The sequence below is a fragment of the Letharia columbiana genome, assembly GCF_014066305.1.
Source record: "Letharia columbiana isolate WasteWater2 chromosome Unknown Sc0000017_s0, whole genome shotgun sequence".
Classification (NCBI taxonomy): Eukaryota; Fungi; Ascomycota; class Lecanoromycetes; order Lecanorales; family Parmeliaceae; genus Letharia; species Letharia columbiana.
The window spans coordinates 427143-642622 of NW_023501057.1; the positions used below are offsets into that span (position 1 = coordinate 427143).

General features: G+C 42.6%; 60 protein-coding genes and 1 non-coding gene across 61 annotated transcripts; 25 read left to right on the top strand and 36 right to left on the bottom strand.

The window, feature by feature from the left end:
* Positions 1-19650: 19650 nt before the first annotated feature.
* On the top strand, positions 19651-20304 carry HO173_005998 (uncharacterized protein; the record flags this gene model as incomplete). Its single annotated transcript, XM_037307910.1, has 1 exon — positions 19651-20304. The coding sequence occupies one exon, from the start codon at positions 19651-19653 to the stop codon at positions 20302-20304; it is 654 nt and encodes a 217-aa protein (XP_037165170.1).
* A 25596-nt stretch (positions 20305-45900) lies between these two features.
* On the top strand, positions 45901-46633 carry HO173_005999 (uncharacterized protein; the record flags this gene model as incomplete). Its single annotated transcript, XM_037307911.1, has 2 exons — positions 45901-45955; positions 46017-46633. The coding sequence occupies 2 exons, from the start codon at positions 45901-45903 to the stop codon at positions 46631-46633; spliced, it is 672 nt and encodes a 223-aa protein (XP_037165171.1).
* A 168-nt stretch (positions 46634-46801) lies between these two features.
* HO173_006000 (uncharacterized protein) lies at positions 46802-48395 on the bottom strand (the record flags this gene model as incomplete). Its single annotated transcript, XM_037307912.1, has 10 exons — positions 46802-46922; positions 46983-47241; positions 47298-47327; positions 47389-47441; positions 47491-47558; positions 47608-47842; positions 47921-47973; positions 48028-48116; positions 48171-48207; positions 48273-48395. 10 exons carry the CDS (start codon positions 48393-48395, stop codon positions 46802-46804), a joined length of 1068 nt encoding a protein of 355 aa, XP_037165172.1.
* Positions 48396-53663: 5268 nt separating this feature from the next.
* HO173_006001 (uncharacterized protein) lies at positions 53664-58000 on the bottom strand (the record flags this gene model as incomplete). The annotated part of the gene is made up of 6 exons (XM_037307913.1): positions 53664-55255; positions 55414-55520; positions 55686-55783; positions 55858-56266; positions 56335-56389; positions 56452-58000. 6 exons carry the CDS (start codon positions 57998-58000, stop codon positions 53664-53666), a joined length of 3810 nt encoding a protein of 1269 aa, XP_037165173.1.
* Positions 58001-58531: 531 nt separating this feature from the next.
* HO173_006002 (uncharacterized protein) lies at positions 58532-59038 on the top strand (the record flags this gene model as incomplete). The annotated part of the gene is made up of 1 exon (XM_037307914.1): positions 58532-59038. One exon carries the CDS (start codon positions 58532-58534, stop codon positions 59036-59038), a length of 507 nt encoding a protein of 168 aa, XP_037165174.1.
* Positions 59039-60033: 995 nt separating this feature from the next.
* HO173_006003 (uncharacterized protein) lies at positions 60034-63647 on the bottom strand (the record flags this gene model as incomplete). Its single annotated transcript, XM_037307915.1, has 3 exons — positions 60034-61316; positions 61444-62048; positions 63553-63647. The coding sequence occupies 3 exons, from the start codon at positions 63645-63647 to the stop codon at positions 60034-60036; spliced, it is 1983 nt and encodes a 660-aa protein (XP_037165175.1).
* A 4841-nt stretch (positions 63648-68488) lies between these two features.
* On the top strand, positions 68489-69179 carry HO173_006004 (uncharacterized protein; the record flags this gene model as incomplete). Its single annotated transcript, XM_037307916.1, has 3 exons — positions 68489-68623; positions 68671-68944; positions 69001-69179. 3 exons carry the CDS (start codon positions 68489-68491, stop codon positions 69177-69179), a joined length of 588 nt encoding a protein of 195 aa, XP_037165176.1.
* Positions 69180-70420: 1241 nt separating this feature from the next.
* On the bottom strand, positions 70421-71581 carry HO173_006005 (uncharacterized protein; the record flags this gene model as incomplete). Its single annotated transcript, XM_037307917.1, has 4 exons — positions 70421-71196; positions 71256-71338; positions 71391-71403; positions 71503-71581. 4 exons carry the CDS (start codon positions 71579-71581, stop codon positions 70421-70423), a joined length of 951 nt encoding a protein of 316 aa, XP_037165177.1.
* A 567-nt stretch (positions 71582-72148) lies between these two features.
* HO173_006006 (uncharacterized protein) lies at positions 72149-74353 on the top strand (the record flags this gene model as incomplete). Its single annotated transcript, XM_037307918.1, has 1 exon — positions 72149-74353. One exon carries the CDS (start codon positions 72149-72151, stop codon positions 74351-74353), a length of 2205 nt encoding a protein of 734 aa, XP_037165178.1.
* Positions 74354-74761: 408 nt separating this feature from the next.
* HO173_006007 (uncharacterized protein) lies at positions 74762-77626 on the top strand (the record flags this gene model as incomplete). Its single annotated transcript, XM_037307919.1, has 1 exon — positions 74762-77626. The coding sequence occupies one exon, from the start codon at positions 74762-74764 to the stop codon at positions 77624-77626; it is 2865 nt and encodes a 954-aa protein (XP_037165179.1).
* A 1274-nt stretch (positions 77627-78900) lies between these two features.
* HO173_006008 (uncharacterized protein) lies at positions 78901-82130 on the top strand (the record flags this gene model as incomplete). Its single annotated transcript, XM_037307920.1, has 3 exons — positions 78901-79041; positions 79193-81911; positions 81970-82130. 3 exons carry the CDS (start codon positions 78901-78903, stop codon positions 82128-82130), a joined length of 3021 nt encoding a protein of 1006 aa, XP_037165180.1.
* Positions 82131-82602: 472 nt separating this feature from the next.
* On the top strand, positions 82603-84400 carry HO173_006009 (uncharacterized protein; the record flags this gene model as incomplete). Its single annotated transcript, XM_037307921.1, has 2 exons — positions 82603-83234; positions 83836-84400. 2 exons carry the CDS (start codon positions 82603-82605, stop codon positions 84398-84400), a joined length of 1197 nt encoding a protein of 398 aa, XP_037165181.1.
* A 112-nt stretch (positions 84401-84512) lies between these two features.
* HO173_006010 (uncharacterized protein) lies at positions 84513-84776 on the top strand (the record flags this gene model as incomplete). The annotated part of the gene is made up of 1 exon (XM_037307922.1): positions 84513-84776. One exon carries the CDS (start codon positions 84513-84515, stop codon positions 84774-84776), a length of 264 nt encoding a protein of 87 aa, XP_037165182.1.
* A 1717-nt stretch (positions 84777-86493) lies between these two features.
* On the bottom strand, positions 86494-89335 carry HO173_006011 (uncharacterized protein; the record flags this gene model as incomplete). The annotated part of the gene is made up of 3 exons (XM_037307923.1): positions 86494-86628; positions 86706-89091; positions 89184-89335. 3 exons carry the CDS (start codon positions 89333-89335, stop codon positions 86494-86496), a joined length of 2673 nt encoding a protein of 890 aa, XP_037165183.1.
* A 580-nt stretch (positions 89336-89915) lies between these two features.
* Positions 89916-92224, bottom strand: HO173_006012 (uncharacterized protein; the record flags this gene model as incomplete). The annotated part of the gene is made up of 3 exons (XM_037307924.1): positions 89916-90850; positions 90925-91518; positions 91570-92224. The coding sequence occupies 3 exons, from the start codon at positions 92222-92224 to the stop codon at positions 89916-89918; spliced, it is 2184 nt and encodes a 727-aa protein (XP_037165184.1).
* A 1282-nt stretch (positions 92225-93506) lies between these two features.
* On the bottom strand, positions 93507-95647 carry HO173_006013 (uncharacterized protein; the record flags this gene model as incomplete). The annotated part of the gene is made up of 3 exons (XM_037307925.1): positions 93507-93622; positions 93673-95438; positions 95496-95647. The coding sequence occupies 3 exons, from the start codon at positions 95645-95647 to the stop codon at positions 93507-93509; spliced, it is 2034 nt and encodes a 677-aa protein (XP_037165185.1).
* Positions 95648-96270: 623 nt separating this feature from the next.
* Positions 96271-97360, bottom strand: HO173_006014 (uncharacterized protein; the record flags this gene model as incomplete). The annotated part of the gene is made up of 5 exons (XM_037307926.1): positions 96271-96497; positions 96578-96729; positions 96783-96927; positions 96983-97181; positions 97238-97360. The coding sequence occupies 5 exons, from the start codon at positions 97358-97360 to the stop codon at positions 96271-96273; spliced, it is 846 nt and encodes a 281-aa protein (XP_037165186.1).
* Positions 97361-97559: 199 nt separating this feature from the next.
* On the top strand, positions 97560-98020 carry HO173_006015 (uncharacterized protein; the record flags this gene model as incomplete). The annotated part of the gene is made up of 3 exons (XM_037307927.1): positions 97560-97562; positions 97616-97660; positions 97709-98020. 3 exons carry the CDS (start codon positions 97560-97562, stop codon positions 98018-98020), a joined length of 360 nt encoding a protein of 119 aa, XP_037165187.1.
* A 280-nt stretch (positions 98021-98300) lies between these two features.
* On the bottom strand, positions 98301-99717 carry HO173_006016 (uncharacterized protein; the record flags this gene model as incomplete). Its single annotated transcript, XM_037307928.1, has 2 exons — positions 98301-99526; positions 99579-99717. 2 exons carry the CDS (start codon positions 99715-99717, stop codon positions 98301-98303), a joined length of 1365 nt encoding a protein of 454 aa, XP_037165188.1.
* A 272-nt stretch (positions 99718-99989) lies between these two features.
* HO173_006017 (uncharacterized protein) lies at positions 99990-102369 on the bottom strand (the record flags this gene model as incomplete). The annotated part of the gene is made up of 2 exons (XM_037307929.1): positions 99990-100154; positions 100204-102369. 2 exons carry the CDS (start codon positions 102367-102369, stop codon positions 99990-99992), a joined length of 2331 nt encoding a protein of 776 aa, XP_037165189.1.
* A 2064-nt stretch (positions 102370-104433) lies between these two features.
* On the top strand, positions 104434-105718 carry HO173_006018 (uncharacterized protein; the record flags this gene model as incomplete). The annotated part of the gene is made up of 2 exons (XM_037307930.1): positions 104434-104828; positions 104881-105718. The coding sequence occupies 2 exons, from the start codon at positions 104434-104436 to the stop codon at positions 105716-105718; spliced, it is 1233 nt and encodes a 410-aa protein (XP_037165190.1).
* A 3063-nt stretch (positions 105719-108781) lies between these two features.
* HO173_006019 (uncharacterized protein) lies at positions 108782-109310 on the top strand (the record flags this gene model as incomplete). The annotated part of the gene is made up of 3 exons (XM_037307931.1): positions 108782-108839; positions 108898-109121; positions 109251-109310. 3 exons carry the CDS (start codon positions 108782-108784, stop codon positions 109308-109310), a joined length of 342 nt encoding a protein of 113 aa, XP_037165191.1.
* Positions 109311-109820: 510 nt separating this feature from the next.
* HO173_006020 (uncharacterized protein) lies at positions 109821-110543 on the bottom strand (the record flags this gene model as incomplete). The annotated part of the gene is made up of 3 exons (XM_037307932.1): positions 109821-109962; positions 110039-110288; positions 110372-110543. 3 exons carry the CDS (start codon positions 110541-110543, stop codon positions 109821-109823), a joined length of 564 nt encoding a protein of 187 aa, XP_037165192.1.
* Positions 110544-110873: 330 nt separating this feature from the next.
* On the top strand, positions 110874-111866 carry HO173_006021 (uncharacterized protein; the record flags this gene model as incomplete). The annotated part of the gene is made up of 7 exons (XM_037307933.1): positions 110874-110897; positions 110978-110986; positions 111073-111144; positions 111193-111398; positions 111469-111632; positions 111688-111726; positions 111784-111866. 7 exons carry the CDS (start codon positions 110874-110876, stop codon positions 111864-111866), a joined length of 597 nt encoding a protein of 198 aa, XP_037165193.1.
* A 419-nt stretch (positions 111867-112285) lies between these two features.
* On the top strand, positions 112286-113151 carry HO173_006022 (uncharacterized protein; the record flags this gene model as incomplete). Its single annotated transcript, XM_037307934.1, has 4 exons — positions 112286-112358; positions 112439-112511; positions 112607-112765; positions 112986-113151. The coding sequence occupies 4 exons, from the start codon at positions 112286-112288 to the stop codon at positions 113149-113151; spliced, it is 471 nt and encodes a 156-aa protein (XP_037165194.1).
* A 392-nt stretch (positions 113152-113543) lies between these two features.
* Positions 113544-116769, bottom strand: HO173_006023 (uncharacterized protein; the record flags this gene model as incomplete). Its single annotated transcript, XM_037307935.1, has 2 exons — positions 113544-115801; positions 115860-116769. 2 exons carry the CDS (start codon positions 116767-116769, stop codon positions 113544-113546), a joined length of 3168 nt encoding a protein of 1055 aa, XP_037165195.1.
* Positions 116770-117449: 680 nt separating this feature from the next.
* HO173_006024 (uncharacterized protein) lies at positions 117450-120164 on the top strand (the record flags this gene model as incomplete). The annotated part of the gene is made up of 3 exons (XM_037307936.1): positions 117450-117611; positions 117670-118168; positions 118219-120164. 3 exons carry the CDS (start codon positions 117450-117452, stop codon positions 120162-120164), a joined length of 2607 nt encoding a protein of 868 aa, XP_037165196.1.
* A 448-nt stretch (positions 120165-120612) lies between these two features.
* Positions 120613-121184, bottom strand: HO173_006025 (uncharacterized protein; the record flags this gene model as incomplete). Its single annotated transcript, XM_037307937.1, has 2 exons — positions 120613-121044; positions 121122-121184. 2 exons carry the CDS (start codon positions 121182-121184, stop codon positions 120613-120615), a joined length of 495 nt encoding a protein of 164 aa, XP_037165197.1.
* Positions 121185-121351: 167 nt separating this feature from the next.
* Positions 121352-124099, bottom strand: HO173_006026 (uncharacterized protein; the record flags this gene model as incomplete). Its single annotated transcript, XM_037307938.1, has 4 exons — positions 121352-121927; positions 122272-122387; positions 122519-123611; positions 124067-124099. The coding sequence occupies 4 exons, from the start codon at positions 124097-124099 to the stop codon at positions 121352-121354; spliced, it is 1818 nt and encodes a 605-aa protein (XP_037165198.1).
* Positions 124100-124887: 788 nt separating this feature from the next.
* On the bottom strand, positions 124888-125376 carry HO173_006027 (uncharacterized protein; the record flags this gene model as incomplete). Its single annotated transcript, XM_037307939.1, has 2 exons — positions 124888-125043; positions 125248-125376. 2 exons carry the CDS (start codon positions 125374-125376, stop codon positions 124888-124890), a joined length of 285 nt encoding a protein of 94 aa, XP_037165199.1.
* Positions 125377-126009: 633 nt separating this feature from the next.
* HO173_006028 (uncharacterized protein) lies at positions 126010-129717 on the bottom strand (the record flags this gene model as incomplete). The annotated part of the gene is made up of 3 exons (XM_037307940.1): positions 126010-126117; positions 126181-129515; positions 129594-129717. 3 exons carry the CDS (start codon positions 129715-129717, stop codon positions 126010-126012), a joined length of 3567 nt encoding a protein of 1188 aa, XP_037165200.1.
* Positions 129718-130426: 709 nt separating this feature from the next.
* On the bottom strand, positions 130427-134032 carry HO173_006029 (uncharacterized protein; the record flags this gene model as incomplete). The annotated part of the gene is made up of 2 exons (XM_037307941.1): positions 130427-130774; positions 130832-134032. 2 exons carry the CDS (start codon positions 134030-134032, stop codon positions 130427-130429), a joined length of 3549 nt encoding a protein of 1182 aa, XP_037165201.1.
* Positions 134033-134225: 193 nt separating this feature from the next.
* On the bottom strand, positions 134226-135758 carry HO173_006030 (uncharacterized protein; the record flags this gene model as incomplete). Its single annotated transcript, XM_037307942.1, has 5 exons — positions 134226-135062; positions 135113-135484; positions 135535-135561; positions 135626-135646; positions 135714-135758. 5 exons carry the CDS (start codon positions 135756-135758, stop codon positions 134226-134228), a joined length of 1302 nt encoding a protein of 433 aa, XP_037165202.1.
* A 1821-nt stretch (positions 135759-137579) lies between these two features.
* Positions 137580-138784, bottom strand: HO173_006031 (uncharacterized protein; the record flags this gene model as incomplete). The annotated part of the gene is made up of 2 exons (XM_037307943.1): positions 137580-137942; positions 137999-138784. The coding sequence occupies 2 exons, from the start codon at positions 138782-138784 to the stop codon at positions 137580-137582; spliced, it is 1149 nt and encodes a 382-aa protein (XP_037165203.1).
* A 1363-nt stretch (positions 138785-140147) lies between these two features.
* Positions 140148-141795, bottom strand: HO173_006032 (uncharacterized protein; the record flags this gene model as incomplete). The annotated part of the gene is made up of 3 exons (XM_037307944.1): positions 140148-140178; positions 140236-141222; positions 141272-141795. The coding sequence occupies 3 exons, from the start codon at positions 141793-141795 to the stop codon at positions 140148-140150; spliced, it is 1542 nt and encodes a 513-aa protein (XP_037165204.1).
* Positions 141796-142463: 668 nt separating this feature from the next.
* HO173_006033 (uncharacterized protein) lies at positions 142464-143051 on the bottom strand (the record flags this gene model as incomplete). The annotated part of the gene is made up of 1 exon (XM_037307945.1): positions 142464-143051. The coding sequence occupies one exon, from the start codon at positions 143049-143051 to the stop codon at positions 142464-142466; it is 588 nt and encodes a 195-aa protein (XP_037165205.1).
* A 380-nt stretch (positions 143052-143431) lies between these two features.
* Positions 143432-145349, top strand: HO173_006034 (uncharacterized protein; the record flags this gene model as incomplete). The annotated part of the gene is made up of 2 exons (XM_037307946.1): positions 143432-144101; positions 144331-145349. 2 exons carry the CDS (start codon positions 143432-143434, stop codon positions 145347-145349), a joined length of 1689 nt encoding a protein of 562 aa, XP_037165206.1.
* Positions 145350-145501: 152 nt separating this feature from the next.
* HO173_006035 (uncharacterized protein) lies at positions 145502-148340 on the bottom strand (the record flags this gene model as incomplete). The annotated part of the gene is made up of 4 exons (XM_037307947.1): positions 145502-146357; positions 146491-148033; positions 148086-148113; positions 148164-148340. The coding sequence occupies 4 exons, from the start codon at positions 148338-148340 to the stop codon at positions 145502-145504; spliced, it is 2604 nt and encodes an 867-aa protein (XP_037165207.1).
* A 712-nt stretch (positions 148341-149052) lies between these two features.
* Positions 149053-151058, bottom strand: HO173_006036 (uncharacterized protein; the record flags this gene model as incomplete). Its single annotated transcript, XM_037307948.1, has 4 exons — positions 149053-149799; positions 149845-150009; positions 150062-150701; positions 150880-151058. The coding sequence occupies 4 exons, from the start codon at positions 151056-151058 to the stop codon at positions 149053-149055; spliced, it is 1731 nt and encodes a 576-aa protein (XP_037165208.1).
* A 698-nt stretch (positions 151059-151756) lies between these two features.
* HO173_006037 (uncharacterized protein) lies at positions 151757-154890 on the top strand (the record flags this gene model as incomplete). Its single annotated transcript, XM_037307949.1, has 4 exons — positions 151757-151807; positions 152939-153370; positions 153421-153665; positions 153720-154890. 4 exons carry the CDS (start codon positions 151757-151759, stop codon positions 154888-154890), a joined length of 1899 nt encoding a protein of 632 aa, XP_037165209.1.
* A 640-nt stretch (positions 154891-155530) lies between these two features.
* HO173_006038 (uncharacterized protein) lies at positions 155531-156421 on the bottom strand (the record flags this gene model as incomplete). Its single annotated transcript, XM_037307950.1, has 1 exon — positions 155531-156421. One exon carries the CDS (start codon positions 156419-156421, stop codon positions 155531-155533), a length of 891 nt encoding a protein of 296 aa, XP_037165210.1.
* Positions 156422-158434: 2013 nt separating this feature from the next.
* HO173_006039 (uncharacterized protein) lies at positions 158435-162087 on the top strand (the record flags this gene model as incomplete). Its single annotated transcript, XM_037307951.1, has 4 exons — positions 158435-158504; positions 158658-158854; positions 159063-159151; positions 159204-162087. The coding sequence occupies 4 exons, from the start codon at positions 158435-158437 to the stop codon at positions 162085-162087; spliced, it is 3240 nt and encodes a 1079-aa protein (XP_037165211.1).
* Positions 162088-162452: 365 nt separating this feature from the next.
* HO173_006040 (uncharacterized protein) lies at positions 162453-163615 on the top strand (the record flags this gene model as incomplete). The annotated part of the gene is made up of 3 exons (XM_037307952.1): positions 162453-162754; positions 162822-163096; positions 163164-163615. 3 exons carry the CDS (start codon positions 162453-162455, stop codon positions 163613-163615), a joined length of 1029 nt encoding a protein of 342 aa, XP_037165212.1.
* A 428-nt stretch (positions 163616-164043) lies between these two features.
* Positions 164044-165168, bottom strand: HO173_006041 (uncharacterized protein; the record flags this gene model as incomplete). The annotated part of the gene is made up of 2 exons (XM_037307953.1): positions 164044-164685; positions 164737-165168. 2 exons carry the CDS (start codon positions 165166-165168, stop codon positions 164044-164046), a joined length of 1074 nt encoding a protein of 357 aa, XP_037165213.1.
* Positions 165169-166151: 983 nt separating this feature from the next.
* Positions 166152-170716, top strand: HO173_006042 (uncharacterized protein; the record flags this gene model as incomplete). The annotated part of the gene is made up of 5 exons (XM_037307954.1): positions 166152-166222; positions 166274-166405; positions 166456-169421; positions 169486-169643; positions 169706-170716. The coding sequence occupies 5 exons, from the start codon at positions 166152-166154 to the stop codon at positions 170714-170716; spliced, it is 4338 nt and encodes a 1445-aa protein (XP_037165214.1).
* A 776-nt stretch (positions 170717-171492) lies between these two features.
* HO173_006043 (uncharacterized protein) lies at positions 171493-172518 on the bottom strand (the record flags this gene model as incomplete). Its single annotated transcript, XM_037307955.1, has 6 exons — positions 171493-171570; positions 171618-171741; positions 171822-172071; positions 172127-172284; positions 172334-172372; positions 172502-172518. 6 exons carry the CDS (start codon positions 172516-172518, stop codon positions 171493-171495), a joined length of 666 nt encoding a protein of 221 aa, XP_037165215.1.
* Positions 172519-172556: 38 nt separating this feature from the next.
* On the top strand, positions 172557-174386 carry HO173_006044 (uncharacterized protein; the record flags this gene model as incomplete). Its single annotated transcript, XM_037307956.1, has 2 exons — positions 172557-172935; positions 173299-174386. 2 exons carry the CDS (start codon positions 172557-172559, stop codon positions 174384-174386), a joined length of 1467 nt encoding a protein of 488 aa, XP_037165216.1.
* Positions 174387-174788: 402 nt separating this feature from the next.
* On the bottom strand, positions 174789-176881 carry HO173_006045 (uncharacterized protein; the record flags this gene model as incomplete). The annotated part of the gene is made up of 2 exons (XM_037307957.1): positions 174789-176531; positions 176582-176881. The coding sequence occupies 2 exons, from the start codon at positions 176879-176881 to the stop codon at positions 174789-174791; spliced, it is 2043 nt and encodes a 680-aa protein (XP_037165217.1).
* Positions 176882-177801: 920 nt separating this feature from the next.
* Positions 177802-179047, bottom strand: HO173_006046 (uncharacterized protein; the record flags this gene model as incomplete). The annotated part of the gene is made up of 3 exons (XM_037307958.1): positions 177802-178227; positions 178275-178638; positions 178713-179047. 3 exons carry the CDS (start codon positions 179045-179047, stop codon positions 177802-177804), a joined length of 1125 nt encoding a protein of 374 aa, XP_037165218.1.
* A 3724-nt stretch (positions 179048-182771) lies between these two features.
* On the top strand, positions 182772-185924 carry HO173_006047 (uncharacterized protein; the record flags this gene model as incomplete). The annotated part of the gene is made up of 6 exons (XM_037307959.1): positions 182772-182894; positions 182957-183771; positions 183825-184122; positions 184172-184925; positions 184985-185106; positions 185166-185924. 6 exons carry the CDS (start codon positions 182772-182774, stop codon positions 185922-185924), a joined length of 2871 nt encoding a protein of 956 aa, XP_037165219.1.
* A 264-nt stretch (positions 185925-186188) lies between these two features.
* HO173_006048 (uncharacterized protein) lies at positions 186189-186765 on the bottom strand (the record flags this gene model as incomplete). The annotated part of the gene is made up of 2 exons (XM_037307960.1): positions 186189-186272; positions 186331-186765. The coding sequence occupies 2 exons, from the start codon at positions 186763-186765 to the stop codon at positions 186189-186191; spliced, it is 519 nt and encodes a 172-aa protein (XP_037165220.1).
* A 200-nt stretch (positions 186766-186965) lies between these two features.
* HO173_006049 (uncharacterized protein) lies at positions 186966-188497 on the top strand (the record flags this gene model as incomplete). The annotated part of the gene is made up of 5 exons (XM_037307961.1): positions 186966-187550; positions 187605-187650; positions 187710-188092; positions 188148-188256; positions 188316-188497. The coding sequence occupies 5 exons, from the start codon at positions 186966-186968 to the stop codon at positions 188495-188497; spliced, it is 1305 nt and encodes a 434-aa protein (XP_037165221.1).
* Positions 188498-188859: 362 nt separating this feature from the next.
* HO173_006050 lies at positions 188860-188933 on the top strand. Its single transcript has one exon. It is a non-coding gene; the product is annotated as a tRNA-Cys (tRNA).
* Positions 188934-189598: 665 nt separating this feature from the next.
* On the bottom strand, positions 189599-191815 carry HO173_006051 (uncharacterized protein; the record flags this gene model as incomplete). Its single annotated transcript, XM_037307962.1, has 3 exons — positions 189599-189895; positions 189949-191294; positions 191395-191815. 3 exons carry the CDS (start codon positions 191813-191815, stop codon positions 189599-189601), a joined length of 2064 nt encoding a protein of 687 aa, XP_037165222.1.
* Positions 191816-192270: 455 nt separating this feature from the next.
* On the bottom strand, positions 192271-193632 carry HO173_006052 (uncharacterized protein; the record flags this gene model as incomplete). Its single annotated transcript, XM_037307963.1, has 4 exons — positions 192271-192391; positions 192444-192900; positions 192953-193339; positions 193416-193632. The coding sequence occupies 4 exons, from the start codon at positions 193630-193632 to the stop codon at positions 192271-192273; spliced, it is 1182 nt and encodes a 393-aa protein (XP_037165223.1).
* A 367-nt stretch (positions 193633-193999) lies between these two features.
* On the top strand, positions 194000-195236 carry HO173_006053 (uncharacterized protein; the record flags this gene model as incomplete). Its single annotated transcript, XM_037307964.1, has 2 exons — positions 194000-194538; positions 194600-195236. 2 exons carry the CDS (start codon positions 194000-194002, stop codon positions 195234-195236), a joined length of 1176 nt encoding a protein of 391 aa, XP_037165224.1.
* A 536-nt stretch (positions 195237-195772) lies between these two features.
* HO173_006054 (uncharacterized protein) lies at positions 195773-197543 on the bottom strand (the record flags this gene model as incomplete). The annotated part of the gene is made up of 2 exons (XM_037307965.1): positions 195773-196700; positions 196762-197543. The coding sequence occupies 2 exons, from the start codon at positions 197541-197543 to the stop codon at positions 195773-195775; spliced, it is 1710 nt and encodes a 569-aa protein (XP_037165225.1).
* Positions 197544-198066: 523 nt separating this feature from the next.
* HO173_006055 (uncharacterized protein) lies at positions 198067-200001 on the bottom strand (the record flags this gene model as incomplete). The annotated part of the gene is made up of 1 exon (XM_037307966.1): positions 198067-200001. The coding sequence occupies one exon, from the start codon at positions 199999-200001 to the stop codon at positions 198067-198069; it is 1935 nt and encodes a 644-aa protein (XP_037165226.1).
* A 154-nt stretch (positions 200002-200155) lies between these two features.
* Positions 200156-201052, bottom strand: HO173_006056 (uncharacterized protein; the record flags this gene model as incomplete). Its single annotated transcript, XM_037307967.1, has 1 exon — positions 200156-201052. One exon carries the CDS (start codon positions 201050-201052, stop codon positions 200156-200158), a length of 897 nt encoding a protein of 298 aa, XP_037165227.1.
* Positions 201053-201087: 35 nt separating this feature from the next.
* HO173_006057 (uncharacterized protein) lies at positions 201088-201249 on the bottom strand (the record flags this gene model as incomplete). Its single annotated transcript, XM_037307968.1, has 1 exon — positions 201088-201249. The coding sequence occupies one exon, from the start codon at positions 201247-201249 to the stop codon at positions 201088-201090; it is 162 nt and encodes a 53-aa protein (XP_037165228.1).
* A 53-nt stretch (positions 201250-201302) lies between these two features.
* On the bottom strand, positions 201303-202266 carry HO173_006058 (uncharacterized protein; the record flags this gene model as incomplete). Its single annotated transcript, XM_037307969.1, has 2 exons — positions 201303-201601; positions 201651-202266. The coding sequence occupies 2 exons, from the start codon at positions 202264-202266 to the stop codon at positions 201303-201305; spliced, it is 915 nt and encodes a 304-aa protein (XP_037165229.1).
* Between the last annotated feature and the right edge of the window lie 13214 nt (positions 202267-215480).

A 215480-nucleotide genomic window follows, 5' to 3' on the forward strand; every position in this document is an offset into this window, starting at 1 on the left:
TTATAAAAAAAATCTATATTTATAAATTATTCGAATTCTTATTTAGTTTATAGACGCGTTTTATAGTTTAGCTATATTCTATTTATATAGATTAATATTAAGTATTACTTTTTTTTAGTAATCTTCTTATTAATAATATAGATTATATTTAGATTCTTACTTCTAATCTAATTTATATTAAGATCATTTATAACTATTATTTAACTTATAATACTTTAAAGTTTAAAAATTTAAGATTTTATATTTCGCATTAAAATTATTAACTATATATTTATTCGAATAAGAAGTTCTTATTAATAAAGAGAATATAAAGAGATTATTATTAGAAGAATAAATTTATACATTTTTCGGTAATTAGAAAGATAATTAAAATTCTATTTTATATTAAGTATCTTAACTCTCTTCTATCTAAGTAAAGCACTTTTAATTATCTTATTCTTATTATTTATATACTCTCTCTTATTATATATTAACATATTATTTATATAAACTTTATATTCTTAACTATTAATATAACTCTTTTATTATAAATAATATAGAGATTATTAACTATATAATTTATTAATAGAATAACAACTTAATAGAAAGCTAATATATAATAAAATTTCGATATTAAAGCCGCTTCGATAGCTTTTTATAACGTATTTAATATAAAAGTCTAAATTCATATAGTACGATAAGGTAGTAATATTATATTAATAATCTCTTATATTATATAGACGAAAGGTCTTTTTAGAAGAAGTAAATTAATTAATTTCTAATATCTTTTAATCTCTCATAAAGTAATAGCTAAAATATTATTAATTATATATACGTATTACTTATTAATATATTATATTACTATACTTACTTTCTTACTTTTAATATCAATTTTTAGTCTTTATAAGTGAAGATCTCGATATACTTTTTCTTACGATCTTTGCACCGAAAGCGCGAATAATTAAAGATTTATCTCATTTAATTTTTTTCGTAATTATCTTTTTACGGCTAGAAGACTTTAAGATTTTCTTTTAATTTAAAGCTCTAATATAAAGATTAAATAAGTAATTATTTAGTTAATTATTTATATCGTTAAGAAGATTATTAAGATCTATATTATTTTTTAAATAGATTAACTTACTACGTAAATTAATGTTATTATTTCTATATAATAATAATATAATAGAATCGCTATCGAAATTAATAATTATTAATAATATATTATTATTAAATTAGATTAAGACGAATAAGATAAAATAATTACGATATAAAATATTAATAAGAGAAAATATTTAAGATACTAAGAAAGAAAGAAAGAGAGAATTTCTATTTATAGCTTTAATATTTTAAAATTTATCTAGCGTTATATTAGCGAAGTCTATTAAATTTAATCTATTAAATAATACTATATAATATAATAATTATATTTTTAATTATTATTATAATTATATTAGTTAACTCTAAAGAAACTAATTTTTTAACTAAAAGATTTATATCTAGATATTTAATAACTATATATTAGAATATACTTATTTTAAATTCTAGATATAAATATCTTTACTTTTAGATGAGATAAAGAAGCTATAGATTTAGAATCGAATATTACTAAGAGTCATTTACTATTTTCTACTATATTTTAGCTATTTATAATTATTAATATACTCGCTAATAAGAAAGACGTATTGTTACTATGCGAATTTAGTCGCGATATTAGTAATGATTATAGAAACTAAAGTTATCAAACGTAGAAATACTTATTAATAAGAAAGACGTATTATTATTATACGAATTTGATCGCGATATTAGTAGTAATTATAAAAACTAAAATTATCGAATATAGGGATATCCGCTAATAAAAAAGGCGTATTATTACTATACGAATTTAATCGCGATATTAATAGTAATTATAGAAATTAAAATTATTAAATATAGAAATACTTATTAATAAAAAAGGTATATTATTATTATACGAATTTGATCGCGATATTAGTAGTAATTATAGAAATTAAAATTATTAGATATAGAAATACCTATTAATAAGAAAGGCGTATTATTACTATATAAATTTAATCGCGATATTAATAGTAATTATAAGAATTAAAGCTATTAAGCATAGAAATATAATCTTTAATTTAATATAGATTCTAGAATAAGAAGCCTCTTTTATTAAAGTAGTGATATTTTTATAAGTATATATCTATATTTAAATCGATTTAAGAAGTTCTATTTTATAAATATAAAATATATAAAGTTATTAGATTAAGTATAATAGCTAAATATTATTAATTAAGCGTAATAAATAAAATAATAATTAGAATATCTTATTCTTAACTTAGAATAGTTTTTCTTTTATTTATTATATATTTTCTTTTTATAAAAACTACGTCTAGACTTTAATAATACTATATTATTATTTATAAACTTATATCTTATTATAATTATCTAAGAAGCTATATATCTTTTAATTATAAAGTAATTCTTTTTATATAAAATATATATAATTAAGCTATTAGATATTAGTTAATAATTTTTTTTATTTATAATTACTAAAGAGTAAGTTATATTATTAAAATCGCTCGCTAATTTTATTTTTATAGTTTCTTAAAGTATTTATAATATAGAGATTTAAATTTAAAGCGAATTAATCGATTTTAAAGCTATATAAATTAAGATTTTCTTTATTATTTAAACGAATATAATTTAAGAAATAATTAAATTCGTTAATTTTTACTATTCGCGGATTTTCTTTAATATATAAGCTTTTAAGTCTAATTAATAATAATATAATTAGTATATATAATTAATTTATTATCTAATTTAGATATATATAATCGATATAATTATACACTTTTCTTATTTATAATTATACTTTTTAAACTTCGCATATAATCTTCTAATCTTCGCCTTCGCGAAGTCTTATCTTTATTTCGCTTTAATAATTTAGATAAGCCTAAATTAATAGTTAGTAAATTATTAATAATTTTCTAAGCTTTTATAATTATCGAGTTAATAACTTTAATAGATAATAATATTATATATTAATAAATTATAATTAATATTATAATTAATTATTATATTAAGAGATATAGCGCTATTAGATATATACTTACTTTATAGAAATAATATTATTAATTTAATTTAATTATAGAATATAGAGAAAATAATTTTATTTTTTTTAGATATAAATAGTATTATAATAAATAAGCGTATTATAATATAAATACTATAATAATAAAAAGAATTTTTAAAAAAAAGAGAGTAAATTAGAAAAGAATAATATTAAATATTTATTATCGAGTTAATTAATATTATATAATTAAAATCTTATTAGAATAAAATACTATTTAAAGATAGATTAAGTTTAAATATTAATTAGAAAGCTAATTAGAAAAAGAGATTAATTTCTTTTTTATTAATATATATCGTAGAGCTATATATAAGCGCTTCTTTCTATATTTTAAATATATTTTAAATATTTATAACTATATATATACGCCCCCTTCTATATTTTATATATATTTTATATATTTCGATATTCTTTATATATATAATATATCTATTAAAGATAATCTTATTAATTTAATTAATTTCTATTTAATCTTATATTTATTAGTTATAAGAAGAGCTCTTTATTCTAATATTATAACTTTACTAATTTATTATTCTTAGATATTAAGTCGTATATAGCTTATAATTAATTTACTTACTTTCTTCTCTTCTTCTATTATAAAGATAAAAGAAAATATTATTTCTTTTTCGTCTTTATCTATAATAAATTAATTATTATTTTTATAAGATTAAAGATATCGATTTAAAGATAATATCGCTTAATTAAAAGCGGAGAATATAATATTTTAATATTTTAATATCTAAGTAAAAGATATTATAATATTATTTAAATAAGAGAGAGCTATATTAATAAGAAAGATATTAATATTTAAGAATAATTTTAGTATAATAAAAGGTTTAATTTTTATATATAGAAGATTTAGATAGTAACTAGTTTAGCTAATTAAATTATTAAAGCACTTAAATTAAATTTTAATTTTATATTAATATTTAATAAAATAAATTTAATAGTTTTAAGATATTAATATACGCTCTTATTAATATAGCTAGTAATTAAAATATTAATTAAATAGATATAATTTTTAATTTTAATAATTAGAATAATATAGTAATAAACGAGTATTAGTATTAAAGTAAATAGAGTATATATTATATTAAGTAGAAAAGCGTTAATAGCTAAATTAATTAGAGTTTTAAATTAATAAAGTTAAATACTAATTCTATATTAATATTATTATATACTTTTAAATATATAACTATTAATTATAACGTTAATTAGAAAGAGTTAATCTTTAATTTAAAATATTGAAAATAATATAGTAATATATTATTAAAGTAATATAAGTTATTAAAGCGATATAGATTTCTATTATAGTAAAAAGATAGAATTTATATATTAAATATTAATCTCATTTTATTTCTAATATTTTATTCGTTTACGTATCTCTTTTAATTTCTCTTTAAATATCTTAATTTTAAGATATTAATTAAACCTCTATTTAGTATAAACTTAGCTTTCTTAATCGATAATACTTAATATAAAATATTAATAAATATATTTTAATATAAAGATAATAATAAATCTTATTTTCTTTTTAATATTAATAATAAGAAATAATAAATATAGTAATAAATAAAGATAGTATAGATTATATAGAATTAGTCTAAATCTAATAGCAATCGTTAATCTATTTATTAAAGTTTAGAAATTAGAAAATTCTAGAAGTAAATATAATTTAACGAATATACGCTTATTAGTTTTAAAAAGCTATATATTATTTATCGTTACTACGATAAAATTCTAATTTATCTATTTATAGATTACGAAATAAGCGATATAATAGTATATATTAAGTCTAAGAAATATATTAAGAAATCTAATTTAAGTAGTTTATAATAAACGAACTTAATCGATAATTATAAAAATTAGATATATTTCTAAATTAGACGATATAGATTATTAATAAATAAAACGATAAATAAAATATTTAATTTATTATTTACTCTAGAAAAGATAATATTAAAATTCTCTTATAATACTAGAAGATCGAAAGTTTATATATAAAGACTTCTCGAAATAATTTCATCGCTAAATTATAAATATTAATATTCTATTTATAATTATTAATAATTTTAAGATATTATAACTCTTACGTTATCTCGATTTTAATATATAATTAAAATTAATATTTATTATAAAGAATTAATTAATAAGAAAAGCTATAGAGCTAGAGATAAGATTATTAAAGAATTTATTAGTCGATAATATTAAAGTCTCTCTAGTTTTAGATTATTAATTATTTTATAATTACTAATTATTTATAATAATTCTAATCTTTTTTATTAATATTAATTAGTAATAATACGAGATTTTTATAGACTTTAAATATATCGAAGATAAATATACTAGCTAGAAACTTATAAGTATTATTAATTTAATTCTTATAAAATATAAGATTTAATCTTATATATTTAAATTTATAATTAATAACGTTAATAATAATAGTATACTCTTCGATAATTTAGTTATTTATCTTTCTATTTTTATAATAAATAATTTACTTAATATTAGAGAATTTAAATTCTTAAATTATTTATAATATATTCTTTATATAGCGTATATTATTTAATTAATCTTAAAAGAACTTCTAGATAATATTAGAGTTATTTTAATAAATAAGAAATTTTAGAGAAGCTAAGATAATAAAGAAGATGAAAATTAAGTTTAAATAAATACGATTAATCTATCGATAACTCTAATAAAAATATAATATTTCTTATTATTATTCTAATTATTATATTATTAATTATATTAAGATTTAAAAAATTATTATATATATTAATATTAGCGATTAATATAAAGAGATCTTTTTTATACTATAAGCTAAACGACTTTAAGATAAAAATATTTTAATATTAGATAAATATTAATTTTCTAAAAAAAGTAATATTATTAGAGACGCCCTCTTAAGCTCTTTTAGAATATTAAGATTTATTAGAATTTAATTTATTAAATATTAATTCGCGCTCTACTTCTTTATACTAATATTATATACTTCTTAAAGAATAGATTAACTATTTATTTAAGATTAAATAATAAAAAATAATTATAAATAGAAATTATAGTCTAAGCGTCTAAATAATTTTTAATTAATTTCTAATAAATTCAATATTTAATTTAGCTTATTAAGCTTTTTTATAAATTTATAAAATTAATAAATAGAGAAAAGAAGATTATAATTTATTACGTCTTTAATATTTATAATTATCTATTTAACTATATAGATAAAAAGCTCGAAAAATTAAAAAGAAAGAGAATTTCTTAAAAAAAGAATTTCTTAAAGCTTTTAAGACGGCTTATAAGAAATTAATTATTTATTATAATTAAATTTAATTAAGTTTAAACTATCTATATAGATAAGCTATACTTTTATATTTAAATTATAATAATATAAAGTTAAAAGAATTAAATTAAAAAATTAATATTAAGAAGAAGCTATAGACGAAGATCTATTAGAAAACGCTTAAAAAGATATTCTAAAATTATTAAAATATTAATATAAGTAGTTAATTATAAAGAGCTAAGCGAATAAATTAATTAAATAAAAATACGCTTAATTAAGCGATAGAATTTAAGATTAAGAATTTAGATAATAAAAATAAATATAATTAGCTTTAGTAATATAGAAGAAATAATAAATTTTCTAATTATTATTCTAATTATAATCTTACTTCTAATCTTTATAAAACTTCTTTTAATAATTTAGCGAATCTCTTAATTCTAGAATAATAAAAGAAATTAAAACTTAAATACGCTATAATTACTCGAATAGCTTATAATATTCTTTATTCTTCCGCGGAGACTATTATATATAAGCGATATTTTTTAATAACTAAAAGATATTATAGTATTTAGAAGTATTATTTATTAGCGATATTTTATACTCTAATAATAATTCTTTATATAAAATATCGAGAAAACGAGCTTAAATAGATTAAATTTAATCTTAAAGAAGATCTTAATATATCGAATTAGATTAAAAGAGCTAATAATATTTTATATAAAAACTTAGTTAATATTTATAATAATTATATTAGCGAAAATAATAAGCTTATAAAAAGTATTTCGATAAGTTTAATATTTATAAATTTATTAAGATATATTATTAATACTCTATAATATATAAAGAGATAATCGATAAGTTTATAATTAGAGAGAATTAGTAATAATAAATTTAATTTTAAAGAAAAGATCTAAGATAACTTAAAAAGCGAATTTATCTATAAATAGTTAATAAGTTTAATTAGATAAAGATAGATTTAGAATATTTAATAAAATTAAGATAGAGTAAAATAGAAGAGTAAATTAGAATTCGAGAGAAGAATAAATATAAAGTTTATTAAGCTTATTTAACGCGTTAAAACGAATATATAAATAGAGATAATTATAGAATTTTATTCTTATAATATTTAAAGATTTAAAATTTAGAATATTCTTTTATATTATAATTTTAAGAAGAAGAATAGAGACGCTTATAGTTCTAATTATTATTCTAATTATTAATATTAATAAAAAGATAAATAGCTATATTAAATTACTCTTTATATTCTCTCTCTCTTAATAAAGAAGAATAAATATATTCTATATATCTTAGTCGGATTATTCTATAAATATAGAAATCTTAATAAGGATATCTTATATATATATTATTTCATAGTATGATTTCATAGATATATCATACCGTGGGATATCTCGTCAAGATCTCGAATCTATACCAGAAAAATGAAATAATATTCGACCCTACTTATACCATATCCGGGTACGATATGATATCACATAATATGAAATATTCTATGAAATATATCATACCTTTTCGGTTAGTATACTTATATATCTTAATTATATAATAAGATTTATAATTATAAGAGTTAATATACGTTATTTTCACTTATAGAGATTAATAAACTCTCTATTAAAACTTTTAAATTATTATAAAAATAAAAAATAATCTTTATTTATAAGATTACTTAATTATATTAAATAATCTAATTAATAGCTTCGAGTTATTATCTAATAATATACTTATTTCTTATTCTTTCTTTTTTTCTATTTATTTTAAGATTATGAGATAAATAGAATTATTTAATATTTTCTTCTTTATTAAATCTTTTTATTATAAGATTATACTCTTATCGTTATTAATAGTACTTTTCTAGTTTTAATTATTTAAACTTAATTATATAGCTAATATAGATATATATTTTCCCTTTAAAATACTAAATAAAAAAATTATATATATTAATATCTAATAATACTATAATATAATTAATCTTATTATTTATAAAAGTATATATCTTTAATCTCTTATAATATCTTTTTCTACTCCTCTAAATTTATACTTTTAAATCTATTTATATTTTTAACTTTATCTCTTATAATTAATATTATATTAAGATTAATATTATATATTTTTTATAAGCGAGCTCTAAGTAAATTATATACTTCGAGAGCTATTATATATTAATAAGATTTAATAATATAAAAATTTTAAGAAAGCTCTTCTATCGCTTTACGCTTATAATTTTTAATATTAATTAAATAATTATAAAATTTTAATAGCGATAGAAATAAGAAGAATTTAATTAAAAGATTATTATTATAAAATATTCGCTAAAGATCGTCTATATCGTTTACTTCTATATATATAATTAAAATTATAAATTTAATTTCACTTTATAATAATAGAGAATCTTATCTTTTACTTTTAATAATAAATTATTTATAATTTTATTATTATTTATCTTCTCGCTATATAAAATTACTATTATATTAATTTTATAATATATATATTTATTAGATCTATAAATAATAGTATTTAAAAGATATTTTATAAAAAGAAAATAAAATATAACTTCTAAGTATTTTTCTAATTATCTTTCTAATTATTATAATATTATAATAAATAAATAAAAAAAAAAAAAAAAGAAAGAAGTAGTATATAAAAAGTTTATCGTTTTTATTTTAATTCGTAGCGCTCGCGTAAAACTTAAGATAATAATTAATATTATAAAATTATAAGATTTTTAGATAAAGAAGAATAAAATAGATATAATAAAAAATTTAAAAAAGAATTTAAGTTTAAATCTAAAGAAAAATTTATAAGTTTAATTATATATTAATAAGTTAATTAATAATTAATAATTAATTCTATTAATATATATAATAGAATAAAATAGAATTAAATTTAAAAATCTTAAATTTATATATATAATTAATTATAAATTTAAAGTTACTACGCTTTTTAATTAGATCGACTAAATTATTATAAATAAATAAATTAATATTTATAATTATAAAAAAAATATAATTAAATAGCTCTAATTAAAAAATAGATATATATTATTTAATTTTAGAATAACTTTTTATTTTCTATTAAAATTTTAAGATTTCTTTCTAAAATTATAGAACGAAATAAAAACTTTTAAATAAAAAAAGAATTTCTAAATTTAATCTAATAATTATTAAAGTCTAAAAAATTTAAATATTATTTATTAAAGTTCGCTTAATAGCCGAATAGCTCGCTTATTAAAGTTCGCTTATTAAAGATTATTTATCTATTTACTCGATAGTCTTAATTAAAAAAATAATTATAAATTTAATTCGTAGATCTTTACTTATAAAAAATATAATATCTTATAGATTTTAATAGAATCTTTTATTTTTTAAGATAATAATAGAAATCTATTATTAAATATAATACTTATTAATTAAATAAGAAAATAAGATATTTAAACTATACTTATAATATTTATAATTTTATAATAATAGATTTTTTTTATAATTTAATAGAATATAATTTTTAATATAATATAATTTTTTAAAAGTATAAATTAAATACTTTATATAGTATTAATTATAAAGATAATTAGAATTCTAAGTTAAATACGAATTTAAGATTAATATAATAAATAAATATCTAATAGATTTTAATTAAAATCTTTTATTTTCTAAGATAATAATAAGAATCTATTATATAAATATAGTATTTATTAATTAAATAAGTAAGTATAATAAATATATTTCTATATTAAAACTATTATTATAATATAAATAATTTTATAATAATAACTTATTTTAATTTTTTAATATAATATAATTTTTTAGAATTATAATTTAATAATTTTATATAATATTAATTATAAAAATAATTAGAATTCTAAGTCGAGGATTAATATAATAATTAAATATATATAAACTTTAATAAAATCTTTTATTTTTTAATATAATAATAAAAATATATAAAAATATATAATTATTAATAATTAGATAAGAAAATATAATATATATTTATATTAAAATTATAATTATAATATAAATAATTTTATAATAATAAAAATTATTAATTCTTTAATATAATATAAATTTTTTAAATTATAAATTAAATATATTATATAATATTAATTTTAAAGATAACTAGAATTTAAAGTAGAATATAATCTTATAAATAATATTATAATTAAAAATTATATTATAAATTAAAAAAGTTAATAATTTAATTATAAAGTTTTCTATTTTATTATTTATAGTAATTTAATAATCTATCTAAATTAAACTATAAACTTTTAATTTATCTTTATACTTATATATAGCTTAATATTATATAATATTAGAAATCTATATAAAAATAGTATATTTTTAATTTATAATATTATACGTTTACTATAAATTACTAATAATTAAATATCTATATTTTATTATTAGCGAATTTTATATAAAAATAATAAAAAGTCTTACTTAAAAAATTATTAGATAGAAAAGATTTTATTATCTTCTATATTATCTCGATAGTAGAACTTTATTAATAATACTTAATATTATTCTTAATTTTATCTATTATACTTAATAAAATTTCTTAAACGAGTTTTTAAAATAAAGCTTTTGAAATTAATAGTGTAACTAATTTTTAATAGCGTTTAATTTCGCGAAGGATAATAGCTAATAGACTATAATTAGAAAGATAATTAGAAATATATATAAGATTAAACTTATTATTTAGATAAAATCTATATAATTTTTTTACTTTAAGTATATAATTAATAACGCTTTTCTCTTTACTCGTATTTTTCTTACTTATAATAGATTTCTTAGAAGTCTTATTATTCGATTTTCTAGCTGCTTTTGCTGCTAATAATACTCGAAATACTATTTTATCTATCGCGACCGCCGCGAAAAGTATATTAAATCTTCTCTTTCTAAGTTTTTTATTATATTTATTCTTTTTTAATAATTTACGTATAGATAGATATTTTTTAACTATTATAATTTTAATATTTTTATTATATATATTATTAAAATTTCTACTTTTATAGATAATATCTTAAGATTAAAAAGTAATCTAACTTTAAAATAGAGTATTATTATTATTACTAAATATATTATTATCGAATATATATATTAACTCTTTATTCTTTATTTATATACTTTTAAATTTATCTAATTTAGAAAATTAGATAATTAGAATAATAATTAAAAAAGAGAAGACTATATCTAAACTCTTTTTTATTATAATAATTAAAATTATAAAAGTTATTTCTTCTTCTTCTAGTTATACTAATTACTTATATATTAAAATTAATAAATTTATATAAATTTATTATAAAACTTATCGCTAGATTATAATATTATTATTCTTATTATATATTAGAAGTTTTTAATTTTAAGCTTCTTTTATAATAAAGTTTATCTTTTCTTCTTCTAATATAATTAGATTTACTAGCGAATTATTATCTAAATCTACTAGCTAATTACTTTTAGAATCTTATAATTAATTACTTTTAGAACTTTCTAACTAATTATCTTTAGAACTTTCTAATTAATTACTTTTAAAACTTTCTAATAAAATATCTCTAGAACTTTCTAATTAATTACTTCGAGAACTTTCTAATTTATTACTTTTAGAATCTTCTAGCTAATCTAATATTTTTTAAAATTAAAAAATTAAATAGCTAGTTAAAAGTTTATTAATAAAGATTCTTAATTAAAAGTATTTATATTTATTATTATATCTTTTTAAATATAAGTATAGAATAAATAATATTCTAAAAGTAAGCGATTTAACTAATATTCTAATTATCTTTCTAATAATTCTTTAAAAGAGAAAATATATATAATAAATTAAAAGTGTAAAATAAAATCTTAAAAAAGATAAACTTATTTTATAGAATTCTTAAATCTAAATTATTAGAAGCTTAAAATAGATATTTATTATTATATAAAAGCTAGAAAAAATCTATTATTAATAATAATCTTTAACTATTCTAGTTAGATTATTAAATTTAAAAAAAATTAATTAAAATTCGACTTTATAATATTAAAAATTAATATTAAATATTTTTATAAATAAGATTTTAAAAAAACGCGAAAACGCGCTAGTAAACTAGCCTATTTTTTTATTAGCGTATTCTTAAATTTTCTTATACTTTAATCTTTTCTAATACTTTTTCTAATTATATTATTTTTTATAATAATATAATTCTATTTAAATTTTCTTATTATTTTTATTATAATATTAATATACTCTTTATAATATATTCTTTAATATCTTATAATAAGCTTTTTATATAAAAATTATCGTTATAACTATCTTAAATAAGAGTTTAATTAAATAAATAAATTTATATACTTTCTATTATTTCTTAATATTATAAAAGTTAATATTATTAATAAAGATAATAACTTTAATTCGCTCTATTATATTATCTCTAAAGAAATAAAAATATTTTAAAAACTTAAATAATAGTAAGATATAAAAAATAATAGAAAAATATTTTAAAAATAAGAATATAGTAAAATCACGTTAATATTTAATAAGTTTAAATATATATAAATTATTAAGAGTAATCTTAAGAAAATAAAATAATATAAATACGATAGCGAAATCTATAGCTAAAAAAAAACTTCTAACTTTCTTTAAATATTAAATAATTACTTCTAAGAAAAAGAAGAAAATAAAAAAGAGAATTATTAAATATATTATATATAATTAATATACTTATTATAAATTTTAATTATTATTATAATTATTTTAATATCTTTCTAATATTATAGCTAATATTTACGCGTAATATTTTATATATTATATTAAAGATAATAAATTTTATAAATAATTAGATTCGCTAAATATAATTTTAATTTTAAATTTTATTAAGAATATTAATATAAAGCGCGATAAGTAACTTAATATAAAGAAAGAAGATAAAAATATAATTATTAATATATAATTAAATATTATTAATTAAAAAATTAAGCGATTTAAAAATTTTTAATTTCTTTTAGAGAATATAAATTTCTTAATAACGTTAATAGAAAAGATATAAATATAAAAGATCGAAATATTTATTAATATCTTTTTATTATAATAACGAGTATAGTAAACTATAATTAAATTTATTAGAAAGAAAATTAAATATCTAGAAATTTTCGAAGATATAATAGACTCTTAAAAGAATATTTATTTTTATTATATAAGAGTCTTATATAACTTATAAAAATTTTCTTAGAAAAGAATTATTAAAATAATATTTATTAATATAAATTTTTCTCTATATTAATTTTAATTTTAATATTCTAATTTATATTTAAATAAACTCGTTATTTATATATTAATTTTATTTATATTAAACTTACTTATTAGTTATCTTCAATTATAAAATCTAAAAAAATTTACTATCTTTCTTTTTTATATATATTTTTTATTAAAATAAAATATATAATTCTTAGAAACTATATAATATAGATATTTAAAAATAAAAAAGAATAAATATCGCTATTAGAATTAACTAGATAATAATCTAAGAATTATAATATAATAAGATATAAATTTATATCTAATAAAGTAAGCGAAGAGATATAAGAGACTTTTAAGCTTATTAATATTAAATTAATATATAAAAATATCATTAATATATTTAAGCGATTTAAGCGTTTTTATAAAAATATAAATTATTTAAGTTTAAAATCTTAATAAGCTAATTACGTAATTCTAATTCTAGATTAAAAATAAGAATATAAATATTTTTCGCTATTATAGTTATCTTTAAATAATAATAATTAAAAAGATAATTAGAATTCTTTATCGCTATAAAAATATATATCGCGATTTATAATTTTTTATATAATAAATTCTTTTCTTAGCTAGATTATATTTAAAAATCTTAAATAATAAAATATTATTTAATACGCGATTAGATATTTATATAAAAATAAGATATAAACTTTAATCTAATTAATAAACTTAATAAAAAAATAGAAGTAAACTTTTAAGTAGATTAGATAAAATATAATAGATAAGCGATAAGTAATTTTTAAATCTAATTATTATTCTAATAAATAGATTTATATTTTAATAATATTATATAAAAAAAGTATATAAGCGTAATTTAGAGAAAGTCTAAAGTTTTATTCTTTATATAAATTATTATATATATAAATAAAAATAAGAAATTAGATTATAAGAGTATAAATAATATCGAAGTTAAATAAGATATAAGTATTAAAAATAATTTTATTATATACGCTAATAATTAAATAGATTTTATCTTTTAAGCTACTTAAAAGCGCGATATAAAATTTAATAATAAGCTTTATTATAGCTTAGATATAATAATATTAATATACTAATTAATAAGTATTAAGCTATTATAAAAATCTTAAAATATTAAACGCGATTATACTTAGAAGATAAAATTATAAATCTTTATTAATATATAATTAATTTAATATATAATAATAAAAAATTTATTACGAAAGCTACGCTATCTAGATTAATATTTTAATTTTAATTATTACTCTTATTATTATATAAATAATATAAAGCTATCTCTTATTTAAGTATATCTAATTCTTAATTTTAATTATTATTATAAATATTATTAATTTATTCTAGAATTATTAAATATGCTTTTATATACTTTTTATATTTTACTCTTTTTTAATTAAATAGCGATTAAACTCTAAATTAAAATAAATACTTAGAAGAGAAAAGTTTATAAATACTTAATTATATAATTTTATTTCTTTTATACTTCTTATAATTATTAAAATAATTAATAATATATAATTATATTTTATAATTATATATATAATAATTAACTAATTTAATAGCTAAAAATAAATATACTCTTTTCTTTACTTTAAATAATTTAGCTAAAATAATCGCGAGATTTAGATTCTTTTTTTATAATATAACTCGCTTTCTATATATTATATAAAGATAAATATTTATTTAAATAGAGATTATTAGAGCTAATTATAAAGTGTAATAATAAAAGATTTACTCTTAAATTAACGAACTAGAAAGACTTCTATTATCTTATATAATATTTTAAAAATAAATCTTTAAATATAATAGCGCTTTAATAGATCTTAATTAAGTATAATCTAACGAATTAGATATTAAAAAAAAGCTTTAAGATTATAAAATTAATTAATTTTTAATAATAATAAATCTCGCGTAAAGTTTAAATTATAGTTTACGTTAGTTATATATAATAAGTATAATAATAATTAGAAAAATATATTATCTAATTTTTATTAACGCTTTAATACTATTAAAGTAAAGATAATATTTATTAAAGCGACAGCGATAGCGATTAAAGCGGTAATAATATTTAATAAAAACTTTATTTTAACGCTATATTTAGCACTCTAGAATAGTATTAGCTTTTTCGAAAAGCTATTAATAATAGATTAAGCGTATATAAGTTAAGCTCTTTACGCGATCTATCTATATATTAACTTAAAGTTATTAAAAGATAAAAAATAAATATATAACTTAATAACTACGTTATACTTTTAATATTATTATAATAATATTAAGTTATTTAAATAGAAGTCTAATATATAAAAAAGATAGTTTAATAATAAGAAGAGTTAATATATAAAAGAAAGTCTTAGAGAAAAAGAAGAAGAAAAGAAAAGCTTAGATATCTATCGCGTGTATTAAATTTTTAAATTACTTTATATTATTTAGCTTAAATTAAATATTAATAAAATATTTTCTCTTTAATTTTAAAGATTTAAATTTAAGCGAATTATATTTATTAAATATTATTATTTAATATAATCTTAGTTATTTCTATAATAATTATAATTATTATTATAATTTATATAGATTAAAAGATAAAAGATTTAAAAGAGCGAGTTAATAAGTAACTATTTTTATCTAATTTAATTAGCATTAAACTATTATAACTTATTAAAATTTTCATATATTTCGTTCTTACTTTCTTATTTTTAAGTCTTATTATTTTTATAGAAATAATTATTCTTTAAGTTAAACTCTATAATAATATATTTATAATAGCGTATAATATATATTCTCTTTATTTTTAATATCGATATTTACTAGAATTAACGCACTTTTTAATAAAACGAGCTTTAATTAAAATTAAGAATAGCTTAATATTCGTAGATATTCGTATAAGCCCTTTAATTCTTTTATATATATTTATTAATTTATCTTTTTATAGTAATTAAAGTAGAAGAGATTAAGTTTAATAATTTATTATAATAAATATTAAATATTAATAATAATAGTAATATTAAAGAGTCTCGACGTAGATTAATTAGATGGCGATTAAACTCTTAATTAAAATAAAAAGCGAAGAATAAGCTTAGTTAAAATAAAAATATTAAGAGATCGCAATAGCGAATAAATATATTTATATCTAAAAAGAAATTAATTAAAAAAGTAAAGAAAGTTAATATCTTAGCTATTAACTATATTATAATTATTAAAAAGTATAAAATTAAATATATTAATATATTATTATTATAATAGAAGTAAGCTTTTAAATAGATTAGATAAAATATAATAGATAAGCGATAAATAATTTTTAATTCTAATTATTATTCTAATAAACTTATATTTTAATAGTATTATATAAAGAAAATATATAAGCGTAATTACGAAGAAGTCTAAAGTTTCGCTTATCGCGCGAATTATTATATATATAAATAAAGATAAAAGCTCGAATTAGAAGAAAATAAATAATATTAAAACTAAATAAGATATAAGTATTAAAAATAATTTTACTATACGCGCTAATAATTAAATAAATCTTATTTTTTAAGCTATTTAAGAGCGTAATATAAAATTTAACGATAAGCGCTATTATAGCTTAGATATAATAATATTAACGCGCTAGTTAATAAGTATTAAACTATTATAAAAAATTTAAAATATTAAATATAATTACATTTAAAAGATAAAATTATAAATCTTTATTTATATATAATTAATCTAATATATAATAATAAAAAGTTTATTATAAAAGCTACGCTATTTAAATTAATATTTTAATTTTAATTATTATTATCGCTATTATATAAGTAATATAAAGTTATCTTTTATTTAAGTATATTTAATTCTTAATTTTAATTATTATTATAAGTATTATTAATTCGTTCTAGAATTATTAAATATATTTTTATATACTTTTTATATTTAATCTTTTTTTATATATCGTAAGAAGGTAGCTTAAAGAAATATAGCTTATTATATTAAGCTATAATACTTTTAAGAGAATATTAAGAGATATATTAACTTTTCTAAATTAGCGATTTAATAAGAAAGCTATAATTATAATACGTATAATTTTATACTAGATAGCGATATCGAAAATATATAATAGATATATAAAATTATCGTCGACGACTTTAATTATGAAGTATTAATAAATTTCGCGTAACTAATATTAGAGAAAGATAAGCTTTTCTTATTATTAATAGATATAGCTCGCTTTCTTTTATATATATAAAGCAATAAAATATAATTATATTTAATTCTATATCTTATTAATTTAGCGTAATTATTAATTAGAATAATAATTAGAATAACTACTTCTAAATATAGAAATCTTAATCGAGATATCTTATATATATATTATTTTATAATATAATATCACAGATATATTATATCGTGGGATATCCCGCTAAGATCTTATATTATATTAGATATAAAATTCTATAAATCTTAATAACTTATATTATTTTAGAGTATAATATAATAGATTAATATCTTATATTATATTATACCTTTCCGACTAGTAAATATAATACGCTATCTTTTTAAGACGATTTATAATTATAAGAATCGCGTTATAAAAGTAATCGCGTTAGTTTTTAAAAGACGATAGTCTAGTAATAAAGTTAAGAGAAATATCTTTTTACTTATAAGTTAGAGTTAATAAAAAAATTAACTTACTATATAGCTTATATCTAAATAATTTAATTATAGCGTATATAGAATATAATATAATATATATTTTTTATATTAGTAGTAAGTCTTAGCTAGAAGTACTTATATTAAAATAATATCTAAGTTTTTTTAATATCGAAGTAATTCGTTAGTAGATTATTATAATATCTTTTAAGAATTATATCTTATAAAGACTTAAGAATATAGATCTTTTTATTATAGTATAATTTTTTATTAAAGTAATTATAGAGTTAATCGCTAAGATTACTTAAAGAGTTATTTATATTAGATTTTAATTATATAAGTATTTTCTTTATATAATTATTCTTATAAGTTAGTTTTATAAACCTATTATCGAAGAATTAATTATTAATAAAGTCTCTTATAGAATCCTCGACTACGATAATAGTATAAATATATATCTATTATAAGTAAAGGCCTATAAATTAAATTTATAGAGTTGAATTTTTCTAAGTTAAATCGAATTTTAGTCTTAGCTCTAAGTTAAATCGAACTCTAATCGCTTACTATACGTTTTTAACCTATATATAAATATATATATACGAAGAGAGATACGCTAAGGTTTAATTAGAAAGATATATTAAGTATAAAGAATTAATTCGTAATAATTATCTATAAAAAATAGAGAAAGATTATATTCTTATAATAAGAAGTATCGAAATATCGAAAAGAAATAAAGATAACGTGTTAATTAGTGGTGTAAATTTCATAATATCTTCTATCGTAGTAAAATCTTTCGAATAATAAAATAGCTATAGACATCGAACGATTTCAATTCGTTTAAATATATATTATTCGATATTTCTTTTATAAAGACTTAATTAACTATAATAATAGATTCTACTCTTATAACGTTATTATAGTAATATATTATATTAATATAATAGAGATAATAAGTTAAGTTATAGTAATATTCTTCGCTTACTAAGTAATAATTTAATATGAAATCGTAGAGAGTATATAACGTGGGATCTTGAAGAGCTAAGCCGTATTCTTAACGATAATAATCTTATTACCGCTTAATTTCTCCGTAATATTCTTCTACTGGCCGGAAAGATATAATATAATATGGAATATTAACCTATTATATCATACTCTAATATAATATAAGTTATTGAGATTTGCATAATCCCATACCTAGTATGATATGGGATCTTGACGGAATATATCACGGTATGATATATCTATAGTATTATACCATGGAATGGTATATGTATGGAATATCCCGTTGAGATTTCTATATTTAGAAGTATAAAGTAGCTATTCTAATCATCATTCTAGTCAACGGCTAATCGTATCTACCCCCATTCGATATACTACCATGGCTGGCACTACCATGGCTGGCACTACCATGGCTGGCACTACCATGGCTGGCACTACCATGTCTACCACTACCATGGCTGGCACTACCATGGCTGGCACTACCATGTCTACCACTACCATGGCTGCTACTATCATGGCTGCCACTACCATGACTATCACTCACTATCATGACTATCACTACCATAGCTACTGTCGAAATGTGGCCCCCGCGCATCCCAGCCACCGTGTTCTTCAGCCACCTGATTTTGTACTGTATTTAGGACCTGGCCCCGGAGAGGTTTTGGAGAATCAATCCGTCCGTTCTACACATCACATACCTGATATTTTAACAGCTACCACTACCATGGCTATCACTATTTATTATTCAAATAGCCTACTATCATATGGTAGCTATGATAGTGCCAGTCATGATAGTGCCAGCCATGGTAGTGCCAGCCATGGTAGTGCCAGAATGATGACTAGAATAGCTACTTATACTTCTAAATATAGAAATCCCAACGGGATATCCCATACATATACCATTCCATGGTATGATACCACAGATATACCATACCGTGGTATATCCCGCCAAGATCCCGAACCCATACCAGAAAAATGGAATGGTATCCGACCCTATCCATATCATACCCGGATACGGTATGGTATCACTTAGTATGGAATATCCTATGGGATATACCATACCTTTCCGGCCAGTATATTCTCCGCATTTATCTATTATAGTTTCTTCTCTTACTTCTTAATATAGTAGAGATAATAAGCTAAGTTATAGTAGTATTCTTCGCTTACTAAGTAATAATTTAATATAAAATAATTAAGTTATAGTAGTATTCTTCGCTTACTAAGTAATAATTTAATATAAAATTATAGAGAATATATAATATAGGATCTTAAAGAGTTAAGCCGTGTTCTTAACGATAATAATCTTATTACTACTTAGTTTCTTCGTAATATTCTTCGTATTTATCTATTATAATTTCTTCTCTTACTTCTTAATATAATAAGAATAATAGACTAAATTATAATAATATTCTTCGCTTACTAAGTAATAATTTAATATAAAATCGTAGAGAGTATATAACGTGGGATCTTAGAGAGCTAAGTTTATTCTTAATACTAAAAGTCTTATTACCGCTTAATTTCTCCGTAATATTCTCTATAGTATTCTTCGTAGTATTCTTCACATTTATCTATTATAGTTTCTTCTCTTACTTCTTAATATAGTAAAGATAATAAACTAAGTTATAGTAATATTCTTTACTTATTAAGTAATAATTTAATATAGAATCGTAGAGAGTATATAACGTGGGATCTTAAAGAGCTAAGTCTATTCTTAATGCTAGAGATCTTATTATCGCTTAATTTCTTTATAATATTCTCTATATTCGCTTACTATAGTAATTTCTCTTATACTAGCTAAATAGATTAATATAAGATCGTAAAGAGTAAGTCTATTATATTACTACTATTAATAACTATCTTTATAATATTCTTCGTAGTATTCTTTATATTCGTCTTAAAACTAATTTTATTAATAGCGAAGATTGCGAAATATAGTAAAAAATTAATTAAGTTTCTTATTAACTTAATAGCGTAGTTAATTACTAATTAAAAAAAATTATAAATTTAATTTATAGACCTTTACTCGTTATAGAAATATTAAATTAATTAGAATATTTTAAAAGCGATTAATTAGAAAGTTCTCGAAGTAATAAATTAAAAGATTTTATTATAATTAATTAGAAAGTTTTAAAAGTAATTAATTAATAAATTTAAATAGTAATTAGCTAAGTATTTTAAATAGTAACTTATTAATAAATTTAACTATATTAAAAAAATATAAACTTTATTATAAAAGAAATTTAAGATTAAAAACTTTAAATATATAATATAAAATAATATATAATAACTTTATAATCTAGCGATAAGTTTTATAATATATTTATATAATTTTATTAATTTTAATATATAAGTAAATAATATAATTAGAAGAAAAAGAAATAAATATTATAATTCTAAATATTATAATAAGAAAGAATTTAAATATACTTTTCTCTTTTTTAATTATTACTTTAATTATCTAACTTTCTTTATTAAATAAAATTATTAATATATTATTAATAAAAATAAATAGTAAATATATTAATATATATAATAGAATAAGATAGAGCTAAGCTTAAGAATCTTAAATTTATATATATAGTATAAGAATATAGTTTACTAGCGGTTAGCTAGCGGATATAGACTATAAAAGATATAGAGTCGTTATAGAGTTTAATAGTATATTTGATAATAGAATTAATCTTTAAGAAATATTAAAACTTCGAGGTATACGAAGTAGATCTATGTCCGCTAAGCCCCTAGATATACGAGATATATTATTAAAATTAGACTCTAAAAGAAACTCTAATATAATATATATAATATCGATATCTTAGTATAAATAGTATAAAGGTCTATAACGTATTAAATTTAATAATTATCTTTTCTTCTAAATCTTAATTTCTAGGCGCTTAAGTAAAAATAAAATACTTATTAAAAAATCTTTAAACTCTAATAGAGAAATAAGAGAAAAGAGTTAATCTATTAAGATTATAATATCGTTTTAATAATATAATAGAATTAACTCTTATACGTTATAGACGCGTTATTAATATATTATATAATAATATTAATACTATCTTCGAGAATAATATTACTTTTATAATATTAATTAATAATAATTTATAGTAAATTAATATACTTAATATTAGCGTTTTTATAACGCTAGTTAATAGCCCTTATAGCGAATAATATTAGATTTAAAAATTTATAATAAAATCTTAAAAACTTAATAGATAAAAGAAGAGAAAAGAGTTTTCTTATAAATAACGTTATTTTTATAGCGTATTACGTCTATAGCGAAGTAATATAATAATAATCTTTATTATAAGAATTCGAAGAAAGTAATTAATAGAGCGACGTATTCGCGATAATATCTTCGATTATTAATTAATAATAGTAGAAATAATACGATAGTTAGGCGACGCGGCCTTAAAGATAATAGTAAAATATTATCGCGTTATTACTATCTACGTTACTAGATACTATTCGCTAATAATAGCGCTACGATAAAGAATATAAAAATCTCTTTCGAATTATTTATTTTTATTCTTTATAACTTCTAATATCTCTTTTATAAATATTTACTTTAGCGCTATAACGTTAATATTAATACTAATATAAGTATAATATATCTTATTATATTAATAGTCTACTTCTCTTTATTATAAGTATCTTATTATTATTAATCGCGTTAATATATAAGCTAATAATTTTATAGTACTCTTTTTTAATAATAATAATAACTTTAATAGTAAATATATAATCGTCTTATAAGCGCGATTATTAACCCTTAACTATTTTTGCTATTATCGCTTTATATATATATCTATTAATAAGTTCTAATATCTAATTTATTATATAAAACTTATTTTTATCGAGGCGATAATTTATATATTTAAGATAAGTCTTCTCTCTATAATAACTATAAAGCCGAAAGACGCGATATTAATCGCTATATTAAAATTCCTCTATACCTTTAGATATAGATAAGAAAATTAATATAACGCTATCGTCGCGTTAAATAATCTTAAAAGTTATTTTATTAACGGGCTAAGCTTAATAAGAAGATTACTTAATAGTATAAGTTATAGAAATATACGATAGTAATAACTTCGATTATCTTTATTATAATTATAGATCTCTAAGGCTAGCTTATAGCGGTATATAAGCGTATAAAGAAATTAAAGAGAATAAATAAGTTACTAGAGAAGAAGCTTAAGAGCCTTTATCGATATATAATAAACGTCGATAAGTATTAACGCGAAGACTATACTTTAACTATCTTCTTATTAGAGAATTAGATTAATAGACTTAACTCGAAATTTAACGCTAAAATAATAGAGAATATTTAAATAGTAATCTTTTTTTAGTAATAGCGTTAATATAAGATTTTTAGATAGTTTTTTAATAGCTATTCTAGATAAAAATACGTTTATATTAATAGTATATATTTTAATATAATAAATTCTCTTTATAGTAGAGTTTAGTAGATAGTTAAATAATATAATTATTTTTTTAATCTATATTTTAATAGTAGTAAGTATAGAGGAGTACGCGCGTAGTATAAGTATTATCTAGAAATATATCTAATCTAGTTAATAGTTATATCTTATTTTATTATCTTTATTTACTCGTTATTAATTTATATAATTAATCGAGCTCTTTAATAATAAGAGATTTATTATTTATTATTTAGTACTTTCGCTTATTATCTATTTATTTATAAATTTAAATTAGCTTATTAATATTAATAAATTTATTATCTAATAGTTATTAATTATACTCTTCGCTCTAATTAATTTATTTAACTTTATATTAAATATTTTTCTTATATTTAATCTTATTAATAATTTCTTTAATCTTTTAAAATTTATCGTTATTAATAAGATCGAGAATTTATATAAAGACTATTAGAAGTAATAATCTAATTAATGTAATATAACTTAATTAATTATATTAATAAAGAAACTACTTTCTAAGTAAGTAATTTCTTATTAAGTCTTACTTGACGAAAGGCCTTTCTTAGCAATCTCTAATAAGATATCGATAATAAAAAATGAAAGTAATATTCTCGTTGATAAGTAAGGTAGAAGAAGAAAAGATTACTTAAATAAGTAAGATATAGCTTTCAAAATAGATAAGATAGAAATTTCTAGAAATCGGGTTTCTCGCGAGAAAAGCTCTTATTTAGATATTCGCGATCCGCTTACTTCTACATAATATTACTTTCTTAGAAAACTACTTTCTTAACGAGAGAAACTAATTTTCTAACCGAAATTTTTACTCTTATTAATCTCTATTCCGACCGAAGATCTAACGTTTTTAAATAAGATCTCGAAGTTTCTTTCGATAATAGACGAGAACTTAAAGAAATAGCTTTCCCGTCGCGATTCGATATTTCTAAATAAGATCTTAAAGTTTTTTTTAGGAGTCGAGTCGTCGATTTTAGCGGCGTGAAATTTGATGCTTCCTCGATACTTCTAAAAGCTTCTTTTAGAAGTTAAGATATTATCGTTTCTTACGACGGGGAATATAGTGCTTTCTCGATACTTCTAGAAGGTTTTAAAGCTTCTTTTAGAAGTTGAGTTATCGTTTCTTACGGCGTAGAATACGATACTTCCTCGATTTCACGAACATCGATATACTTATTCTTATAGTTCTAAATTAATTTCTAAATATTATTAAGATTCTTTATATTTATCTACTTATTATACTATAACCTATATTCTTTTTATTTAATAAGATATTTTATAATAAAATCTCTCTCTTTAGCGATAACGCGCTTATTTAGAAGTTAATCGAGTTTCTAGAATTTAAAAATCTCGATATTATCTTTAACGAAGATAGAAGATAACTCGTTAAGATGAGACTATAATCGAGTATATAAATCGATTTAGAAATTCGAATATATCTTTAATTATATTATAATAAAAATCGAATATACTCTTTAATTATTAGAAATATCTAATCGATAGATAAGACGCTCGACTTATTCGAGAACTTTAAAGAAATTAATAAATTATAAATTATATTTTCTTTTAATAAATTAAGTAGTTAAAATATTATAATTACGATATAGTCGTAGAAATATATAATTACTTATATAAAAGAATTAAGAATAATATTATTAATTATAGTAAAACTTTAAATTTATCTAAGTAAAGGCGATAGTATTCGATACTTCTAGATAAGCGATATTTTTTAATATTAGTTATTTCTTATAGACGTCGAGATTTAATAACTAATTTAATAAGAAATTATAGAAAACTTTATTTAGAGATTTACTTAAAAAAGTAGAGATAATATTATTATAGCTTATTTAAATAATTGAAATTATAATTAATTAAACTATAATATTATTAAGCGTAGATATTTAAAAGTAAATAATAATCTTAATAGTCTAGTTAGTATATTTATTAAATTTATTAATCTATAAATAATAAATAATTAAGTATAATAATTTAACGCCTAGCTTAATAAAAAGAGTCTTTTATAATTTATTAAGAAACTTGCGATTATAATCTAAAATAATTTACTTCGATAATCTCTAATTAATTTTTCGAAGTCGTCGAAGTAGATAATATACTTAATCCTCGATAGTAAAAGTTAACTTATTAGAAATTAATATAATTCTTTTAGAAAATTTATTAATAATGAATATAATTATGTTATAGCCTTTAATAGAAGTTAATAAGATAAGAATAAAATTAATTATTAAGATATAAAATAATATAAATAGAGTAAGAATAGGCTATAAAGATTTATATAGTAGATATCGAGATATTTAATAGAGCTAATATTAAGAATAGTATTAAATATACTTTCGTAGCTAGCGTGTAAAACTATATATATATTATTAGCGAGATATACTTTTATAATATTTAATAAATTTAATATAATAGAATTAATTAAAGTAAGTAACTTTAAAAAAGATTTATATATAGAAGAGTAATATATAGAGTTAACTCGGCGTAAAAGCATAATTATTAATTAATATATCGACTTTCTATATAAGATCGTTACTATTTTAGAAAAAAGAAAGAGAAGTAATATTCTCGCCGGCTTAATTATTAAAGTTAAGAGTTTCTAAGATTTTATATTATTCTAAATTCTTCTAATAATTTTTAAGAATTTATTAATATAGTTTTAAGCTTAGTTTTATAAGAGTAATAGCGATATAAACGTAGTTATATAAAGTATTAAGCTTCTTAATAGTATTTTAATTAAAAGCTATTATCTTAATAATAGCGAAGTTTAAAAGTTTTAATAAGGCGTTTAATACGATATATTCCCTTCTTAATTTATAATAAAACTCGAGATTTCGAAAACGCTAAATAAATTTCGATATTTAAATAAAATAAAGATTTAATTTAGTTATTAAAGACGTAGATAGAGATATCTATTTAAAAATATTAAGAGCGAAGTTATAATTTATATAGATTACTATCTTCGAAGCTCATTTAACTATATATCTTATTTTTCGAAGTATCTATATAATTCTAGCGATTTCGAGTTTTATAGATTAATATCTTATTTCGATATTCTTAAGAAAGCGATTTAAGAATAAGATTAGCTGAACTTAAGAGCGTTTAGAGTAATTATTAATAAGCTCTTCTTTAATATAGTAAATTATAACTCTAAACTCGAATTTATTAATATTAAGATTTACGTAAAGTATAATCTTATTATTAAAATAAATTAAAAATAATAAGATCGATAATGCTCGCTATAGCGCTTAAAAAGAAGTTTTCTTAATATTAATTAATAGGCCAAGTACGAAGCGAGAAGTAAAATTTTTTTTTTTTATTTAACTCTAGGAGATATAGTAAGTATTATAATTTTTCGATTTTAAAGAGGCTTTATTATAATAATATAGTTAATAATATAATTATATAATTAATCTATTATTTTTAAGTAAGTTTTTAATTTAGAAAGAGTTTTCGAAAATAAGAGCTTAGTAATTACTTATAGTTTATTCTCGATAATTTAAAGTTTAAAGGAATTAACTTTCTATTTAAGTAAGTATATGTAAGAGTAGAAGTACTCGAAGCGAACTAATAGACTCGCTTACGTCGCTTATTAGACTGCAAGCTACGTAGCTAGAGCGAGTATTCAATATGCTTAGCAAAGTCTTAAATACTTATAAATCCTCTTTCCCCTTCTTCTTTCTTTAGTTATTAGTTTACCTAGTAACTAATTTATTTATTCTATTAACTATATATCTAAATCTCGTAATTATATAGCTATTACACAGTTTTATTAAAAGAAGCCTTACTATTTTATAGTTCTAATAACTTTATTTATATGAAATTATTTAATTTAGTTATAATAAGTAACTCGCGAGCTAATTCTATTAATTTATAAAGTAGAAATATTCTATTATAACTAACTAGCGACGTTTTTAATCTAATAGATAACTCTCGTTAAAATACGTTTACTATATAATTAAGCGATTATAATATTAATTCTAATATCTATGAAAATTCTAATTATACTATTAATGAAAATAATAATCGTTAAAGCGTTATACTTAATAACTCTTCATCTATAGACGAAGATTCTCGCTTTATAAACTTAATTTAAGTCTAACGCTATCGACTTCTAGAGCTTAATATTAAGAAGTAATTAATTATCGAAAAACTTAAGTTAATTAAAATATAAAATATATGAGAATATCGTCGTAAGTATAGCGATAATTACTATCGTAATTCGAGTTATAAGAAGATAAGTATTATTAAGATATCTAATATACAGTATCTTAATAATTATAACTCGATAATTATATTTCTTTAAAACTACGATAATTTTATCGCCTCGATATCTTATATTAATTTTCGTATAAATAAAGAAAAAACTCGCTGGGCTTTAGCCCTCTTGATAGATATTAAGAAGTAGATCTGAAGAAATATTAGAGATACGATACTATATAATATCGAGGAATCTATTTAAAAGGAATATAAGGGGTAATATTTAAATTAAGTTTGTAATTTAGTTATTAAGTCTTATAATATAGAACGCTAATTAATTAAAGTAATTATAAGAGACGCGTAGTCGATAGCTAGCTTTAATAACTATCTTACTATACTCTAATTATAGCGAGAACGTTATATAATCGACCTGAAATATATAGAAGGCCTACGAGATAGGGTGATAGAGAAAATTTCTCTAAAAGTTATAAAGGAGGCTACTTAATCTATTATCTATACTATTATACTATAATAATATTAGAGTATAGAGTAAAGACTATAAAAAACGAAAGAGCTTTCTACTCTAGATAAGACTTATTTTAATAATAAGATAAGTAATTAGAGAAGTAGTAATTAATAGTATATTAAGCTTAAGAGATAGTATACGAAGAGCTAATAAGATTAAAAGAAGAGTTTATTCTCATCGATATTGTAAGACTAAAAGTCTAAGCGGATTAAACTTGAAGATAGCGACTCTCATATTAAGTCAAAGATACTTCTTGCTAAAATATAATGCTATGATTGCGAGTAGCTAGAGTATTATAAGAATTCGTCTAAATATCTAAATTACGTTATAGATAACGAAGCATATAATTATAGATCGAGTAAGGGAAAAAGTAAAGTCTAATACTTATCGCTATAGTATTAGATATATTACTAATTAAGCGGTAATCTCGCTCTCTATTATTAAGAGGTAAAATTACTACGCTAAATGAAAAGCGTGAGATAACTACCCTAGTAGATATCGATAGCGAGAAAATCTTTATATTATAATCTTTTATCAAAGAGATGTAGATTTCTAAATCTAAATATATGTTAATAATAATATATACTATTAACGGTTATTAAATACTCTTATATAGAAAGTATAATTTAATCTTTAGCCTTATAAATAGTCGAGGAAAAAAGTAAGAGTAAACCTTAAAGGCGTATACTGTGAATATATGAGAATATAATCTTATTCTTAATTTCCCTTAAATCTATAATATCGATCTAGATATTTATTAACGTAAGTAGTTCTAGACCTATCGCGATTTTTCTATAAGTAATAAGAAGTAAGTAAATATCGTAATAGTGAATATAAAGTAGTTTACGTTATTAACTAATATAGCAGTTATATATAATCTAGAATAAGCGTTTATTATATTTCTATATTAGATTCTATCTAAAAGTAATAAAGATAATTACGATAAAGCTATATAGTATAATATTACGTAGCTAAATAACTCTAGCGTACTTAAATAACTTAAGAACCTATTAGAAGTCTTTTTAGAAGAGTTATTTAATAATCTTAATATATATAATTAGATTAAATACTCTATCGATTTATAATCTAGAAAGCTATTTAGAAGCGATTCGATTTATAATATATTATATAACGAACTCGTAGTAATTAAAAACTATCTAGATACTACGCTTAAGAGAAAATAAATTTAACTTTTAATTAGTTAGATTAGCTCGTTAGTACTATTTATTAAGAAACTAGATAACTCGCTATAATTATATATTAATTATCGAGAGTTTAACGAGATAACTATTAAGAATAATTACTCGTTACTACTACTCTTAGAGACTTTAGAAAGATTTATATATGCGAAGCACTTTATTAAGATTGATATTCGTAATATATATTATAGAATACGAGTGCGAAAGGGAGATAAGTGAAAAATTACCTTTCGAACTCGCTATGGCTAGTTCGAATATTAAGTAATATCTTTTAGCTTTATAAATGTCTTTATAACCTTTTAAGCTTACGTAAATAAAGTATTTAAGTTATATATCGATATCTTCTATATAATATACTTAAATAATATATTAATCTATTTCGAAATGGAAGAGTTATATTAGAAGTATATATGTAAAGTACTACGCGCACTATTAAAGTATCGACTCTATACGAAGTTATTAAAATATGCTTTTAATCGTAATAAGATTATCTTTCTAGAGTTCTTAATAAATTAACGCGGTATTTAAATGAAGCTATTACGTATTAAGGTTATTACTAAATAGCTAGAATTAGAGTCTATTAAGAATATCTTAATCTTTCTAGAGTTTATAGACTTTTATTAATGATTTATGCGAGGCTTTTTATAGATAGCTATATCTTTAATAAATTTAATCTAAGAAGTAAAGAAAGGCGAGATTAGATTACTCTTCGTATTTAATAAGAAAATCTACGAGACTTTTAAGATATTTAAGCGAGTATTTATTATTATATCTATACTAAAATACTATAATTAGAAAATATCGCTTATTATAGAGATTAATATTTTTAATATAGATATAGATAATATACTTAGCTAACTAAGCGAGAACGAGTAATAATATTCTATTACTTTTTTTAGCTATAAATTTAAAGGCGCTAAGTCTCACTAAGATATCTATAATAAAAAGCTCTATGCGATTATACTAGATTTTAAGAATTAAAAATATTATTTATAAGATAGTAAGTACTCTATTCGTATAATCTTAGATTATAATAATTTATATTATTTTATAATAATAAAAGAGCTTAATACGAAGTAGATTCGCTAGACTAAGAAATTAGCTATATTTAACTTTATTATTAAATATCGTAAAAAAAAACTTAACTCTATAAATATATTATTAAGAAGGCTTAATATTATTAAATTAAACGATAACGAGAATAATAATAATAATTTTTTTTTATCTTGCGAAATAAGCTTTATAATTAGAAATATTAATTTAATCTATAGAAATATAATAGCGTATCTACTATAGTTAAACTTATAGCGTTAATAAAGTAATTAGATAATATTATTATCGCAGATATTTAAGTTATTAACTTAAATAAGAGAGTACTTAATAGATAAATATATATTCTAGATATTACGATATTATCTTAACTTCTAATTTATTAGATTTTAAAGTTAAAGAGATTTTATTTAAAGTTATAAGAATTAATAATAGTATAGCTACTTAAATTATAATATAAGAATATTTTCGTTATAAATAAGAAGTAGCGTTAAAGATATACTACTAAATAGAATAAGCTTTCGAAATAAAGAGTTAATGAGAATAAACTGCTACGTCGTAACCTTATAGTTTATATTTCTAACGATTCTACTATAAAGAAAGAGATCTTTTATATAAATTATAATAATTCTAATACGAGGTACTTCGTCTATAAGTATATTAAGAAGAATATTAGATTTAAGTATTATTAGATAGATATAATAAGCGATATAATAAAGTATATTCGCACTTACCTCAATTATTAAAGAGTATAAATTTATTATTATAAATTATATAGCGAGCTAACGTCGATTCCTCTAGATAATATAAATTCATTTTATACTATAATACTGAATTTTATTATAAATCTATTACTTATAAAGGATTTATATATTAATAAAATTTATAATACTATCTTAGTCTTAATAGATAAGCTAATTAAGTATATAATATATATAGTAATTACTAAGAATCTAAAGGCTAATAGTCTTACTAATATCTTATAGTAGAAATTTATATTACTACGCGATATAATATATAACTTAATTTCAAATCGAGACTTTCTATTTATAAGTAAGTTCTAGATAATACTATATTAATATCTAAGTATAAAGCGTAGATTAAGTATTATATTCTATTCTTAGATTAATAATTAAATTAAGAGGTAAAATTAGATATTAGAATATTATTTATAGATATATTATAATTATAAATAGAATAACTAGTCTAAAATCTTATTAATAACTACGTTTATATATAATAATAGCGTATATATAAATATTAGTAAGATTCTATAAGATCTACTAATAGGATATATAGTAGACTTAAAAAATACTTCTAAAGATAGAATCTTAAGAGGGAAAGTATCGCTTATTATAGAGCGAGTAGAATAGTTATAAAAAATAAGATCGCACTTAAAAAAATTATAGAAGCGAGCGTTAAAGTAGTAAGTAAAGTATTATAATAGTAATTATAGAGCTATAATCTTTAAAGAAAAAGATAAAGTACTATTATAAAGCTTAAATATATATACTTTATAATTAAAGAAGAAACTTAATTATAGATAGCTTAGGTTTTTTAAAGTATTAGAGAAAATAAGTATATAAGCTTATAAGCTAGACCTCTCTATTAAGTATAAAAAAATTTATTTTATATTTTATATATTACTATTAGAGTTATAATACTTATATAATAATAATTCGAAGTTATAAATAATCTTAATTAATAAAAAAGAAGAGTAAGAGGTTAATAAGATACTAGATAAAAGAGTTTATAAGAGCGAGACTAAATATCTTATTAACTAAAAAGACTTCTTATCTTACGAAGCTTTATAAGAATTAATAAAGTATCTCGAAAATATTAAAGGCGTAATTAAGAACTTCGAGTAAATAAAGAAATTATATAAATTAATATTTAAGATAAAGTTAAAGATATAATTATTAAGAGAAATTAAGAAATAAGAAAGATCGCGAAAGTAGTAGTAGTATAAAAGTCTTAAAGGGCGAATAAGTTATAGCTAAAAGATTTAGCGAAAATAGCTAAAATATCTATAAGTCGATTCTAAAGCGCCGAGGCGCTATATATAGTAAGAAAAATGATTACTAGAGCTATATATAAGACTATTATTACTTAATATTAGTTTATTTCTAATCTTATATTAAAAAGTAATTATTTACCTAGAAGATTTACTAAATAGCGAGAAGATTTAATACGAGGAATAGTAAGAGAAGTAGCTAGAGAAGGGGCGAAGACGGCGATATTACGTCGAAGTTTCTCGATATAACGAGTCGCTATATATATTAGCTACGTACTCTAATATATATTAATAAAATTTATATTAATCTAGTAGCGAAGAATAGTATAAATATTCTTATTAGTGCGGGCCGTTTATAAGATATTACTCTAATAAATAGAAACTAAGTCTATCACGCATATATAACTCTCGCGAGAATATCGCCCGTATTTACGCTAGCGCGAGCTAGTAGAAAATGCGATATAAATTATATAAGAGTTATATATAAGAGTATATATATAATAATAGTAAAAGGGAACTAGTATACGTTAGCGTAACCTCTTAGTTATTTAATATCTCTTTTATTTATAGTTAATATTTAAAGTATAAATAAGAAGAGTAGCGATGAGAGTAGTAATAAGAGTAGCGATAAAAGTAGTAATAAGGGGGGCTAATAGCCTTCTTAGTTAAGTACTTCTTTAAAATAAATATAAATGCTTATTAGTAATAGCGTAAGGTATAGGAATTATAACGACTATAAGTACTTAGTAACCCGTAGAGCTACGAGAGCGGAGATTTAATATTACTATCGATATATTAATATACTTCTTATACTATCTATATAGTATCGTAAAGTATTCTTTAAGATACTTATTATATATAAAGTTAATTTAAGTAATTATAATCTTATTTAATTATTATTTTAACTAATATATATATTATGCTATTGCGATAATGCGTAGCTCGCTATCGCGATATTATAATAAGAATAAATGAAGATAAGATAGTAGATATAAAGAAGAACTAGATATTTATTTATAATAGCGTCGATATTAATATTATTGCTAAGAAGAATAAAAGTTAAACTGAAAGTAAGTCTTTTATACTTACTAGCGCGACTTTCAATAATTATTATAATAGAATTATTATAATTATAAAGTAATAATATAATAATAGCGTATAGTAATAGCGATAATAGTATATCGTAATGAAATAGTATTACGTCTATATTCTATTAATTAAAATAATAATACATATAGCGATACTATCGCGATTTAGTATATAAATATAATAATATACTTAAGAAGACCTTAGGGCATATAGTATAAATACGTTATTATAGTATATATTAGTTTAGACTATATTTAAGCTAGTAATAAGTAACGTAGATAATATTAGTAAGTTTATATATATTTAATTATAAGGCGTAATAATAATAAGATTTAAGAATTAAATCTTCTAAGGGGGGATATAGTTATAAAGATAAAAGTACTCGAAGCGAATTAATAGACTCGCTTACGTCGCTTATTAGACTATAAATTACGTAGCTAGAGCGAGTATCTAATATACTTAATAAAGTCTTAAATACTTACGAGTCCCCTTTCCCCTTCTTCTTTCTTTAGTTATTAGTTTATCTAGTAACTAATTTATCTATTCTATTAACTATATATCTAGACCTCGTAATTATATAGCTGCTACGCAGTTCTATTAAAAGAGATCTTACTACCTTATAGTATATTAATAAATAATCGAGAAATATCTTCTTCGAATTCACGGATATTTCTAATTTTATAAAGAGATCGAAGATTTAATAAAGATAGTTAAGATACTTTTTTAAGGTTCTCGAATAGATAATAATATTATTAATATACGCTTTAATAAATTATCTAAACTTGCGAAGTAGTCTATCTATCTATCTTTATACGTAAATTAGTAAATTTTTATAGCCTATAACTACTATATTAAAAGTCTTCTAATTATAATAATTTATAATTATAAGCTTATAATAATCGATAAAATATATATATTATTAATAAAAGAAGCTTACGTAATTAATAACGCTAAGATATTAATAGTTTTTTATTAATAATATTAAGTCTAATTATAAAGATAAAGAGTAGATATCTATTTAAATAATAGTATTTAATTCTCGAATATTAATAATAGCTTATTCTTTTCTAGAATTATCGAATATAATTCTATAAATAACGAAAATTAAGAAATTAAAAGACGTTACTTTAATAGTTTAGTCTAATCTTTCTTACTTATAAAGCTTATCGAATATTCTATTAACGATATTTTTAAATTTCGTATTAAGAGAGTAAACTCTTATCGTTTTACTAATATTCTTTTCTTAATTAGATTTTAGTAAAATATATATTTATTCTTACTTCAATAAATTAACGAAGTTATCTTCTTATTAAAGCGTTAGAAATTTCTTAATTATTTTTTTAATAGAAGAATTATCGCTATAGATTATAATTTTATTTAATAAAATTATATCTATAGTCGTAGTAATAATTATTACTTTCGAAATTGAATAAAAGAAAGTTATAGAAGTAGAAACTTTAATATTTTTTAAAATATTAAGATCTTTAGAAATATTAAGAAATCTTATAAATATTTTAATAATAGATACTATATTAGAAGTCGCTATTTTTATTAATAGCGATATTATAAAATATATAGCGATCGCTAATATAGTAATAGCGAATACTATAATAATCTTATTAAAAACGCGTTTAATCTAGTTCTTTTGATATTCGTTCTTAAATCGTTAACTAGTAAGTTTAATAACGTTTTTTTTTCTAAATATAATATAGTAATAGTTATTAAACTCTACTTTCTATATAATATCTAAACGAAGATTTCTAAATATCTTAATTAATTAATTTAAGTTATTCTTAGCTAGTATCGCAATTATAGAGAAGTTAACGAGATAAATATAAAGTATTAAATCTATATAATTTAACTCGAAAAAAAATTATATTCTAATAAGAAAGTATAATATATCGATATTTATATCTAAGAATGTGAGGGAATAATAATAGACTTTTTAATATGAACGGGATATATGATAGTATAATCTTCTTTAATACGAATTTCTATCGATATAAATATTTAATAGCTATTAATTAACGTCTTCGATTAAAAAATAAGAATATCGATCTCTTTAGATATTATAATATCTATATTAATTAGAATATTTATCTTAAGCTCGTCGATAATATAAATTTTTCTCGATAATATTATAGCTATAGCGTTTTTATTAGAAAAGTAAAGAGATATAATTATATATTTCGAAGTTTTATATTTATTAGATCTTAAATCTCTTATTATAATAGAGTTAGCTATATTCTTAATTAATAGATTTAAAAATACTCTATTTAGATAGACTCGGTTTATTAAAGTAATAGAGCAGCTTATATCTAAGTAATTTTTTTTAATTTTCTTATTAAGTAGTAGTTTAATAGTAGCTCTTACGTAGTAATAATTATAAAAAGTATAATCGATACTAATCTCTAGAGTAAAGTTCGCTAATAATTTAATAACTTTTCTATTTCTCGTAATAACGTTATTTATAAAATTAGATTCTTTAAGATTAAACTCGCGAGGTTCTCTAATAGAAGGTTTCTCGATAAAAAAATAAGGATCTTTAGGCGATTTCTCGATAAAAGAATATATCTAGACTATAAAAGAGATTTTCGAATATTTTTTAGACGAAAAGTCTAGGTATAAGAAAGGCTTAGAATAATAATCTCGATCTAAATTACTGAGGTAACGGTGAAGTCTATTACTTAAGAGAAAAATCTTATAATAATAGCGATATTAATAGTTAATCGCTGAAATAAGAGTAATTCTAGCTACGTTAGCGAGATACTCTACGACTTCTATAAAGTATTTATCTATTTTATCTTTCTAACGAAATTAATAATAATTTAAATTCTTATTAATATAGTAATTACTAGACTCGCTTAGATCTTAATAGATATTCTTATTCTAAGATATAGATTTAGATTTAACGTTATTATAAGAAGATAGCGATAATTCTTTCTTATTAGCTTAATATACTATTCTCTATAATCGTAGAGATCTATTTTAATTACGATTGAAGAATCCGACATTTAATCTATTTACTTATCTTTCGAATTCGTTATCTTTATAGCGAGGATTCTATTAACTCGATAATATCTAAGAATCGAACGAGTTAGTATTTTCTCTTATAATTTATAAAGGTTGCTAAAAAGCCGATAAGATAGAATTTAATTATTATTATTAATAGAACTAATTAGACTAATTAATAAAGTTATTTCTATAATTATTATATCTTAGCGGGAATTCTTAATAGAACTATTACTAAGAATACGAGAAAGAAGAAAAAGATAACTTTAAAAATTTATCTTAATGAAAGTTATTATTTATATACTAACCAGGCTACTTAAATAGCGTTAATGCTTTTTTATCGATATATTATAAAAGATTATAATTTTATTATATTATTTTAAATTAAATACTCGACTTAATATTAATTTAATTTAGAAAATAATCTAGAATAATCGACGAAGTTAACTTAAGAATATCTTATTAAAATTCTAATAAAAGATTATTCTAGATTATAATTAGCTGATTATAGATGAAAATAAACTCGATAATCTTTATATATCTTAAGATACTTTAAATATAAGACTACGTCGATTTTTTATTTCTAATATTACTTATAATATAGCGTTCGGTTTAAAGATATTAAATTACTATAAAAGCTCTTTCCTTAAATTACTTTATTAAGAATTTGAATTAAGCTTTTAATAAGACTATTTTTAATAATATCTTTTTAAGCTTTATAAGCTCGATAAAGTATTAAACTAAAGTTTTATCGCGAAAATACGTCGATAGAATTTTTTTAAATCTTTTCGTAGTTCTTAATAGTAGTAATATCTTTAAGTTAATCTACGAAAGTATAGATATCTCTATAAAAAGTATATCGACTTATATTAATAATAGGTTCTTCTTCTTTAAAAGTAGAATTAAAGAAATTAATATCGTTAGCTTTTAGATATAATAAGTTATCTTTATTTTTTATAGCGTTATTTTTTAAGAAGTTAAAATTATCTAACGAACTTAATAGCTTAAACTAAGAAGTAATATTTCGAAGTAATTCTTATAATATAATTTATTATTACTAAGAGAATTCGAACTCTCTCTAAGATTAATCTTTTTAAAAAGATATTTTAATTTTTTAAATTCGATAGAATAAGCGTAAATAGTCTCTTTCGTAGATATAACTCTAATAATAAACTTAGTGCTTTCGAAATTTAATTCGAAAGAGGTAGTTATAGAGGAAGTATATAAAGTAATATTAGTAGACGGAGGATTCTTAAGTCGATGAAATGCTAGGATATTTCTTTCGAAGATATTAAGAATATCTTAAAAAGTAAATTTATCGATAACTTAATTATATAGCTAGCTTAATACTTTTATAAACTATAATTATACTTTAATATATTTATTTCTCGCGAAAATATCTCGATTAATTTAAGAAGGTTTAAAGTTACTTTTAACGATTTAAGTAATTAAATAATAAGTATTCTCGTTAAAGAGATTTATAAAAGAGTGATTATTTTTAAGAAATTTCGAAAGCTAGAATATAAGAATTATTATATCTCTAAAAATGAGATTTACTATAGAGATTAAGAATCTTAAAGAAATTATTATAAAGATTAATTAACGATATTAATAACTATGAAAGTAGATAAAGAAGTAAGAATTAAATAAGTTAAGATTTAAATTTTTTAGAGGAAAGCTTTTTTCTTAGAAGAGGTTTCTTTCTTAAGAAGAAAAGTATAGCGAGATTATCGATTTAGAAGGAACTTCGATTTAGAAGAAACTTCTTAGTAGATAGCGAAAGCTCGACGATTTTAGCGTAAAGTAGACTGATAATATCGTCGAATAAACAATTAAAGGAATTCTTAAAAAGAAAAGTTATAAGAAAAGAAAGTAGTTACTTCGAAAGTATATATAATAAAGCTATTCTTATAACGTAGCGAAAGACTTTATTAAAAAATTATAATACTTTCTAATTAATACTTATTAAAGAACGATAAACTTAATTATCGAATCTCTTAATATTTATTAAATAAAGAAATAATACTAATAAGACGATTTCGATATTACTATTATTTACTAGAAGTAATAATCTAATTAATATAATATAACTTAATTAATTATATTAATAAAGAAACTACTTTCTAAGTAAGTAATTTCTTATTAAGTCTTATTTGGCGAAAGGCCTTTCTTAATAATCTCTAATAAAGACTTTCGCTATATTATTATAATCGCGAAGATAATAAAGCTTAAATAATAATATATAAAAGATATTATAAATTTTATATATTAAGAATAGAAGTAGATAATATATTTACGCTTCTATCTTATCTATAATTCGAAATAATTTTATAAATTTATAAGATAACTTTTTACTTAGACGTTTTTATTTTAAGTTTTTAATTATTAATATTACTAAATTATCTATCTTATAACTTTAAAGCTAATATATTTTATTATAATACTTAAATTAAGTTATAACCGCGCTATAAAAGCGCTTTATTATCTTATCTCTTAATGCTTATAATTTCTTTATTCTATTATTTATAGTAAATATCTTTCTCTTAACGAAGTCGTCTTTAATCTCTTAACGAATTTTAAAATAATATTTATATATTAGAAAGAACGATATCGTTTCGATAAAGAAATATTAATTATTTATATAAGCGAACTTTACTATTAATAGTTATTTTATTTAAATATTTTACTTATCGTTAGCGAATATATATAAAAAATATTTTAGTATTTAGTTTTATCGCTTAGTTTACTCGTCGATTTATAAATAAAAGATAATATTTAGATATCGCTTAATTTTAAAATAGAAGTAAATAATAGATTAGAAGCTATTAGTAAATATAGAGTCTCTATTACTAATAATACTATTTAATATATTATAATAATATATTATTTTAGAATAAAATACTTTTATTAGCTAAGCGATATCGATTATAATAGATATAGAAATATATTTTATTATTTTTATAAATTAATTTATTATAACTAGAATAGTATCGTAGATAATAATCTTATATTTACTCGTTAATAAGTCGATAATAAAGTCTATAGAAATTTTCTTTTATAGCTTAATAACGATAGAAAGCGAGCTTAATTCGCTATATAGGCGATGTTATAAAGTTTTAATTCGCTAATAAATATTATATATCTTAATATAGTCGATAATTTACTTTAGACTTTTATTTTAATAGTATTTACGAGTAAGTAGCTTATATATTTTCGCAGCGCTAAAGTATCTTAATAATAAATTATTATAGTATTTACTAATAAGCTCTTTTTTTAAAACCTTATTTTTAGAGATATAAAGGCGATTATTATATCTTAATAGTTTTTTAGAGTATAAGATCTATACTTAACTACGTACGCGACGCTTAATTATTAACTTATTAATATTAATTTAAAAAGAGCTTATTTAATTATTATAGACTTATAAATCTCGAATTAATATTTTTATTAATCTTTAGAGTACGTTATAAGTAATCTCTTATATAGCTTTAAGCTCTCTTTTAGAAATAACTATTTAAATATTAATAATGCGAAATATAGACGCTATCGTCGCTATAATTTTTTTACTTTTTTATAATTACTCGCTATTAATTTAAAGTATAAATTTATTTTATAATATCGATAGTAGTTTAATATTTAACGACGAAGTTTTTTTATAATTAGAGCGTTATAATAGCGAGTCGATAGAGTTTAATTTATTTATTTAATAAAAAATCTTAAAGTTATAAGTAGCTAACTTTAGTATCTAATAAGCTTACTTAAAGTTTAATTTCTTCTATTTTATAAAGTCTTTAAAATTATTATAATTCGTTAAAATTTTAATATAAAATATACTATCTTCTAAATAGTAACGCTATTACTTTATAGACGCTATAATAGCGAGTAGCTCTTGATTATAAATTTTATAGTTTTACTCTATAAAAATTATTTTTCTAGATTAGAATACTATTAATCGTTAATAGTTATTTTTATTTAATTATAAAAGTATAATTTTTATATCGAAGTTAAAAGCGTCGATTTTAAGATATAGCTTTAAATTTAGATCGTAGTAATATAGAAATAGCGCGGTTATAAAAGTGCTTTAAAGCTATTAAAACGCTAGCTTAGCGCTATCTATTCACTTTAGTAATTTAGATTTTTTATTATTTTTATTCTTTTTAAGTAAGTTAGTAAATAATATTATTATATTAAAATAGCTATAGATATATTATTAATAGAAATTAATAAAGTTTAAAAAGATTTATATATTTCGATAATTTTTTAATTTTGATTATTTCTTAATAGTAGCGATATATTTTTAATTTATTATAATATCTTCGATAAATACGATAAACTTTAGAAACTTAATTTATTTAATATAGAATTAATATTTTTTTAGACTAATATATAGTTGAAACTAATATAAATACTTAAGTACTTATTTAACGTATCGTTAATACTTCGCTAAATTAATATTATAAATTAGAATATTATTTAAATATATTATATACGTTATATTTATTAAATTTATAAGAGCTCTATTAATATATACTTAAAAAGTTATTAGTATATTAACGAGTTTAAAAGATATAATTAAATATTCGAAGTAATCGTAATAACTGCGGAACGCTGTTTTTTACTTATTATTTTCTTTAATTCGAATTTAATAATAGATATTCTTAAGATCTAGCTTTATAAAGACTTTAAATCTATATAAGTAATTTAGAGTCTCGATAATTAGAGATAGCGAGTATTAATTTTTAATAGTTATCGCGTTTAGACCTCGATAATTAATATAAAAATAAAGTTCTCTATTTTTTTTAAGAATAAAAAAAATTAATATTTCGGCTAAGAAAGTCGAGTAATAAATTTAATTTTTCTAAAAAAAGTTTTTTAGATAGCGTTATAGTTTCGCTAATTTCGTTTAAAATAAATTATATAAAGGGCTATATAGCGGCTTTTTATCGCTCTTAATTTTAATAATAAAATCTTCTTATTTAAGCGTAAATAAGATCTCTATTTTTTATTAAAAAAAATATTATTAAACTTTAATAACTTTTAAGAGAGCTTTAAACTACGCTTATTTTTCGATTCGCTTTATATTATTATAGCGTATATAATTATAAATATATTTAATTTCTTTTTAATAGTTTAAATAAATTTTATTAATTTTTTAATTTATAATTTATTAGCGTTAATTTTAAATCGCTATTACTTTATCGCTAAATTTAATAATACTTATAATTAATTTAATCTAAGTATACTTAATATAATATTAAAGTCTTTTTAGTTAATAATATAGAAGAGTATATTATACTTTTTATTTTAATTCTAGCTATTTATTAATTAGTAATTTAGCTAATATACGCTATAGTAGTATATACTTTAATTACTTAGCGCTTTTAATTACGATAAAATAATATTATAAGATTTTAAATTTTATTAAATTACGAATTTATATAAAATTAAATTAATATATACTCTAATATCGAGTAGAGTAATAAGTTACCTCTATTTATTCTAAAGCTTTATTTACTTCTTCGTAAAAATAGAAGAAATTATCTCTATTAATTATTATTTTTATCTCGCTTCTAAGACGATTATAAGATTAAATCTTTTTTTATTAATACTATATCGATATATACTATAGACGATTTATTAAGATCTAAATACTTAAATATTTAATAATTCTATTTTCTATAATAGAAATAACTATTCTTCTTATAATTAGAATTAAAGAATTCGATTTTACGCTTTACGCTATTATCTTAGATACGTATTATATAAGCGCCGCTATTTAGAGTTAATTTAGACTTTAAAATTTAATTCTTTAGAGGCTTATTCTTAGCGAACTCTCTCGAAGATTTTAAATAGAAATTATCGCTAAAGTGTATGCGTTTTAAAATCTTTTTCTATATAATAATCTAAATAAAATAAAAAATTCGTTACTTCGATATACTATTAATATTTAAAATCTTATTTTTAAGTTTTAATCTAAGCTTAATTAAGAAGAAATTAGCTTAATACTTTTTAGAAAATAGAATTATATAGGCCTCTAGCTTCTCTAGATAGATCTTAAAAATAGATATTTTCTAATTAAAGCGTTATTTAATCTTCTCTCACTTTTTATAGATAAGAAGATAATAATTTATTAGATTCGCTATTAAATTAAGTAGAAATTACTTAAAGAATTCGAAAGTTATATTTCTTAGACTATAAATTTAATAATATTTATATTATTAAATATTAAAGTTATCTTCTAAAAATTATATATAATAAATAATCCTTAATTAGTTAATAATAAAATACTTAGAATTTATAAAAAACTTAATTTCGACTTCGCGGAATTAGCGTAGATACTCTTTTTTACTAATATTTTTATAAAGATATATTCTTTTAAAGCGAAGTATTTTTATTTTAATTAATATATTCGTTAGAGACGCGATAGTAATTAATATAAATAAATCTTCGCTAGTTATAGACGGTAAATTAACGTTATAAAGTTTACGATTATAAGCCTTTAATATAATTAATTCTTATTTTTATTTTAAATAACGATTTTCGGCTCTAATAATTATAAGACGTTTTTTTATAGTAAGGTCTTTTATTAATAAGAAATTCTCGAACTTATTATCGACGCTATAGTGGCTCTCGATATTATCTTTATTTTTTATTATATAATTTAGTAATAAACTCGATATTATAATAATAATAGATCTTTTTTTTAAAAGATAGAGAGATTAGAATTATAAGGGCGTAGTTTATTAATAATTAATTAGTAAATATAGATTATAAAAGATATAGAATTATTATAGAGTTTAATAGTATATTTAATAGTAGAATTAATCTCTAAGAAATATTAAAACTTCGGGGTATACGAAGTAGATCTATATTCGTTAAGCCCCTAGATATACGAGGTACGTTATTGAAATTAAACTCTGAAAGAGACTTTAACGTAGTATATGCGATGTCGGCGCCTTAGCGTAAGTAGCGCCAAGGCTTATAATATATTAGGTCTGATATATAGTTAATTATAAATTTATTAAATCTACGCTTTTTAATTAGATCGACTAAGTTATCGCGAGTAAATAAATTAATATTTATAACTATTAGAGACTATTAAAATTACTTTTAATTATCGAATAATTTACTTATTTACCTCTATAGCTCTATTTTTAACTCTATTATAAGTAGAATTATATCGACTTATAACTTACTACTCTAGATTAATAAGTATACTCTATAAATTACTTATTTCGTATTATATATACGCTCTAGAGTAGCCTCTTATATATATAACGCGCTATTCTTTATTAAGTTTAATTCTTTAATAACGTTATAGCTAGAAAGACGCCTAAACGCGCCCTTATAGACGTCTATATTAGATATCTATTTATTAAGTAGATAATCGAGACCCTAGATAGCAGCGACTTTAATATCTCTAAAATTTCTTTAAGTTAAGAATCTAGTAGCCGTAGATCGAATATAGTTAGCACGATATTTTAGTTACGAGTCTACTACTTAATAAATTTAAAAAGTTACTATTTAATAGTAGAGTGCTATTAAAGAATAAGTAGCTTATTAAACTTTTAGAAAGTTTATTTCTCGATAATTAGAAGTAATTTTGATAGTCTCTATTAAAAAATAATAGATATACGTTACTAACAAATAGAATAACTTTTTTATTTTCTATTAAATTTTTAAGATTTTTTTTTAAATTGTAGAACGAAATCTAAGCTTTTAGATAAAAAAAAATTCTAAAATCTAAATTTAATCTTATAGCTATCAAAGCGTAAGGAATTTAAATATCGCTTATTAAAGTTCGCTCGATAGTCGAATAGCTCTAATTGAAAAATAATAGATATATATTATTAATGTATAGAATAACTTTTTTATTTTCTATTAAATTTTTAAGATTTTTTTTTTAAATTATAGAACGAAATATGAGCTTTTAAATAAAAAAAGAATTTCTAAATTTAGTCTTATAATTATTAAAGAGTAAGAAATTCAAATATCGCTTACTAAAGATCGCTTATCAAATTTACTCGATAGCTCTAATAAAAAAAAATGTTTATGAATTTAATTTATAGGCCTTTATCTCTATACTCGTAAATTAATATATATAAAAGAATAAGATAGAGCTAAACTAGAAAACCTTGAATTTGTATATACAGCCAATTATAAATTCGGGTCCTCTACGCTTTTTGACTAGACCGGCTGAGTCATCGCGGGTAAATAAATTAGCGTCCGCAACCATCAAAATCTCGCCCTCCCGCGCCTCCTCATCAAAAATTAGGTGTACGTTATTGACACATAAAATAACTTTTTTATTTTCTATTAAAATTTTGAGATTTTATTTTTAAGTTATAGAACGAAATGTGGGCTTTCAGATAAAAAAATAATTTTTAAATTTAGTCTTATAATTATTAAAGCGCAAGGAATTCAAATATCGCTCACCAAAGTTCGCTCGACAGCCGGACAGCCCGCTTACCAAAGATCGCTCCCCTTTTCACTCAAAAGCCCTAAAAAAAAAAAAAAAAAAAAAATTTAATTAAAAACCTTTTTAATTTAAAAAAAAAAAAATTTAAAAAAAAAAAAAAAAAAAAAAAAAAAAAAAAAAAAAAAAAAAAAAAAAAAAAAAAAAAGAAATTTTTAAATAATCGTTGTGGATTCTATTAGATTATACTTTACCTAATTAAGGACTTAGCGTAGCCGGCTTGCCGTACACGGTAATTCACTGTGAAGCCAAGCCCAAATCCCTAATTGACGACAACCCTCTTGCAGGCCTCTTTCCTTCTCATTCTCCAACATAACTTGGGGCAGTCACTACAATTACCTCAAGAGACCTTGAACGAAGTGATCCTGATACCCTAAGCTGTTCCAATTGGAGAAAGATATTTCGCAGAAAAAGATTCCTCACACACATTCAGCAGTTGCCTGATAAGCAGCATCTGCAGCGAACGAAATCAAGATAACTCGTGGGACCCTACCCGATCGTACTTGATTACATTTACTTCGCACTCCGCCCGAGATTGGTTGTACACCTCGACTACTACGCGGTGCGCACCTTCCCTGACAGTCCAGCAGAGATATGGCCTGGGGAAGCCATGGCGCAACGGCTTTTGCAACCTTTATGATTCTCTGCCGTGCGTATCATCTAACTCGTCACCGATTTATATCATGAATACCGCTGAATTTATTGAATAGCGACATGTTTTGGCCTCGGCATCCTCTTCTCCCTCTTCCCCTACGACTACCCCATCCTATGGAACCCAGCCGCATGTCCGCCTGAAGCCTACGTCAGGCTCGAGAACCACCTGAAATTCCTGCACGCTTCTCCGCTCATAATCCCCCGTATTCTCCACACGGTCATCGGAACAGGCCTCCTAGGTTTCTTCATCAAGCTTTACAGGCCCTCGGAATCCAATATGCTCTTCGACGGCGCCAGCCTGGTACTGTACATGTGCGGTGTGATTATATACCTTGCCAACATTGTCAAAGGCCTGAGGGTCGTTACCAGTGGTGTATACGACCGCGAGCTTGTTGAAGGGGAGCTAGCTGTTGGCGTGAAAGGTGTGGAAGCGGGAGCAGAGGAGTTTCTCGGGAGAGATGACAGTTTGAAAGTGATGGCAGCTAGCAACACTATATTGGCGCTCGTACTGGTTGGAGTGCTAGTGTTGCAAGCCGGGCAGTGGTATGCTGAGAGGAAAGAAGGGCAAGAGGTGGAGAGTCATAGGGCAAGGAAGGAGAAGACGGCGAATGGTGAGAGCAAAGGTGAGGAGAGGAATAAGCATAAGAGTCCGAATTCGAAGAAGAAAATTTGAAAAACGGTGAGATGGAGTGGCTTTGAAAATAGAGATGATGGCATGTTCTGAAGGTGCCCGGCATACTTTTTTCTCCTTTCTCTGCGCAAAATCTGTAATCTATAAGATCTATTCGAGAATTCCCTCTTCCCCCCCCCTCACGTTCGCGTCTGTTGCGTTCCTTTTCCTTCAAATGTACCCGCTTGCATGGTAGCGTTGCTCTACTGCGTTCCTTTTGGTACCGACATCGCCAACCTTCTCGAGTGTCTTTTTGGGTACATAGACTTGATCGCGACCAAGATATTGACCCCTGGTCACAACGTTACAATTAGCGATGGAAAAGATAAGATCTTCTGCCTAGATGGCTTACCCGTTATGGTCTCCGCCAGCATATATGGAGCCTTCGGAGCTAACCGCAGAAGAGCTGTTGTCGCGATCCTCCAGGTTTCCAGCATCCCTCAGGGGCTTTTTCGAGCTTGTAATGCCTGTGGACGGAAAGGAAATGATTTCTCGAATGCTTCGGACTAGGAAAAGTTCACTGATGATGGGGCGAAACAAAGGCAAGCAGGCCCCAACGATCCCGGGCGAAGATTCCATCATTGGCCAGTACAGAGTTGGGGTAAACAGATCTTTTCGTCAATGGGTAAGCCAAGGTCGTTACTGTTGGGCTTGCAGATATTCATACAAGTAAAATCCTCGTCACCAGTATTGGACTCTTGAGGTTGAAGGTCGTTAGTGGCCTTCCATTTCTGATGAGATCATGAAGAAAAGCTTACCGACAGCAATCTTAAAGAAAAACACGAGCTTCGTAACGCTTGCCGCAATGGTCCTTTGGTGTATAAGCATTGACTTCCTAACTGCGTGCAAAAGAGGCTTACAATATTCCCAGCAGAAACATGCCACTCACGCCGATTTTCTGTTTTGCTGGCAGCTGAAACGCCCAGATCTAGGTGGCAATCAGCCCGAGTCTAAAGGGGAGACATAGGAAGGCTTACGCAAGGGATGGGCATTACAAGGATCATGAGGTCTGTGATAGCGTCTGAGAACGCTTGTCCAATGTACATCATGTTTTCATCGATGCAAGTGTCAGCAGTGCCTCCAAAGCCAGTCCAATTCTCTGATATTGGGTAGCATTGGAGCATATTCGCGAAGAAGAAGCCAACGGTCCATATCACAATGATTGTGATCATGGTCCAGACGAGGGCCAAGAACAAAGCACCGCGGAAGATCCTTGCAGCTTTTGTGAGTAACTCATTCTTGCGAACATCCATGAGATAGATCTACCTCTTGTAAAGAAGAAGCACTGACAACTTCGTCAGGCCGAACGTCAATGTTGAGGTCATCAGTGAAGCATAATTGATCTAGACACCACCGTTGGAGATGCAACAGACAGGAAGACTGGAGAAAGGTCTTACCTGTTGGAAGACCTCTAGATGATGGGTAAAAACGAGTGATCCATCTGATGCGATCTTTGTGTGTCGTCCTAGATCCCCAAGTGCGGTTCCTGTATCTCGGAATCAGCCCACAGCCAACCGAATCTCTGAGGTCGAGTACCGACCAACGAACATACACAATGCGGTACCAGTCGTGAAAAGCTGGATCCACCTTTGTCAGTTTGTCAATCGCAAGACAGATGCGCCACTCGTTGGACCCGATCTACCAGTGCGAAAACAACCAGGTAGTCGTCCCATGCAAGGACCGCATTCTTAATCTTTCTAGCATGAAGGCGAAGCAGAACAGCTACGGCCGCCAGCAGGGTCAACACTGTCGCCAGCGCGTACATTTTTCCCGGTGTATTTCACCCATGGTGAAAGGATCGAAGACTAGTGCTGAGAACTCGAATGCAATGCGAGACCACTGCAGATTGAGAAGAACAGGCCTTCAATGAAGGAAACAGGAGACTTCAAGGATACTAGATATTCATTACGATCGCGGCCATACGAGCGAGCATGCATGACGGTATCGCTGTGGGTTTTTGACCTGCATGCTTTCATGAAGGCAGTGCGGCCACAGGATCGCTCTCGGCCTTTCAGAAGGCGTCAGGTGAAAACGCTCGATCACAGTGCCGCAGTAATGCACATCGAGACAGTGAGAAAATACTCTCGATCTCTGCATTGTGCCAGCCCCTGCAATCCGAGGCAGGCGGGGCCACAGGAATAGTCAGCCCTCACCACAACAGAAAACGAAGTCATGCATGAACGACGGTTTGAAAGTAGGGTCTTACGACGCCCACTCTCTTGTCCACAAGACGCAGTAAATGTTTCAGCTCCGAAGAAAAGCAGCTGAAAGCCACAGCCATTGTGAAGAGCCGGCTCTCAGTCTCTGTCCAGCACCACGGCCAGAATCGAGAATGTGCACAGTGGATGAGTGAGCACCGAGGCTGTGCCCTTCTTTTGAGAGCCAAAGCGCTGCCAGTATGTACCATGGTCAATTCAGGGGATCTGAGAATCTGACGTGGGCCACCGTTCGTCCTGCCACACTGATCCTCTAGCAAGCGAAGTTCGAGACCCATTCCGAGGAGGTCCCGTTTCAGAACGCGAGTGCTGTATCGGAAAAGGATAGGCTTACCAAACATCAATTCGCTGCTTTAAAGTCGGCTCTTCTGATCCTACAAGATCCATGTGGTGTCCGTGGGAGCTAAGTAAGCGTTAGGGAAATAACAAAGCTCTCTTGCGTCGGAACCGAGCCAAAGGTTCTCTACTCTCTTCAAGCATGCATTCGTACGGCAAAGGTACTCTCATCGAAAGGCTGAGTTCTTCCGGGTGGTATGCGGGTACATTCGCTGCGGCGTGTATGGGGCTGTGAAACATCCATGTTGGGGGCCATCACGTGTGAAGCGGAAGGATTGTTTGCATGAATTGAAACACATGAAATGCACACGCCGCCTCACGAGAGAAATCGACATTGTCGATTGTTGATGCAGCCACAAGGCATACGAATCAAATACTCGATATGCGCACGCCGCACAAAAGAAGCCCACATCATCGGCCATCAATGCCGTCCCAAGACGCCCGATTAAAGTTTTCGACCGATCTCCAAGCATCGTCAACCCCTGATGCCTTCATAATCCACGTGAATAAAGTACGTGACCTATACCCAAGGATCCTCAAGCAATCACCTTGCCTCCCAGCTGCTTCAAAAGTCAGAAGCTACGTCGACTCGCCTCTTTATTGACCCTCACAATGCGTTCCGCCCTCTACCTTTCATCGGCGCTTCTTCTCTGGCCTCTCTTGGTCTTTGCCCTGCCACTGCCATCATGTCTCGATGTGTCAATCCCTAACATTTACCCTCTTCATTTGCCAGGCTGATGCGCATATACAGACCTCACTTCTTTGCCTGATGACCGCGCAGTCCCATGTGACCCTTTTGGGCTTCTCCGCGCCGACTGGGCCCTAGGACAAGACCCTCTACGTTGCAAAGCCCGATCGACCGGTGAGTGCCTTTTACACACGCAGCATTCATTGTTGCTGACGGTTGAACTCAGAGGAAGTAGCTGATGCTAACGCCATCCACGCGCTTAAACCGCGCGAGGATATCGTCGAACATGCTATCGTTGGGTCTGAAGGACCTGTGCGCCGCGACGTCGAATCGGCACTTTTGGTTGTGGGGAAGGAAGGCCCTAAAGTAGATTCTCGTGCTGTCCGCACACCCAAACAGCGCCGGAGCTTCTTTCCGCAAGAATTAGAGGTCGAGACACAGCCAGCTGTGTTGTGCAGATATTTTCAGATTATTCATCGCTAATGGATCGTATTAGAAGAGTCTGCTATTGCCGATACTGATTCCACGCGCAAGAAGCGCTGGACAATTACGCATGGCAATTGGGATGTAGCTCTGGTGACGCCAGGTGAGTTGCGCCTCACCTTCCATCCGACTACTGCTAATGCTTGAGATCAGGAGGACTTACTGACGACGATCCCGATGCCACACCCACGGAACCCTAAACGAATACTAAACCGATTCCTCGTAGCCCGCGACTCTCCGTATTGATCATTTGTATCATGTTCCATACAATGGGTTTCATTTGGTGATGCCTATTACCTTAGCTGAAATGCGGCTCAATCTCCAGCTACATTCATTTAGAAGGGTGGCGACGGTGCAATACCAGAATTGGCAATTTGCATGCCACACTGTCGTCGGAACATTTCCTATTGCTGCAACCTCTCTTGGCTTCCCCAGTGCCTGGGAGGACGCTTCATCCACTGTGGCCTCTAGAGATTGAGCTTCTCATGTGATGCCAAGAAACAATGCACAGCTCTCACGTAAACCTACTCCACATGATTTGTGGCAGCCTGCCCCTTTCAAGATGATCCTGATGTATCAAGTCTTGGAATGTATCGCTTTGCGGTGGTCCTTCGGCCATTAACATGCTCTCGGCCTCCAGGCATTAGAATCCGATGTCTCCATTACGGTGCCGCAACGGTGCAGATGGGGGGGGTTTTGAAGATTTGCTGACAGGTTACAGCTGCAGTGAGACGGTCGAACCAGAGAGTGACTGAACCTCTTCCTGCCAGTTCGGCGAAGATGATTGGGCATGTGTGTTTGGCTGAGATTGTTCACGCGTATTGTCTTTGAAGGAAGCGAGGACAATCCGGGTTCTGCGAGGCCCGTTCATCTGCTCCGGGCTCGGTAAATTTCATTATCAAAGACGTGCGGATGGAGAGCGCCACCGGTATCGAGACTGTTGACATTTTCGGTATGTTTGATGGAAAGACTGTGCCTTCCTTCTTGAAAACGCGGTCCTGAGTTCCAAGGCCTGACTTCCCGCGTGGGATGCCATCTCCGCATTCACCTGGATCCTCTGGGCGGTAGTATCTTGTTGTGAAACGAGGAAGAAATGACTGCGGGCTGCTTAACATCTACCAATGAAGTTAAACTACTCATCATGTACGAGGGTGTACGCGTTGCGGGCATTTTGACGTCTTTGGGGCTGTGGAACACCTGCGACTGCAGGTAGTCAATATTGCATGATCCTCGAAGGAATCTTGCACGTGTCTACACCGCAACGGGTCAGGCCTGCACTCACATGGGTACCCGATATGACCTTGTGTATGAAGGTGGTCTTTGAGAGTCACTCTCATAGCAGACCCTATCCTCTTCCCTATCATCTCAAGACAGCCTAACAACAGCAACATCTGTTGGAGGAATTTTCTCTATATCCTCGTTATGCATCTCGCTATCCGCACCCTAGCAGCAGTCGTCTGTGCTCTCTCGGCTTCTGCACTCCCACTCCCACGACCACAACCACAACTTCCCGATACAGACATCAGTAAGTGATACTTTTCTTCCCTAAGCCTTTCGATGACAGCTCAGGGGTCTGTCTGACCGGTAAAAAAAACAAAATTCTAATGCCACCACCAAAAACCCAGACAACATCGACATCCCCAGCGGTAAGTGATGTCCCCTTTGCCCAAGCTCTTCGATGACAATCCCGACGCCTAATCCAAGGCGTGTAGGATACCACCCCTCCCCCCGCTTTCCCCGTCCACTGGTACACATCCGAAAGCCACAACGACCCTCTACGCCGCCGCGACGAGGACGCGGTCAACTGGTCGCTGAGCCCACCTCCTTCACCACGACAGCGACCCCTTACGCCGCCGCGACCCCTCTGCACCACCTCCCGGACGATGGCGCGGTCGGGATCGAAGGGCCGGCACCCCGTGTCAACGGACCCGCGTGCTTGATTCGTTGAAGTCTGCGCTTCTGGGTTTGATCATTGCTGATATGCGTGAGATGGAGGAAGGAACGCTTGTTGGTGCCGACGGTAGAGGGGGCGCTGCGCTGGACGGGGTTGGATCGACCACGGTTCCTGGTGGCAGTCGTTGCCTTGTTCACTCAAGTCCCTTGGTCGTTCCGTAACAACGTGATAGTCCCCCCTCGTTCGACTGGACTGGACTGGACTGGACTTTTCGCGTGGGTCTCTGTCTTTCTTATGGGCTAGCTATCATCATGTACTCTACTCTCAGCCGAAACTGGTGTTTGGCAGCTCTGTATTCCAAGAACTTCGCAGCGGTGTAAATGTTGTAGAGTACGTATCATCATCCATTTGCATCTACGACGACTCCTTGCACCAACCTCTCCTCGTCCCCTCATACGATGGGAGAACACGCCCGGCACTGCGAATGAGATGCCCGAGTCATGCTCCAAAATCCCAACCTTCCAGTATCCATACCCAATTCACACCAAGTAGAATCCCAACACCATCGCTCATACAACCCGCACGCATCAGATCCCAAACCCTCCACAACACAACCCGCAAGCATACTTTACCACGAACCTCCAAACCCCCTACCCTCGCAGCCTCACCCCCACCCACCCAAGAAAAATCGCCTACCTCCCAACGCCAGAATACAGCCCATGCCAGACTCCATCACGCAAAACAATGGCATCATGCCCCATCACCCACCCACCCATCTGACATCTCACCCTTGACGACCTGAGAACCCGCGAGCCGAGTGAATCACACCAGCGCGCGGTAACCCGCATCATGCCCTCGCCGCGTGCACCGTCGTTTGTATGCCGGCATGACGGGTAAGCGGGTTCCGGAGCGGGTGGTGGGGGCCGTGCTTGGAGGAGGGTAGCGGTACGTGGTTAGTTACGACGTTCCTCGGGCGGGGGAGAGGAGGCCGGGAAGCTGGAGGAAGGGGGGAAAGAAGGGAGGATGGGGCGCGACGTTGGGCGGATGGGGGGGTGGAGGTCTCGTAGTACTCGATCGGGGTCGTGGTGCTATACCGGGTGATGGGGAGTAGGGGCTGCGATGCTTGGGTGTTGGATGGAGCACCCCTCTCGAATGGTGGATTGGACGTATAGGACGTGGTACGAAAGCATGTTTCGTATCCGATCCAAACAGAATACCAAAGATGCAGCGTCGCGCTCGTTCGTACCATCAGTTCGGAATACTGCGTGCTCGACTACCAATTCTAGCATCCGCGTCAATCCCAACGAGCCTCGATGTTTTCCTTCAGCGCCACCAAATGATGGGTATCGTATAAGAAAAGCAGAACGGACCAACGCTTGTACATCTCTTCTCCTCTTCCTGTGCCCGCGCCTTCCATCAAACCTCTGTCTCTATCCCCGGATCCCGCTCATGATGTTTGAAATGATCCGTCAAATGATCCTTCCCATGCTGCACCTTAGTCTTCAGATAATTAGCGGTCCTAGCGCCCTTCCACTGCATCAAGCCTCTATGTCTTCGATGCAATTGCTCGCTATGCACTTTGTAGTCTTTAATCTGGTCTATTGGCCCTCCACCCTTGTGGCCATCATCCTCCGCGCCGTCTGTGGAGGATTTGCTATTGATCTTGAGCTTGCGGATAAGACCGTTGGCGGCATGATGAGGCCCCTCCTCATCCGGATCGCTGGAATCGCTGGAGTCCGCTGATTCCTCGTCAGACATGGCCATATCCACTTCGTGGTTGTCATCGGCGGTGCTGAGGACCTCGAAAACGTTTGAAAGATTCGGACTCTTGCTGGTAAGCTTATGGTGGTAAGCGCCCAGTCCGCGGTAGAACTTAATTGGCACCTCGATTGTGCCCATTCGCTCTCCTAAATTATCGTCGCAATTGGACTGTGCCCGCTTTAGAGTATCCGAGTCACTCTTCCAGACTGGCAGAGTAACGGTGCGATCTTCTTCATCCGGGATATCCTTGAGCCACAGCACGGCGAAAGCGGGAGTCTTGTCCAAGCCGAGATTGTTCTTCCGGAACTCGATGACAACGCAAGAACAGTAGCGTTTACGAACTGCAACGCGCACCGGCCGCTCATGCTTGCCTGTCCACTGGCTTCCGTTTTCCGTGTCTGTTTCGGAAGAGTACATTTTACCCCGATTGATCGTCGTGCGTATCTTCATGCGCAAACTTCGCAGGCCAGGCGAGATGTCCTTTGAAGTAATTGGCCCTGTGACTTCCAGAGTGCCGTAGCTATCCCAGCCGAGAAGCTCTTTCGGAGCTTGTAGTTTTATGGAGCGGAAGACCATGGATATGCGAACCCTACCATAGCCCAGTCCCCCTACCAAGGGATAATTGTCCATCACCTGTGATCGCCCCCTCAAGATCTTGCCGAGAGGTAGGGCAACAATCCCGAGGAGAGGATCATTCTCATGGATTCGAGAATCACGGACCGAGACAATCACTTCGGTGGTCCGCCAGTCTCTGATGAATCGTTCGGTTCCCGCATTGAAGAATGGGTTCGGGTTCTTAGGTTTTGTGCGTGTTTTGAATACGGTCTGGTGATTCAAGATCACAGTAGAGTAGCTCGATGGTAGATCATTGTCCTCTTCGACATCATCGCCCTCGTCTCCCTTGGATTGGCCCTTATTAATTCTCTCGAACTCTAGGCCTGTAATCTGATGAATTTGAATTGCGAGAATCCCCGTCGGGTAGTCCTCGAGCGGGGGCGTTGAAATGATCATAGCGTCCTCTTTGGACTTCAACATCTGAGCCTTTTGCTGGTCTAGCTCGTGGGATTCATCATGAGTCGTGGCTTCCCGGAGTTTGCTTTTAGCATCGTTGGAAACCTTGTCTTTTAATCCCTGGAGTGATCTGACATCTTCCTCGATTGTTTGTTTCTTTAGCTGTTCATCTCGGATGCTTGTCTTCGAGAAATATCCCACACTCCAATCCAAAGTCCCCGGCATTTCTTTACTCCCTGCGTGGATTCTGGGTCAGCATGTTTTCAGTAAATTAGATGCTTGAGCTACAAGACACGGTCTAAGAGGGAAGCTAGCGTTTGGATTCACTTCCCAAACACGGTTTGCAACTCAACCTTCGAACACGGAAGGGGACTTTACTCCGAGGTGTACGCACCTTCTAGAGCAAGAAAGCCATCGGTTCGATCCCACATCTTTTCTTTAGATTGAGGCGAGTGCATCAGTTCTTTGAGGTCTAATTCGATTCTGCCAAGATCATCATCGCTAGCACATCTCGAAGTCAGCATTCCCATTCGTGATCAAGTTTGGGAGATAAGACATGTTTGGGGAGCAGAAAGGTGATAAAATGGGTGACCCGTTCCTCCAAAGTGTCTCGCGACTCAAAAAGCAGTCGCGAATGGAAAGGGATAACTCCGAAAGGTGCCTTACGCTGAAGTACGGTCAGAATCCCAAAGCTGGACCCTTATACGTTCCTCCGCATTGAGCTCCTCTGGACCCACAAGGATGAAAGCAGTCTCATCCCAGACCTACACGAATCCGGTTTTTAGCATTGTGTTTAGAATAAGAGTTATGAGCTTCAAGGCACAGAATGGGTGCTCACAGGTTCCATGTCGCTCACGATAACTCGTGTACTCCACACAGGCTTTCCGAATTTTGCCCATCCCACGGCAACGTACGCGTCAGACGAAGCCTTTTTCAAAATTCCCAAGCCTGGGTCTCCTGCCTTGAAGTTCCGCCCTCTTTTGATTTTGACCATCAAAACACCTCGGGCCGTGGTATCTTTCTTGAAATCATCTCCTACAAGCATGTCTTTCAGATCCAGCGTCAAGCTCTTTGGAGCTACGTATTCCGCGAGCGCAGCATCGATAGAGCTTTGCACGAAGGACGAGATGAGCGGTAAATCCATTAGGTTAAGTCCCCTTTTTGTCAGTGGCACACAGGAGAGGTCTGCTTTGGGCTGCCCAAGGAAGGTTAAAGTGCAGAGCGCGAAGAATGGTGGGTCGGGGCATCTTTCATCAGAGTCAGCAAGTCAATCGATCTGTGCTAGCAGCGAGCTTGAAAGACTCGGTCAGCCTACAGTTGGAGACGGAGACGCATCGTACCGACGATGCCACGGAGCTCCACCCAGACAGCTGGACCCGATTAGCACGTCTTACTGCTAGTTAGAAAAGGTAGCATTGGGATAGTAACTTACGGAAACGAATACCTCCAGGTAGATAGAAAGCCAGAAACAGATGAGCGTTCTTGGATTTCTCCTTAATGCCTTTGCCGCTACTTGACGCTCTGTATGAAAATCCAACCTCAACATTAACAAAATCACCTTCCTCTGCTTCCATGCCCTCAGCAATGTTCTCCTCGTCACCCTCCTTCTTCTGTTCATCTCCCTTTGACTGCTCATCTTTCCCAGATGATCCCACGTCGTCTGGTTTGCTCTCATCGTCGACTCCGCCTTGCCCAGGGACTTTACGGTCGCTTTCGTCCTTGTCATTCTTGACTTTGCCATCTTTGGACACCGTCTTAGCAGCCGCTCCTGTGGGAAGCCACCGGACTCCTAGAATACGAATGGCTTCATTACCCTGACCCAAGTCCTCGACGCTGACCATGCGCACTAGTTTGGGTAATGACGCTTGCATGACATCTTCAAGAGTATCCGCCAGGCTGGTGAAAAGTTCGGGGTTGATGAGTGGCCAAACACTGGACAGAAGACTGTTGAGCCATTGAGTCGATTCCGGCATTGGAGAACTGATAGTTTCCTGTTCTTGCTTCCTTGCGCTATCCCAGACTTCTTCATCCCAGATGTCGTTGATCCTGTGAATTAGCCAACCCCGTATGCCCCAGATGATGCCGCCGCCAGCTACCACACCAAAGACCAGCAATAGTGAGGACAGTAGCAGGGTATGAGGCCAGGATCTTTGCATATCAGTCCTACCGCTGATGAAATGGCTTCCAACAAGAAGGGAAAGCGCGGTGAGAAGAAGAGAACTTGTTCCCACTGTGAAAGCAAGACTGTAGACACTGCTTATCTCTTTTTTTGTAGCAGCAAAACTTGGCGGTGGGAAGAGCTTCTCCATTCGCTGGTGGACTGCCTGCTGTTCCTGCGTCTCCTGCTCAAGTTCAGACTTGGTTTTCGAGCCTGCACTGGCACCAGTAGCACTTCGATGATTTGAGCCCGGAGGAGGTTCATTCGCAGGAACAGTTTGGAGCTCTTTGTTAGTTGTATCATGGACCATGACCTTGAGGTGCGTTACAGGATCCGTCACTTCTCGAGGGGCGTGGTCTCTCTTCATGTGCTTCATGTTCTTCCTCTTTTGTCGTGGATCCAACGTATTGTCGGTTGCCTCCGACGTATCCTTGAGCGTTGAAGACTTTTCAGATCCGTCTTGGTCCCCACCCTCACTCGGAAGGCTATCTCTATGATCGTTCTTTCCCTCCGAATCAGGAGGATTTCCGTCAACATTTCGGTTGTAGGAGCTGTATGGGTACTGTTCATTTATCGTTTCATCGTTGATATGGCCATCGAGGTGGAGGAAACGTTTTGTAGAATCAAAGAGCCCATAATGCTCTTCTTTTTTCGGAGCTTCGTGCTCTATATTGGATTGGGGTACAGTGGCTTCAGAGTCCTCCTGGCGCTCTTGTTTCCGATCCTGATACCGCGAAATGGTTGGTATAGGGTGTCGCTCGGTGTATGGCGCCTGGTTGGTACGGCTTGAAGCATTCTCGTCAAAGTCGTCGTGGTTCGACATGATTGTGGGCCAACGGCACTATTGAAGTGAACGAGAGCATAGAATCACGGGGGGTTTGGGGGCAGGACATGGAGAGGAAATTAGGGTTTGTATACAGAGTCAATTGAACAAGCAACTGTTCTCTCTCGATGTTGGGAATTGATAGTAATGCTAATTTACATGGACCTTCAAACAGTAAGTAGAATGACATAGGGAAGGAGTCGAATGAGGTTAGTATTTTCTAAACTTGATTTGATACTGATACAACGGATTTTGCCAAGGAACGCGCGATGAGATCTAAAAGATCGGCGTCTAGGATGTCATTTGTGGGGTAAGGAAAAAGAAGGGTCTTCTGGTCCTTACGGTGTATGATTGAAGGAAAACTCTCCGAGTGACTGTCAATCAACGATTTCCCAGGGAAGAAGGTCAGGACTGGTTGTGGCTTGTTTGTTCGAAGAACCGTGAGAGCGAGCTACGGTGTTGACAAAGCAAGGTTGTTCGCCGTGCTTTGCAGCAAGTCCAGTCCCACCCTCTGGTCGACTCTCCTCTGCCATGCCGGAAAGAAGCTACACCCAAAACCACTACGAAGTCCTTGGCCTCCCATCTAACCCCTCTACAAGCAAAGACCTCACAGACCAAGACATCCGCCACGCCTACCGCCGCGCCCTCCTCCTTCATCACCCCGACAAATCCCGCCCTTGCCCCGCCTCACCGTCGACTTCAAAATACACCATAGACGCTATCACCCTCGCCTACAAAACCCTCACTGACCCCAGCGCCCGCTCCGAACACGACCTCTCTCTCATCACATCGTCGTCCGCGACAAGAGTCCCGGTCCAACCCTCACACCCAGGCCTGGAAACCGTGGATCTAGGTGACATGGGCTATGACGAGAAAGAACAGATGTGGTATCGTGGCTGCCGGTGTGGGAAAGATGGTGCCTATGTGATTACGGAGGAAGAGTTGGAGTTGAACGCCGAGTATGGGGAGACGATTACGCCCTGTCAGGGATGCAGTCTTTGGTTGAGGGTGACTTTTGCTGTCGCCGAGGATGGGTGAGGTATGGTTTTTTCTTCTTGGAGAAAACGAAAGGTATCAAGCAAAGCCATGCGGTCCTGTGCCGCTGGATGCCCCACATCTGTGGTTCACGTGAAGGTGGCAAGGCCAAGGGAGTGGACGGCTGCCCGGACGTGATGCCTCTGAGTCTACGGAGCGAGTCCAGAGACATCACATGGCCAGTATTCGAGCGGCTACGAGCTGTCTACGGCAGCGTTGGATTCGTCATGTCCATTCCAGACGAACAGGCGTGTCGCTGATTGATGGTGGTCTTGGGTGGTCTGCTGAGAGGAGACCTGCAACCGCGCGCTAAGGAGAGAAAGTTATCTTATGCAAGTCTGGCGTGAAGGCAGTATATGCAGGAAGATAGCGGCTACGGTCTGAAGGATGGTCGCACCAGGGTAGTATGACGAATGGATGGGCGCGAGGAGAATCTTGGTGGCCTGGTCGGTGAGGCCGAGCGAGGTCTTTCATACAGTACTGTGCTATTAGCGCCGCAGATGTGTGGTCCCGGAGTTGAAACCCAATGTTGATAAGTCGAAGACGGAGTACCCCGTCCGCAGGATATGTCACCTTTGAAAGTATATCGGGTCCACCAGTGTAGCATTAGGATAGCTATTTAACAGTCTTCATTGATAAGATAGTAAGCTATGTGTAGCAGAATGACCAGCATAGTGCATACAACAAGGCGGGATACAGCATACACAGCAAGAAAAGCCCCGTCCATCAAGCACCCAAGTATGATTACAGAGAAGGAGAAAAGGTCAGCAACACCCATTGGCAACCTCCAAGCAAGTCCTGTCTGGTTGCCCGTAAGCCGCTAGAGCAAGTGCAAACGCCGTTCTAAGATAGTAATACCCCTTTATGAATACAGCAACACTTTTGGCGGCTAGGACAGCCGTCTTCCATGCTGTGCTTGATCCGCGTCACGCTGGCTGGAGCGGACGAATACGTTCCATCGTTATGTCGTCGTAAATATGGTACAATTTTGACATTGTCTATTCCTCCCTCTTCCTCTTTCTGTTCGTCCTGATATTCTCGATCGATGGTGCTGGGCTGGTACTATCTCGGCGAGAGCTGTTGCTGGATGAAGAGCTGCTTGAAGCGTTGGCGGCGGCGGCTTGGGCGGCCTCGAAAAGAACGGCACCGAGAGCACCTGTATCAGTATGGTCGATGGGGCTGCCTGCCTCCGTTGGTGGAAGTTCGCCATCCTCTAGGACTCCCATCACGATGGCGCCGGCTCCGTGAGTGCGAGCGTGCTGTGAAAGGTTGTCGCTACGGGAGAACTTCTTGCCACATTCATTGCACTCGAAGGGTTTGTCGTGAGTGTGGAGAGAGCGGTAGTGACGCTTTAGATGCTCTTGGCGACGGAAGCGGCGAGAGCACAGATTGCAAACAAATGTCTTTGATGGATCATCCGTGACTGACTGTTTGCGGCCTCGACGTGCCACTGGCTGGAGGGAGGTCGCAGCAGTGTCAGTGCTAGATGCAACAGCGTTGCTGTCAGAGGCAGCATTGCTATCATGAGTTTCAGATGTTTCGGGAGCAGCAGAACCTTGCTCTGGTGACGAGCCAGTGGCGTGCGAGTGCGTCTCGTGCTTTATGCTGGGCTCAGAGTCAGATATGTCGGCATTGATGCTAGTCTTCTTCACTGGCTTCTTGGTCTGACCCCGCTTCTTGGTGGTCTTCATCTTAGCAGACACGTCTTCAGAGGAGCGCCGGGATTCAGGAGGTGTTGGAAGTCCGGCCGACGCAACTTGGTCAACGTTCTCAAAGTCCTCGAAACTGTCTTCACTGAGGAACTCCTCGTCGTCAAATGAGATGAGGTCGAGTCGCTGTCTCTTGTTGCCAAGGTAAGAAGTGCTTTCTGAACGTGAGAATCGGGAAAGGTCAGTGACGAACTCGTTCTCAGAGTCGTCAAGATCAGAGAATGGGTCGAAGCTTGGCAGACCACCGAGGGTAGATGTCGCTGAAGACTCGAAAGATTTACTGAATTGAGATTCTTGTTTGATTAGGCTGAGATCACCTCCAAGGATCAGTTTGTGCTCCTCGTCGTCCCCTGAGCACAAAGTTGGCAAAGGTGGAAAGTCGATCGCGATGTTGCTTGAGTTTTGCGCATCGACGAATAGATTGCGAGGATCACAAAAATCAAAATCGGTAGTGGAAGTGGTAGTGCTGGATCGCGAGATTGGTGACGGTGAAGGAGAAAGTGAAGGACAAGAATTGATGGAAAGGAGGTCGGAGGCTTGGCTAGCCGTTACCGAAGGCGGGTGGATAAACACTACGGACACAACACAATCATTAGAACACGACACTTTGAAAATTGTATCGAATTTCCTCAAATCCACAATAACCAATCGATGGTTGTGGTCGAACATGGAAACAGATCGATGATTCATGTGACGTACCAGGTGTCAATGGTGGTGAGCAACATCGAGTCCAATCCCCGCCGGCGAGAATTTCACTCTGCACATCACTTTGGCATCCCTCTTTGACGCCCTCGATGTTCTTCTCGAGTCCCATGTATGCACCCGTTACTGGGGTGGGCAGAACACCACAGGTTGACGGTGGGCTACTGGAGGCACTCCCAGAGAAAGATAGCGGTGGTGTCGATGGGTAAACGTAAAGATCCGGTGTGCTGCACTCGGTGTTCACTGAAAGCTGCTGGCCTTCATATTGGCATAAGAACGCGGGCTTCTGCTGCATGGGACGAGGAGATGCCATGGGGAGCATTGACTTCTGAGGCTGGTACATGGACGGGCCGGACGAGGGTAACGGAGCGAACACAGGGTACTGTCCGTGCATCATCATTTCATGATGGTAGAGCTGTTGCTGGTAGTGATGCATTGCTATGCCACCGTGCATTGCATTAGGGTGTGGGGCGAAGTTGCCGTGCTGCCGACGGTCTGCATTAGGGTCTGGGGTGTAATAGAAAAAGGATTGTTGTCCCATTGGGTGGGGAGGATGCATCGAGTGTGAAGATTCCATGGCTGTTGTGCAATTATCTGGCGGGCTAGAGCGAAGATTGTCAGCACTGCCTTTTCCCTGACATATTACATTCCAGGATCATGCCATACTTGTTTGTTCCAAACGTTGTCGACTGGTCGAAGGAGTGACTGAACAACAGAGCTGGACTATCCAAACGTCTGTCTAATATGTTTATCGGTGTAGTATTGCTCGGGCTCGGTCTGGAATTCGAAGTGTTTGCTTGTCTGGTGGGCAGAAGTGCCAAAGGAGTGACAGTGAGAGGATTGAAGAAGGGCACGTAATGAAAGAGCCCGAGGTCAAAGATCTCAAAAATAATAAAAATATTACAAAGAAGTGGGTTAGTAGTAAAAATGGAAAAGAGATTGGGAGTGTCGACGAAATGATCGAGCAGACCTGATAATGAGGAGAGAGAAGAAAAATGAATGTGGAGGGCACTCAGCGGGTAAAGTAGAATAACGCAGACAAGCGTTGAAGAAGGCAAGGCCAGTTATTCTTCCATTCTCCACTTAGGCGAAAGAGGACAACGAAATGGAGTTAAAATCGACCTAAGAACCCTAGGCTCGAACATAAGCACATGAGCTAGAGTAAAGTAGAGACGGATCAAATCGTATGGGGATTTCGGGAGGGATGTGATGATGGCGCAGTGCATCCCAGTAACTTGAGTAGCTTCTACTTTTTACCATCTAGCTTCTAGCTCAATCCTCAATCCTCGAATCCTCATCCTCTTTCTCCTCCTTGCCTCTCCAGCTCGCATGCACTAGCCCAAGCTTACTACCTAGAAAGCATTCCGAGTCCAACCCATTTGACGAGTCCATTTTCCAACGCCGCTTTTCTCTCATCACTTGTACCATTATTGTCCCAGTCGCAGTACTACCCACACACAAACCCCCCCCCTCTCTCCAGGGCTGACACAGCAGCGAGCGGAACCGAAAAAATAAATAGGCGTGCGACTTACGGTGACAAAGCCAAGATCGCTGACGAATGAATGACCTCCCATTGGGATTTGGGGAAACCCTGAATGGGCCATAATTTGGTAGAGATTCATTAGGGACATTATTGTTTTTATCATGATTGGGAAATTGCGAGCGACCAAGACGCCCCAACGAAGCAAGCGACGACTCTTCTCAGACAAACTTGGCCTGGTACCAGACTTTGCCTGTGCATGACCACTCAACTCCAGTCCCAAAGGTGTCTTGCTGTGCATACCGACCTGTGACTTGGCACTGTACTCAGGATACTTTGGGGCCTTCAGGCAAGGATCAGCACCCTCACTGGCCAATGCCGATGAGGGGCACGCTGTTCCACCTGCAAGCAAGCGCATACTACCCACATGATGTGAATTTCAGCTGCGACCCTCAAGCCTGATGAATCCACAGGTCCATCTAAAAAGGTGACATCTCAACTATGGTTCAGCGGAGTAAGACAGGATTCTACGCAACAGATGCCTCCTGTTGGATCAGAAAGCTGAGAAAAGCATCTCCGTACGATGATACGAATCAGCTTACGAAGGCCCCGCGTCAGCATCTTACTGGACCACACACCCGCTATCGATGATAGCGCCCATATCGATAGGATCCCGTTGCCTGGGAATAATGGGCGGTCCTGCTGCACAGCTCGGCCTCATATTGGTTGGTCAAAAGCATAGCCGCCATGACTGCAGTGCTAAGGTGCTCCAATCGAGCTTCCAGAACTTCTGACTACTGCTTCATGATCTGCAAAGCCTGCAAGGTACCGATTCTTTGATAGATAGGCGCCAATTAATTCGTCTCACTGGACCGTATCGATAGCAGATTGGAGATGTGTCATTTTTGCACCGCTTTGATGCCCTTTGAAACCAACAACCGTGCGCCGTGCGGTGCGGGGTCAGCAACATGCGCATCAACAGCAGTGCTGCGGCGCGTATATCTCACGGATATGTGTCGACAAGACACATAGCCTAATTAATCAAATGAGATCAATGCGTCTGACTGTTCAAAGGTTCGGTCCTTCTGTGCGTGCCGTGCGCAAATTCTGGGCCTTTGAAGAGTCTGTTGGTCATGCATAACTATTCTGCGGCGGTTCATAAAAAAGTACCACACAGTGGTATGCTCTAATCCGCACCATGCTATTTCTTCACGATCAGCACACCACCAAGAAAATACCCGCCACTCCAGAGCGGCGCAGCCAATGGCACGGAATTCTGTAGCGACACACCACTAGTTATGCAGAAGACATGCACAACCCGCCCTGGGACACTGCTACTAATAATAGGATCTACACTATTGAGTGGCAAGAGATGAGTTACCAAAATGGCAAGACAGCCTCGCCGCTATACGCGGATCCCAGCTCTTATGCCGTTCAAGTTGGTTTCGTCACGCTGCATTAGATGGATGTCACGTTATTGGCTCGACTTCGCCAGGGGTCCCTTCCAGCCATGCACATCCCCTGCTATCTGCTAGTGAGCTACGATAGAAGAACGCCAATCGGAATAGGCTGGGACTATCCACAAGCTAATGCAGGAACGGCGCAGGTACGGCACTTTGTTTTTGCCAATGATGCTGATGAAAAACGTAAAAAAATTCGAATATTCCAAACATTTCTTCCCTCGGCAAAAGAAAGCGCGATTAAAATCCTAACGACATTGCGTCATGGAAGGATGCCGATAACAAAATTACAGATCAGAAAGTCCTTGAACACCGTAATCTTTCTCCCGCAAAGACTACCGATCATCATGAATAAACCCCTCAGACGAGCTCACTCCGTAGCGGGTGGAGTACCGCTGTTCGGACCGCCGAAAATTGATCTTCCAGATTCAGAGTTCTTACCCCTCTCGACCCTTGCTTGGCTCTATCAGCACTCAGGAGTCAGCACACGATAAGTACAGTCTCCAGGGTCTTGAAATTAGGGTCAACGGGCCGGGGGAATTTCCCCACCAGCCACCGGCCCACCATGAAGCCTGTTGCTCCCATGAAAAATCGCCGAAGGCATAGATGATCGAAGAAAGTTCGAAGGCTTTTCGAATAGGGCTTGCCTCTAGTCCAGATTCAAGACCAGGATAGTGGATCTGGTCTTGGATTTTTATCAACACTTCGTGACAGGGGACATTGGTAAACATCTACCTAGATAGCCTCTTGCAGTTTGGCCGAAAAGTCTCATCGACGAATACACCAGCAGCTTCCGCAGAAGAGGCTGAAAGAGGGATGAAATGGACCCAAGGGTCTTAACGCTTTGCTTGAAGCGACATTGTAGGCCGGCGAAATACCGTCATCCAGCATTCGTAGTGCCACGTAGGTCCAAGTGCTACTTCCTGACCGCTAGAAGTCTACCGATGGCCTGGTATCACATGGAGGAGGGCAGGAGTGAAGTCTGACAGCAAATGGTCGAAACGGAGAACGGGTCAAAGCGATGTGCAGAAGCATGGAACGCAATCTTGCGGCTTGGCGGGTGTTTTGAAGATGCTCTAAAAAAGTCGTTGCGGGTGTGAAGTCAAGACGCGAGGTGATTGAGGTCAAATCTTCGGCCCATTTGGGAGAAGGCAGAACGAATTCGTATCTCGTCGTGCTCGTCGCCCAACGGTGGGGGCTATCTTTAGACCGCTTCACGATTGAATACCTACATGTGCCTATGTTCAATTGGGAATGCCCTACTTTAAGGTCTACCGGATATTCGCATCTTCCGCTCTTTCGACACCGCGGGGACGTCAGCAAGCAACATTTCCAAACAACCAGCGGAGGCTCCAAGACCGACCAACAGCATACCGAGTCGTCTCGATAACTTGATACGAACTGTCGAAGGGAGAACTTTCGTATCCTCCGTGGTTAGAGTTGCCGTTCGCTGAATCTCCTCCCGTCTCTTTTTGGGGCACACGGGGAAAAAGGCCAAGCCCGTGGCTTTTTGGAGGCTTTGGCCGCCCAAACAGCGGACTCGGAGCCCAACGGGGCCCAGACTCTGTCAGACCTGCATAGGTACCCTGACGTGCGAGTCTGCAACTTGTTCCACCATTCACCCTTATCGACCTTATCGGAAATCCTCCGCTTAGAGTAATGTAGTTACGGTACTCAACTTTTGCCAAATGAAATCATGGCGAAAAATTTAAAAAATTAAAAAATTAAAAAATCAAATTCTCTCACCGCAACCAGGGGCACTTTACTCCAACGTCCAAAGTCCAAACCAAAACACACACTTCCCACCGACTTCCTATCCGAGTCTCCCGGGCCCACACGAGGCACTTGCGGGAGAAGCATGTGGAGTGGGGACCCGGAAGCCTGAAACACGGCTAGCAGGCTCTTTCGGAGGCTTGGGTGTGGTCGTACGGTACCTGAAGATCACCTTCTTTTTTCTTCTTTCTTTCTTTCATTTTCCCCTCCTTCCTTTTTCCCGTCCGTCGATCGACCAACCGACCAGCTGTCCTCCTCCTCTGGCTGAAAAGCGACGACGGAAAACCCCAAAGTTTCGAACCACGTGTTGGCCGCGATTCGAGGAAACTCCTTTTTTTTTTTTTTTCCCGGGCTTTTCTTTTTACCAGTTAGTTACGACTGCCCTTTTTTAACCTTTTTTTGGCCATGCGGAGAGGTTACATTCCGTGTTTTGGACTCTATGTCAACCTGGTTTCTGTAGATCTGGTGGGTGGGGACGGGGGCAGGGGGCAGGGGGGGGAATGACGATGACGATGTCGATGTCGATGTCGATGGGTAGTCAAAGTCTTCGGGGCGTAATTGGTGTAGCGTGTCATGTCCATGATAGGAGAGATACCTTTACATATGTTACACGGGGATCAAACCGAGCACCGGTGCCCATCTCGAGCCCGGACGCCCAGAGTTAGAATCATTTACCTAAAGTATCGCTGTGGGTCTACGAGTCCAGTGGTGTCTAAGTTTATCCTGTGGTACGGTCGATTCATACCATCTCAGCATGATACCTTGGCGAGAAACAGCTTCAAGTAGAGGAAGAACGGGTCTGGACCGAGGCCCTTCACAGAGTCGCGCCAGCGCCTGCGGTTCTTGTCCTGTGAGAAGAGTGGTCCGGAGCATGTGCTCCCGGCCCCTTTCGCCTACTACCGGCCAGTACAATGCTACGCGATCAATGGCAACCACTACGCAGAACGCCTCCCATCGCTTGACATGAACACGGATACGACCTGCAAGCCGTGGAGTCGTGCGATTGTTTCAAAAAAAAACAAAAAAAAGCGGACCTTTTGTTCCGGCCGGTAGGTAGCTGAAAGTAATCGATGACGGGGTCACATGCAGCCGGCCTTCCATTTCAAATCGGACAGAAACACCTATTCCTCGCGAGCCTCAAGTCGATCCGTGCCCCTCCCTGAAAACATAACCGAGGCGGACATTCGTTTCGTTTCGGTTCGTCAAACATGGCCGTAGCGAGCGATCGATCATGACCTCCACTCTCCCGACTCCACACCTCTCAGGCCCCCACGAGCCCAACGCACCTCCCCACCGACGGCCTCACACTCTCCACCCTCTTCCTGCACTGCCTGTCCACCCCCCCGTGCTTCAGCCCGAACCGCCTAAACTTCGACGCCACGCTCGCCCCTCGGTAGAGACAGGTACTCCACAACCTCTCCCGTGCCCCTATGCACAGACCGCTGTTGCTGTTGGTCGTCGTCACCAGCTCTGATGACGAGAGGAGCCATGGATCATGGTCGTCGGCTTGGCGTCTTTGAGGAGGGAGAGGAGAAGGAAGGGGGGACGGAGATCCAGATTGCGTAGGCCGCGATCTCGTTGGTGGAGGTGTCGATGATTTTGAGGTGGTATTTTGAGGAGGCAGAGGCGGAGTAGGCGAACGTGGCGAGGTGGGCTTGTGCTAGGTTGTTGGCGTCATCGAGGAGACAGGGGCTCATGATGAGGGGCATAGCTGTTGAGGTTGACGGTTTGAGGAGAAGAGTAGACGGAGCAGGTTGCAACTGCAAGCGAGGTTGGATTGGCTGTTAAATGCCTTCTTTGAACGGAACGATCACAGTACGGAGAGATAAGATTGTGTGAATCTTAATTGCACTTCATTGACCTTGGATGTACCTGTAGACATGGGCACAATGCCCCCGGATCGACGAGGGAAAAGGGCGGCTGTCTTAGATTCACAAGGTACTTTTGGGTAGAGGACTTCATTTCTTCTCAACCGAACACGCGCCCGACCCACCTTGTACTCCCGCACTTTCCTCCTCGATTCGCTGGCTGGTGGACGATCTTGGGGAAAGACCCTGCATGAAGCTGTCGTGTGGGAAAATAGAGGCCGGTAGATTTGCAAAGCGCGGGTTGAAGACATCAAGAATCATTGAATACGGAAGAAATGCGTGAGACCTAGTTGTTGCTAGCCTGTCTGTCGATGAAGCCGAATACCCGCCTAGGAGAGGTGTAAGAGGAACGAGACTCATCTGTGGAATTGGCTTGATCTTCGTAGAGTGAGTCTGCTTCGCTTCCACCGGCTCATTGATCCTCTTGATGCCTCTGATAACTGATCATCCTGATCGAAAATATGGCAAGCTTGACTTGTCACCATGTACAAAAGCTCTTCCTTGTCGCCTCGCTCGTGTGGACACTAGTCTCATGTATTCCTCTCAGCGTCGACCGGACACTCGCACAACCACTTGCCAAACGAAGCACCTTTTTCGTAGGTTCTTGATCCTTCTTCCTAACGTCCACTGATTCGGCTATCAGACAGGCCACTGTGCTGGAACGTTGCCCCAGGATCCACGAGATTATCCTAGGAACATCTTTATGCAGCCATGGAACGTGGCAAAGGATGGCACAGTGGAATCCATCCAGTACATCGATCAATGGGGTCAAGTAGAGTACATCGAGGACGTGGAAGGCCTCTGCGATCGAGCTGGCTGCCAATGGGTTGGACAGGTGATCAATTGCAACAAGATCGAAAGCCTTTTTTACGAGCCAGCGATAGCAGCCGAATACGCGGAACGATGTTTCCACACCTGTGAATGTTTAGCCGTAGCAGACACGCGAACGTCACTAATGCCACAAATCCGATAGATCTTGGGGACGGTAGAATGGTGAACCTTCCAGAGAATCTTCAAAATGCAGTGACTCGACTTAATCCAGACGGTGCAGCATTGGGACACGAAGCCTGCCTTGCTGGTGAAGCAGCTGGCTGGACGTTCAAGAGCTTAGCAGGGACGGCATGCTGCTCGGGCTATTCCTTCAACGCCTGAGCGCTCAAGAGGCGTATATGATCTATGGTTTTCCATATGTCAGTGATATCATAGCTGGTCTCGTTACCGTTGGTGTTTGTTTGCCAGAACAGCCTCTCCACAGTCTGGCTGGAATGTGCTCTATGTAATCCGCGAGTGTCAAATACGTGCAACGGGAAAGATCCACTCGGAGAGGTTTGGAACGAACGGGAGACGTGATCGATACGGGCATTGGTTCAATAACAGAAGAAAGTATGAGCAGACTCCACCCGGCAGCCACCGCGAACAGCGCTGCTAGCTGCTGCTTGAGACTTGGAATGCAGCTAGAGAGCCTCGTGTGCAAAGCAGCTTACACAATCTGAGAGCTATGCCTCTGATCTTCTACTCGAAAGAGCGTGGCTGTGGGCATGTGCTCGTCCAAAAGATCAATTTTGTCATCCAGACGGTTAGCTCTAGGGTTTCACAGGTCTCCACATTCTTTTTCGTTTGACAATGAAGAATTTCATTGTGAATAAGGAAGGATGAGAAAGGTTGTGCGGCCACGGGGCCAACCACTCCAAAGGCTGTCAAAGACGTAGGCTTCAGAACTTGTCATATTGAGATCATCTGCTCAAAGAGCAAGTCATTCTCTTCCTATTATATTGGTGATACAGCTCGTATCGTTCATCATCAGCCATATCATGTTAGAAAGGAAACAGCAGGAAAACCTCACCACCTCCTCATCCACCCCACTAAGGTACCTCCAAATTCAAGCCTAGCTCAGCCTTACGGTTCTCTATTCAACCGAACTTTTCGCCCTCCTCTTCTTTTCCTTCTTCGTGCGGCGGTACGACTTCTACCTCGTGTTGCCTGGTCATCTTACTCAGTGATGTACCCAAGCGTCGGTTGTACCACAGAGTATTGAATTGCACGTCGTTGTGATCCCGGGCAGGCTCTATTCGTTGAAATACTACACCCCATGCAATGTGGGAATGAGAGAGCTGAGGGTGAAGATCGAACATACTTTGACCTTGAGGGCTGAGACATTAGAGTACAGAACTCTTTGTCGCTCTGTTCTTGCACGTTGACGGAGAAAGATTACAAATTGGCAGAGTTTGCGCAAGGAACGATGGTCGGGACAAACAGAGCATATGGGACTCCAAAGGAGGATGGCATTATCAAAATTTGGCTGGTAATTACCAAATGCAAGACACTGCTTGCTTTTGTGCATGCCTCATGCTCGCAAAGGTCAATAAGTGTTTCGTATCCCATGTATGCAGTCATCAGTCATGTTCTCCAACTTTCTCAAGCTTCCCCAGATCTCTCTTCTCTCCTGTCTCGCCCACAATCCTCATCCTATCGATCCTCACTTTGTCCCCACTCCCTTCCCCATCAACAATGAACACCACTAACGAAGTGATATTTTGAAACTTGACGAAGCGTAGCTCAACCTTGGCGGTCCCAGTCTTTTCGTCCCAATCTCGAGGGCTTAACGTAATAGCCTGCGTAGCTGGCAAGTCTTCTGCCTCATCAAAACCTAGTACGTGCGCGCGATTCGAATAAAGCTGGATGGTCTTCGGCCGCATTGGAGGCTCATCATCATCTTTTCCTGGTAAGGAAGTGATGTGTAGCGTATGAACCTTCAGTGTCGACATGAATGGGACGTAGAGCATGAGCTGCTCATCCGTATCACTCTCCACCCAGTCCTTCTTATCCTCTTCCTCGTTCGAAGGCCCCTTGCCTTTGCCCTTCCCACTGTCCAGCGCGGACGGCTTGCTGTTGTCGAAAAGCGTTCTCGCGGTGCCACATTCGCTGGCCGAGTTCAGTAGGTCGAGACCCCGAACATCCACTTGATCCGTCACGTCGCTGTAGCCCTTGGGCAGACTCGCAGCCATCCAGGATGCTGAACCACTGCTACTTGCCTCCCCGAATCCATTCGCACCATCTGAATCTGCTTCTGCTGAAAGCTTCTTGACTACCGCCTGGAGCTTTCGTGGGTCGGCTCCTTTTATGCTTTCGACGATTTCCGGTGTTCTTGAATATAATAAAAGTAGGGAGCCTAGGAGACTGGTGATTAGTTAAGTGTCCCTAATTTTAGTTTGGGCGTCTGTTACCTACGCCGTAACTCCGTATCGTTGTGCAACTTCCCGTTGTTGTTCAGTGTCGACCTTAGCAAATGTGATCTTATTTGGTCGAGATAGCTGCGCCGAAAGCTGTTCATAAATCGGAGCTATCTGTTTGCATGGTCCACACCAGTCTGCGTAGACTGTAGGAAACCGAATCAGCGTATTATCTTTACAAGGAGCTGCTTGGAATGAGGCGCCCTCAGGTAGTAGGATTAAGTGGGGTAAGTGAGCTTGCTTACAGTCTGTCACTACTATCTTGGAGGATCGAAGTAGACTGTCAAACTGGCTTTTCGAGCCTATATGCACTGTTTTCGACATCTTAGTAGAATAGGTTTCTGCAAAAAGTACGGTCATATGCTGACGAACGAGTGATCCAATTGTGTAAGGATCGTCAAAAGTCTTGGCGCTCGGATATAAAAGGTTCTTCTCCGCATGTTGCGAGTGTTATACACATATCATTGTACAATGTACTGGCAAGGTCGCGTATGGGCTCATTCTAGGCATACTTTGATGCCCTGCCAGCTTCAGAAGTTATCTACTAGGACACTAGGATGGTGAATACCCCAGGACGACGATTTCCTTGACTTTTCACATGACATGTGAACGCAGTAGCCAGATTGTGAACCTCCTACTCTGGAGACAGTTAAATCCCATGGAAGCTGTATTTGTGTGATACGCACCGTATCGAGTCTACTAGTCCTTTTCTGTTCGCCGATTTATGGGTCTGAGGCCAGCCCTTGTCTGTATCCATAACTTCTCATCATCCTTTTTTGAAATTAGAACCCTTTGAAGAATAGTAACATCAAAAGCGCATCCTGGGGAGAAGACTGCTCTGTTGCCATGTACAGGATCCTTGTCCCTTGAAATCTGCCTCCTAGCAACACCATGGGTGACAACCCCAAATCACTGACTGTCATTGGGCTCATATCCGGTGGCAAGGACTCTTTCTTCTCGGTACTACACTGTCTAGCCAACAATCATCGGGTTGTTGCTCTTGCGAATCTGTATCCGCCACAGGCACTGTCACTGGGCGGAATCTCAGAAGATCTCAACAGCTACATGTATCAAACAGCTGGTCACAGACTTACGCCCCTCTATTCAGACGCACTGGGATTGCCAGTATTCCGTCAGGAGATATCTGGCTCAGCATTGAACCCGTCAAAGGTCTACGAATATGCTGGAGATAATCAACAAGATTCCCAACGAGTTGACGAGACAGAGGATTTGATGGAATTACTTCGCAGAATTCTTCAGCAATATCCACATGTAAATGCGGTCTGCTCCGGAGCAATACTCAGTACCTACCAACGCACACGGATCGAGTCTGTAGCCCGACGCCTCAATCTTGTCCCGTTGAGCTACTTATGGCAGTATCCTTCTCTTCCTCCACCATCAGCTGGCGGTTTACTTGATGACATGGCAGCTGTTGGCTTGGATGTGCGTATCGTGAAGGTCGCTTCTGGCGGGCTGGAAGAGGAATTGCTGTGGCAGAATTTGATGGATCGAAAAGTACGAGCAAGGGTCGAGAAGGGTATGCGCAGGTTTGGAGGTAGTGTTCTAGGTGAGGGTGGGGAGTACGAAACCCTCGTTGTAAATGGACCAATGGGAGTATTCAGGAAAAATATTGTGGTCGACGACCAAGAGATGTGGATAGAAAAGGGTGGAGGTGGTGAGGCATGGTTGGCGTTTAGAGAACATGCCGGAACAATGGTGACCAACGACGATAGCGAACCTTCCGACGGTCAAGAGTGGAAAACATTACTGAGAACCATCGGACTATGGGATGGGGAGTTTGAAGAATTATATCACCACCTGAGGGGCAAGATACCCTTCATTACTGGTCAAGCAAATCCGCATATAGTCACTGGTCAAACGAAGGCCAAGAATCCGAGAAAAATTCCAACCCGTTGGGAAGTAAAACCCGTCGTCTTCAGAACCCAGGCAATGCTCACGATCTCTAATATGACATCTCGTGGGCCGAATACCATTGCCACAGACCAAATGTCGGATATCAATTCGAGAATACTTGAATTCCTTACGGAAAACGACCGCTCAACAGACGATATCATCTTCACTACCATGTTGCTTCGATCGATGGCAGATTTCCCAGGACTTAATAGCATCTATGGGCAATTATTTAAGAGACCAAACCCACCAGCCCGAGTGACTGTAGCATGTGGAGAGTCTCTGCCAGACGAGGTGAGTGTCATGGTCTCATTCGTCGTCAATCTGGGCGCTCTTGCGGCTCGAGAGGGTCTGCATATTCAATCAAGATCCTACTGGGCACCTGCCAATATTGGACCCTACTCGCAAGCAATATCTGTGCCAACGAACACCGAACATGGCTCCGCTATAGTATACCTTGCTGGACAGATACCCTTGGTACCGGCATCGATGGAGGTATTGCAAGTTGAGGACGGCAACAAACAAATGGATAGTGAAAATGAGAATGAAATGGATTCATTCTCAAAGCGGGCATGCTTGGCCTTGCAACATCTATGGAGAATTGGGAAAACCATGAATGTGAGTTGGTGGACAGGAGGCATTGCTTTCATCAGTGGTAAGAGTGACGTGCGAATGAAAGCAATCATAGCGTGGGAAATCTGGAAAGGGGTGCACCAGAAGGAGCTGTGGGAGAAAGACGGAGTGGAAGAGGATGGTCTGGACGCATGGGACAAGAAGTACGGTGGCTTGGGAAGTTTCATGAAAGATGAGGTAGAAGTTCAGTCTCTACCCGACATTGCACGGCTCTCAATCTCCCCATTCGTTGGACCACCCGGTTTCTTTGCGGTTCAAGTGGACGAGCTACCGCGTGGTTGTAATATCGAATGGCAGGCTCTTGGAGTTACGAACCCATACGTTGACATCGTCTCATATGCCACAATATCCTTGACATCATCGGATGAAGAGTTTCGTACGGTACTATTGGCGACTGTGGAGGGTTGTAGACCTCAGCTGCAACAAGCAACGGTTTATACACAACGTACAGCACTACTTAGCGGTCTCAGCATGCAAGTTTTCCCCTGCAGTGCCGTCTACGGACCCGAAGGCGAAGAAGTTGCTGCTGGAATAGTCCTTCAACAAGCTTAGGCATTCCGGAGCTCCACTTATAGGAGCAACAGGTAATCAGTATCACAAGCCTGAGCAATTGAAACTCTGTAGATAGGTGCTTATCAGATTGATTGTTTTACCAATGATCGTGTTTGAAACCACCTTGTTTGACAACTTCTAGCCTTTCTATAGCTTTGAGCCATAGTTGTCACAAAAGTCGGCATGAGACGTCCAATGGGGCCTAGCGTACTTCTGCCCTATGCACGGCGACGTATCCGTAGAAGACATTAAAGGTCCGCGAAATCAACACCTCCCAACGTTTCCAATCCAGGTGTTGAAAGACCGAAGCAATTTTTCGCAGAATGGCAGTATTTACCTATCCGCAGCGCTATCCAAGCTACCACATACACCCCCGGGGGAGCCTTGTTTGAGCATTCACGTCTCGATATGCCCCAGGCTCAAGCCGCTCTTCTGAAAGCGAACGCTGATGAAAACAATCATCCAAATCGATCTCCAAGGCTTTCGCGCTCCCCTCATCCGTACAGCAAGCAACAGAGCGATGTGCTCCAAGACAACGGAAATGCCGCGGCATGCCTACGCAATGCCCTCGTCGGTCCAACCGTGACCGCCTCTCTGAACTCTAAAAAGAATGAACATACATATTTCGACGCTGACCATCGGAAGAGACGGAAAGGTTCCTCCTCGCCGAGTGACAGTGGTACCGAAGCCGACGATGAGCGTGGACGTAACTCATTACTAGGGTTACCTGCCCCACCCATCAGGCCAAGGAAAGGTCTCAAAGGCCCCAATGGCTCGGGAACGGACAGCCCGTTGCTGACACCCTCGTACCTGGACGCGGAATCCCGCAAACTGGACTCAAAAGCACAAATCAAGCGTTGGGGGAGCTTACAAAGTCAGAGTTGCACTGATGAAGAGACGATCAAACTCAGACAAAAGTTCAATCAGAGAAGACGAGCAGAGCTTATACGGAGGGTCTCGGAAACGAGCTTGATGGGAGCCATTGGCTTCATCGCCTGCCGCAGTGACAGTGGATGGCTTTTGCGCCTATGGGCTGGAGGGTATCTTCACTCCAGCTTCCTTGCGTCGGAATCCCGCCTCGATCACGTCCCGATAGCGCTTTTGAGCCATGCTGTCGTTGTACTGGGTCTCTATGCTCTCTACCCGGTTCGGATCATATACAAGAATCATGCTCTAAGTGTGTCCAAGAATCGGTCTCGGTTCTACATTCACATTCCAGCAGCATTTGACCCAGCCCCATTACTCTACCCTATACTTGTTCCTGTCTTTGTGGCATTGTCGTTGATGCATGCAGATCCAAGATTCCTACTTCCTAACCTTGTTCTGAGCATTTCCTCGATACCTAGTAAGATCATTCCATTTGGCAGTGATCTACCATGGTATAGCTCTTGGCAATGGATCCTATCCACCACGCCTGTCTTGGCCTCTCAGATATGGTACTTGAACAACGGTCAAACTCCAATGTGGCTTGAACATGCTGTACATGATGTAGTTGGTGTTGAGGTTCTGGTACTACTATACCCACTTCATCAAGCTCTATTGCCCACGTTGGGGTACCTGACTACGACAAGCCTCTTGCCAGCGGAACTGCAACTCCTTTCTGCTTCCATGATCAATCTACTCATAGACTCTGCATCACCACAAGCTTCGATCTTGCAATCACTCGTGTGGATAGGTGGTCTATTCATCTTCATACTGTGTGGTAAGGTTCTCAGATGGGGGGTAGCGCTCGCTCGTATACCAACTTGGCGCTATCGACGGCCTAGAAACCACATCCGTGGAAACAAGGGTGCCTTATACACGATGGACGAATTCTTGAATAGGAAACTCAACAATTGGGGCTTGATGGCCATAGACTCTGAAGCTTCAGAAAGCGAGGAGCCCCAGAGACGCCCCAAATTTCACGCGCGAAAGCGAAGTATGCAACTGCCGAAGCTGGACACGCCCGAGAACGAGCCAACGGAAGGTGGCAGTTCAGCTCAGTACGCTTTGGAGATGCCGATCTTAGCTTTGAAGGATCAGAAACAGCCAGCAATTCCCGGAGTGAGTGGCACAACCAAAGTTCCTCGAAAGATGATGGAACGCCAACGACGATATACTCTGCCTTCATACGTCGGCTCACCTCCAGATAGCCCGTCGAAAGCCTCTCTCGAACGTAGCAGAATGTCTCCATTCTCGTCCGCCAAGTCATGGTCTTTTCGCTCCCTGACCAAAGCCCAGGCGACTGTTGTGAAATGGATGTTCGCACTCTATGTGTATGCTACAGTGACTGCGGTAATTGCTTTTGCTATCAGGCCCTACGTTGGCGGCAAAGCTTTGCACGGGCAGGAACCGGTAGGTTGGGCTCTCGGCTACCTACTCGGAGACCTACATCTGTCGAGATACCTAGTGTCTAAATGGAGTCTCGAGGACTGGATTTGCTTGCCGCAAGGAACTCCTCCTTATTCAATTCTCGACATTCGCAGCTGGAAGGAGCTATTTCGACCCGAAAACGTAGGAGCCGCCAACCTACGATTGCTCATCTGCGCTTACTGTCTCAGCATCATCCTCGCTGGCTTGACAGTTGTATTTCGCCTCAGTACTGTAGCCGACGTCGACACACGACGTAAAGTATTCCATGGCATGATGGTGGTCATGTTTTTACCTACCACTTTCATTGACCCCACATTCATCTCGCTTGCGCTGATACTCATTCTGGCCGTCTTTCTCCTTCTCGACCTCTTCCGAGCATCACAGTTGCCTCCACTTTCGAAGCCATTGACCTACTTTTTGGCTCCCTATGTTGATGGCAGGGACCATCGGGGTCCGGTCATCGTATCGCACATCTTCCTATTGATCGGCTGTGCCATACCTCTCTGGCTATCTCTGGCAGCTATTGAGCGGACAGGAGACACTCCTTGGAAAGGATGGGACGTATCGCGACGAGAACTTAGCATGATCAGCGGGGTCGTCTGCGTCGGCATGGGAGATGCAGCGGCGTCATTGATAGGACGACGCTATGGACGGCGAAGATGGTGCTGGAGTGGAGGCAAGAGCTTTGAAGGCAGCTTTGCTTTTGCTGTGGCTGTGGTCTTGGGGCTGGGCTTTGCAAGGCTATGGCTTCTCCTAGGAGGCTGGGCTGGCGATCATGGAGACTCGTGGGCTACTACGTTGGGCAAAGCCTGTATTGCCGGTACAGGCGCAAGTCTCACAGAGGCAGTGTTAACAGGCGGCAATGACAATGTCATCGTGCCTATCATCCTTTGGCTTCTCGTACGAGGCTTGAGGATATGATTGATTTGTTTGCTCGATTTAGCGGTCGGTGTTTCGGAGAAATATCATGGCAAACTGGTGGTAGCCTTGATGAGGCAGCTTTCTCGGCAAATTTGGGAAGTTACTTTAATGTTATTGGTTCATATCTTCTAGAATGAAGCTGAGAGTGCAGGGACCATGACACACCATCTCCTCCCTCAGCCTGATAGAAAAAGGTAGGCTGTCGCAGCCGAACAGCAACAGGATCGGAATACTCAATACAGCCAAGAAGTCTCAGACTAAAACTAAGCTTACCCTTTGAGTCAGTAACATGCATTGGTTGACATGTGTTATCGAGTACTTGATGGAGAAAGCAGCATATGTGACTGCTGAAAAGCCCGGTTTGACTGTTTGACGGTTTGACGATGCCAGGGTACTCATTTTCATTTTCTCCGGGGCATCAAACTGAGCCAGAGCAAACCAGAGTCAAACCATTGTATATATTCCCTTACTTATCTGTGCAACATGGTGATTATTGTCAATATTAATGTCTATTGCCCATACTGTAGAAAAGTGACGTGCTCGTCGTATGACTTGCTCGGCTTGTAGACCAAATGTCCTACTGTCTGGTGCTGTGTGATCCCTCGGATGCTTATCCTCTTATCGGTACTAGCGGCTTTTGATAAGAAGTGAAGTGGGAGAGCGGGCGCCTACGAGTAAGGTATTATTGTCCTGTCACCGTCTCGCCCGTGATTCCTACAAATCCATCATGATTCTGCTCGGCGTCCGTCTTGGATAACACACATATATACACTTATACAGCTCCCTTTCTTTAACATTAGTTTATATCATATATCATCTAATCACCTACCTTAATCGTCGAGGGTAATCGCTCTCTTGGCGTCCTGGACCGCGTCGAGTCATAGGCCTATACCTAGGCCTCCGCTCGCCTGACTACATCACGCTTTACTGCTTCTGATACACACATCATACCCTGTACCCCGCGTCGCCTGGCAACTCTGGGAATTACTCTAAGCAGCATACTCCAGTGCTGTAGCCAAGTTCCCTGCATCTGCAGCACCCCCAACGGCAAATCGGAATGGTTCTAACGGCCTTCCCCTTGCGAGGATCTGCGACCTGCATCTAACATGACAACCTCTTAAACCTCAACCTTTGGCAACCTTCAACCACCAAACGCACTTCCAATGTACAACTCCTTGACAGCTACCCTTTACCCTCATCTGCAGTGGTAACGCTGCTCCGAACCTAGTCAGCTGGACCGAGAGAAGCAGGACACCCGCGTCTGACCTTCTATCATGGCGGCTAAACAACCATCGCCCTCGACGTCCAAGCGGACTAAAGATCCAACACATCAAGAAATGGCTGTCGGTAGCTACAGAAGACTGGAGGAGATTGGCCGGGGAAGCTTTGCGACGGTTTACAAAGCTTCCAAGTCTGTAAGTAGCCCTTCTGACTTCCCTCACATCGCCATCACCCTTAGCCTCTTGCAACACCAAGTGCTGCATCCTCAAGTGTATGCTATTACAAGTCAAGGTCGCCATGAGGTCGTCTATCAAGTCGATGCTAATGCTCCTGACTTTACAATAGAAACAACCCGGCTACGTTGCCATCAAATCCGTCGACCTGCACAAGCTTAACAAGAAACTAAAGGACAATCTATACTCGGAGATCCACATCTTGAAGAACTTGAAACATCCACACATCGTATCCCTTATGGATTGCCAAGAAACCACGGCCCATATACATCTGATCATGGAGTTTTGCGAGCTTGGGGACTTGTCCTACTTCATCAAGAAGAGAGACACACTGTCCCGTCATGATACCACCAGGGACATGATAAGAAAGTACCCCAATCCTGCAGCTGGTGGTCTGAACGAGGTCATAGTCCGACACTTCCTCAAGCAGCTAGCGAGTGCTCTGGAGTTCCTAAGGAAGGGAAACTTCATCCACCGTGATGTGAAGCCGCAGAACCTCCTTCTCGACCCATCGCCCCTTTTTTGTGCCAAATTCAAGCCCGAAGCCGTCCCAGATGCTGCTCACGACGAATCGAAGGTCCCTGCCGCTGGTATTGAATCTCTGCCTACCCTGAAGATTGCGGACTTTGGCTTCGCGCGGTCTCTACCTTCAACTTCTCTTGCAGAAACACTATGTGGATCGCCTCTATACATGGCACCCGAGATTCTAAGATACGAGAAATACGATGCAAAGGCAGATCTCTGGTCCGTTGGCACTGTCTTATACGAGATGATGGTGGGGAAGCCGCCTTTCAGAGCCTCAAACCACGTGGAATTGCTACGTAAGATTGAGCGGGGCGAGGACAGAATCAAATTTCCGGAAGAGGTGGCCTTGAGTGACAGTATGAGGAAGCTTATCCGGAGTCTTCTGAAGCGGAATCCGGTTGAGAGGACAAGCTTTGAGGATTTCTTCAGCAATACTGTGATCAAGGATGAGATCCCCGGATTGGCTGAGGAAGATCGACCAGCTCAGCTTCCCAAACAGGACTTGGAACCAGTGGGAAAGGGAAAAGAAAAAGCATCAGAAGGGCCAATGGGAGAGGGTTCGGCGCCAAGAACCTCAAAAGTTGACGTGACTGGTAATGTGTCACAATCTCCAAGAAGAACGATCTCAGGCAGTCCACAAACCGTTGCGCTCAGGGCTGAGCCTGCAACTCATCGTCGATCATCTGGTACGCCACCACGAACCGCTACTGGCGATTTGCGAGAAAAGAGAAACAGTACTGAGGCTACTCGAGCAAACCCACCATCAAGAGAAGCTGCACACCAAGCTACGCGTCCAAGTATGATTTCTCATGCTACGGCACCAGCACGCCAAGACTTGCTTGCACATAATAGCAAAGCTACTGCGCCCGCAGTCATGCAACAGCAACCAAGTCGGACATCTCTAGCCCCAAATTCTCCAAGGTCCGATGAGAGAGACCAGCAGCGCAAAGCGGCTTTGGAAGCTAAGGAGGCTCGAGATCGTGCAGCGCATGATGTAGCGTTCGAGCGAGACTACGTGGTGGTAGAAAAGCGAGCAGTTGAAGTCAATGCTTTCGCTGATGAGCTTGCCGCGAGCCCTAGAATCCACGGCACAACCCAAGCTCAGCAGGATTCAAATCGTGGCGCGATGGTCAGACGAGCCACTACTCAAGGAGCTCCTATTTCGGTCGCTGGCGCTCAAATCACACCGTCACGAGCCATGCAGCTGGCGTCTGGGAAAAGACCTGATCATCATCGACAGAATTCCTACGAAAGGAGGCTACAGAACATTCCTTCGGCTACTTCAGCCATCTCAAAAGCAATCAACATGGCTAGTGGCAGGCTTTTCAGTATGGGGTTCTCGCCTCCCTTGGGCATTGGTCGAGGCGGCCCTTCTCCTCCTTCTTACAGCCCCTTCCCCGCCTATCCTACGAGTCAAGGCGGCCCTCTCATGATTGGTGACGGTTCCAGAAGCCCAGCTCCCTTGGATGAAGATTCCAAAGCCGTTCAAGTAATCGAAGATTCTGCCACGAGAAGTGATGTCGTTTATGGATTCGCAGAGGTCAAGTACAAACAGCTAATTCCTCTGGAGCCATCGATGGATCGCGGATTGGGGTTGCATCAAGCAGGAATACCAGAAGGAAGCGAGGGCGGGAACAGTATAAGTGAAGATGATAACCTGACCGTCGATGCAATCGTTACTCTCTCGGAGGAGGCGTTAGTACTCTATGTCAAGGCATTGTCATTGCTCGCCCGGTCTATGGATATTGCGGGAGCTTGGTGGGCGCGAAAGAATCGTGGTGAGATAGTCGACGAATCGACATCGCCTCGGACCCATTCCAACACGGCAAATGCTGCAGCTATTGGTAACCGAGTTAACAACGTCGTCCAATGGGTTCGAGATCGATTCAATCAGGTCCTTGTCAAGGCCGAAGTTGTACGTCTGAAGCTGATTGAGGCCCAAAAGCAGCTCCCCGCAGATCACCCAAGCCACCCCGGCAATCATCCCTCTGCTTCAGATCCTGCGAACATGGGCACATCCGCGGACAATGTCATAGTGACTTCTGGCGTGACGGCTGAGACGCTCATGTATGATCGCGCGCTGGAGATGAGCAAGTCGGCCGCGGTCAATGAGCTGGTGGGAGATGATCTCTGGGGCTGTGAGATGAACTATGTCACGGCAATAATGCTTCTAGAGGCCGTTCTTGAGGATGACGAGGGGCCGTTTTCGAAGAAAACTGCTACGGACAAGGATGCCAAGGGCTCAAGCACGGAAGAAGAGGTCGTGAACGGAGTGGAAGCGGAGGACCGGAAGGTCGTACTCAAACGTAAATAGCATGCCCTCAAGAAGCTCTCGATGCAATTTTAGCTGACAAGCACATACAGTCGTTCAGGGCATCCGCTCACGCCTCGCTGCTCTTCGCAAAAAGATGCAGATCATAGCAAGGCGCAATAGCGTCCCGAATGCCACGCCACCTCGTTCGAAATCCCCAGTCGTCGCTGCCACCGCTACGACACCGGCAATTGCTACCACTCCACCTCGATAGCTCATCATATCCGCCCTCTCTGCTTCACATGCAGATTCCTTCGAACTTTGTACAACAAATCAAACATAGTCTTTCCAGCACCGCTAAACGTCATCTTTTGCTCGGAACTACCTTCATTCTAGCAATCGAAAATCATGGTCGCATCCAATAAGAGCGCGGTGTTTCGTCTCACATCAAGCATTTTTAGCGAGGGCTGCGAGGCATACTAACCTTCTTCCTGTCACAATGACATGCATTACGAACCTCTATTCTCATTCGTGTGGACCTTGGAGATCTGGCGCTGCATAAGAGGTGGCATTAACAAAGGCGTTGGATGAAGGGAAGGAATGCTGGTCACACTGGCGTTGAAACTTCCTCCTTGAGTTTCGAAGGGTCGTTGGGGAAGGCGAAGACTGTATTTAGATACCCCGACCCGTAAATACAGATGATTTTGAACCTCGGGTCTGTCCACTTATGTTCCTATAGTAACCGAATGATCTCAAACTACAACAGTATACAGCCAGCTTATCCAGCCTCCCCGGCCGAAGATGCCGAAGCCTTGAGTCTGGATGGAATCTATGATCCAAGTGAGAAATTCCCCACAAAGTATCTCGAACAAGGCTTCAGCGAGACTACGACACTGCAAGCAGGGGCATCGCCACTTCGGATCCGAAACGAACGCACAGCGGCTTCGCGGATGGGGAAAGCCTCCGCAAAAATGCAGGCAGCCCATTTCTTGTCACCGCGACGCACATCCACTCCGTACGGACGAAAGACGGAAGGGACCCATGGCCCAACTCGAGAAGAAGTGGGGAATCGAACCCCGCAATTCCAACGCTGGATGTCCCTCCCACCATCGCCCATACCGGTCCACCATCTGTATCATCCTTCCGTGTGCAACGGTCGAGTGAGTGTGCATGCAACCCCAGCGCCTTGTCGCATTTTCCTGTTCAGACTTCAACCGGTCGCAGCCGCCACCGACGGTGGAAGGAACCAAAAGGATTTCGCAGAGGACGAATCCTTCGAGGCACAAGTGTGGCTGAGGGGACATCACTCACATCGAGCTCGCGCGATCACGGGGGGGACCGACGTGGTCCACGGCCGAAAAAGCGACGGGATGGGCCAGTGTCACTTACTGGTTCGGGCCGCAACGGCTCCGTGAAAGCCGTACATATGCGCCCTCTCGTGGACTCGTGAAAACCCTGGAGGCTGGACCGACGATAAAGTCAGTACGCAGGATTGGGACCTGAACGGTGAGTCCAGCCTTCGCGCCGTTCCTATAACGTCGTCTGCGCCCTCGGCTCCTCTGCGATGCTCTACTGCGAAAAGAATCATCGCGTCTGCGTGGGAGATGTTCTCTGCGTCTCGTTTCGTCCTCGCTCTCTGCAATCCTTCGCGAATGAGAGAGATGGTCACATCGACGGCGCGGACATGATATTTTCCCCGAATGGAAAGGGAAATCCCCTCGTGACAACCCCCTGCCGTGCGCCTACCGCTGGCCAGGAAAGCGCACGCTGTTACGCAGATGACATCTGCCTCGATAACCATCTTTGTCTGCCACAGGTACTAGTACATATTTCCAAAACGGGAATCTCCCCTACTCAGAACCAAAATTCAAAAAGGAGATATCTCGGGAGCCAGGTAGCACTCTTTTACTTTCTAGACTTGGTCTTCAGACTCGACCTTCTATCCTAAAAGGAAACACTGACTCCGAAATCCTTAACAGCTCACGGAATCAACCGTCATCTACAGAGGAAGTTGCACAGATCACGCGTGGCAAAGTGACGACTGCGCCAAACACCGTCAGGATGGTGAGTCCAACCGCCTCCACAAGCTCAGAACACGACACCACCTCGACCGACAATGCCACCATCCAAGTCAACACCGATGACGGGATCGGATCGTTCCCGTCCTCGCCGACCGAATCCTGCCGCAACGCCGTCAACTTTACCGGCGGCGCCGGCGACGTCGCCACCCAAGGCAGCAGCTCTCCGTTCGCGATCCCGGGTCGGATCGGTGATCGACAACCGCACACCGGGCTCGACGGCACCGAACGATACCAGCGCCGCCGCTACCATCGTCAGCACCAGCACCGTGACAGCCACGCCACCGCCACCGCCACCGCCTCGGCCAGCGCAGCGGCGGGCTCGAAGGATCGGGCGGCGATAGGTGCTGGTGTGGGGGGTGCCCTTGGGTCTAGCGTCGCTGGGAGCTTCGGCCATGTTGTGGAGGCAACGGCGGCGCGCGCGGGGGTTGGGGATGAAGGCGGAGGCTTGGGGGAAGAGATTTGATGCTTTGGCGAGGATGAAGGGGTTGGATTGTCGGGAAGATCATGCCTCCTGGGCCATGGCAACTGCCTGAAAACGCAAGGATTTGAGGAGCTGGATGGTGCACGTGCTCAGGATGTCCATGAGATGGCGGGGTGGAAAGGGAGGCCGAGATGATGATGCCGAGCATCGATGTGTCTGCCTGTGGGATGTCCGTCGCGAGGACTTTGAGAGATGGCCGGAAGACGGCTGCAGCTGGAACGGAAGAGGGGCCAAAGTCTCGACATCCTGCTTCGGCCGATTGGTCAGGAGGAGGGACAACCTGATCAAGATTCTGCATCTGCTCGGGAAATCGCTCCGGGACCTTCTGAATTCGACACCATGCCCCGCTACTGTTTAATGGGCCTTGAGGTACATCTCGGAGCAAGGTAGAAGCGACCTTGGCGCTCGGTCAGGGAGATGGCAATCGAACGAATGGGGTCTGTCATTGCCCAGAAGCGCCGCTCCGCATCCGCTTGGGGGCTCTTTCCCGAGTTGGTAGGACTCGACGCATTGGAGAGTCTTCGCGCATTGGCATCTCGAGCAATCACTTCTGACCAGCGTGGACGTGACAGCCTCGCCTGTCTTAACACAAGTAGCTCACGGGGCCAAATATAAATGTGTTGAGTCTTTCGGTGACGGCGCTAAGCATCGACAACACTTTCTGTCCGCTGCCGACTCCGTTTGCACAACACATTCTCCAAATGATGACACAACAACACACTCTTTTCCAGGTTTCTGTCAAGGTCTTTACCAACCCCGTAAGCTTATCCCCATCCATCTTGCCAGAGAAAATCCTTGCGACCCAAGACAACGAACGGTCTCCGCTTCACCCCATTCTATTCCCTTCCGACCGTCACATTCAGCGACTCAACAGACGCAACCGTGGACGATCGGTCTTCGACCGTCTACTTGGATTATCCCGGGGGAGCTTTGAAGATCGATCGCCGAGGACAGAGACCAGCAACCGAGGACTCTGGTGGCGTCCTCCAGCGTCATGCGCTCAGCAAGTCCCGCTCGGCGCGTCATGGTCGATCCGCAAGGTCACCCAAAGTCCTCGAAGCAGGCCCCGTTTCCCGACGATGATGCTGACGCCTTTGTTGATCCTTTAGCATCTGGAGGAGGAGGCGTAATAGGTAGGGGCTGGATCAGATCCGTAAGGGTGAGCGAAATATTGCCTGAATGACACAAGTGTCAACATCGAAAAATCCGAACCCGACATCTAAGACTTAGCTCAGACTTCAAGAACCTTCCTGACGTACTCACTTTGCGCATGTGTGCCTACAAGACAGATACATGATTGTCCGCCCAAGAGCTCCCTCTCCCTCCCTTTCTCGTTCCTTCATCTCTTCCTCAGTCACTCTAGTCATTTGGAACCCTCGTCTCAGCATGCGACTGCGACTGCGGCGACCAGAACCTACGTACTAACATTTCCCCAGTCCTAGCTTAGTCCTCCTGGCCAGAACATTCTCTCCCCCTTCTTTCTTTCTTTCTTTCTTCCTTCTGACGACATTACTCTTCTGAATTCGCCCGCCTTCCTCTCTCTGCTCTTGCCAGACTTCTTCTTCTTCTTCTTCTTCTTCTTCTTCTTCGTCACAAGTTCCTAATCCCGTGTACCTCAGTTGCTGCACATACGCATATGATCCTTGCGTACACGCGCACAGCTCGACTCTCATACCATACTGTGTTTTTCGTCAGCGTTGATCGTGTATTGTGAGTGATTTGAAGAAGTCTGGCAGGCGCCTCATTATGGCACCCGTTTGATGCGAAGCAATGGAGAGGCTGGATGAAGAAGGATGTGGCTCACTAGCGAGATCTGGCTCGAGTGAGGACGTTTGGTCTAAAGACCGTTTGCCGGGTTACACTAGACGAAGCATATGGTGCAGAGTCGGCCCCTTAGTCAGTGGGCTGCCTCGGACCTATTGGGTCGAATGAGTTCCTGCTTATCTGGAGGAGAAACTTGCGAGCAAGCGAATGCGGATGGAGAGGGGCTTTTGCATTCGCTCGCTATCATGCATGCTCAGGATACGAAATGAGCCTCTTCTACCGCTCACTGCACTGTCTTCATGCCTGCTTTCCTACAGTTCCTGTCCGCTCTTCGCCAGATATCCGTTATCCGAGAGCCAGCTCTCCACATCTCCTGTGTCTCTCTTCAACCAGCTCGCTTTCGCGCGTACAGTGTCTGAGCTCTGCTCTAACGCTCGATCAAAGCCCTAAACCATTAAATTTAGCAATAACTCCTTTCTCCAGACCCTCATGCAGCAGAAAAAAAGACGGAAGTCAAGAATACCTTGGTACTCCTCTCCTTAAACCACTTTCTTACTCGCTCCAGCTGTTCTTCTGACGTGAATCCGCCTGTACACATCTGCACAACAGTACTCAGCATGCCCAGACTAGCGGGACACTTCTTATTGATTGACTCCCAATTCGCTGTCATCCAGCTCCACAGGCCCTCAATACCCTCCTTCTCACTCCTCAGCCCCGCAATAGGCAAGTACACGTCCTGACCCTTGACGTCGTCGCTCAGTGGCAGACCCAGCGAACGATGAATCAGTTTCTCGCCCTTCACGCGGCCCAGGGAGCGTAGTGCGGTGTTGCGCTCATCTGCGTCGTTGGCAATCTTGTACTCGTTGAAGATGGTGTCGTATTCCTTGTCACCACCATTTTGGAGAGCGATGGCGTAGACGCTACCACGGATGTTCGGGTGAATGGCTTTCCGGTTGCCGGCAGCCCACTCCCTGAACATGTCCTGTGCGGCCTTGATGATTTTCTCATCTCCAGCAAGACCAGCGCTCCCGAAGAGTAGAGCTTTGAATTGCGCTTGAATGTGATCTTCATCGGGGGTGAAAGCCCAGCCCTTTTCGTGAGCCTTGGGGCTTACGAGGTCGCGCTGGAATGCTTTTAGAGCATCCTGTGTCTTCTGGTCCTCGAAGACCCACGCGGAACGGATGGACGAAATGCGGGTTAGAAGTTCATCCCAGACAACGAATTCAGATTCGCTGCTGAAGGATTTGAGAAGGGAAAGGATGCCAGATGTTTTTTGGTAGCCGGATGAGGCGAGGGCACCAGCGTCGGCGATCATGCCGGCGCGGTCTTCCACGGAAAGGAGGCCTTGTTTCGCCGCTTGGCCGAGCTTCTCAAGACGGTCGGGGGTGTAGGACGTCCTGTATGTACCGGAGTGGTCGGCATTGAGCTTGAAGAAGTCTGTGTTAGGGATTTCGAAATCGTGCTCACGGCCAAAGAGGGTGAGGTCCTCGTTGACTCCATTCTTGGTCTTGAGACCTAAAAATACAGGATAGAGGGTCTCGTCCTCTTCGGGTTTTGTATCGCCTGTTCGCAGGAATCGATTCTGTTTGACGTGGATACTCTTTGAGTCCTTGCTCTCCGTCACAGTCACCACTGGATATCCCACTTTCTTGGTCCAGATATCCATGATCTTCTCCACAGGCTTACCACTCGCATCACTCAGCGCAGCCCACAGATCCTCGGTTTTGGTGTTACCGTATGCATGCTTCTTGATGTACCGCCGAATTCCCTCCATGAAGGTCTGTTCACCAAGATATTGGGATATCATGCGGATCACACAAGAGCCTTTCGAGTATGAGATCGCATCAAAGATTTGGTTCACCTCGTCTGCACGTTTTACTGGTACTTCGATAGGATGGCTACTCCGCAGGGAGTCAAGAGACAGTGCGCTCTGGAGATCACCAACGACGTAACCTTGCCAGACTTTCCACTCAGGGTAGAATTTATTGCAAGAGTACCACGACATCCAGGTTGCAAACCCTTCGTTGAGCCAAAGTCCATCCCAGAAATCCATAGTGACAAGATTACCAAACCATTGATGGGCAAGTTCGTGCTGGACAACCTCTGCGATCCTCTCCTTGGTCGAAGCACCACTCTTCTGCTCGTCATACAGCAGGTCGACGACCCTGTACGTGATAAGTCCCCAGTTCTCCATGGCTCCAGCACTGAAATCAGGGACTGCCACCATGTCCATCTTTGTTAATGGGAACTCATTATCGAATTCTTTTTCATAGAAGGCCAAAGTTTTTGCCGCGAGGTCCAGAGAAAATCGGCCGTGCTCTATATCTTTGTCCGGTGTTGCGTATACTCGAATGGGTACTCTGAAGGCCTTGGTCTCAACGTAATTTAGCTCTCCAACAATGAACGCCAAAAGATAGGTTGACATCAGAGGAGTCTTGTTGAAAGTCACGGCCTTCTTCTTGCCTCCACTGATTTTCGACTCCACCTCCTTCTCGGATGCCACATCCATATTGCTCAAGCATGTGAGGTTCTTTTCCGCCACGAGAGTGATGGTGTACTGCGCTTTTAAAGCAGGCTCATCAAAGCATGGAAAAGCTCTTCGAGCATCTGTAGGCTCCATCTGCGTGCTTGCAATGTACTGTGTCTTGCCCTCCTCGTCCTTGTACGATGACCTGTAAAACCCAGCCATCTTATCATTCAAATAGCCAGTAAAGGTATGCGTTAGCTGAGCTTTCGAGCCTGCAGGTATCGAGTTGTCAAACGATATTGTGGTCATCTGATTGTCTTCGTTGTAGGCGAGCTTTGGGGACGAGGTGACCTCGCTGCCACCAGCCGAGATCTTTGTTGAATGAATGTCTATCTCCAACGTGTTGAGGGAGATGGACTTTGTGTCTTCTTTGACATCAAGACTAGGAAGTCACTCGGTTAGCCAGAAGCCCTGGGGCACGCTGACCAGAGAAGAGGAAAGTCGGACAACCTGCATTGTCTTCACCGTACATACTCAATCACCACTGTTCCCTTATAGCTGAACTCGTCAAAGTTCGGTTCCAAGGTCAAATCATAGTGCAAGGGCTTCACGTGGGTTGGCAGCACCTCTCGATTAGACTCGACATGGACGCTTCCACCGGGGATATCTGCATTCTTTCTGCACATGGCTCTTCGATGTGAGCAATGTCTGACTGTCTGACTGGCTGGGAATCTCTGCTGAACGAGGTTGCGTTTCTCGAGACCTGGAAATTTTACAGTTGCACAGAAGAGACGAGAAGTCGCAGGTGAAGATGGTGGTATGTTATGGACAGAGATTCTAGAGAAGGGCGGAGTTACAATATGAGCTGCTAGTCTGCGTGCTTTTGTAGTTGTTCGAATCATCGACCCCGCTCGTAGGCAGCTATCAATTACGAAGAGGTGGGAAGGACTGCAGTTGCAAATCTATAATAGGAAGGTTGACGCAAATGTATGCAGGGACGAGTCACTTGTACCCCAATTTACGGAATACTCGTATTCTCCAGCACAGGATGGAGATGAGTACGTATGCAAAATGACTTGCACTTTCAAACAGAACTAAACATCTGCCCATGTACCACCACTTAGTTCTCTCAAGCTCAAGACGAGCTTAAGCAACAGTTGATTAGAAATGTTCCCAGATCTATCCTACCTAGTTATACACCACATTCTTTTTACCGAGCATGACCAGCCCATCTTCTTTTCACGCCAGAGCGCCAGACTGATACCGCTAGACAATGCTGACCCCTGGGCCTCGTTCGTAAATATCTTCTTCTGTTATGTCACCCTCCTCTCCTTCACTGTCATCGCTGTCCTCTTCATCCTGATCGTCGTCTCCGCCTTCGCCGAGTAAAGCGCGATCCAGATCGTCAAGATCATCGTCAGGCTTTTCTTCGTCGCGGCTTCCATCTGCCCTCATACCCGGGCTACTACCGTCCCTCCTCCGTTTCCTCGAACGGCTGTCTTTTTCTTCATCGTCAGCATAACCCCGTGACTTCCTCTTCCGCTTTCGATATCCCTCCATCAAACCACCCAAAGCTCCCCTATTCTCTTCTCTGTACAGTCTCCTGACTGCCCTATCGATGGCCTTCTTGTAAGCCAGCGCTTCCTCACCAAAGTCTTCAGCTTCGTTGGGATTTGGCATTATGCCTCCAGGTCCCCATGAACATTCGTCGTCAGTATCATACATGTCCGGTAGATTCCTGACACGCTTCATGACCATCATCCCAAAGGAGCTGTTGACCCTTCTCTTTTCCCGTCGAGCCTCGTCATGCTCCGCTAATATTTGCTTGTGTAAGATGTGATCGATCCGCATCTTTCTGTTGATATTGACCGCCTTTTGATGAGAGGTTTCTGGGCGTGGACGTCGTGAACTCATCCCATTAGAAGCTGCACTATACAAAATTGGGTGACCAGAACCAGGAGGAACAGGAGACGACGAATGAGGGTCCATCCGCGTTTTGAGGACCAGACGCTGTGGATCTGACCTATTTGGAGGTGGGAATCGGCCAAATAAGGGGACCCCTGCTTCTCCATTCATGTCTACGCTAGGGCCGTCGTAGGCCATGGCAAGCGGCTTGTATTGTAAAGCTGAGGTGGGAGACGGCGTGCGGGTGGGGTCGTTATCCGAGATTGCAATGACACCCAGTTCGTCAGTCGTTGGATCTAATAGTCGTTAACTAGGCATTTAGGCACTCAAGCGCCTTGTGGTGACGACTCCGTTGTCTTTTAGGGCTTACTTTTCTTGGCCTTTTTCATGGGAGGACCCACCGTCTCATCCTCCTGTAAGATGCGGATCCTTTCCTGCCTCTTCACCTCCCCATAGGTCTTTTCATCTTCGGTGTCAACGTTTTCCGCCTCCGCTTGGGCCTCCGTCAAGTGCTCGAATGGAGGAACTTTGAGCGGCAAGCCGCCCGTCTCAGGTCCGTGCTGCCCTGGCCCAAATGGATTCTTCAGAGCCGCCTCTTCGGAAAAATCGCTCTCGAGGTAGAACCAAATAAGCCATAGAAAACATCTTGCTCTGCTCTTGCTGCTCAGCGTGGATCGCATGACGAGGTCGAAAAAATCTCTCGGCGGATGGAAATGGATTTCTGATATTTTAGGAGCATATTGAGAGAGGACGAAGATGAGGTTCACAGGATTAGTACGAGGAATGGGAAGCGCTTTGATCTTGTCAATTGTACCCGGCTGGTTCGCGTCTTCGGAAGCGCCCTTGAGGATTGATTTGAGGCGGGGAGCATCTTGAAGCTGTTTGTATGCATTGGGATCTTGATTAGCTTGAAGTGAAGGTATCGAGTGGTATGTCCGCAATTGAGCGCGCATTTCGGGAAAGACTTGCATCCTTGTAAGCATTCGTTCAATGAGTAAATTTATAGACCACATACAATTCAGCGTCGTATTCATTCTGCCCACGTTGACTAACAAGCAAACCATAGCCATGTGCATAGCAGCTCCACGATCAGCCAGCAGCTTCTCTTTGAGTATCTTGCTTGTTTTGCTACTTCGTGCCATAGCATCAACGTAGATGTCGGCGAATGTATGCCCCGTCGTTCCATCGTAAGCTTTGGTAAAGACCAGAGTGTTATCTTCGAAAACACATTCGAGAAAATTCAATTGTATATCTTTCCGCCAAAGAGGTATGCCATCTTCTTTCTTTAAATGCCGTATCTTGTTTCCCGAATACACAGAGCCGATGGTGCCATTGGCATTTCGTCGAGTATGGGCGACGGTCATGGTGTGTGACGGGTTGAATTCGGCTGCGCGAGTGTAAGAGTCGTTCTGAACACTCGCTGGCTCGTCCTTGTCCCTTTCATCGACTTGTCCTGAATCTCCATCAATCCATATGATTGGCTGTTTCGAGGGGGTCTCAGGCTTCACAGGCTCGCTAGGAGTCAGCTGATCATCGGGCCTATGTTTGGTCTTGACGAGAGGCTCTGACGAAGTAAGAATGTGCTGTAAGCTCTGCTTGGGATCGGACTTGTTCGCTCGTGGTGATAGAGTAGAACGAGCACCGGGCTGGTTTTCGGGCTCCGCTTCCATCTTTTCACGACTTTATTGATTCTGCTCGAGCGAGACCTATCTTGACACCTATTTCCCCTTCAGGAGCTCGGAAGCGAGCACTTGCGGCTATGCATCCCCTATCGATAGCGGGGGATTTAGGTCGTTCCCCTACCTGTCAATTCGATACAGAAGCGGTGATTGACTGCTCATGACCAGTAACGTTGGTAGCCCGTGAGTTAGAAGATGGTGTGGGGAGTGGTGGACGTACTGGGCCTACGACCGATGCAAGCTTTATTGAAGCAATTCGGCCTCACGGCCTGTTCGGGCGGCTTACTTCCGCGGTATCCCCGAGGATCAGCCATCTAGATTCTCTAAATTGGCCCAATTGAATCCAAGTTCTCATTCAACCGAAGCAGCGTCTACCTTACATGTCAATTCAATGGTAAGTCTATGGATTACTGGAGGCAAGTATGCAATTGGTTCTTATCTGAAGCTGGAGACTGTTTTTTTTGGTCTTAGAGACCAACGCTTAGGTCATCGGATCCTGTGATCCTGTCTTTGAGGTATGACACCTGGAGACAAAGCTCAGAGGTCCCAAGTATCGCTCAATGCAACGTCCGAAGGCTATCCCCAGCGCACTAAGCACAACAGCCCACCCAATGTGAGCATTGCGGCCTATGCGCCTGAACAACGCCCTTTGCATTCAGATGCTGTCTATCACTGACACGTTATGAACACCGAGCTTGCCGTGAGGGAAGTGTGTATGTTACGGCCAATGCAAGGTCCGGATCGATGAAAATTGGTCGGTATTTGCTTTTGTAAAGAAATGGAGCACACATTAATTCGAGTGAAACAGCTGAGGTGGAAGAGATCTATCGTGTCGTCGGGATGCCAGGAGCCTACTGGGCTAGCATAAACGCAGCAAGATTCGTAAGATCAACGCCCATGAAGACCGCGCATTTCCTGCGTAAGCCGTCAGGCTCCAGGCCTGCGCAGGGTATCGAGGCCAATCGGTCTGAATGGGTATAAGCCAACGCTATCTATGATACGTGCTGATGGACAGTTGCAACGTCGCCCCGTGGTGGACGTCGGCATCGCTTTGCTGCGCCAGTCCTAGCATGTCGAAGAGTGAGTAGGAAAAAATGTCGGCACCGAAAGAGGCTCCGTGAAGAATCGAAGATCTAAATGCTGTTGCAAGAAATTTAGGGAATTATCGTGATGTGATCGAGCACTGCAGCCAGGCGCCAGGACTGGGTCGTGCAAGAACAGTCTTCCCCTGTATTATTTGGAGAAGAGGCGCCGATGGGTGCGGTAGTGGCATCTACCACCAGGAAGACTGCCCTCCAGGTCCAGAGGGATTCCCGTAACCGCCACCTCCGTAACCGCCGCCATAGCCGCCGCCGCCGCCTCCATATGACGGTGCACCACCACCGTATCCTGCAGTTGTATCAGCATCAATGGTTTGGCTTATCAGAAGGAGAGCTCACCACCAAATCCACCAGCTGGTGGGCCGCCGCCGCTACCACCGCCAACACCGCCGCCGTAGGCATTCTGTTGGGCAAATCGGTCGCCGCCTTTACGGAAGTCACGGGTGGCCGCTCCACCACGTCCGCGGCCACCTGAGCGACCACCACGGCCACCCCCTCCACCGAAGCCAGCGCCTTCGCGGGCAACATTTTCCAGGAACGCAGGGACTTCTTGATGGGCCTCTTTCAGGAGCTCAATCATGTCTCTGACAATGCCGCGATTGCCTCGATTAAAGAATGCGGTTGACTTTCCGGTATTACCAGCACGACCGGTACGACCAATACGATGAACATAGTCATCGATATCAGTTGGTAGATCATAATTGACAACGTGTGTAACGTTAGGAATATCGAGACCACGGGCAGCGACTGCGGTAGCAACCAGGATTGGGCAGCGTCCGTTACGGAACATCTCTAGAGCACGCTCACGCTCACGCTGCGTTCGGTCTCCATGGATGGATGTGGCCGGGAAATTTTGGTTGATTAAGAAATCTGACAGAGAGTCTGCCATACGCTTGGTCTCCACGAAGATCAGGGTAAGACCAGCACCATGGGTGTGAAGGATATCCAGAAGTACAGAGCGCTTATCTGGGTCCTCAACATATTCGACACTCTGCGTGATGTTCTCCGAGGTTGATCCAACACGACCAACAGAGAGAAACACATATTCCTTCAGAAAATCCCTAGCAAGCATTTGGATGTCTCGGGGAAATGTTGCTGAAAACATGAGCGTCTGGCGTCTGTCAACTCCAGGCATGTCTTCACCTTCGACGATACGACGAATCTGAGGTTCGAAACCCATGTCCAACATACGATCCGCCTCATCCAGGACCAAATACTTGATGTTAAGCAAAGAAATACGTCCACGCTCAATCAAGTCAACAAGACGACCAGGTGTGGCAACAAGCAGATCGCACCCTCGCTCCATGGAGCGTAGCTGGGTGCCGATATCGGCTCCTCCGTACACCACGCACGGACGAACCCAAGAACGGTAGGCGAATTTTCGAGATTCTTCATAAATTTGAGACACCAGCTCTCTGGTAGGAGCTAGAATCAAAGAGGTAGGCAATGCTTTTCGCGAGCGGTAGCCCATACCACCACCTTGAGGAGGTGCAGCAGCAGATGGACCATGGATGAATGCTTGTGATAGGATCGGGAAAAGGAAACCGCCGGTCTTTCCCGAGCCAGTCTGAGCACAAGCCATCAGGTCTCGACCACCCATGACGATGGGGATAGAATACTTTTGCACGGGCGTGGGAGTCTTGTAGCTTGCAAGCTTGATGTTGGAAAGTAGGTGGTCGTCCAAAGGAGGGTTTGTGAACTGCAGGCAAGGCTCTGGAACATTTTGGCCGGATGCTTCAACAGGGATATCATCGTAATTAGAAAAATTAATACCGGTTTGCAACTTGGAAGGGTCATTGGGAACACCAAAGAGTTCACGCTCCACACGTTGATTGACAGGTCCAGGGATGTGTTTGCCATCTTTCCACTGCCCATCGCCTGATCCGCGGGCAGAACCACCTCCTCCGCCTCCGCCGTATGATGAACCTCCTCCTCCTCCTCCAGGTTTTCCGTAAGCGCCCTCGTCAAATGCACGGGCAGCATGGTTATCCCAAGTAGAAGGGGGAGGAGCAACGCCGTTCGTAGGAGGGCCTCCATAGCTTCTTGGGGTAAAGTTTGGAGCATTTGCCCAGTTCGGGGCGGCGTGGGGGTCATTCCTCACATCTCTAATACATGAAGATTAGCTCGTCCTGGTTGGAGGTTTGACGACTGTTCGAGCTTACTTTGATGGTTCGTTCCAAGCACTCCCATTGGCTGGGCCGTTCATAGGAGGCGGTGGTCCGTCCATTTGTGGTGGGGGCATACCGCGCATGTGGGGTGGGATGTAAGCTGAGCGTCCTTGTCCATGCTGGGAATCCAAGGACAATCCGTTCATATTGAGTTGATCAGCCATACTGCGGCGGCAATTCAGTATTGTGTTGTGTTACTGTCTGGTCTCAGTGATTGATTTAGCAATGCGTCAGGCTGAGCTGATAAGAGAATCACATCGACGTCTGCTGGTGAGCCTGGGAGCAGAGCTGACTTACATTTGTAAGATAAGTCTTTGGAGAGGTACCTAAGGCTTGGACGACGTGTAAAATACAGAGAGTTCGTAGGAGTCTGGGCCGTAATGTGAGATGAAAGAAGTGAAGAAGTTGAGACTTCTGAAGCTCCTGTAAATCTCTCGGTCGTGGATGAGAGTTGACAGAAACGGAAGGAAACACTCTCCACAGAAAGGACAGTGCTATATGTTAAGTGGATCTGGGGGTAAAATTTCTCATATGGGTTGTGAGAAAGATGCAGGAAGATTTCCAGCAGGCAAAAAAGTTTGATAATTTAGTGATTTCTGTTCGGCCCTGCAAACCGGCCTTGGCGCTCGACACTAGCGCCGGTTGAATTGGTTTCTAGACCTCAGAGGAGCGTTCCGAACCTGCGTTTTCTCATGCAAGTCTGCATTGCTCGAAAGTAACGCCAATTTTGTGGTGGAGATTCCTCTCTTATATTGCTATGGCTACGGTATCAGGCGAAACTTTTCTCTACCATAGGCTTGCGAGTCCTGAGGAAGCTCAACACAACACCAACGATCACGCCAAAGAAAATCAACTTTGTCAAGATGCTCAAACCGTGACTTTCCGTTGGAGGAATCATATCAGATTCCGTAGTTTCTAGCTGTTGCTTGGGTTCATCCCCCAATGTCACGTCCAACTCGTCGCCTGGCACCGCAGGAAGAGCCGATCCGATGAGTTCTTTACCGACACATATCAGCCATTTCAGAGCATCACGAGTGACAAGAGATGAAGAAGCGTCTAAAGCTCCGCGTGGGTACCTTCTTCTGGCACCGGCAACTCCCCCGCCTTTGCGATCTTGACGGTCTTGGCAGGCTTGTCTCCAGCGCCCTTTGGCACGTTTTCCACCTTCTCCACGATATCGTAGCCTTCCAAGACTTCTCCAAAGACTACATGCTTTCCATCCAGCCATCTGATGTAGCATTAGCATAGGCCCCGGATTGGGAGTTAGGATAGCTGACTTACGAAGTAATAGCTGTGGTTATGAAGAATTGGGAACCGTTGGTGTCTTTTCCGGAGTTGGCCATGCTGAGCATGCCAGTCTTGGTGTGCTTCAACTTGAAGTTCTCATCAGGGAACTTGTTCCCATAGATGGATTTTCCGCCAGTGCCTGATGTGAATGTCAACACCCATCTGTTGTGCTATCTTTCGTACTTTGTCCATACCATCGCCATTGGTGAAGTCACCACCCTGGATCATGAACTGCTTAATGACTCTGTGGAAAGCCGATCCCTCATAACCAAAGCCCTTTTCCCCTGTGCACAAAGCACGGAAGTTCTCAGCAGTCTTGGGGACTGTCTTCCCATAGAGACCAATGACGACTCTGCCCAATTCCTCATCCCCATGTGTAATATCGAAATAGACCTAACAGCAGCTGTCAATTGACCTGCTACAGCAGGTGGGGATGTATGGAACGCTACCTTGTTGGTAATCTTTGGTCCTTTGGCCGCAGACGAAGTCTGTGCGAGGAAAAGGAACGATGCTGTCAGAATGAGCAGCAATGAGATAACGACTCGCTGTAGATTGGCCATGTCGTATATCATCAACTATGTTAAAAGTTTTGATGTTTGGACGAGAGATCGCAGCAGCGGAAGAACACCTGTTGGAAAGCGTCTCCAATCAAATCGACGCTAGTGTCATCGCCGAAGATTTGCCCTAATTTCCCAACCTCAAAGTCTGAAATCTTGACCCCTCGGACGTCGACTTGGAGCAGCAACCCGGAAATATCTGTCGTTCGTAAGAATGGTATGTCTGCTTTCGATTCTACTCCCCAAGGAAGCTCAATTGACACGATCCAGGTCTTCATCCTAGGCAACAACTTCTCCGAACAACGCCTTGTCCTCGTACTTGCCCCATACCCTCCTCCTCCATTCCTCTGACACTTATCCCAGAAAACGCTCCAAGGCTTCTACGGCATCGGACCCCAGATATCCCGGCACCTGCTCGCCCGCCTGCACATCCACCCCACCGCGCGGCTGAGCTCCCTCAACTCACAGACCGTGCTGGACATCAACGCCGAGCTCGCAAGCATGAAGATCGAAAACGATCTGAGGAGAGAGCTGAGGGAGAACATTACGAGGTTGCGGGATATGGGCACGTATAGGGGGAGGAGACACGCGATGGGGATGCCGGTGAGGGGACAGAGGACGAGGACGCAAACGGCGACGGCGTCGAAGTTCAACAGGGTTGAACGGTTGGGCTGAGGGGAGGGAGGGGTCGGGGAGAGAAAGGATTAGAAGCATAGCTCAGGCGTTGTTGCGTGGGGTGGACATCCACGTCAAGAGTCAGGTTATCATACCATTGGGGCACCAGCATCAAAAGACGAAGTGAGACAAATTGGCACTGGGTATCTATCCCTCCCAAACTATATCCTCTACGCCGCTTTCTCCGATACGATTCCCTTTCCTCTATTCACCTGAACCCTCTTGTCCTCTCCTCCACTCACAATCCCCACACCCTTATCCCAAGCCACGCCAAAAACCTTCACGCCTTCTCCACCAGCCTTTTCCCCTCTCCCTTCAAACTTTCCCTTTCAACAACATACAAGCTCTCACCCACCCTACCCTCCTTCTCGCTCCTCGAGCTCCTCACGTCCCACACCCTACACGTCCCATCGTGACTCCCACTCACAAGCCCATAATTACTTTCTGGATCTGCTGCCAGGCTAACCACCGCGTTAGTATGGCCGCGCAATGTCATAGCTGAGACGGTAGTCGCGGAGGCGCGGGGGTCAATGAGGGTGATATGGCGTGCTGACGTGCCAGCTACGAGGAGGCTAAGAGAAGGAAGAGCGGTGAGAGAGAGGAGAGAGTGCGACGTTGAGCGCGTGTCCACACAGGTCGAGGTGGGGAGGTCCCAGGTTTTGAGAGAGTGATCCCAGGACGTGGAGTAGGCTACTGTGTGGTCGTTCGGAGCGAAGATGGTATCGGAGACGGGGGCAGTGTGAGATTTGAGGACAGAAAGGGGGCCTCGTTGGGGGGTGGATGTTGAGGTGCCCGTTTTCCTGCGCTTAGAACTTCGAGAGGTAGCTGAGGGAAGAAGAGATGTTGGAGCTGCAGGTGCATCGGATTTCCTAGTCGACCAAAGACCAAGCGAGTGGTCCGCAGAGGCGGAGAGGATGCGGGACGAGGGTTGATGAACGGCGAGAGAGTCGATGCTGGCCTTGTGACCGTAAAGCTCGATTTGAGGCGATAGGGATGCGTTGGATGCTTCAGAATCCTCAGAGTATTTCCATAGACGTATTGTGCGGTCTAGACCAGCAGAAGCGACGTGCGACGGGGATATGTATTTTGCTGCTTTGATCGAGGACGTGTGTCCTCCACTGCCTGCTGATGGTGATGTCACCAGTACCTCAGAGGACATGCTCCATACTCTCAAAAGACCGTCGTAGCTCCCAGATAATATTCTTTCTTGTCCAAGCATTCTTGCTCCTGCGCTGCCTGCCCATTTGCCTGCTGGAGAGGTCTCCGAGAGAACGTCCACAGCGCTGACCCAGTCATCGTGTTCGAAGGAGGCAAGATAGAGTGGCGGTATAATCGCACGTACATATTCGACTGCGAGAGTGGTTTCGGCAGATATGCCATTCGCTGTGAGGTACTCGTCTAAAGATGTTCGAAGAAACGTGCCATTGATGAGGAACTCGAATGGTATGGGCTTCTCGGACTGCAATAGAGTATTAACGAGCGTGGAAAGGGCATACCGCCGGAGGTCTAGCGAGGTTGTCAGTAGGAATAGAATTCAAGAGCTCTACTATCACATTACTAGTATTGACCAGGATTGGGCCGGGATTCTCTGGCAGTGAGATGTCAGGATGGCGTGTTGATAGCTGTACTCTGACTTGCGAAGGTGGATCAGGGGTAGCCATTCCGTTGGCACTTGCTATTATTGTCTCCGTAGCCATGACGCTTGATTGATGTTGAATCTCTACTGCCGCCAAAGATAAATTTGTTACAGTGAATGCGCTATCCCCGCGTTTTATCTCCGTCGCTCCCAATTCGGACGGTAACGATTATTCTTCACAAGGCATATGAAACTCTTAAACAAGTATGCAAAAACATTACTGACACGACCTGGTATCTAGATGCAACGCTATGCTTCGCTATGCAACAAAAAGAACCCAAAATCCTGTAAAACAGGAGAGAATTACCCAAGCCAGCGCGGCTTTCCCAAATTTCACTCGTCACAGTAGCCCGGAGGTTTGCTACTCGATCCGTTGGCCCAACTCTTGACCGTTAGTGTGGTAGTGTATACCATTACCGCGCACCCAAAAACGCACAAAGTGACATCAGCAATCCGCTGCTTTTTCGAATTTGCGACAGCTTTGAAATGAAGCATAGCCTGAGGTGACGTTAGCCTTTATGAGACCGAAGCAGAGGATATTACGCACTGGATACACGTAGACCAGGGGTACACAGGCGAAGCTGCCAACAAGAGCAACAAATTTGTCCAGATCGCCTGCTCCACCCCAGGCAATGAGCGCACACATCACAACAAGAAAGAACCGAAAGACGTTCTTCTTCCACTTAATGTAGAGATTGTTTTTCCCACTGCGCGAGAAAATCTCATTCTCCATGATCCGGATCGCTGGAAATAGCTGAAGCGGCGTGGACAGAAGGATAGCCAATGAGTAGAGGAGTTGTATTGCGTTGACGAATTTGCTGTCCTGAGGCAGGTTCAAAAGTACAACGGTTTTTGTGGCCGATCCAAATGCTGCATAAGACAAGGCGCCCATGAGGATGAAGAGAATTGTAATGAAAATCATCACACCTGCGAGGACCGGGGGAAATTTGGAAGGATTCTTCATCGACTCTTGTATTGGTATGATCAGACCGACTCCCTCGAAGGTAAAGATCGCTGTGCCGATGAACAAAGTCCAATCTCGAGGATTGAAGTTGGTGATATCGGCTACGCCGTACTTCGCCATTGTGTGAATATCGAAGTATCCGAGGTACAAAAGGCCAAGGGCGATGAAGACATCGGCAATGATGGCAGTCAAGCTCAGCTTGCTGATATCTCTGATTAGAGACAGCGGAAGGAAGATAACGAGCTGCATGAGAACCATGAACTTGATGTCGATCCATGTCCGACACTTCGACACCGCCAGAACGAATGCTTGCAGGCTCTCGGCAGTGAAGACGATATAGGCGGACACAAAACCAATCTGGCTGAGTGCAACAGAGGTTAAGATCAGGGCACGCATCCACTTCCCATAGAGTATTCCACCCATGTCACCAAAAGAGCCCTCAATCTTAAGCCTAGTGTTGACAAGGAGGATGAAGCAGTAGTAGCTTAACGATGCAACCCCCAAAAGGACGACGTTACAAAACATCATTCCTCCATTAAGATAGGCCTTGGGAAGGAAGAGGACGCCAGTTCCAATGAAAGACTTGAGTAGTAGAAGCGCTGCACCGGTGGGAGTGTTCTCACTCTTTACACCTCGGTCCTTAACCTTGCGTTTCCGCATCCCAGGAGTACCCGGCGTCAAAAGTGCACTTCCTTCCCCGGGCTCACCCTCCCTTTCTTCGCCTTCCATTTCATCGACGTATGGCTCATAGTTGAAGTACTCTTCCTCATCGTCTTCTTTGAGCTCCTCTCCTGCAAAGTGACCATAGATGGTAAGGAACTCGTAGAAGCTGTTGGTTATGATCTTCATAGGTCGCCCAGTCTGTGGAGAGTCCTCTTGCGATTCCAGGCCATTTGGCCCTCTGCTCCTTCCTGAAATTTGGTCGGGGGCTTGTCGTCTCAAGTAGTTCCTCCGAAAGCCACCAGGCTGCTTTATGGCACTCGCTTTGAGTTCCTCGTCTTCGGGCTCAAGACGAGAAATATGCCAGCTCTTGCTACGTTTTGCCCGGCCAGGTGCCTCGGCGTTTTCAGCCCATCGATAAATTGTGCGAGTCATGTCTCCTCCCTGAAGACGCAGGCTGGAGAACTCGTCATCACCTATACCCGTTGCAGCGTTTCCGCCATTGCCATTTCCAACGTTCACCGATGATGCTCTATCGCTGAGGGTAGAACTACCCTCGCCATTGTCGTTAACACCGTCCAGATTCGGCGGCTGCACAAGATGTCGCTTTACCACTTTCGGATCTTCATTAGGAGCGCCTGATATACGCCTTTGACCACCCTGCCCGGACCGGCTATCGAAAGAGCCATATGTTGTCTGAGGCCCGCTCCCTTGCAGTGCAGCACCCGCAGTACTAGGGGATACGGGTCGTAACGGCGGCGTTCCAAACCTCGGTGGACTTCTCCCAAACGAGCCCTGCAATGCGGCAGCAAGGGCAGAATGACCTGACCCTGGTACCGACTCAGATGTTCCGGTCCCGGCGAGAGGTGTATGACTTTCGCTGTTGAGTTGGCTCGGAGCAGGAACTTGACGGATGGATGGAGAGCCTTGAGCGCCGAAGGAGGCAATTGGAGACCCAAGTCTGGCGGTTGAGGTTGCTCGAGGAGTAGACTCCGCTGCGGGCGACCGGCCTCGTGAGGTGCCAGGAGAGGTTGAGCTTGGTACAGGCCTGGGCCTTGAAGGAGACGATGTGTTCCTTTGGCTGGACATCGAGCCAGACACAGGGCGTTACCGGGGCATATCTTGTTCAATTTTGGCAAAGGTCGGATGGGGCTTTCATCAAATTGTGTATGGGGAGCACGAGTGATAGGTGTCGATATTTGTTGGTACTGAAGGGATTTAGGTTGCCTTGGAGTACTGGATCACGCGGGCACTGTATAATAAATGTGCGTGACACGGTCCGGCGATGAGACTGTGCGGGAAAACGGGTATGCTTAGATTCGTCACCAAAGGCGATAAATCGTTACAATCATAAAGTCAATGCTGTTGTATCAAATAAGTGTGACGCAGTAAAAAAGCACTGGTTAGAAGAACACTGGTCAACAGAAAACGGCTCTGACGTGGGATGGCAGGGCTGAGGTGAGCGTGAACCGTGGGGGCTTCATTCCCCTTCCTTCCTTCCTTCCTTCAGCACATGCCAGAAAAATCTGGCCTGTTGACTGGACGTATAATACTCTTGAATGACCTCGCCAGTTCCCCAATGCTATGCATTTGAGCGCCGTCAAGTCCCATTTTCAAGATTACTCTACTTGACACGGCCGTAGGAAAGCCCCGAAAGAAAATGACGCTTTTTGCGGAGATTTACCCCGAAGCCAGTCCTCATACCATAGCATCTCCCCAGGATTATTTATGCTCTTTCCGACATGAAGGTGTCGTTCAGACAGCTTAAGCCAATATCTTGACGGTCAGTGCGAGGTTCGACAGCAGAAAAGTATAAGAATGCTAGTTATGGCAGAGCAATCACCGTTCTTTCGAGCAAATGCCCCTTCGCACAAGATTATGTGTCTGGACAGAGACCGCTGCGGACGAAGCTATGTGGCTTAATTGATGATACTTTGCTGTGCCAATGACTGCTCAAGTGCGATAGGCTTGATCAATAACCAGGCCAGTACGTCTATATCACGACGAAAAAGGTGGTGGCCTCGGCCTCTCGATAACGGTTTCCAACATCCCAGTCGCGCCGCCCAAAGACTCTCCATCTATTCATACTCATACGTGCCCGGCTACACCTTCTTCCCCCAAAAGCACACCACTCAGCTTCCATTGTCTCCTCTGCCGCGCGCTGTATATTATACTAAATGAGCTGACGTAACAGCATAGGTAGTAAAGACCAGCCTTGTTAATTACGACTCTTCCGAGCCCCAAAGAGGGCACGTGCGAGAATGAAAAGAAGTGTGTGGGCTATCTCAGCGATTTGAAGGTGCTGTGACTGAAGTTATCGCTAGTGCTAGTAGTAGATGGTCATATCGTTGATGGCGACAATGAATCTGTGAACCATGGTGCCTCGATATTGGGACGTGGTTCAAGCTGAAACTTGAAGAAGCAACCGCACTATTAGGCCGGATCTACCGTGTCCATGGAAATCTTTGGCGGTCATGATAGGCAAGCAACTTCGAATGCATGCAGGATGCTGTCGGTATCCCAAAGGGGAATCATCCTAATCCAATGATTCAACCGCAGAATACACCCTTAAATTCAGGGCATGCATGGCAGCCGCAAAATCCGAGTGTTCCTCGACTTCTTGGCGTGCGAGCTGAGGTTTTATCCCAGGTCGACAGAGTCCCAGCCTAATTTTTTATGCTATTGCAAGACCTAGGCGAGTATATGCTCATTCACTTCGCTGTACTCTTTCTTCGAAATCAGAGAAGTTCCGTCGGACTAGCACAGATAAGCGAAATTTCTCCTCCAGTCTTTCGATGCCCGGGTACATATCGAAACAATTGCACCGTCTTGAAGCCACAGGACTGTGGCCGTTCCAGCTACCAAAGCGGAAACAACCCTCTTCAAGTCAAGAGTCTGTTGATTCGGGTTTTTCTATCCATTCCAGTCGCTTACCTTTCCCCCATGCAACCAGGCGTTCATGGCTGCATACATGGCCACTGAGAGCACATGCCAATCAATTATATCGCTCATGGAGTCGGCAAAGACGGCTCATTACAAGGCTGAGACTTCCTGTCAACCAACAGTAAAGAATATGCCTTCATCTCAATGCCTTTGGTTTCTACTGCTAGCTTTGTAACCGCTGAAGTTCGCCACGGCCTTCGGTCGCCCAGTATGTTGCTCGTTGTTGTACTTCTGTTTGGAGTGAGCCTGGCTCAGCGCCCGAGCAATGCTTCAACATGTGACTACTATGCTCAGAACCTTTACGGTGCGAACAACAGCCAAACCCAAAACCAGCTCGTGCAACACATCGTTGCGCTCGCTTTTGGTGGAGCGCCGTTGAGTAACACCAATATCTCATCCGATATAACAGGGATCCTCAATCCTGGCACCTTCCAAGATCTAAGCGTAGATCTTGCTCCTTGGTTCAATGGTGTAATTGACTCTACCAATCTCAACGATCAGGCAGTGGGCATCAATTGGCTAGATGATGGGGGACTTGACCCATTACATAGCTACCTCAACGGCTCAACATCCAATGTCATGTTGACAAATACGACCAACCAGTAGTATGCTGTGTCTTCCGCCCACACCTATCTATGCTAACAACGGTCCACGCAGTCGCCTTTTTGCACATTTCTTCCAGGCCTTCAGTCACATTTTCGGCTGCTCAGATCCGCCAGCCCCACCTCCCTCCAGCAGTGGCAGCAGTGGTCCCCTCAGTCTTGCGTACGTCCATAAATACATGAACCTCAATTACACCGACCTCGGCCACTTCATCAATCAGCTTAGCATGGCTACTACAAACTACGGCTTCTCAGACCAAGACAGCCAGACTTTAAATACAGACCTGAACGGCATGTACAATGTCCGCTGTGCACCGCCTGTCACAGAGAATCCAGCTCAAGGACCTCAATTACTCTCATTGTGTCAAGCTGATACCTGCCCATTAGCTGTACCTAATGCGGATTGTGCTGCTTATGTCAACCTTACAGCCAACGGCATTGCAGCCGGTGTCTCATCTTCGCAGGATTCTTCTGCGGCCACACCCACGCCCTTTATCCCTACCACAATATCATCCACATCCTCTCCAACATCCTCAGCGAGCAAAGAGCCAACATCAACGGCTAGCAATCCATCCACGACCGCATCTAAGGCGACACTAAGTCCGGGCGCCATTGCGGGTATCGCTATTGGCGGAGCTGCGGTGCTTCTCGCTGCAGTCGTAGCAGTTGTCCTCTTGCTCAGAAGGCGCAGACCGGTGCAACAGACGCCGTATCCTACCACGCCCATGTCCCTTGCGTCTCCGCCCGGGGAGCAGAAGTTTCCTTCATTCACGTCTCAGATGCACAGTCCGCCGCTGGACCAACGTTTTGCTTCGTTCACTTCACCAACGCTGAGTCCGACTATAGCTGAGATGGATAGCACACACGGGGGACTTGGCGAAGGCTGGCATTGAATGAGTGCGGCTTAACAGACGGTGTTCTTTTGTCAGGATAGTTCGACGGGGTCATGAACATGGGCTCATTTTCCATATTGCCCAAATCTGCTTGAGACTTACATCGTTGGAGGTTTCGATCTTTCAGTCTTTGCTAGGTTCGGAGTATGCAATGTTTGTATATGTATTGGCGTTACTGATCATTAGAGAGTAACATTCCAATAAGGCAACCGCTACTCACGCAAGTTGTGACCTTTTGACGCTCCAATGGTCTTGCAGGACTGATGTTTGAGCTTGTCAAGGCTGAGCCTTGAGCTGGTCTTCTGGTTCCATCTGGTCAGAAAGTGATGTCGCAGCAGTTGATGCAGCATCGCTTGGCCATTTTACAGTAGACCTTTAATGCGGGCTCACGAGCCCTCAGCCACTTAGCAAAGAGAGTCAAACGGCAAAGTATGGCAGGCTCTCTACAACAATCTCATCTGCGCTGGGGATCATTCATCAATGCGTCAAAGAATACGACAGCATCTATACAATAACAACATCGCTGCAATAGGCGGTCTAGGGTCCACCGTGTTCCAGGCTCCTGAGGAAAGCAGACTTGCGCTTGCAGGCCTTTTTGACAGTTTCCGGTAGGTTCGCAGCATGCGCGCTCTGCTTCTTCCAAGTCCACGCTTGCACGGCTCGATTGACAGCGTCCGCATCCCGCGGCATTTCACCGTTCGAGTGCTGCGATCCCCTTCGCCATCGTCTCTCACCGTCATGGAACCAGGCATCTCAAGGCGTCAATGACTGGTTTCCAGATAGCCGGGATGGACTTTCTGTCTGAAGAGTCTACTTTCGGGTCCTCCGAGACGGATTCGCCCTCACTACCGACGTCTGCCGTCGATGGCACGGTAAGGCTTCGCAATATGCAGTTGACGGATGTTTGGGTTGTGCGGCCGCGGATGTTGCGTCCCTGTGATTATTGGTCTGAGAATGGGAGTGATGTGGGGCCTGAGGCGGTGTGAGGGAGGTTGGGCAAATCTGAGTTTCCAATCCGTCTTCAGGAGGCTGAGAAGCGCTATGCGGGAGAGGTCGAAAGGCCACGGCTGCCAATGAAAGTATTGGAGGAATCCGGATCTTTTCCCTTCGGTTCAGACACGACCTTAAGGGGTCTCGAAACCGCGAAAGTTTGGTAAATCCTGCACGTTTTCGTACCCGCATGTTTCAACCGATTCAATCTCTTCCCCAGCCCTGTGCCATCTCGCCAGCCTTTTCCCCTCAACTCGAGCTCAGCCATCACATGAAACCCTAGAACCAAAACGAGGATAATTGACAAGCGCTTGCTTTTGGCCCCATGGACTCAGACAAGACGTTCAGGCACCAAACCTACAAAAGTGTGGCCGTACGCCGCAGCATTGTTTCGTTTCATTTCAACCATTTCAGTCTCTTCTTACACCGGCTGTGCTGTCTCGGATTTCCTGGCGGTTAGACTTATGAGTATAAGAGAGGAGGGACGTCCCTCCTCTTTGGTGTTTTCTTTCATATCCTTCAGCAAGCACAGACAGACAGCATAAGACTCTTCGCATACCTGCACACACACCAGCATCCACACACCGCACGAATATCTGCGCAAGCAGATCATCCATCACCCGCAATACCAGCCACCGAAAACCAAGCACGATGAGCTCTGCTAAACCTCGCGCTGGTGGTGCTCAACCGGTTGCACATGATTGCGACGAAGATCGTAAATATCCCCACGGCGGCTACATTATTGGTACCGATTGTGAGAACATTAAGCGGGAGGCCACAGTGACAAACCGAGATCCAATTGGAAGTCCTTACCTTTGGTCCTTCCTGGTTACAGCATCCGATGGCCTCCCTTTTCCTCTCGAGCATGTGGGAAATACAATGTTCATAAAGTTCGCACCACCAAACCCCCGCCCTCCGCTAGGTAAAATTTATACGGTGATCTTCACACGTCGTCTCAATGCGCCAGACCATGAACCCTATACGTTTGTGGCGGCGATAGAGGGGCAACATGCCTAAGAGTAGAGGGGTTTTGGAGGCGTCGGCGGTGAGGGTGGACTGCGGGAAGGAGTTCGCAGGGCCGTTTTCCCCGGCAGCGCCGAGGATCAGGGTCATCAGGTTTCATTCAGACGCAGGCGGCATGACCTATCGGACAACGGTGGACTGTTCCGGTGCTCTGCTTTGGTTGACGTGATTTGGTTTGGCTTTTGGAAATTCATGTGTTGCTATTCTTGCGGTTTTTGTTTGACTCCCATGTTCCTAGCACGGTAGCACCCTTGTTTTGTTAATCACTTTAGAGCACAAGACACAGCATCTAAATCCAAATGAAAATACTCGTAGCCTAATCCGAGACTCTCCGTCTTTGATCGGAAGAGATGCAAGGGTCTGTGCATGGTTTTTCTTTGGTCTGAGATCAAATGAATGATGCGTAGGTAACCCTATTTTGCCATGCCTCACGCTCACAAGACTGCAGCCCAGCCATGTATGAAGCAATAGAGACTAATTTGCAATGCCAAGGCACAAGCTTTACTCCTTGGCTACATGGATGAACAATAGAAATTCAAACCGTATGAGAAAGACATCTTTGAAAGCTCATAGGGCTCGACCCCTCAGATCGTCGAGCTACCCATGAACACTCTTGAGCAGAACAAACGAGAAAGGTTTTGGACACGGAGCCATCCGCATACGTCGTTGGAGGCAATCATATATGGATGCCACTTCTCCCTGATGCCTCGATCGTAAGCCAGACCTGATCACTCGAGACATTGATCGACTCCGCCCCACTCATGAATTAAGTAAGTACTTTACTTTATGATTTAATTCTTGCCTCGTCCGGCGACCTCCCCGTGAAGCGCGGCTAATGTAGCCGGCGGAAGCTAACAGGCGCTATACAGGGGCACCCTAAGGCAAGGGTTCTTGTCATTGACGTAGTAGAAGAATGTTCGTTGAACCAAAATAATTTTATCCCTCAACAAGTCTCCATCAAATCGTAGGGAAAGAGGCCGAAAAGCTCGCTGGAAACTGAAGCACATTCACGATCTCAACTTCCTATCCGCATCATCCCGAACACACGCAATGGCCACAATCATCCGCCGGCACCCTCGAAAGCTCGTCGCCGGTATTGTTCTTGTCGGTATGCTCAAAATTCTCCGTCGTTAGAGATGTTAGTCTCTCACACATCATGGCTACAGGTGTCGGATACGGCGTCGCTGAGGGTATACTCCCAAACCCACTTCAGACTCCCGGTGTACAGAATATCGAGCAGCGCTATTCGTCCGGTGGCGGCTCTAAGAATCATTTGCCAGGCGCTGCTACAAAGAGAGGGCATCCTGATTCGGTAGAGGGGAATACGGAGACGGCGAAGGGAATCGGAAGCCCACATCACGAGGCAAATTACCAGGGGCAGAAACCAGATGTGAGTACACACCGTAGTTTTTGGAGCGTTGGGAAATTCATGGGCAGAGAATTGTTTGAGGATCACTTTTGACCTTGAGCGGTGCGCAAGATTTGTCTACATATGCTGATTATTCGTGGGGACTACCAGCCGAGTGGATTCGACAAGACATGGAACAGAGCCCATTACAATTCTGAAAAGGGAAAGTAGGGTATCATCCGCTCACTGGCGGACTCACGTTGCATTGCTAAGGCGAATCCGGTGTGAAATGGCTTTCTCATTTTCTAAAATACGGGCACAAGGCATAAACATTCAGCTCTGGGCGTAGGGGCTTCAGACAGGATCAGAAGTGGCATGGGTTATGCTTCAGCATGTCAGTTGGATCCGGAAATTTCGCGTGATGCATCCATATTCGTGGTGTAGAGCGGGCCATGGCTTTTATTCCAATACACGCTTCATAGACCTACCGTCTAATGATGCAGGCCGCTTTCGACGAAAAGTATATTTCACAAACGCAGCAAGGAGAAGGAGAGGCCAAAGGTGTCACGCAGCAAATCATCAATAATGGTTAAGCGGCAGTTCACCCAAGTGAAGCCTCCATTGTGAAATTGAATGATTTGCATTGTAGCTTTTTGAACAGTTGTACTGGGATACTAGCTCAAGCGACCCTCAAGCTTTACTCCACTATGTAAGCACCTGGTATCGTTGCATGCCAATCACCTAGGTACTGCGATCTCCTCTCACGATACCCTCGAATCGATTCTTGAACCACTTGACTGTCTCTTGCTGGTTGATGCGGTGGCTAGCACCAACTTTGCTTTGCGCACGCCTTCGCTTGGCTACCCGCTCGCCAGGTCGTGTCCTGTAAAACAAACAATCAGCATCTCATCCGAATTCTGCAAGGGTCCCAACACGTCTTCCCAACGGAGAAGACTCACATGCAGCAGTAAAAGTCCATGCCGTAGATACCAATTGCCGGATCATACTTGATGCCCAAATCGATATGCTCGCTAATACCGAATCCGAAGTTGCCCGTCTGGGAAAAGTTCTTCTTTCGCAATTCGTATTCCTTCACCTTAAGCCCGCGCTCAAGGATTTCTTCGGCCTTGGGACCGCGGACAGTGACATGGACAGCGATCTTTTCGTTACGTCGGATACCGAACGTTCGGACTGTGTACCGGGCTTTGCCTGAAAGGGAGCAGATGATGTTAGACAACGCTGCGGGAGAGTGACGACCACTCCAGAAACGAGTATGGAAAGCGAATGCGTACTGTAGACAGGCGTCTGACCAGATAACTGTTCGAGCACTTTGGCAGCGCGGGTAAGCCTATCACCGGATTCGCCGACAGAGATGTTGAGGACCAGCTTCTCGATGCGTAGTTCGCGCATGGGGTTTGCGCTCTTGTCTTTTTGGGATTCCGCCTGGTGACCGCAAATTAGCATTGTGGTGAGCAGTAAAGCCCATGCACCTGCAGCCACTTGCCATGATCGAGAATGCGTCGGAGGAATATGTTGCGAAGATGCTAATGCTGTCGCTGCCGTTGAAAGTTGAGGCCCTGTGTGGGCGATTAGCGAAAGTATAGCGCGCTTGGCGTGTAATTTATAACTAGCGCAAGTCAAGTCGTTTTGAGAACCTCCAACCGCAAGAATCTAAAGCTTCATACACCATACTGCGCGCTTGACATTCGAAAGAGTGGAGAGCCCAAGAAAGCTTGGAGCTTCCTTACAATCTTTGGACAAGACAAGTCGCGTGAGCGACCACAGTCAATCATTATGGCGAACAAACAGGGGAAGATGGTAAGTCTCGGTCTCGAAAATCGGCCTTTTATTTCATGTCAGGCTTTGTCGATACTCTTGCTGATCGATTCACGTGGTAGCAAAACCTCGTAAGCTCCCGAGCTCCCTCCCGACCAGCTCTCAAATCCCTTCCGAGACGCCAGAATTGCATACAGAAGTACTAATACTGGTCCAGATCAATTACCGAATGAGAATTACACTGAATGATGGGCGACAAATGACTGGGCAAATGCTAGCATTCGATAAGGTTAGTCCATATCAAGATGAGAGTCTGCTTCTGCTAACTTTGACGCAGCACATGAACCTCGTCCTTGCAGACACAGAAGAATTCCGCCGAGTAAAGCGCAAGCCCACCAAAGGCGCACAATCTGCTCCTGGCAGCTCTACACCCGCACTCGTCGAATCGGAAGAAAAGCGCACTCTCGGTCTTACCATTGTTCGCGGCACTCATATCGTCTCCTGCTCAGTCGACGGCCCTCCTCCCGCAGACCCATCGGCAAGGTTAGGAGCAAGCGCACCAGGGAGGTGCTGGAGGTGCACCACCTACGTTAGCTGCTGGACCGGGCATAAGTAGACCAGCTGGAAGAGGATTGCCTGTTGGACTAGGTGGACCGGCTGCGGGAGTAGGAGGACCAGCGCCGCCAGGAGGGTTTCCTGGATTTCCACCTGGTGGATTCCCTGGTGGTGCACCACCAGGGTTTGCGGGTCGTGGAGGACCCCCAGGAGGAGGACCGCGTAAGCTCATTCAAGAACAACGAGCCAAAGCACAACGCTAATTATTGGTTTCTAGCTGGATTCGCACCACCGCCTGGATTTCCCGGAGGACCACGTAGGCTCTACCCCATGTCCCGACTCCTGATGTGATGGTGGCTGACGAAATTTCTAGCGCAAGGGTTTCAGCCGCCGCCAGGGTTCCAGCCTCCCCCAGGGGGCCGCGGTTTCCCACCGCCAGGATTCCAAGGGCGGTGATTTACGTGACAGTTGGCTGATTGGATCGATGTCAAAATACATGGAGACATTGAGCCCCCTGATTCGAGCATGAGAGCTCCATCTCGACCAAAGTGAAAGCAGGGACATGAGGAAAGTCCCAGCAGTGGTTCTGCAAATGACTAGTGCCAGGACTGGCGTTTGGGAGGATGGACTGCTAATATACCACAAAAGCGTCAGAATAGTCAGGACAAATCAAAAACTTCAGAAGTCACCACTTGCCGGACCTCAAGCTTCTCCCTTCTTTGTAGATGCAGACCAAATAGTAAATTATAAAGGCACGTGACCATTGTTCCGCCGACATCGTCAGCCCTATCGGCAATAACCCAAAACTCCTCAAATCCAAGACCTGCTCCTGCGCTGTAACTGAACGCATCTTCCTCCTCATTACCACTCACGCAATGGCAGCCGCAATATCAGCGCTCAATGCCAAGATCCGGTCCCAGCCGGTCTTGAACTATGTCTGCTCAACCCGTACGTCGGCCTGCGCCATCACGCCTCCACAGCTCCGAAACAAGACCGGATCACCGACTGACCTACTTCACTCTCTGCAGATTTCTGGGGCCCGGTCTCCAACTTTGGCATCCCCATCGCAGCCGTAATGGACACGCAGAAAGATCCCGACATGTACGCTCCCTCCCACTCCTCCCCCCCCAGCTGCCATCTCCGGAGCGCACTTTTCCCAAATCACCGCGACTCGTCTGACGTGATTGGTAACATAGCATATCCGGCCGCATGACGGGCGCCCTGGTCCTTTACTCCGGCACCTTCATGCGCTACGCCTTGGCTGTTCAGCCGAAGAATTATCTGCTGTTCGGCTGCCATTTTGTCAATTTCGGAGCGCAGTTGACGCAGGGATATCGGTATCTAGAGTACTGGAAGTGAGTGGCATATTCTTCTCTTCTAGGAAAGGTTGGGGACTGGATGGTACCTTGGACGGAGAGTGTGGGTGTTGGAGGGTAAATGGGATATGAGATTGTGATATGGGAAATTGAGGGGACGTAGACCTGGGAACAGCTTCTTAGGCAGGAACGGAATCGCATTTTCGGAACGGATTGCTATGTTTTTGTGGGTAGTGGATACCTACTAACGTGTCGTTAGCTACGGCGGACGAGAAGCATCACTAGAGGCGAAAGCGAAGACAGAGGCGAATCAGATTGCTCAAGATGGCAAATCAATAGCTGGGGACGCAAAGGCTGGTGCGGAGGGCATTGTCGGCGACGTGAAACTGAAGGCAGGAGAGTTGAAGCAGAAGGTGGTGAAATAGTATGGTGGAGGATGACGATCGGTCAAGAGACTTAGCGGGTATCTGTCTGTAAATACGTTTTCAACACCGCCTGTCTCTGGACTATTTTCAAGGTCCGTTTCTGAAATGAACATTGCTTTCGCAGGAATTGGGTGGGAGTCTTTACGCTGTATGAGTAAGCTGTGGCACTAGTAAGTTATGGAAGGCATGCCTTTGAACTGAATTGTTGTGATTGGACCTGTCTCTCGAAACAATTTATCTAAATGTTCAGGCTTTTGTTTCCCTCGCGGACCTTCTGAAAGGGGTTGATGACTGCGTAACGTGCTCGCAGGAAGGAATTTTTACCGTCTCTGCTGGAGGTCGACCTTGCCGCCTTTTTCGATGACTGTCATAAAACGGCGGCAATGTCATGATCAGCATTCTGGAAAATTGTCGTCTTCCCCGTCTCCTTCCTCGTCCTCGTCCTCATCTTCTCCGTCTTGATCGTCCTCATCCTCATCTTCCTTCTCCCCTCCTTCTAAACCATAGTCATCCTGGAAGAAATCCAGTGGCTTGACCTCAGCCTCAAATCCAATCCCTCTAAAACCCTGGACGATTTCCTTTTCCATGATCGGGGCGCAAGTGACGACTAAATTAGAGGTCCTGCCTTCAAAAATGGGGAGCAGAACATTCCTCATCAAGTCTCTGAAGTCCTCACTAGTTACGTTCCTGACACGTTCTAGTATGATGGTTGGCCAGTCCTTAGGCAATCCTCTCATGACTTGCCGTACAAAGCTAATCTCAGCTGCACTTGCCATGGTTGCCTCTGCATTAGCGAAGCCCAGCACAACTGAGCTGACGGCGCTTTCCAGATCGAGAGGATCTATTACTCTCTCGCCAAGGGCGAACGATCGCATGACCTCCTTGATGGCAACGAACGCTACAAAGGCGTTGGGAGAACGGGAGATGTCTAACGATACTTGGCCAGAGCCAACGTGGTGGCGGAAGCTGACGGTGTATGCAAGACCCCTACCACGAGCGGCTGCTGACACTGGTCCTTCGATGTTGTTGAGATAGGCAGTCGCAACCATGAGTGCTGGCACGAGATGGTCGTCGTAAGAGGACGGGCCTTTGCCAACCGCGATCGCAAATGACGAATCAAGCGATGGCATTGGGATGACATATGCCGAATTACCTGGGCTTTTGCCCTGTTCACTGAGTCTTGAGAGGCGAGTGTCTAGGGGTTTGAGAGATTTGCCGTTGTCAAGTTTTGTGGTAAGAGTATTCCACGAGGCGACCGGGTGAGGGAGCTTCTCTACGTTGCCAACGACAAGAATACGCCAATTGTCTGGCTGGCAGAGTGCAGAGTTGATGTCTTTGAGTTGGTTGATGATGGCCTCGGGGTCCTTTTTGAGGAGATTTTTGACGCGTTTGAGGTAAACAGCACCCACAAGTGTATTACACGCCCTGGTGATAGACGAAGGTGCGGTGCCAACCATTAATTCAGCAGCTAATCTCATATCGTCCCCATCTCGCTTTTCATCCGGTATGTCTGCCAGGAGCCTTGATGTTATGGATTTGACTCTGTCGAGATCAAAAATAGAGGAATACATCAACTCTCTCAGCCAATGGATAGCCGTTTGATATTTTTCGACCTCGACCTGCATTCTGATTGTGACGACTTCAGGATTGCCAATAGGCTGACCTGAGTCGACAGCATAGCCTACAGTGTCCCTTTCCAGCTCCATGATGACTTGTTCAAAGCCGATTGTCTTCCCGTCGCGCAGCATCGGTGTGCTAAAAAATCCCTCCATGTAGATGGTCAGTAGCGGTCTGAGGGAGACCGGAATCGCTTCAGTACCCAGCACAAGCGTCAAGTAAACAAAATTTGACTGCACATGTTCGAAATGTAAGAAAACGGGCAGATCGCTGTCCCTGTCAATAACTTGCTGTGCTGGATTTTGGAGGGAGCCCATCTTTCGGGCCGCACCAGCTCGTGCAGTTGTCGTATTGATAAAGTGGATTGATGATGTATTTGGAACCTCAAACTGCTCGAGAACTTCTTTGGGGACCTCTTTATCATTCTCCGCCTTTGCGGCTGCAAGCCTTGCCGACAAGTCCTCAAGTCCTTCGACTCCCAGTCGCTCCTTTCGTGCCGCAATGCGAGCCTTTTCTCTGGACTCGATCTTATCAGGCAGAGCAGCCGAGGGTTTACCAATTACACTGATATGATGGGCTTCTGACATCCAGACCCTCAGCCAGTGTCTCCATTGGGAGTCTTCCCAAGTCTCCAAAGTATCGTACTCTCCCAAATTTTCGAGATCAGCCTTTAATGTTGATCCGTCACGTTTGCCGAACAGAAAGTCCTTGACAATTGGTTCAGTGAAGAATCCTCCTGAGCTCTCGGCGTAGAATTTCACTTGACGCTTTTCGCGCCGAATGCAGTCTTTCATGTACTCGAGATCAATTGGCTTCGCAGCGGTCTCCCTAAGAAGCTCATGAAACCTAGCTTCGACTTGCTCCAATTCTTCTGTAGCAACGCCAGTCAAGGTAAATTGAATGACTGTCTTGGGTCGATATTCACATTCGTAGAACACCCCACTAGCAATTTGCTCCTTCTCTACAAGCGTGTTGTCCAGGACTGAGGCAGATGAGCCGGCAAGATACCTAAGGAGAACATTCATGGCACCGCCTACAGAGTCATTATCAGCTACATTGACACGCGTATTGAACGAAGGCCGAACACTAACAAAGAAGGTTATCCGCCAAGTCAGGTCCGAAAAAGTTCATGAGTATTTCGCCTGAAGACTCGTCTGCTTCGGGGAATTCAACGTATTCGACGGTTGATTTTTCCAGCGGCAGCGTCTGCTTGGATTCTAACCAAGGCCGGCTAAAAGGTGCGCCAGGTTTGGGTATATCTTCCAATATGGTACCCTCAAAATGTTCCAGAACGTCCAACAGGTTCACATGATCGACGGCGCCCACAATGACCAAACACAAGTTCTTCGGCTGGTACATATCATGTTGAAACTCGCGGATCCGGTGTGCACTTAATGCCCGCAGAGATTCCATCATTCCAAAAGTTTCATACCTGAAGCCTACCCCCTCAGGATACAATAGTCGTTTGGACTTTCTCCACATGAGCCCGCCTTTCTGATTTTCTTCCGCCTGCATCTCGGAGTACACTACACCAGCGTCATTTCCAGAGCCATCCACATGATGTATCTCTGTATAACAGCTGGCATCTGTTAATGTGGGCGCAACGATATGTTCCAAATAAACTGGAAGTATCTGCGCAAATCCTTCCCAGCCAGCAGTGCTTAGTTCGTAGGCAGTGTGATCGGTCGCTGTGTATGCATTGGTATAGGAATACGCTCTTGTGGCAAGCTTGTCCAGCATTCCTTTGTACTGATAGCTCTTAGACCCCATGAAACATAGATGCTCGAGAGTATGAGGTGCCCCTGAATCGTCATGAATCTCTGTTGCAAGAGTGAAAAGACCGTCAACTTTGGGACCCTCTTTATCAACTATCACAATCCTCATTCCCGTTCTTGTAGACTCATACTGCGTTATAGTAGTAGGCGAATACTCCGTGCTGAATTTCTGAATCTCTTTGAAGTGCGTTGCGTTTGCTTTGTGAGGCGTAGACGTTGTTGACATGATGATTTGCAGTGTTTTGGCTGTCTCTGAGGAGATGCTTGTATGGCTCGGAGAATATCGACCATGTATCAAAGCATACCAGACTGCTAGAAGACCAAGCAAAATTGATAGGACTGTTGAGCAATATGTTACGCTTACGAGAACTGTACGCATAACATGATGCTCCGAAAATATTCTCAAGGGATTTGACCGAGGTGAAAAGGAAAGTTTACTTCGTAAAGCTTTCAAGGTGCTAGACCAAATGAAAATACAACGAAGCTGCTGCCAACAGGGGTAGCTACAAACAGATAGGTAAGCGATTCCTTTTGCTCAGAACCGTAAAAATATTGCTAGATTCAAGCAGGTCAGCTCTCCTATCCACATATTGAAACAGGGTTATGAACCTTTATGAATTGAGAAAAAGACACTGGATATAAGGATGACAGAATTAAATCATGGAATGAACGCTTTGTGAAGAGAAGTACGGCCGGGAGGATTCAGCAAAAATATGGTTGTTGCAGGCTGATCCAAACTATCTGTGCTTTCTATGGAAAAGTTGCCAAAGGAATGGTATGGAGGGTGCACCAGGAGGGAAGAAATGTCAAGATCAAACTTAACACACAGGATCTCAGCCCTACCACCGAGGCGTAACTTCGGCTTTACGACTTCCATGCGCCGTGATCACTGCTTCGACCATCTCCATGCCGTCGCGTATCACGCCTCAGCAGTATGGCCTGGCCGTGCTTGAACATGTGCAGACCGGCGCGTATCCCGAGTCTGAGGAGGTCGTGTCAGCGGATTTCCCTCCATCAGCGTTACCCGAAGTTTCGAAGCTCATAGAGCAAGCACGAGAAGATGTCAAGGTTTGGATTCACGGCTCGTTTACTAGCATTTGAGGATGATTGATAACCCTGGTCACAGGTCAGTATCAGGAAAGCCAGCCGGGACAGCGCCCCGGATATCGAAGGCTGGATTTCCCAAGCAAAGCAGCTACGTGTCGACATAGAGAAATCCCAGGAGATAGCCCGAGAGATTGTGGAACAAGCCCGGCAGGCTGAACTTTTGGAGGAGCAGGTCAACGATGCTACCAGCAAGGTAGCATTATTGAATGGCGAGGTGGCCTTCAACAAGAGCTTGGCGGCGACGTTGGAGGCTCTACAGGCAACAAAAAGGACTTTGGATCTTGTCCAAAGAGCTATACTGGCTGGCCAACTACTGTCAGCCGTGGACCTTTCGAGACAGGTGGAAGGGGAACTCGACTCAATCCCTGTGCCTCAAAGCGCCAGAGTAGCTGGCGTCGTTGGTGCCAAGGCTGCCGATCTACGAAATGATGTGGTTGAGAGGTTGATAGAGTCTTGGAAGGCATACATTTGCGTTGATTCAATTAGATCTTCAATCAAGATCTCACGTAGCCTTAATGGTAGGTCTCCTGCGTTTTCTCCTTCTGACCCTGGGCTCACTAATTTCCAGACTCTTCTACAGTGGATATTCAAACGTTGGTAGCCGCAATGACCAAGCTACAAGTATTCGACAACGTACTACTTCCGTTTTGCAGAGACTTCGAAATGCTTGTAGTAGCACCTCGTCTGCAGGTGGGAGCCGACGGTGAAGTCGGCTTCTTGGAGATTGACGGTGACGAGGTTAGCGTGTCTGGGCAATCGTCAGACTTGAGCGCTGAAGCTCTATTCTTGGACCTCGATTCAATTATTGCTTTCTTGCGCACAAGACTACCGTCTTCCGTGGTTGAACCCCTGGCTCAACATTTGATGCCACGTCTGATCTCAAGGTTGATCTCAACGTGGCTCGCCTCAGCGGTACCGGAAGACCTGGACGGAATGGATGATTTTCAAGAGACAATGTCCTTGGTCCAGAATTTCGGCAACTCTTTGGACTCATACAAATGGCCGGGCAAACGTGACTTGGGTGACTGGACTAGGAGCATACCCAATGTGTGGCTTCGAAAGCGTCAAGAGACTTCACTCAAGAAGATCCGAAATTTGCTTTCCCATGGGATTAGAACAATCGAGACGGTCGAGCGTGTGGAGACGCAAGTGCTCTCACGGCACGACCAAGTTTTCGCAAGCAACAGTGGTGGCGATGATTGGAATGCTGGATGGTCTGATGAAGAGTCTGGGTCACCCACCAAAATGCACGCACCCAGTGTTAGCAACGCAGCAGAAGGTGAGGATGAAGAGGATGTCAGCGCTTGGGGGCTTGATGACGAGAAAGAGAATGGGACCGGTCAAGGCGACCAAGAAAATTCTGCTGCTGATGTTGATGTTGATGATGAAGATGCATGGGGATGGGGGGATGAGAACGAGGGTGAAGGAAGCAAGAAGGCGCCCCAACCCTCGCAACCCAATATCAAAACGACCCAAAGAAACGGACTAGCCAGGGCACCCGAACAGGCTGCACGCGAAGTAACCCTGAAAGAGAGGTACAATATTACGTCTCTACCTAAGGAGATACTAGAAATGATTACCCAGATTGTCTCAGATGCTGAGAAGCTCGAAACGTCCGATCTCGCCCACTCGCCCATCGCCTCTGCCGCTCCAGATCTGCTCTCTCTACCAGGTCTGTTGTTAGCCATGTATCGCGCCAGCGCCTCAGCCAGCTATGCCACTCACTCGAGCGGCAGCATGTTCCTCTATAACGACAGTCTTTGGCTTGCGGAACGCCTTCAGCAGCTCGCTTCTCACCACATAACGCGGTCAGGAAAGCATATCCAAAGTCGAACGGCGCACAACCTCAACCTTGAAGCTCATGTTCTCGCCCTTGAAAGCTACGGTAAACGTGCGTACGCCAAAGAGATGGAATCTCAGCGCACCATCATCACCGACCTGCTCGACGGCGCCCAAGGCTTCGTCCACTGCACCGAACATCCCTTCAATCAGGAGTGCGACATTGCCATAGCTTCCACTGTCGACCGTCTCCGCGGCTTGCACAAGCAATGGAAAGACGTGCTTTCACACTCGGCTTTACTGCAGAGTCTGGGCTCACTGCTATCAACCGTCACGAACAAGATGGTAGTCGACATCGAGGACATGTCTGACATATCGGAGCCTGAATCTCAACAACTGGCTGGCTACTGCAATCGAATAGCCGCTCTCGAAGCCCTCTTCCTACCGATCCCCCCGCCACTCACAGATGCAACAGCTGCGGCTCAACCTCACAGCAACGAGCAAGATCCTGTTCCGCTGACGGCGCTTTACGCGCCTCACTGGCTCAAGTTCCAGTATCTGGCTAACATCTTGGAGAGCCCCCTGGTGGACATCAAGTATTTATGGACGGAGGGGGAACTCGGACTCGAATTTGACACCGAAGAATTGGTCGATCTGGTTGTGGCTTTGTTTGCGGACACCCCGCATCGGAGGGGCGCAGTGGCCGAGATCAGAGGTCGAAGGGGAGTGAGGTAGAGAACGATCGAAGGGACGAGAGCTTTTTGGGATGGTACCGAGGAACAAAATTAATATCACATGAAGGGCGGCCGGCTAAGCTTCCGATCCTAACACAAACGCAATCCTTTCGAATTCTCCAAGCCCCAGTCCCTCAATGCCATACATTGCCTTCCCCTTCCCCCCGCTCCCTCCAACCACCCAAACCCACACATCTTTCACAGCATATCCGCACCCCATGCTCCAGCTCCCCTCACCCCACCTCCCCCCCCCCCAACTCCCTCTAACCCCCGACGAGCCGCCCCGCCCCGCCATCCTCTCATCCACCACTACATCCCACCACGCACGCGCTTCAAACCCCGTGCCCGTCTCCCCCCCGCCCATCGCCGCAGTCGGCCGTCCCACACGGTGCTTCGAGCAGTGGCGCCCGGATCGTACCGGCGTCGACGGCGCTCCGACTCCGGCCCTGCTACCGCCGGGTGTCCCATCTACCGAGCAACTCCCGTCCGTGTCTTTCCGAAGTGGGGTGTCGAAATTCGTCGCGCGAGGCGGCTATCTCTGCCAACGCCGGGGGGGGTGTCGTTCGCGTTTGGTGAAGGGTCGACGTTACGTTGTGGCCGTGGTTGTCGGAGAGGTCGGTACCCGCGCGGTGCGATCCGTCGTGGACTTTGCTCGGGCGGCTTGGGCCTCGGGGTCGGTTCGGCGTTGGCTTGGCTGTCCCCGTTTGGGCGTATGGCGCTTGGGGAGCATCTGAGATGGCGGGGTTGAGCTTTTTTTTGGTAGCGGCTGGTCGAGAGTTTACGATGGAGTAGCGTGCATCAGTGGCACGGGGCCTTCTATCGGTGGACGAGGGAGACCTTGGTGGTCGCCTGAGACTGGCAGGATGAGGAAGACTGTAGTTCTGGAGAAGTAGACAGGGTCGAAAATATTCAGGTAGGAAGAAAGCAGTGCTAAAACCCTGACAAAGAAGGGTCTTACGCAAACAAGGGCGATCTGAGCGTTGGCTGGACTCATGTACCAAACACTTTTTACAAAGGGCATATTGAGATGATCGCTTTGGATGACCCGATAGGTTGAGAGTCAAATCGGCGGCATGTGGGGAAGACGGCCTCGACGCAGGGAGTGCAGGCACCGCATTAGCCACGGCGGAGACGTATCGCACCCACATACCTCCGCTTCCCCTGCACCAACCGCTCACAAGCCCAAACTCAACGGCTCCTCTCAACTCCAACCCAACCGCGAACAACACCCTCACCCCGGCCCCCACCTGCGCCACCTCGCCCGCTGGAAAAAACGCCGTCAATCCTTCCGTCGCCATCCGTCCCAACCTCTTTCACCACCGCCGTCACAATCTCCTGACTCAGCGCACCGACGACAGACTGCAGGTTCAGCGTCAGCTGTCCCGCGCGCAGGAGTATGCGCCGCCGGGGTTGCAGCTCGATGCCAAGGGGAGAGGCGGCGAGGAAGTCGCAGAAGAAGTTCTGCATCCAGATGTTGAGTCTGGTTATTTGGGACGTGAGGTGGTCGGAACTGATGATGTAGGTGAATTTGTAGAAGCGGAAGACGTGGGTTGAGGAAGGCTGGGCGCTGAAAGGGATGGTTCCTGGGGGCCGGCTTGGGACGCGCCGTTTGGAGAGGGTGTGGAATGTTTGCGGTTTCTCGACTAGAGAATTGGCGATGGTAGTGGGAAGATGGAGATGGAAGCCGGGGGTTTGAAGTAGCTGCTTGACGTTCTGATGGTCGAGGACAGCGCTCTGGGAGGAGAGTGGGTTTGCTGAGCAGGTCTGGATAGTGTATGATAAAAATAGAAGCAGACAGACCTGTAACGGCAACAGCAAGCGTAGGGAAGAGCGCATCGTTTAAACAACGTTGTTGGAGTTGAGCCAGATAGCAAAATAGAAACCTGAGGCGAGGTGTTCGAGAGCAAAAACTGGTAAGAATGGATACCGACGAGAAGACGGTAACGACAAAGAAAGATAAATCACAATTGCAGCAATCAATCGATGCATTGACGCGCATGCTAGGCGTGGTTTTGCGGGTCGATGCGAGCGGGAAAGGGATGCAGCATCTCACAATAATTTCGCGCAAATCTCCATTAACACTGTGTCATGCAGTCATGGAATGTAACATCTAGTGCATTAAGAGTCCCCTTAAGTGAAGAACCGCGAGTATCGGGAATATCACCATTGCCCTCCAGCAACGCCCATCCGGGGTAGGCATTTCCCATAGCCGCATCCTTGCCTACTGCACGAATGTTAAGGCCTTCTCAAAAGGGTGATCAACAAACTGTGGCAGAATGGCATCCTAGAATTAGTCGTTCCGCAATCTCCAAAACGTCGTAATACATTCATCATCCTCTCCGCGGCGCCTCTTACGGCCGCTACTCTCTTGGGAGCTTTCATCCCGTCCCCTCTTCCGACTCGGCTTCGATTCCGGAGAGCTTGGAAGTGGAGTCGGGTACGCTGTATTCCCGAGGTGTAGCTGTGGCGAGGCATCCCTCACTAAGAAAGCCTCGTCACGCAGCTGTTCGTGTGAATTCGGGATGGTGATTTGCTTTCCGAGCAGAGGCTGGGCTTCAATTTCAGACACGCTGGCGAGGTATTTTGGGGGCGAGTTGGTCGATTGGACATGTTGTAAGCTGGCTTGTATGAGCTTTCCAAGGTCCGCAGTCCCAAACTCGTCCTTCTCCTGGGTATTCATTGATTGGTGTAGTAGATCTGTGGAAGCGCTTTGTGTTGGAGAAAGCTTGCAGCGGCATGGGGTACCGGCACAATCACAGGGGCACGACGGTCCAGGAGAAGTTGCCGTAACGCGAAAGTGTTCCGCGAGGCTTTTGGTTGGTGACCGTGGGAACTCTTCGCTGGGCCCGTGAGACATTCCAGTACGAGACGATGGTGCCAACCCTTCGAATTCATGAAGCCGACTCAAGAACCTTGGGGGTGACATGGTCTCCCTCAGCCGTTGTAGGCTTGTAGCCAAGTCATGCAGCGTATGCTCTAGTTCAATCTTCTGCCTCTCTTCGTAACCCTGACGATCGTCCAGGAGGAAGATTCCACTTTCATTGGTGTAATAGAAAGGGGAGGCAGGAGGAGTCCAGCTTCTGCACGAATTCTTAGGGCCTCCGCATAAGTCGGGGCACTCCTCGCCAGTGAAGGAGCATGGGGAATCAGAGCCATCGTCCCAGCAGTCACTATCGGCGTCGGATGAGATTGGTGAGGCGGGTCTTGGAGGTGTGATTGTGAGTGTTCGTGGTGACACACGAATAGAGCCGCGAGTTGTTGTCATTATGTCGACCCTATGGTCTCTGTTGAGCATAGCGATGTTGCCTGATTCCAGTGGAGGAGTAGACTTGACGGTATCAGGCGTCTTTCCAGGAGCTGTAAGGGCCTGAGCTTGGTAAGGGTAGTTGTATAGATGGCTAGTAAGTCGATTATCGTACATTTCGTGATCGGCCAGTGGCGACGGGTGCTATGGCCTATCATTCGACAAGGCTTACGTATAAGGCTGGCGTGAAGGTGACTCAAGGCTCGAGGAAGCTATGGTTCGGATAGGTGAAGGAGAAGGAGAGGAGTTGGGAGCAAGAAGAAGAAGAAGAAGAAGTAGTAGTGAATGAGAGACTGAATTGAAGGATGCATGAAGATGATGATAGAAGTACAAAAGATGGAGGAAGGCAAACAGCTGATGGTAAGCGCCAGAAAAGGAATGCAATGTAAAGGCGTGGCATGGTTTGGTTCAGTACCTTATGATTTGGTTTGATCCCCCTCGTCCGTTGAGACTACTCTACTCCTGAACGAGCTGACGAAACGGGGCTGTGTTGAGGTTGTACAATATACAAAGCACTAAGAAAGGCTAGCAAATGTTTCAAAGAGAAGGGACAAACACATTTTCTGACTCTCGCATATAACAGGTTGGGCTATGATTACTATACCGGCCAGGAGAGACTGACTTTTGAACATTTTGAAGCGACTAGTTGCGAATATGAACTTTGTGTGATGCTATAAGATTTTGAAAGAGGAAGAGGTAAATGAGGATGAGGATGAGGATGGGGGTTGTCTACGAATGGCGGTACTGTAGAGTACTGTCAGATCATGCCTAATTTCCACCTGCAGCTGCAGAAATGCAGGGAGCCATCACCCGGCAAAGCACATGGTGACAGTGAAAAGCCCAGTGTCTCATGCAGCCCTCGTGCATCATTTATTTAATTGTGCGCAATCCACGTTCAAATTTTATGATGAAGTGATGACAATAATGAGGATGCGTTGGTGGTTTTTTTAACTTCCTTTTTGTTGTTTGCCCCCCCCTGCTGCTGATCATACTCTACCTTAGGGACCTACGTCTAGGTCGTCTCAGGCCCAGTCCAGTTGCACTAAGGAAGGGATTGATTTGTCTACCGCGCACCACACCATCAACGCTCTTGCATCCACACTGCGGAATACGTGATGCATGGTGGACAAGCCAGAAAGAGGACTGCAATTTCTTTCTCATTTTTGACCTATTCATGTATCAAAAGCCATCACACCTTTGGCCCCCCAGCTTACAATTCGCAAGCAGTTGCCCATTCATCCTAGCATCAGCCAATACAAGCAAGCCTGAAAAACATACGAGTCCACTCGTCGAACGCCTGGTACCTGATCCATGCTAATCCATACCAATCCGTAACATTGTGCATCTTCTCGCTTAAGCCATCATCAAGCTCCCGATGTTCCCACGTCTTCACTCCTGACTCAATGCCCTCTCTCCCCTCTCATTTCCCACTGCCTTTAGTCCAATTCTGCCACATGCCGCCGAGGAACCCGGGTGCCTTGTTCTGCTCCGCGAAACTCGCCTTGCGGGCTGCAGCTGATGCGTCCTGCGAGTTACGCTTTTGGCTGTTGAGGCCTGCGAATTTGGTCACGGAGGACTGTGGTGCGTACAGATGTCAGCATTGCTATCTGATTTCTTAGAGGCCTTGTGAATGATCATTGAAAGTAACCAAGGGCGGAGTAGAGTTGCATGGGTAGTCGAGGTCGATATTGAGGATGGGACTCCTGGGGTAAGGAGCGAGGAAGATTGACGGGGAAGTGGAACAAGAGAGCCGAGACGAAAAAAAGATTAGACGACTCACGCGTCTACGTTCAGCAGTACTAACACTACCAGCGTCACTGCCAGCATCACCGCTTTTACGCTTTGTGAATCCACCGACACTGCTGCCGATGTTGTTGCTGAAGACGCCCTTGTTGCCGGAGTTCGACATGGCTGCTTCGATGTGTATTTGAGGGAAAAAAGATCAGGTTGAGATTGATAGAGGGTAGACCAGCTTGGAATGCGGAGGTGTATTGATTTTGTAGTATGCAAGATTTTGATATAAGTGGAATTGATGGGGGGGGGGGTGGATGTGTGAGGGATAGGAGATGTGTAGGATGAACAAAATGTAAGGAAGAAGAAAGATTGTCCGGCTGCGCTTGCTCTTTCTCTACCTTACCTACCTTACTCACACGCTCGCACCACGCCGAGTAAGGGCAAATAGCTTCAATTGTTTGCCCAAGATTTGGTGCACTAGGCGTCCAGGTAGTGAGGTCATGATAGCGCGTCGAGATCTCAAAGCCCAGTGACTGGCCGGTGGCCTTCTAACAAACAGCCCCACCCCCGCCCCCACCATCCCCCACCATTAGGGGTTTCTGCCCTAACAATTACCCCGCAATCGAACGATCACGAGATCACGAGAACAGAAGAACAGGCTCCCTCCCAGTCGTAGCTCTAATAAGAATGATAGGTATACTGAGACACTCCACTCTATTGATAGGAAAAGATGTTCAAACATAAAGGCCGTCTCAAGCAACACACAAGCAGCCTCCATTAAGTCATCCCGTCATACTCATCCCCTTTTTCACGATTTCACTATCTTGCACACAAGATCTTGCCCATCCACCGAGTCTCCCTCCTTCACCTTCAGCTCTGCAATCTTCCCAGAGTGTGGAGCACTGATGACCATTTCCTGTCCGTTTTGTTAGCGAGAGTTTTTGGATAACTCAAGTGACAATAATTTGGGGCAACATACCATCTTCATAGCACTCAGAACAGCAACCGGATCTCCCTTCTTCACCTCTCCTCCATCATGCACCCGGACTTCAACCACCACACCAGACATGGGTGCCCCAACTTGACTGCTGTCGTTGCTGTCCGCCTTCGGCCTGCTCAGGTTCTCTACCCCAGCCTTCTTGTCCTCGACAGTGACCTGTCTGACCTCTCCGTTCATCTCATAGAAGACCTCACGCTGACCAGTCTGCTCCGAAAGTGGGCCGATAGCCAGCAGCTTCAGGATGAGCACCTTACCCTTCTCCAGCTCTACGTGGAACTCCTCACCCACCTCGGGCTTGCTAAGGAAGAACCGAGTAGGCAGTACGCTCAAATCTCCGTACTTGCTAACAAACTTCCTGTACTCTTCGAATACCTTGGGATACATGGCGTAGCTTGCAACATCGCATTCAGAAGCACTGCCGAACTTGGAGTTGATGTCCTTCTTGATTTTTGCAAGGTCCATCGGTTCGAGGGTCAGTCCAGGCCGCTTGTCAAGCTTTTGTCGGCCGCGAAGAGCGTCGGACCGCAGAGGTTCTGGGAAGCCACCGTATGGCTGACCCATTAATCCTTCGAAGAACTCCAGTACCGACCCAGGAAAGTCGAGCTCTTTGGCCTTCCTCTTGACGTCTTCTTCGCCAAGCTTGTTGGACACCATGAATTGAGCCAGGTCACCAACGACCTTCGAAGTCGGCGTCACCTTGACAATGTCGCCGAGAAGGTCGTTGGCTTGCTCATAGGCCTTCTTCGTCTCGGCCCACTGTGCGCCAAGGCCCAGTTGAGAGGCTTGGAAAATCAAATTGGTCAGCTGGCCACCTGGTATCTCATGTTCGTAGACTTCTGGATCGGGTCCGGTCAGACCAGCCTCGAAGGGTGAGTAGAGCAAACGAAGCTGGGCCCAGTAGGTGTCTATCGCTCGGACGTGATGGCCGTTTAGCCCTGGCTCCAGTCCAGTCCCCTCAAGAGATGCAAGTAAGGCACCAACACTGGGCTGAGAAGTCATGCCCGACATGCTGTCAGTGGCTGTATCCACGGCGTCTGCACCAGCATTTGCACAGGCAACGTAGGTTGCTACTCCTGTACCCGCCGAGTCATGTGTGTGGACATGGATTGGTATATCCGGATACTTCTTCCTGATTGATCCAATAAGCATTGTCGCGGCTTTTGGCTTCAGTACACCCGCCATGTCCTTGATGCCGATGATGTGAGTGCCAATCTTCACTATCTTTTCGATCAAGCCCATGTAGTACTCCAGATTGTACTTCTTGTGAGGATTGAGCATGTCACCGCTGTAGCAGACGGTGGCCTCCACCACGCCTCCAGCTTTCTGGACGGCCTTGATGCCTACCTCCAATTGATCGATGTCATTAAGAGCATCGAAGATTCGAAAGATATCCACACCGTATCGCTTCGCCTGCTCGCAGAAATGATAGATTGCGTTGTCTGGTAGCGATGAGTAAGCCACACCGTTAGCGCCTCGGAGCAGCATCTGGAAGGGGATGTTGGGAATAGCTCTCCTCATCTTCCGTAAACGATCCCAGGGGTCTTCGTAGAGGAAACGCATGGCCACGTCGAAAGTAGCTCCACCCCAGCATTCCAGACTGTATGCGTTGCTATAAGCATGACTTGTCTCCTTCGAGATGTTCAATAGATCCACTGTGCGGACCCTAGTAGCAAGCAGTGACTGATGCGCATCACGCCATGTCGTATCCATGATAAGGCATCCTTTGTTTTCCCGCACTGCTTTCGCATATGCAGCGGGACCTTCCTTGTCAATGATGTATTTCCAACCTTTGGTACAAGGTTCAGACATATCGATAAGTTTCCCATTATCGTCGTGGAGCTCGGGCATGATGATATCGCCCTTGAGCTTCGGCTCACCAATTTGGCCTTTGATGCTACTACCATTGACGGCCACATCTCCAAGGTAGCTCAGCAGCTTCTGTGCTCTGTTTTGACTTCCCACAAGTCTAAACAGCTCTGGTGTGTCGTCAATGAAGGTAGTCCAGCAAGTACCATCGATAAACGTTGGATGGGTAAGCAACGATCCGAGGAAAGGGATGTTGGTTTTTACTCCACGGATTCGGAATTCGACTAGAGCACGAAGCATCTTCCTCCGCACGATTTCATAGGTCGAGGCGAGGCATGTGCACTTGACCAACATAGAATCATAATGAGGGGTAATGATTGCACCAGCAAATCCATTGCCACCATCCAGACGCACACCGTTGCCGCCAGCGGATCGATAGACCTCGATCTTACCAGTATCCGGAGAGAAACCATTTGCGGGATCCTCAGTAGTAATTCGGCACTGGATAGCAAACCCACGAGTTGAGATGCGATCCTGCGTCAGGCCCAGCTGTTCTAATGATGCACCTGCAGCTATCTGGATCTGTGCTGCAACAATATCGATGCCGGTGATCTCCTCTGTAATGGTGTGCTCGACTTGAATACGTGGATTGATTTCGATGAAGTAATACCTTTGCTGCTGGTCCACGAGAAACTCTGCAGTGCCTGCATTGCGGTAGTTGACTGACTTGGCCAACTTGACAGCGTCCGACAAGATCTTATCTCGGACCTCAGTAGGCAGATCCTTTGCCGGAGCCAACTCTACGACTTTCTGGTGGCGTCTCTGGACACTGCAGTCTCTCTCGAACAGGTGCACCACGTTTCCTGTGTTGTCTCCCAGGAGCTGGACCTCGATGTGCTTCGGCCGGTCCAAGAATCTCTCCACGAACACCGTTCCGTTACCAAAAGCAGATTTTGCCTCGGAAGTAGCTCGCTCAAAAGAGTCTTTCAGGGATGCTTGCTCTCGTACGACTCTCATACCTCGTCCACCACCTCCAAATGCTGCCTTGATGATGATGGGAAACCCGTACTCGTCTGTGAAAGACTTGACGTCTTCGAATTTCTCAACAGGGCCATCGGTTCCGGGCACAACGGGTACATTGCATTTCATGGCGAGTGTTCGGGCAGAGACTTTGTCTCCCAAGGAGTCAATGGTTTCAGCGGTGGGCCCAACAAAGATCAAACCTGCCGCCTCGACAGCTCTTGCGAAACCCGCGTTCTCAGAGAGAAATCCGTAGCCAGGGTGGATCAAATTGACCCCATGCTGCTTTGCAATCTTGATGATCTCGTCACCTGCCAAGTATGCGCCCACAGGAGTGTATTGCCCTCTTTTCCCAATTACGTAGGCTTCGTCGGCTTTCTGCCTATGCATGCTAAGACGGTCTTCATAGCTGAAGACAGCTACCGTCTGTAGCGAGAGCTCGTGGGCAGTTCGGAAAATCCGTATAGGGATTTCGCCCCTGTTGGCAACTACATCAATCACCCCACGTTAGCAAAGGTAGCATCCCACGGTGCGACAGACGCGGGATGCGGGGGTTCTGGACGCACCCAAGATCTTCTTCAATTCCATGATTGTCGAATTCGCTCGCAGCCTCTGATGCACGGTATGATCCTTGCCGGAGTGACCGGCATCGAAAAATTCAGCATACTTGTCGTTGTCGTTGTGTGCCATAATGAGAGGAAATGTAGAGGTCCCGCTGCAGAGCGGAGGAGCGGAAAGGTTGAAGGTGGGCCAATTGATGGCGTGGGCGAGGGATGTAAACGGGCGAAGCTGTAGGAGGTTTAGGAAAAGCAATGTTGTCAAGACGAAAGGTTCTCAGGTGATAAGAGGAGAGTGTGTTGGAGGATGGGAAATATGACGGATGGTTCGCCGAGAACGATTTGGCCGAAAACCGATAAGGACAGTGGTGACTGGCCAATTTACGGTTTGCTTTTTCCACTCCACCACTCTCCCCTGAAATGTCCGCCTACATATTTCGCACATTTTGACAGGCTTTACAAATTTCGCAAAGTCCGTCTGAAGAGCGAAAGCAGATAGACCGGGCAAAGGTACGACACTGTTACTAAGCTTTCTCCGACTGCTGGTCAAGGAAGAGCACAACAATACGGGTAACGGTACAGAATTTCGATGATTTTGCTCTGCTCATTTAAGTTCCTATCTATTAAGTACACGTTGGAAGCTTGCTAAAACTCTTGAACGCTTGCATAGAACACGTCCGAGCTGTCGTAGGTTCCTGCTAATCATCACCAATTGCTTTGTATGTTCACGTCGAAAAGCACCACCACGAGAATACGCCTCGACGACGGAGTAAGTGGTGCAACCCTGTTGAGAACTACTCGGCAACTTTTGTCAACTAAATCCCGTAACGCCGTCGAGGGATCTAGAAGGCTCGGTAGCCGGTGGGCTGAGGAGTTATGCCATTGGTCTGAGAGTAAGGTGCTGGCATGGGACTGCTTCCTTGCGTCAGCATTAGTCTCGATCCTCCCAGGATGGGCGTGCTGTCCTCTTCTTTCTGCTCTTTTGCTTCGCGAGCCTTGCGCTCTTCGTTATCTTTCTTGAGTCCCTCAATCGTAGATGCCTGCTGGCTCATGTAATTGATCATGAAAGGCATGCTGAAGTCTGTAAGACCGTGACGCCAGGACAGCTCCATCACGACGTTGAGGCGAATGAGATCGTAACAAGCGTAGAGCATGCCAACGTAGCATTCTCGGCTGCCAATATCAACAAACTATGTTGTGTCAGTAAGTGCCTTTAAAAAATACTTTTGGAGTCGGAGGACACTTACGTAACGAAGCAAGTCTTCCACGACATCACTCTTGCTAGAGAGCGCCGCCGTCTCAATCGCGTCCTTGTACAATTTGTCTTGCTTGGATAAACCTATCGATTTCTCCCATCTCTTATTTTTGCGGTAGATGTTGGCAGCGATTTGCCGGAAGAAGACAAGTTCATGTTTCTCAAGCCGTGATGCAAGATCTGCCCAATCGTAATTGTCGTAGTTCTCAACTGAATCACGCAACGTCTTGTAATCTTCCTCTTCGATAAGCAGATCATTAATGGCATCATTGACAGTCCTCTTGTTTTGGCTTTGAACGTTAAGCAAGAACGGCTTGATGAGGGGGTGGTCATCAGTCTTCTTGAACATTTTCACTACCCGGTTGACTTCAATACGAGGAGTCAGGGCTTGAAGTAGGTCCGTAAGTAATGTTGGTTGCTGTTCACGGTAGAAATTGAGAGCGCGATAGTAGATCTCGAGGTTGGCGACTTTGGCGATGATGTCTTTGAAGGAATGGTGTTCCCAGGCATTGGAAGAGCGCTCTATCATCGCCAGGGCAGCATTGTCCCATTCGTCATCGTGACAATAGAGGAAGATCAGTTCAGGCCATAGGTGTGCTTCCTCACAAGCGCGGATCATCCCAGGCATGTTAATACGGGCCCAGAACAGCTTGAGATGCTCCATCACCCGATCAGGATGATACTTGGACAGCACAACGCCAAGGCTCGTAAACATGGCCTTATGCGCACGTTCAAGACCCAGCCCGGCCTCGAGCAGCGATATGAGCTCGTCGAAATAGCCGTTGCGCTCATATTGTTTAATCAAGTTCGGAAGCTCTTCGGCATGAACAATCAAATTGAGACCACAGATCTGAGCCAGTCGGAACTCCTTCTTTGCGACGCAGGCCTCGTTGACCTGCTTCCAAACTTTGACGCTATTTGCCTTCCGCGCACATTCGACGGCTGCTTGATAGTCTTCCAGATGCACAAGCGTTGTTGCAAGTTTCGCCCAATTCGAGATACTAGTGAAGAAGATCTTCGCAGCCGGGTGGTAGCCTTCTTCGTAAGCCTTGTCGCCTGAAGCTTCGACATCCGCAACGTTGGAAGAGTGCAAGAAGTCCTCAAGCTCGCTTAGCTGGTCCAGTCGAGCGTAGCAGAAAGCAAGAGCGGTGTCGATCGCTGGCTCTCGCTGAGTCTTTCGTGCCATACGCAGATACTTGACCAATTCTTCGTCTTTTCCAGCGTGAGTAGCAATATCAATCACTTCATTGTGATTGCTTGGATCCTCTGCACGGATGTAGGACTCAATCGCATCACCAATACGGAGACCATCTAGTTGAGCTTTGGCAACCTTGCTCCAGACTTCGGGCATTTCGACGCGCTCGGCATACTCTTGGGCACGGTCAATGCTGACAATGTGCTCAACCAGCACGGTTGTTGCTGCGGCATGGTTCTCCCCCTTCTTGTAGATTTCGAATGCCTCCTCTAGCAGGCCAACCGATATGCACATGTTGGCTATCTCTTCTGCATTGTAAGCCGAGAGTTGATGTATGTACTCCATCAGACGGCCCTTGTCAGCTTTGGCGGCTGTGAGCATGAGCAGATTTTGAAGGCTGCCGTTGTCGCTGAATGGAGACGGTTCAAGGATGATTTTCTCGAGAAGCTCAATGAGCTCGGCGGGTAAATCGGCATCCAGGAATGCTTTGACAGCTACAGAGACTTTCTCGGGTTCAGTAGACTCAGGGACTGCGGTCGAAATAACCTGATCAACCAGCGAACGTCGGTGGATGTTATTGCCGTTAAGAACGAAAGCCCAGATCTCGGGATCAGCTCGCTCGAGGAGATACCGAGCTTGTGCCTTGTACATCGAATTTTCGTTGGTAACGTTGATGAGTTCGAGGTCGTTCTGGCCTTTCCGGTATGCAATGTATGCGAGGTTGGGGTCTCGCTTCTCACAGTATTTACCAACAGTCAACGGGTCGTACATATCGTTCTCTTTGAGGAACTTCTCGGGGTTGTTGTTGCTGTCGATGTAAATCTTCGCCAGTGCGTTGTAGACAGCTTGCTGCTGGTTCCCACTGGCGAGTGTAGCTTCGAGGAATGGTAGAAGCAGCTTGAGGCGGTTCCGTGATTCGACTTCGGAAACGAGATCGTTAATCGGAATAGAGGCAGGATCGACGGATTGGAGAAGATTCTTGATAATTGATTCATCGCAATCAACATCAAGGAGTCCACCGATGACAAACGGTGTTCTTGCAGGATTGACGCGCTGAACGTAAACCTCGATCGACTTGAATTGCTGGTTCTGGTAGAGGTAAAGAACCAAGTCATGTATGAAGTTGAAGCGGTCGCAGACGATAATTAGTGGCAATTGCTCCGTCAATTTGGCTTCTTTCAGGAAATTCTTTACCTTTTCCGGGTTGTAAAAGTTGTTATCTCGGCAAATCCGCTCGACTTCTGTAGTCTGCTTCATCGCAGTGGCAGCCTCAATGTATTTGAAAACGACCTCCGGATCTTCGCTCAGGTTCACGATGCTACCCAGATAGTAATACAGGCCCTCAGCTGTTCGATACCTCTCGAACAGGTCGATCAAACGGTGTGGTCCCAATGAATCAGAGTACTTGGTCGCAATTTGGTAGACGGCATGAAGGTTCTGACGAATATTGGCCTTGAGCATTTCATTCAAGCAGTCCAGTGACTGATCAACAGACAATCGTCCAAAGTAGTCGACTAGCCACCCTTCGGGATTATTGAGCTTGTCGGTACGAACGATGTTCCTCTTGATCACGGCTGGATCTTCGGTATTCTCTAGGACTCGCTGGTAGAGCTGAGCATTCTCACAAAGCTGGGCAATCCGGGCCTTGTCATAGTAGGAGAACATTTGATTGCCAAGTATGGCGTCGGCAACTTGGGGTGCATTGATTAGATTCATTTCCAACAAGCGTGTCTGCAGTTGACCTTGCTCGGGCCGGTTGTCTTTGAGCGCATCTAGAAGGAATGCCGTAGCTGGCTGAACCAGGTTTTGAGATTGGAAGACATCAACAACTCGCTCGATATCTACCAGTGGTCCGTTCTCGTCATTTGCAAGCGCGATGGCAAATTCAGCACCTTTGTCAGGATTTGTTTGTACGATGTTTCGGATCAGCATAGCAAAATCCGGCTGATATCCAGTCTTCTTGACGAAGGGGAGGATCTGGTCAATTTGCCCTGTCATTGCGAGTGCTGCAATGACTTTGTGTGGCACGTTGGCCCGCGAGTAGATCTGCAACGCAAGCGCAGGGTCATATGGTTGGGCAGCATCTCCCAATTCTTCCGAGCACTCCAATTTGTTTTCATTCAACCACTTCTCTATCAAGTGCTTTCGATTTTGTTGAAGCACAAGTCGACCGAGCTCAAGACTCTCTGCTCTATTGAGTGGTCCCTTGTCCAGTAAAGTACCAAAGTATTGTAGATGAGGAGTCAATCCACCCCCCCTGTGAAGGTAAGCCTTGAAACCTCGCAGTCGTTTGGGGCGTCCTCAAGAATCCCCGAGGAGAATTAGCAGCAATCTTGGCGGCATCCGTATATTGACCGGAAGCCATGAGGTTCTCGAACTGATGAGCGTACAGATTATCGGCTCCTGGTAGTCCAGCTCGTGAAGCAAGCTTAAGTGCGAGGGCGCCGTTTGCAGGATTTTGCAGTAGATATGGGATGATGGTATTCTCATCTACGCTAACGGAGAGGACTTGGCCTTTGCGGTTGACCCCCACAATGCCAGAAGAGTCAGAATCTGGGGCCGTCGTAAAGATTGTCTCGCTTGAGATACGGTTCATGAAGATGCAAGCGGCGGTCTCCAAGTCGTATAGGTGGATGAAGCCATATTTTGTCACCATATAGATGACGCTGTATTTCTGAGACACCTGCATGGCCACGGGAAAATCATTGACCGCTTCAGGAGGAAAGTACACGTCGACAGCTTTTTTCGCGAAAGGAGGGTTTGACGCCTGGTGGTCAATCTCCACAACGTGTAGCTTTGCTGACGCCGCAGATCGGACTGCGAAAGTGAAGACTCTTGTGTCTGCCGGGGCCCCTTCTAATCGAACGGTCCCGAAGGCTGCGGCATGAGCCTCAATTGCCTGGCTGATACCACGCTCTCTTGAGTATAATTGCATCTGACCAACAACACGACCTTGTTGTTGGGTGATTCCTACAACAGCCATCCATTTTTCGTCCTCGTTCACACGGTAGTTGATGATTTGACAGCCCTGTGAAATCAGTGTCAGGGGTGCCCTGTAGAAGATATAGTAGCACTCACAGAAAGATTTGCGTTCCGGTCGAACATTTTCTGTGGGGTAGAAGACGGTTGTTCGAAGACATTCCAGTGATACACCGAGTTCTCCGTTACTAGCCCCAAGCTATCCGGGCTGTACCATTTCCAGTATATCACGTCTTCCAGCATTGTGTTGGAATTGACTTTAATCTTCTGTCCGAGATCGAAGATCTGTAGGGTTCGCTGCTGCGCTTTGAGGGCAATGACCTGCTTGTACCAATGCATGATGGCACTGTCGGCCTTGATCGGCCTCTTGATGATTTCATTGTTATTTTTGAGGTTGACTATGATCACCTCAGGGTTGGCGCCTTCCGGAATGGCCTGGCGGACGCAGATGTAGTGGTCGGACTCTAGTGTCTGCTCACAGTCAGAGTCTACGACCACGCTTGCGAGGCTGTGGCACTCACACAAGAATTGAAGCCTATGGATTTTTGCTTTTCTAATGTCAGTATGACCTTGCGGAGGATGGAATATGAGTTATAGCTTCGACGGACGTACGTCAATCTCTGTATGCGTCAACTGTACAAAAGGACCTGTTAGCTGGTACCCCCCAATCTGCCCAGATATAGCCGGCCATGAGACTCACCTGAAGTAGCTCAGTAAAGCGTATAGGCAGGGCGTTGGCCGCCATGATTGAGGTGTTGCACAGTGCTCATCCACCAACTCCGCGCTTGCCGGACTCTGAGGAGCCAGGAAATAGCTGACTGGTAGGCTCAAAATGAATGACTAGACGTTGAAGAGCGCCCTCAATATGAGTGTGAAGAAAAGGAAGGGGAAGAAATTAGATGTGGTGATGTTGTTGACTTCCATGCCGGAAAGCTCCTGAATCTTTAGCTGCCTCGTGCCAAGATTTTTAAGGCTGGGACGCTGGGTGTAAATCACCGATCCTTCAGAGTTTCCGCGCGCAGCCTCCAACTATTTTCACCTCTGGAACACGCATCAGGAACATCTGAGACCGGAGCCTGTATTGTCCTTGAAGTTACTGGCATTGGATTGCACTGGTACAGAATAGGTACTTGGAGAACGCACCAATATCTGGCACAAATATTGAACCCGATTTAGAACTCCATATCAATCCATGGCGTCCTGTTTTCAATCTATCTTTACAAATTGCAGTTTCAGGAGTCTATACCGAGTACTTTCTATGAGATCTTTCGACCACACTCTCTCACATGACGATTATTGTCTTATCTACAACTATTTTATCCCATACATAATCATGGCAGCATCTTGGCACAATCACTGTACAACGCCACTACTGCGGGCTTGCTGGGACGTGGATGTGCCATCGACTTACATTGTGACCACCGAGGATGTAGCGCTGCCGGTAGAATGGCAAGATGCTATGATCGAATCTGTCCGGGAATGATACCTGGCTCCCTAGGGAGGTCACTGCGACATATCGCCAGTAGCCATGCACCATTTCGGAGAAGTAAACTTGACCTGCATCATTGATGGGCTTTTTGGCATTTTGAAGAATATTCACCTAGAAGTATTCGTTATATTGTGGTGACTCCTCTGGCAGAGTTGTTGAGAGTTTTTGTCGTTCAAGGGACTTCAGGTGATGATTATATTAGCGATCTTTCAAAGTCTCCGTAAGACCATCCTTCTCAGGGCGGGAGACTTGCGGTGTCTCACTTCCATGTCACAGTGAAGTAGTCGTAGCCCATCCGGAAATTTCTCCATTCGATGGACGGTAATTTAGGGATGCGGATGTGTCATATGACACGTGACGTCAGGTCAGACCTACTCGGTCATTTGACAGTCATATATAGCCAAATGACCGCACTGCAAAAGGTTGTAGTAAGGTAAAGCGTGAGATTCGAGGGAAACGGTAGGACTCAGAGGTTATTAGGGCTGAAATCCAGTATCACCAGTGATACCATACCAAGCTAGGGATTAATAACGCCAAGCCTCTATTTACTACGCCCGACTTTGTTAGCCTTATATCTTTCACGGTTAGACACCTACTGTATACGGTTAGCGCTGTCATTTGTCAGGTCAACGGCCTGTCACCGTATGACCGTCCTACTGTCATAGGGGTCAAATGTCGTCTTCGCATCCTAGACGGTATTGATAAAATACGGTACACTCACACTAGTCACTAGCAGTAAAATGAAACTAACATGAATTTCTGCAGCCGAGCAACAGATCTTTTTTCTACATGAACAACGCAAAAATGAACATTCTTCATAAAAGCATTCCGATGAGACGGCTGCGTATGCGACCTCCATGAAATCAGGGAACCGTCAAATAGAATGGAGAACGAAAGCACAAGGGCCGGTCTTGGGTGCGGCGCTCTTTTCCCGCGCTTTGGGGAGGGCCGCAATGACTGGCTGTACATTCTCACGCATGTCCATATCCTCTTATCTACTTCACATTGTGGCTGTAGTCGAGATTTCTATTGAGTGAAGTACATTTCTCAAGCGTGTCGAAGTTACGGATATAAGTGCTATGTCGAGACACTTGGTCTCCTACTACCAGCCAATCTCCTCCCAATATTCCCAAAACATACACTACTGCAAAAGAGCACGCTCGCAATCCAAATCCCAACACCAATGCTCTCGTTACTGATGAGACCGTCATAAGCCGCGCTATCGTGAGTCGTGTTCATTACACCTGCTCGTGGTGATGAAGCCGCTGGTGAGGGTACTATCTCCGGGTTGACTCCAAAAGCAATGGCTGTCCCCGCAAGGCCGACAAGCATGGAGAGAAGGAAGCCAGGTTTCGAACGGTCGACCAGGTACCAAAGTACGGGATTGACGAGTGCTAAGGTGAGAGATACCTGTGATGTCGACTGCCAGGGGAGCCTGCGCTGTATCATCTGTTAGCTTCATATTATACATTTAATGATTTGATGCCACTGCTTACAATTGCAAACGCAATTCCAATGAAGGCCCCTACGCTCCTAACAACAGGATTCCAGTCCGCCCCCAAGCCACTCCCCGACTTCGACCCAGGTCTCGGGTCCTGATCTTCACTAACATCTGCAGGCCTCGAATCTTGTGCTTCCGAAGCAAAGACTTCCTTGTCCCTCCCCAAGACCTCTTCCCAGAATACATCGATCCACGGCAGCAGTCCGCCGAGGAGAACGCCGACAACGCCCCAAGCCATCAAGTATGCCCATGATGATTGCTCAATACCTTCCAGCTGCACAGGTGCCACCTGCTGATGGTCGTGTAGATGTGATACTATGACTCCGTACGCCACGCCGAAAGAGAAAAGCAAGATTGTCCGTAAGCCTAAAGGTAGAATGTATTCCAAGAAGCTCTGATGGGGTTGATGAGAATGTGATCTTCGTGGTTGCGGACGCTTGTAGGCACCAATAACCGGTGGTTTTTGGTCGTCGATGCTATGCCGAGGTGTCTGGCTACCATTTCCCCATGGTTGATCACGACTTGTCTCGAAACCGGGGCCGGAAGGTGTGTATATACCGAAAAGAGTGGAGGAGGTGAGGTTGAGAATGGACCGGTTTCGATTGTTAGATATCTCCCTCTGCATTGATTCCGCCTCCATCCGAGAGGAATCACTGGTCTGCCGGGAATAATCTCGAGAGGGCGTCGTTGGAGAGGAAGGAGAGGAATTGGTGGAGGTGGGAGTGAGGTCGTAGTGCCTTCGCGGCTGAGGATGGAGCAAAGTTGTAACGTCTTCTGTCATGGTGGGTTATTTGGCCACAACAACCGAAATCCTTCTCAAATTGCTTCTTTCACTCTCCCGTCACGGCCCACATTGGCCCGAGAGAGATGGATTGAGTTGCTGATCCTCGCGGCATCCGGCTTTAACCAGCTCACGTTTGTATTTTGCAATCCTAACGAGATAGATGGTACATGTGATATAAGCCAAGATATGTTTGATGGGTTGAAATGGACTATGTTGGAAGAGGAAGGAAATCACAAGTGGTGCAAGAGTGAATATCGCTGCAGCCTCGGTCCGAAGCTAAACACGAAAAGCGGGCCTCCGGGAGTGTAAATTATAGTCTTGCGCTAGAATAAAACTTAGTGTGATAGGGCTGTCCGCTGGATGTACACTTGCAGCGACCATTACCTTCAGCTCGGTTTGAGCAAGGCAACACAGTAGCCATCATGCTGTGTCTTCGTGCCCTTCGATTCCTCGCCCGCTCAAACCTCCCCCGCGCCCGACCCTCCACAAAACCAAAGTCATCGCGACGGTAACGCCCCATATATGTCACCATCGAAAACCCTTCTGACAGACTACCAGAGCCTTCAGCATACTCTCCTCAATCCGTCCTTCCATGCTCCGTCGAGACGCGTCAGCTCCATCGCCATCATCGTCACCGCAATCCGACCCTACTCAGCCTGCCCTCGACCTCCTCCCCCGCATCTCCACTCATCCCTCCCTCGCCTCAGTACAGGTGCGCAATGGACCTCGAGATACATATAATCCAAGTCATAGGGTGCGGAAGAGGCGGGCTGGATTTCTGGCAAGACTTAAGACGAGGAAAGGAAGGATGGTGTTGAAGAGGAGGCAATTAAAGGGCAGGAGTACCCTGAGTCATTGAGATGGTGAGAAGGGGCACTTGAGAGGGCCAAGGCAAGACTAAAAGAGAAGATTCGAGCAGTCGCGTCCACGGAGTATGACGCACGAGAGATGACAGAGATAGCGGCTGGTGCCCGGAGAGGTCGGCCCAGGCGGAAAGGCATAGATGAAATGCAGACATTCATAGCATGGGGGCTCGATGTTACTTAGTGCGAACCTCTGACTGACGTACAATCGTGTTCTCATTCCTACTTTAGGCTAGTTACAATTCGGAGAAACGCACACGCTGTCCATCACATGTGTTGCCTTGCAACTGACATATCTAAGGTCGGGCTTCTCATAGGTAGCGCTTGCGCATGAACGACGAGACCTCAATCGCTTTTGAGTCAAGCTCTCAGTACACCTAGTAAGACGCATGCAATGCTCAAAGACACAAAACTCCATCACGATGATGAGAGAAAACAGCTTTTCCCCGCCTCGTGTTTATACAGCAATTAGCTTCTATAACGGTCGTTGCAACCGCCTAGTCGAGACTCGGCTCTAGTGTCACGCCCCTGGATCCAGATGTCAGTGTCGCAAAATCCCGTGGATCCGAGGAAGAAGAGACTTACGCAACGATATTCGCCCACCCAATCAACCGCCAATGCTTGTCGATTCTCCTGCTCAGTGCTATTTTCTCTCCTATTTCTGTGCAAGCGGGACTCGTCAATTGAATCTTGGCGGCGTCTTTCTTGACGTTCATGATCTTGGCACCTGTGGCCGTTGATCCAATATTGACCATCAAAACCTCAGCCTTGGACAGCTTTTCCACCTTCGCCTGCTTGCCATCGGCAGTCTTGACCCCTAGTAAGCGGCGGAGCAGCACGAAGGAGACTTCGAGCTCCGTATATATCGATGGTAATTGACCTTTAAGACCGAGAACGAAACCAACGAGACGATCGGCACGGCACAGTGTGGGATCTACTCGAGTACCTACACCGATGAGACCGCCCGGAACGGCAAATTTCAGGTCATTGTGCTCGGCAAAGAGCGAAACAACTCTGCTGAAGATAGGTCGGCACTTGATCTTCCCTTGCTCGTCTTTCGTCACTAAACCGGGTCGAATCTCGATTTCATCGCCGAGCTTCAGGACACCGGTCAGGATACTGCCTCCTGCCACACCCCCTTTCAGTTCTTCTATCTCAGCTCCCGGTTTGTTGACGTCGAAGGACCTGATAATGATCATATGCGGTGCAGCGCCAAAGTCTCGGACGGGAACAGGGATTTTGTTGACTATTCTCTCATTGATGGCGTCAATATTGTACTTTAGCTGGGCGGATATCGGGATGATGGGTGATTTATCTGCTACTGTGCCCCGAACGAAATTTTCGATGGACTGGAAGTGTTGCTCCGCGCCTTCTGATCGCATCAAGTCGACCTTATTCTGGAGAATGATGATGTGGTCAAGCTTCATGATCTCGATAGCTGCTAAATGCTCAGAGGTCTGCGGTTGAGGGCATGATTCATTCCCAGCGATAAGAAGCAGGGCTGCGTCCATGACGGCTGCGCCTGACAACATGGTGCTCATGAGAATATCGTGACCAGGGCAATCCACAAATCTTCACGTTGATCAGCAAAGTGTCTGGATATGGGAAAGGCGCAACTCACGATACATGTCTGACCAATTTATATTGACCTTCACAGCCTGGCCTCTCACACGGTGGATCTACCTCCTTTTCACTCTTGTAGCTCTTATAGCACGTTGGCCTAGGGCACTTCTCGTTGTCACACTTATAGATCTTGGCATTCGCATAACCCAGCTTGATCGTGATGTTTCTTTCCAACTCGTTCTTGAACCTGACAGTCTGCACCCCAGATATTGCCTTCACCACCGTCGATTTACCGTGTGCCACGTGCCCTATTGTGCCAATATTGATCGTAGCTTGCCTTGCGATGATTTCAGGCGAAAGTGGCGTCAATAGCGAAGTATCGAGGTTTTCTGGATCTGGTTGCTCTGGGAGCTCGGGTCTCTTTATCTCAGGCAGTGGCTCTGATTTTTTGAGCACCGATTTTGGCTGATCGAGCGGCTCTTGATCTTCGACCTCGTGGTTTTCCTGGCCGTCGACGGGCTCCATTTGGGGAGACTCCGGTCCCGACTCCTCTTCCGAGGGCATATCGCCGTTTGTCGCCATGATTGCGGTGAATCAGTGCTTGTCCCTCCTCAAAATGAGGGTTCTGCTTGTCCCACTTCTAGATTTAGCTGTTCAATTCTTGCCCTGATCTTGTGATCAGATGAGTTCACTTGGGTATTCCTTAGAAAGAGGCTGTAAAGGTTTCCTGAAGCTTGAGACCGAGGTGAGCGTCTAATTGTAGAAATCTGAATCCGTCTTGAAAATGATTCCCAAAAAAGTCTGGCGGCTGTTTCTTGCCGCGGGCACAGCGCCGTGAGCGCTAAGCCAGAAGAAATGTGCCCCCGGCATCATTCCCTATCAGGCCTAGGGTGACCGCCGTCTTATCGTACACTCCGCATCTCGACTACGATTCAACTCTACGAACGTTGAAGACAAGTCTACTTAGATGACTATCCTATATCATCGCGCCAACAGCAATCCCAATGCTAAAGATATGGCGAACCATGCCAGCAAGCGCCAAAGTCTCGTATTACCCAAAAACAAAGATGAGGACAAACACGATCAATCTTAGTCATTCGCGACCAGCGGAGTCGAAGCCAAGAAAGTGGGGAGACGAGAAGGGAATCCAATAACAGCTCAAGCATCAATTCAAAGGCCAGCCCAAATCAACACAGAAATTGTCCTCTTCTTCCTCTCTATAGATCTCACACAAAATGCCGCAGGCCCGCTCACTCTTCCACGCCCGGCCTCGCAAGCCTGAATTCTTGCAGCACCACGCTGAGACCTTTCTCCTTAGCCCCTTTCCTCTCATCGCACACCTCATCCTCCCTAAACCACCTGAACCCACACTTCCTCAATACCCCCCGACTTCCCTCTCCACCCGGTCCCGTCACCGCCTTTAGATACGCCCTCTCACTCTCATGTAGCACAGGATGCCCATCTGGATACCTCTGCCAATACATGTGGATCCAAGCCTTCAAAGCTTCCGTAGCGTAGCCGTGGCCCCAAGAGGAGGGGTGGAAGATGTAGCCGATCTCGGGGAGGGAGTGGGCGCCTGTCACGCCGATTATCTGAGGGCAACGATTGTCGGTAGAAGGGAGTAGCGAGACGGCATAAGTCATGCTCTTTTCACTTTCCAGCCTTATCCTGAGCCATTCGTCACTCTTCTCCAGCGTATCGGGTTCGGTCCAATAGAGTACCCTGGGTTCAGAGCGAATAGCAAAGACACCTTCTCTGTCTGTGGGAGAGAGAGCACGGAGAAGGAGGCGCTCGGTGGTGATTGTGTCGCTAGGACGGTGTATTGTTGGTGATGACATTGTGTAAGGTCAATCGGGTGCAAGAGAAATGTATTTTGTAATAAACATTGCGAGGAAAACGGCTAGACAAGAGGTGCAACAATGTGAGTCAGGAGCTAATGCATGGTCATTGCACAGTCTTTCGAAATACAATCGGTCATCGAGGCCTCAACAGTCAGTACAAAGCTTTGAGCTTATGCTTGGCAAAGCTCTTCTTGCAGGTCTTGAGAATTCAAGCAGATCGAAAATTCAAGTAGATATTTAAGTGGATCGAGTGTCGCTTTACTCCTGTGTTGCCTCTCAGTGCTCACTCGCTAAAGCGGCGGCTTGCTCTGCCAAGCCCGCCCTAAGGTCTCGCCGTACGAACCTGAAGTCAACAGTCCTTACATGCAACACTTACAATGGTCAAGAGGCAGGCGGAAGAGTCACTTGAAGATGTACTGACTGCTGACTCTCCCGCGTCGAAGAAAGCTCGAGTCGACGACCTTCCATACCTCCATCGACAGACCAATGGCTCGAGTCATGTACTAGGGAGATCCGTACTCGTGGATGGAGAGGTACGCGAAGAGGATGAGAGAAACGGCGACGATGTCTTGGCGGCAGCGGATCAGGAAGAGGAGGAGCTAGAAGAGGCAGCAGGCGAGCCTGTCGATCAAGACGAGAAGTCGGCATATTCAGTAACATCACGGCAGCAAGCCCCAACCGAGGGCTATTCCGACCTCTATCTGGACACCATAAATCGGTCGGTACTGGATTTTGACTTCGAGAAGCTCTGTTCAATCACTCTATCGAACATCAACGTCTACGCGTGCTTGGTGTGTGGAAAGTATTATCAAGGACGAGGCCCGAAGTCGCATGCCTACTTTCATGCTTTGGAGGTGGGTCACCATGTTTACGTCAATATGCAAACGAAAAGGGTTTATGTGTTGCCAGAAGGTTATGAGGTGAAGAGCAAGAGTTTGGATGACATCAAATTTGTGGTGGATCCTCAGCTCGCAAGGGAAGAAATCGTGCAATTGGACAGGGAGGCAAAGGACGCGTGGGATTTGGGTGGGAAGAAGTATAGACCAGGTACGAACATATCTCTTTTTCTTCGGATGTCTAGAGAGCTGGGCTGTAAGATTGAGATGTCATCCTGATTTTGAGCCAGTCTCAGTTTACAAAAGCCCTATGGCTAGAGCATTGGCCCACAGACATCAGAAGTCGTGTGTGTCTTTCATTGGTCATATTGCTTTGATGTGGTTTCAGCTATGACGAGTTTTGCGTTCTCTGACTCGAATCCTTGCTGACCACCCAGTAGGCTTCGTAGGAATGAACAACATCAAAGAAAACGACTACTTCAACGTCATCATACAAGCCTTAGCGCACATCCCTCCCTTACGAAACTTCATCATGCTCGAAGACCTATCCCAAAGATCTGAGCTCGTCCAACGGTTCTCGGTCCTCGTCCGCAAAATATGGAATACGCGCGCCTTCAAAACCCACGTCTCCCCTCACGAGCTTCTCCAGCAAATCTCCCGACAATCTAACAAACGCTTCGACCTCCTTCACCAATCCGATCCCGTCGACTTTCTCAGTTGGTTTTTGAACAATATGCACCTCGCCCTCGGGGGCAGCAAAACGAAACCCGGAACTAGCATTATTCAACGGGTTTTCCAAGGAAAGCTGAAAATTGAATCGCAGCAGATCACCGCCAAAGCGGATGCTGGTGACCGTCTTCGCTTCGAAGAGGCTGCAGAAGTTCTGGTGGACACTACACCTTACTTGATGCTAACCCTTGACTTGCCGGCGGCGCCGCTCTTCCAGGACGAATTGGAGAAGAACATCATACCGCAGGTGCCACTAACCTCTATCTTATCGAAGTACGATGGATTGAAATCCCAAGAACATCTCAACACGCGGAAACGATACCGACTGTTACATCCATTACCACCTTACCTCCTCTTCCACATCAAACGGTTCTCCAAAAACAAATTCGTCGTGGAACATAATCCAACAATCGTCACTTTCCCCACCAGGTCCCTCGACATGTCACCATACGTGGAACCGAACCCTTCATTGCATTCACCCGGCGAGCCGATATGGTATGATCTTGTGGCCAACGTGACGCACGAAGCCGTGAGGACGCGGGATGATAGTGTAGAGGGAGAGGCGGAAAGGAAGGTCTGGAGGGTACAGGTCCGCGATCGAGCGCGGGATGAATGGTTGGAAATACAGGATCTGTACGTTGAGAGGGTCGTTACCGAGACGTTGTTTACGAAGGAGAGTGTGTTGATGGTGTGGGAGAGGCGGAAAGAGGGGAAGGGGAAGGAGAAATGATGTACCAAGGAGGGCAGAAAGCAGCATGTTTGAAATGGCTCTCTCTCAGCATTGTTGAGGAACACAAAATGTCCAGAAATCTGCCTCCCCATGGGAAGCTGACCTTTAGCATTGCACCGATCTTGCTCAAAGGCATTTTGACTGTACCCACGCTATTCTACCACAACGACATCCCCACCGCCTCCTCCCTCCGCACCCACCACATCCTCCCCCGCCACACCCAACTGCTCCATCTCCCCCAGCAAAAACTCAACCAGCCAGCTTTCCCCCCACAGTTCCTCGATCCTCCTGTAGTGCCTCTCCGTGTACACCCTCAACGCCTCCACCACCTCCCTCCCGCCCCTCCTCTTCCCCAGCCCGGCCAGCCGCTCGGCACCGTAGCTCCGGACCACCACACCCAGCACCCTCTGCGCCACCGCGCAGGTGCGGGCGTTGGTGTTCCAGTCCCGGGCCCGGGCGAGGAGGGAGAGGAGTTGCTCGTCGCCGAGGGAGCCGAGGACCTGATCGACCGCGGTCGACCCGGATATCGACCCCGCTTCCCGCGGCTGCGTGTCCACCACGCCTTGCAACAGGCTCAGCAGCCTTGCCGGGTGATTCAACGCCAGCGCCAGGGTGATGGCTTCCCGGTAATTCCCCCGGTGGATGTGGTTCTGCAGCTCCTGATCCTGCTCCACACGCCTCGTAGCCGCTGCGGAAGTCTTGGCCGCCGTCTCACTACTCGTGTCTTTCCAGAACGTAACAACGCTGTCGCCGCCACCGGACACCAGCATGCCGGTGTCTGGGTTGACGGTAAGCGCCCAGATGCGGTCGGTGTGGTTGTCTAACGTTGCTGCGACTTCGCCTGTTGATGCATCCCAGACTTTCAGGAGACCGTCGCCTCCAGCGGAAGCGATGAGAGGGGGACGTGTTGATGAGGCCGAAGCATTCAATGTGATTGATGAAGATGTGGTTGGAAGCCAGAGCACTTTGAGTACGCTGTTGGTATGGCCTTCTAGTGTGCGCAGACAGCTGTAATCATTCAGACTCCAGATCTTGACAGTCTTGTCCCCGCTGCCTGTTAGTACTAGTCCTCGATTGGAGCTTGCAGGTCCATTCTCCCCAGATATTGGGGGGGGTGTCTTTAGGTGCGAAGACGACGGACCAAACGCCGCGACGGTGGCCGCGGAGGATGCCTTGGACTTCACCTTCTTCTGTTGACCAGATCTTGACGGTTCGATCTTGGGAGGCGGAGGCGAAAAGAGAGGAGGTTGAAGAGAGGGATATGGCGTTGATGTCTTTGTCGTGGGCTTTGCGAGTGTATAGCGCTCTGGAGGATGATGTTGACGTTTTGGGAACGTTCCAGCGTTTAATGGTGCGGTCTTGGGAACCTGTCAAAAAGAACGGTGGAGTATGCTCGAGAGGATTCGTACGTTCAGGTGGGTTTTGAGGTGGTGCTGACGAGGGGAGAGATATTGCTCCGATTGATTCGGCATGGCCTGTAAATGTCGCGTATAGCTGGTACAAATTTGAGGCGTGGTCTATTCGCCATAGACGTGCTGTGTTATCTTTGGCACCTGTTGCGAGCCAGCAGCCAGACCAATCGACAGAGAGGCATATGATAATATCCTCATGGCCCTCGAGGAGGGCGACGTCAGCGCCGAAGTACCTCGCAGAAGTTGCTGATAGTGAATCTGATTTCGAGCTTGCCAAAGAGACAAGACGGATATCTTCAGAGTTGGTGGCTAAGGCCAACAGCGCCCGATCTGGCGTCACATAAGCTAGGTCTATGATCTCGTCATGCGTTCCAGATATCCGACGAATGATAGGCAGCGGTTCGATGAGGACGTCAGACGGTATTTCTGAGAGGGAAGCAGTCGAATGGAGTATCAATGATTGATCTGCATGTACAGAAAGTAGGAACCTCTGACTGAAATTTTGCAAAACGTGCACAATTCCATGTCCTTCTCCACCAGCTTCCTGCTCTTTTGTTACCTCTCTTCCAGTCTCGACATTCCATATTCTCAGTCTTCCGCGTTCGCCTCCAGCGTAAAGCAGGGTACCTTCCTCGAGTAGTCCTACGGCCTCAACGCTCTCAAGGATGGGCATGACTTTTCTCGATTTCCAAGTGCGGGCATCCCAAACAATGGCAGTCTTGTCTCTGCTGGCAGAAACAAAGGTATGCGAGTCTGCCGAATAATCGAGACTCCGAACGACAGAAACATGAGAATCTAACGTTGCCACTGATTTACGCTTTGCGAGGTCCCAGATCCTTATCTTGCCATCCTCGCTGCCGGATGCCAGGCGGAATGCTGCTCCCAAATCATGACCTTTAGACATGTCTTCATCTCGTTGCAAATCACTCCTCGATCGTCGCTTCTTATTGGACTTCGTGTTCTTGTCATGCTCGGCAGCCGAGACTTCAAAGAAATGTAGAGCAGAGATGACACCAGCATGGCCACGGAAGGTATGCGTGACATATCCTCCCCTGATATCCCATACTTTGAGGACTCCATCAGCGCCTCCTGTTGCCAGTAGGGTCCCGGTACTGTCTACTGCAGCCGTAATCACCGGGGTTGTGTGAGGCTTCAATGTTCTTAATAGTGATGCATTGACTAAGGGTGTGTCGTTCTCGGAGTGCTGTAATGCATACATCTTCATGGATAACGAACGAGAACATGCTATGAGATGCGACGCGCTTGGCGTGACTGAATGAAAGGGTTAGCCCGGCCACATGGATGTATCGAGAGGGGTAGTTACGTGAGAGCGTCGTTAGGACCTCGCCATCCTATCAAACCCTCAGCGTGATATGTTGACTGCCAGATCATCTCTACATACACCCTCTATGCGAGCCAGTAGCTCCCCAGTGCCCAAATCCGTGAGCAGAGCTTCTTCGCCCAAGCATGTTGCTAGGATCCGTCCTTCTCGGTCAAGGGCAACATCACCGCTGGTATAGATTGGCTGTATAGTCCGCTCAGGGTCATAGGTGGTCGTAAGCTTCTTCCTCACAGACATGCTCGCTGCCTTCAAGTGCAAGGAGAGACAAGTGATTCACTAATAAGGAAGATCAAACTCCCTCATAAATGGTGCGAAACATGGGCCATGTCCTCTACTGATGGTCGCATTTGTTGGGTTTGATGCCTTTTACAACTAAAGCAGTGAGAATGATCAACTGTAATATGGCTCAAGTGTAGAATGAAGCTGCTCCAAAATTTCTTTCACTTTCACGATAAAGTAAGGTTTAGGTTAGGTGGTGCGGCGGGAGATCAAAATGACATGCATGGAAATTAGCGGGAGATCGGAGACCCGGGAGATCTAAGCCCAACAGAGTTGATGGGTAAACATTCAATCCGGGTACGCGTTTCACCGAGCAAGTCCATTAATTATTAAGTACCCGCGTTTTCTTCAAGTCGCAGAAGATAAGTTTGGTCTGTGGTGTACCCTTGGAACTTGTGTGTTACTTGCAGGTTTGTTATCTATTTTATGCAAAGCTACTTCCGCTAATAACTTGTTTCTAGGCGCACCCACCTTGCGCCGCCGCGCGTTGTGGACCCCTATCTCGTAATCGCAATTGATCGAGTGTGGGATTCTATTGGCACAGCTATTAAGAGCAGCAGAGATAACGATCCTTTCAGGGTCTGGAAAGAAAGAAAGAAAAAAATGGAAATTCGCACTTAATATTATTACAGACTCGCTTTTGCCCTACCAGGAGACCGCCCACAATGTCTCAATGCAGCCCACTCTCCCCAGTTGCAGCCATGTACGTTTGACATTTGACCATCATTTCCACCTGCGCTGCCACCTCGCCCAGCTTTCCCAGCACTTGCTTATTACCCTCAACAAACCCAAAGATCTTATACTCAATGTTCGTATCCTCACAAAACTCTCTTACGAGCACTTGCAGTCTCCTCAAGTTGTGCCGAGGAACCCGAGGAAAGAGGTGATGCACGGCTTGGAACTGCAGACCACCATGGACAAAGTCAAACCAAGCAGGACAGTCAACGTCCATTGTTGTTCTCAACTGCCGTTGAGGGAAAGACTCTGCATCGCCGAGGTCGGCAGTTGGCATTGCCCAATGCGAAAGTGTGATCTGCACATGTAGCGGCATAGTGATAATGTGAGAAACGAGAACGAAAGCGACGCGTAGAGTCCAGGTCGGAATACTTCGCCATAACAAGCAATACCCGAACAGAAACCAATAGCCCAACATGAATGCTATCTCGGTAGGCCGAGTCCAGGCTGCGCAGCCAAGGTTTGTGGAGCGAGAAGAGAGGAGGTGCAGCCATGATAGGAGGTATAGGTTGAATCGGGCAATGCCCATGACTGGGTAGTAGGTGTAAGCCTGGTACTTGACCGCAATGTTGGCGAAGGCATCCCAGGTGTAGGTGAAGTCGTAATAGCTGGAATGGAGGGAGCGAAAGAAGGATGGACAAGTGGCGAACAAAGGTACGTTTTGAATATCAGGGTCATGTTCCTGTTCAGATCAGCAGATACTTTCCACTGAAGTCATATCACATACTGGGTGGTTGGTCACAAGGTGATGAACATTATGGCTGCTTTTCCACCAGCCTATCGACAGTCCGCAACAAAAGTCGGCAATGAAAATACCAATCATGGTATCAGCCACAAAATTGTGCGTAATGCCTCTATGGCCTGCGTCATGCGCCGTGAACATGATCTGATGCTATTGGCGGATCAGCAAATTGAGGACTGCTGAATGGAGTACATGAGCTTACCCAGAATAGACCGAGAAAGCATGCGGAAGTCAGATACCACTCCGCTCGAAGGAAAGTCAAAAAAAGAGAGAACAGGAGGATGTATCGTATAATTTCCTTGCCGTATTCGATGTAATGGCATTCATAGAAACCTTCGTCTTTGACTCGCTGATGCAATGTCTGATATTTCAAGGTGATCGCGCGCTGTGTCTCTGCATCTAATGAGGGATTGTCCCGGACATCGTTGTCGATGGCTTTCTGTACAGCAGACGATGTGTAGTCCGTGGGCGACAAGTGCTGATGATCGTTCAGTTGGGCATTTGAAGATTTATGTCTATGTTCCGTGCCTTGATCATGGTGTACAGATGAGGAGTACTGGTCAAGGCCCTTGTTGGGATGACTACTGATCATAGCCGAGTGGCTGGTATCCTCAGTTGTCATGGAGTCGAGGCTTGTCGTACTGGAATTCAAAGACTCTAGGCTTGAGCTCCAGGAGCTGCCAGCGTCGTCGCCATCTTCGTCGTCAGGAATGTATTGAGCAGCTTCTGTGTTATCCCGGTAGATGCCTCCTCTTATTGGTGGTGTAAAGTTTACCCACGGCCCAGCTATCAGGCCTATGCGGTATTTGTTCATCATTTGCAATGCCTTGTGGGAGTGGTAGCTGCAGACACAAAGGAACCATGTCAGCCAAGTGTTGACTTGCAGTATGGACAAGGCAAAGCATCACGAACATGAGAGTCAGCCAGGCTAAGGAGCGTGGTCGACGATCGAATACTTACCGTCCTCGGAAAGGAAGGTTGCAGGAATTTGACCAAACAAGGTTGGGCAGGAGTGTTTACACATTAATCTCATCGGTAGCATCTCTTCCAACCATATGAAGTACGGCCAACCGTCCGCCAGGGTGTTTGTCTAGCCAGCCGTCAAGCTGCAGTACTCTCCCTTCTGTGATAACGATGACACGGCCAGCAGCGATGAGTGCTTCGATCCTTCTTCGAGAGAATATCTGGTTGTGGTCCATGGTGGCTGTAAGCCGGAGAAGCGTTGATATAGGTGTGTTGGTAGAGATGTAGAGGTATGCTGCATGGTGGGTTCTGGAGGCAGAGGTTGAGAGACAGGGGGTGGTGTGGGGGAAGTGAAGAGAAGAATGTTGTTGGAACATGAATTGGTAGGGGCGGTGCTAAAAGATCAGAGTAGCGGAATACGCCCAAAATCGCGAGTTGCGGACTTAAGGTACTTCGCACTTGCTAATTGCTATGATTAAATACCTACCTTACTTTATTGTCCGGCTCGATCGATCGACAAAGACCCCTGAATCTCTCTTTGCACGCCACGTCCGTTTTCCATTGCGCGGCCTTCTGTGGAGCGCCAAATGTTATGTGTCCTTAACCTAATATTGGTAAGGAACACGTGTGGCCGAATGCAGTGAAACTCAGGCTGATCGGATCGAAAAACTCGGTTCATTAGCCTGGACCCTGACCTGGACCCTGACCTGAACCCTGACGGCCGCTAAAATTAACTTTCAAAGTGGGTCCAATTTCTTTCCCTGCTTTGGATTCTCGGAACGAATCTTCTAGCGTCGAGTCCATGTCGGCGCCAATATGAAAGATCTCTGTGGTAAGTATACCTATTGTGATCCGGACTGTGAATATCAAGTCAGTAAAATAATTAGATATGCCAGGTTGCAGACCGCGATCTTGAGGGATGTATGAAGCGACGATGCCGGAATACCTCCCTCCCAAATATCTTCACAAACGACTCATCTCGATGGTGAGCATTGCTCAAAAGCAGTTTCCCAGACTGATCCGAAGCTGTTCTCCATACATCCCTAGAGCTCACTTCTCATACTCTTTCTCTTATGAGTACGGGAACGTTCACTACACATATCTTCCAAACTTCCAGGTCGCCCTCCGTTGGCTTGAAACCCTCTCCTGCGCATAAGTGAACCCTCACAGAGTCCAATACAAATCGAGATTGGAAGTGGGATCCCTCTGTTGTCTTCGCCAACGAACTACTGCAACAATTAGAAAGGCTGCCGTTCTTATATTTGTATCCATCCGTGTTTCTTTTCGTATCTGCCATGTTAAGCACTGGAGGCAGGCAGAGAGATAAAGAAGGAGAGAAATAATGGAGCAACACTTGGTGAATCTTTGTATAAAGCCCAAGACAAGGTATTGCACAAGGGAAATGAAGCTGCTGTCACGCCTCATAGGCTGGCGACGATTCATTTCAGGATGCCCAACTTGCCTTCATGTTCTTATGGAGGGGCGAGATCCACCGCCATATACTTGGAGCACGCCCTTACTAGATTATCTTCGTATTAATCTTCACCATGCTTGCGTCTCATGTATCATATCGTTCGCAGTATGTAGTCGGAAGCCGGCGGAAGCTGCTCGAATGACGATTAGACCCAAGAGGTGGCGCAATCAAAAGTGGTCTGTGGACATAGACAATGGCACGTTGAAGGATATCTATACATGATTCTACATACGGTTAGCGCAGCAGGTAGGCATAATGATTAGACCACAAGAAAGACTGCAAAACACCCACGCACTGCAACAATGCTTATGCAACAACCTCAACTTGCAGAACAGGCTCTATCTCAGCGCAACCAGACTCAATACCACCCAGAAGGCCAAAAGAGGTAGGCCTGCAGTCTGACCTCAAATGGGCCGTCAGGCCTACTTGACCCGCGTTTGTTTGGTGAGTACAAGTTTGCTAATTTTCCTTCGTTGAGATTGTGTTCGATATCTTACCATTTCAACAAACTTGCCGGTCTTTCTTCACAAACATTTGATCATGGCTTCATCAAGAACGAAGTGTAACCTCTTGAGCAATCATGACTTGCGAGTATATAAGCAGCCAGCAAGTGGAACATAAGATCTAATGTAGCTTCGTCAGGGTCGATCTGCGTTCGAACCTCTGACAGGGACAGGCACCACAGGAAATGAAAATCAAGCTTTACAGAGCATTGCAGATAATCCAGGAGAAACCACTGAGCCAGCCACAAACACCCTTCGCCAAGCTGACTCTGGGTCTTACCAACAGCAATATGATCGGAAAGGATACCCGGAGAATTTGGCCTCAAGGGCTCTGAGCAGGCAGTCTAGAAGGGCCATCAACGATGTCCTAACCACAGTGGGTGTGTGTGTTGGAGTAGATGCCGATGGCCAGATAAGGCCGGTCCATGATGGTAGCATAGTCGCTCTGGACAAGTCCAAGGTCACTGGCGTCATCAGAGAGAATGAGATCGGCATGCTCGTTGGCTTTACCGAGGCGGCTGTAGATAATTTGGCTGGCATGTGCACCACTGGCTTGAGATATAGATTACAGGTATGCGGATGAGAATGAAGCACGTGAAGGGTTATTGACCGCAGACCTAGACATTTCGCTTTTACTCTGAAGTACCTCTGACGGCCATCATCAAATCAGAATGGTTGACACTCGGCTTTTTCAAGGGTCTGTTTGCGGGTAGTGCTGCAGATACGGTGTATATCTTTCTCAATGCCGGTCGAATTTTGGGTATGAATATGCTCATCGAGAGACTTGCTAGTCAGCTTGACATACCTTTTGATTCTTTCATCACACGAAAGATGACATGGTTCGTCTTGAAGAACGCACGGAGATTGTGGGTGTCACTCCACTGGATCCGACTGCTCTACGCTAACATCCGAGAAACCAGGTTCAACTTGACAACCCTTGGGCTTCTTACCCCCTTCAAAATCTTCTCAACATTACAGCATCAAGGTCTCCTTCCTGCATGGCCACTTTTACCGCATCCCAAGGCTTTCGTCCCGTTCTCTCCGTCATCACCTTTACGCCTACCTAATCTCCCAGATCGGCTAGACGGCGCATCTTGCGTTCGATTTCTGGCGTCCCTCGCTGTCAGTCCGGTGGTCTTGCTATGTGTACGATCGTGGATGAAACCTCTAGTGGAACGCAAGGTTCAGAAATACACGCGCGCCGCTCTCCCCGCACCAGACTTCCCTGACATATACTCTATTCAGGCTGCCATTGAGGATGAGATTGATAGGGACAACATCCCTGGACTCGGTAATGCAGTCGACACTCCCGAGCTATGGGAGAGCAGAAGCGTAACGGAAGAGCTTGCAAAGGACTTGCAGTACGTTGGCAGGAATTTTCAGATCTTGTACGACCAATTCTGGGGTCTGTTCGCAGGCACGTCCAGAAAACCCAGCAGCTCACCAGCAACGGAACCACTACCACTTCCAACACCGACGCCTGCCCCCATGGACCCTCTTGAAGACGACGCCTCCTCATCCTCCTCCTCCTCTCGCACTTCGACTCCACGCCGTCAAATCGAAATCACCGGCTCCACCACCTCGAGCGGCACTGTCCATATGAGCTTCGCCATTCCTGTGCCCGTCTCATCCCTTCCCCGCCGCCGTCATCACAACAGTCACCCTCGAGACCCACCTTCTCCGTCCACGACTGGTCCCAACAATGTCTACTACCCCTATCACCGCATTACCACACTCAGCGCACAGGCCGCGGACAGCATGGCGCAGCACCTTTCCGGCTATATTACTGACATACTCCTTTTCCCGCTCGAGGCGCTGTATGTGCGTTCTGTCGCGTTGTCTTTCCTATCCTGGCCTGCTGCGAATGTTGGGGCGAAGGTGGCGTCGGAGAGGTGGAAGGGGGAAGTCTATCCACTAGGAGGGTGGTTCGGAATGGGGTTGAGAGGGGGATGGAGGGGCGTAGCTGACTACGTGGGCAAGATGGTGCTGGTGCACGGACTAGAAATGGGGGTTGGATTTGCTGTTTGGCAGGTTAGCGTGGGTTTAAGTTGGTGGGTTGGGAGGAAGTGGTTTGAGTGGGGAAGGCTATGAATGTGCGATTCAGTGACGGATAAAAGCTCAGAACATACGGAAGGGCGGCGTGCTGAGAATTTCATTGAAGCCATGTTTCAGTTGTTTGGGGGCACCAGATACCCCAATCGTTGGGCGCATTTGGCTTTTGATCATCAATAGATATCTTTATGTGATGGGCTTTGACCCTCAAGGATATCAATACCGCCGATGTCTGCGCTCATCAGATCGGCTTCGGTCTCGTCTTGAGGATTTATATGGGCTTCGGTCCCTTCGCGATGAGCCATAGTGGTGGCTTCTGTCCCTCGATCTTGAGCGTCGGCGTGAAGAGCTGTGACTACTTCGCTCATTCGACCGGCTTCGATCCCTTCGTTTTCGATCCTTCGACCGGCTTCTTTCCCGTCTGGATGAGCTGTGTCGGGATGAGCTGTGGCCATTCTCCTCGATCAGTAATCTCTCTCGTCTCTCCTCCTTCTTCCTCGCATCAATAGCAAGATTCCTATCCTTCCTCTCCCTCCATGAGTCCTCCTCCTCCCCTTTCCCGTTCTGCTCCAACTTCTTCTTCGCCAACTCTTCCTCCGTCACCATCTCCCCAGTCTTCGAATTCTTCAGTATCACGGGATTGTACGTCAGATCTGTCTTCCGCTTCCCCTTCGCCCCTTTACCCCACGCTCCCAAGCTCATCGTCGCCGACACCGGTCGGCACCTCTTTCGCACCAATACCCAACAAAGCCGGTCGCCTCTCCACGATACGAGGTTTGTTGGTCGTGGTACCTTGGGTTCTTCGTTTGCCGATTGGCTCTCCATCTTTCCAGCCCATGCCGCGGAGCATGGCCGGACCAAAGTCGAAGACAGGGGTGGCCTCGTAATCATCTAATGTGGGAACGTCAGGACGGGATGCGACGTCGGCCTTGAAACGGTCATCTTCATTCGTATTGTCTTCGTAGGCGTCTTCCTCGGGCTGGTAGCCATCCCTTTCGTTCTCTAGGGCGGGGACGACGAGGTTCGACTTCTTCTCGCCACCCAGTAGGGCCTCCATCGCTTCTTCATCGGCAGTCTTCGTAGATTTGGGTGTCTGCTCTATGGCATGTTGGGAGGCCTGCCCCTCAGCCATTGTGGTGTCGCCATCTTGATCCTTCTGCACAAAGGATATGCCCGACTGTCTCGAGACTTCATCCCGTTCCACTTGGGCGGCCTTCAGCTCCACCGACCTTCCTGATCGACCGGCCTGTACCTCCGCTGGTAAAAGGTTTTTCCGCCTCTTCTTCCTGCTCTCTTCCCTCCAGTCGCGGTTCTTCTCCACCTGTATGATAAGTGGCGCCTTCTCTTCTTTCCTTCCATTAGTGACAACAGCACCGGATTGGTCAAATCCGGACACTAGCTCGGCCGCAGGCTGTGCTTCATCTTCACCGTCTGAGTGGTCTGCGAGGGCAGAGTGGGGACGCTTCTTGGGGCCCGGGGTGGGGGCAGTCTTAGGTCTTGCGGACCCAAAGGAGATGGAGAATGGCTTTGAAGGCCTGGAGGACAAAGAGGGAGGCTCGGCGGAGGGCATGACGACTGGTAGATGTGCTGGTTGTAGAGATGGCAAAATCTCAAGCTTCTACAGATTCAGTCACTGGAGTCATAGAGGAGTTCTGCGCTAGCCGCTTTTTGACATGGCTCTAATACTGTAGGTACTACCTTAGTACTAGGTACCTAGTCTTGCTTGGCCACTTTGTTTTCAAGGTACTGTCAGCTGGCACCTCGCAAAATACCAATCCTGAAAACAGTCGAGCGTCCAATTTGATTAGACTCAAAGCTCACAAGCTGTGGATTTGACAAAGAAGGCTCTCATCATCAAGATGGCTGAACAAGATGGGCCTTTGAACCCGAATCCTATTTTACCGCTGATCCTGATCCGCGGAACTTTCTTACTTCACTCTTCCATACTTATACGCACTATAGTCTGGCTCAACCGTATAAAATTAGATGACGACTTTCTATGTTGACTTTGGATGAATTTCTGCTTAAGACTTCCGTGTAGCCTTCTCCTGTCTTGTTTCTACCCTGATGAAGACAATTTCTATTTGGCCTATTAATCATTGTTTCACTCCCGTGTCCGAACACTGACCACCACGCCATATATATATCTCATGCATACTCATCGCCATCGCAAAACAAAATCTAATTTCTCTGGATTCGCATGATGGCCGGCAAAAGTCTGTGCCTGCCTGATTGAACAGAGTGTGAGGGTGTGAGCAGTATGGCCCTGATCTTCCCACGGTGCTTACCTATTATACTGCCAGCGCTGACAATTGCTTCGGGTCGATCAGCTGCCATTGTGAGCATCGCTTACCGTAACAGGAGAAGAGTGAGGGAGCATGCCCCCCTAAAAGTGTGTGGTTGCCATCCTGCATGATTGCTGGAGTAGCATCACCATCTCGAGACTTCTCAGCGCCGAATCATTCGATTGTCAGTACTGATTAGTGAATAGTGGGAAGCTTTTGCCATTGGATTTCGCCCCCAAATGCTTCGTCAATTGCGTCGCATACGGGGAGATGGAAGAGAGATCGGATGTGAAGGCCATGGCCAAAACGAGGTTGGCCACACCACCGTGGCACTGTGTCGATTGTTTGAAACAGATTGCTTCTGTCAACATCATGTTCGCTTGGAACTTTCAGCTCCCATTTCTCTTTCAGCCTCATCATGATTCCAGAGCCGAGCTGTCAAATGCCCGCCGCCATCCTCGGACCGACCGAGCCACTGAAAATATGCGTTAGACTATTGATAATCGCGAAGCTGCGAGATGAGTGAGAATAAAATATGTAGGCATTCGTAATAAGGAGTCAGGCCTCCGGCAGCACAGAAAGTGACGAAATTGCAATGTAGCAACAGTACAGTAGGTAGTCAGGATGGTGAGGAGAATTTCTGTCTCGGAATGGATTGATGCTTGTTACGCCCAAGCAATTATTAGAATGTTTAGCGGGACGATGCGGTCCAAATTTTGACAGGCAGCTTCTGTCTGCTCGTCGCTAGTTCCTGCATATATGCTGACATGAGGCTTAAGGCGGGAAGCTAAGGGTCTGTTTCAGCGCTATGAGAATTGAATGCCGTACCCAATCATGAGATGATGAGACCATCTCTGTGTCACTTTGATGCTTTCATCCCACCACCCGCCCAGACGAATCTCCGTCTTCTCTTCGAAAATCATGGACTGCTTCCTTCAATCGTTGACAAGTTTTCTCTTCAATCTTCATCATGAAAAGTATAAGCAAGTGGCATCTGCTTTCAGCCCCTGCATTACTCACGAACCTCCTGGTGGCACGGTAGAGTACATGCCATTGCCATCCGCAAGCATAAGGCATCCTGCCTCGTTCGAACATCCATCCACTCATCTGATTTTGAAGGACTACTCGCATCACACCATTTCGTGCGTGAGACCAGGCCAGAATCAGCACCCCCGGCGGGCGTTTCTACATGGAAAGTGCCCATAAGAAGCTGATATCCTCATGGGAACCTTATGTCAGGTATAATGCCTGGCTTACGCTGTCTTCATTGTATCTGATCTTATCCTTCATTGTCTCTTATGTTGACCTTCAATAACGTTTGGCGATGGGGGATATCCTGGGGCATTTTGGTGAACAGTATTACGGCTAGTAAGTCAATAACTTCCCTTGTTGCTTGATGTAGTGAAAGAGTGCAGGATATGTTGCTTCTATCTTACGCTAGAGATGATACATGAGTGTTTTCTCCATGTGTGCGTCTATCCTTCTGGTTCACGTCTGCTAATTACGTTCTTGTGTTTGCAGGGAAGTTGTCGGGCAATGGAGTTCACCCTCGCCACCTGAATGTATCCGGTTTACTCCCTCCAGTATCTTCTCTATCCCTCGATCCAGCATCCTTTTCGTCCCTCGATCCAGCATCGACTCTGCTCCCCCAAGCACCTGCAGACTACTGTGGACTATGCATTATAGAGGCTCCCGGAGGGATTCGTTTGGTATACTGGGTATGTATATCTTCGGAGCGATCCTTCCCGTTTCGAACCATTATTCAAGTCGCAAGAGATCCTTAATCCCTCTCCGAGGTGTTTGATTGCTCGCATTTTTAGCCTAGAGGGAGCGCTGCTGGAGCAAAAATCCTTGATACCTCTCCGCTGTGTTTCATTGCTCGATTTTTGGGCCTCGTAGGAGAAATATTGACTGAAATCTCTACAGGAACCGGACGGTGTGGGATCTCAAGGGAATGTCACCGCAAACGCAAACCCAACTCAACCGTACACCACAGTGGATAATGGATTCACGTAGTAAGCCAGCAGAGCGGCCATCTTCAGGTTATTGCAGCTGATCTTCGCCAAGTACATCTCCTTCGGTATACGTGATATACAGCGAGCTGCAGGCAACGGTGTCGGCGACGGGTCAGTGCGACTTGTCAGCTTCCGGAGATCCTGTGGGACCATCCTATGCAGCGAAGACAATCGGGTATTCTTCGCGTTTCCTTGCTTATGGAACAGTCACAAATCCAGGACCGAATTGCGATGAGCAGTACATCGAGGGTGGATTTCACACTATCGACTTCAGCGAGCTCTATTACACGCCTATTGTCACGAGTACAGTCTACAAACCGGGCTGTACTCCCTACGCGAATCCGCGTTTGTCTTTGCCTGCGGACCTGATTGATGTCGTCCCTGCTTGGGAGACATGCCAACCTCTTTTCTATGGAGCTTTTGATCCGCCAAGCATCTTGACGAAGGCTAGTGGTCTCGCTCCCGCTCAAGCCAGTCCTGCAGCAGTCACGCCCCCTCCGCCTCCTGTTCCAGCTTTGCCCGCCGTAGCTCAGGCGACTCCTACTGCTGGAATTCCCCCTGCGACAATAGCGCCAAACAACGCTGGACAAATGGCAGGAGCAAATGACCCACCAGCATCTGTCATCAAGTCGAATGATATAACCTTGTTGAATGGGAACACCCATGAAGTGGTGGCAACACCTGCGGCTTCACCGGAGGATAGTGATCCGACCTCGCAGGAAGCAGCTGCGGCCAATAATGATCCGAGCGGCCAGTTGATTGCGCCTACAGCAGCGGTCGTGGCGAACAACCCTACTCAAACCCCAGCGTCTGGAACTGACCCGGACTCGCAGAAAGTAGCTACGGGCAACGACGATCCAAGTGGCCAGGTACCAGGGTCTGCTGCTGCAGTCATTGTCAAGTCACCTGTTCAAACTCCAGCGTCTGCGGCTAACATCGTTGTTGCCCAAGGTAAAACGCTGACGGAAAATGGTCCTTCAGCGAATATTGGTGGGAAAGCTGCTGTGTATTCCTCGGGCTCTGTTTATGTGGATTCGACTCCGGTGGCGGTTCCTACCAGCGCGCAAGTCACTCCGGCTAACATTGTCGTTGCTCAAGGCCAGACGCTTACAGAAGGTGGGTCCTCAGCCAATTTCGGCGGAAAGGCTGCCGTGTATTCCGCAGGCTCCATTTACCTGGACTCCTCGACTCCAATTGCCGTTCCTAAAGCCGAGGACACTAACGTGGTGGTTGCCCAGGGTCAGACACTCACGGAAAACGGTCTAACCGCCAGCATTGGTGGGAAGGCGGCCGTGTACTCTGCCGGGTCCCTCTATTACGACTCAACTCCCATACCAATTCCTAAGGCTTCTCCGACTAACGTGGTTGTTGCCCAAGGCCAAACGCTTACGGAAAATGGCCCTTCTGCGTTTCTCGGTGGGAAGACTGCCCTGTACAAGGCAGGTTCGATCTATTACGACTCCACTCCAGTTGCGATTCCCACATCAACGCAAGGCCAACAAAACCACCCGCCGGTGGTTGTGGCCGGGGTTACTTTCGCCCCAACGATACAGACCCCCTCGTCAGTCGTCACAAATGGCATCACATTTGCGCCATGGGTGGAAAAGGCCTCTCCTGTAGTTGCAGGCGGGATCACATTTGCGCCAATACTACAAAGCGTTGGGGAAGATACCCATGAGCCTGTCGTGGCTGGTGGCATAACCTTCCAGCCTAGTAATGTTCAGTCATCAAACGCTGTTGCAATGGAAACGCCAGCACCACTTTCGGTGGGTAGAAACCCAGTGCTAAAAGCCGTGAACGGTGACTTGATAGTAGCAGGTACTACGATATCTCAGGGAAGCACAACTAGCTTGCTCGGACATGTCATAGTGGCTAACTCCGATAACGTCGTTTTGGATGGTACAACCCATTCCCTCGCACCTGTCACTGCTTATCCTGTTGAGACACCGACATCGACACCACTCGAAATAGCCAATGAGCCCGTATTAAAAGCTGCAAATGGCGACCTAGTCATAGCGGGCAGCACGGTATCTCAAGGGAGCATGACTCGTCTGCTCGGTCATGCTATTTCTGTTGGTTTAGGTAATATCGTTCTGGACGGCACGACTCATGCGTTCGGACCTGTTACTGCACATCCTCTTGAGACACCGACTCCATTCGAAATTGCTAACCAGCCTGTAATGGAAGCTGCGAACGGTGGATTGGTCCTTGCAGGTGTCACGATACCACAGGGGAGTCAGATCGGTCTGTTTGGACATGTCGTCTCAGTGGGTGCCGATAATTTGGTCGAAGATGGCAAAACTCTCGCTTTTGCAGCTAACACTAAAGTTGCTGGGCAGCAATCCGTGGCGAGTCTTGTATACGGGACATCCAACATTGAAACAACCCTCATACCGGGCGTCACGTACTCATCAAGCGGTCACATCATCACCTACACTGGATCAATCCCCTCCGTTCTCACAGAAGCGACATCAAGCGTCATCGGCACCACTACCGTGCCCCAACAAGCATCCGCTTTGCCCAGCCAGGTCTTCGTTGAAGCATCAGTATACGCGACACCTGAACAACTGTTTGTAGAGGTATCGCCATCAGCTCTGCAGTACGTTCTAAATGGGAAAACAGCAACCGCAGCTGCGCCAAGCGATGTTCCACTCGGCGGTTTGATTCTGGCTGGTTTCGGTGCTGTACCTGGCAATGGGTCCACACCAATGAATTCGTCGGTGTTGCCATCCATTGTTCTGGTGAACAGTACTGTGACTTCGATCCCAACGTCTCAGGCGGGAAGTTCTCCAAGTTCGACTTCGATGCCTGGGAACAAGGCGTCGCCGTCTAGACCAGCTCATGGGACGGGCCCCAGAGTAATGAGTTGGTCGCGGGTCTTTGGGAATTACTTTGTTGTGCTTGGGTACATTCTGGGTATTGCATTAATCATGTAGTAATGTTCTGTGAGAGGCCAAAAGAGTATCTGACTTCTTGTATATAATTCAGAGATTTTATTGATGACGCAAGGCGCCCTTTTCTGGACAGGTCTTGAACAGGCAACAGACATAGTTAATAGCAAGAGCAAGGGTGAAGAAGGTGGCGACCAGATACCAGCATCAGAGAGACAACCAGGTCGATCAATAGCGTCGAAATGGCAACGTGCTTCAAGGCCGCGCTACTGCAAGTTAAATGCCTGTAGCTGGACAGGGTAGCAAACAACTGGACAACTCATAAAGAGCCAGTCAAATTTCAACGGCCCCCGCTTGACTCAAAAATTGACCACACCGGCAAATTCAGCAGTGAAAGATCACCAACGCCAATGATGGAAGAAGATCAGTCTTACCCCGTCCTGGACCCTTCAGGTGACCTGCGATTGAGTACCAACACGCAAGACTTCGTCGTCTCATCCAAAGTCATGTGCCTTGCCAGCCCCGTATGGCGTGCAATGTTTGATCCCCAAGGCCACTGGGCCAGGCATTCATCGGGCGTTTTCAGCTTCCCGGACGATGATTCCGACGCCCTCTTGATCATACTCCAAATTGCTCACTTGCAGTTCTCGGATTTACCGGACGCGCTCCTCATCTACGAGCATCTTCTGCAGTTGGCGGTCCTGTGTGACAAGTATGGCGGCTCCTGGACCCCTTGATGTTTTTACAGGGTTGCTTGCTGATTACCGGCTGACCAACAGATATAATACCGTCAGACTCGTTCGTCCCTGGATCTCGAAATGGCAAGCTCCACTGCAAGCTCAGGCAGAGGAGTGTCGTCAGAGTGGCGGAGAGGGCTACGAAGGTTACGAGACCTGGCTGTTCATCGCTTGGACATTTGGCGATGAGGCCGTGTTCAGAAAGATCTCTCGCTCGTTGGTGTTGACGTCGACAGTCACCACAGTCAACGGCGAGAAACGGATAGTGAACGCACAGGGAAATATGGTCGGTGATATTATGCCTCCAGGTTCCGTAGGTTAGTGACTAACCTGGGCTCTGGTGCCAAATTGCGTCTCCCTTTCATTTTGCTCACAATTACGTAGGCGCCATCATCGAAGCCCGCTCAGAGCGCATCTCCGCACTCCTCGAAATGTGCTACGGGCTGGTAGACCGATACGAATCGACTACCCTAATGGCTCCTGAAGACACCACCATCTGCACCCGCCGCGGTCACTCGCCCAACGGATGCGACTCCCTAGTCTACGGCTGCCTGATCAAAGGTCTGCAAAGCCTCAAGCTATTCCCCAAGCGTGCGGAAGCGTCCGATGTCGAGTCGAGCGTGATGGCCTTTGCGGACAAGCTGCGTTCGCTGCGATGCTTGGAGTATCCTGTCCCGGATAATGGTCATGGCTACTACAGTAATAATGGGATTTCGCATTCAAGATGCGGCTTCACGCTCGCTTTCGCCAATCAGATCAAGGCTATTATTGGTCAGGAGGAGCCGTCGGGGGTCCTGGAGGAGCATCTGACCCATCTCAATGAGCAAAAGGACTAGCTGCGATTTCCTACAGGCTCATGCCACTCCCACCCGAACCTACTCTGTTGAGGGCGGGTTTGCGCTTGCTCCAGCACATCCGGTCCCCATAGCAAAGCGCTCACGAAGGTCTCGTCCAGCATGTTTCCAAGAGGGATTGTCATGTTGTCTATAGCAGCTCATCACGTGTTTGTAGAAGCGTTTAATATCCGTGCAAGCTATTGCATTCCAACAACTGCAGTTTCACTCAGAGTTCTCCAACACCATACGCAAAGCAGGAGGTCTGCAATTTTGCTCTGTTGTTGCAGCGTGTGACACTGGATCGAGATGCTTTACGACCGTCTTGTCCGTTTTCAGTCACATGCTATGCTAGCTGACTTTGGAATTTGCCTTCCGTGGAAGTACGGAGAGTATCCTCATAAATGTTCACAACAAGACAGCGAGACCGTTCAGCTACTCGTACTGTTCTCATCCCCAGAGTTCAGTTCGTTACCACGTTTGCCATCGATGCCGTTATCCGAACCGTTGGTCTTGTAGCTTTCTAGTTCTGACATGACAAAGGCCTTCAAACAGGTGATCCTGTTCCCCGCTTCGTATGTGCCTAAGAGCAATCCGATTTGCCTTGTGGTGGGCAGTTTCGTTGTGTTCCCGTTCGCTTTACTATCATCGCCATCGGCCGAGATGCTTACTTCATCATTCACTACTCTCGATTTTGATGCCTCGTCTACGAGCTCTGACTCGTCAACCGTCCAAAGGCGTACAGCACCATCGCTACTACCAGTAACGATGATGAAGTCTTCTGAACCTAGTGGTTTCAAGATTTCAAAATCTTTCACACGGCCAGTTATTTCATCTGCAGCGCCTCCTAATTGGCAGATGGGGTCAGAGATGGGTGTCTCGAGTTTCGAGGCGGACTTGGTGATCTGTGTTCCGACGACGTCTGTGGTATCATAGAACAATATGCGACCATCTTCTGTTGAGACAGCCAGAAGGTCTTTGGTTCCGCCATCGGTCCCAGATAAGGTCATGTAGTGTACTTGATGGATCTTGGTAAGTGGCAAAGGCAATATTCGACATTTTGGCTTCGAGTCCTGCCATAGTAATTAGCTTTCTGGAGGCGGAACATACAAGTATACTCATACCATGCCGAACACAGCACAACCTCTTTCAAATGCCACTACGAATTCTTCGCCAAGGGTGTTCCACTCCACCCTTCTGCCTTCCCCCCTTGCCCATTTACCCTCTCCAACGCCTTGCAAAAGTTCTCTTCCGAAGTTCAGGACGCCCGCCTTTTTGCCGGTCACCAGGTTCCATAAGCGCATACACTTTTCTCCTTTTCCCACGCTCACCATGAGCTTCATACTTGGGTGGATTGCAAAATCATTAACACCGGCAGGAGTCCCTCCAAAAGGTGCAGTATCCCCGCTTGGACGTCCATGAGCTTTCGGTATCGGAGCTTTTATTGTTGAGAGCACAGTCCAGTCCCGTGTTCGAGCCACCGCTATTGTGTTATCCTCGGCCCCCCGACAAAAGCTTCGAGCGTGTAGGGAAGTACAAAGCATTAATGCCCGCATTGTGATGTTGCAAAGACCCCAACTCTCGATTTCTGGGATTCTCCTTGATGGTGCTGCCGGCCAATGTTGGTATTGAGGAGCCTTTGGACTTTTGCGGTAGTGTTGTAGATAAGTGGTAAAGATTAATCATTTGGTCAGAGCTGCCACTGGCAAGTATGATTTTCTGAGACTTGAGAGAACCTGTTGAGGAGGGCGAGATCTACGCACATTTCCGAGTCAGCATCGCTTCCAAGGGTAAGAGCGCGAGCTATAAGACACGTGCAAGAAGTCCAAAACGGTCTTCGCTCTCGACACGAGTCTTGCGACCCAGGATTGGGTAGCGAAAGGGAGAGACTGCTCCAAAAGAAACGTACAGCGAGGCAACGTATGGCTGAGGTATGGGCGTTAAGAAGGAAAGTATCCGCAAATTCGATTATTTTCTGTTCACGGTGTCCCTTTGCCTGACTCGTTATCGAGGCTGTTATCCCGTGTAAGACCTTCTCGTATGTCCCAATGATTATCTGAATTGTCACTGGAGTTGCTCCTTCCTGATGTGCGACCTTTTTTTTCTTTGCCTCGCCCGCCGGGCGGGGCAATTCTTTATCCCCTTCGGCGGCAGTCCTTTTTCTCTTTCCCATCTTCCCTGCCGTTAAAGTAAACTATATGCCCCCTCGAGTGATGTTGGAAATGTAGACTGTGGACGGAGTGTTGAGATAGAGAAGTAGAATTTTGCGGGCAGTAATTTTGAGACTTTCGGGCCTGGGACCCCTCATGCTTGAGCCCTATTTCATTCCACCATCCATCCACCCATCACACCAAATCATCAATGATCATGACGGCAACAACACGAATTTCATCAAAAGAATTCTGAAAAAAGGTATTGATGAAATATCACAAAGAACTGTGATGGTTTTGCTACGAAATATACATCGTAATGAAGAATTGTGATGATCTTGCTACGAAACATACATCGTAATTTGCGATGCTCCAGTCTCCGCTAAACGATGCCCTTTCGTGAGTCCCTATTATTTCCAAAGCTTCATTCCAAGAATTGTTGGAAAGATAAGTGTCATACGTATGACATTAGCCTGGATCGCTGATATTTGCTGTGTTTTGGTATTTGAAGACGTAGTCTTCAAAGGCGACAGAATCATCTCGCCGCCCTATACTATGCGACGGTGACCATCATCGAGATCAATAATTTCAAACCTCACAAAGCCAGTCTAGCTTCATTTCTCGAAGCAAATGACATAACACAGTGAGTGCACGTAGAATATACATCGAATCCTGCCACTCATCATTGCGCAGGGACCGTTCCTTCGATCCAGCGACCCTTCCACCTACAGATTCGCTATTAGGTTATCTCAAGGCGCAAACAACAGATCCAAACCAAGCCTTGCGTGAACCCCAAGCAGTCTCGAAATTCGTCTCGCAGGAACAGTCTGGGCCTCCAAGAGATGGGAATGCTGCGGCTCGTCCAGAAGAGCTGGACCGAGAGCCAGACCTGGTTTCTACGCAATTGAAAAACACAGAGTCATCACGATGGGGTGAGGACGGATTTACATTTTCTGAATCCTCAATTCAAGGCTCAACGGGTCTAGGACCGCAGGAGATAACAGCGACGAAACGTGCAGCTGGCGAACCTAGCATTCGTCCATCTGAAGCTCTACCCGTGGCGTCCGACGACGTCGGCTCCTTGGATGCGATAGCGATCAAAAGCCTGACCACCGAACAAAGGTCCGCACGTCCTGCTGTTGTTCATCTGCCGTCAAAAGAAGCTCAGGAGGAGCGTCTGGAGCACCCCGATGGACGGGGATCTCGTGATGAAGAGCAGGGGCCAGTATACGCAAGCAAAGGTCATCTGAATGTCAACGGACTTACACCGCCGGCTTCACGAGAAGATACGGCTTCTCGGTCAAGATATGACCAAGCGCAGCCTACGGATGATGGCTCTGGGCATGATGCGATCCTCAAGTCGCAGATGGATATCGCTAGAGCGGAGGCTTTTAGTGGGGCTCCTTCTACACCTGATGAACAGCTACGGCTTGAAGAAGCCCGTTCAATGCAACCCAAGGTTCCGGAGAGTACATTTGGTGGGCAGGCCGATGATCTGAAAGACTCACACTCGATGCCAGCGCCGTCTAGCCTACCTTCCCAATTCATAAATGACAATCTCGGCGAGGAAAGCACAATACCTGACATCTCAGATGTGAGCAATGAGATGAGTTTGAAAGAAGATGGCGTTTCTCGAGACCTGAGTGAGCAGAACGACACTTTGCCAAACCCCTCCTCAGCTCTACGAGATCGCATGTTCTCTGGAATGAATGGGGAGTCACTTAGGGATCTTACCCTTAGCCGACGACCACCCATGCGAATCGATACTGGAGTTCCGTCAACGTTCGATTCTTCAAGTTCAATGGCTGGGCCACGGCCCGCACCCATAAGTACGACAAATGGTCCCACTCCTTTGGGGTCTGCAACGCCTAGCAAGACTGCAACGCCAGCAACGAGTATCCAGTCGCCCCCGGAGCGGATGACCACAAGAGTGTCTTCTGGAGCACTTCGACATAAATCTGTCTCTGAGATTCTTGGTGAGACGCCTAAGGCTACCCCTGTTCAGGCTGAGAGAGCGGCCATAGACCGAGCTTTAGTCGAATCCCATAGAGAAGATCATGGCTTTTTGCAGACCCCAAAATCTGCATCGTCGTTCACTTCCCCCGATGCTGCGGTGTTCAAGCAGCGGCTTAGTGAATTGAAAGACAAAGAAAGAAGTAAGCTGTCGACCGTGGTGTTTGCTAGTTCGAGGAATACAGAAGTCACCCAAGCTCAACGGCTAGATGATAACGAGTCCCCTGTCAAGGACAGGGACTATTTTTTGACATTGTTTGCCGCTCAGGCTTGGAATGTAATAAGAGCGCAATCTGTCAATACACTAGTGAAAACGGCCCACAAGACCTTGAATACGTCGGATCACTATACCGACTTCAATGAGCGACAAGCTTGCGCTGTCTTGAAAAGGATCCACGAGCTGCAATCCAACAATCGCTGGTCTTTTCGGCAAGTGGAGCGATCTGCAGAGCCCAAGAGATCAGTGACGCACTGGGACGTATTGCTTGGTCAAATGAAATGGTTGAGGACAGACTTCCGTGAAGAAAGAAAATGGAAGCACGCAGCTGCCAAACACACCGCATATGCCTGTGCAAGATGGGTCGCCAGTTCCCCAGAGGAACGTAGACTACTACAAATCAAAGTTCGATCTGTGCCTGCAAGGGCAATGTCAAGGTCACTCTCAGTATCGACACCAGACCTGGTACACTCGGCGGATGATGGGGCCAGCGAGGTGACCGACGATGACTTCTCCCGTGTGGATGGTACTGCGGGAAGTCCTCCTGCAGTGATCTTCTCTTTGCCCCCTGAAATATTTGTGTTTGGACTCAGCAAGAGCCCTGTGACTGAAAAGCTGATGCTCGAACTCCCGCTATACCGGCCGAGTACTTTGGTCCAGGACGCTGCATTGCGGGTTAACGATATTGAGTCCGATTCTGCTTGGAAGAAACCCATCGTGCCGGTATCTAAGTACGTGCAAGGCAAGATGATATCTCCGGAGGAAGGCCCGCCGCGTAAAAGAAGTCGATTTGATTATCAGGACCCCCCTGGTTCCCACAGCTACTCCTCTAATCTGGCTATCAAGGACTCGGAGAATGCTTTTGGCCCAGAGCAAGAGGACGTCGCTTTGTTCGATCCTGAAAACAAGCACATCAGGGATCGCATACACGCTGGTCATGCCTTCAGACCTCCATCAGAACATAACATGCCATCACAGAATTTCTTTGAGTCCCGCCAATCGTCTCAGTGGACCCAAGCAGAGGATGACGAGCTTAAAAAATTCGTCAAAGATTTTGCCTATAATTGGTCGCTGATTTCAAGCTGTTTATCTTCGCCGTCAATGTTTTCGTCTGGCGCTGAAAGACGAACACCGTGGGAATGCTTCGAGCGTTGGATTAGCTTGGAAGGTCTTCCTGTAGAGATGGCCAAGATCAACTACTTCCGAACGTACCATCATAGGTTGCAGTGTGCTCAGAAGATGGTCGAGGCTCAGCACCAAGCATTACAGCAGCAACAGGGCAATAACGCCAATCAGATGCCGTTGAGACGTCGGACCACCCAGCCTTTCACCGTTGAACGTAGAAAGAACGCTAGGCACTTGCATCTCATTGATGCAATGCGGAAGCTGGCCAAGAAGCGCGAAACCGCGATACACAAGCAACAACATGGTATGTTCATTTCTCTGCTCACGAGCGTAAGTCGCGAAACTTCCAAGCTGACTTTCATCATTAGTCGCTAGTCTTGCTGCAATGCGAAAGGACAGGGAAGCTACGAAGCAGAGGCCCCAAATGCACACTCCCCAGGAGTTCAGTCGCATCAAGTATGAAAGCCAACTCCGTATGGCAGAGCAAGCTAAATTACTCAGGGCCAACGCGATTGCAAATCAAAAGGTAACGTTTTCCCATCTTGTGAGTCTTACTATATTTTGCTAACCGTTGAGAAGGCTATACAGGCGCAGAAGATTAACCAACAGTCTACTCAACAAAGCAATGGGATGCAGTCTGTACGTATTCCAGGACCAGTGCCAGGAGTACCGAACGGAAGCAGTCCCAATATGGCAGCAGCGAATTCGCATGGACAGATAAGAGGAAGCGGGGGCGATTCCTCCAGACCAGTTCCACAGATACCAAGGCTTATGAATGGCCAAACGAACGGCGTTTTACCCACCAACTCACACAGCGTCCCTCACGCTCCTATGCAGCCAAACATGCAGGCGCAAATGCAACAACGCGTGCCACCAATGGCACCCGACCGCATGATTCATGAAGCTTCTCGACTCCGAGAACAGCAAGCATACGTGCGACAGCAGCAGCAACAGCAACATGCTCAATCGAACGGCTTAGCCGGCTCTCCGCCCCTGCAACATCCGAACATGCTCTCGCAGAACAATTCCACCATGCTCGCTTCCCTCCAAGGCCGCTCCAGCCCGTCCATCAACGGCGCACCACCTCCCCTAGGCTCTTCTTCCTCGCCACGAATGACACAACCCCAAGCCCTCTCCAGCGGCATGACCCCAGCCGTCAATCAGATCTCCTCGCAGTTCAAAGCGCGCCACCCTCAAGCCAGTCCTGAACAGATCACTCGCATGACCACTGATCAGCTCTACAAGATGTCCAACGAAGCCCGGCAACAAGCCATGCAAGCAGCAGCGGGCAACTCCAACGCCGCTGCCGTTGCCGCGAATGCGAACATGGGTCTTCAAGTACCAAGCTCAATGCAGCAACAAGCGGCTATGATGACAAATGGAGGCGGCGGTCCCATGTTCAATATTGGAAATTCACAACAATACGCGCAGCTCATGCGGCAGCAGCAGCAAAGTCAGCAGAGAGGGGCAGGTGGGCAGGGAATGAATGGTGGAAGTAGAAGTGCTACGCCGATGGTGCAAAGGACAGGGAGCGCGCAAGGGGTGACGAGGCCGAGTCAAAGCCCTTCTCGGCAGGTAGGGATAGCTGGAGGCCAATAGGAGAGCAATTCAAGTGGGTTATGATTTTGTATATACTTCATCTGTCTCTAGGCGTATCGACGAGGGCGGATACCTCCAACGTCCGTAAGGGAGTGATGAATGGATGGCAGCGACCTGTAAATACGTGAAGGTATTGTCTCATTGAGGTCTCAATGAACGGGGAAGATTCAGTTCTTTTTTTGACAACTTCATCTCTACTGATGAACCTTTATGTCCAAGCAAGGTGTGGAACGTTGAGGGATTGGAAATCGGAAATGGCCGTTTTCACGTCATTCTCAGGGCGAACTGAGCCGAGTTGGACAACTTTCCGGGAGCGCTCTCCCTTTTAGAACCCATTTCCAACTCCAATCGGCCCTTGAGAAGACATGCTGACTTGGTAAATACACAATGGAATGAAGGAAAGCACGGGCAACACGCCAGGGATCCGAGGACCTCGATTCAACCTCGTTGAGCTGGTGCTGGTATGGAATCCCGTTCGATTTGGTAAAGTGTACTTTGTCGATGGGCTTATGGATGGTTTGGTGGGCTGTTTCCCGTCGCTTGTGCGTCGACCTTAAGTCGTCAATATCAACGCGTGAATCATCTTTTCAAACACAGCCTCATCCCGAAAATCCCGAACCATGGAAAGCCATGTCTCAAGGTCCGTGAATGGGGTTGTTTTCAGCACGAAATCATAGAACGTCACAAGGATTGGACCGTAAAACAAGGAGGCAACAACGCTGTCTGACAGATTGGTTTCCAGCATTGAAGCTACATTAAATACTGAGTGCCCATCGCTATGCGGGCAGAACTTCCTTGCTCATATCATAGTCAATCTCCCTGATACCGTCTTTATCTATGACCTTGACCAACATCTGAACGAAGAATTAGCCCATTCTGTGCAGCCTTGAGCGATACTCACCCCTTTGAAGTCTATAGGCAACCTCCGCTTCAGCTCGTCTGTGCACATCTTCAGTATCTTGAGCCCCTGCTCGAAGTCGATGTCTGGGTGGTGGTGTTTGTCGAGTATTGATAAGCAATAGTATCTAGGCCTTCGCTCAGCAAAATGATTCTCACGGCTGTGAACTTCTCTAACGGGGAGCTCAGGAACAGGAAAACGACATACTGGGCATAGCCATGGGCTGCATATGGAAGCGGGGCCAGCGACGCCAAGTAGTCAAGCCAGTAGAGATGCGGTTCATTCGTGATGGGATCCATTCCTCCAAGAAGCAAATTTACAGTGTATGGTTTCCTTGACCTAAGACTTCTTGCCAACTCTCCGCGGACAAAGCTTGCAACGGCTGAAGGTCCCAAATCGGTATCATTTCGCATGGAGTAGAGCTGGATGTTGGCCTGTATGTATTCTGCAAATTGCACTACCCGCTGCAGATTAGCTAGCCATACTATTAGCGTATCTCGATGCCGCTTTACCTGTGTCTCCTGCTTCTCCTGAGAACGCCATCAACGTATGTTTGTTGAGCTGCTTCGTCTTGTCATCAGCAGCTTTGAGGATCGTTGCACCTCTCATTGCAGCCTTTGAAGCCGCAACGATGGTGTAATCCTTGCCAGTAAAGCCGAGTAGAACCTCCCTGCTGACCTATTAGCTGCTGTAGTACATTTTTGTAGATGTTGACTTACATCTTGGTGCGGAGTTGAGGATGAAGTTGAGAGGTGTAGCTAGCTACAGGTCGAGAGGTCTACGCGTGAACTAGGTTGGGATTGGGAAGGAAGGTTTAGCGAGACTGCCAAGATTTCGCGGCACTGCAATTATCAAAAGTTCTCGGAGCTCGATCCAGGTATTTGCACTTGGGACACTCCCACATTCGAGCTCTTGTACCAGCTTGAGAAGCTAGTGGCTCCCATGTCTTCCTTCTTCACTATCCCAGCATCGCAACGAAAGCGCAAGAGAGACGAGGCCAATGTGGTTCCATCAACAAAAAGAAGAAATACAACTAAGACCAGTGCAAAGCCTCCGAGTAAAAAATCCGCTACAGCTCGACGAGATGAATCTATATCAAGCAGCGGCTCAGAGGACGAGGTGATTCGTAAAAGAGTTAACGATGCAGAGGCAGTCTCGGAGAGCGAATCAGAAGAGGACGATGAGACGGGGGCGGAGAGACGTCTACGATTAGCGGAACAATATCTGGAGAATATAAAAGGGGAGGTAGACGAGGTTGGGTTTGACGCAGAAGAAATTGACAAAGATCTTATTGCCGAACGATTACAAGAAGACGTGGTATGTAGGCTGCCTAATTGCACATTGCTCTTCCCTGGATCCTCATCGCTCTACAGGCCGAAATCAAAGGTCGTCTTTACCGTCATATAGCCTCTACGCTCGATTTCTCCTCTGCGACGGAGACCTCATTTCGCACAGCATGCTTGAGCACAACCTCTATAGCTACCTGTGCTCCCTTCGCATATACCGTCCACAAGGACCTTACCCTCACAAAATGGGAGCTCCCCACCCCGCCCCCTCCTCTGCCCCCAAATCGAAAAACCCCCCATAAAACCTTCACGCCCGGTCCGCCGTCGGCCAACGAAGCTCATGACCACCAGGGGAGACAGGGGCAAGACTGGGGATCCGAACTACCAACACCACACAGCCCCCATACTCTGTGTCGCGGCTTCGGATACTGGCAAATTTGTTGCTACCGGGGGAGCAGACAAACGGCTTATCATCTGGTCCGCCGACAAACTCGAGCCGCTGCGTGTTTTTACACAGCACCGTGATGCTGTCACCTCCTTGGCATTTCGAAGAGGCACGAACCAGTTATATTCCAGTAGTGTCGACCGCACCGTCAAGATATGGGACGAATTAGCTTATGTGGAGACGTTGTTCGGGCACCAAGAGGAAGTGCTCGATGTGGCAAGCCTGGCGCTCGAGCGGTGTATAAGCGTTGGGGCTAGAGATCGCACGGCTCGCTTGTGGAAGGTTGTTGAACAGACACAATTGGTCTTCCGTGGCGGTGGCAGTTCGGAAAAGCGTCGACCGCGAAATAAAGATGGGGAGATTGCGGCGCTGAGAAGCTATGGCGAAGGATCAATCGACCGGGTCGCCCTTGTCGATGAAGAGTCGTTCGTCACTGGAAGTGACAACGGCTCGATATCCCTTTGGACACTGCACAAGAAGAAGCCAATATTCACCATTCCACTAGCACATGGACTCGATCCACCAATGAAGCCGGAAGAGGCATCTGCAGAAGCCGAGCCGGATGCTAGGGTTCCGGAGCGACAGCCGAGATGGATCACAGCGCTGGCAACGGTCCCTTATTCTGATGTTGTTTTGAGCGGCAGCTGGGATGGTCAGGTGAAGGTCTGGCGAGTAAGTCAAGATAAGAAAAGGCTGGAGTCGATGGGAGTCGTTGGAAAGGTTCAAGGCGCAGATGAAGATGAAAAGACGGCTGGTGTGGACGTACAGGGTGTCCAGGAGGAGAAAAATGTGCGGGGCATCGTTAATGACCTCTCTGTTTTTGAGAGAGGAGAGAGAGGGAAAGACGGACTGTGTGTTGTCGCTGCACTGGGAACGGAGCATCGACTGGGAAGATGGAAAAAAGTCTATGGCTCGAACAGACCTATTGTTTTTGAGGTGCCTAAGATAGTAACAATTGCAGAGGCAGAGGCAGAGGCAAAGGAAGAGAAAAGAGGTTGGGATGGGAAGGAGATTGTGCAAAAAGAACCGCAGGATGTATAGCTGCATTGTTTTAACAAGCTCTCTGTCGCCTATCCGTGGCAAAGGTCGGCCGCACACAAATTCGTACAGCACTGAACATGTATGATATGCTATGAAGCTGTGCAAATTAGTTGTGGCTGCTGAGGGGCTGGTGTACATGCAACAGTAGTAGCCCGCAAGCTCGAAATGGATGTTGGGCCACCGAAGCGCTTCCCGCTTCCGCCAAAGACGCTGTAAGCAATGTTAAGCAGACGGGCATCTATGTCGCGCCTTACCAGCTTGGGATGACTAGGCACCACAAGAAACACCTATTGTCAGCTCATGCATGAAAGCCTAGTGACCCTTCAGGCAAGCTGCACCGGTCTCTTCCCGCTCGTTTCCCTTGGTCCGTGTTCGGGTGTCTCTTGATCCTACGGGGTTTCATCAGAGGTCTTCATATTGATTCGATGAGCCTGGCGAGGGTGACAGTCCACTTTGGGGCCTCGCTCTCTGCTCTCGCTCTGCCTTGAGGCGCCGACGTTCAGCTCTCCTCTCAATCTTCTGTGCTTGACGGTCACGTCTTCCCTGCTCGAACATTTCCATTGCCGTTGGTGAGTGATACTGCCTAGATGTTGGGCTATGCGGATGCGCAGGAGGGGGAAGTGGACTGCGACGCCGCGTGCCTCGACGCTGCTGTAGCCCGTTAGACGGGAAAGCATTGGCTGGGGAACGTCTTGTAAAAATGCCCTGAGGCGAGTTATCCGCTCCACGGTTGGTGCGAGTAGGAGCCCGCCTGCCGATGTTCAGAGAGCGGTTTGGATGACGGGCAGATCGGGAACGTTGGGGGAAAGCTCCAGGGACAGGAAGCTGGCGGTTTGCCGATCTCGTCGGACTTGACTCGATCAAGATTGGCGAAGATGCACTGCTGGTCTGACTGGCCGGTAGGATGCCTCCAGTCCTACGAGCGATCCAACCAGCAATCGGTCTTGGGGAGTCTCTACCGACAGTAGCCGTACCACTACTGGCCTCCACGGCACTGTCATCGTCCGATGTGAGACGATTCGGAATAGCTCGCCTTCTTCTCGTATGCTGAGCAGGCACAGGGGAATCAGAATCACTTTCAATCTCGAATGGGCCGCCTGTGGATCTTTCACCACTTGCACCTGGGTTTCTATGGGGAATGTTCCGTTGCGCGTTCACAGATACACGGCTGCCGCTGTATCCGTTTCTCACGCGAAGGGCATTCAACGCCTGCGAAACGCCACTGCCATCACTGCCACTGGACTGGTTAGACAGCACTGATCTTCGTCGAGCTTGTCGCCTGGAACGCAGGATTGGGCCTTCGTCGGACTCGTCTCCAGGGTCATATTGAGCAGTTGCAGATGATGCTTCGTTACGAACACCATTCGCAATTGCTGAGGCGTCTTCCTCTTGGCTGTTTTGATCATTGTCGGAATTTTGCAGTTGGTTACCCTCCCCATCCGTTCCTTCATCCGTTTCCCAATGCAAGCTTCTGGTCGAACTTGTAACGGAGTGATGACCATTTTCGACATCGTTGACAACGAAATCATTTAGTGAGCCAACCTCCTCACCTTGACTGCCTTCATCTGTATCATCAAGAAAACTATCGTAAGGGCGCTCGTCCTCTGAATTTGCCCGCAGTCGATTGAGCTGTGCCGTAATCCGTCTACCTCTGTGACGCATTTGCGGCGGGTTTCCGTCAGAAGAACCATTTTCACTCGAATATCCGTGCTCGGAGAAGTCGAGATTCGGGATATACCCATCCATACGAGCATCTTCACCAAGGGCTCCCACAAGTTCTTCCATAGTAGCCCCTTCCATATCGTAGAGGTCATCATCCCAATGTCCATGGCCGTCAGAATCACTCATTTCGGCCGAGTCTTCCCCCATTGGATATCCACAAGATTCACAAAGTCCGTCTTCAAGCTCCCACGTGCACCTTGGGCAACGATCAACACCATCTTCATCGTCCCTAATGACATTCAATTGTCTTCGACGTGTCAGTTTGAAGCAACCTCGGAAAAGGCCACCTTTAAGGCCGGTAGTTGCCCTGTCTTTTTCGACCAAAGCCGCCTCCTCGTCCTGCCATTTTTTGTGTTCCTGGGTAGTTTCACCAACAGGCATGAGCTCTGCCCGCTTTGCGAATATTTGCGTCATATCACGAATCTGGTAAACTTCAGTGAGGGCCTTGGAGCGGTATAGGGACAATTGCTTACAAGATAGGCCGGGGCGGGCGGACGTAGCACATCGGCTCGGCAGTCGGGGCAAGATTTCTTGGTCCGGTCCCTCTCAAACCAACGAACAAGGCAACCGTAGCAGAAAGTGTGGCCACATTCGATGGTGTAAGGTTCAAAGAGAGGGCGTACACAGACTCGGCAGGTAACGAGGGTTCGTATGTCGTCGAGGCTCGTTTCCAGTGTTTGTAGTAGTCCGACGGGGTCATCTCTTCCATCTCGACCCTGCTCTGGTTTGCTGCCGGAGCCTCTCCTGACTGTTTTGGCGACTGAATCTCCCATTGTGATTCAAATTGCGGTGCTAAGCCCGAAAGACGGCGGTGGTAGGCCCAAAAAGAGGTAAGATTGACGAGAATGCGGAGAATAGGGTGGATTCACAGCTGAGCATTTGCCATCAAACCCCTTTGATGTGACTGATGTTCTCTTGTAGTAGTCAGACTGCTTGCGGCGTTGGTGAAATGGCTGAAATGAAGTGTAATGAAGGTTGTACTTCAAAGAAGAGAAGGGTGGTGTTTGATAAGTCTGGAGGGGAAGAAGAACGATTGGTTGAGCCGAATCAGGCTTAGATTCGGGCTCGGTTGAACACACTAGAGTAAGGTACTTTAGCGCCACCATCCCGCTCCTTCTTTCTTCCGAGTCGTGCGAGTTCCCAGGCTTCCTGAAGCAGGCACGGAGAGGATTGTATCTTACATTTCGGAGTGTCAATTCTTTCTATTCCAGATCATTCTTCGGTTTGCATAAACACATCTCGGGACCAGGCTGCCCTTAGTTCTTTTTCAATCTATGTCACTGCTCGGGATTTGCCTTGGAAAAAGAACGCTGAAGTCGGAATTTCTTAGATAGTAGTCAGGTATCTTATGACCACAAAAGATTGGCAGAGAAAACGTTATGTGGGTTGAATGGTAAGATATCGCTCAGATTTCGCCAGCCTCAAATCTGGATTTCTGCGTAGACAGCTACGAGAAGAGACCGCTCTGCGGCGGCATCCTGATGAAGTATGTTGTGTACGCAAGCATTTTAGTCTACTTCTATCAGGGTATATCGCAGCGAAGGTGCAGATATGCGACCAAACAAGTTCATCACGGTCAAGGAAGCCGCTGATCAAAGTACACAACTCGCTGAATATGTGCCGTCAATGAGATTCGTCAGCTGCCGTTATCACTCTCGCTCCATTCTGTCACCCGCTGAATTTGAAGGCTCGCTCACTCGACCCTCGCGCGGTTGCTCTCGCCAAAGTCGCTGAAAAGATGGCTATTGTCAATGCTGCCCTTTATCACGAACTCATCATCGATCATTTCCTTGTTCATGTGTGCGAGAAACAATTCCTGATCATGAAGGAATGCCTTGAGCGCCTTCGTGCTCATTTTTCTACCGCTTCTCTCCGCATCTCTCATTGCCTTGAGCTTATTGCGAATTCTCTCTTCGAGAATTTCCAGGCGGTACTCACAGAATTGGGAGTAGAGTTCCGACAAGTTCGAGACTGGGCGGACAGTGGTAAGCACGGTGTCGTCCCTGAAGGTGTGGCATTTGGGACGGAAGGATGTCACCATCGTGACCCGCTCCGTTGACCCGAGAGCGCGTAGAGCTTGGTGCTCGATGTAGCGGCCTTGCAGCACAACAGCACAACCCTATCAAATCGTAAGCTTATCTCGCTTCAAGTCCTAGGTTCACATACCATCTGAGGTCCTCTGACTTTGATGACATCTCCATTTCCAGTGCGTAGTGCAGTCTCTCCGCCAATCATATTGGTACAGTCGCTGAGCATGGTAACGCAAACGAAAGGATAGCTGTCAGTGTGCCAGTCGACGATGGGTTTGTCATCTTCCCATGGGCAGCCGGCAATACCCTCATCGTCCTCGGTCAGCTTTCTGTCCAAGAATGCCTCAAGTTCTTCCGCTTTCTGCTTCTCTGATTTGACGGAGATGTTGATATGGGCAATCTCGAAATCCATCTCTGTTACAAGTTGGACACCGGCAATATTAGACATGATCGCGAGCGTCTCAGGGTTCTTCCACGCATCGTACACAAAGGGTGCATATCTGACAAAAGATGTTAGTGGAATAGGAGAAGGAAGATGAGTGGATGGAAGACGTTGTCGTGGTTCTTTGCTTACTTTGCAGCGAAACCTCTCAGCTGACACTGGGCTAGGTTGCTCGAGTATTTGCAGTTTTCCAAAACTTCTTTGCTGAATATCTCGGCCCTCATGCGTTGCACGGCCTCCTGAGTGAAAAGCTGAAAGGGATCGGAGACAGCAAATGGGGACACTCCGGTACCCTCAGGAAGTTTCAAATCGCTCATCGTCAGGGTCTTGGCCGGTGGTGTGAAATCTATGTGCTTCTTGGGATCGAAATTGTCGGTGCTCAGCGTGTTCATCGACATCGCTTTGATAACTGGCCCGACGTGTGCGCGCGTGTCGTCTATGAGTGACTCAACTTCCGCGGTAGCCATGCCAGCAAGAAATTAATGAAGTTGTGGATTTCCGGGCCTAAATGATGTTGTAAGCAAGAGCTAGAAGCAGCTAGAAGCAACAAAGACGACTGAAGGAAGCAAGCAATAAGTAGGTAACAAAGATGGTCCGCGTTAGATTGTAACCACGAATAAGTGAAGGTTCTGATACAGAGAGTGAATCTGAAGGATTGAGAAAAATAGCGAATCTGTGTGTGAGACGACACAGAAGGACCGTATGATAAGGCCAGAGTGTTGTTATCTTCACACTTACTGCTCTTATCTGGCGAGCGCCAGGAATTTAGCTTTATAAATGTTGATAGTAGAGTAGGTTCTTGCTCGGACGCGGGCGACTCTTATATGCCAGAGTCTTGTGAAGAGATGGACGGTATTTCGCGAGAAGTCGATCTTTCTAACGCGTATCAATACTTGGGCGCGTCATTCGCACCAGTTGGGTTGTGCACTGAAGGTTCCAAAGCCGACATTGGTTGGTGAATATATGCGTATCAAAAAGATAGATTTTTCAGCCGTACGAGTACAATGCACCTACAACATAGACACTTTGTTATGGCAAGAAAACCCAATTCTGGCTTTTACGCGGGGTTCCCCAAAGCACGTTGGCACCTCTAATTTACAATCTAGGTTGATACCCCTCCACACATCGAGATGCATGCAGTTCTTCTGGATAGAGATGGAGACGGATTTGCGGAGTAAAGCTGTCACCAGCGCCGCCTCAGCCACTTCCTGCATCGGAAAGGAACCGACGGAAGGTATGGGCCATGGTAAAAGCATCTGTGGGAAAGCCAGAGGGTGACCGGGGTGGAAAGGATACCAATCGCTGATATGTTATATGGATTCAGTTACTTTGTTCGGTTTGGTATGCGGCTAGACCGGATCATGCGATTGTGCCGAGACTAAATACTCGTGCGACCAGGAAATCTAATCATCTATCTCTTTGTCACAGAGATATCCACCAATAATGTCGGGTTTGCAACCCTCTATGAACAGCTTAATTGGTGGGTATATCCGTGTCGGACTGTTGATGAGGATCGACTCCTCGACCGCACGAGTATCTGCTCTCTTCCAACGGGCACTAAGATCCTTGACGCTTGAAATACTCTCTTCCTATAGGTCTATACCAGTCATGCAGGGATGCCATGCAGTAAACCTTCTCAAACTCTATCCAGATGTCTCTCAAATAGCAAATGCCTTAACATCAATGACTAACAATTACACACTTTCGACGTCCACACTCGGAGTAAGTAACATTCGAGAACGAGCGCTCTGCAGGGAAGATGACAAAAACCAATGAAGTACGCGAACGGATACGACCGAGTCGTATTTCATCTAGCAATCTCATAGGACGGTCTGGATCCAGATGCTTGATATGGACAGACAGTCATCATTCGATAGGCTGGAGAGCAGTGCAAGCTCCAAGCTAGCGACCCAGGTGGTGAAGCATAGGTCCCAGAAAATTCGGCAGCTGCACATTTGTCCTGCATGATTTGAGAAGCGAGCGTGCTTCCACACGATGATTGTCTGCCCAACCTTCACTTAGGACCCAGGGGACAGAACCGAAGCAAGATTGCTGCCGATGTTAGCCGCTGGTTGTTTCTTGGGTTTGCAAAAATCGGTAGAGTCTGCATCATGCAGATCAACTTCATCAGTCAGTATATGCAATCTGTCGGTTTCGGACTTGAGAGGGGTAATGTGGTTGGAAAGTTATAGCACTGGTCTAAGGTACCTAGTTGGAAAGATGACGTTGAAGTCCCCTCGGTCCTTATCGGTTAAAGTGCTGATAGCGCTAAAGTAGCCTACCCGAGCTTGAGCGCTACCTAGTACCTACTGTACTACTAGACAAGAATAGAACCTCGATTCATGCGTATGGAACTCTGGACGCAACAACCTTTCATCAATCAATTGCTCCTTCACCTGCACTACCAACTCACAAATATGGCCCAGCCCGGTGGATCTGACGAGTCCCCGTGGGCCAAAGGAGAGGCCGCATTTACAAGGTGCCTTCCCAAACCTTGTCTGCATTCTGAAATACTCATTTCATAACGCCTGCGTGCCTGCGTGCCTGCCTGCGTGCCTGCCTGGACCTCATACCTTCTAATGCCTCAGAACTGACGACTTGGTAGCAAGGAGTACAGCAAATATTTTGACCCGTGTCAGGAAGCAGCGTCCCGTAGCATGAAATGTTTGCACCGCAATGGAGGAGATAGGCAACTGTGCTCCGACTATTTCCAGTGAGTCTGCCTAACCTCTGCTTTCGGGAGCTCCAAGTCCAGGACGATATCGGAAGCCCGCCACCCGTCTTGTGAATCCACTGGCTGATGAACCTATTTATCAATGCAGGGCATACAGAGACTGCAAGAAGGCATGGGTGAGCATCGGAAAGCAAAGTCGTTAGTCGGGCACAAATGCTGATGATAGTGCAGACTACCGAGCGCAATGAGGCGAAAAGGAGGCAATCCAAGGGGTTCTTCCCAGAATAAGCTGAAGTCTGCTAGTGGTATTGGGTAAACCCGGAGAAAGGGATAGTAATCAGTGTTCTGGCCGTGGAGATCGACAGGCACTGCGATTGTTAGCTACAATCGGGCATATATCACGGTGATTACGAGTCCTGGGATAATGGAAATACCCAAGTAAAGAGTGTGGAGGGGCAATCGTATTCAGAAGTATCGAAAGCAGAAGAGAGCCAATTCGAAACACGAATGGAAGAGTAGGCTCGGGGCTTACCTTATGAGGCTTGTCTCCATTTCGCCGCGGAGAGCTGATGACGCGATGAAAATAACTTGGGGATTGAGGCGGCTCTGCGAGTCGCCCGCGTGTGTTCTGTCACACGTAGACAAACCTGGATTGAGCATAGGATTACACGAGTATCAAAGCCGGCTGTCAATCGAAAAGTCTGTGTAGCTCACGATCGCGCGGCAGCACCAAGCAGTTACTGCAATGCAACCCGATCCAACGCGACATTCGCTGAGACCCCTTGCCACAATCTTCCCAGTCACAAATCTAGATGCACTACAATCTATCTGTTTTGGCCGCAGCCTCCTTACACCTTTACTTGGCCCTGTCGTCTTTGTGCCCAACCGCATGTGCGCCTTGTTATCGAGATTTACTGGGAACGTCTCGTTCCTGAGAGCAAGAACGGGAGAGCTCGAAAATTAGTATCCAACTATCTATCAGAGTTACAGCTACTAGACCTCGGCCTGTTGGGATATTTGCCAGCTTTGGGGCCGGTAAAAGAGAAGAGCGTTTGTAGTAAGAAAATCTTTGGGGTCGTAGCCGACAGAGGTGAACGAACTCAACGAGGCATTGGAATGTTGTCCAAAAACACTCAGCAAGAGTTCTCATGCTCTCATGAAGCCAAACGCTCAATTCCGATATGAAGTGCAACGAGATGTGAAGCGCGATCGCCAAGCATTCTGGTAACCTGGCAAGGTGCCAACACAAAAGTCGAAGGTACGAATCCCTAACAATAGCAGCACCAACGAGGAGGAAATCCGCTGTCTAACCTTCTTCTTGAAGCAGTCATAGTCAGTCAAAGTTGAGGTTTCTCTTCGAGTTTCACACTGCTGTCTTTTCTGATAGCTTGCCGAGCGAATGGCCGAACGGACATAATAAATCTTGTGAAGCTTAAACCCGATCCATCATAAATCCCACGAAATAGTTGCGTAAATTGTAAATAGTCAATCACAAAGTGTCGGGCATCGAGCCCAACATGCCTACTCTCGACGGGCAAGATGACCTTTTGGATGAGCTTATCCTAGCCAAACAGTGGAAGCAAGCCTTGAGTCTGTGTGAGAAGAAGCTGAAGAAGGCAAATAGTAGCGATTATCTGCTGGTTTGTGACCCTCCGTACTCAATGACTAACGACTTGGAGCCTTCATGCTCAAATAAGCGCAGGTCAAAAAGATCAAGGTACTTCTTTTGTGGCCAGAAAAGACACGTCATCAGCAAGGATTGAAGGAGCTCGGCGTCCTACTGGAAAGAAATCCTCCAGTGGTCGACATCGAAACTCTTCGTACTCTAGATACTCTCGCTGAGGCGAAAGGACAGAATGAGCCAAGGCTACGGCAAGTATGGCAAAGAGCCGCAGGAGTGCGCCCTCAGGATGAAAAGCTGCACGTGGTCTGGTTTCGGTCGAAATTCCAGGTCGGCAATCTGAGAGCTGCACAACAGGCCTCTCAGTCTTGGATGAAGAATTTTCCGAAGAACCGAGAACCCTTCTTCCTCTACATTCTCACAATGCATAAGCTTGCCGAAGACTCGGCCACACCGGAGTCGGAACGAACGCTGTTGCGATCTTTGGCCTATAAATTCCTGTCGAAAGCTGCCTCAGAAGTTTCAGACGGGGTAGAAGGGATCAAACCCACCAGAGCTATCAATAAACTGGAAGATCTTCTACTCCTAATCAGAGTGTATCGAGCGCAGGGGAAATACTCAGAAGCGGCCGCCATCGTCAGAGGTTCTCGTATGGGTATGGAGTCTCCGCTCGGAAGGAATTCATGGGAGCTTGTCAGGCATTTAATCGAGTTGCTGGAAATGAGCCATCAATGGGTAGATTCATGGCAGCTCTGCCAGCAGCTCCTAGTTGATGCTCGTGACGAATCTACTGAGAGGCGATCTCATTTGACACATTATCCTTTTGGTAAACTGGGAGATGACTGGAAAGTGTGGCAGGCACTTATCACGGCAAGCAGCAACATCGGTACTGAAGAGTGAGTGGGCATCGCTCCTTGTCTGTGTTAAAAGCCGAATCTGACAATCAAAGGCGATCAACGATCACGGAAAACTTGATTAATTCGTTCGGTACTGGCATGCCTAGCTCTCGCAACGCTCAACTCGCTTTGCTCAAATTCTACTCATGCAAGGTTGCTGCACGAAAAAATTGCCAGGATCAATTGCTTTCCTCGTGCTGGGAATACTTCAAAGACTTTTCAACAAAGGTCGCCTGCTTCCATGATCTACAGCCATACATCTCATCTTTGGACAGGGTAAAGCAAGAGAAATTGGTCGAGCTCTCAAGTGATATTGCTCGAGAGATTCGACCCGAGCCAGAGAGTTCAGAGGTCAGTGAATCGAGTGGATTGATTGACCCTTGCTAAACTCAAATCGCAGTCAAAAAAGGTGCTGTGGATCACATCAGAGATCAACGTGCTGAAGCTCGAATATAATCTCGTTATCTCGAGAGACGACAATACGTTCAAGGATGGCCTCCTCCAAGAATTTGTTTGCAATTGTCTCCGACTCTATAGGCTTTCATTGAAATATGATCTCAAACTCCCAGTGAGCGATCGCCTACCCGGAGATGACGCAGCTTTGTTGGCTGCCATGGGTCTCATTCGTCTATACAAAACTCGGCAAAAGTACCCAGAGCACAATAACGCATTGTTGCGAAGCGTTGTTGTCCTGGAACATCTGCTCCTGCGCTCCAAACACAACTACGACGCGTTATTGATCCTAGTCCGGCTCTACATATTTCTAGGTGCAGGGTCTCTGGCCATGGAGCGATACTCTCGGCTGTCAATAAAAAACCTACAACATGCAACAGTCTCGTGGGTACTTTATACCCGTATATCGACAATGCACCCGCATCTGGTGACCATATCTCGTCCGAACGGCGGAGGCCAGATAACTATCGACCCGGCATTCGACATGGCCCAAGCGTTAGACTGGCATAAGTCTGCCTCGGATCTCAGCAAAAGATCTGTAACATCGATGCAGGAAAACGGCCAGTGGAGCATGTCCTTGGACGCTCTCTCTACCAGCACTCATATCGAGTCCGGATTCTCAAAGCTTCTGCTTCTCGTTGAGACTAAACGGATAGCGCGCTTTGTCTCCGTGTCTCATGAGATCCAAAGCCTGGATATCAGTAAGTGATGCAGTGTCAATACTCATGGGTTTAATGCATTCTTGCTAACACTATCAAAGTGCTAATTCCTCCTCGGACAAAGGATGCCCGGGACCGATTGGCGTTTCCAAACTACGAAGCTCATGGCCAGCTCACATTCGAAGAAACTCTACCCTCAGCAGGCCCAACCATTGATACAAACGTAAGCGTGAGGGTGAAACATGGTATTACAAGAATATCCCACTGACCTGTAAATCCTAGGATAAATGGTTGGAGCACCAACTCAGCCTGGCAAAGTTCTGGGACATGCTCCACAACAATGGTCATAGCTCGATCGATGAGGCTGGATTGGCTGCAATGAAACATAACAGCGGGTCAGACCCAAATGCCTCTACCGACGCGGAGTCCACGATAGGCGTGGTTCTAGAAATCCTTCAGGAGCTATACATGGTCTTCTACCAAAAGCCACCAACGATTGAAGGGAAGTTTGTCGGCGCATGGCTTCGCAACACTGTGGACAATCTCGAGGTGTATATTCCTACCGGCTCGCAGACCCTAGAGTCAAACATGAAAGCCGGAATGAATGCTTCTGCACGACTGGGGAAGAGCCTGAAAATACCGCTTTGGAGTTACTTTCATTCTATGTATACCTACTTGGAGCTTTGCAAATATTTGATTCCACTCCTCGACTACGTGCTTGCAGAGAATCGCAAATGCAAACATGTCGATGCCACTTGGCTGGGCTCCAAGCTAGCAAGATTTCGAGAAGAAGGCAAAAAGCTGTCTGTCAATGTTCGGCTCTCTGTGACAGAGCTGCGAGATAAGCTGCGAGGCCCCGCTGTCCTTCAAGAAATCACTGGAGAGGTATCAAGGGTTACCAACAAAGATGAATTGGAGGATGTGATTGGGACGGAGCTCCGTTGCTTGGGGAAAGAGTCAACTATGATCTGCAAAGACATACAAGAAAGCTGGATCGAGGCATTAGATGGAATCATTACGAACCAAGGTCGCATAAATTGAGGAACTATGAGAGGGATTGCATGCTTGGAAAAAAAGGGGGCTTCATTTGCATAGCGTGGGGCGTTTCGAGCACAAGATACCCTTTTGCATTGACAAGGTCAGCGAGACATCTGGCCGAGTATATGGAGAAACCCAAACAAATCATTTGCACACTACCTACGCATTGGACATTCATAGCTTCTCCAAATAGAGCCAGGGGTGCAGGAGCGATGAGCTTTGCCCTCTTACAATGCAGTGACCTTTGCATTCGCCGACTTCTCAAGCTCACAGCCGATCCTCTTCCGCCTTTCTCCTCTCCTGAACCTTCACCATCAGCTCCCTCTTCTCATCTCTCAAAGTCACATAAATCTGGTCCGCTGTCAGCAATCATCCCTGGAAGTCCGAAGGCTCAAGCACGGCCACTCACCCAAAACCACCAAAGCATCTCCAAAAACCCCCAAGTAAACACCACACTATTACACAGCACCTCCCCTTCCCTCCTTCCCTTCCCACCCCACAAGCCCCCCGGCTTGCCCGCGTAACTGTACCCGGTAACCGCAAAGAAGAACGTCAACCTGATCGGCGCCTGGCTGCTCCAGTAATGGCTACCCACCTCTTCCGGTAATCCTGAGCTCGTCAAGTCCGATATAGCGAATAGAGCGAGGAACAAGGCGGCGAGGGTGGAAGCGGGGGAGGGCGTGGAAAGGGATATAGGAGGGTCGGGGATGTCCATTGCGGCGCCGAGGACATAGACGAGGTTTTGCGAGGCGATGGTCGAGGGTGAGGTGAAGAGGTAATAGGAGAGGGTTAGGTGGAAGAGGGAGAGGGTGCGGAGGAGTGATTGAGCAGAAAGGATGGCCATTGTGGGCTTTGGAAAGGTTTTTATGCGCCCAATTGGTTTTCTGGCAGTAAAAGCAGGAAGCTACAGTTGAAGCCGAACAGTGTCGACGTGGGACCGAGGTTTGCCCGCCCCGCTCCCCGCGCGGGGGGGGAGGTGCTCTCCGCTTGTCCTCCCCTTCCTACTCGTATAGACTCGTTGCTCGTTCTTAGCATGAAGAAACAATGCCCGCCTCCATCACCCATGCCTCCCTGAACAAAGAAAAGCACGTCAAATACTGGCTCCGCTGCCTGAAAACCTACCTCCCAAACGCTTACACCTCCAATGAAGCACAGCGCATGAGCTTGGCCTTCTTCATTCTCTCCGCCCTCGATATCCTCGGCGCACTCCACACCAAAACCACTGCCTCCGAGCGCGCAGGATACGCGAATTGGATACTACGTTGTCAGCACCCTGATGGAGGCTTCAGAGGGTTTACGGGTACGATGACAGGGGATGAGAACAGGAACGAATGGGATGCGGCGAACCTGGCTGCTACGTATTTTGCGTGCGCGTCATTGGCGGTGCTAGGGGATGGTATGGAGAGGGTGAGGAGGAGAGAGTGTTTGGAGTGGGTGAGGAGGTTGCAGAGAGCGAATGGGAGCTTTGGGGAGGGGATAGGAAAAGAAGGCGTGGTGGAAGGGGCTGAGGACATGAGGTTTTGTTACGTGGCTGCAGTGACGAGGTGGTTCCTGAGGAGGGGAGAGGATATGGAAAAGGTGGAGGACATCGACGTTGAGGGGTTGGTAAAGTGGATTGAAGCTTCCGTGGTGAGTAGAAAGTCTGATGACGGCATGGTATGCGCATGATGCTAAATTTGTCAGACTTACGAAGGAGGCATTGCGCAGGGCCCGTTCCATGAGGCACATGGTACGCAACATGTCGCTCTTGTTGCCGGGTGAAGAAGCCCTACTCATCTGCGTGTGCAGCTGGGTATACGTACTCTGGCGTCGGTGCACTAATGGTACTTGGCAAGCTGCCACGGCGTACGAGCGATTCAAAGGACGAGGGGAGGATGAGCGCAGAGTTCGTGGAGAGCGTGACCAAATGGCTCGTGTTGCGGCAAACGCTGATGCTGCACGAAGAGGATGAACTCCCAATGGCAGACGAGGAGCCACCCGATACGACGCCGGAATCCTTCCCTCCTACCTTTCATGTCCAAGGGGCCTTCCCCGTGTCGGTCGCAGACGCAATTCTTCCAAACGGTCTAATCGAGATGTCACAACACGACCTTCAGTGGGCTGGGTTCAACGGTCGATGCAATAAGGTAGCTGATACATGCTACGCTTTCTGGGTTGGAGGAACATTGGGGGTGAGTATCTGCTATAATGTATCACCGAGCGTCAGCTGACCAGCGCCCGGGATAGATGCTGAACAGAGAACATTTGCAAGACTTCAACGCCATTCGCCACTATCTGCTAGACAAGACGCAACATATGATCGGCGGTTTTGGTAAACTGCCTGGTGATGTCCCTGGTCCGTATGCCTCCATAGCTACCAAGCTTGAGCGGCAATCTAACATCAGATCCATCCAGACATCCTGCACTCAAATCTCGGTCTCGCAGCCCTGGCGATCATGCATGACCCAGATCTGAAAAGTATAGATCCGACGCTATGCATCAGCCTCAGTGCGAAAGAGAACTTTGAAAAAAGCTTCCCTTCTCAGCAAGCACGCGGCAATCTTCATGGTTCAAATACAGCCGAAAGCATGCATTGATACAACTACGAGTCCCATTCATGTTCCTGGTGGGCCAGAAACCCCCACCGTTTGTATATTTTCAAAGCTCAAACAGTAATTAGAAGGATCGCATTTGCTGCTCAAGTATTTTGATTCTCTCAGTCAGAGGTCCAACGGACAGACGTTGTGAAAAAGGTCCCACAATAAACATACTCTTGACGTCGAGCAGACTCTGGACTGGCAAATTTCCTGCTCTAATCCTTCAAAGTTATGGCTCAACCCCTTGCAAAAGCACATTCCAGGCGCTAGCCCCGATTGGGACCTCACTCCCATCTGAGTCACGGCTCAATCGTTTCAAAAGTGGTTCATATAGAGAAATGCGCCAACCTTCCGCACAAATGGCTCAAATAGCTCAGGGGTTTAGAGCATGGATTTGCAGTGTCCAGGGTCCGCTGTTCGAATCAGTGTTTGAGCTTTTTTTTGTTTTTTTTTGGACTTTACTGAACGCTCTCCGTCTTGTTCGGTAGTGACGCTGAGGCAGCACTCGTTTGGTGACCGACCACCTTTTTTCCACATTTTTCCCGCTGGATTCTGATTTACTAGCCGGGATACGATTACGTGCCAAGAGAACCACTTTTGTATGTAATTCATTCTCTTTAGGGTTGATTCTAGTGATAGCCCTCAGGGGAGGTTCAAGCCCCCGGAACGAAAACCAGTTGTTATACACAGTTGAGATATCTGACAGAGTGCGATCGAAAAGAAGGAGTTTGTTTACGAATCTCCTAGAAGAGCGCAAGATTCAAATCGCTTCTGAATATACGACTGGAGTTCTCTAGATATTCGACCTCGGATATCGCTTTCCGGCCAAGATGTATTAATCTTGGCGCCAAGGTTGCATAATATTTCCATGCACGTACGTAGGGCTGGTATTTGTGGGTAGCCAAAAGGGCCCTCGGTGGCTACCGGCCGGATTAGCGGTGTAATAAATAATAGGCGTTCCACATCTAAGGGACCTACTTGTTATTCAACCAATGACAAGACTGCATGCTTTTGGCGGCGCCTAAATTGCTATAATACATATAATGATACCCACCCATCCCCCCTTATGAAGGCCGCCAAAAGGTCCCTAAGGTGGAGTCCCTAAGGTGGAGTTTCTTTGCCCACTGGTGCCTGTCCAGTCTCCTCGACTTTGATCGTATGCGTGTTTGCCGCTGGATTACTGTCCTGGTGAGCCTTCCGGTCCCCTTTGCCGTCGCTCCTAGTAGGCTGGACGATCCTTCCCTTCTCATCTCTAGGCTTCCTCTCCCAGCCCGTCTTCAGGCCGCGGGTAAGCTTGAAGCGTGGGAATATATGAGCTTCCGTGTTGATGACAATAGACTCCAATGGTAATAAATCATTAGGCGAGAAAAGAAGATAGAAGTATTTGAGAGTCTCGGCCTGATACTGTCAGCTCGTGGGTCTCGTCAGCAGCAACCTGGTGTGCCACTCACCAGCCAAAAGCTCTCCATGTTATCTTTCAGCAATGGGGGTATCTCGTTTGCATTGGCAAGGCTGGTAAAGCCAGCTCCGTCCTCTGCCGCACTGTACTTAACGAATGACGTGAACATCTCCCAACCCCACTCGCGGTACTTCTCGTCGCCAGTGATCCGCCACATATAGAAGAGCGACTCAACTGTTTCTGGGCGCTGTAAATTATGGCGGTCGTTAACTTTGATGATATAGTCATCCTTCCACGCCGCATGTGCTCCCTGCGTCATCTCCTTAGACGCTAAGATTCCATCGGACTCCATGTGTGGGTTTTCTCCAATTTGGAAATGAGCAATTTCTGGCGCTAAACCTGTCGGAGTGATCCGGTACATTCCCCAGCAAGTTTTGGTTAGTTCGATGGCGAGTGCCATGTCCTCTTCTTCCTTTTCGCTCCAAAGGCCAGCCTTCTTGACTTCTTCGATGGTAAGGCCTCCTGTTACGCCGAGGGCAATGGTACCGGGCATGAAGCAGACGAGGTGGTCCATTTTCCCCTCAAGTTTACCACCAAGACCGAAAGGACGCTCAGCCAGGACCGTGAAATGATTCGGAGTCGAGTATGTAATTAGCCATTTTCTGACACCAGCGAGGGACTGGTTCCACATTTCTTGATAGATGGGCTCTTCACAGGAAGTTTGCAGATATTGCTTGATGAGATATTCATAGTACGAGTCGCCTCGGCTTCCTAGTCGTATATTATTGGCCCTGAAACCACCTGTGGTGGCGTATAAGAATATTGGTACAAGACCATCCTCCATGCCATTGTCGTCGATGACTTGGATGACTTTCTCTGCGCTTTCCCAGTAGTTCTTTTCCCCAGTCAGCATGGCAAGATACTTGAATTCTAATTGCAGACTAGATGCTTCAGCGGTCGATGATGCGCCTCCATCTATGTGGGATTCCTTTCCCTTGGAGGTCTTTAAATTGACGCTTGCATACGGTACACCGCTGTTGGAATCGAAGGCGCCCATCAGGCGACCTGCCAAATCCGCAGCCTTCTCAAGATACAGATCCTCTCCGGGAGCACCCTGATCATCGTCCGTTAGAGGAGCCATCTCAGGGAAAGCAGTGGAGAGGTAGTGCGCTGAAAGAAGGCCCCCCAGCATGCGTATCGTAGTCTCGAAGGTATTGACCTCATGGTCCTGGTCGTAATCCAAAGACGTGGATATCCATTCCCTGGCATGAGACAATCGGGAGGTTAGGTTCATTATCATTAGAGTGTCCAGAGCATCGACAATGATCCAGCCCATGCCTTTGCCTTTGGTATCCATTTGTTTCCCTTTTTTTGAAATTGGGTGATACTCATCGAGGCCTGCAACATACGGTCATCAGCTTGTTGATCTTGAGGCTGATTCGAGACTTCCTCAGGGACGAAGGGTGTCATGTCATCGAAGTCGCTGCAAGCCACATACCCCATGCATACTGCTCGTAACCGTCCCAACTCAAGATGAATGCCTCCTTTACTTTCTCTCGTCTGTCGTTCCAATCCACGGATTCCGATATCGTAGGGCTGCTCAGCCAATTCCACGCGCTCTTATTGGTGTCTCTCAGTTTGGGCTTGACCATAGAAGGCGAGAAGATGCCAAGCCAGTATACCAACCCCATCAAAACCAAGATAGCTCCGCTGATGACCCGCTTTTGTCTGTAAAAAGGTGTGTATTTTCTGGATCCCGCATAGTTGTAGGGCTTGTCCTTGTACATGGGCAACTCTTTCTTATCCATGAAGCTTTCCAATTTTGACCCTAGGCCACCGTTTGCATTGCCGTTCTGTGACCTTGGTTGCCCCGAGTTGCCCCAGTAGTCTTCGGCATGAGAACGTTGTGTTAGAGACATCTTTTGTGACAAAGGCAAAGGTCAACATGTCCCGTCTTGCGGAATTATCATTCTCCCTCGCGAACCCCAATGCTGCCTCGAAGTCTGCTATAGGGTTAGAAGTAAGCTTCTTCGAAAAGAATGGGCGGACTCGGACAGCAGCTCAATGATGTGTTGAGCTTTCATGACATCTAATTACCAGTCGCCAAAAGTGAGACTCTGGTGATATGGGGATATGAGCCTCCCGAGAGAACAATATGCAATGGTGAAGTCGCGACGCTCAAAGGTGTTTTGGTCCTGATACAAGTGAGGTGGAAATTGGAAACGTTGACTGGACGAGCCTTGGCGTTTTCGATTTACCCCTGGCGACATATCTTTTACAACTACTCTACATACGTGCGTGTTCTTGGAAGCCTGATGAACTTGAATCGATCGCCTTGCTAATGCTTATGCTTGAGGACTGTCTATTATTCTATCTACAGCTTCTGGTATTCCAGCTTGCCTTCTAGCTTCTTGGATTCTGCGACCTTCCTCACTGCCTTGTTGAAGTCATCTTGATTTATTGAATCTCTGTAATCTTTAATAGCGAAAAGTCCTCTGCAATAAGTAGTTAGTTGCCGGTACGAATCAATAAACGTAGATAACTTACGCTTCTGTCACCACATTGCGAAGATCTGCACCATTCAGCTGGTCACTCATCTTGACGACGCTCTCGAAATCAATCTCTCCTTCTAGAGATACGCCGCTTGTGTGGATCTTAAGAATCTCTAATCTGCCGACCTCATTTGGTAGTGGTATTTCAATCTTCCTGTCCAATCGACCTGCTCTCAGGAGTGCAGGATCTAAGGTATCTGGTCGATTGGTTGCCATTATAATCTTGGTCTTACCCAAATAGTCGAAGCCGTCGAGCTGATTGAGCAGTTCCATGAGCGTGCGCTGGATTTCTCGGTCAGCAGACGTGCCCTCTGAAAATCGTCGTCCTCCAATGGCATCGATCTCGTCCATGAAAATGATACATGGCTCATGCTCCTTGGCGTATCCGAACATTTCTCTGATCAACCGTGCTGATTCCCCGATATATTTGTCCACGATGGCCGAAGATACAACTGCAATTAGTATCAGCAGACGTATTGGCAAGCTAAATCAGACGAACCCTACCTTTCAGGAAATTGGTCTCCAAGCCACTTGCCACCGCCCTTGCCAACAGTGTCTTCCCTGTGCCTGGGGGCCCGTAGAGCAAAACCCCCTTTGGCGGCTTGATGCCCACCCTCAGGAACAACTCCGGATTCTTTAGCGGCAGCTCGATGACCTCTCGGAGTTCTCTTATCTGTTCATTCAGCCCTCCAATTCCGCCGAAGCTGACCTGTCCCGGATCTTCCAGCGACATGTTGTATACCAGTGGGTCCACTTCACGAGGTAGCATTCGCATTATGGTAAGGGTAGTCATGTCGAGAGCGACGCGTGTGCCTTGCTTAAGCTTGGCTTTGTCGACCTTGGATCGGCAGCCAACGACGTAACGTGGACCGGACGATGCTTTGACGATGACTAGGATCGATGGTATTAGCAAAGTCTTACGCGTGGTTTTGTTAAGTCAAATAAGTCTCGAACATGTAATACTCACATCTTTCCTCGTCGAGCTGCTTCAGAACCTCCCCTATGATCTGGCCCACGCTCTGTAAGGCCTTGATGTTGTCTTCCGTAGTATCGAAATCTTTCTGTAGGCCTTTGATATCGATTCGCAGTGTCTTGAGCTTGGCTTCCATTTCCCTCAGCTCAAGCAACTTGTTCTTGAACTGCTCCAGAGCATCAGCCCTCTCTGGGTCTCCTTTGCCGTCCATGCTTGCAACAAGGGATGGTGAAGTGTGAGATGTGAGATTTCCAGATCAGTGACCTGCTTCGCCCCAGGGGCAAAAAGTGGTGAGGTTCCAAGCCGTCAGATCCGAGATTATAACAGCGTCCAATTGGCCGGTAGGGTAGAGGGAGTATCTATCAGTATCGTCTAGGCGTTGGACAGTTGAACTCTTGGAGGTTGACGAATGTGGAGGGCAGAGGTACGCGCCTTCTGGAAGCTTGGACCAAGCGCTAGCGGCCCACCTAGCGTGCTCGGCAGATTCCTCGAGACCAAGTGTCTCGGTCCCTACGATCTTTTTCTGAAATTCGGCGCATTCGTCATTAAAGGGATACGTGTTACACAGCTAGGCCGTCATGGTACTCCAGGCCATCAAATACAGCCGCGGAAAGCTTGAAATCCTCGACCAGCTCCGTCTACCCCACGAGGAGGTCTTTATAGACATACGAACAGTGCAAGATGCATGGGATGCCATCCATTCTATGCAGGTCCGAGGAGCTCCAGCAATAGCCATTGTCGCTGCCCTCAGCGTAGCAGTCTGTCTCAGCAATTGCAATAAGAACGAAGCATGTCCCGAGCGCCTCGGACTAGACATGACAGGGTCTGGTTTGATTATTCACAATCTAAGGTTCCTTCTCACGAGTAGACCTACGGCGGTCAATCTTGGGGATGCTGTGAAAAAGCTAGAGAAAGTTGTTTCTTCGGCCCAGGTCACAGCTGGCGCGACTGACTTCAATATTAATGAGGCGTACATACAAGCAGCAGAGCAGATGCTCGTTGATGATGTGCAAGACAATGAGGACATAGGGCGTTTCGGTGCTGATTGGATTCTACGAAATTCCAATTTGATTCCACCAGTTGGGAAGATATCCGTCATTACACACTGCAATACTGGGTAAGCGTTGCTGGCATCTCATGCTCATCTTCTTGATCTCTCTTTAACGCCTTCTCTCAAGTTCTCTGGCAACTGCAGGCTACGGTACCGCTCTGGGTATCGTACGAAGCCTTCATGCTCGTAGTTTCCTCAAACGAGTCTATTACACAGAAACAAGACCGTACAACCAGGGATCTCGCCTCACAGGGTACGAGCTTCTTCATGACAAAATACCAGCAACCCTCATCACAGACTCAATGGTTGGAGCACTCCTCGGTCTTAAAAGGGATTCAGAGAACATCTCTTGCATAATCGTTGGAGCAGACAGGGTGGCTGCAAATGGGGACACCGCAAACAAAATTGGCACGTACGGTTTGGCGAATCTGGCAAGTTTCCACAACGTCAAATTCATAGTGGCAGCGCCACGGACCACCATCGATTTAAGCACGGCTTCTGGCGCAGATATTACGATTGAAGAACGCCCGCCCACCGAGGTAACGACGATGAAAGGCCGTCCTATCAAGCGATTAAAGGACGGAAGCTTAAAAGTTGAAGGCGATATTCAAGAAATCGCTATTGCAGCGGACCTTACCGGCGCTTGGAATCCGGCATTCGATGTGACCTGCCATAGTCTGATTGATTGCATCGTAACCGAGAAAGGGGTTGTCGAGAGGAGAGAAGACGGAGATTTCCATCTCGACGAGATCTTCCAAATATGAGCCAGCAGATGCCGGCATGCAACGAATAGGCCACACCTAATAAGGCACACATCGATTGAGTTGGAGTCTGGACAGTCAACATGGAAAGGGCTTTCATTGCCTTGCAGAGTACTTGTTGCATCGCTTGATGAAAAGACTGGGAGTGAAAAAGGGGGCAACTGACAGCTTCACAGAGTCGCGAACTCAGGTGAGAGAATTGCCCTCCAGCTACCTACTCGCGTCGTTAGTAGCCATGTAAAGAGCTTTTCACAGCAAAGTCCTCAGAGATGGATGGACATATTAGATACACAGCTATCATTGGGTCAAGAACAGCCCGTTCAAAAGATATAGGGCCCCAAATCCACCAACTATGGATGTTTAGCAAGCAGACGGCGACTCTAGAGTGCTAGTTCACCTGCAAAAGAATAAATAGAGAAATGAAGACGGTTATGTCGTGTCATTAGGAACTAGTATCCTAGCCAGCATAAGGTTGCACCGACGCCAATGCTTTCCCAGAATTCGTCGATCCGAACAAAACGCCGTGCTGGTTATTGGAATCATTGACTCGACTCGGCCATGTCATCTTCAGTCTCCCTTTCCTCCCTCTCCCGGTCACCCTTCCTTATGTTCTCTACCTTTTGCAACGGTTCCTCTACCTTTTCTTTCACCTTATCCTTGGTACTCCGTTTCCCTTCGCCCTTAGCCATTCCTTCTTGCTGGTCCAAATCCTCCTCGTCACTGCTACTCAAACTGCTACTATCACCCTGTACAACGGCAGTATGCTTTCCCTCCGCCTTCTTTCGTTCTCTTTGTTCATTCTTCCACTTGTCCATCTTCTCTTTATCGCCGTTGCAATCTAACGTCACGATCTTGATGCCGGGAAGATTTTTCTGCAAGAATTCTTTCAGCTGAGGAAGTAATTTCGCGTTGGGCCGATATGTGCCGCTGTCATTGTCGATGATGAGTGAATAGTAGGCTGGATCCTTGGGCGGCTCGTCTTGCGGGGGTCCGTCCCCTATGTCACTTGGAGGGTGTGTGGGTTGGTCGTCAGGAGACCCTTCCTTGTGCGGCGTCTTGAGCCGCCGGATGAAGAATTCGCCAGAGAAGGCAATATAGATGTTCACGTCACTATGCATAGTATGCTTGCTCAGCAGATCGATTCCAAATTCTTTGCCCGTCTCTGTGAAGCGCCATATCCCGTCTAATGTCAGCACATAGGTATAAATTCTGCCGCCTTTGTCGTGGTGAACGAGGTCGAGGAATTGTAAGGTCAAGTCCCGGGAGGGAGAAGGCAAGGAGCCATATATGGTGTCACGGTCGTAATTGTAGATACGGTTATGTTGGTGGTGTAGGGCGTGGTGGAGGACGCGGCCGCGTAGAGAGGTCGATGTAAACATGCCTTTGACGAACGGTCTGAATTCTACATAACGATGGTAGAGGGATGCAGGGACAGGGCCGGCAAGCTGAATCTGGTTGGCTTGGAAGCTGTGAATAATTTAGCGCGGTGCTCTCCACATGATAGCGACGTTGATATGGCGCTCCTTACGCGTATTTCTCTGTCTTCCCATCTTTGCCTGGCTCTTTTGTACCCGCCAGCCTGCCAACCATGGGACTGAGATGCTGGCTCCAGTTGCAAGGGCCAACAGTCCAGAGTCTACCACCATTATCGGTATCTGTCTTCCCAAGCACTTCCACGCTAATGAACAGTTCGCCGGACATATGAACGCCTCGATTGAACATGGCAGCGCAACCTCGTATGAAGTAGGCGCGCTTGCTCCCCATTCGCTTCTTGATCTTGTAAGACTGTTCTCGTATGCCTCCGAAGTTATTGGTCAGACTATCAACATACACGTGCACATTGCCTAGGCGGTCATCATGGTCGGCGGGGTCCTCGTCGTAGATTCGCGCTTTGAGCGCAAAGCCATTCGCCGGAACATTAGCCACAATCCATTCTGAATTCCATACCGGATCACAGTTCCTTCTAACAGTAGGCGTACGGAATGTCATGGGGGGGTCTTGTTTGTGTCTCGGCGGCAGGCTCGTGGTCAAAGTAGCAAGCACGTACGGATCCGAGGACATGGTGTTAATGTCAGCCATTGGGAGCTTCGAGGCTCGGTGGAAAGTGAATTTGACATTGAAGCCTGGAGGAGCTCGAGGAATGGCAGTGTCATCGAAGCCTCCGGCAGGTTGTGCACCATCATCCTTTTTCTTTCCTTTGCCGTGCTTCTCCGCTTTGGCTTGGAAGGACTCTGCCTTTTGATCGAATTTTGTCGCGTACCCAACGCTGCGGTGGCCATTGGGCTGTGACACGGCCTTCTCCTCATTCATTGCTGATTGTCTTTTGTAGTTGAATAATTGGCCAAAGCTGAAGAAAGGCGTAGGTAGAAAATAAAGATTGTCGAAGAAGGCGGGTATTCAAAGTCAGCGCCAAGCTTGATACTTCACTGATAAAGTAGTACTTTAGCGGGCAAATCCTGTTTACGGGAAGTCGTCGGGAGTGAAGATCAGGGTCTCTGGCTTTTTCTTGGCACGACTTGCTCCCGCCCGCCCCTCACTGCCTCGATCAAAACCCTAAGTGCCTAAGAACTTATTCAGTGTATAAGGTTAAAGGTAGCTTGATATACATGACTAGAGGGTCGCCATCTCGCTATCGAGATTAAGGGGTGTCGTCTTAGGGCCTAGAGATCGAAAATACTTTAATATGATTCTGACTTCTTTAATCTTAGCTCAATCTTTAACATGTTTCCAAGTAAATTTAAAAACTACCTTACTCTATTATTAATTTAAGAATATTTTTCTAGAATAAAAAGAATCTCGAATATAGAGTCTAGGAAGTTAAAAGAAGACGAGTTTAAGGATCGATTTTACGCGTAAGATAATTTAGCGCGGTTTGTTCTATTGTTGTTGTTGTTGTGGTTGTGGTTGTTGTTGTTGTTGAGAACTTGTCCACGTCTTGTCTCTCTGTGGCTGCCTCGGCAATGCTTCCATTCCGCGAGAAATCCTCGAAGTTGTTGAAATAGACGGAATCGAGGAGCTGTAGGCCGCGTGTATCTGGCGAGCCATCCAGCTCGCAGAGCTCGACGAGGATTTGGCATCGACGGCCTGAAGTATAAGGGGTGGCGCTCTTCAACTGGAGTCCCCTTATGTCAGCTTCAAGATGTACACACGCTACTTCTGACCAGTCCGTCCAGGTGTAGATTCGAGCGACTGCACCTTCAATACAAATCATGTGGAGGGGCGACTGCTGGTGCTGTATCCACTTTCGGATCCCTATCGTGTCCGAATAAGTTCTCTCATCCTCCTGCTGGCCGTCAGTAGTCCAAAGGTGGTCTGATTGACGGGTTGACGTGATGAACTTGCCAGCTGTCGCGCCTGGTAAGACCTGGATGATAGCCTTTCCGCAGTCCAGGCGAGACTGGAACACTAGTTTTTCGGTGACCCATCCCTCCTTCTGCAACATTTTCAATTTCCACGCGAGGAGCCCGTTTGACGCGTCGACGCTCATGATAATATCGCCTTGAGGCCACAAGGTGAGGATACGGACCAGGGACTTATGGCGGTAGAGCACTCGTATCGCGGTTCCAGTCTTGAGGTCGTACAAGGAAACGGTCCCATCATCCTTACCGCAGAACACTGCATCTCCCTTGGGATGTAGAGCCATAGCACTTATCCTGGCTTTAGTATCTGAAGAGACCACATCGACGACTGAGGTTGATGTGCCTTCGCTACTTGAGTCACCCAAAGAGTCCCGTAGCAGGACTGCAGGTTCCCAGACATTGCAATGTGACCCTCTAATGTCAGAGAACCGGAGGCTGTCTCTGCTAAAAGCCAGTTGCTTGATGTAGACGTTGGAAGACTTGACCCGGTAGAGCAATCGCAGCGTGTCAAATTCATAGACCTGGACTGTTCCACCCCCAGCGCCACCTGCGAGTAAGCGTCCATCCGGGCTGGCAGCGAGTGTATGGCAGTCTGCGCGGAAGCTCTCCAACTCCTGATCATCAAACGGATCAATGAGTACGAGTTCACCATCGAGATAAGATGATGCGATGAGGCCTATATTTGGGTTTGGGTTGAAAACGATGGCGGTGACCATACGTGTACTCGTTTCGCCAGTAGCCAACTTCTTGCCGCAGCTACCGTAATATGCATCTTCCTCAAGGTCCCAGAGTATTATCGGTCGACCGCTATAAGCAACAGCCATCATTTTGTGGCTCACGGCGATGGATATAGCACACGGTGTACGATGTAACCGCGTGTCCAAGAACTCACCTGAGTCACTCCATGGCCTGTTGGGTTGCTGGGCACCGGCATTATCGAGATCCCATGACGCAATGTAGTTTTTCGATGACGCAGCTATTAGAAAGTTCTGGTCAAAGGCGAGATCCATAAAGCGTTGAGGGGCATGGAACTTGTGGATAGTTTCGCCCGTGTAGGTGTCCCAGATCCGGATCGCCTTTATTCCGCAAGATGCCATCAATCCCGTCTTGCTCTTGAATCGCAGAATTCTCACAGACTCACCGTGATTTATCATCTTGTGTTCCTGAAACGACGTCGCATGGTACAAGGCGACCATTCCAGTAGTCAAGCCGACTGCAAAGAAATCATCTCCGTGACAAATGGCGCTGGTCTGGCCTTCATGAAAGTCGATGCAAGACAACCGGTCATCCCACTGAGCATTTGACAGACCTACCACAGAGAGCTTCCGCCCATGGTTTGCAGTCTTGTGAATTGCAGACTCCGTAGGACAGAATGGCAGGATCAGGGAATAAATCGCTGAAGGTGACATTGTGAGAGCATCAGCAAACTTCGCAACAATGCGGACAAAGTCTGTTTTCCAGCCCCTGATCGTCTGCACCGACCGGTCAAGCGGTGACCTTTCGGTGGCGCATGAGGCGAGATATGTCCTAAGATGCTTCGCGGCGCGAACTAAAAGGATGAGATTATGTGTTCGGGCAACGAATTCGATCCATGACAGGACATTTGCCTTCAAAGAATTTGTCGACAAGAAAGAGGACATCGTTGGCAAAGGGGCTAGCCCTGGCTAGATGATACGAGAATGCGCTACAGGCGTAAATTGAAAATTTGGCCCTTTTGCCCGCGATGTCCAAGGCAGAACCACGTCTGCCGGTCCGAGGAGGTCTCATCTCCTCCCCCGTGAGATACGTGAGACATGCTCTAGCAAGCCTCTTGTGTGCTTCCGTTTTGTTGACAGCGAATTCGGATTCCAAGTCATCGCTCAATAGGAATTCTCTGGCCGTTCCATGCACCATCTGCGCCTTGCCGAACTTATCAACATTCACAAAGTGGCCAAAAAGTACCTGGATACACTCCTCAAGTTTAGGAAAATTATCCTTGATGTCCAATGTCAGAGCGCCTTCAAGCTCCTTCATTGTCATTGGCCTTGTTGCACATGTTGTCCAGGTGAGAATAGCTTTAGCGAGTCTCTTCCCACCCGGGGCTTGCGTCATCAATTCCAGTGTCCTATGGTATAAGGGTTCCATATCCTTAGGAATCTCCTCGAGAGCTTTGCTCATTTCTTGCTCACCGTAGGAATTGGACAATTCACTAATGACCAAGACGGTCCACAGGAAAGATCCTTCCGATTTCGCCAGTATCTTTTCTACCAATGTAGCACGATCCTTGTCGTCTTTCAAAGTTATAGACTTCGCCTTCGCCTCAACCAAAAGCTTGATGTCAGGCAGAGTATCCGCTGTCGAGATCTTTTCATGCTGAAATCGATGAGTGCCGAGACTTGAGAAATGGTTGGCCAATTTAGGAGTCTCTCGGCTCGTGATCAAAACTCGTAACGGTGTGGACTGGTCAAGCTTCGCCAGCATTGAATCGAAAAATGATACATAATTTGTACATTCATCTAGCGATCAATGACCCAGTATTGCTCCGGAATTGCCATCTGGAAAATGCCACGTAGGAACAGTGCATGCCATATAGTGCGTTCGTTATCCTTGTCAAATCTCATACCATCTTTCTGCATCTCCAAGAGCGTGTCTCGCACCTGGGTGTTAGTACAAGCCATTTGGAAAGCCAGAGACCGAAGACAGGCACTAAGCCGCGACTTAGATTTGCCCCTTATATGAAGAAAAAATAGCTGCAGTCTGCGTTGAGGTTTTGTAAATGACCAACTGCATAGCCTGCGAGAACAGACTTGCCAGCCGCCGGTTTTCCAGTGACCCAGAGCACACTTGGAGCTTCTAGAGCAAAGGTACTCCATCTCAAGTAGCTTTCTTTCGCTGAAAACCACTCGCAGGTTCCCGCCATACGGGCATCTTCGCTGGCGACGAGGTCATCTGCTGATTTCTCAGGTATCTGTAGGTATTGTTCCAGGTCCTTGATCTGCATGTGCCGTGTTCTCTCTTTCGATCTCAGCACTATTAAAATATTGAGCACATTCGCCATGAACTTTATGGTTTGCCCTACCTAGGTTGGAGGTAGTTTGAACCATGGACGCAAGCGCGTTGCGAATGACTACGTAGTTGGGATCTGTCGGTGTCTCAAATTTGCAAATTGAACGGTGATCAGCATTCATCGGTATTTGCTTTTCTTCACGATAACCTAGCGTGGCAGTCGGATCAACGATGAGCGTGCTAAGGACCCCTATTTTGAGCTTTTGTGTCTCGTAGAACGACCAGAGATTTACGTCAGCACTATAGTTGCGAAACTCATCATTGATAGACTGGACAGCTCCGGAGCCTCGCTCAAGGTCAGCAACGTAGGCACGGGACGAATAAGCAAAGTGCAGAATGTTGTTCAGGAGCTTGGCCGAGTCAGAACCTCTATGGGGCGTCGCAAGAAAGCAGATTGTGTGGACGCGTTCGGCCAAGTCCTTGTACGCTGCACCTTGCCTTGCGAGCATGTAGGCTTTCTTGATAACCAGGCCTCCCATACTATGCCCGATGAGCACTATTGCCGTATCTGCCTGGCTTAGATATGGTGACGTGCTCATTTCGCCAAGTAAAGACTTGCCGAAGTGATGAATGTTCAGGCAGTTGTCCTTGCCCTTGACCCAATCTGAGTCATACCCGAAGCTATGCATTCGTACATTCTCGAATGCCGAATCTTTGGGAAGCCATTCCTGCGGCCAATACCCCTATTTTTAATCATTGGGAAACTAGAAAATTAGCATTGGGGCTAGCACCCCCCTCACCTAAAATCCTACTGTAGACATGCCCACCATATTGTCATTCCCACAACCCTCCCCACACCTCGCTATCGTCAAATTGAGGCTGGAATTACTCGTTAGTATAGAATCCTTGGTGTTTCTTTCGTCGGGCCTCCTGCTGATTTATAGAAGGCCTCTAAAATGCCGTTTCCTTTACTATCCGACGCTCACAAGGATCGCATTTAACACTATATCGTCAATAGGCTTGCTGTCGCCTCTATTGCTTTCGTCGAGGGCGTTGGGAAAAGTATCGTATACCGTATTATCGATAATATCCTCGCCTTTAGTATCTATATAGCGCCTACTATAACTAAGAGAGGGCGATCGTTTAAGATATCTTAAGTAGTAAGAATCGAATTAAGAGCCTTTATCGAGAGCAAGTCGTAGTTATATTTAGATAAGATGTAATATAAACTCTTCGATCAATTCGATCTTATTATAAGCGTGTCTACGATCTCGAAGACCTTACGCTCTATAAAGATTAGTAGAAAAAGTCTTCGCCGTAAGATCTTAAAACGCTTATAAATCTATTATAATTATTACTTCCTAAAGGTTAGCAAGTTTACTCACGATATGCTTATCTTTTTAAACGAGAGCGTCGCTAATAAGTATATAATATGAAGAAAGCGAGGCTATATAGCCTTCGGAATTCGATTTACGATTTAGATTCTAATTAAATATTCTAAGCGTTATAGCGTCTTATTAATATACTACTTAGATGAAATTTTTTACTATTATATTTATTAGAGTAGTATCGATAATATCTATTTTAAGTAATTTCTTAGAAACGAAGTTTTCTCTCGATATAATCTATTTCTCGATTTAAAGTCGATTATCGTTATAGATAATTACTTTATATATTATATCGCTAGCGTTAGATAAATATATAAGAATAAAGACGTTATACTCTTATATTTACTCCTCTATTCGCCGAACTTTAATTCTATTAAAGAGTTCTTTTCGATTCTTAAGACTTGATTAAAGAGATATTTTAAGCTAGCGAAGAGTATATCGTTTAGATAGTACTTAAAGCTAACTATATAGACGTATAGTATAGAAGTTTATACTAAGGCCTACTTCGCCTATATTAATATATCGATAAATAATTATAAGAAGAAGAAAGAAGAGTTATTCGAGGAAGATGAGCATTTGCAAATCTGAAAAGTTTCTGCAAAATTTGAAATTGCTAATCGCGCGTTGGTCGCGGAAATTATAAAATCTATCGAATTAGTAAATCTAATTAAAATTCGCCTAAATTCCGCTTAATTAGTAACTATAGTCTACTTTTTATACGCTATTCATCGATTTAGTAATTACTATTTACTATTAAAATACTATTTATTAATTTAGTAATTACTATATATTATTTAAATAATATTCGCCGATTTAGTAATTACTATATACTATTTAAATAATATCCGCTAGTTTAGTAATTACTATATACTATTTAGATGATTTTTTTAGAAATAGTAATTATCTTATACTAATATTTTATTATTTCTATAATTCGCGATATCGACTTAACTCTATAAGTCGAATTCGACTCGACTTAGTTATACTATAAACTCGATTCGACTTAACTTAATAATACTATCGCCAGATATTAGATTTATATATATAAGTTTATATTACTATATTAAGCAATCTACCTTCTCTATTAAAGATAAGAGTATTATTATTTATAATATATCTTATAAGCGCTAATTATCTAAGAAGAAAAATTATTATTAATATACTTTCTTATCGCTATAACCGCGTTAAAGTTAATATAATATATATAAAGATCGATAATATATATTTATATTTCTATTATTCGATCTTAGCTCTACTAATCTCTTCTCTTAATATTTAAATTCCTTTAAGATTTATATATATTAATACTCGTTAAAGTATTAGATATCTTTCTTATAAAATCGAAATCAGCTTTCTTAAGTTAAAAGTTTTAGCTTTTAAATAATTATATATATAAGAGTATAGCGAGTAGTAATATATATAGATCTCCCTTTATAACATCTTACGTTAAGACTTTCTTCTAATTTATTATATTTTTAAAATAACATATCTCGATTCTAATATTATTATATAGACTATTAATAACTCTCGCTATCTTATACCCCCTATAATAGCTTACATTAAAGCTTTCTTCTAATTTATCATATTTTTAAAATAATATATCTCGATTTTAGTATTATCGTATAAACTATTAATAACTTAAGAGAACTTTAAATAATAGTCTTCGTTATAGGCGATAATATTCTTTAAATTATAAAAAATCGCGAATTAATCTAATAGTAATCTTCGACATCGAAATACTTAACTAGATACTTTTTAAAGCGTATTAACATCTCCCTAACTAGAAAAAAATCCACCCTCTCTTCTCTTTCTAATTATGATATTTACGCACATATTCTATAATTATAAAATCTCTCTTCACTCGACAAACTCTAAAGATAGTTTAAAAGTTATTTAAGTCGAGAAGGGTATTTAAATTAAGAAGAGTATTTAAATTAAAAAAGATATTCGAGTTGAGAAGAGTAACTAAGTCGAGAAGAGTAACTAAAATCAATTTTACCCGTTATATATTTAGTCTTATTTCTAATATTCTAAGATTTAGATTTTTAATATCTTTATTATCTTATAGTATAGCGTATATTAATCTCCTTTACTACTCTATAACTCTTATTTAAAAAATTTAAATTATAGATATTATTATATTAATTAAAGTCGATAAAGCTATTAATATAATAAAATTTCTTATCTTTTATTAACGCGGGTATAATATATATACTTCTCTCGATATTTACGAGGCTATAGAATTATCGTTTTTTAAGAATTCTTAAATTCCGCGCTATTAATAGCTACGCTCTTTCTACTTCTATTATATTATAATATTTCTAAACTTATTCATTATATCGATACTTAAATATCTTTATAAAAACACTCTATAAATAAGTCGATCTTTATCTAAAATCTCTGCGGGCTAGATCTATCACTTTTACTATAACTAGTACTTCTTCTATTAATTTCCTCGAAAGAATCTTATTAGTATTAAAGGTCTACTAATTATATTCGTAAATCTAAGCGTAGTCTCTATATTATCTTTTTTAAAAGAGTTAACTAATAAATCTATAGATAACGACGTCTTTAAATAGACGAGCTATATCTAGAGAATCCTCTTCGAAAATCTTTTAATATCGAATATTAGAATAGATGCGAATCGGATATCAACATACTTATTTATAGTCCGCCTTACGTATATTAATATTATTATCTTTCTTAAATAGATGATATTCTCTTAATTTTATTTAATCTATTCGAATAAAGGCGGCTAAAGCTTTAAAAAAAGTATTTAACTTTAATTATTTAGTAACGACCTCTATTAGTTACTAATAACAACTATTATAATAATTCATCTATCTTATAATATTACGCTTTTTATCATCCACCTATTAACCTTAGATATAAAGATCTAAAGAAGTTTCTATCTTAATCTTCTTCTCTTTCTTTTATAATCTCTTAATTATAAGTAATAATACTTCTATATCTTAGTACTTAACGAGATTATATATCGTAATTATCTTCTAATATACGATATTATAACGCATAATCTATTTAATATAGTTATTATACTTATTCGTTAATTCGTAATACTTTTTAAAGAATTTAATATATATCTTTTTTCTTATTTAAGTAATTAATTTATCGAGTAAATCGAATAATTATATTATTTCGAGTAAATAACTAATACTATAAAACTTTAAAAAGTTAAAATAATCTTTATTTATCGTTTTATCTAGAGGTCTATATACTCGAAAAACCTCTTTTAATAAATTAATCTAAGCTAAGACCGCGAGTAGATATTAAATAATATTATTATTATAAAAACGATATCTTATTAATATAATAAGATTAAGAATAGCGCGATCTATATATAGCGTATTCGAATTTAACTTAACTAAGATCGATATAAAAATAGTTATTATTATCCTCTATAAAATTCAGCCGTTCTCTTCTATTTACTATATCTTCTTACTTAGAGACTTAATATATCTTAGATTAATATAGCTAAAAATCGCCCAAAAACGGGTATTAAAAAGCTTATTCGTCTTATTCTCTATCTTTATAACTCTAATATATTTAATTTATTATTTAAATAAATAGTTTATAAATCCCTTAACTATTAAGAAGTATAGGATATCGAAGTATTATAGTCGATATATATCGATAGCGAAGTAATTATTAATAAAAGAATAACGATCGTAGAGTACTATATCCTGTAAGTGTTTTAGTATCTTTTTAATATACCTCTTTTATAGTCTTAGTTACTCGACTATATATTTAGATATTTACTTAGAATATAAAATTAGAGAATATAATCGCTTTCTCTTTATAGATGAGATTATATATATAGAATAATATCTATTACTTAAGATTAAAGTAATTATTATCTATTTCTTATAATCTAATATTATAACAGCTAGTATTAAATAACATCTTCAAGTTAGATTATTCGCGTATTATATATTAATATTATATTCGAAGTATTCTTTAATTATTAAATATACTTCGTTAATAAATAGTATATCGCGAGAGTATAAGAAGTTATCTTTAATTATTAAATCTAAGATATAGTAATAGATCTAGATCTTAGCTTCTTTTTCGCAATAATCGATATTATTTCTAGAATCGCTATATCCGATCTACTATACGCGTATCGCGTATTTTATTAAAGATTCTCAATCGTAATATAAATCGACTAAGCATATTAGTTCTCGTATATTCGAGAGAGATAAGTTTTATTCGATATTAAAATAATAAGAATAACGATAGAGTTATTAGATAGCTTATTCTACGTTTTTCATTATTAATCCGCGATATATATCTCGCTATAGACTCTCGCTTTATTAGCGTTTCTTTAACGTATAGATTAATAATATAAGCTTATACTAAAAGATTTATATATTAGAAACGCTTTAATAATACTTATAATATCGAAGTAAATAATATAGTATATCTTCGACTCTAATTTAGATTCGAAGTTATAAATTTTAAAAGACTAACTAATTTAGCCGTCGTCGATACCATTATCACATATATTCTATATCTTATATCTTAATAATTTCGCGCTATTAAAGCTATAGCCGTCTCGAAATCACTATAAATAAATATTACGAAAGAACTTATTAATATTATTATCGAAGAATCTTAACTTAAAAAATCACAGCGCCAGCGTATAATCTTTTCGAAATTTAAATAAATTTTAAAAATTATTCGTATTAAATTATAAGAGCGTAGTTCACTAGCGGTTAGCTAGCGAATATAGACTATAAAAGATATAATATCGTTATAGAGTTTAATAGTATATTTAATAATAGAACTAATCTCTAAGAAATATTAAAACTTCGAAGTATATAAAGTAAACCTATATTCGTTAAGTCTCTAGATATATAGAGCACGTTATTAAAATTAGATTCTAAAAGGGACTCTAATATAGTATATGCGATATCGACGCCTTAGCGTAAGTAGCGCTAAGACTTATAACGTATTAAATCTAATAATTATCTTTTCTTTTAGATCTTAGTCTCTAGACGCTTAAATAAAGATAGAATATTTATTAAAAAACCTTTAAACTCTAATAGAGAAATAAGAAAAAAGAGTTAATCTATTAAGATTATAATATTATTTTAATAACGCGATAGAATTAACCCTTACGCGTCGTAAGCGCGTTATTAATATATTATATAATAATATTAATACTATCTTCGAGAATAATATCGCTTTTATAATATTAATTAATAGTAATTTATAGTAAATTGACGCGCTTAATATTAACGTTTTTATAGCGCTAATTAATAGCTCCTATAGCGAATAATATTAGATTTAAGAATTTATAATAAAACCTCGAAAATCTAATAAATAAAAGAAGAGAGAAGAGTTTCTCTATAGATAACGTTATTTTTATAATATATTATATTTATAGTAAAGTAATGTAGTAATAATCTTTATTATAAAGATTCGAAGAAAGTAATTAATAGAGCGACGCGTTCGCGATAACGTTCTCGATTATTAATTAATAATAGTAAAAATAATAATAATAGTTAGGCGACGTGATTTAATAGATAGTAATAAAATATTACCACGTTATTACTATCTACGTTACTAGATACTACTCGCTAATAATAGCGTTATAATAGAGAATATAAAAATCTCTTTTAAATTATTTATTTTTATTCTTTATAATTTCTAACGCCTCTTTTATAAATGCTTATTCTAACGCTATAATATTAATATTAATACTAATATAAGTATAGTATATCTTATTATACTAGTAATCTACTTCTCTTTATTATAAGTATCTTATTATTATCGATCGTATCGATACGTAAACTAATAATTTTATAGTATTCTTTTTTAATAATAATAATAACTTTAATAGTAAGTATATAGTCGCCTCGCAGACGCGATTACTAACCCTTAACTATTTCTATTATTATCGCTTTATATATATATTTACTAATAAGTTTTAATATCTAATTTATTATATAGAACTTACTTTTATCGAGATAATAATTTATATATTTAAGATAAGTCTTTCTTTTATAATAATTATAAGATCGAAAAGCGCGATATTAGCCGCTATATTAAAATCCCTCTATATCTTTAAATGTAGATAAGAAAATTAATATAACGCTATTACCGCGCTAGATAATCTCGAAAGCTATCTCGTTAACGAGTTAAGCTCGATAAGAAGATTACTTAATAGCGTAAATTATAGAGATATATAATAATAACGACTTCGACCGCTTTTACTATAATTATAAATCTTTAAGATTAACTTATAGCGGCATATAAGCGTATAAAGAAATTAAAGAGAATAAATAAGTTATTAAAGAAGAAGCTCGAGAGTCTTCGTTAATATATAGCGGACGTCGATAGATATTAATACGAAGATTATACTTTAATTATCTTCTTATTAGAGAATTAAATTAATAAACTTAACTTGAGATCTAATATTAAGATAGTAAAGGATATTTAAATAACGATCTTTTTTTAGTAATAGCGCTAATATAGAGTTTCTAGATAGTTCTTTAATAGCTACTCTAGATAAAAATACGTTTATATTAATAGTATATATTCTAATATAATAAACTTTCTCTATAATAGAGTTTAGTAGATAACTAAATAATATAATTATTTTATTAACTTATATTTTAATAGTAGTAAGTATAGAGAAGTACGCGCGTAGTATAAGTATTATCTAGAAATATATTTAATCTAATCGATAATTATATTTAATTTTATTACCTTCGCTTACTCGCCGTTAATCTATATAATTAATTAAGCTTTTTAATAATAAGAGACTTATTATTTATTATTTAGTACTTTCGCTTATTATTTATCTATTTATAAGCTTAAATTAGCTTATTAATATTAGTAAGTTTATTATTTAATAATTATTAATTATACTCTTCGTTCTAATTAGTCTATTTAACTTTATATTAGATATCTTTCTTATATTTAATCTTATTAATAATTTCTTTAATCTCTTAAAGCTTATTATTATTAATAAGATCGAAGGTCTATATAAAGGTTTTTATTATATTATTATAATCGCGAAGATAATAAGATTTAAATAACGATATATAAAAGATATTATAAATTCTATACGTCGAGAATAGAAGTAGACGATATATCTACGTCTTTATCTTATTTATAATTTAAAATAATTCTATAAATTTATAAGATAACTTCTTATTTAAATATTTTTACTTTAGATTCTTAATCGCTAATATTATTAAATTATCTATTTTATAGCTTTAAAATTAATATATTTTATTATAATACTTAAACTTGTCAGGATCAGCATAGGTGCGATATCAGTATGGGTGAGGTAGAACTAGGATAATAAGGCTACCGAACTATGTAGGTGGGAAGGAGGCATGATATAGTAGGGGATGCCTCCTGCCAAGGCACTAGGCTATAGGGCTGAGTGGTGTGTCAAGGGTACGCTCGTAACACTACCCCCCCCTCTCAATAGCCATGGCCCCCATGGCTGGTAGACCGGAGATGCACGCCCATTGCTTGCCCTGTGTCTCCACACATCCATAGTCCCTGCAGGCCTTGATTGGAGAAGATTTGCCGAGGTGTAGCGGTATTGCCGGGCCGCATGCTGGTTTTGACTGTGCCATGCCTGCATTGTCCTTTAGAGATCCCGGAGATATAGTCCACATCTTGCCTGCGTGCCAGCGAGAATCTCCGAATTCTTCTCCTTGCCCAGTCTTCTTGCCATAGTCCTTCTTGTCATAGTCCTTCGGTAGAATTGAAGAAAATCCAACGCATGCATTCACCTCCAACACCTTTTGGCAGCCTGGTCTGGGAGATTCACTGTAGATTTGCCCTGTGTCTCCCATGCTCTTGCCATCAAGTCCATCCTTCATTCCATCCTTTGTCTCAACTCATAGCTATCTTGCTTCGTAGTCGTCCACTGCATCCATCCGCTTTGTAAGCCTACCGCTTCGACTGCCGGTCCCACGTACCCGCTTCGACTGCCAGTACCCCGTAGGCCTACCCGTCCTAAGCTGCCAGTCCCATGTACCCGTCCTAAGCTGCCATAGCGAGTACTCAGCAGCCAACGACCTGACTGACGTAGACGACTCCCGTAACTCAAGCACTTGCCGATCCGTGGGGTTTCGTGGGAGGTAAAGAATCGAATGTGTTGAATGCCATTTGGTAGTAGGCTCACTATGTGTATTATCGACATGCTCAGTGAAGAGGTCGAATCGAGTCGTTTCGGGGCTGTTCCCGTCGCCATTGCAGCAGGCTCACTATGTTGTCGACATGCTCAGTAAAGAGGTCGTACGTTTGCTGCCATTGTAGCAGGCTCACTGTGAGTGTGGGGGTGTTGGCTATTTCTTTCGATTCGCTAGTCGTACGAATGGTCCAATGCCTTGTTTATCTCTCGACCACTGTTTGCCGAGTCCGATTCGCTATGAAATCGAGTTACCCGTCTGGTGGGCTTACCCAGGGATACGATGGCTCAACTTGGTTTCTTGCCAAAGCCCCTGCCAGCGCATTTCTTTGAATTCATCCGCTAATTCGAATGGAGTGAGTCCGATTACATTTCTCTTCGCCGGGTATACGAAGGAGCCTTATTATAATGTCAGGACCAGCATAGGTACGATACCAGTATGGGTGAGGTAGAACTAGGATAATAAGGCTACCGAACTATGTAGGTGGGAAGGAGGCATGATATAGTAGGGGATGCCTCCTGCCAAGGCACTAGGCTATAGGGCTGAGTGGTGTGTCAAGGGTACGCTCGTAACAAAACTAAGCTATAACTACGCTACGAAAGCGCTCTACTATCTTATTCCTTAATACTTATAACTTCTTTATTCTATTATTTATAGTAGATACTTCCCCCTCGATAAAGTCGTTCTTAATCTCCTAACGAATTTTAGAATAATATCTATATATTAGAAAGAATAATATTATTTCGATAGAGGAATATTAATTATTTATATAAGCGAACTCTACTATTAGTAGTTATTTTATCTAAATATTTTATTTATTATTAGCGAATACGCGTAAGAAATATTCTAGCATCTAATTTTATCGCTTAATCTACTTATTAATTTATAAGTAAAAGATAATACTTAAGCGTCGCTTAATTTTAAAATAAAAGTAAATAGCGAATTAGAAGCTACTAGTAAATATAAAGTCTTTATTACTAATAATATCGTTTAGTATATTATAGCGATATACTATTTTAAAATAAAATACTTTCGCTAGCTAAGCGATATCGATTATAATAAATATAGAAATATATCTTATTATTTTTATAAATTAATTTATTATAACTAGAATAGTATTATAGATAATATTCTTATACTTACTTACTAGTAAGTCGATAATAAAATTTATAAAAATTTTCTTTTATAGTTTAATAGCGATAAGAAGCGAGCTTAACTCGTTATATAAGCGATATTATAAAGCTTTAATTCGCTAGTAAATATTATATATCTTAATATAGTTAATAATTTACTTTAAACTTTTATTTTAATAGTATTTATAAGTAAGTAGCTTATATATCTTCGTAGCGCTAAAGTATTCTAATAATAAATTATTATAATATTTACTAATAAGCTCTTTTCTTAAGATCTTATCTCTAGAGATATAAAGGCGATTATTATATCTTAATAATCTCTTAAAGTCTAAAACTTATACTTAATTATATACGCGACGCTTAATCGCTAGCTTATTAATATCAATTTAAAAAAAGCTTATTTAATTATTATAAGCTTATAGATCTCGAATTAATATTTTTATTAATCTTTAAGATACGTTATAAGTAATCTCTTATACGATCTTAGACTTTCTTCTAGAAATAATTATCTAAACGTCGATAATGCGAAATATAAGTGTTATCGCCGCTATAACCTTCTTATCTCTTTATAATTACTCGCTATTAATTTAAAATATAAATTTATTCTATAGTATTGATAAAAGTTTAATATTTAATAACGAAGTTCTCTTATAGTTAGAGCGTCGCGATAACGAATTAATAGAGTTTAATTTATCTATTTAATAAAAAATCTTAAAGTTATAAATAACTAACTTTAGTATCTAACGAGCTTATCTAAAGTTTAATTTCTTCTACTTTATAAAATCTTTAAAGTTATTATAATCTATTAAAATCTTAATATAAAATATACTACCTTCTAGATAATAATGCTATTACTTTATAAACGCTATAATAATAAATAGCTCTTAATCATAAATCTTATAGTTTTACTTTATAAAAATTATTTTCTTAGATTAGAATATTATTAATTATTAGTAATTATTCTTATTTAATTATAAAAGTATAGCTTCTATATTAAAGTTAAAAGCGTCGATTTTAAGATATAACTTTAAATTTAGATTATAGTAATATAAAAACAACGCGATTATAAAAGTGCTTCGAAGCTATTAAAACGCTAGCTCCGCGTTATCTATTTACTCTAGCGATTTAGATTTCTTATTATTTTTACTCTCTTTAAGTAAATTAATAAATAACGCTACTATACTAAAATAATCATAAATAAATTATTAATAGAAATTAGTAAAGTCTAAAAAGACTTATATATTTCGATAATTTTTTAGTTTTAGCCACTTTTTAATAATAGCGATACATTTTTAATTCATTACGATATCTTCGATAAATACGATAAACTCTAGAAACTTAACTCGTTTAATATAGAATTAATATTTCTTTAGACTAGCGTATAATTGAAACTAGCGTAAACGCTTAAGTACTTACTTAATATATCGCTAATACTCCGCTAAATTAATACTATAAATTAGAATATTATTTAAATATACTATGTATATTATATTTATTAGACTCGTAAGAGCTTTATTAATATATGCTTAAAAAGTTACTAATATATTAACGAGCTTAAAAGATATAATTAAATATTCGAAGTAGTCGTAGCGATTACGAAACGCTATTTTCCACTTATCGTCTTCTTTAATTCGAATTTAATAATAGATATCCTTAAAATTCAACTTCGTAAAGACTTTAAACTTATATAAGCGATTTAGAGTCTCGATAATTAGAGATAGCGAGTATCGATTTTTAATAGTTATCGCGTTTAGGCTCCGATAATTAATATAAAGATAAAGTCTCTTATTCTTTTTGGAAATGAAAAGGATTAAGGCTTCGGTTAAGGAAGTCGAATAGCGAATTTAGTTTTTCTAAAGGGAATTCTTTAGATAGCGCTATAGCTTTATTAACTTCGTTTAAAATAGATTATATAAAGAGCTATATAACGGCTTTTTATTACTCTCGATCTTAATAATATAATCCCCCTATTTAAGCGTAAATAAGATCTCTACTTTTTTATTAAAAAAAACGTTATTAAACTCTAGTAACTTCTAAGAGAGCTTTAGATTACGCTTATTTTTTAATTCGCTTCGCGCTATTATAACGCATACGATTATAAATACATTTAGCTTTTATTTAATAATTTAGATAAATTTAATCGATTTTTTAATTTATAATTTACTAGCGTTAACTTTAAATCGCTATTACTTCATCGCTAAATCTAGTAATACTTATAATTAACTTAGCCCGGGTATATTTAATACGATTAAAGCCTTTTTAATTAATAATATAGAAGAGTATATTATACTTTCTACTTTAACTTTAATTATTTATTAATTAATAATCTAGCTAATACGCGCTATAGTAATATATACTTTAATCGCTTAGCATTTTCGATTATAATAAAATAGTATCGCAAGATTCTAAATTTTATTAAATTACGAACTTTTATAAAATTAAATTAATATACGCTTTAGTATCGAGTAGAGTAACGAGTTACCTCTATTCACTCTAAAGCTTTATCTACCTCTTTATAAAAATAGAAGAAATTATCTCTATTAATTATCGTTCTTATCTCGCTTTTAAGGCGATTATAAGACCTAATCTTTTTTATTAATACTATATCGATATAAGCTATAGATAATTTATCGAGATTTAAATACTTAGATATTTAATAATTCTATTTATTATAATAAAAACAACTATCCTTCTTATAGTTAGAGTTAAAAGATTTAACTTTACACTTTATATTATCATCTTAAATACGCGCTACATAAGCGTCGCCATTTAAAACCAATTTAGGCTTCGAAATTCGATCCTTTAAGAACTTATCCTTAGCGAACCCTTTCGAAAACTTCGAATAAGAACCATCGCCGGAGCGCACGCGTTTTATAATCTTTTCCTATATAATAACCTAGGCAAGAATTTCTTTTCGTTATTTCGATATACTATTAATACTTAGAATCTTATTCTTAAGCTCTAATCTAAGCTTAGTTAAGAAGAAATTAGCTTAATACTTCTTAGAAAATAGAGTAATATAGGTCTCTAGCTTCTTTAGATAGGCCTTAAAAATAGATACCTTCTAATCGAAGCGTTATTTAATCTCCTCTCACTTTTCGTAGACGAGAAAACGACGATTTACTAGATTCGTTATTAAATTAAGCAAAAACTACTTAAAGAATTCGAAAGTTATACTCTCTAGACTATAGGTTTAATAGTATCT